We start from the raw sequence: 288,358 nt of genomic DNA, 5'->3' as shown, positions 1-288,358 counted from the left end.
CCACCCACAGTAAAGACCTCTCACGCTTTGAATAGCAGCATGCCAGGTATGTCTTCTGCACCTCTGATCCTGGCCCACACCTGGCTAGGACCAGGCCTACAAAATGCAATATACATTTTCCAAAATTCACAGCTCCCCACATTCTTTGTAGTTCTGCTTAGTATTTGCCAAACGCCCTTGACATGTCTTGGCACGTTTGTGCACAGGCAACCACGCTCCAAGATGGGTGCTTTACAAAACAATTTCAACCAAACCAGAGCATTTTAAGAGAAAGAGCGACAGCAAGAAAGAGCACCATAACTACATTATGGTCCTATTAGATATATTTATACCATCAAATTTCATCTTGGGACATGAAGAAATGAAGGAAAGCATGAAGGAAGCAGGGGGGTTGGAGCTGATGACCTCTACAGGTCCCTCTCAACCCCTACAATTCTGTGATTCTGTGAAATTAATTGTGGGACAATCCTGGAAGGAATCTGTGCCTCCTGCAGCGCTACATGAGATGGAAGACAGAGACAAGCAGGTCCAGGCCCTGGACTCAAAGCAGGGCCAGCTGGAGCAGGTGGCAGTGAGTGCAGCCAGAATGGTCTCCACGCAGCTGCAGGGTTGCCGGGTGGCGGCGCGGTGACATTGTGATGGCATGGTGATGCAACAAAGGGTGAGCGTGACAGGAAGCTGCGGGCTGGGACTGCGGTCGGGGTGGCCTCAGTTCGCTGCTGCTGGAGCGAGAGGTGGTAGCGGAAGGTCGCAGTTCTCGGAGAGTTCCTGCAAGGAGCCATGGAGCGCTGTGGCAAGGCTGGATTCCGAAATCCAGATGCATTTCTGAGCATAGCGGGGAAGAGCGGAAAGGTGAGCACCGGGTCCTCGGAGAGGATGAGTGCAGAGCCTGGGCTGTGTGGGACTGCTCTGGGGCCGGAGATGCTCTCTGGAGGCTGAGGGGCATCTTCTCCTGCTGGCGCTGGAGAAGGCTTGCAGGGAATCGCGCCTCCCTGCACATCCCAGAGTCGGGCGAAGAAGTGGGAAGGGAGCTGCCAAAGGGAATGGAGGTGGGGCTGGAGAGGGGACCGGAGTGCCTGAGTGTGCAAGCGTGTCTTTGTCTTTGTCTTTGTAGCTCCGACCCGGAGGACGGGAAGTTGGGGCAGGAGGTAGCGGGCTGCTGGATCTGCCACTCGGCGTCAAAATCCCTGTGCAGCCTGGCACCAAGCCTGTCTTCTGCAGGACAAAGCTGGGGGAAAAGGTGAGAGGAGGAGGAAAGGGTCAAAAGGGCCCCTTGTTTCCTGGGGTAGCCGTCATGCCAAGGAGGCCTTGTGGGACCTGCTGGAACTGCGGCCCCGTGCTCCAACCGCGCGGGGGAATGAAGGCACACTCCTGGCTCCACAGCAGGGAGACAGCCGAGGGCTTGCCACTAGCAGTGCCCAGTGGTCAGGAGACATTCAGAAAGCTGGGCTCTCCACACGGATGAGCTTGCCAGCACTAATTCTATTACCTTATCTGGCATCAGGCAAGCAGGTGGGTGGGATCCTGAACAAAGCAGCTGGCAGTGTGTTGGGTACCGCGGCCAGGCACCCATCTGTCACAGCCAGAAATGTGGAGACCAGGTCATTCCTGGAGGAGGGTGCAGCCTTCTCCTGCTCTCCCTCTTGGAGGACTTAGAAAAACCCAGACGTGTCTGTTTGGGAAATGCACACAGCATGCTCCTCCTCCAGCTGGGCATGCAAGAGGCCAGCCTTGTCTGTGAGCAGCTGTGAAGCCTCTTTGTCTCTTTGCTGCTCTCTCCTTCCCCATTCACACTCTGCAACGCATCTCTTCCAGCTTCACCAGCCTTCTCCATCTTTTGATCTGGGAGATCCTTACTGTCGCCATCTGGGCACAGAATACAACATCTTGCATGACCCATGCCTGCAGGACTACCACAACCGCAAAGACAACCTGCAGAACCTGAAGAAGAGGGGCCTCGTCACCAAGGATGGCAAAGTAGGTTTGGAAGTTGGGTTCACCAACACGGGTCTCCTCAGGAGGGGTTTCCAGGCAGCAGGCAGGGGCCTGGCAGCCCAGGGTGGAGTCCCCATGGCCCTGGGAAGGAGGGAGAAGGCAGCGTCCCCTCGGCTGGGGAGGGGAGGGTGGAGAGGAGCAGCTCCCCGCTGCTGGGGCCTGCACATTGCTGGACGGCTGTGTGGGAAGCTACCTCAAGAGTTCTTGGGAGTCATCTGCCTGTGTCTCTCTGTAGGTTGTCTGCACTCTGAAAGAGTTCAACGAGTACAGGCAGTACCTGACCAGGCTGAAGCTGGAGCAGGAGAAAATCAAGAGGCAAAAAGAGGTAGGCCAAACGTGGTGTTGGTGGGCACGTGTCAGTGGCATGGCACCGAGGGCATGATGGCTTGACTTGATGGGTCTGAGGGAGATGGGGAATGCAGAAAAGGTGAGGGCTGGGCTGGTGGTGCAGGCATGGAGGCATGGAAAGGACAACTCAGCTCAGAGCTGAGCTAGCACAGCGTGCTGACGTGCAGGTGACCTGGAAAGCTGCTTGCTTGCAAACAGAGCACTGAGGCAGCTCTTCTTTTCTGCCCTCACTGCATGGCTGAAGCAGAGTGCTGGCCCTCGTTGGCGTAAAGCATCAGCCTGCAGCGTGGCAAGCACTTTCCGAGACAAGGCCGAGCCTAAACCTGCTGTTCCCTTCCAGGAAATGTTTCTTCAGGAGATCTCCAAATTGAAGAAATGTGCCCACAGACCAATGGCAAGCGCTGACGAGCTCCGACCTGGTCCTGTGGAATACATTGTGGGCAAGAAAGCCAGCCCCATGAAGCCTCACAAACCAGCTGGCCCTGCTCCTACATGCCATAATCCCCAGACTGGTCAACGCAGAAGAAGGAATGTGGCTTTGATGCAGCAGAAACTTCAGGGAGACTCACCGAGCACAGGACGTGCAGTGAAGCTCCCTGAGAAGTTGCCCAAACCTGAGCTGGGCAGGGAAGACTCCAAAGTCCCCAGAAGCATCCATACTGCTGCTGCTGCAAAAACAAAAACACAGTTCCCTGGACATTATGAATTCAGAGCAATGTCTGAAAAAGAAGCAGACAGTCTTCAAGAGGAGAGTGGGACTGTGTTGGGAGAAGTAACAGTGAAGCAGAAGGCACTGGATCATCCTGTCTGCTCCTCAAGGAGGGCTCCCCAAAAGAGCAGTCAGAAAGTGCTTAGGAGTGCCAAAAGAGCAGAGCCTTCAAAGACGCCACGTTTCAATCACGAGCAGGAAACTGCATTGCTGGCTTGGGATGTTGCAGGGCGAATACTGAAGAAAGCTTGGAAGTAGCATTCATTCGAATCCAGCACAGCCAGTGCACCTGAGCCAAGGCCAGCAGCCAGGCTGTGGGAGCAGTCCGTCACGGGAAGAACTTCCAAAGCAGGAAAACCGGAGCAAGGGAAGCCTCTGACAAAGCATCCTCGCAGGCTTCCCTCCAGGCTTCAAGTCATACTAGAAACTTCTGGAAGTGTTTTGAACAAGTTGCAATCCTTTGTAGCTTCTCACTCTGAGCAAGACTTTGGCTGCAAATATTATGAAACCATCAAGCTTCCCAACAACCATCTCTCTCAGAGGCAGCCGCAGCCATCCCTGGTGCCTCTGTCATGGCAAAGCAGGACAGAAGGACGAGGCTCATCAGAAGAGCAGAGCCAGGCAACAAGGCAGAGAGAAAAGCCCGTGATCCAACCAACGCCAAGCACTGCTGACGTCTCTCATCTGAGTTGCAGCATTCGTCAGTAGTTTATGGGCTGGTGCGGCTTGTTTCTGTGACGAGTGGGGCAGGAGGACCTACGGATCCATGCCCTGGGAAAGGGAAAAAAGGGGAAAACAGTAGAGAGAGATGGACCAAAAAACAGCAACAGTGGCAACGATCTGAGGAGAAACAAACTGATTTACTAAATAAGATATCAGAATGCAAGTTAACACTCTATAGTGCAATATAATACAATATAATTAAAATGGAAGCTAATAAACAAAAACACCCAACAGACAGTGTCTGCAGATCAGTCCTTACTCTAATGCTGAGGCGAAACCTTGGGAGCTCACATGCTGCCAAGATCAAAAAAGAAAGGGAAGGCCAAGTGATCTACAAATGGCTTTTATCTTTTGCTCTGAGCAGAAACGGTAACAGAACAGCAAACAGTCCTTCAGAAGTCCCTGCATTGCACCTCTTCCACACCCATGTGGGAAACCCAAACGGAGCAGAAGCCGGGGAGCACCGCCGGCACCTTCCCCTCCACGGGCCTGCAGTCTGCCAGACAGCCTGTTCCTCCAGCATGTCCGAATCGCCCTGCCCAGACAGGAGCTCGGCTCCCAGGGGAGCGTGTCAGGGCTGTGCTGTCCAGGCTCAGGAGCTCAGGGCACCTCCTCCAAACCCAGAATCTAGAGGTCTCTTCTAACCTCAGCCTTTCTATGACTCTGTGATCATACGATTCACTGTTTGCGTTTGTTAGCTGCAACACACTTTCGTTCTTCAGACTTGAGAAACAACATTATTGGTGTTCTGTTGCCTGTCATCAGCAGAGAAGAACTATGAAATACTCTGGAAGCATTTCCTGAAAGACATGATAATGCACTGACTCCACATTTACTGCACACAACCTAATTCACTGCATTTTCTACAAGATGGCCAGAAAAAATTATTCTGTTATTTCACGCATGCCTACAGCCTAGTGCTGTGAGCACTTCAGGGGAACTGCTGGATCACGTAAACCCCTACACCCCTCCTGCTCATGCCTCAGTCACCGAGTCTGCGGCAGGCTGGGACTGCGGTTGGGGTGGCCTCAGTTCGCTGCTGCTGGAGCGAGAGGTGGCAGGGGAAGGTCGCAGTTCTCGGAGAGTTCCTGCAAGGAGCCATGGAGCGCTGTGGCAAGGCTGGATTCCGAAATCCGGATGCATTTCTGAGCACAGAGGGGAAGAGCGGAAAGGTGAGCACCGGGTCCTCGGAGAGGGCTGAGTGCAGAGCCTGGGCTGTGTGGGACTGCTCTGGGGCCGGAGATGCTCTCTGGAGGCCCTGCTGGCGCTGGAGAAGGCTTGCAGGGAATCGCGCCTCTCTGCACATCCCAGAGTTGGGCTTGGCGGCCCTTACTTGATGGATCTGAGGGAGATCCATCCCCACATTCTTTGTAGTTCTGCTTAGTATTTGCCAAACGCCCTTGACGTGTCTTGGCACGTTTGTGCACAGGCAACCACGCTCCAAGATGGGTGCTTTACAAAACAATTTCAACCAAACCAGAGCATTTTAAGAGAAAGAGCGACAGCAAGAAAGAGCACCATAACTACATTATGGTCCTATTAGATATATTTATACCATCAAATTTCATCTTGGGACATGAAGAAATGAAGGAAAGCATGAAGGAAGCAGGGGGGTTGGAGCTGATGACCTCTACAGGTCCCTCTCAACCCCTACAATTCTGTGATTCTGTGAAATTAATTGTGGGACAATCCTGGAAGGAATCTGTGCCTCCTGCAGCGCTACATGAGATGGAAGACAGAGACAAGCAGGTCCAGGCCCTGGACTCAAAGCAGGGCCAGCTGGAGCAGGTGGCAGTGAGTGCAGCCAGAATGGTCTCCACGCAGCTGCAGGGTTGCCGGGTGGCGGCGCGGTGACATTGTGATGGCATGGTGATGCAACAAAGGGTGAGCGTGACAGGAAGCTGCGGGCTGGGACTGCGGTCGGGGTGGCCTCAGTTCGCTGCTGCTGGAGCGAGAGGTGGTAGCGGAAGGTCGCAGTTCTCGGAGAGTTCCTGCAAGGAGCCATGGAGCGCTGTGGCAAGGCTGGATTCCGAAATCCAGATGCATTTCTGAGCATAGCGGGGAAGAGCGGAAAGGTGAGCACCGGGTCCTCGGAGAGGATGAGTGCAGAGCCTGGGCTGTGTGGGACTGCTCTGGGGCCGGAGATGCTCTCTGGAGGCTGAGGGGCATCTTCTCCTGCTGGCGCTGGAGAAGGCTTGCAGGGAATCGCGCCTCCCTGCACATCCCAGAGTTGGGCTAAGAAGTGGGAAGGGAGCTGCCAAAGGGAATGGAGGTGGGGCTGGAGAGGGGACCGGAGTGCCTGAGTGTGCAAGCGTGTCTTTGTCTTTGTCTTTGTAGCTCCGACCCGGAGGACGGGAAGTTGGGGCAGGAGGTAGCGGGCTGCTGGATCTGCCACTCGGCGTCAAAATCCCTGTGCAGCCTGGCACCAAGCCTGTCTTCTGCAGGACAAAGCTGGGGGAAAAGGTGAGAGGAGGAGGAAAGGGTCAAAAGGGCCTCTTGTTTCCTGGGGTAGCCGTCATGCCAAGGATGCCTTGTGGGACCTGCTGGAACTGCGGCCCCGTGCTCCAACCGCGCGGGGGAATGAAGGCACACTCCTGGCTCCACAGCAGGGAGACAGCCGAGGGCTTGCCACTAGCAGTGCCCAGTGGTCAGGAGACATTCAGAAAGCTGGGCTCTCCACACGGATGAGCTTGCCAGCACTAATTCTATTACCTTATCTGGCATCAGGCAAGCAGGTGGGTGGGATCCTGAACAAAGCAGCTGGCAGTGTGTTGGGTACCGCGGCCAGGCACTCATCCGGCACAGCCAGAAATGTGAAGACCGGGACATTCCTGGAGGAGGTGCAACCTCCTCCTGCTCTCCCTCTTGGAGGACTTAGAAAAACCCAGACGTGTCTGTTTGGGAAATGCACACAGCATGCTCCTCCTCCAGCTGGGCATGCAAGAGGCCAGCCTTGTCTGTGAGCAGCTGTGAAGCCTCTTTGTCTCTTTGCTGCTCTCTCCTTCCCCATTCACACTCTGCAACGCATCTCTTCCAGCTTCACCAGCCTTCTCCATCTTTTGATCTGGGAGATCCTTACTGTCGCCATCTGGGCACAGAATACAACATCTTGCATGACCCATGCCTGCAGGACTACCACAACCGCAAAGACAACCTGCAGAACCTGAAGAAGAGGGGCCTCGTCACCAAGGATGGCAAAGTAGGTTTGGAAGTTGGGTTCACCAACACGGGTCTCCTCAGGAGGGGTTTCCAGGCAGCAGGCAGGGGCCTGGCAGCCCAGGGTGGAGTCCCCATGGCCCTGGGAAGGAGGGAGGAGGCAGCGTCCCCACGGCTGGGGAGGGGAGGGTGGAGAGGAGCAGCTCCCCACTGCTGGGGCCTGCACATTTCTGGACGGCTGTGTGGGAAGCTACCTCAAGAGTTCTTGGGAGTCATCTGCCTGTGTCTCTCTGTAGGTTGTCTGCACTCTGAAAGAGTTCAACGAGTACAGGCAGTACCTGACCAGGCTGAAGCTGGAGCAGGAGAAAATCAAGAGGCAAAAAGAGGTAGGCCAAACGTGGTGTTGGTGGGCACGTGTCAGTGGCATGGCACCGAGGGCATGATGGCTTGACTTGATGGGTCTGAGGGAGATGGGGAATGCAGAAAAGGTGAGGGCTGGGCTGGTGGTGCAGGCATGGAGTCATGGAAAGGACAACTCAGCTCAGAGCTGAGCTAGCACAGCGTGCTGACGTGCAGGTGACCTGGAAAGCTGCTTGCTTGCAAACAGAGCACTGAGGCAGCTCTTCTTTTCTGCCCTCACTGCATGGCTGAAGCAGAGTGCTGGCCCTCGTTGGCGTAAAGCATCAGCCTGCAGCGTGGCAAGCACTTTCCGGGACAAGACCGAGCCTAAACCTGCTGTTCCCTTCCAGGAAATGTTTCTTCAGGAGATCTCCAAATTGAAGAAATGTGCCCACAGACCAATGGCAAGCGCTGACGAGCTCCGACCTGGTCCTGTGGAATACATTGTGGGCAAGAAAGCCAGCCCCATGAAGCCTCACAAACCAGCTGGCCCTGCTCCTACATGCCATAATCCCCAGACTGGTCAACGCAGAAGAAGGAATGTGGCTTTGATGCAGCAGAAACCTCAGGGAGACTCACCGAGCACAGGACGTGCAGTGAAGCTCCCTGAGAAGTTGCCCAAACCTGAGCTGGGCAGGGAAGACTCCAAAGTCCCCAGAAGCATCCATACTGCTGCTGCCGCAAAAACAAAAACACAGCTCCCTGGGCATTGTGAATTCAGAGCAACGTCTGAAAAAGAAGCAGACAGTCTTCAAGAGGAGAGTGGGACTGTGTTGGGAGAAGTAACAGTGAAGCAGAAGGCACTGGATCATCCTGTCTGCTCCTCAAGGAGGGCTCCCCAAAAGAGCAGTCAGAAAGTGCTTAGGAGTGCCAAAAGAGCAGAGCCTTCAAAGACGCCACGTTTCAATCACGAGCAGGAAACTGCATTGCTGGCTTGGGATGTTGCAGGGCGAATACTGAAGAAAGCTTGGAAGTAGCATTCATTCGAATCCAGCACAGCCAGTGCACCTGAGCCAAGGCCAGCAGCCAGGCTGTGGGAGCAGTCCGTCACGGGAAGAACTTCCAAAGCAGGAAAACCGGAGCAAGGGAAGCCTCTGACAAAGCATCCTCGCAGGCTTCCCTCCAGGCTTCAAGTCATACTAGAAACTTCTGGAAGTGTTTTGAACAAGTTGCAATCCTTTGTAGCTTCTCACTCTGAGCAAGACTTTGGCTGCAAATATTATGAAACCATCAAGCTTCCCAACAACCATCTCTCTCAGAGGCAGCCGCAGCCATCCCTGGTGCCTCTGTCATGGCAAAGCAGGACAGAAGGACGAGGCTCATCAGAAGAGCAGAGCCAGGCAACAAGGCAGAGAGAAAAGCCCGTGATCCAACCAACGCCAAGCACTGCTGACGTCTCTCATCTGAGTTGCAGCATTCGTCAGTAGTTTATGGGCTGGTGCGGCTTGTTTCTGTGACGAGTGGGGCAGGAGGACCTACGGATCCATGCCCTGGGAAAGGGAAAAAAGGGGAAAACAGTAGAGAGAGATGGACCAAAAAACAGCAACAGTGGCAACGATCTGAGGAGAAACAAACTGATTTACTAAATAAGATATCAGAATGCAAGTTAACACTCTATAGTGCAATATAATACAATATAATTAAAATGGAAGCTAATAAACAAAAACACCCAACAGACAGTGTCTGCAGATCAGTCCTTACTCTAATGCTGAGGCGAAACCTTGGGAGCTCACATGCTGCCAAGATCAAAAAAGAAAGGGAAGGCCAAGTGATCTACAAATGGCTTTTATCTTTTGCTCTGAGCAGAAACGGTAACAGAACAGCAAACAGTCCTTCAGAAGTCCCTGCATTGCACCTCTTCCACACCCATGTGGGAAACCCAAACGGAGCAGAAGCTGGGGAGCACCGCCGGCACCTTCCCCTCCACGGGCCTGCAGTCTGCCAGACAGCCTGTTCCTCCAGCATGTCCGAATCGCCCTGCCCAGACAGGAGCTCGGCTCCCAGGGGAGCGTGTCAGGGCTGTGCTGTCCAGGCTCAGGAGCTCAGGGCACCTCCTCCAAACCCAGAATCTAGAGGTCTCTTCTAACCTCAGCCTTTCTATGACTCTGTGATCATACGATTCACTGTTTGCGTTTGTTAGCTGCAACACACTTTCGTTCTTCAGACTTGAGAAACAACATTATTGGTGTTCTGTTGCCTGTCATCAGCAGAGAAGAACTATGAAATACTCTGGAAGCATTTCCTGAAAGACATGATAATGCACTGACTCCACATTTACTGCACACAACCTAATTCACTGCATTTTCTACAAGATGGCCAGAAAAAATTATTCTGTTATTTCACGCATGCCTACAGCCTAGTGCTGTGAGCACTTCAGGGGAACTGCTGGATCACGTAAACCCCTACACCCCTCCTGCTCATGCCTCAGTCACCGAGTCTGCGGCAGGCTGGGACTGCGGTCGGGGTGGCCTCAGTTCGCTGCTGCTGGAGCGAGAGGTGGCAGGGGAAGGTCGCAGTTCTCGGAGAGTTCCTGCAAGGAGCCATGGAGCGCTGTGGCAAGGCTGGATTCCGAAATCCGGATGCATTTCTGAGCACAGAGGGGAAGAGCGGAAAGGTGAGCACCGGGTCCTCGGAGAGGGCTGAGTGCAGAGCCTGGGCTGTGTGGGACTGCTCTGGGGCCGGAGATGCTCTCTGGAGGCCCTGCTGGCACTGGAGAAGGCTTGCAGGGAATCGCGCCTCTCTGCACATCCCAGAGTTGGGCTTGGCGGCCCTTACTTGATGGATCTGAGGGAGATCCATCCCCACATTCTTTGTAGTTCTGCTTAGTATTTGCCAAACGCCCTTGACGTGTCTTGGCACGTTTGTGCACAGGCAACCACGCTCCAAGATGGGTGCTTTACAAAACAATTTCAACCAAACCAGAGCATTTTAAGAGAAAGAGCGACAGCAAGAAAGAGCACCATAACTACATTATGGTCCTATTAGATATATTTATACCATCAAATTTCATCTTGGGACATGAAGAAATGAAGGAAAGCATGAAGGAAGCAGGGGGGTTGGAGCTGATGACCTCTACAGGTCCCTCTCAACCCCTACAATTCTGTGATTCTGTGAAATTAATTGTGGGACAATCCTGGAAGGAATCTGTGCCTCCTGCAGCGCTACATGAGATGGAAGACAGAGACAAGCAGGTCCAGGCCCTGGACTCAAAGCAGGGCCAGCTGGAGCAGGTGGCAGTGAGTGCAGCCAGAATGGTCTCCACGCAGCTGCAGGGTTGCCGGGTGGCGGCGCGGTGACATTGTGATGGCATGGTGATGCAACAAAGGGTGAGCGTGACAGGAAGCTGCGGGCTGGGACTGCGGTCGGGGTGGCCTCAGTTCGCTGCTGCTGGAGCGAGAGGTGGCAGCGGAAGGTCGCAGTTCTCGGAGAGTTCCTGCAAGGGAGCCATGGAGCGCTGTGGCAAAGCTGGATTCCGAAATCCAGATGCATTTCTGAGCATAGCGGGGAAGAGCGGAAAGGTGAGCACCGGGTCCTCGGAGAGGATGAGTGCAGAGCCTGGGCTGTGTGGGACTGCTCTGGGGCCGGAGATGCTCTCTGGAGGCTGAGGGGCATCTTCTCCTGCTGGCGCTGGAGAAGGCTTGCAGGGAATCGCGCCTCCCTGCACATCCCAGAGTCGGGCTAAGAAGTGGGAAGGGAGCTGCCAAAGGGAATGGAGGTGGGGCTGGAGAGGGGACCGGAGTGCCTGAGTGTGCAAGCGTGTCTTTGTCTTTGTCTTTGTAGCTCCGACCCGGAGGACGGGAAGTTGGGGCAGGAGGTAGCGGGCTGCTGGATCTGCCACTCGGCGTCAAAATCCCTGTGCAGCCTGGCACCAAGCCTGTCTTCTGCAGGACAAAGCTGGGGGAAAAGGTGAGAGGAGGAGGAAAGGGTCAAAAGGGCCTCTTGTTTCCTGGGGTAGCCGTCATGCCAAGGAGGCCTTGTGGGACCTGCTGGAACTGCGGCCCCGTGCTCCAACCGCGCGGGGGAATGAAGGCACACTCCTGGCTCCACAGCAGGGAGACAGCCGAGGGCTTGCCACTAGCAGTGCCCAGTGGTCAGGAGACATTCAGAAAGCTGGGCTCTCCACACGGATGAGCTTGCCAGCACTAATTCTATTACCTTATCTGGCATCAGGCAAGCAGGTGGGTGGGATCCTGAACAAAGCAGCTGGCAGTGTGTTGGGTACCGCGGCCAGGCACTCATCCGGCACAGCCAGAAATGTGAAGACCGGGACATTCCTGGAGGAGGTGCAACCTCCTCCTGCTCTCCCTCTTGGAGGACTTAGAAAAACCCAGACGTGTCTGTTTGGGAAATGCACACAGCATGCTCCTCCTCCAGCTGGGCATGCAAGAGGCCAGCCTTGTCTGTGAGCAGCTGTGAAGCCTCTTTGTCTCTTTGCTGCTCTCTCCTTCCCCATTCACACTCTGCAACGCATCTCTTCCAGCTTCACCAGCCTTCTCCATCTTTTGATCTGGGAGATCCTTACTGTCGCCATCTGGGCACAGAATACAACATCTTGCATGACCCATGCCTGCAGGACTACCACAACCGCAAAGACAACCTGCAGAACCTGAAGAAGAGGGGCCTCGTCACCAAGGATGGCAAAGTAGGTTTGGAAGTTGGGTTCACCAACACGGGTCTCCTCAGGAGGGGTTTCCAGGCAGCAGGCAGGGGCCTGGCAGCCCAGGGTGGAGTCCCCATGGCCCTGGGAAGGAGGGAGGAGGCAGCGTCCCCACGGCTGGGGAGGGGAGGGTGGAGAGGAGCAGCTCCCCGCTGCTGGGGCCTGCACATTTCTGGACGGCTGTGTGGGAAGCTACCTCAAGAGTTCTTGGGAGTCATCTGCCTGTGTCTCTCTGTAGGTTGTCTGCACTCTGAAAGAGTTCAACGAGTACAGGCAGTACCTGACCAGGCTGAAGCTGGAGCAGGAGAAAATCAAGAGGCAAAAAGAGGTAGGCCAAACGTGGTGTTGGTGGGCACGTGTCAGTGGCATGGCACCGAGGGCATGATGGCTTGACTTGATGGGTCTGAGGGAGATGGGGAATGCAGAAAAGGTGAGGGCTGGGCTGGTGGTGCAGGCATGGAGTCATGGAAAGGACAACTCAGCTCAGAGCTGAGCTAGCACAGCGTGCTGACGTGCAGGTGACCTGGAAAGCTGCTTGCTTGCAAACAGAGCACTGAGGCAGCTCTTCTTTTCTGCCCTCACTGCATGGCTGAAGCAGAGTGCTGGCCCTCGTTGGCGTAAAGCATCAGCCTGCAGCGTGGCAAGCACTTTCCGGGACAAGACCGAGCCTAAACCTGCTGTTCCCTTCCAGGAAATGTTTCTTCAGGAGATCTCCAAATTGAAGAAATGTGCCCACAGACCAATGGCAAGCGCTGACGAGCTCCGACCTGGTCCTGTGGAATACATTGTGGGCAAGAAAGCCAGCCCCATGAAGCCTCACAAACCAGCTGGCCCTGCTCCTACATGCCATAATCCCCAGACTGGTCAACGCAGAAGAAGGAATGTGGCTTTGATGCAGCAGAAACCTCAGGGAGACTCACCGAGCACAGGACGTGCAGTGAAGCTCCCTGAGAAGTTGCCCAAACCTGAGCTGGGCAGGGAAGACTCCAAAGTCCCCAGAAGCATCCATACTGCTGCTGCCGCAAAAACAAAAACACAGCTCCCTGGGCATTGTGAATTCAGAGCAACGTCTGAAAAAGAAGCAGACAGTCTTCAAGAGGAGAGTGGGACTGTGTTGGGAGAAGTAACAGTGAAGCAGAAGGCACTGGATCATCCTGTCTGCTCCTCAAGGAGGGCTCCCCAAAAGAGCAGTCAGAAAGTGCTTAGGAGTGCCAAAAGAGCAGAGCCTTCAAAGACGCCACGTTTCAATCACGAGCAGGAAACTGCATTGCTGGCTTGGGATGTTGCAGGGCGAATACTGAAGAAAGCTTGGAAGTAGCATTCATTCGAATCCAGCACAGCCAGTGCACCTGAGCCAAGGCCAGCAGCCAGGCTGTGGGAGCAGTCCGTCACGGGAAGAACTTCCAAAGCAGGAAAACCGGAGCAAGGGAAGCCTCTGACAAAGCATCCTCGCAGGCTTCCCTCCAGGCTTCAAGTCATACTAGAAACTTCTGGAAGTGTTTTGAACAAGTTGCAATCCTTTGTAGCTTCTCACTCTGAGCAAGACTTTGGCTGCAAATATTATGAAACCATCAAGCTTCCCAACAACCATCTCTCTCAGAGGCAGCCGCAGCCATCCCTGGTGCCTCTGTCATGGCAAAGCAGGACAGAAGGACGAGGCTCATCAGAAGAGCAGAGCCAGGCAACAAGGCAGAGAGAAAAGCCCGTGATCCAACCAACACCAAGCACTGCTGACGTCTCTCATCTGAGTTGCAGCATTCGTCAGTAGTTTATGGGCTGGTGCGGCTTGTTTCTGTGACGAGTGGGGCAGGAGGACCTACGGATCCATGCCCTGGGAAAGGGAAAAAAGGGGAAAACAGTAGAGAGAGATGGACCAAAAAACAGCAACAGTGGCAACGATCTGAGGAGAAACAAACTGATTTACTAAATAAGATATCAGAATGCAAGTTAACACTCTATAGTGCAATATAATACAATATAATTAAAATGGAAGCTAATAAACAAAAACACCCAACAGACAGTGTCTGCAGATCAGTCCTTACTCTAATGCTGAGGCGAAACCTTGGGAGCTCACATGCTGCCAAGATCAAAAAAGAAAGGGAAGGCCAAGTGATCTACAAATGGCTTTTATCTTTTGCTCTGAGCAGAAACGGTAACAGAACAGCAAACAGTCCTTCAGAAGTCCCTGCATTGCACCTCTTCCACACCCATGTGGGAAACCCAAACGGAGCAGAAGCCGGGGAGCACCGCCGGCACCTTCCCCTCCACGGGCCTGCAGTCTGCCAGACAGCCTGTTCCTCCAGCATGTCCGAATCGCCCTGCCCAGACAGGAGCTCGGCTCCCAGGGGAGCGTGTCAGGGCTGTGCTGTCCAGGCTCAGGAGCTCAGGGCACCTCCTCCAAACCCAGAATCTAGAGGTCTCTTCTAACCTCAGCCTTTCTATGACTCTGTGATCATACGATTCACTGTTTGCGTTTGTTAGCTGCAACACACTTTCGTTCTTCAGACTTGAGAAACAACATTATTGGTGTTCTGTTGCCTGTCATCAGCAGAGAAGAACTATGAAATACTCTGGAAGCATTTCCTGAAAGACATGATAATGCACTGACTCCACATTTACTGCACACAACCTAATTCACTGCATTTTCTACAAGATGGCCAGAAAAAATTATTCTGTTATTTCACGCATGCCTACAGCCTAGTGCTGTGAGCACTTCAGGGGAACTGCTGGATCACGTAAACCCCTACACCCCTCCTGCTCATGCCTCAGTCACCGAGTCTGCGGCAGGCTGGGACTGCGGTTGGGGTGGCCTCAGTTCGCTGCTGCTGGAGCGAGAGGTGGCAGGGGAAGGTCGCAGTTCTCGGAGAGTTCCTGCAAGGAGCCATGGAGCGCTGTGGCAAGGCTGGATTCCGAAATCCGGATGCATTTCTGAGCACAGAGGGGAAGAGCGGAAAGGTGAGCACCGGGTCCTCGGAGAGGGCTGAGTGCAGAGCCTGGGCTGTGTGGGACTGCTCTGGGGCCGGAGATGCTCTCTGGAGGCCCTGCTGGCGCTGGAGAAGGCTTGCAGGGAATCGCGCCTCTCTGCACATCCCAGAGTTGGGCTTGGCGGCCCTTACTTGATGGATCTGAGGGAGATCCATCCCCACATTCTTTGTAGTTCTGCTTAGTATTTGCCAAACGCCCTTGACGTGTCTTGGCACGTTTGTGCACAGGCAACCACGCTCCAAGATGGGTGCTTTACAAAACAATTTCAACCAAACCAGAGCATTTTAAGAGAAAGAGCGACAGCAAGAAAGAGCACCATAACTACATTATGGTCCTATTAGATATATTTATACCATCAAATTTCATCTTGGGACATGAAGAAATGAAGGAAAGCATGAAGGAAGCAGGGGGGTTGGAGCTGATGACCTCTACAGGTCCCTCTCAACCCCTACAATTCTGTGATTCTGTGAAATTAATTGTGGGACAATCCTGGAAGGAATCTGTGCCTCCTGCAGCGCTACATGAGATGGAAGACAGAGACAAGCAGGTCCAGGCCCTGGACTCAAAGCAGGGCCAGCTGGAGCAGGTGGCAGTGAGTGCAGCCAGAATGGTCTCCACGCAGCTGCAGGGTTGCCGGGTGGCGGCGCGGTGACATTGTGATGGCATGGTGATGCAACAAAGGGTGAGCGTGACAGGAAGCTGCGGGCTGGGACTGCGGTCGGGGTGGCCTCAGTTCGCTGCTGCTGGAGCGAGAGGTGGTAGCGGAAGGTCGCAGTTCTCGGAGAGTTCCTGCAAGGAGCCATGGAGCGCTGTGGCAAGGCTGGATTCCGAAATCCAGATGCATTTCTGAGCATAGCGGGGAAGAGCGGAAAGGTGAGCACCGGGTCCTCGGAGAGGATGAGTGCAGAGCCTGGGCTGTGTGGGACTGCTCTGGGGCCGGAGATGCTCTCTGGAGGCTGAGGGGCATCTTCTCCTGCTGGCGCTGGAGAAGGCTTGCAGGGAATCGCGCCTCCCTGCACATCCCAGAGTTGGGCTAAGAAGTGGGAAGGGAGCTGCCAAAGGGAATGGAGGTGGGGCTGGAGAGGGGACCGGAGTGCCTGAGTGTGCAAGCGTGTCTTTGTCTTTGTCTTTGTAGCTCCGACCCGGAGGACGGGAAGTTGGGGCAGGAGGTAGCGGGCTGCTGGATCTGCCACTCGGCGTCAAAATCCCTGTGCAGCCTGGCACCAAGCCTGTCTTCTGCAGGACAAAGCTGGGGGAAAAGGTGAGAGGAGGAGGAAAGGGTCAAAAGGGCCTCTTGTTTCCTGGGGTAGCCGTCATGCCAAGGAGGCCTTGTGGGACCTGCTGGAACTGCGGCCCCGTGCTCCAACCGCGCGGGGGAATGAAGGCACACTCCTGGCTCCACAGCAGGGAGACAGCCGAGGGCTTGCCAATAGCAGTGCCCAGTGGTCAGGAGACATTCAGAAAGCTGGGCTCTCCACACGGATGAGCTTGCCAGCACTAATTCTATTACCTTATCTGGCATCAGGCAAGCAGGTGGGTGGGATCCTGAACAAAGCAGCTGGCAGTGTGTTGGGTACCGCGGCCAGGCACTCATCCGGCACAGCCAGAAATGTGAAGACCGGGACATTCCTGGAGGAGGTGCAACCTCCTCCTGCTCTCCCTCTTGGAGGACTTAGAAAAACCCAGACGTGTCTGTTTGGGAAATGCACACAGCATGCTCCTCCTCCAGCTGGGCATGCAAGAGGCCAGCCTTGTCTGTGAGCAGCTGTGAAGCCTCTTTGTCTCTTTGCTGCTCTCTCCTTCCCCATTCACACTCTGCAACGCATCTCTTCCAGCTTCACCAGCCTTCTCCATCTTTTGATCTGGGAGATCCTTACTGTCGCCATCTGCGCACAGAATACAACAGCCTGCATGACCCATATCTGCAGGAGTACCACAACCGCAAAGACAACCTGCAGAACCTGAAGAAGAGGGGCCTCGTCACCAAGGATGGCAAAGTAGGTTTGGAAGTTGGGTTCACCAACACGGGTCTCCTCAGGAGGGGTTTCCAGGCAGCAGGCAGGGGCCTGGCACCCCAGGGTGGAGTCCCCATGGCCCTGGGAAGGAGGGAGGAGGCAGCGTCCCCACGGCTGGGGAGGGGAGGGTGGAGAGGAGCAGCTCCCCACTGCTGGGGCCTGCACATTGCTGGACGGCTGTGTGGGAAGCTACCTCAAGAGTTCTTGGGAGTCATCTGCCCTTGTCTCTCTGTAGGTTGTCTGCACTCTGAAAGAGTTCAACGAGTACAGGCAGTACCTGACCAGGCTGAAGCTGGAGCGGGAGAAAATCAAGAGGCAAAAAGAGGTAGGCCAAACCTGGTGTTGGTGGGCAAGTGTCAGTGGCATGGCACCGAGGGTATGATGGCTTGACTTGATGGGTCTGAGGGAGATGGGGAATGCAGAAAAGGTGAGGGCTGGGCTGGTGGTGCAGGCATGGAGGTATGGAAAGGACAACCCTGCCTGGGGCTGAGTTCTTGTAGCAAACTGGCAAGAACTGGGGTGGCTGGGAATGTTGCTTGCTTGCAAACAGAGCACTGTGGCAGCCGTTTGCTTCTGCCCTCACTGCATGGCTGAAGCAGAGTTCAGACATTCTGTGTAGATCATCAGCCTGCAGGGTGGCAAGCACTTTCTGAGACAAGACCAAGCCTAAATGCACTGTTCCTTTCCAGGAAAATCTTGGTCAGGAGATGTCCGGTTCGAAGAAATCTGCCTACAGACTAAGAATGGAAGAGGAGAAATCTTGTCTGCAGTCAGCCACTTCTGTGGACATGGTTGTGGAGGAGAAAGCCAGTCCACTGCAGCCTCGCAAACCAGCTGGCCCTCCTCCAAGCAGCACTCGTCAGTCTGGTCAAAATAGAAGGCTGAAAGTGGCTGTGGTTCAGGGAGACCTTCGGGGAGATTCAAAGAGCACAGGGCGTGCTATGAAGTTGCCTGTCAAGTTGCCTAAACTTGAGACAAGCAGCAAAGGTGCCAAGCTCCCTGCAAATAGCCATGCTGAAACTGCCTCAAGAAGGAAGCCACAATTCCACAGAGATCGTGACTTCAGAGCTGTGTCTGAACAGCACAGGGAAGACCAGAGTCTTCAAGAGGCAGTTAAGACAGAAGCGTTGGAGGGGGTGAAGGCGCTGGATCCATCTGCCAGTGCCTTAAGGAGGCCCTCCCTCAGCATCAAACAAGGATTGTTAGGAAGGGGGAAACCCTTCCCCGGAATGGAAGCCTCTGACAAAGTGTCTTCGCAGGCTTCCCTTGACGGAGCCACTCGAGAAGCTGCTGGAAGCGTCTGCAACACATTGCAGTCCTTTGTAGCTTCTCACTCCGAGCGGGAGTTTGATGCTGAGTATTCTGAAATCATCGAGCTTCCCAACAAGCGCCTGTCACAGAGGCAGCCGCAGCCGGACGGCAGGACGGCAGGACGAGGCTCACCAGAAGAGCAGAGCCTGGCAACAAGCCGGAGAGAAAAGCTGCCCGTGATCCAACCAATGCGAAGCACTGTTGACATCTCTCATCTGAGTCGCCGCATTGTAAAGGAGAGCATTGAAAATGCTGCCTCCAAAGTGAAGGAGGAGGAAGAATGGCTTCTTAGGCGTGCCAAAAGTCTTGTCACCAATGCAGTTTTAAGAGCAAAGAAACGTTTAGAGGATGAGCTGCGCCAAAGGTCTTAAGGCTTTGGAACTACTGGACCACCTAAACCACTCCATCCATCCTGCTCATGCCTCAGTCACCGTGTCATCTACTCTTAACAACAATCTCATACACATGCCCAAACAAAGGAGAAAGTTCCTTTCAACCTACTGCAACATCAATAAATAAATAAACATCAACCAAAAAAAAAAAAAAATTCAGGGGGATTATTCTATTGTTCATTTTGTACAAATATTGTTTATTTGTCTGGAAGGAGAGGCATACACCATTTGGAGAAAAGTTGCTATTTCTGTGAAAAGGCTTACTCTTCCTGTATTTTTAAGGTGGAGTCTATCTCTTACCCTGTGCCATACGAATCCCACAGTTGTCAGGATGAGCTCTCTACATATTTTAAGATTTTGGAAAGCAAATCATCACTTGTGCTGCATTCTTTGGCCTGCTTCCCATGCAGCATTCTCCAGGGAGTTTGCAAAGACATCGCCAGGGATGGAGAGCTCATGGCCTCAAACACTCAGTTTGGAACTAGCAAAGTTCCACCCACTCTCTTATATCATCAATATTCTTCTCAGACTCACCCTAATTTGTGGTTCGATTCATGAGTTTTTTATCACACATCTACTAGATTAGAGAAATCCATCGCCTCTTTTCGAATTCACCACTTTCCCATGCATGCTGGATTAATGAAATGGATGGTATTTTATCAGATCAATTATCAGATCTAACAACCTGGGAGGAAAAAGGGATTGAGAAATAAAAAATCAGTTGGTGAGTAATATTGGAGAAGACATTGAAGTGAACGATTTTCTATTTATTACAAATAGAGGGTAACAAGTTAATAAGAGAGAAAGCAGAATTTGGGTAATAACCATCACACTGCCGTGATGAATTGTCTTATACACATTGCATATATTTGTTAACACTGTAATGAGCTGTGCCAGAGAATTCTGAAAAATGTCTTGTGGACTTTAAATATTAGTAGTTAGTAGTTCTTCTGTCTTGCCTCCACAGCCACTACAAATTGTCCATTTACTTGAACTTGTTCCTCCTCTTTCCAAAAAAGTATAATCACAGAATCACAGAATGGCCAGGGTTGGAAGGGACCTTAAGGATCAGGAATCTCCAAACCCCTGCCACACACAGGGCCACCAACCTCCCCATTTAATACCAGCCCAGGCTGCCCAGGGCCCCATCCAACCTGGCCTTGAACACCTCCAGGGATGGACGGGGCATCACAGCCTCTCTGGGCAGCTGTTCCAGCACCTCACCACTCTCATAGGAAAGAACTTCCCCTTGACATCCAACCCAAATTTTCCCTCTGTCAATTTAAAAACACTGTCCTGCTGTTATACACCCTTTCAAAGAGTTGACTTCCTTTAGGTACTGAAAGACTGCAATGATGTCACCATGATCTGAAAGACGTCAGTTCTCTGCTGTGAAACCCGGGCGAGGATGTCTGAGCAACTGGTCTTTTGCAGTGAGGGGTGTAAAAAGCCATCATTTTACTGCACAGTACTGGAGAATTACAGGCTGTGCATTATCATCATCATTATTTCTCTGCATGTAAGAAAAAGATAGATTTGCTAGCACTCTCGTTCTAGCACACCAGGCACCGATGGGACTTAATTATCTTAGATAATTTTGGTCAAAAATTAAAAACTAAATCTAATAGAAACATTAACAGCAGGGTTTTATTTATGGATGGAATCTGACCCTTCGTTGACATCAGTTAATGTCTCATTGGTGTTGAAATGACAGATAAGTCTTGTACCTTTGAAGTAGAATGTTGATCAAACTGCCTTGTGAGCATGATTCCAGCCAGAACAGAACAGTGAACAGACACTTGCTAACCACTAATTATAATACCTCCCACTGGCAAGAAGCTGTCCTGACACGTTATAAAACACATTCGAGTTTCATGAGACATGCTGAAACTTTGATCTATTTGCAAGTGGATATTTATATCAGAAATGTCCGGGCTGAATTTTGTTCCTTTCTAATCTCCTCTCCCATGCACCCCTCTCTCATGTGGTTAAATGCAGCACTGACAACTCAAAATACTTGGAATTAGTGGCTTGCATCTGAGAAAGCATGAGGAAAGTGGTTTGAAAATCAAAATTGTTCTAAAAAAGAGTACAAATGGGGAGTTGCATTTACTGTCTGAGGCCCAGCAGGATTAAGGTGTCTGATGCACTCATTAAGAGACACAGGCCTTAATCACCATAACCTTGTTGACTAAAAGCTTGCTTTCCTGAGGAATTCATGCATCCTGACAGGGGTTGTCCAAGACAAAGAAACTCCAAATGTGCACACACAAGTATGAGAACATGGCTTTACTTCTCACTTGCAGAAGGGTCATGAGCAGTGTGAGTACTGCTTCTGTATTTCCCCCTGACCAGTAACAGGTTTGCACCACTGCTATGGACGATGGACAATCCAGAGTGAGGCAGTGTGAGTTTCTTGTATGATCAAAATGTTTTTTTCAGAAAGCTCTACTCTGCTGTCTGGTCAACATCTTGTCGATTCTACTTCACTGTGGAGCACCTGCATCTGTTTGAGATGCTAGCTGTGGGTAAATCAGCTACAGACATCTGCTTCCCCTTTGCCCTTTACTATAGGTGGTATATATCTTGTGGTCTGTCCCATACGAAGTTCTTGGTATGCAACTCACAGGAATTTGGCCAGACTTGTAGAACTGCTGCTCTGACCATCCTGCACCATCCTGCATACAGGTCCAAGCTGAGCTATCGGAAGTTGTGGAAGACACTGGATTTTCAGAAGAATCAGAACGTTGACATTCAGCACTGCTAACATCAGCCTTCTGATGCCTTGTTGCTTGGTGTATTCAGCAATTCTGATAAGTATTTTGTTATTCTCTACAGTGCCTTGGAGACATACATGACTCCTGAGTCACTCCAGCTCAGTCTATACAAACCACAGAACAACAGAAGTTAATGCTCTCGGTCACTACCAAGTCAAGTCAGATTAAGATTGATGATGTGCACATATAATTTGTATATTAATCTTCTGTTACTACCCTACATGCTGGGGAACTCTTAAGTAGGTGTCACAGGCCCAGCTTTTATGCAAGTGGGTTTGCCAGCCTGTCCAAAACAAACATAGGGCATTGGGTTTCACGCAAGTGATAATTTGTATGTCTCTCCAGGACAGCAGTCCCTTTTCTCTTCCCCAAATACCTCAAATATCTTATTGATAGAAGGGCTGTACCGAGTGCTTGGTTTCAATACTTATAGGGCAACACAGTTCATGAGGTGGGCACCCAGGTACCTATTGATGTATCTAACCCATTTTTTCAAAACTGTACCTCCCCCCATGCACACCCAGCCTGTGATTAGGAAATTTCATGGTCCCTGTGACAGCCACTGAAACAGGAACATAGCAATGCTGTGCCGACAGATTGGACTGCAGAAAACCTGACCTGGCTCAAAGAGGCAACTGCTGCCTCTCCTTCATCTGAGGCAGCAGCTCTAGCATCAGCAGCATTAACTATTCACTCTCTGATCATTTCAGCCAGGCAGAATTAGGAAAGAACTATAGTGAAGCCCTTGGAAAGGGCATAAGACACATGTTGCTTCAGGGAAGGACATCTTTTGGCAAAGAGAAAGGAAAACAACAGCAAAGCAACCTGGCAAAGATGGAAAAGAAGCAGGGGAAAGAAACAAGACTCGCCTACAGCAAGGAAGATTCTCTCTGAGCAGAATGGATCAGAGGGGATTTTTTTTTTCCTCCTTGCACAAAGTTTTGACTTTCCATTGAAAGCAGAAAACCTAAAAAAAAAAAAAAAAAAAAAAAAAAAAAATCTTTGTTTTCAACAACTGTCAACAAAAATAACTTAAAAAAAAAATCTGGGGAAAAAAAAAAGGAAGAAAATAGGTGAGGAATGGTTGATTATCTGAGATACAAAGCTACCATCAAGAAAAGCATGCATTTCTTGGATAGCAGTGGAGGAATCTGCTAGAGTCCGTCTTCTGCTTTGCAGGGGAGAGAGGAGCTCACCCATACTCACCTGAGCAGCACCAAACACCAGATGAACACAGCTGGCTGTCTGGGACCCATCTTCCACTGGTGTGCAGGGGCAGGAGCAGCTCAGACACAGGCAAGGCTTTGGAAGGGGTTGTGTAAACAGGCTGGTTAAGCTGCAGAGATGCTTTATGTGGCAGAACAAGAGAAGAACCATTTTGGAGCTCTCTGCTGTGCAGCTGCCCCAGGGTGGAAGAGGTGAACTGAGTCAAGGAGGCTGAATTCAGGAGAAACCTGTAATGGGCAGAGGCAGATCCTGAGCTGTCGTAAAGAACCAAGAGCCAACCCAAGAGATGCTTTATGTACATGTATCACCAAACAAAATATAACAATGAAGACAGTGATGGACTTCTTGTGAGGAACGAAATATTATGTCTTCTGTGGCAGTGAATACACTTTACCAAGTTCATACAGTGAAGCTGTAGCCCTGAGATAATCAGTACAAACTGCTCCTGAATAGCCTCTGTGCTACACAATTTGAAGTCACGGCTGAGAAACAGCTTCTTGATGCACTCAGGGGCAAAACATTAAAAGTAGAGGTTGCAGGTGGAAGCCAGTACTGCTATCATGACCTTCCTATCATCTGTAAGTGCACTGGAGCCAACATAGACACAAGCGAGCTTTAGAGAAGGTCTCAAACAGCTGTCAGAGACAAAGGAACAAAGCAAACCGACAGACTTGCTGTGGCAGTTTCACAAGCTCAATCAATTTTTGGTTGAATGGAATACACAGAAAACTATAGTCTGAGATTTTTCCAGGACAATTAGACAAGGATGAAAGGTAGTGCAAAAGGTGTTGGCGTGAATTCAGCTCAAATCCAGACTGGATTAGCCCAAGCTAAAGGGAGCCCAACCTAAGCTTCTATCACAATCTCGATCACAAGGATGTCTGAGAAATCAAAGAGCTCTCATTATGGCAAGAGATTAAAGATCTTGACTAATTTAATACAACAAAATGTAGGCTGGGGGGAGGCAGTTACTGTCCGTATATGCATGGAGAAAAAGAGAGAAACAAAACACAATAGAAAGTATTGTATTGAAGTCTAACTTCTATTGCAAAAGTAGACACAAACATAATAACAAGGAAATAATATATACCAATGACTTAATGAATTGTGATTAGAAAGGTGAAGATAATTCCTTACCATCTTGGCAGTGAAGGAGTCTCTATAACTGAGAATGGCTCTACCAAGTGAGTAGCAGAGAGCTGGGGGAGAGCAGGAAGGAGCCCATTCTCCCTAATGCAGGTGGTGGATGAGCAAACTGTCTGTAAAATCCTACACCTTCACTACAGGAAGACTACAGGGAGACCCAGGTTACTTGTTAGTAACCTCATAGAAACATAAGAGAAAGTGTGTTTTTGTTGTTGTTTTTTTTTAAATTAAAAGAAAAAAAACACCAAGTAAAGCACCTTTCCCCCCCATTGGTTGTTTTTTTTTTAAACTTCCCTAGATCATCTGCTATTGTTTTGTTGAACTGTTTTGCTGCTGTTATGTCTGAGTTTTTCTGAGCTTCCCATTCACAAGCTCAGAAGCAAGAACTTGGGCAATTGGATCTGATAAAGCCTGCAGGTAAAACTCCTCATTTCGTGTGACTGTTTTCCACATCCAGTATCTAGTCTATGGTAATACAGGCACTTTTTAGCAACTTGAATCTCTGCTAGCTGAAGTAACACTTGTGGGGTTCCCTGAGACCCAGCTGTGCACCCATCTCTCCTCATAGAAGTTTAGAAGAACCATCATAGAAGATGGTAGAAGAAGAACCATCCTTCTGGAGGATTGCCATCAGACCCTGGCAGTGACTGCTTCCCAGCCACCTCCTGCACCTCTGTGCTAGATAGGATGGGTCCTGTCACAATCCGACGACTGAATTCTGTGGTCTTCATCAACTTGAAGAGAGATCAGTCCTCATCTAAACAGTGTGTAAGCAATAAAGCCAGAAAGAGCAGACAAACAAGAAAGCTGAACAAAAACAAGTGAATAAAAAAATAAATATTGGCTGCATTGCTTCAGAAAAGCACGGTCTGGGGAAAATTGTGTAATGCTATAATTAGATTTTATCATAATGCATCTGAGGAAGAAAGATGAAATGTGGTCACAAAGAAACATTGTCTGGCACAAAATCTCGCCTTTGAGTTTAGTTTTCAATCTTCGGTAAAATTGGCCTCATATCGGTTCCTTGTATGTGTTTTCATTTTTCTTAAGCTTTTAAGAGCTGTAAAGCAGACACTTCATCTTGTGCTCCCATCTTTGATCTTCTCAGGGTTCATTAATGGAGCAGGGCTGGTTGGATTCATTGCCTGGATATCTGCCACAGGAGCTCAGATGAAGGCAATAACCAACGGCAATGTTCAATCCTCTCTGCGGGGCAGCTCTGGAGATGTACATAGGGAACAGTTTTCTGAGCTCAGTCTTTTAGACTCTGATCTGCTTCTTTGCTATGCTGCAGATCTAACTTCTGAGACTTAGGGAAAAAAACAGTTAGGGAGGAACACTTGGAGGTCTGTGGTCCAAAGGCAAGCTGAATTAGAGCCATTTGCATCAGGTTTTTGAGGGCTTTATTCTTTGAATATCTCCAAAACTAGACAGTCAGTATTGGACCTCTGCTGCAATATTTGATTAACCTAATGGGGAAACACTTTCAGGGTTAAAAAGTTGTGCCAGTGGTCCTGTTTCTGTTGGAGGATAGCAAGCTATAAATGATATATGGAATCAGAAACAGGTTCTGCCTGTTGTGTTGCACTGGTACATGATGGGGGCTGGTACAGCCTTTGATGGCCTTCATTCATCTCCCCTCCTGCTCACTGAAATTGTCAAATATGTAGGCAAAAAGAGCCTCTGGCAGCAACAAGCAGGTTGCTCCTGCTTGAAATAAGTAGAAATCCAAATCCTCAAAGCTTGACTTTCACCAGCATTCTCTGTATAGAGGATGCACTACTGGACCTGCTCCCACCATAGGATGTGCCAGGGGTGGTTGCTTAGTGAAAACCATTTACAGCTGTACCTGCACCATGCTTCACCTTCGCAAGCACAAAAGCAAAGAGCCAAAAGCCTCTTATCTCTTCTCACTGTGTTTGGCTCAACTTTTGTCCCCTCTGCTGGGTGTTCCAGCCTGGAACCTTCAGGGAAAGCCTTGGGAGGCTGCAGTGTGGCTCCTGGGCAGTGCAGCTGGTGCATGGTGCATCTTGCTCTGCTTGGGAGCCCAAAAGGCTTTCACACCAGCACTTGCAGTCACAGAGGCTCTGCTCTGGTCCTCTCCCCAACAGCAGAACCTGAGCAGTGTGCTGCTCCCCAGGATGTTTTGCAGGTTGTTTGCTGCAGCCTTTTCCAAATCGGTCTGGTGAAATAATGAAGCACAGTAATGATTCATGAGCTGTTTTATGTTGGCTCCTTGCAGAGCTGAAGGGCGAGGCTGTGAGCTCAAGCACTGCACTGCTTATCAGTGGAGCAAAGGGACAGAGCACCCTGTGCTGGGTCAGACGTGTCCCTTTTATGTAGCCTGATCTGGCACCCCGTGCCTTGAAGAGGTAGTGCTAGATGTCTCATCTAATAGGACATCTGCCATGTACCTTCCTACAACTTTCATTTAAGGTTATCTGTAATACAAGGTTATGTTCGCTGAGATCCCGGGAGCAGAAAGCCTATCTTTCACTATTACTCTGCACAGATTGCCTTGATGGCTTGGTAAGTGAATTATGTAGGAGACATTACACTGTGAAGAGCTGACCTTGTCCTTAACCTCAGCACATTCTTCAATTAATGCCCTGCAAGATAAATTAATTCTATTAATCCATATAGGCCTCAGAGCAGCTGAACTGGGATTTCTGCCTTTCTCACTAAACCAAATTCTCCCTTTCCCTTCCTAATGAACCTTTTGCTTACAATCAATAGAAAAAAGCTACTTGAAAGCAAAACTAAACAGTGCTTGCTGTACTTAAAGCATGCTTGCCCCCTGCAACCCAGCTGTGAAGGAGGAGAGATGCTGAGAAGCTGCACCGCACTGCTTTTTGCCTCCTCGACCATCCCTCAGGCAGAAAACCCACTCCACTAGCAGGGCACAGAGCTGGAATGGAAACAGGGCTGTCTGACTGCAGGGAAGTGTCCAGCAGAGACCCCCAAGCTGTGTCTGCTCAGTGCAGGTGCAGCATTCAGGCTAATGCCTCAAACGCAGGGGCCTTGGGAATGCTTCAGTGCTGCCCGAGCATCGCTGCAGGTGATGTACTGAGCACTCATCCATTCAGCAACCCTGGTATTCTGGTTTATTTGATTATACTTTATGGGGTGGATGTGGCAGCTGTCAGTACTGGCAGTATCTAGGATGTATGGGTGACACAAAGGGAGACCATTTCTCATGGCATAATAATGACGATTAAGGATGGGATTCCTCCAAAGCAATCGGGGAAGTCAATGAGAGTCAGTAAGAAGTGGGTGCCTCATTTCCTTAATGTGCTTTTGAAAATCCTAGCCTAAAACATTGGTATTTCATATGGACTCATTTAAGTCTATACAGGAGAAGTCTCAAATCCTTTCTGAAAACCGATATGCATATTGTAATTGGAACAGATTAAATATGAATATCCACAGCAGCTTAACCTCTTATTCTTCTTATTTAAAAAAACATCGGGTGTTTCAGCCATAAGCAGCTACATCCTGCAGTTAACAGTGGGCCATATCCAGACCTGTCAGCTCACACAGCTGCCCTGAGTTGAGCAGAGCAGCTCTGATCTACCCCAGCTGGGGATCAGAGGCTAAGTGTGAGAAGTAATCGGAGCAATATTATCAAGTTGCAAATATATTCAGAAAAGTGCTGGTTATCCAGTGCTCAGCATACATAATGTCTCTGTAGGCAACCAACATTCAGACAAGAAATAGGGCACACGTTTTGAGCAGTGAGGGTAATTAAACTGTTGGAGCAACTTACTCTGGGGAGGCAGTAGGCTCTCTGTGGTGTGAAATTCCTAGACTGGGAAAGAGACCATTGGAAAGAAACAATCTAAAGCAAACAAAAACAGGGAGTCAGTTGCAGGGATCGTGATGGGGAAGTCCTGTTCTGAGTAAAAGAGGAGGTTAGACTTGATTACCCTGATGGACTCCTCCGGGCTGCATGTAGGCATTGAATTGCTGATTCTGAAAGGCGGCAGCAGCAGCCCAGCTTCTCAGGGTGCATCTGGATTTTCCTTTTCCTCTATAATAGCTCGTGCTCGTTGATCACACATGTCTCATTTTGTCTCATTTCTGATGAAACTCCAGGTCTCTGTAGGATACCTCATGGAAAAAAAACTGCATCTCACCTGGTGTCACACCAGCACTATTACACCCAGCTCGACTCATCTGCTTTCTGTTAGAGCTCATCCAATGGCTGTGAGTGCTTGGATGGCTTTGCTCAACCACTTCATTAGAGCCCTTTGCAACAAAGCCTCAGCACAGATGATGTCTCTGTCAATGTATGTGCAGTTCTGGCTATTTCACACCTCTCTGACAGCAGAGACTTGCATCAAGCAGCTCACCACATGATACATAGGTGGTGAGAAGGAGGGAAGAGACAAAGAAGCGGATATTTGGACTGGTTTATGAAGACTGTGGAAATGAATTTGTGTTTGAATGCTGACAGACTTACGGCTGCTGACAACTTAAACCTATGCATTTTGGAGGACGGTATTTCATCAAAAGCTCATCAGGTGCTCTGGAGTAGATTTATGCAGCCAGCAGTAATACAACACAAAATGTAAGGTAAACAGGGTGGAAAGTAAATCACCAACTCTCTACAAGCAAATAAGAACTCTTCATGTTTTGGCTGACATATGCAAATGGAGAGGATGGAGGCATGTATGGCAGTGGTTCATCCTTGGAGCTGGGGCTGTGACTGAAGCAGAGCTGGAGATAGAGATGGCACCAGGAGTCCCTGCAGAGACCTCTGCCACTGCTTTGTGTCTCAAAGCACAGTTCACTGTAGGACTTACACCCCTTAAGCATGGTGGAAGAGCAGCTAAGGGGGAAAGGTGCTATTCTTGCACAAGGGCTGGCTCGGTCCCACTGGAGGTGCACTGAACAGTGTGCTATCCCTGCTGAAGGCTTCTGCTTCTCAGGGAAGCCCTCCAGAACAGAGCAGCCTTACAGTAGTGCTGTACCAAAACACACTGCAATGCTGAAACTCATAGTAGCAATACAGCACAGCAAGGATGAGGTCCTGCTGGGAAATTACTTATGTGTGGCTTCAGAAAAAGCAAACTACTTCCATCACATGCTTGTGCAGCTGAGCAGCCCTTGAGGCTGTAAAACTGCACCATCTTACAGCAGATCCCACTGGTGATCCTGCTCTAGATCAGCATTCCCCCTTTACAGTGCTGGCTTGAGCTGCTGTGTCTCATTCAGCTCCTTGAAATCTGCAAAGCCCCTCTAGCTCAGATTTGCCTCCTGCCGCTTCCTCACTCCACATGTTCCTCTTCTCATGTCCCAACAAAGACCCTCCCCTCTCCTTCTCTGGGCCACTTGCCCAGCCCTGGGTGCAATACCTGATCCCCACCCACCTGCCTGCTGTTCTTCAGGCACCCAATGCTACAAGTTGAGCTATGGCCTCATGATTAGCCTCACATTACAGCTCCTGGGACAGGACACCACCCATGTGTCCTCCCTGCTATCACCCTCCTCCATTTTACATCAGCATCTGGGGTCCAGGTCTCCATTTCCCCCACCAGGAATCAGAACAGATCTGGCCCAGGAGCTTCATTTCTACCTCTCTGTCTCTTCCTGGGTTTGATATGATTTGAAATATTTTGGGGGAGGGGATGCAAACACTTTTCCCATTACGCGCATATCATTAGCTTTTCCCTTTGTGTTCGTGATTTAATAACTTCTGAATCTGTCACAATCAGTGTTGAAAGGAGCGTGGCTGGATGTAATGGAATGATTTGAAAAGAAATGCTAAAAAACGGGAACAGTCAGCATCCTTTTTAGCAGATGTAGAGTGAATAATATTTAGGGACGTGTTTATAAATCAGTACACCCTTTAATTAAGCAAAACATTTTGCTAAGAAAGAATAAATTAGCAATTCATGGCACAAGGCTTGGCCTATTATCAAAGAGCTTGTATGCGATAAAGCACAATTGTCTGCGTGTCTTAAGAGCTAATTATCAGTAACTTGTTTAATTCTTATTTCAGAGCTGCTTGTGAAGAGATGAGACAAAAAGATCTACACGAGGGATGTGGGCTCGTGGCTTGGCTTTCCCTTGACTCTCTTTCGAAGCTGCACTAATTGCCTTGAGCAGAAGGGCACCTGTGGCTGCTGTGCAGGCCCAGGCTGAGGGGAGGATTGCTTCCATCCAGCACAAGGCAGAGCCAGCACTTCTCTCTTACAAACTCATTCTGTAATGCTGCAAAAGTTATATTAATCTTGGTTTCTTCTTCACAAAATGGGGATGACAGCGCTGCTGGGCTGGTGGAGGTGTGCTGAGGATGGAGACGTGAGGCTCAGATGTTTGATGTAGAGATGGGGCAAACAAGGACCAGGAAGAGACCGAAGAAAGTGAGCAGTGATGGAGTCTGGTGTTCCCAGTGCAGCTCTGCATTGTGCAGAGACTGTGGCACATGGGAGGTATCGCACAGATCTGAGAGAAGAAGGAATGCTACGTGCTCTATCAGAAACCCAACAGAAAGGCAGTAGGGGCCTCAGATCCTGGGACGGGAGGGACGTTGATGTATAAGCCTCAAATATTTGTCTCTTGGGCACATGCCAACAGAAGAGTTGAAGCATGCCATGCTGGCACGAGTGACAGGATTATGAGCTGTTTCAATCTGATGCAGATGGTCTTCCCATTTGCTTCCTTGTTTAAACAGCAATTTGGCAAGTTTGTCATTCATAAAGCTTTTATAGCGCTCCACATGCTTCTCCCCTGTGGCCCACTAGGAGCTGCTTGGATGTTTGTTGATGTCTGGAAACACGCATTAGTCTTTAATGAGGTTGTATTCTTACTGTTTCCTTTGGTCAGAGGAGCCTTGGGAATTGCACACTATAGAATGTATCCCCACTGAAAAACCTGCAGCTTCTCACCAAAGCATCACTTGATGCACAATGCACAGCCCAGCTATTGGAATGGGGAACAGAGGAGCGCATTGAGATGGGCTGAGAAAAAGCTGTGTGAACTCACAGGTGTTACTCAAAGCAGAGGCAATGGAGAAGAATGGAGACAGGGCCCAGGCAGCCCCATTGCAAGGCACTGCTGGAGGTGGAGCAGGCAGGGGGAATCCCCTTATGAGCTGGGGAAAGGCTGACGAACCAGCTCAGAAGGTGATGTGGTTCTGCTTTGCACACTTCAGATAAGCTCTTCTTTTATTAACAAGGCAAACAGACTGCAGGAATCCTAAAGGGTTTTGTTTGCCCACAAGTAGTATCGATGCAAAGCACAACTGAAATATAATCAATTAATAGCTTTCATGTCTTTTTGCTGAGTGTAAAACAGCAAAGCATCACGGCTTGCATTGGCACAAGCTGCTCAGATCTAAAGGCAAGTAAATATTTAGCCAATAATTTTGATTTTGAGCAACAATATGCATCTTTATTCCTTATTGGCTGATTTGTGTTCTTAATAGAAGGAATAAGGAATGCTGGGGTATCAGTCTTCAACTCCGCATCTTCTGCAGTGGGACATTGTCATCTTTGCAGAAATGCAGGAAAAAGTCTTTGGCATTCTGTACTCTGCAGCTACCTCATCCAGAGCTGCCTATGCTCATGTATTCCAGCAGTCTTTTCTGCTGTAATTAGGACCTGCCACAAATACAGCTTGTGGACAAGGACTCCTCATCTATTTTTCTGTCCCCTCAGAAGAAACCCACACAGTTTGTTATAGATCAGTGTATTTATAGGCTTTGCTCCATGGCAAACAGGCTAATTTTTCACCTTTTCCTTATCTGTATGTACTTGCAAAGACTGTGTTTCACGTTATTTGATGGAGAGATGTGAAAACAAGAGGCAGCTGGAGGTCAGACAACAGCAGGCAGGTAACCATAGACTTAGCTTGCTGTGGGACCTCTGCCAATGCATTTAACACTTCTGATCCTGCTTCCCCCAGATGTTGTGAGAAGATAACACAGAATATAACGCAGGAGCAGGACTGGAGCCCCGAGAGGGGATCAGCTTTGAGCACAGTGTGACACCCAAGCAGTGGAGGAGCACCGAGTGATGGTGGTGGTGGTCAGTCCAGGCTCATGGCAGGGCGAGGCACACTGATGTTTTGCATCTGGAATCCAAACCAGACCCATTTGGAAGGCACAACAGCCAAGTACAAGGTAAGCTTTGCAAGGAGACTAGAACAGTTATACTGGTGAGAGTGGCCAAAGCAAAGGTCCGTGAGGTATCTGCCTCCAACCATGGCCATGACCATGGGAGGATGTGAGAACAAGGGTGGTATCTATTGTAATACCAACCAATTCCATTTCAGAGGCAGCTTGAGCTGCATCCAGGGAAGCTCCCAGAACAGCTGTGCTGAGGATAATCCAATTTTAAACATCCTGAGAGTTCTGACAAGGTGCTGCCCACCACTGTGCTGTATTAGGGGGCAGATGACCAAGGCACTGAGGTGCAGGTCTGTCCTTCTATCATGGGTGTTTTTTCCTCTGCCTGCTCCAGCCTCTGTTCTGTGTACTGAGAGGGCCTGGAAGGGTAAGAAGAGTTGGGGAAAGCAGCTTTTTTCCCTTTGACATAAAAGCTACTCACAAATTCATCTCACAGCTCTGGGTGTCTGCTGCCATACAAATGTCTTTCTTTCTTGACTCTGTCTTTGTATGTCTCACAGAAAATGTATCATCAGGAGGATATATTATGACGTTTTTGCAATACTATCCTCTGCAGCATATTGCAGAGCATCCTTCAATGGATTTCCTTCATGTGCAGCTCCTGCCATTAGTGTTGTGAGTTCTTCCCAGAGAGATGTACTTAGAGGTAATGGGTTCAAAACACATGCGAGTTATGAAGTGGTTATGCAGTACTCTTAAAGAATTTCAGTGGAGAGGGAAAGAACCACAAGCCTTGGTATGTGGAGAAACAGCCCTAGAACTGAGGCTGTACTCTTTTTCATGCTGTGTCATCTGATCACTGTCATTCGCTCTGAAAACAAATCACCTTAAAGGAAGGGATTGGACAGGACCTTTGCCAGTATTGCATATTTAATTTTTTCTTTGAAAGGAACATTGAGACAAACCCCTTGATTGAATGTAGAAGCACCAGGCTATTAAGGAACCCCACACCTGGATTCATCAGTTCTCCTATGGGAACTATCCTTGACATATTGCTTTGTGCTGTCAAACAACAGTAAATAGCAGAATGTGTGTGGGATTTTTTTGATTCTTTGTGTTTGTTTCTAAACAGGTGTTTTAAGGCACAATAAAGAGGGGAAAAAAAAGTCTGGGACATCTGCAAATAACAGAGAGATCACCAGGTCTGCTGTAGCTCAGAGAATGGGTTGGGCTGCCCTGGGTTGGGCTTCACCTAATAGAAGGAGGCATAGCAACACTTGTTCTGTGTTTTCGTCCAGGTGCCCTGGCCTCTGTTTTCACAGGCTGAAGAATTGAGCCATGCGTGTATTCAGAGACCATACATCTTTCTCTACAACAGTGCATGCAAATGCTGGGTTCAAGCTTTGCTAATGATTGTCAGAAACTGCAAAAGGATTAGAGCTTGGTTCTTGCAGACTTGACAAAAAGAAAAAAAAACAAAACAAAACAAAACAAAAAAAAAAAAAAAACAGAAAAATTGGCTCCAGACTTCTGTGGGATGGTGAAAAACTGTGTTTATCTTATTCTTAAAGTGTTTTTCTCCTTGAATCTTTTGTTGTAAGTTTTCAAATGAGACCTGCAAAGAGGACAGCCTGAAGAGGTGTGTTTGCCTCCAGAGCATGTTGTGTGGCCACCAAGCAGCACTCAGAGCCTCCTGCAGCCCTCAGCTAACCAAGGAGCCCAGTGGGCATTAGGAGGTTCTGGAAATGCACTAAATAGCAACAAGAGCAAGTACAGAGATGTTGGGATAATGTGAAGGAAAGAGCACATGTCGCTGGGTGGGAGCAGAGGAAACACACAAAAGACAAGAGATGAACACTTCCAGCATGTAGCCTTGCTGCATTTTCTCTGCAACCACCACTGCCACAACTTTGTCATTGCTCAGAAAAGCTGACGTGGAGGGGAAAAATACAACTGCAAGAGCCGAGGATTCTACAAATCACCAGTTATCACAGAGGAATTAATTTGTCATAGGATGTAGGAGGGGAATAACCCCCTGTGCTCTTCAGGAGAGCCCCACTCCAGCACTGCTAGATACCTAATCGTTTTCAGTGCTGTATGTTTGTACAGTGTCAGTGATAATGACAAGCATGAGATGAGGTGTTTAATCTTCCTGGAATTCAGTTTCCTTTGCATTACCATGGCAATGCAAGAAAAGATTTGATCACTAGCTGAGACACTCCAGTAAAAATTAATACAGCTTCTGCCAAGGAGAGGAGACTGACAGCTGTGTTTGTAAGCCTGATTTGAACCTTCTGTTTTCCACGTTATATCAAAAGCCACGAGCCCAGAGAAAGTTGAGGGAAAAAAGAGAAATCTTACAGCAACTTAAGAGAAATGCCTGAAGTTAAGAGAATATGTTTAATTCTTGCTAAATTGGCATCAACGTCTGTAGCTGACTGCAAGGCAAGAAAGTCCAAACTCCCTTGAGGCAGCAAGTTCTAAAATAACCTCCTACTGCAGCATTTTGCTGTCAGAAGTTCTAACTTGTGACTCTGCTCGTTCCTCTGTAACATCTTTGTGCTCACTGGGGCAGGATCTGCTATTTTATCCCTTGTTTGTGACATAGGAACAATAGACCCATATCTGAGGTCTCTCATGCCAAAGTAAAAACAACTCCAATTTTAATATCCAACGGATTTAATGTTCTTTATTCCCACTCATAACTATGATAGTAATTATTTTCATAGTTCTACTCATTCCTTTAATGAATGTTTTAAGCCTGAGCAGAGGATGCAGGTGTACACATCAGCAGTCAAGTGTGCAAGTGGAAGGTGGTATGAAATTAAGTGAAATGATTCCTCCAAGCATCAGCCTCCCATAACTGACCAAGAAAGCACCTCTCTGAATGACAAAAGGTCACAAACCTCTCTGCATGTCCTCATTGGTGCTAAGGGCAGAGGACACATTAAGGATGGTCTCCTCTTCACTGTTCCCACTTGCTTCTTAGAAGCTGTCCAAGTACCACATGTTGCGCATGAGAGTCAAGGTGAATGTTCTTCATGAAGACCAGGAGTTGATGGGGATAAGAAGAGGAGGTGTGAGAAGAATAGGGCTCATGCGCACTGCAGGCAGCCAAGGAGCTCAGGTGGTCTCAGGATTTTGAGCTTGATCAGAATGCAGATTTTTGCTGCCCCAGTTAATCAGGAAGAATTGAGGTTGGCTCAACCACTGGAAGCAGAACTCATTTGACAGTAAGGAAATTGTTCTCCAAAACTTTGTGAAGGTCCAGAGTATGATAAAGCCAACAACATCCATTGGTAGCAGTGAGGGTTGCAGTGCTCATGCCCACAGACGTTTGTCCATCATCGTAGGAGTCATAGATAAGGTCAGCTGTGACAGCTTCTTGCCTACAAAATCTTCTGAATGTTTTGAATCAAAGCCATTTGAGTAAGTGCCAACCACAATGATGTTCACCTTGTTCTCTGTCAGACTAAATCGTTTGCCACCCCATTTCTTGGTGACATCTTTGGGCAGAGCCCAGCTAATGGTTAACACAGCGAGATCAGCAGTTCAGTTCAGCCATCTGGAACAAAGCCACAGCCTGTCCAGCCCGTAACTTAGCAGCAGTGACAGTACTTGAAAGCCAGACTGACATCTCTCTAACTCAGACGCACATTCACGTCAGCTCTTGTAAAGTTTTTATGCTGGGGATCTTTCTTTTGCAGGTGATTCCTATGGGCATGTAGACTACTGCCTGCAGACTCCTGCCAGGGCTCAAAAAAGAAGTCTCCAGCTGTAACTTTCCTTTTTCCCTACCTAGCACTTTATTGCAATTGGAAATGTTTCATAAGGCCACCAGCCTAATTGAAAAGATACTATCTGAGATACGGTTCTGAAATGCATGCATTTAGAGTTAACTGTACATGCAAAATAGAAATATATGCATATGTATGTACCTACAACCATTTTTTCTATTTTTGGCTGGATGAGCACATTTGCTGGGATCAATTTAGATTCTGATCTCTGGCAAATTAGTGTCCAGGACTAATATTTTCCAAAGGCATTTGTTTGTGAAAAAAAAAAAATGCATATTCAACTGCACGTCCAATCTGCAAGTAGACTTTCTGCACTGCTGTACTGATCAGGAATTGCATGGAAAATAAGTCTATCCATTTGCATTACTGGTTATCTGATTTACCAGCACAGCCATTCATGCAAGCTAGACACTTGGGTGAATTTAGATTTTGTACATGCATGTGTGTAGCTGAGTCTATTGAAAAATCTAGGTCAAACACTGTAGACAACTTTTGGCCTGACTTCTGTATCCACAAGCACTTTGCTGTATAAGAAATTGATTCGAGCACATTAGAGAAGGGGCTAGAGGAAGTTCTGATCAAACGAAACCGATTTATATAACTCAGTCTCCCCAAAATACAGCCACTGAGAGTTTCTTAAGTGGAGAACTTCCCATTTTGTTCAGCTCCATTAAAATGGAATCTAGCAGTGCCACCACTGTAGCACAGTAACAGAGCGCTGCAGTTCGATATGCATCCTGCTGTTCCACTCTCAGGTTCAAACTTGAGGTTGAGCTTGTTTGAGGATTGATCTAGTTTTCCAGGCTTCCTTTTCTAAAGAAGCGAATGGGAACTTTTGCCCTCAGTTCTGACTCACAGTTATCCTTTTTTTTCTCTAGAAGATTCCTCACATTTACTCAGTGGGAAAACATACAGGTACCAGTAGGCAGTATGAGTGAATGGAAACATCACCCTATGCTCATGCCTTTAACACAAATCTCAGCTTGAAGGGGCTTTGGGGAGGGAGGGAAGGGAATACCCTGTTTCTCATTTATCACATATCACAAAGTTTGAGGTCTTTGTGAATGTGAGACTTCAAACTGTCTCATTTTGCTCAGCACTTCAAACATGCCAACATCATCATAGCAATTTCTGAAGATAATTTATTGATTAATATAAGGGAAACACTAGTACAGCATATTTAGATGGTTCACATGTCTCTAGCTTAGCTCAAATAAGTCAAGAAGAAAGACATTCTCTAGCATTCAGGTCTGCTTGACAGAGTGATCACATCAGTTAGACTGACTTAAGCTTTTACATGACAAGAACCTGCTTGTCAATGGCTTTAGCTTTGAATAATATAAATAAAGAGAAAATCCACAAATATGAAGACTAAGTCAGTGGATACTGAGACTGAGCACTGTGGAAAGAGCCACCAGAGCCACCTATCCATCAGTTTTAGGTAATCACAATATAGGCTGCTTCTCCCACCAGATTCGGAGATTCTCCTCTTCACACATTCCCACCAATATATAAAACATCTCTCAGGAAACTTAGGAGTAATACTAAAAAGGTAAGTGACAGAATTCCCTAAAATTAAGTGTACCAAATATGTCATACCTCATTTGAAAGGGGGAGAGCTCCTTGGTTTCTCTCCTTCTCGCATCAGTGTGTCACACAGTCCTTGCAAAACGCCAGGAATAAGTAGGTAACTCTGGTGCTCAGGATGCATTTGTCTAGTCATTAATTCAGAAGGCATACAAGGCACTAACTAGCTGGAGGGAGAAAGCCTGTGCCAGCAAGGAAGGGCCTGCTGAATATATAACAGAAGTAAAGACACCGATCTCGGTCTTCTCAGACCACATTTACATGAAGACGCATGTGTCAGGAGAAACATGGCTATCCAGAAGGAAAAGCAATTAGAAATGGTAGCTTTTGACAGTATGCAGTTCCTAACCGAGAGAGCTGAACAAGTATCTCTCCTTCCTTTTTGCTAATGCAAAGATAACGTATGAAAAATGTCACTCAGCACAACAGGAGAACTAAGACTGGCAGTGTGAGGGAAGGAAGGACCAAGAGGAAGAGCTGGCTCTGTGGCTGATGAGAAAGGCTATTCTCCCAGAAATGCCAGCCCTGATGTGAACTGTATGGGCATGCTGAGGGACAGCTGAGATCTGAGCTAAATAACAGTTAATGAATTTGATTATTGAACTTCATACCTTGCCAAAGTAACCTTGTTTCCTCCTTTCCAGTCTAGAGTTTGTCTAGAGGTGTGCATGCAGCCACAGAGCCATGGTCCCATGGGATCACAGAAATATGGTGGGACAGCTGACCCAACTGAAAGGCTGCCGGCGTGGACATGGACTCTTCAGAAGGAATGGTCTGAGAAGGAGAGAGATGGGAGGTCATCTGCATGAACGCACAGCAGGAGTACAAGATGAGCAGGCAGAATTTTTCCTTGGAGAGCATAAGCACAAGCCTTGGCTGGGCTGCTGGTGGCAGAGGGACAACTGGTCTCCAACCCAAGATCACACAAATTCAGTACCTTGGGGGAAGAAAACAGAACTCTCACTGAAATGTTCACGAGAAAATACTCTGTTCACAAATTGTATGTTTGAGATTGCAAAGTCCTCAGCAAAGTACTGCCTGTGTGTTTGTTTTTGTACGTGTTTATATGCAAAAAGTCTGTTGGTCAAGTCATCCTTTCTTTACACTGTGTCCCTTTTTCTGCTTTATGACAGATTAATGACACTGAAGAAGTTCTAGTCACCTTGTCCAATGGGCTAAAGTAACCAAGATGAAATGAGAATGGAGGTCAGTATTTCCTCAAAGACAAATCCTTGCTTTCCTCTGTCCCCAAGGACAGCTGGAGGGTATGACAGCAGGCAGGACAGGAGCCTGCAGTGATATTCCCATCCTATTCAAAACTCTAGGGATAAACAGCAGAGCTTTGGCTCTGAGCCAAATGGAGATTCATTGCCCTCATAGCTGCTGTCACTGAAGTTGTTCTGTCTTGCTGGGTCCTTGAGAAATGGGCTTTTGCACAACGCCAGCTCGTTTACCTCTAACCCGAGCCAAGTATCGTGCTTTGCAGTCTGGCTATCTAGAGGGATCTTCAATGAAGGGGAGAATTGTCTCACAACATAAACTGTGGTTGGAAATGAAGTTATTTTTCTAATGGGCCAAAGACATACATCAAAATGTCGCAGAAAAGACCCAACAACTGCGGTTTAAAGTGACTTGGCAGGACCTATGGACACACTGGTTTGCCACTTGATTTATTACCAGCGTGGGTTTGATTGCTGGAGTGAAGGGCTCAGATTGCTCTACAGCAAATGCAGCACAAAACACGAGGCATTCCCTCCATCCCATCTGCAGGCAGTAAGGGGCAGCAGACACTGGTCAAGTTTTACCCTGCAATTACACTGATCATCTTTTCAGGTTTTAAGGATTTTGTTGGATTTTTTTTTGTTTGTTTGCTTGTTTGCTTTTTGCTGCTGTTGTTTTTGTTGGATGTTTTTGGGCAGTGTGTCTTCCTACTTCGAACTGCAGGAACCTCTCACAGACTGACCACTCCAATATTGCCAGCAGCTGTTCTGGTTCTGTGGTTCCCCATCATCCCAACTGGAGCAGAGTCTAAGTTCGGGGAGGAACAAAATCATCTCTGCGCTGAACCAGCCTTCAGGCTGTGTGGTGCCCGTTCACACAGGGACTACACTTACACCCCGCTCAATCACATGCCATAAATCTGTGTAGATGAAACCAAGGTGGGATGCACATCCAGCAAGATGTCAGCATCACTGAGTCCAGGACTCTGCCACTATGAGCAGTGACATTGCAGAGATAGAGGTAAGAGTAGCACCAAGAAATTCAGAGGCAAAACTGAATTCAGAGGTAAAAAGAAGAGCAGTAAATAATCAGAATGTGTCCCACTGTGGCTGGGAGCCCTTCAGTGACATGCAATTTCTCCCTTTCCCTCCTGGCCTCTCCAGTTTGGCCTTGGGATGAGCTGCTTAGCATTCTTCAAGAACAGGACAAGAAAAAGAATCATTTGGCTGAATAATGGCCTTTAGAAGAACATGGAAGATTTTATGAAAAACTACTGGCTTTTTTAAATGCATTTCTCCTTTTTTTTTTGATTTTTCAGTGACGTCCTCTATCAGTCTTTTTTACTACAGAGTGCAGTGTAAACTAGGCACTTGTTTCTCTGCCAGATTTTTTCTTTTAAGATACTTCTAAAATCAAAACACTATCAAAATAATTCATCTACAGAATATTTACTTTCAAGAAGATGAGCTGTGCATTTTTTCTGAAGGCAGACGCATGGAGAACAGTTATTCAGCTCTGAATATTTCAGTGTGCAGAGCAACAAGACAGACTGCTCTGTAGCATGCCCCATCCAAGCTCTGCCCAGACACTTATTTTCCTGCACCAAGTGCTGAGGTATCCCACGTTCTCTCCTCTCACCAGCCAGATTCCTTGTTCTTACTCTGCTCATGAATATCTAATGCTGCTGGTGCAGGAGCAGCAGCTTGATTACAGATTTCCAAGCCACGTGCATTGCTCCCCATCAGCTCACGCAAGAGCTTTGGGCAAAGCACAGTGTACAGGATTTTCAGACAACACAGAGAAGTGAAAGGCACCAGCTAGTTGCACCACAAAAGGCTTCTTTGTGCTCATCTCATCGAATCTTTAACAGCTAATATTTTAGGAACGATATCTGAGAAGTTTTTTGAAGACCAGTTTATATGATGGTTCTGTTAACAGCAGCAAGAACTTGCACAGGGAAGTTTATTGATTCTCTTTATTGAGCTAAGTTTGCTTCCTAGAATTCAGAGTCAGAGGTGGGCTGTGACTGCAATACTGAATTACCATGAGCTGCCCATACATTGGAACCATCCAGAGGTGCAGCTGCCCTGAGCAGACTGCCTAATCACAGCAGGCTGCAGCTCTAACCTGCTCACAAGGAAAAGAGAAATGGAAGCTAGAGGAATGGAAGATGGGAGGATTACAGAAGTTTTCCTTGGTCCTCCCTGTCCATGGGCCATGGGAAAGTTTCTGCTGCTTAATGTGTTTGATAGGTAGATCAGCAGTGGATCATGAGACAAGGGATATCTGAAACATGGAGGGCCAGAGCAAGATGTTTTAGGACTGGGTTGGGTTGTGTCATAATCCAGTGCTTATTCCTTTCCCACCTCAATTCCTTCCTGTAAAATCGGATCCGATTGAAATTCTTGATGTCTAGCTTCTATCCAGCAATTACATGTTAATTTTGCTGGTTATGCTGTGCTCCAGCAGACATGGATTGCCCATGCATTGCATTACCTTCTTCTAGAAATAGTGCTCAGGGCAGCACTCAGCCTGCTTAGAGCTCCCCGAGCCAAAGCTGGATGTTGAGGTGGAGTGTGCAGTGGCAGAGACAAGGAGAAAAATGGTGTGCACAGAAAGAAAGAGGAAGATCCATCAGGACCTCAGAGCTGGGTGAAGAATAAGTGCCAGAGGGCAGGGGAGAAGGGCAGCCAGCCCTCAGTCTGACACCACACACAGACACCACACACCTCTTCATCCTCACTCATTCATAAAATAAATACAGCCAACTACCTACTGCTCCCTCATTGCACAGGCCACCCTACAGATTACCACAACCTGAAGTCTGGGAACATCTGTTCTAGACCCCTCATCCAACCAGCACATCACAGCACATGGTTATGGGTTGATATCACACAGCAGGAACCAGCCGTGTAAAATCACCTACAAACACACAAGCATCCCCACCTGATACATACCTTAGAGCCACATTCCACCCAAAACTCCCAGTTTCTGCCCTCTCACAGAGGAGAGTTACAAACACCCCAGTGTGCAGGAAGAACAGAACCAATGCCAGTATCCCCTTCCTGCTGGCTTCCGACCCATCAGCACAAGCTCCACTGCTCTGCCCAGCCCCAGGCTGCACCATGCTCTGCTCCATGCTGCACCTGATCAGAAGCAGCTTGCACCTCACCTCACCTTGCCCTTCCAGCACTCCTTACCTGCTTCACCACATTTTCCTCCTCCACACAGCCACTTCTGCCTCTTAAAGAATGCCTCCTCTGCTCCTGTCACCTGGGACAAGCTTGTTGTGCAGAGGATAAGCACGTCCTCTCCCAGGTTATCACTTGCCTCCTGGCAGCACAGCTGCACTTTCTGAGAATTTACAAGTCTATCTGCTTAATAATTCCTTAATATGCATTCAGCATCTTGTGCTAGCACAGGTGGGGACCTGAAGAAACTCAGTAACAGCCTTCAGCTGTTCTTTCCCTTCAGTCAACCTGTGTGTAAAACCTCTCCACCACTTTATACAGGGCTGACCCCAGTGCCTCAGACAGCAGTGGCTGTTCTACAGGAAGTTAATTTATAACAGCAAAGCATCAAATTATTTTAGGTGTGTGCTGGCTTCGTGTGTCTTGCTGTGTAGTTATATTTTAATCTTTTCAAAGTTCATTACAACTGTTTTAATTTTAAATAGGATCATTTCAAGGTAAAAATGATTTCCGAGCTGCCACATGAAAATCAGACATGGATTTCTCCCACACTGCATTCACAGCAGTTGTGTCTTTGTCCTCCTGCCACTGAATGAATTAGTAAAATATAAAAGCAAAAACAAAATTAACAGTTGCTTCTTTGAAACTCTTAGTTTGGTCTGTAACATTATTCTTACGTTGCCATGTCCTAATCAGAATTGTATCCCATTTTAGGGGGAGTTCCTTGTTCCATTCTAGTTCCTTGTTCTTAATAACTGGATCAAAGAATGATAGAATCTTTGGATTTTCCTTACTGTGAAATTTAACTCCATAATCCGGAGCCTCTGATGCTTGTCTGTACAACACTTGCAGCATGTGGTCACGTGCTTTAACCTTAGCTGCAGATAAGTGCCATCATCCTGAACTTTTCCATTCTGTTATACAGAAATGAGTCATTATTTTTGGCTCTGTACTGTCCTCAGTCTTTCTGTTCTGCATTCATTTCTGCCCCGCAGTATCACTCTGCTGTTTAATGCAGTGTATGCACAGCAGACATGGCCAAATGCTTTCTGGATAACACCTTTCAAGGGGGCAACAACTTGGGGAACTCCCCAGCTTCCACCTTTCTGCTCCATGCATTGTCCCACCACCTTTCCTTTGCAGCTGCACATCCTCATGCCCTGCACAGACCCACGAGTCCACTCCCTCCCTCCTTCTGATGCAGAGGCAATCGTAGCCCCAGTGTGTTAACAATTATAATTAGTCATTAATCATTTCCCAGCTGACACTCTGATGCTGTCACTGCAGAGGCACAGTGGCCCAAAGATATCCTTCTCAGCTGGGATTGAGTATGACTTCAGCACAGCTTTATTTTATTAAGATGAGCCTCTGAATGAAGACATTCAAGACACGTGTGTGGTTGCCCTGATTACTGAGCTGCTTCAGCTTCATATCTAAAAATTGCTGTGATCTCCACAAAGGTCCCTTCCATTAGTCTGATTTCTCAGGCTGCACTCTTGATGTAATGGGGGGATTGTCTGGAGTGACCAGGGAAAAGTGCTCGTGTCAGTCTGCAATGCAGTAGAAGACCATGCTTGGTATTAATGCTATTTCCTTTCTATTCCTAAGAGATCTCAATCTGTGTCGAGTCTGGACCACACCAGGCACTGAGCCACAGTAGATGGCAATTCCTAACATGCAGGAAATGCTATGAAGGAAAAAGCCATAGCTGCCAGGCAGTGCAACATTAAATGACACCACAGTCTTCCACTATCTTGAAAATCTGAATGTTTTCATTGGATCTATCTCTAGACCTTAGAGCTTATCTTCATCATTGCCCTCTGCCTCCTTCCTACAGCTGTGAGGCAGTGTTTGCTGTCAGAAGTGTGGGTGTGAAATATGGGCTTCTCTGGATAGAAGCGCAGCAGAATCCCTGTGAAGAAGTCAAGGATGTCTAAGGGAAGAAGTGAAGAGTGGTCAGCTGATGGTTTGGGTGTAAGAAATTGCCCTGAGTGACTTCCACCAGAAATGTTCCTCAAGACATTTACAATGTTGTTATTTTTGATCAGTGAATCGCTGATATGATTCCTTCAGCAAAATCAAACACGACGATGTGGCCCTGAGAAATAATGTCATGTCTCTGGAAAATGGCAGAAGGAGCTCCATAAGGGCCACAGGTGCACAGTAATCTTACTGAAGATGTCTGTCCATTTGTCTGAGCTGCCCCTCCGTCCATCAGGCTGCACTCGTGGGCACTGCCCTGCAGGTCTGCTGGTGCTCACACAGTGACAATGGCCATTGAATGCTTTGAGCTTGGGATGTGCAGAAGAGTTCAAAGTAACTCCTATAATTCACGCTTGAACCCTCAGCTCCTGGGTGCTTGACTTTGCCGACCAGTGTCAGCAAAAGCTGAATGAGCATTTAAGTATTCCTCAGCAAACAAAAAAGCAATCAGTAACTGTCTCTCTGTGTTCCTCTCCTTCTCCCTTCCCAGAGAGGCAGCCCTGTTGGTTCCCACATAGATGCTGATCAGGCTGAGATCTAACCTTCAGTGCATCCACTGAGCAGCTCATTTTGCTCCATGTGAGGTGGCACACAGCTTCCCAAATTGTACCCAGTGCTGTACCTTACACCTGCAGCAGAGCTATTGTGGGCTGAGAACACTGCAGCCCAACACACAGCTGGGAGTGCAGGTGGAGGGAATAGGCACAGACATGGGCATGGCAGTGCTGGGTTGGTGGTTGGATGAGGTGGTCTTAGTGGTCTTTTCCAACCTTAATGATTCTCTGAGGCACAGCAGCATAGATGGTTTCAGGATGGTAAACGGATGCAGGAGCATGTAGCAGACCAGAACATTGATTTTCACTTTTAAAATCCAACTTTTCACCATTCATTTTTCACCACAAAACTGAGAAACTGAAAACCTGTCCCCTCCTCCTTCTCCTCCCAGGTTTTGAAAACCTTATTTTGTGGCTAAAAGGAGCTGCACCTTACTGTAAATATTTATAGCATTTCAAAACCAATACTTGAATATTTTGCTGTAGAGAAAATATTGAATTTTTCTCTATTCATGCTTTTTTTTGTTGTTGAAGGAGAAAGCCAGACAATTTCAGCCACACAGAAGATGTTCTCATTTGGGTCAGACAGCTATTTTGAGCACAGGACTGATAACCATCTGCAGTTATCATCCACAGACAATTGGATGAATGTTCCCTTGCAACCCAGTAGGGCAGGTCACTGGCAGCACGTCTTACTCATTAAAAGCAAAGAGTAGCATGGGGATGTGTCACAGAACCCGCAGCTGGAGCAGCACGCAGAGCCCTCCCTTATCACAAGGCAGTGTAGGTGGTGCCTTCTGTCAAACAGCAGCCCAGGAGGAGGTATAATTAACAATCACATCTTCATCCCATAAATCATGGCTTTCAGGGATGATAGATGAAGAACCTGAAGGTGCAGCACATCTTCACACTGAGCACTGCAGCTCTGTATCTCCGCTGCTCCCTTCTCGGCTTCGCTGGGAGGCGGTGAGCTCTCAGAGCTCAACCTGACGCGTCTGGTTTGCTCTGAAGGCTGTGCTCCGTCTCCACTGAATTACAGACCAAACTTCTCAGGCTGCCTCCTTCCCTTAACTTTTCTGAGTCGCAGTTATGTGCACCCACCTGTATACCATGCAAATACATGCACCTATGTCCATACACACACCACACCACACGGCACTGTTATTCGTCCCTTAGACATCACTGTCAACCTCTTCATAACACATTATTATTCTACCAGGATCATTCTAGCTAACAAACGTTAGAGGTACAACTGCCCCTAGGTCTCCTGGTATGATGTACATTAAAGTTTAATGCTGTATTGATGTGTGCATTGTGTTCCATATGAGCCAAGCTGTTCCATTAACTATGTGCAAAGGGCTATGAAGTTATAACATTTATCTCCCCGGACGCTCCAGATTACTTTTTCCTGTTGCATGCCTCCAAGGCTAAACATCTAGTCCTCAATTTACGTAGAGCTGTTAAAATTTTTAAACCTCTGTAAATGATGAACAGTTTATCAGTGTAACCGTGTTGTTGTCAGCCCTGGCTGGGGAGGATGAAGGAGTGTTGGTGACTTTCCAGTGGTCTTTCTGTTTTTTTCTTCTTCATGGAAAGCGTGAGTTGGGTGGAAACAGTATCCATTATTAATAGATAAATGTTTTATTGAAGATATAAAGACCACAAAGATTTGTAACTTTAATAATCCAGATTCTTATTTTAAATTCTGTAACATGATTATTTATTGAACAGCAGAGGATATTTGTTACAGGATCACAGTTGGGCAGAAACACAACAAAATGGTTCACTCCATGCTATCCAGGGGAAAAATATTTCCAGCAGGCTTCAGAGCATCCCGACAGGACATTTTTTCAGTATATTTTAAAATAACTTTGTCACTAGCTGTTTCCAACAAGGCCCGTACATTTTCAAAGGGAATTCTTTTTTTTCACTTCACTTCACTTCTGCTGCTGCACATTCTGGAATGTCCTCACACTGCATTCTGCAAACTCACGTTTCTGTCAGCATTCACATTTCTGTGTTAAGCCAATCATTTTTTTCTCCTTTGCTGTGCTATAGCAGTGTGATAACTGTGTTTCCTCCTCTCCGCAGGGGGATCTGTTGCTCTCAGGTGACTCAGCGAACAGAAAGGGGAAAAGGAACATAATTTTGAACTTCATTTCGCTTTCCCTCCTTGGATTTCATTGCACATGCTTTTTTCTTGAATGTTCTTCCAGCACTTACCAGACATCACTGGGGCGATGCGAATTACTGTTTTGATCAAAGCAAGGGTGGAAGTCCAAGGAATTTAAAATGCAGAAAGATTTAATCTGAACTAATCTGAATTACGATGATTTCTTTCTAAAAGAAAGAATACCTCATACGACGTTTAATCCGCTGTATGTACACATCTGCAAACTTACACTACTGACTCTATACAGGCTATGTTCAAAACTCAAACAATGGAGAATTTGTTGCTAAAAAAAAAAAAAAAAAAAAAAAAGGCAAATTTTGTTTGCCACTTCCTATTCAAAATCTGAAATGATCCACTCGAGGGTTTTCCATTACATCTGATCCACTGAGGAAATGTCGGGTACTGAAACCAGAGCCACCCAAGGGAGGGAGCAATTTCAATGTACTTTTCCAATCGCGTTTACCATAGCACAGTCTGAAGTTGTTATCGTGTTTCAATACTTTCTAAGTGAACATTTGTGGTTTTGATTTTTGAAAACAATGAATTTTAAAAGGCTGTGGTTACTAAAAAAAAAAAAAGAAAGAAAGAAAAAAGAATAACCATAGAACTATCTTAAAGCACTTACTCAACTGTTCATCAACCAACACCTATTACTTTACCCTCTATTTAACTATTTCTTCATCTACTCAATCAAGTGTTTACCAACATTTGAGCAGGTCAGAATAAAGCTTCAAGCTGTAGGAGCGCTGATGATTTTGAGTTTAGCTCATGAATGAAGGATGGCCATTTGGTGTCTTTGAAGCTGCAGAAAGTCCCATGGAATAGGACATCCAGACTCCTCTGGCAGCTTCTGGTGAAGAATGCTGTTCCAGATCTTGCAAAAATCATTAAAATTTCATGTGCTCCCTTTCACAGCAACATGTAAAATCAACTGTAACTGTCTGGACCATTAACTGTTATTTTTAGAAGCAAAATTATACCTTGACTCTGAATGAATATTGCTTATGTGGAACTTAATTTACCAGGAAATTCTCCAGTATAGCTCATCAGATTGGTTTAACACATTACATTTGGCCAAATACTGCCAAAAAAAGTTTATTGGTCATGAATGCACTCATGCTTTTAGTGCATGGGCACAGCAGGTTGTGCACGGCTGGTGGGCATCATTCAGAACAGCCCTGCTCAGCTGGAATCTGGGTTTCATCGTGTCCCATTTGGTAAGGATGAGCAGTGTGTGTGGTGGGTGGTATTTATCTCTTGTTTCTGTTCTGCCTTACATGTGAGGCTGGGCATCCTGGACAAGTTTCAGAGCTCCTCCTGGACATGAAATTGTAGGTCATCCTTAAGGTATTCTGCTGACCCATGAGACAAATTGTGTTTCTATTAAATCAAGCCTTCAAGGAACATCTTCCCTGTCTTGACAGTGACTAGTTAGTCTCACTTGCAGCAAAAAATTATGGAGTGACAGGCATCTGACAGCAATTTCTCAGTGCCTGGGATGGAGTTTTCCTTCTTGTTCCTTGGCAGGTTGCAGAATAGCAGCAGCAGTATATCAGTATGTGCTTCAGGGAGGGAATTTTTCGTTTCACTCCTGGCCTTTCACAGGAAACTGTCTCTTGATAGCAGAACTAGAAGGTGTGGAAAGCAGAGATAGGCTTTCCGCAGCAGGAGAATCAAGATTTCAAATCTTAGCCAGTTTGGTGGAGCTCAAAGAAAAGGCACAGAGAGCCCAAGGGGATGAAAGCTCCAGTGTGAGTGAAAGTATGCTGCTGTGTGTCCCAAGCATTGGAATTAGGGAACGTGGAGGATGTGCTGTGTTTTGACATTGCAGGCAGCTCCTTAGGCACTGTTCCACAGGGCATGGAAACAGGACTGTAGTGGCTAGAGGTGCAACTGCATCCCATTGGTCTATGGCGTGGTAGAACATAGAGCATTTTGGTGGGATTGAAACTCCTCTGCTCATCCCAGCACTCAGGACAGGAGAAGCAGAGCCCTGAGCATGGCTGCTCACAGCATTCATCCATCCCAGCACTGCTCTGAGAGTGATCTGGAGAAGAAGAGCTGATTGAGTGGCATCTTAGTGTGGAAAATTCCAGCTTGATAAATTTCTTCAGCAGTTGGGAGCAGTAGATATGAAGATATATCTAAACCATTGCATTTGCCAAAACTTATCAACCAACAACTAACCAAAATCACCCAGAAATACTTTGGGAGATAAAAATCAAGAAGCTTGTTGGTTTGATGGATTGTTTGCTAGGAGGAGGTTTCAGTTATTAACAAATATGGAGTCATGTTGTGATAAAAATATCAAACCTACAGTGAGCAGGTAAATGCTGACAGAAATTATGTAAATGATTGGTTTGATTAGTCAATAGTATTAGGAAATTTGATGTGTTTTCAAAAGTGAAGAAATACTTGAGAAATAAATACGTACAATAGGTGAACATAAACTCTGGAAGGTGGGGACACTCTGTACTTCTTTGGTTGCCCGTGAAACCAGATCACATCAAAAACAAATGAGCAAAGAAGGTAATAGACTGATACACTGATGGAAAGCCATTGCACTGGGCTGTCCCAGAAGATATGTCTATTCTGCCTCTTGATTCTTGCTCAGTGAATCTGTAGTACTCTGTAGTGTTCCACAGTAATTTCTAATATGGCAGTCTCAGCAAAAACAACATGTTTATTGGGCCCTCTCTCGTATCAGATGAACCTGATGGTGGTGGATGTCTGTCTACTACCATTGCTAACAGCAAACTTTGCAAATAAATTTGTTCATGGTACAAAACGTTGGATCGAGTGGGAATGCCTTGGGCCAAGGGTCCCACGCCAGAGTTAGTCATTTCACTCTGAGTTTACTAAATGCCCTCAAAACACCGAGAAGTCTGGAAAATGCTGTGGTCTGAAGATAAAAAGCGCTGAGATCATCTGCTGGAAGATGTTACGGTTGTGTGTAAGCCCATATCTAAGCACAGCGGATTATCTCACAATCTAATTAAGTCTTTGCAGATAGAAGGATTAAATTTCATTTACAATGAAGAGTTATTTCTAAAGCTGAGGAGACACTGTAAAATTTGGTAAAGTTAAAGTACTGGGATAACTCAGACAATTATTTCATATGCTGAGACAGCAGGAAAAGATATGAGAAAGCCAGAAAGGCAGTGGGGAAGAAAGGTGAGGTCAGGAAAGACCTCCAGATTGTTCCTGGAGAGGGAGAGCAGGGATTGCTGTAAGAGAGCAGCAAGGCTGCAGTGGGTGACTGAATCCCCAGTCTACTTGTTTGTGTTGCTGGGATCTCTGCACAGAAGGATGAGTGGGTTGGAAATCAACAAGCCTCTGCTATTTCTCAAGGCTTCATCTCCAAGTGAAGCCCCAGTGCAAGAAAAAACACAGTTATTCACATTGTCTGTGTGGTAAAGATGAAGAAAAAGCAACAAAAACTTGCTCCTAAAGTAATAACAATGAATTGTAATGAAACAAAGTCTTGGTGAAGCTTGCTTAGGCGTTATGAAACAGATGAAATGGTGGAAGAGTTGGGTGAGAAGAGGGTGGCAGTGGGCTGGAGCTGGACTGCATGATACTCCTCCTACTATCTTGCTGCTGCTGTCAATGGGGAGGACAGAGGATGCTCATAGCTCCTGTGATCTGAAAGCACAAGCACTGTGGTCTCCCAGCCCACTGCATCTCTTCGAGAAGCCTGTCCCTCCTCATCAGATCCAGTGCAAAGCCCTTACTGGGGCACAGGTTTGGAGGCAGGGCCTTACTTGGTCTTGCTGCACCCATCAAGAAACTTGCATCCCGTGTGTTCACAGTGTGGGCATCCCCAGGTATCAAAACATCCTCATTTGGATGCCACTCAGCTTCTCTGTCCTCAGGTGCTTCCTCTTAATCCTCTTTTGCTTATCCCATCAGCACTGGCTCCAAGCCACTGCAGTACAGCTCCAATTGTAGATGATCTCATGCACCACGAGAAGGTTCGGTTTAGATACTAAGAAGATCAGATTGGACGTTAGGAAACATTTCATCTCAGAAAGAGGAGTGATGAAGTATCCAGGGAGGTGGAGCAGCAACTTCTCTGGAGGTGTTCGAGGACTGTGGAGATGTGGCACTGAGGGATGTGGTGGATGTGGCTGTAATGGTTTAGGGTTGGACTAGATGATCTTAGAGGTCTTTACCAACCATATGATTCTGTGTGGCCAAACTGAAGCCACACAAACCAACTAATGGCACATCTTCAAGAACTGTTTTATGACTTCCTTCCGTCTCTGGGACACCAGAGCCACCAGCTCCACAGATACAACAGCAGACATTCATTCCAGGGTAACCTGCTGAAGATTTCAGCTGCTGTCACAGCTAGATGCCTTCCTGACATTTCTGCAAGTTTATGATACTAGTAGCAGTAGGCAGAAATTTCCTCTTGGGTGGCAAAGAATTAACAGATGCTTTGCATCCTGGGGTGTACAGGATAATTTAACATCCACTCACGCTGGCATGAGCTGTAGCTCTAATTCCCTTTTGTGCTAAAATTACTATGATGTGAATCCAGATAATGGCACCCATGGAGGACAGAGCAGGAACTCAGTAAATTTTAGAAAATGAATGCCCGTCCTTAAGGCACCATCTTGACTGTTATCAGATTCATTTCCATTTTATCACAAACCAGAATTGCTTAGAGCCAGATCCTCACAATACCTGGGTCCATGGACCACCAGGAATTGGGGAGGAGCAGTGATCCTGTTAGAACTGCACAACACACCAGAACCATGCCTTGTGGACACTGCCCAGACAGAGATATCAGTGCTCCATCCGCAATAACCCCAGCAGCACAAGCAGGCTGACTGGTACAGCCCCTTGGGGACAAGGCAATAAGGCCACCACTGAAGGAGGACGATGAGCATTTGTCAAGCTGAGCAAGTGCTATAAATGGTTTTATTGCCACTTGCTGGGGAAGTGCACTGCTCTTGGCAGTGATGGAATCCTTCTGAGCTGAAGATACTTATCCACAGGGATAAATCATGACTTACTTTGCTTATTGAAGAACTGGAGACTGGTCTCAGAGCACAAAGCACACAAGGGTTCCCAGGGCAGCTCCCATGTTAATTTAGAACCTGCAGCGAAGGGCCTTGCAGGGAAAGGACAAGGTTAAAGTTAGGGTCAGGGTTAGGGTTAGGGCTCCTGTGTCTGGAAAGCCCCAGCAATAGGAACGATACCTCGAGGCCAGAATGGAGCAAAGACTGGAGTACTCCAATTCACACCTCACCTGCTGCTCACATTTCCCTTGGCCACTATTTATTGCCCACAGAAAGCATTCAGGAGCCTTGATCCTGACCAAGAAGAGCTGCTCCTTTGCAGTCAGGGCTCAGGAAAGAGGAGCTGGGCTGGTCCCTCCTGGCCTGATCTGTCTCACCAAGCCATGCTGTGTCCACAGACACAGACATCAACGCAAAGCAGGTTCCGGAATAAGATGAGAAATCAGGGGATGGAGCTGCTGTGGGGTCTGAGAATGCTTTTGTTTGTGAGAATGGGTGCTATGCCACTTGTATGCCTTGGTGATGTAGGTAAGGCCCAGATCAGGCCCAACCAATCTCCATTCTCCTCCTCCCTTCCTCCCTCGCCCCAGTTTGAGGCAAACACCAAACTTGCTGAAAGCCAGCAAGTGGCAAACATGGAAGTGCTGAATTGCAGCTTGAAAAATGACAGAGAATGATTATTGCTGTCCAGGAGAGAAGGATTAATACATCAGCCCAATGCAAGACTCATATTTCGAGCAAAGTATTTTCATACAACTTAGAATCTACATCAATTTTCTCAGCCACTTGATTCATAGAGAAACAGCGCTGAAGAAATAAGAAAAACAAAACAAACAAACATAATAACGCAATACAGGCTCAGGGCTTATTTTATCAGTTATCATATTAATGTGCAGCAAGGCACCGGTGGCAGGAAGAAGCTAATTCTCAGGGCATGCTAATAAAAAGCACTGAGCTGAAGCAGAGGATCTGTTGCTGATTTTCTCCTTTGCAAACTGCCTCCCTCACTCGGGAAGGGTGAGAGATCTGACCCAGCACTTTGTCTAATGGGAGGAGGGGAGCAGTGCTCTGCCAGGACTTGGTGCTGAGTGTGATGGATGGGGTGGCTGCTCAGCGTCAGGCAGGGTGCAGAGGGGCCTCAGTCACATCTATTAAAGCAATCCATTTTCCCAGGTTCATTTGGCACTCACTCTTTGTCACCACACTTGTTACCGTTTCCTGATGGTAAATGCTGGGGAACTTCAAGGTATTTGAACAGTCAGAGACGACAAATCCCTACTAAGAAGAAAGTGTAAAACAGCAGGAGAAACATGTTGGCTTCATCCTGAGTGCACATTAAATACACTTCACATTTGTCTAAGGAGATAGTTAATGGGAAAACGGGCTCTTTAATTGAACAGGCTGAGAGTTTCACGCAGCTGCATATAACAAACGCTCAGGAGAAAGCCATTTTTCTAGGCAGGGATCCTAGCCTCGGTGAGGCAGGAGGGAGTATTTCTTCCAGAGAATTAACAGCAAATGCAAGTGGCTGGTGAGGACAATCCAGCATGACTCTTTCCCCAGCGCAGCTCTATTTAAAGGAACAGAAATGGACTTGGATCAGACATTCTGCCCCAAACTGGCCTAAGGCAACATAGAAGAAGCAAGTTATTTTTGTTGTGTTTTACAGCTGTCTCAAAGCCCAGGGCACGCCAACTGGTGCGTTCAACTTGTCTATGTCACTGGAGCCCACTGTAAAGCTGGTTTTACTCCTGCTGGGCTCCTTGCTGGCAGCATGACTCACCAGGACACTGATGCATCTCTGCAACATGTACTTGTGTCAGCACTGCATCTTCTGCCAGATCCAACGTGCATGGCAAGATTCAGTCTATTTGATACCATGATCCAATCATGGAAAGCTTACCATTATGGGGCTGCATGCAAGCCCCTCGGCACCTGGCCTGATGCCTCCTGGGTCAGTCCTTCCCATCTGCCTCTGAAGCAGCAGGTACCCACACCTGTTGCAATAAGGTGCCAGCCACAGTAGCCCAGAAAACTACTCGGAAACTCTGTATAGGTTTTATAAAACCTATTTTCCCTGACATATGATGCATGCTGCACATGTTCATTTGCAGTTGCATCAATCTTCCCATCTCTCCTTGAATCTCTCCTGCCTGTATGCAATCCTTCAAACCCACTCTGCTGCAGCACAGCTACTTCACAGTTTAAAGAGCATTTGAGATCCTGGGATTAACCTGGATATTATTTTCCTTTACTTACTAGAAATGTCATACAGGCACATAAATCACAGAGGGAAATCTCTTAGCTGTCCAGGGTACACAGGTGGTGGGGGCACTCAAAGCAGTGCGTCAGCTTTCATGGTCATCACGGTAATTAATAACACAATAATTAAGTGAAGAAAGCTCATTATTGATGTATCAAGGGGAGGGACAGAGGTGCAAATGCGGAGTCTGAAGGATCTCCTCTGTTAGCAACTCCTCTTCCTTCTGATTCCTATCACATCAGCTTATTAAGCTCCGTGATAAAAGCAGTGGCTTTTCCCTTCCTTGCTTCCCAGTGGAGGCTGTTGAAGACCTTCCCTCATCATACATCAAGGAATATCCTCATTTGCAACCAAAATTTATACTTAGCCAACTTGTTCTGTAACTTAAATCATCTCTCCCTCATGAGGCTTTCTCTCTCCCATGAACAGCAGTCTCCTCTCTTCTCTGATGGCATTTAAGGCTGAGCAGGCTGCAGTAGCATCCCCTCTCTCAGCAGCACTTTTTTCCCAGTATCTCCATTATTCTTTTCCACAGCTGTAAGCCTAAAAGCCCTCAGTCTGTGCAGAAATCCAGCAATGCCATGGTCTGGCAGACTCCAAGGGCAGCAGCTTGGGATGGCCAGGAGGCTGGTGGGCCTTGAGCATTGGGCAAGGATGTCTGGAAGGAAATGGTGCCAGGGGTTCCAGTCCCGACTCCAGGTCGTTTGTTTCAAAGGTGGGATTTGCTTGAACACGAATGGAGACAAATAGTACCAGCCAATTTCAGCTGCTTCTGGATAAGAATCAGGAGGTGGCATCACACTGGATGCCAAAATGGGAGCTGGATCTCCCCGTGAGCAAAACAGGATGCCAGAAACTCTGCCTTCACCTCCCAGATCACCTCCGCACCTCCTGTCTTAAAAGCCTGGGCTCCAGGGAAGTTGGGGAGCCTCAAGAGCAAGTTTTTTAAGGCCAGAATGAAACAACTATTTTAATATTCATAAGGCAACCAAACAAAAGATTTCTCCCTCCTTAGAAGATGGCTGTAAAGTTATTTAAAAGAAGAAATTCCTATTCCCAGACAGCAACTCTGGTTGTAAGATGCCAGTCTCAATGCATGCTCCCCGGTAATTTTCACCAGCTCTAGTTTCCAAAAATCAATTTAAACCCCACTGAGATCAGTTGGCAATAAGTTTAATATGAAGAAAAGAAGTTTTACAATTACCAGGGAAAAACAGATCCTTCCATCCCACTATTTACTCCCCTGCTGTCCTTGCGTGCACAGAGCTGAAGTCATCCGGGAGGTGTTAATGATTTGTTTTATGCTTTCTCTTATCCTTCACCTACGTTAGTAGGAAATTTTATTTAAATGGCATTTTCTTTAGCACTGCTATCACAAATCCACTGTAAAGCCATTTGGCATGCCCTGTTTCCAGAGGCGTTCTGAGAAACGATTTATGGCTTCATAGTAGTGACTGGTATTGCAGCTCTGTTCATGCTTTGCTAAACTAATGTCTGCAGCTAAAAAAAAACAACGAACCCCAGCCCACAGACATCCCCAGCTGGTTGCATTCACAGATCTGGAGATTCACAAACCAGTGAGCGCTCCCAATTTGCCAAGCAGATGAATTTGAATCAGCATGCAGAACTTCACCCCATAAACTGGGTAATGGGAGCCAGTTATTGTGGTTCATGCAGTAAATGCCCCCAGTTTGCTGCCACATGAAAATAGCTCAAACCTTTCATTGCATCTGTGCTGAAGAATAGAGTTATGTGAGCTCCAGTCATTGGTGACGTGAAAGTTTTTGTCCATATGTGGCTGCTTTGCAGTTTCATACCACTGACTCTAATAGTGGGTTTTGTTGGTCTTTTCAAATTACTACAATTTGTCTGTGTTATTTAATGAGAGTGTCAGTAAGCCCTCCTCTGGAGCCGACCTCCACTTCCATCTGTCCATGTTCCCCAGACACAGCTGATGCTGAGACACAAAGCTGCTGAGGCAAACACAGATAATGGTGCTCAAATTTTTTTGTCCCATTTCTTTGCAGAAGGGTCATCTTCTTGTCATGCAGGATGTAAAATTAGCAAATTATGCTCTCGCAGTATCCTTCTCCAAGGCATAAAGAAATAGCCTGGGCAGTTTCTGAATGTAGCTGATAACCTTCTGATCTTTCCTCCCATTCTAGCAGCATAAAATATTTGTAGCTCTGGCCCCCAAGCCCCCATGTGAGAGGACAAAATGGAATTAAGAGCAGTAATTTTCAAGAACATTGGCTCTTTCGAGCTGTTCTATTCAGAGACACATCAGAATCTCCCCAGAAAGAAAGAAGGCATCAAATAAGAGCTGTTATCTTTACATATGCTTCCAGCTTGCAGTGGTGCAGGACAGCTGAGAGCAGTGGGTTGCACTAGCCTGGCTTCACATGTGAGGCTTGGCAGTGTGTCTTAGACATAGAATAACAGAATCTTTAGAGTTGGAATCCTTAAAGGTTATCTAGTCCAACTCCCATGCAGTGAACAGAGACATCACATCGCATCAGGTGGTCAGAGCCCATCCAGCTTGGCTCTAATGTCTCCAGCGGTGGGGCACCCATCATCTCTCTGGGTAACCCATGCCACTGCCACACCACCCTCACTGGAAAAAAAAACTTCTTCCTTACATACAGTCTAAATCTCCCCTCTTTTAATTTGAAACCCTTTCTCCATGCCCTGTCACAACAGACCCTGCTGAAGAGTCTGTCCCTTTCAGATACTGGCAGGCTGCTACATGCAGAGACATGGCCAAGCTGTTTGTAATTAGAAGAAAAATAAAAGGTCCACAACATTACTTTTACAAATGGTCTTCAGAGTTGCAGAATTTCAGCTTCCTCTGATTCATGGAGCTTGGGCTTACTGATGTCTACCCATTAAAAATTGGCTGGATTCAGGCAGTTATGGTGCAGATGAAATAGAAAGCAAGACACAGAAGAGAAAAATAAATCTAGGCAAATCTACCTCAGTCCTGCTCTTAGCTTTATTCATTCCAATCTGTAATGCATTTCATCGGGCAGGCTCAACATTTAGCCAAAGCCATGTGTCACAGAGCATCCTTCCTATGAAAAGATGGAAGAGAGAAATTCTGGTGAATGGAGAGCAAAGGCTGAGGCACGGATGCATGGAATGCAGGAGAGGTTGGGCAGGTATGTGAACCAAGAATGGAGAAAGGGTCAGTTTTCTCTTGCTGCCCACTCCAACTGAGTTTTGGACCAGTGCCCTATGTTCTCAGCTCTGAAGGCAGCTCTCATTGACTTCAACCATTGAAAGCAACCATCTTAGGTGGACGCCAGGCCAAGACATGGCTGTGCTGTGTCTGGGGCCTGGTCAGAGCCACTCTAGGACGTACAGAGGGCTGCAGTGGTGCAAGATCAGAGCTGACGCTGCCTTTCAACATCACTGGTAGATCTGAGAAGCCAAAATTCAGACTCTTCTAGTGAGAAGTTTGCAAAAAGAGACATCTCGCTTGATTTTGAATGACATGTTCCATTTAATGTGGAGAGAAAAATGTCATTTTCATCTTTGAGGATGGCGGGTGCCGATGCTGATGAAGTGGCAGAAACTTTTAAAACGAAAATTATTTTCAAAGGCAAAAAAAAATCTCAAGTCTTTGAAAACATGGAAATGACATTTTCACTTCGTGAGTGTTTTCATTCCACCCTCCCAACCCCCCCAACACACACACACTTCATTCTCCTACTAATGCACATCTCATAGAGTCAGAAATGAAATCACAGAATATTTCAGGGTTGCCAAGTTTGCATTTCTTCACAGGAGAACATTTCTAATAAAGTAGGGTCCCTTAAGGTGAGACACATCCTGAGCTGTTGAAATGTCTCCTGGCAGAGCAGCTCTCCTGCTGTTGAGTCCTCCCCAGTCCTCAGATGTCATCACCTGCACAGATCTGTCCATAGGTGATGTTTGAGGTGAAATCTTGGATCTCTGCTTGTCAATCTGACCCAGCTTTCACTATTTCTCCCACTGCACAAGAATTGCAGCTTTCTTTTTAAAGATAAATAAATAAATTAAATTAAATAAAGAAAAATAGGTTTCTAGGCCAGATAGGCTATGAAAAAAAACCACCATCTTTCAGCGTGACAGCATGATGTCATCTAGCACCAAGACTACTTATTTTTTACTGCAGCCTTGCTGGAATTTTCCCAAGGTCTCTTCAGAATCATCTGGAGCATCCCAAAGAAATATGAAGGGTGAGAAGAAATGTGGGAAAGGTTTGAGAAGCTTCGGAAAAATGTTGTGGCTTTGAAACTGGACTTTTGCTTTTGGAAAGCCTCTCTTGTGCTGCTGTGCTATGGTTAGTAGGTCCATTAATCCTTTAGGAAGTACTCAGACATTTGCTGGCACCACTGGGCTGTTTTCTGAAGGCACAGCACATGGGCTGCACATGGAGCAGCTTTGAACATTGGCTTGGGCTGTAGATGCCGACCATAGAATCATAGAATTGCTCAGGTTGGAAATTATAATTTAGGGTCACAACCTTGATAATTTAGAGTTACACCTCCAAAAATACCATTGTATTTTTGAACGTACCTATATTTATCTCCCTACTCCCCTCAGGCCCCATCACACTGTTCTGACAGCACTAATTAATCAGAAACCAAGTTTAAGTGCTGTTTTACAAGTTTATACATAGAAATTTCTGTCCTGGGCTGAATGCTTAACCAATGTGTTTTGCAGTGCTCACAGCCTTGCCCTCTGTCAAATATCCACGGACATGGGCTTTTGTTACCCAGAGGGTGGTGAGGCACTGGCACAGGTTGCCCAAGGAGGCTGTGGATGCCCCATCTCTGCAGGCATTCGAGGCCAGGCTGGATGTGGCTCTGGGCAGCCTGGGCTGCTGGTTGGCAACCCTGTACATAGCAGGGAGTTGGAACTGGATGAGCGCTGTGCTCCTTTGCAATCCAGGCTATTCTATGATTCTATGATTTTATGATTATAAATTGCTACAACATCCTTATAGATTTTCAGCCTACAATAAGAAAATTCTCACAGGAGAATGTGCTCCCTCTTGAAGCAGAATGCTTGCTTTGTGATAGCAGGTACATTTTGGTGATTATCCATAATTTGCAGCAAACTTATCATTTTCACAAAAACTTCACAAGAATATAAATGTGCACAGATCACAAATGCTGATGCATCATTATTCAAAATGTTTTGACCCACAGTTCTGATATGTCTGACTGGTTCTGTTTCCAAATTTACTATTTGATTTACCTGTCACTGCTCACTGATATTTCACAATTTCACATCAGCTTGAATGCAGAACCTCAAAAAACCACCAAAATGTAATCGAAAATTTTGGAGAACAACAGGAAAAGGTCAGAGCTTGAAACCCCAGTGAAAGTGCAGGTATTGTTCTTATTTTACAGAAACGTTTTGTAGCATCATTAATTTGAACGAGTTTCGTATTGACAAAGTAGAAGCTTGTTTCAAAGATGTTTCATTTCAGCAGGTGCAAAATCTTTGTTGAAAATCTCAGACACTGAAGTCACAAGCTCTACCATAAGAATGAGGCTGGAGAATGGAGGCTGCTCTATTCCACTTGAAATAAACCCTCATGTCCTCCTCCCCCGTGATTTTCTATCTGTTCTTACCCCTCGTTTTTATTTTTTTTCCACTCTTACTGACTCAGCAGATAACCCTAAAATTTTTGTTTCAGGGGAAAGATAATCGTGGTTAGCAGGAGGAACAGCTTACACCAGGAATTCTTCATGTCTTATTCCCTAACCATTGGCATAGAAAGGTGTTTATCCATGCTTTCATTCCATATCATAGACAGCAAAGTTTGTTTTCTGGCTGCATTATTCCTAATAACTTCAGAGGGTGAGAGGAAGAAGAAGTTGTGGTTCAAAAGCATTTCTCTGTGCAGAGAGTTTGGTCATGTCTTAAGATGCTGTGTAGTGTCCCGTGTGCTATGAGCACTTCCACAGAAACAGCTCATAGTGGTGGTTTTAAAAGCAGTTTTGCAAGACATGAACTCCACATGCACCTGCATGTCATTCCTGCACCCCCTCCAGCAGCGTGACCCTCCTTGAGATCACCAGTAAACCCTCTTGAAAACACAGTGAAGGGGACTGAGCAGGTCCGCCCATGGAGATGGGGGTGGCATGGGTGGATTTAATACATTTGCTTTGGGAAACTTCTTTACTGCTTACTATATATGAGGAGGCTTGGTGTAGACTGAATACAGTGGGAATTCTCTGTTTTCCTCCTCATCGCATATATTGCTCTCTTCCCCAGTTCTCTCCTTTAATCCTGTCCCATTTCAGAACAGCAGTAGAATGAAGTTAATTTCATTATAGTAATTCACATTATTAGGTACTATCTTCAGAAGCAGCCTAGGATATATGAAAACAAAACACAAAGTGTTAGATAAGGAGTCATAGCTGCTGCTCCTGACGGACCAGATCTGGGAGCATGAAAGGACCCTGGGGTCCCAGCAGGTCCTCTAGACCTGCACTGTGGTAGGGCAGCAGTCACCCTTCTCTGCTGCATCTCTGAACATCAACGCTTGCAAAGCCAACCCTATGGGTCTCCTGATGAAGGCAAACATGGTGCACCCTATCCAGCCAGTCTAGCTGTTGCTCTGGCCAATTGTTTCTCAGAAAATCCCACTGGCAAAGGAGAGACGTGTTTGCTCCTGGATAGCTTTTTGCAGTCTTCTCATCACCATGGTAACTAAGCAATTTGTCAACATTACTAGAATTAGCCTCACAATGAAGAGAGGGCAGTGCCATCACCTTCAAAGAAAGGGAAAGGTGCAGCAGTCAGACACCAGAACCTGCATCAGCACAGGCAGCACCACCACACAGCAGCAAGGGCTGCCTCACCTGCCTCATTCCCACTCCCATTCTCCCTCCATCTACCCTATTCTGTCAAAGTCATCCATCCTCTAATTCATCTGAACGTTGATGTGGCCACCATTTAGCAATGGGAAGCTGAATAAAGTGAGGCAGAACTGTTACCGTTTCTATAGCATCTCTGTCCTCCACACTATCTGTAAATGGCTACAGGGCAGGACACTGCTGGGGGAGAACATCTCAGCAGATCTGTGTAAGTAGGCCCAAGGCAATTTTCCAGCCTGAATTTGAGATGATCACCCGTAACACTTCCCCATTAGGAAACATCTGTCTGCCACTGCTTAGGCTGGAACGGCTGATAATAGTCCCAATGTAATGGATCGTGCTGAAGAACAAATGAGGACACATGTCATATCGGTGGCATTCTAATGAGATGATTTCCCATCCCAAAGAAGGCCAGGTCTGGGCCATCAGGCAGGAACACCTCCCCTATATCTTCTCTACCTTCCAAAGACCTTTTCCTTCCAAATATCTCCTTCTCACTCCAAACCTGAAGCAGTTGTTTGTACTCAGAAAATTATTTTGCCTTAACACCTACCAAGAGGGGTCCAAGGAACACAGTTCAGTGGGCATGGTGCTGATAGGTTCATGATTGGATTTGATGACCTTAGTGGTTTTTTCCAATCTTTATGATTCTGTGATTGTGAGGTTGTAAGGAGTCACCTGGCTTCTGCAGGGTAACACTGAGTCTGAACAGCTCTAATGGACAGACGTTCAACTTCAGAAATGCTCTTCCTTTAAATAAATAGTTTTAAAAATATGTAAATTACCAAAAAAAAAAAAAAAAAAGGGAATATATAAGGAGAGAAATAAAAGTAGAAAACAGTTAAAGAGCATGGAAAATGCATTATGGCATGAAGTTGTCAAATGGCTGCAGTTATTTTCATGCTTTTTAGCATCCAGACTCATCACTTCTGGATAAACAGGCTGGCTGGACCACAGCTGGCAGAATGGGTTATGGGAAAAGACAGGCTAGAAGGCACAATTTCCCAGACTGGGTGAGGAAATGGAATGATCTCATCCTTTCACTCTCACTATTGTACCTGCTCACTGGTGGTACCATACAACCCATGCACACATCTTAGCCAGCTGAGTAAGTAAGGTACTGTGAGCTCGAACTTGGTGCCTTGGAGGCACAGGATTCATTCACAGAATGCAAAGGCTTTGCAGAAATCCAGATGGACAACATCAGTTGCCTTCCCTTTCTTCACTGATTCCATCACTCCATCATAGAAGGCCACCAGATTGGCCAAGCATGACTTTCCTTTGGTGATGTCTCAGATCTCCTGCTCACTCCTCATGTGCCTTAACATGTCTTCCAGAAGGATCTATTCCATGATCTTTCCAGGCACAAAAGTGAGGTTTACTGGCCTATAGTTCTGGAGTCCTTCTTCCTCCTTTTCTTGTAAATGGGAATGATGTTTCCCAGTCACCAAGGACTTCACACGAGAGCCATGACTTTTCAAATATGATAGAGGGTGGCTCAGCAACCACATCAGCCAATTTCCTTGAGACCCTGGGATGCTTGTTGTCTGGTTTCTCAGACTTGTGCACATTCAGTCTCATGAGGAGGCCTTGGACTTGCTACCCCAGCTCCCACCAAGAGGTTCAGGGATGTGAGAATCCTGGCTGCCAGGGAAGACTGAGGCAAAGAACTCACTGAGTACCTCAGCCTTCTCCATGTCTGCTGCAGCCAGTTCTCCTCTCTTAGTTAGCAGAGCAGGTACACCTGTCTCTTCTGACCGGTGTACCTACAGAACCCCTTCTTGTTGTTTCTAACATTCCTCAAGATCACTTCCATCTGTGCCTTGGCTCTTCTAATCCCACCTCTGTGTGTCTGGATAGCATCCCTGTATTCTTCCCAGGTGACACATCCTTGTTTCCACAGCCTGTACTTGCTCTTTTTTTCCCTGTTTGACCACCATGTCCTCGTCAAGCCATGCTGGTTTCCTGCCTTCCCTGCCTGCTTTCTTATTTCAGGGGATGGAGAGCTCTTCTGCTCTCGGAAAGGCATCCTTAAAGAGCAGCCAGGTGGCTCTGCTCCTTTCTCTCTAAAGTCTTCTTCCCAGGAGATCTAATCCAAGAATTCCTTCAACAGCCTGAAATTTGCTGTCCTGAAATTCAGTGTCCTGAACCTCCTGAACAGGAGCAGAGTGTGCAGCCCTGGCACCTGCAGCTGTGCTTCCTCCTAGGACTGCCACAGGGACAATTCTGACCCAAGCTGCACACAGCAGTGGTGAGAGCTGCTTGGTGATGAGCCACCCTGCAGACACTTGGAATGTGAAGTGACATGTGAAGTTCAAATACTGCTAATAGCCCTGCAGAATTAGCAGTGGGGTTCATTTCAAAGGGCACACCCCTTACATTACATGATTGCCCACTGGAGTTTGATTCCACCAGGAGATTTAAGTAGCAATTACTTTACAAGGGCACCTAATCATTGGCTCATAGCAAGAGGAAGGAACTGGAAAACAAATTGCTGCTCCGCTCACTGCCCAATCTTATATCAATGGTATTTCTGGCTATATATGAGGATTGCAGGCTAAGAAATTTAAACTTTTTGCTGCAGAAGTCTCCTTGGAATATATCATCCAACTCCAGCCTCAAATCTTTGGCTGGTAGAGCACTCTCTAAAAGATTTTTGGAAGACTTTGATGAAAACTGCTCAAATTTGGTAACTTCCCAGACATCCTGTTTTGTAGAACACAATGGCAAGACCCTCACCAGCTCCACAGACAAACCCATTCCCACAGCATCCTCTGGCTGTGCCCTATGGATAAAGGGTTTGACCTGAGATCCAGGGGCCACACAAACATCTACCAAAAAAAAAAAAGTCATTTAGCTACTCTCTGCTCAGCAATACATTGTTTAACTGGATTGAGATGCAATTCATAACATTAATCATCCCTCAAAAATCACCTTATTTCAGTGAGTTCCATGGAGACAATGCTAAACCAAAGAACTGTGCTGGATTACTCTCAGTAATAACACATGGATGGAAAAACTGTGTGAGCTTTAGTTTCAGCAAGGTGACATTAGTATAATAGGAAGCTCTTTTGTTGCATTAACAAATTATGGTAATGCTGCCTGGCATTCCTTTAAATAAAATTCACATCACAACTTTATATATCAATAAATAATAATAAGCATCTTCCAGCATTAGTGGACACATTCCACTTTACTGAAAAGTGATATTAGCTGCCTAATGCAATCCTAATAATAGCTTACAGCTGATCTGCATCAAGCTGCTCTTGGCCCTTGATGATGATTTCTCTGCTTGTGTTAGCATAAGGCTTGCTTACAAGTTTTCCTACTTTTTCTCTCTCTTTTCTCCATTGGGCACATGCTGAAGGTATCCTCAGACCAGGAAGAGAGTTCTGAAAGAACTTTTTTTTATAGTCGGTAATTCAGATGCACATGAGTGAAAAAAAACTTGCTCTTCCTGCAGTCCTCATAGTATCATAGAATGATAGAATGGCTTGGGTTGGAAGGGATCCCAAAGATCATCAAGTTCCAATGCAAGAATGGGGCCCAACTGCAGCCGCCAGAACCCATCCAGAGGATGAGTAGAACAGGTTTCACTGGAAAAAATGAAACACAATGAAACACAATATTCCTGCTAAACAAGTGTTCTTGTCTTTTTATTGGTACCTTAAAACAGGCATCACTGTTGTTTTTTCTTTTTCTTTTTTTTTTTTAAAGTCTGTAATCAGCTTTATTTAAATTGGTTTGGTCTTCTGCCCCGTGGCATCACCTCAGAACTTGTTCTGTAATGTGCAGGATGATTTTCTGAGAGATGTATGGGCAGACACCTTGGATTCTTTCAGTTTTCATTAATTTGATTCCTTCCAGGCAAGAAGAGGCTGTAATAATGTGATAAAATGTGGAAAGTGGTGACATTTAATATCATAAAAGAGCATAGATGGGGGTTGGTGTTTTTAAGTGTCACTAGCACATTTTTCGGAGGCAGCCCAGTCCTAGGAATCAGAGCTCTGAAATAATTTAATCCTCACCTGATAAAAGGAATCACTAGAAATAATTCACTCCTTGTCTTATTGCATATAGGTTAATTTGGGAGCTCATTATTTATTTGGCAAGTCTTTAGCATAACAAATCAATTTCTAGTGACACTGCAGATGAGGTAATTTATACTGAAAGTCAAAAGTAGATGAAAAAGGAAGATTAAACTTAGTTATTTTATGCTTGGGTCCCATTGACTGCTTGGGTCCCATTGCATTACCCAGGAGGGATGGAGGGCAGTGGTGGACCTGGCTTGAGTTTTTCTTCTCCATGTCTCTTTCTGGGAACAGAGACAAGCAGCCCTCTGTGCCCTAGTGATGAAATGATCACGTTCTCCACATGCACCATTTCATGTCTTTTTGTCACTGGTTGTAGAAGTCAGACTAACAGCAGCAGTCCTGTACATAAAGCTGTTGTAAGGAAGTTTGAATGGAGAGTAAAGGATCTGCAGTAGGTGAGATTCGGTTATTTTCTGAATTTGGCTTAGAAGTACAGGAGAGGGGTGGTTTCTCAAGTGCAGCCTCCATCATATTTTTGTATGAGCTTGCACAGACCTACAGCAAAGGGAGGCAAGGAGACAGAACAGGAACACCCCTAAACATGTTCAGGTTTCACTGGTTGCTGCTGCCAGCCCAGAAAACAGCGTGAATGGTGCTGGAAAAAGCCCCAGAAAATTGGAAGAGAAAGAGGAAAGGGGTTTATGCATCTGCTTCTGTGTTTTTCATAGCAAACATGGAACACATGTGGAATGTGCACTCCCCTCTGCCCTTGCACAATCCTGGCTGAGTGCACAGTGGAGAGCCTTGGCCAAGGACCCACATCAGAGCTAACTCACCAACCCATCCTGCTGTGATATCATAGCTAGGCGAAAGCCATGGGGGTCTGCCTGGTTTATTGTCCTCAGTCAGGCTTTCACAGGGATCAGTGCCACCTGGATTTGCACTGTAGTAGCAAAATGAGAGAAAGCGTCAGAAAGTCAAACTTTTCAGGTCAATGTTACCTAGCAGAAACTTCTTGCCTTTCATTTTCTGTTGCTTTTTTTTTTTCAAATTACAAAGAAAACAACTCCAAAATAAGTCAAAATTTCTTTTTGGAGAACACATAACATTTTGGGGGTGATAAGAAGCAATTCTCAGAAGCCAATGGCAGGTGCTTATGTCTCGCACTGAACAACAAAGGATCGTTCTCTCATTCTCTTTGTCCTGAATCCTTTTGCTCTCTAATGTCTCAGTTTGGCCATCAGAATGGGAGAAGGAATAAAAAGCATCTGTCTACCTTTACACATGCTGAGAATTCATAGACACCTGCAAAGTGCCCTTTTCCCCAAAGATGCTTACAGGACAATATTCCTAGAGAGCAAAGGTGCATTGTTGCAGGTCTCCATGTGACCAATTCCCTGCCTGTGGGGCATGGAAAACCTCTGCATTGAATACTCTGTCCTGTTTGTGACCTTGTGGCATCAGCAGAGAGCTGCATCTGCCATCACCCAGCTCAGAAACCTGTTACATTATGTAAAAAGGTGCAGATTTCTGCAACCATCAGACAGACCAGCTAAACGTGGTCAGTGCAGCCAGAAGTCATCAAAGGGAGCAGAAGTGATGCTCTTTTTATGGCATTATTTTATTTGGGCGAGTCTAACTGAAAGGACTGAAGGACTAAATTTGTCATCGATGTAGTTAGGTGATGAGCCCTTAAATTAATTGTTACAATCTATAATATGGTCCATGCTGGATTTCCTATAAAAGTTAGCTTCAGAATGGCAGGAGCACTGAGCTGTGCTGCCAATATCTGGCACCTCCTTCCTACAGGCTGGTAGGCTCACCTGATCTGCAGAACATCTGTTGCTTCCTTAGGAAAATCCAGCAGCTTTTGCTGTTGTGGTGAAACATCCCAAGATATCTCAGTCCTATTCTATTTACACAGGTGCATTTTCTTTCTTGTGAGGTCTCTGAGTGATGAAGAGCAGAACAGGGAGGCATACATAGTCTCACCCATAGTTTGTACAGAGGACAGCTAGTCTCTGAGTGGGGACCAGATCTCAATGTGAATCTGGGTTAGCTTGGCTCCTGTGCTAGACATAGCTTTTGGACCTTGCCTTCTCTAATTAGATTCCTACTTCTGCTTAAGTACCCTCTCCAGTTGTGGTAAGTTGTGGTATGCACACATGAAGTCAACTGTGTCTCAGTTCCCAGCACAGTCTGGGAGTCATGGGAAAAAAATGTGCTTCAATCTAGACTAGTTCTCACCATGTCTTGGTGATTATGCTACCATGTTCCCCCAAAGCAACCCCCCCCATTGCCAGCAACCCATGAGATTAAGCCCCTTAGGGCCAGCCCTGGGGTCACTGCAGGGATGTCACTGAGTCCTGCAGGACGGTGAGGAATGCATATGCACACACACCAATTGTGTGTATTCTTGCCTTCTCATGTTTGCACCCAGTTGTTAATTAACAGCCATAAAAGCTCTACAAACATTTAAACAGACTTTGAATAGCTGTGAAAACACAACTGCAACTAAAGCAGGGCCTCCTAATTAATGTAACTAAAACATCAAGCTCTGAGTCTGCACAGGGTATCACTGCTGGTCCTCTTGAGCCCAGATCCACCCTGAGCATTAAGATAACATAGTCTTAGTGCCATGTTCTTCAGGAGAAAGACGAGTGATGGCAGTGAGCCCAGGCTGCTGGTTGGACATTGCTGTGGTGGTGGCCCTTTGCTTTGTATGAGAAACCAGCAGGAACAGCTGGAATTCAGGAATTCATCTTCACTGCCCCTCTCTCCTCAATTTCACTGTTCCTTCTAAAGGAGCCCAGAAAGGCACCAGGCTGGCTTGCAGCTCAGCTGATCTCTTTTTGAATGGGGATGGCTTAAAGTTGCCTCTGATGTCTGCACCTGCGGTGTATGTAGAGAGGCAGACTGAGATTTTTCCAGGAAATTCTGGGCAAAAGAATGCTCAGTATTTCTTTAAAAAAGGCCTTCTCAGAATGAGGGGAATGCAGAAGTGGGGCTGGAGAAGTGTATCCTGCCTCACACACAGGGGGGGAAGCCACGTAGTGACACACAAAGTTAACCTTAGAATACATAGCACTATTCAGAGCCCCATTTTTGAAGGCAAAAATGAGGAGTAAACACAAATGCAAAGTGCTCAGTTTGACCGTGCCCTCGAGAGAGATTTTTCTGTGCTGCTGCTGAGCCTGTGGGTGCTATACTAACAGTATCAGTAAAAGCTTTTCCAGCAGCAAATGCCCCTGTGCTGGAATAGCTGACCCTGATGCTCCCTTCTATCAGCCATCCTCTTTATTCAGAGCGCCTGCTTGTCTGACTCGTCAGGACCACTTCATGCAAGGTCGCTAAGCATTCCCTAACAGGAAAAACTCGTGGTCATCACTACCTTGGATTAGATTCAGACAGAAAACCCGGGGAGAAAAGCATCAGATTAACTACCTCAAGTGGAATAAATTTGATCCTAAATCTCATTGTTAGTCATATGGATCACACAATTGCCCCCAGCTCTGAAGATGAATCAATCACCCGAATACCCACATAACCTCCAGTGGGCATATATAAGGAGAACTAGAGAGCCACTCCTGTGTCATTATCCCTTTGAATCTCTTTGGGATTAAATGAACCTCTAGCAATAATACTTCTGAGAGCCCTGTCTCTGCGTTAAGCCCTGTGCTATTTTCTCACACATGTGTTTATTTGTTTAGCCCTCTAAATTCAGAACGCAAACTTCTGCCTTTGCCTGCCCTCTCTTTCCCAATCCCTAGGACAAAGCCCTGTACGGGAGTAGAGCCAGGAGCTGTCACAGGGCTCCATCCTCCACCTGCAACAGCTTGCAATAAAAGCAAACATCCAAAAAAGCCTCACAGATAACTCAGGGGTTCCAGATATCCTGACAAAGCCAAGAAACAACTCTGAGGGATTTGTTCTAGTGCAGGAAGTTTCCTTTTTTTACATGCAGCACTTGCTATTCCCCAAACCTGCATTCCTTACTCTACTTCTCTCAGTGCTCTCTGCTGGCTTGGATCACCAGGGCTCTGGGACTCCTTTTAAAGAACTTGTGCACAGTCTGCAGTGATTTCAAGCCTAATAAATAACAAGATTACCATATTGGATTTCCTGGATTCTTTGCACTTCTCATGTCATTCCTCTGCTACCTTGCAGGGAGAACTGTGTCTGTTCAGCCTGGAGAAATGCAACTGAATTAGGATCTCACTGCTGGCTGCAACTGATAAAGCCAAACTCTCTCTGTAAGGAGAGAACAGACACAGGATGGAACAAGTGGCACTGCAGTCAGATGTTAGGAAAAAGAATCCTGCGCAGATGGTCAATTAGTGGAACAAATCATTGAATCTTAGAATGGTTGGACTGGAAGGAGCTTAGAAACCATCTAGTTACAAACCCCCCTGCCCCACAACTCAAACTGCCCAGAGCCCATCCACAGCCTCAAGCACCTCCAGGGATGGGCACCCACAGCTCTTGGCAGCAGTGCCAGTGCCACACTGCCTCTGGGTAAAGAATTTCCTCCCATTTGACCTAAACATCCCCTTTTTTTCAGTTTAAAGCCATTCTCTCTTGTCCTATCACTATCAGACCATGTGAAAGTCACTCCCTTTCCTGCTTATAAACTCTCTTCAAGAACTGGAAGGCTTCAGTAAGGTTTCCCTGGAGCCTTCTCCATGCTAAACAAGCCCAACTCCCTCAACCCTTCCTCATAGGACAGATGCTCCAGATCTCTGAGCATCCTCTTGGCTCTCTTGACTCACTCCAACATCTCCACACTCTTCTTGTGCTGGAGGCTCCAGGCCTGGATGCAGCATTGCAGGTAGGACCTCACAAGTGCAGAGCAGAGGGGGACAAATCCCCTCCTTGTCCTGCAGCAACCTCCTTGTTGATGCAGCCCAGGATGCCATTGGCCTTCCAGGCTGCAAGCACACACTGCTGTCCACCAGGAGCTCCAGTCCTCTGCAGGGCTGCTCTCAGTGAGATCTCCCACCCTGCACAAATATGTGGTGTGACCTAAGTGCAATGCCCCCCACCTGGCTTTGTTGAATCTCATTAGATTTGCATGGGCCCACTTCTCAAGCCTGTCCAGATCCCTCTGGATGGCATCCCTTCTTTCTGTTGTGTCAGCAACATCACTCAGCTTGATGTCATCAGCAAACTCACAGAGAGTGCATTCAATCCCAGTATCTTTGTCACTGATAAAGATATTGAAGAGTACTGGTCTCAGACCCCTGGGGGCACCAAGCATCACCAGCCTTCACAAGAGCCCAGAAAAAATGGTGGAATCTCCATCTTTTGAGCAGTGTGATGTATTTGGCCCTGACAGGTCATAGGAATATATTTGGAGTACAGAACTTCTGATTCAGGTTCCTAGCCACCTTATTCTGTGTTTCCAAGTATTCTGTGATTCTTTCACAACAAAACAACACATCCCCACCTTGAGACTTTGTCCTTGGCCCTCCAGATAATGTGCATTACAGCAGCTGATGGACTTATTGATGGAGAGAGCTGATTGATACCATTGAGGTCAGCATCTGAGCATCCCCCGTGCCCAAGCAGGAGGACTGAGGGAAGGGCCCTGCGTGGGGACTCACTAGCAGTGCAGAACTCGTGTATCAGGCAGGCAGATGTCAGTGGCAGATATCAGTCACATTGCCTCAGTGCCATGTGATAAAAGAGCCTGCCCAGACAGACAGAAGGGAGCAAAGCAATAGAACAGAGTTTAAAAAGTAAGCTCAGCTCCACACTTCATCCTGAACGTATTTATCAGACCAGATATGAATAATTAAGAATAACTAATCAGATGTCTCCTGGAAGATAAGTATGCACGCTCTCTGGGTCTCATTATGCCTCCCCTACATTATGGTAAGCACACTGCCATTAACAGCATTACTCCAGACGTGGTCCGAGTCATCCCAACAAAGCGACAGACAAGCAGGTTTTCCACAGGTTTCCATCTTCCTATGGGTAATTCACCCATGTCCCTGATTGGCATGAATTTAGCAGCATGAACACACCTTACCCCAGGGACAACCCTCACTTCTATCTGAGCAGCTCAGAGCACCAGATAATCACCACTGGCCCCATTCAATGCACCTCCGTGAATGGCAGTGCTGGGACCACGGGGACACTGCTGTGCCAGTCGAGGTTAATGAGGTGAAAGAGCAACATGCAGAGGGTTATGCTATTACACCCTCAGTTGTTTGTGTGATTAATAATGTAAAATGACACCTCATTAGCTTCAGAAAAGAGAGAGGATAGGTACGGAAGTCTATTAATGTGAGATAACAAGGAGCGGTAGCATTTCAAAAGACAGCAGTATTTATCACAGTCCATTTGAAGCTGAAATATCTGAAATGCGCGGTGTTGTTTTATAAAGCTCCAAATGAGCCTTCCTGCAATTGTAAAACATATCAGGATCTTTGTACTGCTTTTAATCTGTCAGTTCACCTTCAAGAATTTAATGAACTTGTCTTGGTTACAAAATGTTTTATTCACGACAAAGGCTGATGCTATCATAGAAGATGTAAATCCCGAACTAATAGAAGCTGAAGTTGATAAAACAGCAATTAATCCACACTGAGAGTAACAAAAATTAACAAACTGCTGTTCAAATATTTATAGCTAGAAAATTCTGCTGAATGTTCACTGATGCTGTTTTGAAGACTGACTTTGAAAGTACAACACCTGGCTTTGCATTGGGCAGATTGCTCTCCCATACGGCGTGCACTGCAACAGAAACAGCTCTGGTGGCAGCAGCACCCGTTTCCAGAGGGCAATGTGGGAGCACTCATTTCTAATCTTCTCCTCCTGTTGTTTGCTATCCTGAAAATGTATCAATCTTAGAATCATAGGATGGCCTGGGTTGAAAAGGACCACAATGCTCATCCATTTCCAACCCCCTGCTGTGTGCAGGTCGCCAACCAGCAGACCAGGCTGCCCAGAGCCACATCCAGCCTGGCCTTAAATGCCTGCAGGGATGGGGCATCCACAGCCTCCTTGGGCAACCTGTTCCAGTGCCTCACCACCCTGTGGGGGAAAAACTTCCTCCTAATATCCAACCTAAGCCTCCCCTGTCTCAGTTTAAAACCATTCCCCCTTGCCTTATCACTATCCACTCTTGTAAACAGTCGTTTCCCCTCCTATTTATTTGCTCCCTTCAAGTATTGGAAGGCCACAATGAGGTCTCCATGGAGCTTTCTCTTCTCCAAGCTAAAAAAAGTAACCTCTTTTCTGTAAGAGATGGAGATGTGGGATGGTGAGGCAGAGAAATGACTCACTGAAAGCCATAACTCTGCAGCTAGTGGGTACCATGCACACTTCACTGCACTTGCTCAGTCTGATTTAAAAATTGGATGTGCCATATATCCAGAGCAGCTCACTGACCCTGGTGGTAGAGCTTTTTTCTGCAAAGCTCTGTAAACTGGAAAGAAAAGATAAGCTGAGGAAAGGGTGCGTGCTCATGTAGAGTGAGGAGCTGATGTACATCACATTGTTAAAGGCCAGGCACAGGCAATTAATGTAGATACCAGAGAAGCATATTGAGAAGACCCCAAATACTGGGACAGCTGAGGAGACAGTTCTTCTCCATAAGGCAGTACCAAGGGGATTCTTCCTGCACAGATCAATTGTTCCCTCACTGACCATCATATGACAATATTCTTATTCTGCTTTCGAGGCACACAGCACTGTTCAGGAAATAGCTCCATGGTTACAGAGGTGGGTCGTGGAGCTTCTCAGCTGCTTCTCAATCATAGAGCATTAACAACACAGACCACCCAACTAATAGGAAGGAGAGAGGGAAGGGAGAGAGAGAGGCAGCCCTGCTATAACCCTACCCGATAAATCTGCCACTCAGAACATGCAACTTGGCTCAGTGCTGTGTTTACCCTTCTCTCCCTCTATCTGGATTACAGACCATTCACTGCACTAAAAACAAGAGGTGTGCCCCAGCCCATCCCACAAACTGCTGGAGTCAGACACCCAGAGAAAGAGGAGGAAGGTGCATGCAAACCCTTGGAGGTGGCTGCTCACTGCTGCATGCAGTCATTTCCATCCCGACCAGTTCTCCCATGCCAGAGTAAAAATTAAAGCTGCTACTTCACTCTGCAGGCAGACACATTTCATAATGCATGGGCAAGGTATATTTTATTAATTGTTGGGTTTTTTTTTTAGATATCTGTTTGCATAAGTTTCATCCTTCCATGAAGCTGCTTGGCTCCACGTGTTGTGTTTCCTCTCTCCCACTGTGGATGCTACAGGTTGATGTGGGGCTCTGAGAAGATCCCATAGCAAGTGAGACACCGGCAAAGTCCTTGGGGCAGAGTAAGGGAAGCCAGCCTGTGCAGCGCAGCAGAAAAGGTAATGTGGAGTAATGCAAGTCTCATAGGCACAGTTTCACCTCTTCAGACAGCCAGGGAGCTGTGTGTGAAAGTCACTCGAAACCCATTTGATGACATATTATGTTGTCCTTCAATTAGCCTTTTGGAAGCATCGTTTACCTGTAGTATCCAACTGGTGAAGGGGAAAATGAAAGAAGCAGTGAGATTTCAGCACAGAATGCTTCTCTGTGTGCTGACAGATGTGTGATAAAGCCTCATTTCCTAGGAGGCTTTGCTTCTTGCCCTATCCCTCCTGCAAAACACACACATTATAGCCAGGTAGGCGTCAGTGCTTTTGCGTGCATAAAGCTTGAAGACCTTTAGCAGCTGGGAGCAGAAGAGGAGCCAGGAGGGGCAGAAATACCGGTGGCGGTCAAAGGAAAGAGTGATGCTTCATTTGTCCATGATCTTCACTGGCTGAATTGCAGCACAGTCGGCAGTGCATTGGTGTGCTCTCACAGCCTGCACTGGTGGTGCCGACAGCATCTGCTCAGTGAAGCAGTCTGGGTTGTGTCCTCCCACACATGGGGGGCAGCACGGGGGCACCGGCTGTGACTATTGCCTGCCTGACCCCAGCAGCTCACCTGCCTGCACCTGGTGCTTCCATTCCCATTTAAATGCTTTTGCTACAAGGAGAAAAACACAGGGTTTTGAGGCAGGCAAAAGTGCAACTTAATAATGTACGAGCCATTTAGAAACAAGTGGAAAACAAGACTGTCCACTAATAGCATCGTCTGGGGACCAGCACTTACTGCACATGCAGCAGCCACAGGGACTGAGCTGAGTGTACATGAGGGCACAACACAGACAGTTGTTTTTGAAGCAATGTTTCCAAAATGTTTTGGGCTGTCTTTCAGTACCTTTCTCAGAAGCATGGCCTAAGCAGCAGTGTTGAGGCATTCTTTTGCTTGTGAAGTGGTGCCATTTCCCAAGGTCAGCCAGGAGAGCGAGTATAGAAATCTTCATGCTCTCCCCTATGGGACACTTTACACCAAATAAGAGAAGGAGAATGGCAGCACCTTTAAGAGGGTGTTCCCACATGGGCCTTGCAAACACGAGCGCAGGCAGCCCAGTGCCAAAACAACACTGTGAAGCCATGGCTGCCAGTGACAAGAACAGAAAACATAGATTGATCATAGCGTTAATTACACCTCTGAGCTACTTCACGGGGTGAGCTCAAGGACTGCTGTGCAGACAGACTTCACCTGTACAGCAAGCAGCAGAATGAGGCACCAGCAGGCTACAGAAATCCATACTCCTCCTTGCCCTTGAAGGAGCCTGCAGCCTATAGATTGGAAATGCAATTATTCCTGTACATGTGTCCAACCCCCTCTCTGAGCAAAGGTAGGAAATAGTTCCTTTCAGCCAAAACACAGTTAACTTCTGGCCCCATGCAGTTAGAAGTCAAAGCAAACACTTCACTGTTGGTTTCACTCATCTTGGTGTCTCACTACGTTTTAAATACTGCTGTGATATCCAGGTGGTGGAATCAAGAAAATAGGTAAAGCAAAACAACTGTTTTTATGGTGATGGGCAGCAGATGGACTTCTTGTCACTTTTTTTTTTTCAATGCAAAATTTATATATATAAAAGATGGTGCCATTATTTCAAGTTTAATATTGAAGAGAGTGAGACTCACTCAGACTAAAGCCTGCTGGCTGCCTTCATTCCTTAAGTTACTAAGCTTGTCATGAGAAAACACTGGCAAGCAACTCTTAAACTCAAGAGAGCATTATTTTTTTCAAGGATGTTAGGAAAAAAAACCACAACAAAATAAGTAAAAATTCCACGTTACAATTCTTGTTTTAAAAATCATAACATAGAATCATGGAATGGCCTGAGTTGAAAAAGGATCTTAAAGATCATCCAGTTCCAACCCCCTGCTGTGTGCAGGTCGCCGACCAGCAGCCCAGGCTGCCCAGAGCCACATCCAGCCTGGCCTTGAATGCCTGCAGGGATGGGGCATCCACAGCCTCCTTGGGCAACTTTAAACTGCTGGACAATCTTGACATGGAAACAACTAATACAATTTTTTTATTACCAGAGTTAAAAATAATAATAATAATTAATAAAAATTAAAAAATTAAAAAAATTGAAATCTTCACAATTTTTGTGCTACGAACAGATTATTTACAAAGACTCAGATCCACCTCAACAAAAGCTTGAATTTCATATAGATAGATTACATAAGAGTTTATGTGGAGTGTAGACTGCCCCGGTCTTTACATGGAATATTTCTAGGCAAAAACTACAACTGCTATGGAATTTAAGAACATACACTATCACAGCAAGCTGAAGTTTGGAGTTGAATCAAACAACCATATACTGGGGAACTAACACTAAGGAAGAACAAGACATTGCAAATGTATTTTTTTTCTATGCACCACATGCTTTCAGAAGATGCTGAGTCGGTACCTTGGCATTTAACCTGCATCTTGCTGTTACCTGGTAACGGCAGTGACCTTATTTCACGAGATCCAGGTGTACACGTGAACATCCACTTCTCACAGACAGATTTAGCTTGTCCGTCAGCCATGTGCTGGTACTCCTAATGTACAGATTTAATTTACTGCAAGCATTGCTTGGCAGGAGGAACAAGAATTAGGCAGTGCAACAAGACTACTTGTGCAGTGCTAAATGAGCTCTATTGATCACCAGTGACCTTAAAACCTGACTGTTTCTCTCATCTCCTTAAACTTCTCACATGTCCCCAAGGCAGGTGGAGGTGCTGAGGAGCTCCCTTGTTGTACACCAGCTGGGAGCAGGGTTTGGATTGCTCCAAGAAGACCAAAATGTCTTTTCCTGCAAACAAACTACTTGACACTGAATTCCCTTTGCTTTTCATTTGACACAGAACCATTGGTATCAGTGGCATTAGAAACATTAAGAATGGCCATAAAGGAAGGATGAGAGGCTGCTAGCGCCCATCTGCAGTAGAAGCCCCATTCTCTGGCTAAATTCATTCTGCATGACATACAGGAATTAAACACCACGCCATCAGACATCGTTGGTTATTGGCTGAATGTGGAAGTTAGTTAGCACCACGTAAGGAGTGGCACCTTTATGTCCTCGCTCTGCCTTTCAGCTGCTTTCCCACCTGGGAGGGAGGATAGCCTTCCCCAGCCCACTCATTCCTATTTTCTGAGGGCAGCAATTGCATCCAGTCGGCTTCATGCTCAATTTGGCATTATTTAAATGCCTACAAAAGGAACATTTGGAAATACACATTTTCATACGCTTATTTGCTAATAAGCCCTGCAGACCTGACTGTTGCAAACAAAAGGCAGATGTAAGAGGCAAGTATTTATCACAAAAATTCAACCTTCTGGATCCTCTTTCCTTATTTCCAGTGCCTTTGTTTTATTTATTATTTTTATTGCTTTATTTCAGTTTATCAATCAGCAGAGTTGCAGAAAAATAATTCCTAAAGAGGACACAGACTTCTCTATGACTTACTGCAGCTTCCAGCAGTAGGAGATGAAGGTCAATAAGTCCCGTGAAACAGGGGAGGCCAAAAGACATGGAGTCTACAGGACACATGGCATGCAGCAAAACAAGCCAAAAAGAAGCATGTGAGCTGAAGGTATGCTTTAATCCTCAATGTCACACATACTCTTCCAACAGCTAAAATAAGCAACTATTAGCAAAGCTGCCAGAATTAGCAAAGGGAACAAAGCAAGGAGTGTAGCATGGCTCGCAGGAACTGCTTGTAAGTGGAAACACAGTTTCTGTGTGTGGAGCAGTGAAGAAACTCATCACCCCATCATCCAGCCCCTCAGGGTCTCATTATCCCATGGGACCTGGCTCTGTCACAGAGGTGAAGGCCTCTGCAGGAGGACAAAAGTCATCAACCAGTCCTCTGGAAATCAAGGCGACAGACTGGTTTCCTCTGATTTAGGGGACTGTTATCCTTTTCATCTGAGTGTTGGACTATTTTTCCCTTGAATAGAGATATTTTTTATTGGACCTGTGATTCTTTTTTGGAAAAAAGAGTAAACTCATTCAGTGGGTGCAGGAAAATTAGGAACTCCTCTGCCAAGTTTCTGAATGGGCGCAGGGGAACCCAGGCATTAGCGTAAGTCCTCACAATCATGTTCTAAAGGAAAATCACACAAGGATGTTCAAGGCCAGATTGTATGGGGCCTTGGGAAGCCAGATCTGGTGCCTGATTTAGTGACTGGCAACCCTGACCATGGCAGCGGAGTTGGAACTAGATGATCTCTGAGGTCCCTTCCAACCCAAGCCATTCTGTGATTCTGCCACTGTATGACCATCCACAGCTCCACCCTGCCATTTGCTTCTCCATCACTGAATGCTCATCTCATTGTTTGGCTTCACCTGAAATACTGCTCAAGAAGCAACACAGACATTTCCTTCTTCTCTAGACTTGGAAACATTGCTCCCAAAGTCCAGGGAGGGGATACTCAGTGTAAATTACATCCAATTATAGGGACAGACTTGGAGTTGCACTGTTTTTTTCACACTCTTGTACAAATGGAAGAATTGCTCAAGATGGTAAAAAAGGAAAATTTTTCAGACAGGCCTCACCAGGATGCTCATTGCCTCCTGAGGCAATGAAGGAGAAGCTGTGGAGAAGGCTCCACAGCTATAATCCAGAATGGCTGACAGAAAACTTGATCTTTGCTTAAGCATTTTGAGGTGGCTCAGACCCAGAGTGTGAGCAGCTGTTTGCTGCTGTCCCCTCACACATGGAAAGTAATCAAGGCTTCAGATAACTTTTTCCTCCCACATAGGGATAGTCTGGGACCAAGCTGGTGGTCTAGCCCCAGACGAAGGCTAGTTGGTCATCCTGAAAGCCATGCAATGAAAGACGGCAGTGACTGGCAAGCTATTGCCTTTAGGGAAAAAAAAAAGAAAAAAAAAAGTGGGAGAAACCAATTCAGGTGGTAGGATATGGAATTCCTTGGAAGAGGTTGACATCTCTCCTTCAACCACACAGTCCCTCAAGGTCCACTGAGAGATCTCAGGTATGGGCCTTTCATTTCTGCAAGCCTGGCTTCCAGGTCCCTCAGTGCTGTGATGCTACAGCCCATGGTGGGCACAAGAGCCTTCCTGAACAGGAGTTCACATCCTCAGGCTCATGTTCTTCCAGGTCTTCATTGCTGTCCAGAGGAACTGGGAGGTGGCATGGGCTCCTAGCACCACTCACCAGACTGCCTCCAAAAATAGCACTGACAGTTTCATTTATTTCTTCCTTGAGAAAAACCCCTTCTGCTGCAAAAGGGCTGTGAAAGGCAGCTTCAGATGCTGGGATACAGCCTTGCTCCCAGCACAAATAGTTCTTTTCTCTCTGACTGTGGCATTTCTCTCATCTCATAGACAGGCACTAACCAGATCATCCTTACTGGGCTCCCTATAGGCTTTTTCCCACCTGGAGAAGCAGGTGGAGTCCATCCACCAGCTGAGGAAACTAAACACATTAAAGGTAATACCAGAAGCAGGAGTGGGGAATGCCTCAGCTTTTGTCTGCTCCACAAAACTTCTTTGGCCATAAGCTATAAGCAAGGCAAAGCACTTTTAACCATAGGATTTCTTGGGGGAAAGAAAAAAGAAAAGAGAAGAAAAAAAGCCATTTCCATGACAACATGAAGGGAAATGAGGGAAATTCTCATTTCAATGGAGAACGGTGGAAAGAAAAATAGGATAGTGTGATAAGAAAACCCCTCTTCAAACACAGATACCTCTCACAGAAAGAGCAAAGAGGAGAAAACTCAGTTATTGCTTCTCCACTGCCTCACAATCATTCACATCACGAGCCTGAGCACCTCCTTTGCAGAAACATGATTAGACCATATATCCACAAGCATAAAGCGTTGGAATGAATGAGGGTCCTATGGCAAGTGCACGGAACGATTCATTCCTCCTACAAAAGTGACAAATAAGGATAATTCCACCTCATTTCCACAATGACTTTTTGGCCTGGCTGCAATAAAACTGCAACAACTGTAATAGCATAGGCACACAAATTATCTTTTGTGGAATTACAAACCTCTGAGGAATTAGGCTTTTCAGTGCATACATCTACTTGGGTTTTATTTTAGGGCAATGCATGCAATGCAGAACTGCCAACCACTTGCAATGCAGCACATGCAAACCAAATGAGAGCAACCACATTGAAAATGACTCACTGCGTAAAGGACCTGCACCCCAGCTCAGCCTTTATCAATGGCAACTTCAATCTTTCTACCCCGGGAAAGATTTATGATAAGGTTAAAGATACCTCAGACTGTTCTTACCTTCCCGTCACATAAATTTACAACCCCAAGGACACCTGTTAGGACTAGTGGAGATAAGAAAGGGCAGTCATATTTCCTTATCTGGAATCCTCTGGTTTATAGCACTTCAGTTTATGGCATAGAAGTGGTTGTATTCCCAGAGAAAAGGTCGCCATGAACTTCATGAGTAGCTTTCTAAACATTCAATAGCCTCTTGAGAAGATAGTTACAAGGGATTGATGTCTTAAAAAAAAAATAAATTGGGCTCCTACCTGGCAGGAACACAGAGGAAGACAGAAAAAGACCCAATAGATTGTATAGTTACCCCTAGGTATGGCTTTTTCCATCGGATAGAAACTCTCAAGTTTGTTTTGATCTCCAAAGCTACCAAAACACAGAGCACCCATCCAGGCTCTGGTGGAGGCCTCTATGTGGGAAGCAGTGCTGAGAGTTTGGCTGTGAGATTTAGTTCCTCTCTCCGTGGAATTCACAACTGAGCCTATCTGCACAGCTGTTAGATGCTGTGCTTAATGCACTGTTTGAACAGAATCACAGAATCATAAAGGTTGGATAAGACCACTAGGATCATCTAGTCCAACTGTCAACCCATCGTCACCATGCCCACTAACCCTTGTCACCCAAAGGTCCCTCCATCTTACAGCAATGGAGGTTGGTCTTCTTCTCTCATTCTAAGTTCACTGTTCATTATAGCTGTGCTGCGACTACAGCTAGGGCCAGGCTGCAGCTCTTGGTCATGTTGGACAGGACCTTTGTGAACCATCTTCTTGAACTCAACCAGCACCTCTCTGTTGTAATGGAAGAGGTGGTGAAATTACCCACCCTTAAAACTGAACTGTACCCATCAAGTGACAGATGCAAAGATCTGCAAATGACACCACTGTGCAGCCTCTCAGCAAGGCTGAAAAGATCATGCAGGAGCTCTGCAGCAGGGCTTTCACTTGTCCCCACTGGAAGCTATTGCCAAGATGCTGTTTTTTCAGCTGTACTCAGAGAATCTCAGGATTTCTCCCAGACCTTGGGGAGAAAAAGAGCTATTCACCTAATCTGAGAATAAACTGCCTCTGGAGAGAAATCCTTGGGCTACTGTGAGCAACCACGAATAGCTCCATAAACACCAAGTGCATGGGAAAGGCTGGGACAAAACCCACACTTGGCAGCTCCCAAAATGACACTGCCAGCTGAAATCCCCTTCTGAATGCAAACTGGGACTGATTTCCTCTATGGACAGATCCATCAGAGAACACCACCTTATATTTCTGTTTATATAGGCAGTAATTTGTGTATGCCAGGCTGCTAATTCTATGAAAGATGCTATATTGTCTGCAGACCCCTGTTTAGCCTCAAGCTTTGCTGAGAATAGTTTAGCATCTGAAAAAAAAACCCAGGGGAACTGCTTCTCACACCCAGGATAACATTTTTTATCCAAACTAGAGCATGACTGACAAGACCTAAACATACAAGACTGGATTCAATCCCCAGTTCTACCTAAAATCGTTTTACTTACTCCAGCTGAGATTTCCTTAGTTCTTCTACTGCTGTTTGATTTATTGCTGCAAAACACTGAGTTTAGCCTGCCTTACCTCTTCCAGCACCTTGCAAAAATGTCAAAATAGGTGCTAGTTCAAAGAGAAATTGGAAGTACTTTCCAGAAGAAAGGAGCCCTGTGGTAGAGGCAGTGACCAGAGCTCCTTGGGATTGAGGCACTGAGGTGCCTCCACCGTGCTGAGGACAGTCCAAAATTTCTTAGTTATGTAGATCTCAGTGAAAGGGAAACATATTTCTCATCAACTCTGCATCAGATCATCCCCATCTCACTGATTCTCTCATTGATATTTCCAGTTCTTCGTAAGCCCATAAAACAAAGTACTCTGTAATGTGATTTTTACTGATACTGAGCACAATCACTCTGCACACCACTGCTTTACATCATCCTGGGGAGCTCTCCTCTGCTCAAAGTCTTCTGAAAAGCACACAAAGGTGAACCCCAGAGCTGCGAAACACCACGATATCCAACTTTCATCACTTGTTTTCTCTGGTTGCTCTAAAGCCCATGAAGATTCAGATGCTCTCCCCACACATAGCTTTGCTTTTCCAGCTGGAAACAAAACCTCCATCACTGCTACAGCCCCACGCCAGCCCCTCTTCATGCATCTGAACTGCTCCTCTTCCAGCACGCCATCCATGTTCAGGGTGAAAAGGGCTGCACCAGGTGTGTGATGTTGGAAAGGAAGGAGGAAGGCAAAAGATAAAGGGGAAATCTCTGCTGTTTGATCTGCCAAAAAGAAAATGCCTAAAAGCTTTTTCCTTGAAGCGCATAAGGATGAAAGGAAAAGGAGAACAATTTGCAGGGTTTGTTCTCTTGCTTTTCAAAATAAAACTGCAAAGAATGGCAAAAAAAAAAAAAAAAAAGAGAGAGAGAGAGAGAGAGAATGCCTTTTGCTTCATTTTATCTGAGGACAGAATGCAGACAGCAGGGCTCATATTTACCTCTCATTTAGACTCAATAAATGTGTCCTGTGAATACATTTTTGGAAACTATTTTTCTTAGGGAATAAGTTTTTATTAGCTATTATTGCTCAATTTGTGCTGGTTCTTAAAGGACTCTCGCTGCTTGTGGGGACAGATGAAGAGGAGTGATTCATGACTCACTGTGAAGATCTCACTTTATACAAAGCCTGATCAGTCACTTCACAGGTTTGTAAGGCCATGTGAACACACTGACGCAGCTGAGACCTGCCTGAAAATGCATGGGGAGGAAAGATAGGGATGTAAAATTGGGTTTTTCCACAAGCGTGACATCAGCGTGGACATCCAGGGCTTGTGCGAATGCTTTAGTTGTCATCCAAACAAAACACAGAGGAGCTTTTTTGCCACCCTGCTCCTCTGTACTCCCCTTCCCCTCTCTATAACTCAATGGGTTCAGGATAAATTTGATCAGGAATAGCTATTTAATACCTTATTCACATCCAGTGGACAACTGCTTTATTCAACAGCAGTTGATGTTGTACTTTTACTATCAAGGCCAAACTAGAAGCAGTAGAAGAGAAAAAGCCCACAAAGTGCTTTCAGCTCCCTGGTGCACTTCAGGGTACTTCAGGCTGTACAGGTTCCTTAAAGTTCTTCTTCAGTGATAATAACACAGCCACACTGATGCATAAGTAGATGCTCTGCAATGCCTATTCTCCATACAAATATATATTCTGTGGAGGGATATATATGTGAAAAATATTCTTATGGGAAAGATGTATTTTTCCATCTAAAGATAACATTCCGAATGGCAGAGCCGTTTTCTTGGTCATGCTAAATGACTAACTGCCAAAATAATTCTTTAATAAAAAAATTCCATTTTCTTTTCCCATCATACACTGGAGAAAAAAAGAAAAAAAAGAAAAAAGAAAAATAGATAGATAGAAAAAAAGAAAGAAAGATGAGTGAATAGAAGAACTAAAAGGAAGCAGAAAAGGAAGCCACTCACGCCATAGCCACTCCTACCTGTCCATCATCTGGAGGCCAGATTTTTCAAGTACTTTTACTGTTTCCTCTCCTTCTTCTGCCTTTCTTTCTCCCTAAAACAGTAACCCAAACCTGGAGTTTCTTTACCAGTAACTAAATACTGAAACGCATCCCATTACCTTACCTGTAATGTGTTAACCAAACTGTTACCAAGGGATGTTTCTTTGCATTAGCTTGTGCAGACATGTAATCTACTCTCATCTTTTACTGGATGAAAACATAAATGAAGGAAGCATTTAGAAAAATACCAACTTGTAGAACACAAATTGCCCTACATGAGGAAAGCTGCAAAATATTAATTAAAAGCAAACAAACACAAACCAACAAGAGGGAGGATACAGCTTGTTGTAGGATTTAATCACCAAGAAGTGCACCTGCTCGATGGAATACCAATTATTTTCTTTTTTTTTTTTTCTAAAAACTTCTATTGCACTGTAATTAAGGAGCTTTAAGAGGTAAGTGCACGTTTTGTTAGATAAATACATGAAAGGCAATCATACTGCTCTCTGAAGGCTGAAAGACTGATGAAATGGGAGGTGCTGGAGGGGAAAAATTCTGTGGTGCTATTTCAGAGAAGCAATATGAACAACAGAGCTGTACCTGACAACTCAGCCCAATTTCTGTGCGGCCACTCAGCGCTGTGAGGAATGAGGCTCAGCAGGAGCAGATCTCAACCAGTGATGATGGTGGGGTTGGACCAATGCACAAAGCCCACCACTGCAGGTCGGCTGCCTGTTCATGAAGCGGCTGCAATCATCCGTGTTTCTCACAAGAAACAAAGGCAGAAGTCTGGCCAAGCTGGGGATTGTGTTTTATCAGCTCAGTGGTGATTCAGTCAATTCTTGTAAATATATGTGGAAGCTTATTCGTTTGCTCACTGCAAGCACACAGACAAGAGCACTCATCAATAGCAATGCCACCAGCAACACAACCTGAGTAAGAGACAAATATTGTGACAACATCACTTCATAAGACAGAAGGGAGCTAGATCTGCTTCCTGCTTGGTCTCTCATAGTCCTGAAGGAGGACAACACGCTTCTCTAAATTATCACAGCTGTACTTCAGGGAAGTAGGACACTCTCCATCAATTGCAGATACGCCCTTGCATGTTTAGAATGTGATAAAAGTAAGTAAAAACATTTAACTTATAATACAAACCTGCTAAGGCAGGCTTATGATTCATAGAATCATAAAATATTCTGAGCTGGAAGGCACCCATACAGACCACTGAACACAACCCGGCCCCACACAGCAGCGCCCCGACCCAAACCCTACAGCTGAGGTTGGCGTCCCAGCGCTCCCTGAGCCCCAGCAGCTCAGGCCAAGCCGCTGCCTGGCAGCCTGTGCTGTGCCCACCGCCCTCCCTGACCCCCATCTGACCCTCCTCTGACACAGCCCTGTGCCATTGCCTATAGGACACCATGAGGTCTTGAAATACACAGGCAGCAACAGAATCAAGAGGGAATTTCACTTTAAACTTTGCACCTGCCATTTAGCTGCATGAACAAAGCACTGCTAAGTGGGAATAAGAGCAGATATATTCTAAATTGCTCTACAACCTACCATGGCAGGAAATCTGCTGGCAGTGCTGTCACTTGGAAACAAAACTCATTGAAGACTTCAGGCAAAACCTTCATTTCTTCTGTTTCTGTCAAAAACATTGTTTTTGGTGCCAGCCTTGACAGCTTCTCTCCATTATAGCTGATGTCCAGCAAAAACAAAACTTGAAAATCAAAAGCAATGCATTCTAGTTGTATGGAAACGGCTTTTCCTCTACCCTGAGCTCCCTAGAAAAAGCTGAGTGAGAGAATAAACTATACTCCATAGTGTAAAAAGAGGAATTGGGGTCTTCTCTTTCACTCGCTTTTCCAAAAAATATACAACTAGTCAATGGTAAGCCCCAGCAAATCGACATGGTTAAAGGTGAGAAAGGGAGCATTACTGCCTCTCCAGGTATTGCACTCTGTCTCTACATCATATTATTACTCCTGTCCAATCCAGGAAAAGAAGAGGTTCTACTGCATTTGTTAGACAGGAAATTCTTTCTAATTAAGGGGCACTTTCATAGTCCACGATGCCTCAGACTTTTCACAGAATCATAGAACATCTTAGGTTGGAAGGGACCTTGAAGATCATTTAGTTCCAGCCTTTGGCCATGATAATCCTGAAAGATGGCATGGCTGATAGCCCCTTTTAAAATCAAGCTCTGGCAATTAAAACCAAGCTGGAAGCTCACAAGCCTTTTTCATCGCTGAGCTGAGACTGTGATTTTCTCCATGGATGCATTTCTCCATAGATGCACATATAGCATGACTCTATTTATCCCCAGGCTCTGTCAAAGGCCAAGTCCGCTGACACATTGCATGTGCATTTTCCTTGTGTCTTACCCTCTTCATATTTTCCTATGCCTTTTTTGGTCCTATCAGCTCTTTCTTTAAGCTGGAGAAACCTATTCAGTGACATTCTTGTGCAACTGAACAGATGATTCTCAGTTCATTTTTCTTTGTGCGTCATTTGGTTCACAGTGAGGCTCACGTACTGAAATTGTAGATGTTTTAATACATGCATGCTACATACACATGTACAATACATATGCAAGACAAGGCCGCAACATACATGGTCTCAAAGTACGTCTCCAGAACCACTCAGTTATTAACACAAATTGCAACTCTGGTGTCCATAGAAACATCAGTTAGACCACTGCGTGCATCAGTGGTCAGTGAGCAAACCTTCCAGGTCAAGAGCCCCTGCCGAGAGGAACTGGTGCTCTTTAAGAGTCCCATTAAAGCCTAAAGATATATCCATATAAAGATATGGAATTATGTTTTTACCAGCTCTGGACTTTATGCTTGAATGCCAGACGGCTGTGGCCTCGGTTATGCAGAGTCAAGGCAAAAGGAGATGAGGTGGGATAGCAAGTGCTCTCCAACAGACTAACAAGAGCTCAGACAGATGAGTGTGCATTGATGCTGAAAGAAATCCCAGAAGGCTTTAGCTGGGTGAATCTTGAGGTGAGCTCAACTCCAGTCTCCTGTGAGTATTTCAAGCACAGGGATGGTGAGCTCCTCCCCGGAAAGATGGGGTAGTGGGTGTGAGGAGCCAGGCACAAACCCTATTTCCAGTCCATGGACAGCATTCTCAGCCAGCCTCACTTGGCAGATTAGCACTCAGCAACACTCTTGCTAATTCAAGATGATGGTCCCAGAAGCTCCTAAGTCATTTTCTGATGTTTCTCCACTCTTGTACCCTGCAGGCTACATCTTCAGATATGATGAAAGATGCTTTCCTTAGTTTAATTTTGCCCCAAGACATGGCAAACGAAGAAAAGAAGCCAAGACAAGCCCTCCTGTTACCAATAAATGGCGGAATAAGACTGTCTTGAAGCACAGGAGTTAAGATGAGCTTTTTCCTTGCCAGACTAGAGTTTAGTTTTCCATAAGAAAGTTTCTGAGAAGTGTCTTGGGGAATATACAGAAAATGAAGGATTTATAAAGTCACATTTTTTCTGCTTCAGTTGCTGGATGCTTCCCTACCAACTTCTTCTTTGCTCTCCTTTGTGCCCAGCTCTCCAGCTTGGCCAGGAACTGCAGTGCTGAGTTGACATCCACCACATGCAGCAGCAGAGAGAAGAGTCAGTATAGCACAATATAGTATGGAATCAGGTACATTCACTGTGTCACTGCAGGCCTAAATAGGGATAGAGAGAAATACTGTGCAGGGTGGGAAATTTTAGAAAACATTCTCTTCTGTGTTACCAAGCATTTTGGGAAGCCCTTGTTCTGCAGCACAGCAAGCACACAGCACTGCAAGTCAGCTATAAGGTTCAGCAAGCCAAGATGTTTTACGTGGAGTTAGATAACTACTATCAATTTATGCCTGTATGACTATTATATTTAACAAGGATAATTTAAGAACACATCCCATCCATCAGGCTCCTTCATTCAGGCAACATGGCAACAAGTATGGATGCAGAAAGCTTAGACTCTCTGAAAACAAGGTGCCCAGAAGCAGCGTTCCTCTCTTCCTTTGTGGAACACTTCAGTATTTCAGTTGTGTCATGCTGTGGATTTTCCTTTGGTTAGTTTGTTTTCTTTCAAGTATCACACTTTTTTTTTTTTTTTAATTAGTTAATTACTCTGTTTTCATGGCAAGCATAAAGGGAAACCCCAGCCAGTTCATGCATTGTGTAATTAATCATATCAACACCACACACTAACTGAATTATTCTAAACATACTCAGGCATTTCCTGGTCTATCTGTACTGCACATTAGATCATGACCTTCTCTTTGCACTAGTTCATGCTCTGCACACCTTCCTGCCCCATCCAACTCTCCTCATTTTCCAGCAGCTATTCACACTGATGCTCAGGTCCTTTCCCAGAGGACATAAGCACACAAATCACCAGGAACCAGGACCTGCACAGCAGGTACCTCTTGATCACAGTAGGCCTTAGCCTTGCCTAAAAGCACTGGGAAACCTTTACCCTGCCTCCCTGAGAAATGGCAGCTCATACCAATGCAGCCAGGCCCAGCACCAGTACAGACGAGGCACTCTAATCTCTGCTTTGATGTAGTTTATTCAGGTAAACCCCAATGGTAGATATAATGCTGACAGGAATGAACCATGCTCTAAACACAATTAGTTATGTTTGCTCTAAACACAATTCGATTTGTGGTAAGTTATGTTTGCTCTTCCCTGACCTTCTTCCCTTGTCCTTAAATGCTCTCCACTCTCCTCACCCAAAGGATGAGTGTTCTACGTGATCTGAACTGCTGGGATGTGACCTAGTCAAAGTCCAAGGCAGCCTGAAACTTCAATACATGTCTCTGAGAGCCAACAAAGACCACGAGGAGTGGACTTCCATTGCCTTTATGCAAATAATTTCTGTCTTGCTAGCCTGTGTGTTTTGGAAACCTCCAAGAATGAATATCCTACAAGCCCCTTAGGCAATCTATTCTGGCGCTTCACGACTCCAGGGACTAAGCAGTCTCATCCAAGATGGTATAAAAGATTCAGAAACCATCAGGCAACTAATTGAAGAAGCACAGAAAATGCTCAGAGGGTCCAGCTTTATTCTGAGATGTTCCTAGCTGTCTGCCCATCACTGCGGGGGGAGTGGAGGGGGGGGAATAGATAGCATCTCACTGGCAGCCGTTCCAGAGTGCAGTTTCACTTTTATGGTAGTGCCACGTTCTGCAGGCTATTTTGATGCCATTAATAATGGCTTTGTTCTTTCCGTTCTCAAGCTGACAATTCATTTTTCTTCCTACAGGTTCTTGTCATTACACGAGAATATTTACAGCTGTCTATACTCTGTGCCCATGCAGTCTTCCAGAAAACTGCCTCATTGGATGTGCAGTCTCATCAGAAGGAGAAACAAGAAGGTGCAATTTGCATCAAGGATGAGTTGCAGTTTCCTTGTGGCTCTCCCAGTTTACTTCCAATTTTCCCAGTCATGTGAAACCAGAGATCTAGCATTACAGTAACTCAAAAGTTTTATCTATAAATGGACACCTTTCCATAAACTGCTGGAGATTTGCAGAAAAACAATTTGGGAGCTCTTTTGATTAGTTTGCTTGGGTCATGCTTTCAAGCTAGTTTCAGCAAGGCAGACAGCTTTCAGCTTGTCAGACACACACGAGTCCAACAGCTTTAAGAGAGCATCCTAATGGGAAAGTCAAGAAACAGTGGTGAAGGTTGGTAGTCTCCCTTAGCTCCAGAAGTGGGACTTCCCAAGGATTTGTAGAGAGACAGAGGCAGTGTCTTATTTCACTTTCCACTGAAACTGGGAGAAGCAGCAAGGGCACGAGGGATATTTTGTTGACAGCGTGTCATTGACAGCAAAAAAGGAAAAACAATCAAGCTTTTCTTTTCTCAGCAGAAGTCAGTTGTACCTCTTGAGTATAGGGCCAACAACATGCAACTGAGAACCACAATCTTCCAGGTTTTGGAACTAAACCTGGAACAGGCTAGAACTAACAGTAACACTGCTCATGTCAATGACAGGGTTAATCACACTATAGCTTTTCTGGGTTGTTTTTAGAGTCTGGTGCTTTTTTTTTGCTTTTTTTTTTTTATTTTTTTTTCCCCAGTTCTAGGATTTCCAAAACTAGGAAGGAATTGATTGCTTCACACTAACCAAAGGGCATTTCCCGCTTTAGCAAAGCACTGCAGGGACATGTAACCTTTGCTCGGGGATCACATTCATGCTGAAGATGATTCTGTTCCACCTGGCAGAGATGCTGGCATCAGTCCCAAGCCCAGTGCAAGTCAGTGCCACCAGACCTGCCTTAGCTTACCTCAGCTCCATATGATCATCACTGATCTCACTGAACTTATCCCCCTAACTAAAGTCTCATCTGTTGTGCTGTGACTTGTTGATTGCCAAGCCAGTCTGTGCTTGCCTTTATGTTTTGCTGATCCTGACTTGACTTCTTTGCTTTAGCCAGACTGCTTCACTACTATTGACAGGGAACTGACTGGCTGTCCCTAATGACTGCTACTGTACTTGCTCTTCCCATCCCAGTCCTGCAGGTCTGCCACAGGATTCTGCCATGTGCCTGCCTTGCTGTCACACCCTGTTCCTAGCTTGTAATCCCCCCTGCTATTTCTATGAGCTGTTCTATTCTAATGAGCTATTTCTAATGCAAAGCAGCCTTGGAAAATGCCCATCCTGAGGGCAGCAGAGACAGGTGGTGGCATAGTGAACTTCTCACCCACATCTGCTTCTGCGGAACAAGAAAACAAAACTGACACTTTGTGCAAACAGAACATTAATTCTGACGACAAGGTAATAATAAGGCTACTACATCAGTACTAGGGTTTTTCACATTACATACACTATGTAAATTGCATGTCATTTTTACAAATTGTAAACTAGATAGATGACCAGTGAGATGTTTACAAGTGTGACTTGCAACTGAGACTTCCTCACCACTGAAGTGTCATTACTGAAAGAAAATGCACTGGATGTAGCAGTTGTCCTCAAAGTACAACAGTGGGAGAGCAATGTAGTTCCAACTCAGCATGAGTGAATAATACTCTTCTCCTTTGAAGTTATTAATAAGATCAAAACATGATTTCCTGAGCCAAGAGGTGAAAATTAGAAAGTCTGTTTACAAAGTCTACTTTCTCCAACAGAAGGCAAGTGACCCCCCTTTAATTATGGCAAAATCCCAGTTTGTTGGGTTACTCCACATGTAAAATGGCAGATTTTGCATTAGATCCTTACACTTAAAATCACAATGATTAGTGGTAAACACAAAAACTAAACTCAAGTTTTTATTTCAAGCTGATTATAAGAAGGCTGCTTTCAAAGTAATGCCTCCTATTTATTACCATGGAAACCACAACCCATATAAAAGAGCACAATAACACTGTTTGACAGAGCAAATTCTCAGCTACAGACCGCTATTTTTCAACATAATCACCTCCATTAGCTGTGCATTTTTGCCTGCGATGGACAAATGCCTGCATGCTGCGCTTGTAAACGTCTGCACCAGCAGAGGTGACCCACGGTCAGTGTGACCACTTCTGAAACACACCGCCTCTCTGCGCTCACACCCACTGCCTGGTCTTCATAAACGTTCAGCAAGTGCCAATGATTGTCACTGGGTGACGTTTTTTCAGCATGGAGGAATTCAGTCCCATCCCTTTGTTCCACATGCACTCCCACGTCAGGCACCATTCTGTCGGAGTTGCCCTTCTGCTGCCATCTGTCACACAGCAGCAAAATGGAATGGAATATTGGTGGGAAGGTTCAACCTTTATTGCCATCCCACCAACATCTGTCATTATGGGCCAACATCATAAAACAGGAGGCATTACTTTCAGAGCAGCCCTCATAGCTTTATAGCCAAATTAAGTTCAACCTGTTGGAAATAATAATCCAAGTAATTTTTGTCAGGACGGTAACTCTGATAAAAGCAGAATTTATTCGCGATTCGCCCCTCTTTGGCTCTAGGTTTTGTTCTGGTACTAAGGAGAGCCAAAGGCAACAACTGTGATCAGGATAGTCCAGCTTCCTGGCCCAGTTTTACAACCTGTGATTTAATTAGACAGTTCATCTTTTCCCCCTGACCACTCGCCTGTGGTCTGTGTGCTGTGTGCAATTGCCAATTTATTCCCAATGCTTGCTGACCTGTTGGACAATCTCTGCAATAAAATGAGTTCCCTGGTTGAAGGGTATTGTTGCAGGACACCCAAACCTTGGAATAATTTCCTGCAAAAGTACCTTGGTTACTTCCTCAGCTCTATTGGTTCTGCAAGGGAATGCTTCTGGTCACCCTGAAAGGGTATTGGTTAGAACTAGCATATATCAAAACCCTCATTTTTCCTGGCAGTTCAAAAAAAATCAATTTGCAATTGTTGTCCTGGAAGGTTCCCTTTCCAGCAAGCCCCACTTGTACCCTGTTCCTGGTACTAGGATTGTACAGTTACTTTCTGAAGTCTGTACCCCCCATGTTTTATTATGTTCCCTTAGAACCAAATTCTATAAAATACTAATGGGCACAACAGTGTCCATCTGGGTATGCACCCATCTGTCAGCTTGCTCTCTTGCCTTCATTAATTAGATTCCTATCCTTTCTAGAGTACCTTATAGGTTCTGACTAAGGTTCAGATATTTCAAGTTTACCGTCTGGACTTAAAGCCAGTTCTCCAATTTCTTTTCCTTTAGCTGCCTGTTTTGCCACCTGATCCACCATCATATTCCCAGTTTCCTGTACAGTGTCACTCTTCTGATGTCCTTTACAATGTATAACAGCCATGCTGCTCTTTGGTAGATTTACATCACGCTGAATTTGTTTTCCTTGTGTGTAAGCAATCCTTGCTCCTTCCAGATGGCACCACGAGTGGGTACCACCCCAAAAGCATATTTAGCATCTGTCCATATATTTAAGGTTCTTGTCAAGGCAATTATTTCAGCCTTCTGAGTGGAAGTCCCCACAGGTAATGGTTTTGCTTCAATTACCCTGTCAGCAGCAGTTACTGCATGTCCTGCCTTACGGTTTCCTTGTCTTCACAAAACTGCTTCTGTCGATGAATCCAGGACTCCTCAGCATCGTCCAATGGTTCCTCCTGTAGCTCTGACCAGCTGGCACAGACAGTCTCCATGCAGTCACACACTGCTGGCCTGGAGGCAGCTCTGCGTTGGCGTTCTGGGTGCTCAGCAAGTTGCTTCCTTCTTTTTGATCAGTTGTGCTTTCTGTTGAGAAACCATTTAAGCCATTTAAATCAAGAAATTCAGCAAGCTCACAGTCCATTGCACACAGTCCTTTGTTACTGTAGCATCCACGTACTGCAGTAAAGTTCCACTGTGAGATGGCGAACCCAAATCTCAGGCTCACGAGTTGACCAGTTCTCAAAAATCACTGGGCTGTTCTCACAACCCTGGGTATCACTGTGCAGGTTAACTGAATTATTATTATTATTACTTTTAATTATTATTTTTTTTCTTCTCTCCATATTTGAGTTTTCCTATTCAAAGGCAAATAATTTTAGACTTTCTTTTGCAAAACCAGGCAGAAAAAGGTGCACTTCAAGTCCAGAACGGTAAACTCCACCTACTTATTCCTTAACTTGGTTAATAAAGATATACACCATGAGTTGTATATATTCAACTTTTCCATTAATTGCCCTCAAACCTTGTACCAAACTATAGCTCTTGCCATCCAATTTTTTTGTTTGCAAGATTGTGTGTTGTATTTGGATTTCTATCCAATTAGTAATCCAAAATCCAAAAAGTTATTTTTATTTCTTTTATCTTCCTACAATCTCGTATCCTCAAAGGGCATTGCTTTACCCTGGTTGGGCTGGCTCCCATCTTTAACATAATTTCCATTGGGCTGCATTTTTGGCTCTGCCAGGCATCCCTGATGCTTGCAATCCTGTGTATACCCAATGTAGGATTTACGTAACTTCTGGGAGTACAACATTGCTTTTCCCAGTTTGTGTTAAAGCCAGACTTAAAATTTTCAGTCCATTGCTCTTGCTTGACAAGTAGTTCCAATCGTCTCTACTGAATTTGATCTCTACATTCAACTATTCTAACATGTCATGCCCAAATAATCATTTTGGAGAACTTGGCATGTACAAGAATTTATATATTCCCACTTGTTCTCTTAGCCTGTATTTAATTGGTCCGAAAAAAAAGTAAACTCTTGCCAGTGGCTCCTACAACTATTACAAAAATCACCTACGGGCAATAATTCTTGATGTAGCACAGATAAGAGGCACCCAGAGGTACCAGAAAATAAACTTCTTTACCCTGCTTCCCCTGCTGCTTTTGGTCCTGGCAGGGTGGAACTCTCCCTGAGTCCTTCCAGGCTCCCCTTACCTCTTCTTCTAGGTAAGGACATCCCTGTTAACCTTGCTCAACTTTGCCTTCCTCAGTTTGTTTTTCCCAAACCCTTTTCACTTTCCAAACTCTCATCATCACAGACATTACTAACATTGTATTTCAGTTTCACCCCCTCCTCTCCCCAGGCTTCCAGCGCTCACACTGGATATCGGGTTTCCCCAGCTCTCTGCAGATGACGGCTGTTCTCACTTCCAATGTCCGTCCCATCCCCATTCACAAGCACTGCACCCTTCACATCACAGCGGGAGGCTCCGGCCCCCAGCTCTTTCTCCCACCCCAAGCTGTTCTTACAAGCCGCAGTGGGGGGGTGTGCGGGGATGTGTTCTCGTGCTGGCCCAACTCTAATATCCCAAATTCACTGCTTTCCTTCACCTTTTTGCCATTTTTTTTGTTTGTTTGTTTGTTTTTCCACAATTCCACTATTTCTACCCTCAACTGCAATTCCACATACCATTAAAACTGCATTTCCACATAATTTCCACACACCATTAACAATTGCATTTCCACATACCATTAAGACAGTTTCTCCCAGTGCCTTCAAAATCCACAAATCAAACAACACAATTCCTCAACTTCCACAAACACCCAGCACTTGGTCTCATGATTAGAATACTCAATTATAAAACTGGTCCCATTACTCCATTTACATTCCTGGTTTCTTATTCAATATTCCCCCTGGCTCACCAACGATGTATCTCCAGTGAGCCAAAATACAACCCAGGCGATCTTCTCGTATCACTTTAGACACCCCTTGTTCCATAACAGCCTCGTACACGACATCACATAACACTTTCACGACATAAACATTTAGCAATCACACACACAGTGACAACAATCAGTACAATTTATCCTCAGGATCCTTCCTCTCTCTGCCTCCCTCCAGAGCTCAACCTTCCCTCTGTATTCATTTCCCACACTTGCATAGCTGCCAACCTCCTTCTCCAATAATCAACATATCAATGATAAACATCATTTCCATCCATGAGTACAAATTAGGCCCTAGGAATTGATCTAATTGTTTTGCTACACTTATAGGATCCTCAGTTAAGGAATTCTTCTTGAAACTCCTAACTTCTCTTCTGGTAAAAACAGCAGGCATTGCCATACCCTATTTCCCTTTGACCTAAGGCTGCCTTAAGAGAATAAAGTGAAGTATTAGTAAGGTTAGTATTAGAGAAAGGAAAACTCTCCAGGTCCCATTCGCATGACTCCAAGTCCCTCAGTAATTGAGAGCGCATCCTCTCTCCAGGACCCTGCACAGATCAGCAGACGGCCACTCTCCTCCTCTGGAGAGGTCACCGCCGCTTTAGAAATTGCACTGCTTTAGAAATTAAAAGCGGAGGAAGTTATCTAAGGGATCCATTTATGATCGTTCTGCTTCTCTTTCCTATTTCCTTTGAACTTGGACTCCTCGCGAGGCACATTTCTTTACTTCTTGCACTCATTAAGCGACCTAAGCCAATTCTGTTTCAGAAAAGGAGTCTTACTGGCTCTCTCTAGGCACCATTCTGGGGACCTTTTTCCCCTGCTCTCAGAACTCCTATTACCCACCCCTCCAGGATGCTACTGTGAACTCCCCAGCTCACCGGTTACCACACTCCGATTCTCGGATTTTGGGCCCAATCCCTCAGGAGTACTATACTCCTATCTCGGATTAATAGGGGTGTACTGCTGGCACTTCGTCAAGCGCACAGGGTACCGCACACCAACAGCTCCCTCCCGAGACTCTTCCTTGCACCAACGCAGCTCCGTCCGTCCCTGGCCGTGCCCCTCGCAGCTCGGCACTCAGCGCTCGCTTCGCACTGACAGCGCGTCTCAGTCACACACACTCAAGAGTCTCAACCGACCCCCAAGGAAAGAGTTAAATCCCCTTACCTTGGTCCGTGCACGAAGTTACCGGGTCGCCATGGCCAACACCCGTGCCTGCCTGCCCCTTGGCTTTCACAGAGCCCGTCCTTATGAAACAGTCTCGGTGTTTTATCGGCCGTACCAAGGAGTCACCTCAGCACCCAGACAGGACCGCTGACATCAGCAGGGTGCACCTATCCTGTGCAGGGCAGAAGGGAAACTCCTAAAGAGGCGATAATAATCCCGGACGAGCCCCCAAATTGTTGGAAATAATCCAAGTAATTTTGTCAGGACGGTATCTCTGTTAAAAGCAGATTTTGTTCCCAATTGCAATGGCGGCGTGCCGCAAGTAGGAGCGCGCCTATGGACACAACACGACAGCCTTTATACCCTGTTTTCTCCCCCTTGCCTCCCCCCTCCCCTGTTTCCCCACTGGCTGGGTACTCCAAGTTCACAATCTTATCAGAAGGTTTACATTTGCTATTGACTTGTTCATTTATTTGTTATCTGGTGCCAGTCAGCAGTCATCCTGTTGTTTCCAAGATGTCTCGGTGCTCTCCTTGTCCCATTGATATGGTGATTTTCTGTGAAGTCATCATCGTTAAACAAAGAGCACTGGGGGATGATGCAGGCCTTCCCAATGTCAGGCACTTCCTCGGGCATGCCATGGTTTGTTCTCTGGTTTGCTCTCGTGCAGGATATTCTTGCAGTGTGTAATGACAAAATATACATATATACAGCTATATACAGAGTGTGCGTTCCTGGGAAGGTTCGTCTATACGATAAGTGATGTAAACTTATCAGAGATCTTCCCCAGGTGAAGTAGAAGGACTCCCAAAAAGAACTATGATAGCAGAGATCATAAAATAAAAATAATATTATACAATTCTAATGCAGAAACAACACTTGATTCCCACAAACCACTTCTGGAGGCACTGTGGTTTCTGGTCGTTTTCCATTATTTTGCTCACTGTAGGAACCACACTGTAAAAGCAGTGGGAAATGCAAAGAGAAGTGATTAAAACAACAGAAAGCTACCCATCCTTTAGAATTAATGTTTTAAACATTTATCATCAAATATGGAGAACTGGAATAAAACAACCTCAGGGACAGGATTCTGTTTGTTACCTCCCGATATGATTACCTGAGGGAAATCACTGTTGAGAGAAGCATTAGATAAACAGTGAAAGAATATATTTTTCATATTCTCTCCTTAACACAAATAATAAATTTGGGTCACTCTTTTCTGCGGTGATCACTTTTAAGAGCATTCAAGCAGCCTACAAACATATATGGAAAAGTTTGAGTCTTGAATTGCCTTAAGCATGCCAAGTAAGAGATAAATTAGACCAGAGCAGGCACACCACTACTGGAGATTCAGCCTCCTGTCCTCCACACTTTCTCTTCCAGACTGCCTGATACTGGAATGTTAGCTGCACTTATAGTCCCTCAAGTTACTGAATTTATTGCTTTTATTGCTTTGTTTCCCTTAATTCAGCATCAACCTGCTCAGCACAAGCAGCTCCAGTTTGTTCCAGTAAGTGAGAAAGAAGGGACAACAGAAAGACAACGATGAAATGGGGAAAAACAAAACCAAAAACCAACAGCTCACATAGACACAACAGATGTGTCAGCATCAGCTGTCTATTCCTAATGTAGAAGGCAGTTCAGCTTTTTGTTTTAACCTCTTGGGTTTTGTTTCAGAGTCTCATGGCTATTTCAGGCTCCAGCCCAACCTCTCAGCAGATGCTCACAATCAGGATAAAGAATGCAGCCAAGTTTTGTTTGGTGGGCTGATGGAATGCAGAGGAACTCCTACTGAATACCCAAACACCAACTCCTTTCCTGAATGAATCCACTGCACCCCGGGAAACCCTCCTGTAGGAGGTATTGGTGAGGTTGCCAGTTTTCCTGCCTGCAGAGCTACTCAGGGACCAAACTCTGCTCCTACAGCAGCCCCAACAATTCCCAGCCCTGTAGGAAGCTCCAGTCTTCCTGAGAACTGGAAGTCACATTTGCAGCAGCCAGGAGAGCTCTTGTACTGCAGAACTGCAGCAAAACTGCCACACATCCAGAAAATAATTAAAATAATGCTGGCTTGGAAACTCCAACCAGCTGATACCCATTTTACAAGCCTGGGAACAGTGCTACAGACATCAACATTCATTCAAAAATCCTCCTGTTGATCCTGACCCAGTGACATCCTCTTGATGTTCATCCTCCCCAGCTTCCCAGCACAACTTGGCCGACAGGCCATGCTTTTCCCAAAACCATAGCCAATACCTGTTACTGCAGTTGGATTTGCAAAGTGTCCAGCCACAAGATACCAGCCCCACCTCCCCACACCACCTAGCATTTATGACAGTCTAATTGCCCTAATATTTATGACAGTCTCATTGCCCTAATCACAGTTCAGCCTCTGATCAATTGTTTCAGAGCAGATGGACCAATCTACCAAAACCAGAATCTGCTGAGGAGCACACATGTACGGACTCACTCTTTATGTATACATAAGGCTAGATGGGATTCTTCATTCTTCTGTCTGCTGGAGGATGTGCAGACATGAACAGGACATCAATCCAGTTAATTTCTGGGGCTGTTCCTACCCATTCAAGCCTGCCTTACCACCCCCTGCACACTACCAGCCCTTTGGGCAGTCCAACAGTATTCTTCCCATTGTTCCTTAAGACAAGAAAGACAGATTTCCAGTATTCCCTGTGTGCTGGACCAGCAGCCCAACTAAACAACGGGGAACCATGGCTGGGCTGGCTTTTATACCACAATGTCTGTGAGCTCTCATAAAAGGTTTTGCCTTGATATCTCTTCTGGTGCACTTAGATCAGAGCGACAAAGTGCTTTTCAATTGAACAAGTTCTCCATCTATTAGTAGATCAGCCAAGTATTCCAGGAGGAGGCTTGCCTGAAAGAAAGAGCTGTTTCTTTCAAGTCTCACATCTTACGCTGTCTGAAAGCAAGAAGTGTAACAGAAAGAGTGGCCTGCCCTGGGAGCATGTGTTTGGTGACAGGTTCTGAGCTCAGAGAGCTTTGGCAGGGCATGACCATGAGCTGCAGCAAGCAGATCCTGGTTTGCATCCCACACAACAGCTATGACTCTAAGATTCTCAAGTGGATGACACCTATTGCTCAGTTTAAAGTACTGAGAGCTGCCAATGGGAGAAGGGGCAATCGCTTCTGGGACTAGAAGCTACTTGCAAAAGATTCCTTGGCTCTGCAGAAGGGTGAAGACTTACAGCAAGTGGCTGCACCTGCTCTGTGGAGCAGATCCTCACTGGAAATGCCTCGGAGGCCAGAAGAGTTCCCAGTCTCACCTCTCTCCAGCCATAAGGATCTGATCCAAGTGCAGTGATGGGGCATCGGGAAAGCTGACAGAACTCTGTGCCTGAGTGGGGATAAGACAGGAGGAGGCTTTGCCCCCCCCCCCTTACCTCCCTGACCTTGCAAGCAGAAGCATCTTACTGGCTCACTGCCTTTGGGACAAACCCAGCATGTAAAGTTCCCCTAATTTCCCATTTCTCCCACATGTGTGTCCATGCAAAAATCACTTTCCTGCACAGCATTTGGACTAGTCACGCTGAGCAAGGGCTGTCTCAAACACACAGCACCACAGAGTCTTACGGGATACAGCCCTTGGCTACACACAGGCAGGTCATTCCCATGGGAAGTGCTTGGTGGTTCCTCACTGCCAGATTAAGGATTCTTAGCCCTTGAAGGAGAGGAGGCTGTGAAAGTGGGCAATGCTGTGAACTCATAGATTCTGTATTTAAAAGCTTCCTGTTTTGCTATCAGTTTAAACATGGTCACTATATTAAGCTGCACATCGTTGACTCAGTAGCTTTCCTGGGAAGTCTCCAAGGCTTCTTGCTTCTAAGCTCGTGCTGTGGCAATGTTCCTGCTCCCAGCCAAGGAAGATTTGGGAGTCCACAGAGAGGTAAAGTTACACAAATTGCATTAAAAAAGGACACCACTGCAATCTCTACTTCCTCAGTCCCAAGGACAAGCTCTCCATTCATGGTTAGGAGAAAGCCTGGCTTCTCTTTGCAGATGCATGCTCCTGAGCCTCCTATCCCCACAGCCCTCCCTCCCACCACCTGCTCCCCATGCACATTCCCCAACACCACAGTATGAATAAGGCCACCACTTACGTGAGCATCGTGTTACAAGCGTTTGCAATGGGACTAGAGGCACCGCAGCTGTTGCTGGCTTAAAATAAGCAGAGTTGCTAGGTCTGATCATGGTGTATTGCAGAAAAGGTTTCAATGAAGCTTTGTTTCTGCCCTCAGCAGAACACTGAAGAAGAGCTAAACTTCAGCACCATTTATCAGAGCTTTATAGACCTCTTAGAGTGCTGTGAAAAATACTTTCCATAGTCAAGGTGATGCATTTTATTATGCTCATCTGACAGCATAACCTTAGCTTAACTCCAGGTTAATGGAACTTACGGTAGCACTGAAAGATTAAAAATTACCAATGAGCAAAAAGAATCCTTAATCTACTTTTTTTTTCCTTTTCTTTTCAGAAGACAGTTAAAGTTGTACAACCTTAGATTTGACCTCAGGAACTGAGCAGCCAAAGCAGAAGCCATATGAACAATGAGCTTCTCTGACGGGCTCCACATTTAACCTGTGGGTGGCAGAGGTTTCCCTGGGGCATGGACTTGTTCACTGCATGATAAAGTGCTCACTGTGATGAGCACAGCTCATCTCGGTTACATTATGGCAGTCAACAACAATTCCCCACTGAACATGGTGCAGATTTCTACCACACAGATTAAACAAAATAATAGGATCTATGTAAAAAAAATATGCCAGAAATACTTTTCTTGAGAAATAGTTTCATGGCCATTTTTAAATGAGCAAAATTCATTGACACTGGAGTGTGCTGGAACTTAGAAGGAGCTTGTTTGCTCTTGGCCATGCTACATGGTGACCTGAAGGCTTCTGTAGCTGAATGCATGGAGCATCACAGTAATACCTCCTTTCTGTGTATCTCCCATAGCTGCACTTAATACTTAGCTGTACTTAGAGCACTGCACCATACCTGCTGAATTTCCACATATATAGAGGCATGCAGCATAGGAAATGCAGTCCTTATCCTCTTGCTAGGTTCTGGGCACATGCTGAGACTCGGAATTGTCCCCATGACGTCCACCCCAACTGCTCCTGCCCACAGCCTTCAATTTTCTAAACTCGCTCATCCCTTATCTTCCACCTCAGTCATTCCATACTCCAGAGCCCTCACCTCCCCACTGCTCTGGTCCCACACGATCCTCTTATCTCCTCAGCCACCAAAGAACTCAATGTCTACCATCCAAACTCTCCATACCACCTCAGGTCCATCCCAGAATTCCTCCCATCTTCCCATTCTACACAGATACCTCCACTATTTCAGCACCTGGGCCTGAATCTGTATGTGACCAAACTAACAAAACTCCAACACCACTGCACAGCTTTGTCCATCTGCACCCTCCTATTAGGAAAGGAATGGAGACAGAATGGCCATGGTCTCCTTTACATCATGCCACGAGGATGGTTTGTACAAGAAAATCCTTGGCTTGCAGCTGATATCCCTCAGCCCTGTGGCTGGCTAGGAATGAGCATCACCTGATGGCGAGCACCATGAGGCACCATGAGGAATCCAGCTCTGACATGGGGCTTGCTGTGCTGAGCTCTGGGGCTCTGCCATGCTGCCCACTCAACTCACACCCCTTATAAACCAAGTGAAACACACAGCAATCCTTCATAGTAGTTAATAGTAGTTAATAGTAGTTAAGTCCTACTAATATCTTTGTTCTCGCTCTACCAACCATGTGAACTACAATTCCTCCTGCAACAGGTAACTGTGAGCCATCCAAGCCTCTCTCTTTGGGATGTTGTGCTCAGCAGTCAGTAAGCACTGCTGGCAGGACACAGGATGGATGCAACACCACCTGGCCTCCTGGCAGCAGCCCTCAGCCACTGGGCTGTGATGGAGACAGGGCCAGACACAATGCCATGGAAACCAATGGTAACTGAGTCCTGCAGATCAGTGATGAAGTTCAGGGCCTGGGGAATACAAAGAGGGTCTGTTGGCATGTTTCTTACACAAGAAGCGGGTGAAGCAAAATGTTTGCATGGACCCAGACATTCCTGTGAGTTGGGAGCATCTGTGAGCAGAAACCAAGCCACAGCCATAGCAGCATTGGCTCCTTTCTCCTGCTGCTTTTATTTCTAATTTTGCCCCAAATATCTTTCTGGGCAGCAGGAACAGCTTTATATCTTCCACATTCCACACTGCTCATGTATGGGGAGTGTGCAGCATGCCACCTTCCTGAGTTCCCATGTCTGTGGGGTGTTCATGGGTTATATTCACCTCAAATTACAGATTGGTAACAAAAATCAGTGCTTTGTTGTGCTAACAGTAAGGGGTAACCTCAGAGTTTGTCTGCCATGCAGAGTTTGCTCCCTATATATGAGAAAAGTGCATTTATAAATGTATAGAGTAGAGATATAGGCCAAGGAAAATATTTAAACCACATTCCAGTTCCAGGAAAAGCTCTCTTTGACTTCCCTGGGCTTTGGATCATGCTCAGGGAAATTAAGAAAGTTGCCAAAATTCACACAGCAAGTTTGCAGAGAAGCCAGAAGCCAAAAACTATATTTGCCAAACTCCAGCATTTGTGCTGAAGCCACTCTGCTGCTGGAGGTGCTGGAATGGCAACAACAATCTGCCCGAGTGTGAAATTCGAGCTACCAACCTGGCAGTGTTTTTATTTCTCTGACCTATTCCATTGCTCAGATCCAGGATTTTCCTTGAGCAGGAAACAATTACAGAGAAGATTCCGCACGGTCTCTGGACAGACTCTAGCATGCCCACGGTAACTCAAGAGCTATGGAGGAGAAGGAAAGGAACTCTGCTTTCCAGGAATTGGGGCATACAGCGAATGGGGCAGTGATGAACCAAGGATGCAGCATTATGCAGCTCAGCGCTGAGATTTCGGGGCTATGAGCCTAAAGATGCTTTTGCCTTTCTGGAGATTGCAGGAGACCTTTGTCCCTCTGCTTTGCCTCCATTAGGATTGCCAGCCTTGAGTGGTCACCCACATACCCACCCTTAGTGGGGCAGAGCAAGCTGATGGACATTGCCCAGAAAGCAATCATTTCACCACTTCAGTTACTGTGGATGAAAAAGGAAGAATACCTCAGGATGTTGATCTGGCACTGCTTTGTTTGTTAAGCTTCACATTCTGGCTAAGGGGCTTTCCCTAAAGAAAAGTAGCTGTTGCTGTGAGCAGCAGAGTGTTTGGAATCACTTCATGTATCAACAAAATGCAGTCTTCTCCATGGGGAAATGCAGCAGCAGTTTACAAGCAGCGGCAAGGAATGAAGATAACCACATCCAGTGAAAACTGCAGATGAAACTGTATATATTTGCACACGCAGACATCTGATTTTGGCTGAGGTACCACAGTCAATTGCTAGAAAACTATCACAAAAGGTTTTCTGACTAAATGTTCTTTAGTTTGATCTGATACAAGCATCTTCTGGATGGAGTAAAGGGAGGCTGTTTGAAGTAGGACATTTGAAAATAGACTATTGTATTCCAAGGGGTTTTATTTAAAGATTTCTTGTCACTGTTCTAGGCTCTGAAGATCTATTTTTATGCCTTTGTTTTCTTTTGAAAGAGAACACATTGTTCCAGCTGCCCTATGACTAGCAAAGACGATTATGAAAAGGGAAAGAATTGAGCATTTCCTTCTCTTTGTAGCCAAGGAATTTGCATCTTATAATAATGGCTGTAAATTTAGGAAAATTTAGCAGAGCAGAAGCCCATACATTCACTGGGTATGGCAGTATCTCCCCGCAAGTCGCATTGTATGGTGGACATAGGAGATCAACAGGAGCACTTGAGGAAGGACATGCATTTGTGGAGGGTTTGTTAAGACCTAAACAAGAAAATGCAGCAGAACTACAGCCAGCCTTCATGCTCATGGGCCTTTAATCCTCATTTTATAAAGATCTGGACCAAGTCATAGAGTTTAACCAATGTTCAGAGCCCAGCCACACTGAGCTGTAAGAATGACATTTTAATTTGGACGTGGTTGCCCTGTGGAAAGATCCAGACATTTAAGATCCAGACTTACAACAAGTCATTCGTGTGCTGTACGTAACAAACAGTATTTCTGCAGGGTCTAATGCTGTGTTACAAATTCTAACTGTTCATATTTTAATCTCTGTGACCAATGGAAATCTAATGTATGGACAAAATGACAAATATGACTTAGCAATGCCATCTTTCTATACAAAACAGTGGCTTGACCTCAGCTGGACCTGCCTGCTGTTCACCAAGCACTGCAGAACAGCTGGTAAGTCTTGGCAGAGAATCATAGAGCAGTAATGGGAATGATTTTTTCCACTCCTGTGGAGAGAGAACAAAAACATGAATGTACCTTAGAAAGGAAATGACCTGCAGAAACTATGAAGCAAGAGAAGCAAGAGAAACTAGACCTCCTGAGAGGTCTAGCAGAGGGAGAGCAAATACTGTTCTTTGCCATTTCCCCATGAGTTGAAACTGGTAAAACAACATCATACCATTCTGATTCATCTAATTAGTGCTTATAAATATCTAAAGAGAATTGGGAGGCAGATGAATGAGGCCAGGCTCTTCTCAGTGGTGTGTAGCAATAGGACAAGGAGTAATGGCCTAAAACTGGAGCATAGGAAGTTCTGAACTAACACAAGGAAGAACTTTTTTACAGTATGGGTGACGGAGCACTGCAGCAGGCTGCCCAGAGAGACTGTGGAGTCTCCCTCTATTCAAGACCCAGCTGGATGCCAATCTGAGCAACCTATTGTAGGGAACTGCTTTCGCAGGGGTTGGACTTGATGCTCTCTTGAGGTCCCTTCTAACCTGTGTGGTTCTCTGGCATGCAGTTCCAGACTCAGGAGGAGAACACCCTTTCTCACATCATAGTGACTCTGTGGGAGCCTCCAATGTAGGGAGTGCAATGCAGGGAGCCTCCAATGTAGGCTTTGAACATAGGAAACGAGAAGATACTTAACGTGCTAATGAAGTATGAATATCCATCACTGAAGGTACTCTTTTGAAAGAATATAAAATCCAATTCACAAGAAGTAAGCCAACCTCGGCTGTTAAAATGGAGGCCTTAGGTTTTCATGCAGTTGGATAAGCCTCTAAGGCAGAGGGAGCCTTATACTTTCCTCTTTGCATCAGAAAAGGGAAAATAAACTGAAAAAGGTTTAGGAATTACCACACTGGACCTGATCCATTTCTGGCAAAGAGAGGCAGATGAGATAGTAAGACATGAAACTGCTAATTAGCACTGAGATGGAAACAGTACAGTGCAATGACTGTGTGCCTGCTTGGTGTCAGCACTCCTTGCTCTTTGAAAGTCATTAGATTCCTTTCGTGGGGACTTTGTCATGATGTGTGCATAGCAAAATCAGCCTCATAATGTATCTCAGTGAAGCAGATAGAATAGCCAGTAATATGAGACTCAGTGTGAGCTTTTTCAGCAGTAGAAGCAAACCGAGAAAAAAAAAGCTAATGTTTGAGAAGAAATCATTTTCTGACCAAACATGCTATTCTAGAATAGTCAGGCCAACACAGATTTCTATTGCATCAGCAGCTGATCCTGCGAGAAGGAGAAAAATGGGCTGGGTAAGTTGGTGTCATGCTTCAAGTTTCTCTAGATTAAACATTTTGATTTTTCTGAAGTGGTTCAAATGATGTTCTTGTATTTGACAGACAGTGTCTGTAAAAAAAAGTACTCTATCTGCTCCTGTTTGAAATGTATGCTGTCACTGAGGCAGCTGAAGAATGAATTCTGTTTGTCTCCATCTGAAACATTCACATTTTTGGCTGCAGAGCTACAATGCCGGATTCTGCACAGAACTGTGGTTAAAAGAGCACTCGGGGAATGTTTTCAGAAGAGTTTAACGCTCATCTTAACCTTCCCCACAACAGCCTTGGAGAGTTGGCGGTGAGCATCACTGAGAGCACAGCCAGACAAAAAGAAATGTTTGTAGCCACACAGCCTCTCTGCAAAGCGATCTGACAAAAGCAGCCTCCCCGCTCACCTGTTTGAATCACATCGTGTTAATCTCCCTCGCTAGTCCTAGCACCATAAGGACCTTCAGGAACAGCCTTTTTTCATGTGGCTCACTCATGCCAAAATTGAGCAACAGAAGCACTGTGAAAGAGGGGAAATCCCAAATCCGTCTCCCTTTTTCCCATGGCTTTGCTTAAATCTCTTGAACATGAACTCTGAAATGAGGCTGTGACACTCCTTCAGGAGTGCTCCCCATTGGCTTCCCTGGCCAACTCACACTGCCCACCAGGACCAACCTTACCAGAGTAAGGATAGAAGAAGGCCCCACAGATGACTGTGCACGGACCAGAGGGAGGCTTAGAAGGCAGAACTGAACGCTGTGCACAACACTATGCATGCACAGGTCTGAAAACTCAGTCCTTGGGAGGTCCCGTCCAAATTCAACCATCCCTGTGTCCTCTGAACTCCACCTTTGCCGCAAAATCCCAGTGCTTTCCAGTTCTGCAGGTTCTGTAGGGCTTCAAAACCTTTTTGCTGTTGGTCCTTTCCCACTCTTCTCCTGCTGTTTCACAGCTGGATATGCAACAGAACCCAGAGCTCAGTACAGAATTAGGACCATGTCAGTGAAAGGAATCAAGCCACGCAGTATTCTTCAGAGACAAGAATAGCATGGGGCCTTACCAGGAAAAAGAGAAAACAGGGATGGTTTGAATAAAATGTGTAATTCTGAGGCAACAACAGCCAGAGCAACAAAAAGCCAGAGCAGAAGCTGACAGCACCAAGCTACTGCTTTTGTCTGGATGTTGTCAGTAATCACTCTTTTCCTTTATTCCTCTCATCCCTCTGCTGGGTTCGCTCCAGGCTGAGGACGTGTGTTTTTTCTGGTGCAGAGACATGGCACTTAGCAGAAGCACATGGGGTGAGTCTTCAATCAACAGTGCTTGTTTGCTTCTTCCCACCTTGAGTGCTCTTGTGTAGCTCAGTTTTGCTGTGAGAGAACAGTATTCACTGTTCTGTGAACAGGTCTCTAACTCAGCTTCTAAAATAGGGGAAAGCAGAGATGCTTCAGCATGCAGTATAAAGACATTACATGGGAGAAAATGAAGTAATGGCAATGTCCTAGAGCAGAGAAAGGAAGTTGAGATCTTCAGGAGTCAAAAGAATCAGTTGACTTTCTTAAGGTCACCACCTTTGGACATGCTCATGTTAATGTCTAATTTAATATTGCAGCAAACTGTTTGTGTTCTCAGTGAGAAGTCAGCCCTCCAGATCTGCTCAGCTACTCTACTCCACACAGTTCCATTAATGTAGCAAACAGCTAATTTCAATATTGCCATCTAGTTTTTTTCTGTTTTAAGAAAAGGGAAGCTTAAGAGAGCTTTCTATTCTACTTGCACTTTATTTTCCAGCAGTTATCATTGCATGGTGGGCTGCAAGTCATTGGAAGAGGGCTGGCTTGCAAACCCAGGACAAATGTCAGGCATGGCAGAGGAGAGAGATGACTGATCTGCTCTGCAGAGCCTCCACAAGCACTGTTTATTTGCTGTGTGCACTCAAGCTGCTTCTGCACTCCATCACCATGGCAGCTTATTGACATCCAGACATCCTCACAGACACCCTCATGGCATCTTCCCACGAATGCAAATGCAAATGAGGGGAATGAGGTGAAAGCAGAAGACACCCTGAGCAGGGGACAGTTCACAAAAGAGGCAATGTAAAGTGGGAAAATATATGAGGGGGTACTGAAGGTTGGCTCAGTACTACGAAACATCAACAAACACAACTGCTGAAAGAAGACAAGCTCTGGACTTGCTGTGTGTTCCCTAAAACAAAGAAACCACAGCTTTATTCTTCCATTGCATATGCTGCATTCAGATCAAGTGTGAGTTCTCCTGAGTCAGATGGAAGAAGTGGTCATTAGCTGATATCTGTCCCATCACACACACACAAGTACATCAGTCATGCACAGCAGAAAGAGATGATGGCTTGGGAAAGGTTTAAACACGGTGATTTTTAACCTTTCTTCTGAACATCTTGTATCAAGAAATGAAGGACAAAGAGCAGAGCAGAGCCATGAAAAAGGAATCAAAGACAACCTGCCTGCAGGTTGGCTTCTTTTGAACTGGCAGCCACAGAAATTTCCCTTCCTACAAGCACAAGAACGACCACAGTCTAGAAAAACAGTTTTTCTGGTGACACAATAGAACCGGTATCAATTGCAGAACTTGGTGGGAAAAAGCCAACCAAATCCAATTGCTATGCCAAATTCCCAAAAAACAAAGGTCAGGTAGATCTACCAGTAGATCCCAGCTTTATCTTATCAACAGCTGACAAAACCACATTTATGAGTACTAAAGGATCCCAGTCTGACCCCAATCCTATGCTGCTGGATACAGCATGGACAATTCAGGAGCTTCAAGAGCTTCCACTGCATCACTGAGAACCCTTGGACAGCTGAATTATGGATATAGCCAAAGAGAATTAGTAGTACATTCGTGTATAAACCTTAAGGCAGCACTTATTGACTAAGAACCAGCAGTGATTGCCTAGTTGTGTTAGTAGGAAAACCATACATTAGTTGCAGCCTCTGACCAGGAGTCCACTGCTGATTTTGCTCCGAGTTGTTTCCCAGTACAAGTGTTCAACTGAAGGAAAATGGTGCATGCAAAAATGGCATTGGGTCCTGGGGAATCCAGCCTTTCTCTGCAGGCAAATATTTCCTTTTTTGACTGATTTTTTTTTTTATATTGCATACAAAATAAGTGAACTGAAGGGCTGGTCTTGCAGTCTGCAGTTCCCCTGGCTCTGTTGCTGTCACTAAGCTATGTACCACATACACCATCTGCGTTTTTGTACAGGCTGCAATCCATACCAGCTGCTCAGAGCTGCTCTGTGCTCAAGCAGTCCAAACCTCAGCATCTGCTGCACTGCTCCATGGAGGAGATCAACCACAAGACCCTACAAATACTCACAGGATATGGCACAGAGACAAATTACCCACACTGCAGCTGTGCCACAGTTGACTCTGAGCAAAGTGGGGAAAAGCACCACTGTGGCCAGCGCACATTTGTCTGCCATTCATACTGCTCAAGCAGTGGGAAAGTAGACCATCACTGGCTTGAATCTCAACCATATTTTTCCAAGGCAGAGCCTGCTCCTCAGGTGCCACTGATTTCTCATCTCTCATTTCCAGTGGTTCCAGTGTCAGTGACATGTTGAAAATAAAGTCAGCTGTCAAGCTGCCATGTGTGCCAAGTCTCCACAACTCACCTCCACACACTTCTCACCCTCACCCAGAAGAAAATATTTGAGGCAAGCTTTCAAATAGCCTGCTGGAATAAAACTCAGTGATCTTTCCCACTTTCATCATTGCTTTCATCTCTGCTCACTTTGTTCCATGCTGTGTGGCACAGAAGGCAGACAGAAGCTGCGGGGAAGGGGAGCTGAGCACCTTGGTGGTCACAGAGCCCACAAGGCACCACCTGGGCACAGTACAGCACAGCACTCACCATAGCCATGCATGTTAACTGTGGGGACATGAGTACACAGCCCAGGGAAAGGATCTTGCATAGCGTTTGTGCCAATGGAGGTTCAGGTTGGATGTTAGCAAAAATTGCTTCCAAGAAAGAGTGGTCAGGCATTGGAAGTGGCTGCCCAGGGAGGTGGTGGAGTCACTGTCCCTGGAGGTGTTCAATAAAGAGTTAAATGTGGTAACGAGGGATGTGATTTAGTGGGCATGTGATGGGCTGACGGTTGCAGTAGATGATCCTAGTAGACTTTTCCAACCTTAATGATTCTTATCTGCCTACACACAGCATGCAGAAATAAAAAATAAATAAATAAATAAATAAAGGAAAAAAAGGAGTAACATAGAAATCACAGCTCAGCCTCAAGACAAGATATGACCAAAAAGACAAAAGCATCACTTTCAGAGAAGAATAAATTAAAACAAAATGCTGGAATTCATACTTGATCCTTTCCAGGAACTGGAGCTTTGAAAAAGAAGAACAAATTACATGAAGAGATGAACAGACACTGTGACAAAGGCTGTTTTTCACTTATATCCTTTGGAATATGCCATGTGGATCCAGGTACACTTTAGTCTCCAGCACTGCAGCACGGCTGCTGATCTGCAGTCCAGGGCAATGTTTGCCAGTGGCATTGTCAGTCAGTAGCCTTCACTTCCACTGAAGTCACTCTGGAAATGCAACTGCAGTCTTTCTGCTCCAGCTCAGAAGTCAAGAGCAGATGCTATCCTGTTTGTTTCAGAAGCTGAGGAAGCAATGCAGACGGAGCATTAATCAAGGCAGGTCAACAGGAGGCCCTGCACCACCAAGCAGCTCTGCCTGGGAGCTTCCCACTGCCCTCCTACATGAGTGTGTTACAGGGAGAGCCAATGGAACAAATGGTGTAACTCACCCACTCATCCAGCTGATGGGAAAAATACACCAGGAGCAGAAAGAACAGATTCAGCAGAAAGGAGCCTCTGCAGTAGGAGCAGTGCTGGGAAGCAGAGGTGGCCGCAGGGAAATGGGGGAACCAAAAGGCAAGGAGAGCAATTGCAAGTGGTGGGTGTGGAGGGGCTGCCCCGATGTCTGTGTGTGGGTAGAGCACTGCCCTACAGCTCTGTAGCCCTAGCCACGTAGCACAGTGCTCAGAATATCCCCAGCTTCTCTGTTCGCTCCATTCCCTTCCATGCATGGGGGGCAGAATAGAAAACATTAAACACAGCGTGGATGTATGGCTGCTGCTGAGAGTGCTCATGGCAGCAGTGGAGGTAGAAGCTGCTCCTTCCTGCTGGGATAGACCCCGTATGTGCTGCACAAGAGTATTCCTTGCAGATTTTGACACATGGTTCATCCATTGGCAGCAGCACAGATTCAACAGCTCTGAAGCCACAGCCTGCAGGAGCACTGAGTCCTTCTGCATGCAGAGACCATCTTACACCAACACACCCGCAAGGTCACAGCCAGCCTACCCATCACGCTGCTTTTACAAGCAAACCCATTGCTCTCCCTTAATGTAGCTGAGGAGGAGACCTGCAAATCCTCCCACCATGTGTGGATGGATTCTGCCCCTCACAGTTCAGAGTCCCAGCAGCAGAGCAGTGCAAAGGAGCAGCTCCCCTTCACTCCAACCTTTTGATGAGAAAGATGCTCACCCGCAGCTGCCAGTCAGTACATCAGGCACCTCATTATGTTTTAAAAGATGAAATGAAGGAATTGACTGAAATGTCAGGCAGCAGCCTCTTGTCCTGCCTTTCATGAAAGAATAAGTTTAGAATAATCATAAGTAATAATAAAGCCCTGTCATCTCTGCAGTTCACTCCATTACGTAGGATGGAGTGTGATAAGAATTCGCAGAAGAAAAGGCTACATTGTTTCTGGCCAGGTTCACCAATGGCCTCTGGCAACCCTTCATCTCAAGGGCAGTTACAGGGAAATGCTGCAGCACCATAAAATCACAGAACCATTAGGGCTGGAAAGATCTCTAAGATCACATATTGCAGCCATCAACCCACCCTGTGACGGCTCTAGGCCACGTCCCTCAGTGCCACATCTACCCTTACCTTGAACACCTTCAAGGAGAGTGACTGCACCACCTCCCCGAGCAGCTGTGCCATTGCATCACCACTCTTTCTGAGAAGTTTTTCCTAAAATCCAACCTGAACTTCCCCTGGTGCAACCTGAGGCCATTCCCTCTCATCCTATTGCTGTTACATGGGAGCAGAGGCCAACCCTCACCTCACCACAGCCTCCTTTGAGGGAGTTGTAGAGAGTGATGAGGTCTCCCCTGATCTTCCTCTTCCCCACACTGAACAGTCCCAGCTCCCCATTAGAACTGTGCTCCTGATCCTCTCAGCTTCATTCCCTACACCTGTGCCATTTTTGATTAAGTCCCACAGACCTGTTTTCTGTGAGCCAGCTCCTGAAACACACAGGGTAATGGCAGAGCAGGAGGAACTGCTCAGCCTGGGAGGGATTAAACTGATGTAACACCTAGAAGCAGAAATTAAGCAGCAAAACATTTACAAATCACCATGCTAATAGCCAGCTACTGGGGCAATAAATCAGGTTCACCAGGTCCATATTTCAAAATTTGTTCCAGTGTAGGTTTGGCAGACCCCCTCCCTCCCTCCTTCTTTTCTTCTGTTTCAACTGAAGGAGATGAATGATTGGGCCAGAAGGATTTGGGGCTGATCCTGCAGGGCTGCTCCAAAGGAGTGCAGGTCTTTAGCAGCATTCGAGATGCAGTCTCTGGTTCCAACATTTCACTCAGACTGAAGCTGTCCTTGATTAGATCTGAAAGAGGAATTAAAGGTATTGGAGGTGTTGGGAGCACATCTGAGACCCTGAGCACATCAAGGCCTCTGATTTTAGCACATTAGTTTAGAATTCAAAGCCCTAAATATCTTCAAATGCTTCAAATTACCGGAATGTTTAGATCAAAAATCAAAACAGACAGTGGAGAAAATTTAACTTCTTTTACACTCCGTTTCAAAGCGCCACGTCTTTCAGGCTGATAAAATTTGACCATTTGAAATTTTAGCTTTGTACAGTACAGCAGCAAACCGTGCCAATTAAAAGATGAAAAAGGGCTTTTTGCCATTTCAGGAAAATATCAGAACGGTAACATTCTAAGGAGAAGATGATCTGAAACAGAATATCATCAAAATAATGGCAATATGGTGATGCATTACAATTTTAGCAGGACTGCTCTTGGCTGTAGAAAGCATCAGAGCTCCTCCTGACCAGCTCTGCTGTGGGAGGTTGTTTTTTTTCTGGGACTTTCAGCTCTGGACCTAAGGTCTGGAAGGGCAAGGAACCGACTAAGTGACACTACAGCTTCTCTTTTGAACCGTAGATCAACATTTTTTGACCCAAGATAAACGTTGACAAGCACAAACTTCAAATTCACCTCTCACCTGAAAAGACTGAAAATAGGACTTAGAGGCAGTGACTACTAACAAATGGTTTGTGTAAATGACATCTTTCACACAAGATCCCCGGTACTTCTGCCTTCAGTCTGGCTTTGGTTTAATTATTTTATCAAGAAGACAATCAAGAAAGCCAGAGGTATTGCCAACGCTGACAGGTGCCTGCATAAGGCCTGACAACCGGTAGGATTCAGACAGGTATCACAATGGTGCAGGTACAAAGGAAAGTAGGGGCTAAATACAGAGGAAAAAATATCGGCTTAAAAAATATTAACATTTGCATCACTGTGCATGAAGCTGAACAAAAGGACTGGTTCCCCCTACAGCCAGGTGAAAGTAGGAAAGCTTCTGGTGCAAGGAAACATCTCTTTGACTGGAGTCATCCAGCATTGGTTGGGCATTATTGAAGGGAGAAACACTGGCCCAAAGAAGCTGTGGGTGCCCCATACCTGGAGGTGCCCCAGACAAGGCTGGATGGGCCCTGGGCACCCTGGTTTTGTGGGGAGCAATTAGCCCACAGCAGTGGGGTTGGTTCTCAACTGGCTGTAAGGTCCCTTCCAACCCAACCTATTCTGTGATTCTGCAATTCATTTTCTTTTCCAACTGTATACATGTCCCACGATATATATTCTTTACAGCATTTTTATGAGCTTCTTTAGCACATCATCCAGTGTAATAACAGGATGGTAATTTTGTTGGCTGCATGTCCTGGCACTTAATTATAATCCTGTCATTGTCATTTGCCAGCTTGTCTAACAGAATAACCTTGCCATGTGGATGACATCCAATTAAGAAAAAGGGGGGAGAAGGACGGAAAAAAATACAAGTATGATATAAATATAAATTACAATTGCTTGATGGTTTTGTGATAAAGTCCCTAAGTTACAACTCTTCACAATGGTGTCCACTTTCATCTGCAGGCTTCTCGAATATGTGTTGTGTAGAGATCTTCTTCAGTTCAAAGACTTAGCTCTCTTTAAGAAGCCTTTTATCCCTTTTTTTTTTTCTTTTTTCTGGATCAGCAAAACCAAGCTCCAGCCTGGCTCTGACAAACATTTGCTGCTGTCACACGAATAGAGTTCTTCCCCTTCACCAAGTGCGGGAACAGCTCCAACCTGCATGGAAAGGGCTGGCAGAAGATCCAGAAGGGAAGATACAGGTGGAGAACGAAGTGACATCTCAGAGAAATATAATACTTAGTCAGAAGGCAGCAGTTAATTAATCTTTAGTCTTCTGTATTTTCTGCATGGACTTTATTTTCTATCCATCCCTGCTTCTGTTGACTAATAGAGAATGCACAGCTGTTGAGGCTGGCACCCTGCTCCAATGCAGCCTTACTTACCAGCTCCCACCCAAGATCCAACTGAGAAAATCTGGCAAATCCAGCAATATCTCATCCCCCACCTCTGGAATACTCATTATGTTCCAAGACCCAAATCAAGCCTTCAGGAAGCATCTCTTAATCAAGCATTTGACATGCAGAACTAAATTTACTTTGGCTATCCTATGAATATCTAGCATGGGTGTCTCAAGGAAGCTGGCACTATACTGGCTCACAGCAACAAACACCAAGTAACAGTGCCCTGGCTGAGCTACTTCAAGACCAAGATATCCTCTTAATCACAAATAAGGCCACTAGATACATTTTTCCATACACTCATAGCCAGGTATTAGATAATTACATGCATTATTAAATGATCACTAGCCAATCCCACACTTGAGCATCACAAGAACTAAGGAGACTTTACAGCTACTTCACAGCTGCAGAAGTTTCAGCCCTAGAGACCTCAGTGAATGTAGGCTTGGCACCTGCTGTGCACTTGGTGGTATTTTCCACAGTGTTTGTGTAACTAGGATAAAAAGGGAAATGAAAGAGCTCTCAACAAACAATATCTGCAGAACTGTAAGACACCAGAACTTCTTGGTGCTGAACTGCTACTTACACCAAATCTTGCCCTAAGAAATTTTCATAGCTTCTCGGGAGAAAATTTCCACTCCCACCATTTTGTTCTTATGTATATAACTTTTCCTGCATCTACCAACTCCCAGCAGTGCTATGCCTCAGGTTCTGCCTGGCTCTTGGATACAGGCAGAGTGAGTAGCAGGAGCAGTGTGGCACTGCAGATCATTGCTTAAAGGCTTAATATTTTGTCGTGGCTGTGTTTATTCATCCCAGATTGCTTTGGCTGAGTAACTGTAAGAAACAAAATCCTGAAAGAAATAAACACACAAAATGGAATAAGAGTAAGAACCAAGGGGCTTGGGGTACAGCTTACCCATTGCATTGCTTGGCCACATGGAGAGAGAACTGCTGGAGTGCCTACAGGTGGGACCAGTACAAACAAGGTTTTGTTTTTCCTTCTTTTCAGGATAGATCAGAGCTTTATTTTGAATTTTGGAAATAAATTTTGTTTCTCTTTCCAAGGAGCTGTAAGAAGCCATGTGCTCTGCAGAGTGGATGGGATAAGAGGGAAACTCCACACAGGGAGGATTGAGTTAGTGGAACATCATGGAGAGAATAAAGGCTTGTTTTCCCCCTTCCGGAAAATCTCAAGAGGATAAAATCACTGCAGCAAAGCTGGACTTACAAGAGCTTCAAGGTGAAAGCACCAGAAGCTGGGGAAGAAAAGGTAATCAGCTTGGCTCTGCCCAAAGCAAAGCTGACATTGCCACATCTGGGAAGAAGGGTGAAGAGAAACTGTGCAGCTTTAATGCATTTTACCCTAAGAGAGGACAACTTGCATCTAAATTGATTTATGAGTGTGCACACTGAGGTCTGCATCACTTTAACCAAGGCAATTAAAACCCTGATGTTAGCTTAATTGGTTCAAGGTCTACTACAAGCAAGGCTTAAATGTTGAGATGCTTCTCTGGGAGAATAGCACATCGAGCTATTTGTCAAGTGTCTCAAAGGCACATGCCCATGTTAATGTCCTTTGTCTTTGCTGAGCACACCACTATAGCAAGCAACCTAGACAAAACCCTTGTGATAACTGAGGACTCCTCCCAGGGTTATCGAGGTCTGTAATGCTGAATTCATTATTTTTCCAATAAGACCCATGTGCCCGAGTTGGATTCTTTTCACCTGTAACGTGGTGCCAAGTGCCTTCCCTTCCTAGCTGCTGTGTTAAACCCTCAGACAGATGGAAATCCAGCGTCAAAGCCACATATCACTTTGCTTCTGTAAATACAGAGGCAGAAGATGGTTAGGATATCCACAGTTGGTTCATTAGTCTTCCCAATCCTAATATACAGAGGCTTCAATAAAAGCTTTTGATTTAGCCCGTCTTAGTTGGGATATTGCCTTTCTTGTTCTTTATCAATTCTTTGTGTCCTGTAAACAATTCCTCCTTCCCTTAGTATAATGTAAGTGCTTTAATTGAATGAATGTGAACTGAACCACACACCTGCTGGCAGGGGTGAGCACACCAAGCTGGGAGAAACAACACCTCCTGCTTCACTGATCTCATGCTCATTTGTGGATCTGAATAGGAGCCAAATCTTCCACAGATATGTCTTTCCTGCTCTTTCACAGAAATTTCTGTGTAGCAGTATAATAAGTGAAATCACTAAGCAGACATTTCTCAACTACTACGAAACATTCTTAGGCTTTTCTGTCTGTGCAAGTACAACCTACCTGTGAGATCATCTCCCACCATAAAACATTCTTCTTCGTTGCTAGCTGGAAGCATTTTCCTGGAAATGGGTGATTTCATGCTGTGCTGGAAAGAAAGAAGCTCTTAGTCTTGGTCAAATAAAAACTAAGGCTATATAAAAACTTTCTTAAAGCCAAATTTCATCTGATCTCCTTAAAAATCCACCTATGACCATTGATGATTCTTTCACTTCTCTGTGTTTTCATTTCACATGAGATTCTTGTCTGTTTGAATTCTGCTTGGAAAGACTACAGTGGCACATTCCTGAGAACAGAGCTCTTATTACATCCAGGCACCTTGAAACACCAAATACCTCCTTACTACTTCTCCAGATGCTTATGGAAGTCCTTAACAATCTCCAGCTCTTCTAAGATTTCCCATCATACAATCTCAAATAGCTAGGAAAAAGAACATGCTTTTCCCTTACCCTATTTCATGTCCTCATCTACTCAGTTCATCTGTTTAGAGTTTGCACATGCAAACACACATCCATCCTCTAAGTATTCCTTAAAGTGAGTTGCAAGGTTGGAAGGAATCAGCACATCTTCCTTGGTTCCATGGATGATGCAGCAACTGGGAGCATTCATTAAACTTCAGTGACATCAGCACACACAGTCTGTTGGCCCAATTTATGGGCACAGATGGAAAGAAGAGGAAAAAGAGAACTAAAGCAATGAAGCCAGAGCAGGAGCTGACCACACAGGCAGGTAAGCAACCTGTCTGCCCTCAGATGGTTCAGGTAGGTGAGAATACAAACATTAACCACTACAGTCTGCAGAAGATTGCCAATACCTCACATGTTTTCATAGCAGAAGTGAAAAAAATACTTCCAATACTTATTAAACATAATTGTTTTTGTGGCTACCACTTAGCACTGGGGTTTGCTTTGATGTGGTGAACCAGCCCCAACACATCAGTGTTGAGAGAGCTCTCCTTACCTTGAGATTCTGGTGAGGGTTGATTCCACTCCCATCCCTTTGATGCTGGAAGTATTGCTAGTCCCCATCACCCATGTGTTTTTATTCATCATCAATATGTAAGGGAGCATTTTTTCCATCTGATCCAGGCAAAAGCCTTTCATTTAGCAGCTGGAGATCAAAGTTAATTTGTTTGTATCAAAGGGCTTCACAAAAACACAATTAAAAATATATCCTCCTAATTATAGAGGCTTTCTCAGAACTGCAAACAAGTGAGACAGGATCAGAGCAAGTATGCCCTGTAGCATGCTCCTATCTGATGCACATCCAGGGTTGTGAGCCTGCCTCCTGCCAAGGCCAGCAGGAAAAGGAGGAGAGATGAAGGGTGTGGATGTCAGCTCTTCCCCACAGACTGCACAAACCTTTAACGAATTTTGTTATCCCAGCTTTGTACCCTCAGACACGCTATTTCAGATACACTTTTCAGAAGGTTGACTCCCTTTTGTTTTGGAAAATATTGAGTTCTTTCAGTATCCCCAAGTCTGGCAGACACGGGAGTTCTGCACTTTCTTGGGCACAGATGTGGACTTGGTGATGACTGTAGCTGAGTGGGGTATGTTCTAATGGCACGAGTCTGACACGAGATTCCTGATCAGTGCTACTGGCAAGGACTGTGCCCAGTACAATCCCAAGACATGGCATTCTGCTTAACAGAATTACCACAGACATAAAACTACCTGCATTTTTTGTGTGCTTCTCTAAAAACAATAAGCTTAATTTCTTGTTTTTCTTGCTGCTATGCCACCTGAGAGCAACTGTGAGAGGAAACCTCTGCCCTGCAGAGAAGAGAGAACTTATCAGAACTTGCTTATCTATTTCTGTCACAGAATCATCAAGATCTTCCCCATAATGTACCTCCCTTTGGTAATGATCCATATGGCCAGCAGACAATTTCCAGGCTTGATTCCAAGCACAGAAAGCTTAACACTTTTGTATTAACCTTTAGCACAGCTCTTACTATCCTGCACATCTCTACTTGCACTGTTTTCCACTGAGAGTCACAACTCCCTCATATCAAGAAGAAGCAAAAAGCCAACAAACTTGTTTTCTGCTTTCATTCAGGCAAAACTTGGGACTCTTCCTGCTCATTTCAGAGGTGATTTTACCATCATCTTGAAATTTACAACTGGGATTTCATAGGTTTCTTTATCCTTTGTGGTTGGGAATGATCTCATGGTAATTTTTCATTTTCCTCTGGGGCAACCAATGAAATATTTTCCACTTTATCCTTAGAAAAGGACTGCAAATTCTTTAATACTTTAAGCTACTTTCCAATTTTGTTCTGAACGTTTCATGTAGTAAACAAGAGAAGAGGAGCACTCAGCACAGATTTTTTACTTAAAACCTCCCTACTAAAAAAAAATGTTTTATGTGTCCAACTTGACATCCAGTGTTTAAAGAGCTGCCTCGGCAGCGTATGAATCATAGGAGAAACTGTGGATCGGGGGACGGGCATTGATAGAAAACATGTCAACACTGTCAACAGCACATCCCTAAATCTGTGACACTTCACCAAAAGAGACTTTGTCAACTCGGATTATGCCAAAACACACAGCGAAATCCCCTTCAGAGGTGTTTAACAAAGGATAGTTAATCACTGTCCATCAGCACAGACTTTGCTTTGGGCTGGGCGATGGGAGTTGATGAAGGGTTAGAGTCTCTTTGGAGATCTTTTTAGCCTAGTTTCCCAAGGAAATCAGTTCTACATCATTATGCTGCCTGTTTTGGCTCTTCCAGCCCAATTTTCCAAAGGTTTTTGAAATGGTTGGCTAAATTTTAAAGTGACAAAGGGGAACATGTTTTGTAGATACATGATTATCTCATCAGTCTACTGAAAGACCGAGTCCTAAGCTGGCATCAAGCAGAGAACAAGCTTGGCATTATTTCACCAGCTGACCAGCAGTTGCAAGAATGTTCCAGCTGCTGTGTGGACGTTTCTCTGCACTGTAGGAGACCCTACATAGGACATCTTTTTCCACTGTGCAGTTGAGAGGACAGTTTTCCATGCAATGTCACCATACATCTGGAGAGCCCCCATCCAAGGTCAGCCACTGTTGGATGCCAGGTGGTTGAGAGCACTGATCAGCAGGAGAAAAGGAGGAGGCAGGTGGGCTGCATGCTCCCAAGAGAACACTGCTGTTAGAAAGGTTTGGAGCTGGGATGGCTCCAAGTCATTCCCTCCTTCTTCCTACAAACTCAGTTTTTCGCTATATTCCAGCAGCTTGTTTTTAAGTGCTGCTGTTCTTCCTGCATGAAATATTCTATGAACGTTTTCCATAATAGAGGCAGTTTTCTGTTTCTTTGAAAAAGAATCACATCGAGAAATTCAGGTCAGTTCACAAAGTTCAGTATCTATAACAGAAAGGAAAAAAATTTGGGCAAATATGAGTGTACGGTGACTGCAATCTGTGTTGAGCTACCACAGGTTTTACAGCATGGATTTAATTTGCAGGTTTGTCTGTTTTCCCGTAAGGCTTTTTAAATAGGTATCTAATATTTATATCTGCATATACAATACTTTGCTGGGAGTGACTATGCATTTCCGATGAGACAACAGTAAGATGCTTTTACTCTATTTGTTGTAGTAGCTGTTTCATTTGGAATGCTTCAGCACGTACTGCAACTTGTGTTTATAAGCACTGCTGTCCACCTAGGGGTTGGAACAGAAGGTTTGCTCATCAGTTGCGTGTTGCCAGCTGGTCTAAATAGGGACTTCTGTGTGTGGCAGGAAGTAAGAAGAAGGTCAATATGTTGTTACAGGGCTTCTTCTGGAAAAAAATCCTGCTGGTTTGTTAAAGTTAAGGTCCATGCTGCAAACTTTTATCAGCGCACCCCTGCAGACACACTAGGTGTTGAATAAAAATAAGAGGCCTCTTGCCAGGAATTCGATGCTGCGTGCAGAAACATTTGTGCATATCAGCATTAGCATAGTTTTGACCACTTTGGGAGCAGAGGTGTAAAATATCACCCCGCAAATAATTTTGTTGGAAATGTGTTACCTAAGCAGAAGAACAGCGTGCAGCCATGTGACTCACCAGGCCACCGCATGAAACTGTGACTCAAATTGTGCCTATCCCTGTGATTAAGAGAGAAACATCTGAAAAGAGACTAAATTAGAAGTAGGAAATGAAGGAACTTGAGGCAGGATGCAAGTCATTCAGGTGCACTGCCTTAATTCACTCGCCTTCTCATCTCACAGCAGAGTAGCAGATAAGAAACCAACAGATAAGAAGCTACTGGTGTTCTATGCAAATTATGTTAAATTCTACATGATTTAGCAGAATACAGTAGTATAATTTGGAATGAAGCTGAAAGACTATAGATTGCTTTCACAGTAGATGAAAGGGTATCTCTGTATGGGTTTCCTAAGCATGGTCTGGAGCTCATGGAAGTTACTGCTTTGCTTGGGGGCAAATTGAAACAAGACTTAAAAATAATGCTTGCTCCTAGTGCTGCTGCAGAGAACCTGGAAAATTAGTAATGAGCACTGCAGGAGTACAAAACCCAACAGCTGTTTCTTGTAAATAGAATTTTCACCTGTTTTGGTTTTTGGTTTTTTTTTGTGTCCATACAACATTGGGTCATAGTTGGTCATAGCATCCTTAAGAATGCCCAGGTCAGTCCCCAAAAGTACAGACTCCCATGATCATGAGATGCTGACAAATCAAAGCACCAGGCTTTTGCTGTCGGGTCTTATCTCCATCCCCTTCCTTCTTCCTTCTGCACTGGATTTCAGCTGGCCACCAGGGATGCTGCAGCATCATCCTTATTCACATAGCAGCTGCACCTTCTCTCTTGTTGCTCTGGGACAAGCAGTCAGACAACTTGGCACAGCCACCTCCTAGTGAGCACTCCTTGAGGGACAAGAGGCTGGAGCCAAGCAGTGCTATGAAAATGCAATGAAGAGCACATCCTCCTCTCTTGAAGCAGAAGAGGTTGGGAACAGCGGGCTTTCATGGATCTGGAGGAAGAAGAAACCCAAGAAGTAAAAGTTGTTCGAGGTGAGCACCACGAGGCAAGTACAAGACAGAAGGTGATGTCTGCTGGTAGTGACAGACACAAAGAGGAGAAGAGCACTGGGGAGGAAGAGCATCACTGACAAAGCTAAGGGAAGAGATATATTGCTGATTTATAAAGGCAAACCTCATAAGGCTGGAAGCAAAGTTTATGGGAGCAGCTACCCAAAGAACCCAATTTACTTATGCTGAGTGGAGTTCTACTGCTATTTCCTACAACAAGACAGCATTAACAAGGAGCCACAAGCCAAGCTACACCTGCACAGTTCACCTGTCCATATGTCCCATGCAGCTGAAGTGCCACCCAGCACTGCCCTACAGGCGACCTGGAGACGATCGGTCCTTTCCTCGCTGGCTGCATGTTAACAGCATCATGCACACAGCAATGGCCAATGTAATAAGTGATGATGGGAGATAACTGCTCGATTCATTCTTTATGAGAATATCTGCACAGGAGAGCTTCTTCTAAATCAAGGACTCGTAGGAGCAAGGCTTCAGAAGCATATGGTCAGTGTAAAGCATTTGATTTTGTTTTTGATTTTTTTTTTGCTGAAACATCTGTATAATGATCACCTTCCTCTGTCTCAGAAGCTTAGCCCTGTTACTTCTGCTCTGAGAGAAATATTCATTCTAAAATGTACAGTAAAGGAGAAAATTTTCACAGGCAACCTGCATTGAGGTACCAGAGCCCCACAGTGCAGCAGTGGGAGATGAGCTTATGATGCTTTTGTGCAGTCTCTGCATTTGCCTTTATCATTTAAAAAAGCATGTGATTTTTTCCTAACTTGGTTTTGTTACTTGTTGAAAAAAGTAGAGCTCACCAGGAGTATGGAAGGGGAATAGACTCAATATTCTCCCTAATCTAAGTTCCTGATGACCAATTTTTAAAACTCTGTTGTTTCATATCTTTCACATATACGATGGATATTGTGACATTCTGCGGATTTCTCAGGGTTGCCAGGGACTAAATTTATCATTTGAGTAAAAAATCTCAACTCATGACAACTAACACAGGCAGCTGTGACTTCTACCCAAACCTCAGCAGGAAACATAGACACAAAAAGAAAGGATGAAGATGATGGTGTGGATGCTTTGGGCACAGAATATGTTGAATGCTGGAAGAAGATTGGCCACCAGGTACAGGAGGACAGAAAGAAGACCAACAAAGACATTAAGACGGTCCTTTTTCCAGCTGCTCATGCAGTGAATGGTTGTAGGGGTGTTCTGAAAACAGACCATCCCCTTTTGGTCACTCCACGGGAGGTGCGACAGGATTCTCCTTCTGCAGTCGTGTGATTACAAATGCCATTGCTGCCAAAACTAATTTTCCAGTGCTTGCAACTGCAAAGAAACCTTTAAAAAGCTATTCCTTATTTATTATTTTTTTTTTTCCAGAATCCTGTGTATTCTGCTTTGTTGAGAGTCCATAAAGAATTAAGGGAAAAAACAAAACGAAACAAAACATTTTTTGTGCCAAGAGCTGCATATAAATGATCGATGAATGTTTATATATATGTGGTCAGGTTTGTCTGGAGCCAGCAGCAGCTGTCCTACCCCCAGAGCTTTAAGATCCTTCCAGACTGTAAGTATTAATAAAGCAAAGCAGAGTAGAATTATCATTATTTTCCGCTTTATTCCTTTAATTTAATTTCATGCTTCACTCTTGTTTTGTTGGTGTTTTGTGCACCGGAACATTTGTAATCACTCATTATTCTGGTTGATAGAGAATGCATAATGTTTTAGGAGTGATATGACATTTACATTCAGTTATGAGTTATTAGATGTCTTCTTGTAAGTGGTGAAGAATGTCAGATCTTGACATCTTGCATTTTGCATATCAATTAAAATACCTTTGTAGCTTCCTCTCAGCCATTCACTATCGAGACTCTTACCTTGAGTTAGAAGCATTCACACTGGCTTCATAACACGTACAGAAATAATAATTACAGCATCCATTCATTAACTCACATGCTGCAAGCACAATACAGATGTAAAGCGTGATTCTGCATCTTTATTCATGTGAGTGTTGCTTTAAAGACAAGGGATCTATTCCTGTGAGAAAGTACGACTCAAAGTTGCAAAAACAGGCCTTGAACATATTGTAAAATAGAATTACAACTCAATTTAACTATCACTTATAAGCTGGAGCCTGCAGAGTAAAGAAACGGGTAGCTTTCCCACTTAATAAAATATTACTGTCATTACTCAACATGAAAACGGTTATTAAAAACCTAAGATCCCCACGAGCCAGCTGCAGCCTGCTGCTCCAGCACCTCCGTGTGCAGGAAAAGCCACTCACACAGCACACACCTGGCTAGCAGCTCCCAGAGCATCCCTCCCTGCAAAGGTGACTCCCAGAACCAACTGGGGGGATTTCTGTTTAGTCCCCATATCCTTTCAGCTCTACAAACAGACACACTGAAAGAAAAGTTCGTGTGCTCCATCTGTGCGGTGTCAGTCCTTTCCTATGGGTTAAACTGCATGAAATTTGTATCAGAAGCACTTAAACACACCGTGGCAGGAAGGGAAACTGCATGTGAATGCCACACGCATTGCTCCTTTTATTTCTGTCTCTGAACGTTACATGGAGGAAGAAGCAATGTTTCAAGACTAACTGCATATTGCCACTGACTCTTAGTGAGACTGATAAACCAGCTCCATCCTGCCCTAGCTATAGCTTGCCAATAGACAAGAAACACCGAGACAGAAGTAATTTTTCCATGTCAAGCAATTTTCTACAACCTGCTCAGCTGCTGCGTCTTTGATTTAAGCCTCTGCCCCTCCAAAAGGAAGCATCAGAGCATCCTTTCCAAAGGCTATGGATGCTGCAAGCAATTCCATGTTGCATTCATCGTGGATACAAACATGACAAACAGTGGAGAGAAAACAGTTAATGAAAACCACTGGCAAATAAAGAACAGGCAGAAGGAAGAGCTGCACGAAGGAGGAAGAAAAGAAATCCACAGCTACATGGAGTAGCGTTCATGCTAAGCAGATTATGTCCAGGTAATCTTTTACGCTGCTATTTGGGTACAGAAAAGACATTTCTCTCCAAGTCAGTGTTGGGAGCTCTCCCTAATTTTGCACCAAAAGGTGGCAGCACTCTAACCACCTTTAATTTGTTTGTCCCTATTCCTGCTTCTATTTCCTGAGACACCTAGAGAAAAGGAGCTACGAATCACAGCTTGCAGAGTCAAGCAAGCATTTCCAAAAGTATCCATGAACTTAGACCCCATTAAATTAACCTTCCCCTTTCCATAGTTCTTTCTTGCTTTCTCTTTAAAAGCACTTTAGAAGCTTCCCCTTTTAAGCAGACAATACATCACGTCCACAGAAAGCAGCTTTGGAGCCCCCAGGTTCAAAGGATGCTACTAGAAAGGTGGGTTATTCAATAGAAGAGCAGAACTAGCAATGCAGATCAGCTATTAGCAGCCTTTCAAGATGAAATGAAAGGAAACAGTTTCAAACACTCTGTAATTCAATGCAAAAATATATATTTATATATATCTCCACAATTCTGAACAACACGATCCATCAATGGGAACATGCACCCAGCTAAAAGCAGCGAGCAGACCAAGCCTGTGAGAGGGAGTGCTACAGGTTCATCTCTAGTTGAGATTCAGCTACAAGCTTAGGAAAAATAATGTGTGATACTGAAACTTTGGGGAACAAAGTTAACAGCACACAGACATTGCAGCACATGAACTGCAGCAGCAGCTCAGCAAGCATCAGCATAGCCAACACACCGACTTTCTGGGAGACAAAACAGGAATGAAAGAAAAATTGTAAATCATAACCTCTACTGTAGTTATACATTGATTCAAAACAGGAGAGCAGCCCTGAAATGTAGCAGATAGTTTTTTACATATATCTATCAGAGAGACATTGCTTTACCCATTTCTACTTGAAAGCAGCAGGCAAAACAGACCAAGCTCAAGTATAAAGTTCTGCATAGATATCACAGCATTAACTAATGATTCCAGCTTGCTTTTGTCCTCAAATACGGTTTGCAAATGGCTCATGAAGAGGTTAAGGTGAACACCTGACCTTGTAGATCTGCAGGTGCTTTTTCCACTGCCCATCCCATCAGCCCAGCAAAATATGTGCATCTTTATTTCTTAGCTAAACTGGAGGCCAAAGAGAGCCGTGCCAAGGACTTCCCCAGAGCTCATTCACTTGGAATATTCACTCCTTAATGTCTGTAGGTCTGATCAGTCACCCAGTGCTACGTTTGCACTCTCATTTGCTATTAGAGATGCTGTTAAATGGTGCAGACTCTACAAGTTCATGTGATGGGCACCTGAGCACTCCTCACACAGACTCGGCACATATACAGTCCCATGTCATTCCTTGACATTCCCGTAAATATTCATACTCTCTGTCCTCACAGAAGTTCTCACAAACAATATTGATTTCTGTGAATGCTGATGAGGAATGGACAGAAAGGATCAGAAACAAGTTGCTGGAAAAATTGTAATTTTCATAGGAATGAATGTTCACACTTGTCTCTTCACTTTCCTCATTCAAGCATACACTTGCAGAAGCCATCCTTTTCATTATTAATTGGATTTAGCTTCCTCTATTTACAGAAGATACCTTTTTGCCTAGCAGGACAAGAAGGGAGTCAACACGACACCATTAGGAATAATTACATCTCACTTTTTGCACAGAAATAACGCATTGCCCCAACAGCTGAAGCAAAATGCATCAATCCCTGACAGTTTTAGTTCTAAAGCACCACAGCTTTCCTTACCAGAAGTATAACAGGCAGGATGTGATTGCAGCCTATGGCTGGCAAGGGATTCATGTCAGTGCTGTAACAGCAGCTGGTAACACACTGCAAATGCTTCCCCTGCTCTGTGTCCCTCTGACAACATCACCCAGCCACTGCTCTCAAGTTCTTCACGCACCACCAAAGGTTTTGGAGGGATCACTCAGGACTCAGGGATCCTGTGCAACAAGATCATTGCATTGCGGGAAATGGGAAGGAGGAAATGAGAGTTGGTGAAGAAAGACTGTCAGCAGTTCTGGGCAGGGACCTCCCTCTTGTGCTGGTTGGTCTTATGCTACACGTCCAGGAGTGAAAGACGCTGTTCAATCATCTCATGGGTAACTATAATTTATATCAACTCTTTTGCTCATCCTCAGAGAATTTTAAGTGGCTTACATCATTTGGGACTGCAGTTCTGACCTACCTTGGGACATGATTCCCAAACACACTTTAGCACATTCTGAAATGGTTTCCTGTCAAGGAAAGGTATCTCAAATCACATTTAATCAGGCATATGGCCTCCTGCTGCCCAGGCAACATGGAAATGGATGATAACCAGACAGCTGCAGGGCTGTGATGCCAGCAGCACAGGGAGGCTGCAACAGCAGACATGGGTCAGCCCACCTTCTCCTCAGTCATCTTTGGCAGCTCCTCCTGAACAGTGTCCCGCCCCAATACCTGCTCTTTCCCCCACCACTCTTACCTACTTCCCTTTTCACTCTGACCTTCCCCATAAATCTAACCCAGCAAGGATGGATTTTTTTGGCATCTTCCTCCATTATCTGGAGTTAAAGTTGTTCCCAGCCACCCGGAAGCTCTAAGTCTAAAATTGCTCTCCTAAAAATACATTTAATCTATTCCGTGTACTTTGTATAATGCAAATATAGCTCCTTTTGATAATGTCTTAGTTCTCATGCACTTGTCATATTTAAGTTATTTTATCCATGCACAAGCTTCCACTCTGCTCCTGCTGCATTTTAATGCGATATTTGGACGTTTCCCAGTCTGCACATCCCCCTCCAGTGCCACCCCAGAGGTCTGGTACCAACTTCCTCTAGGCCTTTGATGGAGAGCAGCCAGACTGTTCATTAGCCCGTTACAAAGCTGCTCATCAGTCCCACTCCCAAGCTCCCCATTACTCCAGTGGTGTAGCTGCAGTAATTGGGCTGCATATTTTTCAGGCCTGGATTAGCATTGCTTCAGCCAACTGCTAATGGTCCATCCTGCAGCGTATCGCATCGAGTCTCCCTCATGCCAACCGTCAGACCGTTGTGTTTCTGTGCTGGTTTCAGGTGTATTCATTGCACAGAGGGGAAAGTTTTGGCAAAGCCTTCAGCAGTTCTTGTCTGTGGTTCTGCTGCAGCACTGGCTGGGCTGGGAAGAGGTGGGGATGATGTGCTCAGGGACAGGGCAGGGGACAGGCCTTCTTGTTTGGGGCTGTGCCTCCTGCCCTGGCAGCCTGTACCATGCCCACCACTCTCTGGGGCAGAGCCTTTCCCTGACCCCCACCTGACCCTCCCCTGACACAGCTCCATGCCTGTTTCTAGTCATTTGTCCCTCTTTGCAGACTGACCACAACTTGCTGGTGTGGTAAGGAAGAGGGCTGAGCTGCCATGGGATCCAGCACTACGAGCCTGTGAGTGCAGGGGTGCAGTGGGGTGCTGTGAATGTGCAGGACACCTTTGTTCCAGCCAGCCTTTGTTGTGGATGAAAAACCCATCTTCCACAGATGATTAAAAAGTAAGTGGAATTGCTCAGAAGCCCAACTCCAGGAATATGCAGAGTGTGTTGAAAAGAATATTCATGGCGTATTCAGACATTCAGTTCTAAAACTTACAAGTGAATGTAGCCAAGTACTGAACAGCGTGGTGAGGAGAAGAAGCAAATGCTTTGTGCTCCCTGAGCTCAGGTGGGTTGGAGGGTCACCAATTCTGAGCCACTGGAAATTAAATTCTAAAACCTATCAAGCCAAAGAAAGATTCCTTGCAGGGTTGCTGTAAAGCTTGTTACAAGCAAAGATCAGAGCAGTGGAGTTTGCCATCTCCCCTACAACTGCACTAACAACAGGCCAGAAAGAGAGGAAATAACTTCCAGCTCCTATTCCATCATGTTTTCTTTTATCACTTTGAATACCATCAGGGCTTCCAGCCTTGGACTCAGCATGTGAGCTGCTTAGGGCTGCTCAGGCTTGCTTTCAGCAATGGTCCAAGCAGAGGGCTCAAACCTAACTTCAGAGGAGGTTTCCCCACAATAGCAAACAATGTGGTGAGAAAAAGGACAGAGTAGCAACTGAGTGGGACAGACATGGGCCTGTCATGGGCTCAGAGAGCAAAGTTATATCTAATACCCACTGAGCAAGTTGTACTTCAGTATTTACTAGGAAATATGCTGATTGCACTGAAGTTTCTGAAAATATGTGGAGAAACTGATTTTGCTGAGCTGACCCTGCTGAAGGCAGGTAGGTAAGAACATAACAAATGTACCAGAGGTAAATTCATGAATATTTGATCAAAGATACCTGTGCTTCTCAGCCCATTCTTTGCTTCTGTACAGGGGATGTAAAAGTATGGAGAGTTCAGAGGGCAGCATGCAAGGATAAGGAGGTACTTATGGAGAGAAATAGTGCCAAGGAATGAGTGCTGTCACTGCTGGCATAGCACAAAGCCACCACGGATCTGAATGGCCTCAGCAGGCTGCTGTCATGCTGTACCTTCATAGCAGTATTGATTCAGACCACATCAACAGGCATTTTGAGGCTGTACATAATCTAACAAGCCCTTATGGGCTGTTCTGCGTGGCTTCCTATGGATGTTGAGAGCCCGTTGTTTTTCCTGTGCCCTGTTCTTCTTGGTGCGGTGCCGGACCCATTCTATTGCTATGAGCACATCTGTTTTGCAGCTAGGAAAAGAGGCATGGGGCTGCTCTGTGCTGCCTGCTTTTCACATGCCACAGCAGCACATCTACTCACAGAAAGCACACTGCCCTGCAGCTCTAAGCCCACAGAAACCACTTTGCTGCCCTCTCATCTCATATGTGCTGGAGGGGACCAAACAGAGACAAGACTGGGACACAGCAGTCTTAGGTCCATGTCCTAGGAGATGGCTTTGCACCCAGAAGTCCCACACAGGTTAAAGACCATCAGTGAGAGAGTAAAGCAACACTTTATAGTTTGCCTTCAGAGGGAAGTGTATGCAGAGGGAAGGAAGGGACAAATCTCTGCAGAAGAGAGGCACATTTCTCTGGAAGATTGCTCTTAACAAATGGGAGGGACTGGAAGCAGGTGGAAGGCAAAGAATTAATGGTTGGAGTCCAGAGGAGACAGACAAAGGAGCTTGATAAATATAACCCATCAGAGCATCAGGGGCATATGAATGAAGGATGTAAAAGCATGTTGTCTAAAATTCAGCCGTTGTGAGCACAGCCACAGCTCTCCACAGCTATCTGCCTCTCTTGCGCAGTTTTCTCACCTGCTCTGTTTCCCAATTTGCTCAGCGCAGAAGGGAAAGCAGCTTTCTTGCCAGATGTTTCACGTATTCCCCAGAAGTCTCTTTTTAGGCTCTCTTGAAGGAATTATATGGGCAATTTTTTTTTTTGCTCAATTTGTTTCTGTTCTTTTACAAAGGGCACTCACCAGGAAAGAGACCCTGAGTCCAAAGTGATCCTCAGTGATTGCCCAGCCTGTCTCTGGGTTAATGATCATTGCTAATCTCAGCTGACCCTAATTCTATATGAGAACGTCCTCTAATTCTCCATGCTACATAATCTGAGAAGGTTCCAGAAAGAAGTCGTCTGTGTACATCTTTGCAGGGGACTGATAGTAAAACTGTTCACACTTCCTGCACAGAGACATCCCACCAAGCTGTGGTGTGACTAGCTAGCAAGGGAGAGACTATGTGATTACCTTCTCCTCGCTATCAGGGGATGGATGGAGATCTCTGAGGGCATGCTGGCTTGGAGATCATTCGTAAGAGCAAGTAGGCAGGAGAAGAAGGTGAAGAGCCATCAGCAGAGCTGAGAGACACATGGGGAGGTTCCTGGCCTGCAGCAGGGAGCAGCTCACAGCCTAGATGCAGAGGTGACAAAGAACGACCTACAAAGAACGTTTCAACCCAGAAAGTCAGGTGTAACCTGAAAGGAAGATTTTTTTTTGAAACTGTGGTTAATTTTGCTAGTCTTGTTCTGATCTATTATTTTTGCATTCTAATAAGATGCAGTCTCAGCCATTAGGAACCTTGGGTATTTCTTGCTACATTCATTTAAAACAACGACAAGAACCAAACAGAAGCACAAAGCTTCTTGCCCAGGGCTCTGGCAGTGCTGCTGCCTGCTGAGACAAGTGCCCACACTCAGCTCAGTGCTCAGCAACTGGCAGTGAGTGTGGGATGGGAGTGCTATTAGTGATTAATTCACATCTCTGCTCTGCCTGAGATTCCTGTGATTCTGTGATTCCTTTATGCTAGCACCCTGTGTAAACCTCTAGCTACATCTGTTCAGGAAGACTCTTTTCCAAAGAAAGGCTTTAGTATCTCCTTGTCTAAATGCACTACTGGGTAAGGAGAGATGATGACTCTTTATTCAGGGCTGTATTAACTGACAGCACTCCTGATGCACTGTCCCTAGATACGGAAGGCTTAGCTGGCCAACACATATCCTGCACAGAAGGTCCTGGCTTTGCAGAGAAAGGTGTTAGCACTTCACATGAGCTGCTCTTTCTGCACTTGGCACTGCTGCTAAGTGTGAGGGAGAGGAGAGTTTGAATGCTGCCTTGCAAGGGAGGGCTCACACCGGTTTGCATGTCTGGATTCCCCCAGGAAATCAATGCCTGCATCCAATGTGCACAGATATCATGGGGCAGATTCCCTTGTTCATGTCTAAGCTCTTGCTAGGCAGCATCTCTGGGTTCTCCTATAGAAATGAGCTCTGTAGTGAACGAAGTGAAATATCTCTTTGAGGCTGGAGCTCAGCGCTGCTGCCTGCATACATGGCACAACACAAACTCCTACAATCCCAGCTGCATTTCAGCCAGCCTGCCCTGTGCACACCTGCAGGCTGGGCATCTCAGCCCTGCTCTATGGATCAGACAGGTGAGCTTACTCAAAGCTATTGATTTAATTGGAGAGCAATACTCTGAAAATGGAACTATCAGTTTCTGCAAAGTGTGACATACAGTGGCATTTAAGGTAGAGCTAAGTAGAATTGCTTCTATCGTATTGTGCAGAATACTAACAGGAATTGATTTCACTCTGCTAAGGCCTGTGTTCATTTATTCAATAGTAGAGAGGGTTCTTTTTGGTGGTTTTTCCTGATTTTGAATGCTTTGCCTAATCCCACGTTTGAAGCAAATGAGAGAGAGAATCAGCAGACCCTGTGTAAACTCCAGCCAACAGTGCAGGGACAAGAAGGATTCAGCTTCAAAGACTGTTAGCAGCTGAAGCAACTTCTGCATTTGCTCACCCTCTGCCAGCTCAGTGCTGTCACTGAGGGGAAGGCTGCTCTGGATATACAGAGCAAGAGGACAGCTTTGTTTTATGAGTGCATCGCAGAGCAATGTACAGGGACAGTGCCTGCTCTGCACAAAGACATCTTCCAGCATGGCAGGTCTGGGGGACTCTGCTGGCATCTCAAGGCTGCTTATGTGAGATGACACAGTGGCACTTCCCAGTTGTCCTCACCTCTCAGAAAATTCTCCTTTCTGGAGGCTGCAGGGACGGTATGACAATAAAAACCTACATAAAGTTAAAACTACAAAGTGGCTTGGGTGACCCAAGGAGGAGGAAAAATGACTGCAAACGAGGGAAGCCACCACTGTATTAATGCATACCACATGCTTAGCAAATGAGCAACCCATTCCCAGTGACTTGGGTCAGAGGAGCAGGGCTGAGATACGAATCACTTTGCTGTCCCATCTCCACCCAATCCCAGCCTGGATCAGCAAATGTTTGAGCCTACAGATCATCTGCCAAGCACTGCTTGGGGCCCAAAGGCCATACCTAAGAATTTTGCAGGATGCATCTCTGTTACCACCTTAAAATCCCATGCATTATCCTCTGGGGCTGGATTAGATGGATTACACGCAGTCAGCAGCATACAGCAGTCCCCTCAGTATGTCCTGCATTACAGTCTGTCTGACAGCCCTGATGTGCAGCCCAAGAACTAACTGAGCCCAGGATGCCAATCTCCCATCTTGTTAAGCAGCTGTTGCATTCAGATAGGCACACAGAGCAAGTTAGCTGTGCATGAACAGAACCAAAAAGTGTAACTCCAGTCACAGGGCACTGTTTGCAAGCACTAAGCAGGGTTAATCACAGGCAGGTGAAGATGACTGTGTCACACAGCATTCTCTCTGCCTCATCTAAGGGTGATTTGTGCATCCTTTTCTTTTGTTCAGAGAATATTCATTAGAGGAGGAAGAGAAGCAGGTGGTGACACTCTGGTTTAACAAATGTTGCAAACCAGAAGGGACTCATTTCTTCCTTCAGTAGGGTTTTTTTCCCATGTCATATCTGTCGCATTGGGTCCCTTTGTCCTCATAGGCTGTTGGAGTTCTGGGTCCCATCGTCACAGAGCAGATGTAGTCACAGCTCTGCCTCATCCTGCTGGGACTGTCCAAATCCCATGTTAAGCACATGTCTTTATCTGTGATTATACACACATCTTCCTCCTTTATTGTCCTACGACAGGAAAACACAGCTCATCTTTTGTGTCCCCTAAGGTTGGAGTCTCACTCCATTCACCCTCGCAAATCCTGCAGCCACTCCATTAGCTGGGCTAATTTCAGCCTGCCCAAAACCAGAGGGGCCCTGAGTGGGCTGGGAATGTTCCTCTGCTGCCAACAGTCAGAAAGAAAGGAAGCAGCATCTCCATCGATTCCATCCCTAACGTGATGCATGGTGGTATTCCGCAGTAATCTTGCTCACAGTATTTCCCACAGGCTCTGGTGTGAGCTGCTGCACTGATTCAGCTGCTGTCAAGAATTTCCATAGCTCAACTCTGCAAGAGAAGAAGACATTAATGTCAGTGCTTAAAAATTCATACTCAGATTCAGTGCTTTAGCCTGCCAGGGATTTTAAGGCCAAGATGGACCATTACAGTTATCTGGCTTGATCTTCCTGATAACCCAAGCAAGTAGAGCTCACCCTGGGATCTCTACATCAAAGCCATTGACTGGCAGCAGGGCTGTGTTGGAAAAGGACAGGGACCTCAGCTCACAGGTTACATACCCATCTCTCAGTAACCTGAGCCCATGATTTAACCACTGCTGCTGCCCAAACGTGAACTTTATCTCTATCTGAATATATCTAGCTTTTACCTACAGCCAAATTCCTGTTATTTACAGCGTATCTTCTACTAAATTACATCATTTCCAGCGTTAGAAAAAAAAATAATGAACCGCAGTTTTAGCAGTTATGGATCATAACTGCTTGTCAAGAAAGGAAATTAAAGTCTGTCATTTCACCTGACAAGAGATGAGTTAGATGTTACAGGTCTCCAGAGCCAAGTGCAAGGACACTGGTACATAAAGCAGCCTGGAAACCATGGGAGCAGTGTCTTTGTGGTTCCCGTGTAGATGGTGATTGATACAGGTGCTTTCCGATGGAAGAAAAATGATTGATATGTTTATTATGTGAAGTTCAGTTTCAACCACGTGGACTCAGCCTTAAATGCATTAAGCCTTATTTTAACTTAGATGGGGCACAGCTCAGCTCATTGCACGTGGAGGCTCGGGGCTCTGACTCTGATGTTGGAGATCCAGCTCTGAGCTGACAGAGCCCATCCCAGAGAGAAATGGGTGGCCCTACAACACTGCACTGTTTCTGCAATGAAGTCTCAGAACATATGGCAGCATTTTCCTTCTGAACGACATGTCACGGGAAAAAGAATTAAATTAGGTTGGATATTAGGAGGAAGTTTTTCACCCAGAGGGTGGTGAGGCACTGGCACAGGTTGCCCAAGGAGGCTGTGGATGCCCCATCCCTGGAGGCATTCAAGGCCAGGCTGGATGTGGCTCTGGGCAGCCTGGGCTGCTGGTTGGTGACCTGCACACAGCAGAGGGATGGAACTGGATGATCATTGTGGGCCTTTTCAACTCAGGCCATCCTAGGATTAAAACAGAAAAACGAAACCTAACCCCCCCCCCCCCCCCCCATACTCAACCAGTTTGGGTGGAAAAACAGCACCCAGAAAGGGTTAAGCGCCCTTTTAACTCCCCACTGTTGTGCTCCCTGGGCTACTAATCAATGTACAGTTGCCAGATGACCTTCTCAGCTTTTTGTAGCAGCCATTTAGCAATTCCTGATTCATTATCTTCTCCTCTAAGCAGCTCCTGCTGCAACATCAACACACTCACAAAGGTTAGTCGACTAATGAGACTTCCTCATAAATCCTGTGAATGGGAAGGAGGAGGGAGATGATTTATTTAAGTGGGTAAATGGTTGCAAACAAAAGAAGGCATCTTCTTTGGAGCAATTCCTTAATTTGGGTGTTTTTCTGAGAAAAAAAAAAAAAAAAAAACAGTTTCCTTTAAGGATGACATATCTGTGACAGGATTTCTTTTTAAACGCTATTTTGTTTAATAAATCATGCAAATTGCAGCATGTAAACTAGAGCATTACAGACAGGCTGGTAAATAATTAACAGTCTGTTTGCGTGATGGGGGAGAAAACACCTAATTCAGCACATCAGGCAGGAAGATTAGTGTTTATCCTTATGAGGGGAAAATGGCCAGATCCTAAATACCCATAGGGTTATTGGTGTAAGGAGGGAGGGGGTTTGTGCTACTCTGAGTTGGGGAATGGAAGGCAGGGTTTTGTGAGCTGCAGCAGGCATGGCAGCTCAATTTTTAAGTTCTCAACTTGAAGTTTTGCAATGGATAGATAGGCGTGCTAAGTCTAGCATCCTGAACAGTGATGTGCTTTTTGTTCAGGGTGTCTTCTACTGACTTCAGTGAGGTAAAGGATGTTCATTTTTGCAGGGACGTCACCTTCAGAAAGTAAATCTTCAGAGCAATCAGTGTAGGAAAAGCTCTCCAAAGCGTCTGTTGATGTCTCAGAATCCACACAGGCCATCAGCAGGCTTTAATTTCAGGCAGGGTGAGTTCTGCTGTTGTTGGGTGTAGTGTTCAGCCAGCTCGCACTAAAGCCAAAGTCAGTACAGCTGTGTGATTCTGGAGCTTGTTCTCTCCCCCTGAAGCTCAGTGTCTTTGAACCTGCTGTAACAGCAACTTCTTATCTGGGTGCTAAAAGCAACTGAGCAGGGAGTTACAGAGACTGGAGGGGAAAAAAAAAAAAAAATCTTCCTTTCCTTTGCAGGGCTTTCTGCATAAATGCCTCTAGACACACTGAAGTGAAATACGCCAGCCAAAGGTGCTGCCTTTGTGGTTAAATTGCCATGGTGTGATTTATTTGCCAGAATCACAAGGTGCTTTCTAGCCACTTACTTACAGTAATATCTCAGTGAAAATAATAAAATTATCAAGAAGCAAAACACATTAGAAAGAACAACTTGCTGCTTCCTCAAAGTTCCTGGCTGCCCCAGCCCTCCCTGGCCAACCACTCTTATTGCTGCTTAAGGAGCAGCTGATGATTCTGCAATGCCTGTGCAAATTATTTGCCCTGATTGGAAGCTGGATGTGGCAACAAATAGCTGCACTATGCCTGTAAGATGTGTTGTCCTTAGGAAAAATAGCATCTGCAGGCCCAGCAATGCAGCCTTGGTCTAAAAGAGCTATCAGCATGGCAAAGCTTTGCGTTTCTGTACTGCCAAGTAACTGAGGGTTTAACGGCAGCATCTAAACATTGATTAGCTTGTGGCTAATTACAGAACAGCTCAGTAGGTCAGTATTACCAGCTGTGCCTGTGGAGAACAGAAATAGGATAGAGAGGTGATCCTAGGATAGAGCGAACATCTGACAGTGCTTCCACCTGCTGCACCCATTGTGCACTCCTTCATCTGCTTTGCACACCTCCAGCACCCAGCGATGGCACCTGCATGGAGATGAGGTGACAAAGCAAGTGCCAGGCTGTGCACGGGCTGATGGAGGTGGGGAGATGGGACTGGTGCAGTCTGTGCCCCCTTTGCCTAAGTCTAACACTGCCTGAACACCTTTTGCACAGTTTTCCTATGGAGTCCCTTTCTTGGGTAGTGTTGAAGTGTCAAAGCCTGAGGTCTGATTGTGTAAATACCCCGATCTGCTGCTCTGTGGTGACCTGTACAGTGTTCTGCTGCTTCTTCTCTCTCCTTCCACCTTCTCTTCTGAGGGGACCACAGTCCTGCTGGCGAGATCTGTCTGTTGCTATGGAAATCTTTGTCACAAATGAAGAATTCATAGCAAGGCTGTGGTATTAAACCCAGACATTTACATACGCCTCTGGCTCTGGGGGGGGTTGGAGTCTCTCACTGCTCACTGGGAGAGGTGCAGCTGCTTTCCCTTTTCTCCCAGAGTGGTGCTATCATAAAGAGCTGAGTAGGACCAGGAAGCTTCCCCAGCTGTGTTCCTGCAGCTCCCTGTTGGTGTGTGGGACAGTAAGTGGTCCTGCAGCAGTGACGCCTTTTCCTCAGAAGTGCAGTGGAGCAGCAAAGGTTAGCAGCTGACGGAGTGAAATAAGGGAAGAGTATAGGACATAAATATGCAGGGTGGGCAGCTGCTGAGCCCAAGCTACAGAGGCATGCAGCCCCCTGAACATCAGCATGGGGAATTAAACTTCCCCTGGGAAGGGGGGTAGGAGTAACAGGAGTAATCCAAATGTGCCATTCTTGTGTAGCATCCCCCCAGGCACTGCTAAGTTTAGCTGCATCGCTTCCAAGAACTGCTCATCTAAATCCCAGGGCCTGGCTTTGAAAATCTCAGCACATCCCCTGTACTGCGAAATCAAAGCTTCTTCCCTGCTGAACGCACCTTTGATCAGAACTGTGAGAAATATTTGCAACCATGTGAAACTTGAATGATTTGGGGTTTCATTACACACTTGAAACTCAGACCATTTTCATCAAAGGCATTGCTAAAGTTCACCAACCTTCTAACAGAACCTTTGATGGTTTATGGTGTGCACTTTGTGTGCAGCTCGCAGGTTTGCTAGACTTTCTTTAAGTGAAACTAACTGAAAGTGGCTTTGACTGCGTTTTTGAGAAAATACAGCCAGCTGAATTTTGTTGCAATTACAGTTGTCGCATGCTGTAATCCCAACATGAAGTGTAATTCTGATGGCAACAAATACAGAGGGGCTGTGGTTGTGCGTGGGGGAGGGGGTGACCGAGAACACTAGAGAACTCCTGTGCCCTCCACTGTCACAGCAAGGTCTGGCATTTCCAGGTGCCCAGAATTCCAGTACTTTGTGCTGATGAGTCCCCTGTCCTAGCTCAGCCTGGGGAGCTGCACTCATCCTCTCACTGGAGCTCTTAGCAAGAACCCAGTGTCTGGTAATACAGGGCTCTGGAGTCCATTCTGTTCTTGTCCTGGCCCTGGGACCCCAGCTTCCTACCTGGCACCATCTGGAGAACCAACTCAGAGCAGCCAGTCTCTGCTACGGGTTTCCATTTCAGCTTTTTCCTTTATGCATCTAACTTTCCTGTGGAGTGGCTAGAGCTTGTTTCAGGCTTCTATTTTGTCCAAAGGCACAAGCCTGAGCAAACAAAGTTATTGCTCTTCTCTTCTGACTTGGAATACAGCTTGGAGGTGTTTGCATATAGGGATGAAAACTTGCTTTAATCAATTGAAGTAAGAGCCTTTGAAAATGATGCATATAACTGCAATACAGCAAACTGTGGTACTGTGCTGCTGGAGTGCTCTGAGCAGTGCCAGAAGCGTCCATCCAGCACTGTGTGCATTCTGTAATAGGCAACTTCTATGTTGTGCAGTGTGACTATCTACATGATTTCCTTATCTGCTACACGTAAATTACCAATGCTTTGTTCTAATTAGCTGTGTGCTTAGTTTGAATCAAAGCACTGTGCTTTGAAATGTATCATTTTGTTTTAAGCGTGACCTGAAAACTCATGTTCTGGGTACTGATAGTGCTTGAGGACATGGCTTGCTCATCTCCCCTCCTCTTTCTCTAACTCTTTGGCCTCCTCATCTCACATAAGGAAGTCCTCATCTCAGTGGAAGCTGCAGTGAACTACAGCACAGCTCACAGTGCTGGTCTGTGGTGAAGAGCAGAGCTGGAAATGAAGCCTGGGGAAGCATGGAAACAGGCTGGCTCATGAAGCAGGGACATGCAGGCTGGGCTCCCCACGATGCTCTCTGCCCCATGGGGACACAGGGCAGACCCACGGCTATGACGAGACATGCAGAGCTCTTCAGACACACCATGGGCCTCGTGGAGATCCTACCCCAGCACAGAGACAGCTGCAGTGACAGGAGCTATTGCATTTCAGATCGAGCTGAAAAACGTGCACCTGCTTGTAGCACTCACATCTCCAATGGTCTGGGAGTGCTCAGGCCCTGTTGCTTAGCCATTCTTCCTTGGATGTGTCTGAGCACACTGAAGCAGGCAGCCTGATCGCCCGGGGCTGGCGGTGCTGCCTCTAATGAGGGCATCAGGGACACGACCTCCCTGTTGCTGCTGCTAATGTACAAAGCGGATGGGAGCAAACCTGATTTGCATCAGCTGAACTGAAGTGACGTGAGAGCGAAGCAAAGTCATGTGTCCTCATTAGGAAGCTCAACAGATAGGGATGAAAGTCATAAGGGACAGCAAACTCTGCAGGGCTTGTTTAGTTAACGTGGTTAGCGCCAGCTCCTCTATCTCTGCTCATGTCTTTCTCTCCCATTACAAGAATGCTTTTCTGCTTTATGCCTTTTCGTTATTTAATACATCAGAAGGAAGTCTACACTGATTTACTCCATCTAACCCTCTTTGACTGCTACTCCTGGGCACTGCATATGTGCTGTGAGTGACTACTGCTCTGCCTAATGGCCAAAGAGAACAGCTAACAGCTGAGGGCAAGAGGCAGGATAGGTCTTACACCAAAGCAAAATAAAGGCTGAATTTGAGTCTGCACTAGAGCTCGCATACAGGCAATACCATTTTTATTTACTTTTTCCACCCAGGGCGTAGCTTGCCTGGTGAATCTCCACCTCCCCAGAAGTCAGAGGAGGAAGATGATGTTTGCGAAAGCAAGGCAGGTACAGTACAGGTATGGCAAAAAGTTCTGTCTTGCATCCAAATAAAATTATTTCTTTCTTTTACTAAAATGTAAGTTATGATTCTAACTGCTTCTGAATAAGCTCCCACTTGGTCACTTGGAGTTAATTGAGGAATCCCAAGGGGAGGTTTCTGGATGCTGGTGGTCCCCAGCAGGGCTGCAGAGTTACACATCTTGCAGGTTGGAAACCTATGGAGGTGCAGAGGGCTGCGAAGGTGCTCAGTTCTGTGCAATTCTTTGCTCATGGTGCTTGTTGAGCACTGCAGCGTTGTATCTGAGGGCTGTCTGCATGTGCATGTTCCTGGCCCATTATAGACAAGCCTCAGAGATGACCCTTCAAAAAGGAGGATTTGTTCACAGGCATTGGTTTACACATGCAAGCAGGACACAAATGCAGCAGGGTTGCATTTTTATGTACAGAACTGAGGGTCAGACTGGGATAAATTGTTCTGAAAACTCAAGAACACGAGGAAATGGAAACAACAAATGGAAAAGTAGAATGTGGGCCAGTTATTGTGAATTGAGCTGATCTGAAGTGGTGAGATGAAGGATGGCTTCGGTTATTACCTCTGGGATCTCTGCACACACTAAGAATGAAGAAGGGTTGTCCAGGCAAGGATAGAGATGTGACAGCAGTCTTCTCATCATGTTAAGAAACACTATAAAGATAATGAAAGGGCACAGGACATTATCTAGCATCCCAAATTACAAGTTTGGTACGATTTCTGGGTTTTATCCCATGCAGAAGCCCTTTCTGCCACTTAGTATGGATGCTAGCTGAGCTGGTAAGACCAAAGGTAGGTAGGGACTGGCTGCCTGAACTGCAGTTCTGCTCTGGCACTACCCAAAGATACAAGTTGGCCAAGCAAGGGTTGTGGAAGTGAGAAAGGAAAGTTCAGCTGAGGAGCCATAGAGGAGGGGGAAGGGTCCAGTGTGCAAGAGGGAGCTACCGCTACCAGTGATGATCCCAAGATGTATAGGGTACGAGAAAGAGTGCTAAAACGGATCAGATTCATGGGGCAGTGAAAAGGGATGAAGCATCATTTGTCCTCTGCTCAGACAGCACCAAATAATGACACATGTGACAGTTCAGGGCCAGGCCACTCCACACACACAGCTTAGATCTGCACCAGCTTTTGTGTGGGTGTGTGCATAACGTGCATGCAGATCAGCTGCAATGTGTGTATGGTTGCTAACGCGTGTGTGCAAACCATATGGCATGTGAGAGCAAGTCAGCACATAGTTTGTCAAGAGGACAGTCAGAGAAAGCAGTTCTCCCCTCCCAGTGTGAACAATTTGTGCCCTCCCTTATGCCAGAGGAGAGAGATTCAGAAGGAGCTAAGAGTAAAGCAGCAGGTCCATTGGGAAACGAGTGCCTGTCAGACTTGGAGATTAAATGAAAGCATGACAAATCTGGATCATTCCTGCCAAAACCAACTTTGATTACTTTATAATTCAACATGTGTTACCAGCTCCTATTATTAGAAAGCCAAACTTCCTCCACTGTGGGAAGAGGCTGAGATGGAGCTTTCTAGTCTTGTATAAGTTAATTACCGTACACATGTTAAAAGCTGCATCTGTCTTAGTCAATCTAGTTGATTATTCCAGCACTTTATTTTTAGTTATCAAGGTGAAGGATGACACTAATGTAAGTGGAGAGCTTCCTGCAGATCTTGCTCAACTAAGTGCTCTCCAAAATCAGTTGCATGAAATCTGGTGGGACCTGCAACCTCTGCAGCCTCTGATGGACTACAGGAAAAGTTTGTGTGATGTGCTTTGACTACAGGGCTGCAATGGAGAGAGTGAGATCTGGCTATTAAAATTGGCTGTGAAAACACTGAGGTTGTTGATTCTTTGTGAAAATCCATTGGCAAAAACTTGTGATCATAGAGTTACTGAGTTGTCTTCCTGAGTTTGTGTTTATAAGAGTTTACCTGCTAGCAGTGTGTCTTCAGCAGGGCTATTCATAGAATCATAGAATCACAGAATGGCCTGGGTTGCAAAGGAGCACAGTGCTCATCCAGTTCCAATCCCCTGCTGTGTGCAGGTCACCAACCAGCAGCCCAGGCTGCCCAGAGCCACATCCAGCCTGGCCTTGAATGCCTGCAGGGATGGGGCATCCACAGCCTCCTGGGCAACCTGTTCCAGTGCCTCACCACCCTCTGGGTGAAAAACTTCCTCCTAATATCCAACCTAAGCCTCCCCTGTCTCAGTTTAAAACCATTCCCCTTTGTCCTATCACTATCCACCCTTGTGAACAGTCGTATTGTGAGTGCCAGCTGTGGTTTCACGTGACAAGTGTGTGTTTGTGGCACCTCATACAGTGAATCAGGTATCTCTTCAGCAGATGAAAGGGAGATCTGAAGGGGTTGACTGCAAAGTGACGTGTAGCAGTGTGGTAGGGTGATGAAGTCTAATAACAGATCAGATTCCTCTGAGTTGTGTGCAAGGACCCATTGCAGGTTTGTCATTCTATGGTTCTTATATTTTGATGTATATATACATACATATATATGTTTGTTTATGTTCTCCTGTCACTAGTGGAAAGATGCACCTAAAAAAAGATAGTTGGGTTTTATACATTCACCACTTCTTCAGACAAGGAAAACAAAGGCTGGGGTACAGTCACCACGGGCTCCTTATTTCTCTAAGCCCCTGTGCAAACTCTGAAGCAAAAGCAGTGCCATGCTCCACAGTTCTGGCACATGCTGGGATGCACTGAGCTTTTGCTCTCCTCCTTTGAGCTGTGAACATGATGTGGACTTACTGTCGTACCTGTTATGGGACATGCAGTTTACTAACAGTACCACAGGAGAACATAGTCTTCATGTTATTCTGTGGGGATGAGAAATGTGAACATACAAGTCTGGCACTAAGATCAGTTCCTTGAGTGCATCTGTCCTAACTGGAGGTCAACTCTTGAGACACATAGAGGAGCCAGCAGCTCAATTTCCAATCTAAAAGCAGACAAATTAGACTAAAAGAGAGGTTTGGGAAGAGAATTAGTGTCCCTTGGGGCACTATCACTACACAACATGGTTGCTTTGTTCCCTTTCACCCCTCTATTTACAGTCTGCCTGGAGCCCGTGCAGCGGGTGCCTCTGGGATGGCTTCCACAGGAGCAGAGCAATCTCTGTGGGCAGCAGAGCTGTCATGTCCGACTCCCACCGGCTGAGGGAACATGTTCATTACAAAACAATTAATGTGGTGTGATAGAGAGAACTATCAATCAGCAGAAGATGAGCTTCAAAAGGTCACAGCTGCTGTATTTACTCCCAGGAGGTCTGTGAAGCCACTGTGGTATGAGTGATGGAGAACACCATGTCCCGCTTGCTGGCTCTGGCAGCCCACATAGGGCTCTGTTCACTTCACCTCACCCAGCCCTGCCCACCCTTCCAGCCTTTGGGAAGTGTTGTTCTTCCCGTGCCCCTTAGCTCTGCCATTCCACATTGCAGGCTTCCACTGCTGCTGTATCCTTGCAGTTCACCAGCCATCCTGGGAGCTGGGCATGCAGCTGCTGTTGGCACAGCGGGGAATTAGACTTGACTTTACTGTTCCTGCTAGCCAGGAGGAGTGACTGACGTGGTGAAAATGCTTCTGCTCAGCGTGAGTCTTTGTAGTGCTGCAGCCTGGGGATCAAGTGTTCAAATGCACACCCCAGGGGAGCCTACTCCCATTTGAGCCAGAGCATCGGCAGTGAATCCTCACCTGCAGTGGGATGCCGGCCCGCCTCCTCTGCCCCCCACGCAGCAGAGCAGTGCCAGGTGAAAGCAGATGAAAGATCACTCCTCATTTGGTAACAAATAACTTCCAAGCCCATCCAAGACTTTCAACTTAGCCGCACTCTTCGCTCCTTTCATGTCTTCTTTGTTTGGTGGGTGTGCTAATGCAAGCTCCAAATAAGCACCTGTACCCCTAAGACTCGAACAAATAGGGAAAGGATAATAATATCTAAGGATTTACAGGAAAGGTTAAAAAGGAGCCAGGCTATAGAGACTGCTGAATAGAGGTTTGCTTGAGTGATGTTACAAAGGCAAAAGACAGAAAAATCCTTGGAAAATGCCTCTGAGCAGTGATTGCTTTCTCAGAAAGCTTTGCAATTAGGCATGAAACGATTCCTCACAAGCTTGTAAGATGCACTAAAGATGCTATTGTGAAATAAGGAAGGAAGATGGAATAACTTGTGATCCACTCCCTGCACTATCTCTCTCATCTCTGTAAATCCTTCCTCAGAAGGCGGTGTAAGCAGTTGGCCCCAGCTCCCTGCTGCCCTGTGCAGTACGTGCTGTCCTGCCTACACTGGGCAGGAAAGGCAAAATGAGCACTGTGTTCATAGCATCATCCTAAGGAGAAGCCAGAGCCCTGACAGCACTGACTCCTCAAGATCTGTCTGAGACTTCAGGACACATCAGAGCTGCTTCCCTTGCACAGCAAGGTTGTCTCATTGCTTGTAGAATGCAGGAAGCATACAAGTTTAAGCAGTGGTCAATGTTTCCTTGCTTCTGTGGAGCTTTGGCATAGACTGACCATTGCTAAAGTCAGAAATGCCAACACTGTTACTTAAATCCATTCCAAATCTGATTGCTATCTTCTACTCAGCTATAGCTTTTTTTTTTTTCAAGCAGATGCTACATACAACTGTGCCTTTCTGAGAGCTGAAAAGTTAAGGATTTGGTAGCTGCAATACCCATGGCATTGTCAGTGCTGAACTTGGGTATTTAATAAAGCAGGTTTTTTCTCTCTCCCTCTCCATGCAGCCCACTGCTCCTGCCAGCCAGAAGACACAAGCTGGTCCAGAGCAGCTCCTCCAGCCCCACATGCCCATGAGATACAAGTGGCAGTGGTGCAGGAGCTGCTTCTCTATGGGTTGTCCTGGGAGTTGGGACATGTAGCAAGGCACAGCCGATGCACAGTCATGATGAGCAGGGCTGCATTCAGCCCCCTTAGCCTGGCTCTGCTCCCTGCCAGTGCTGGTGTGTGTGGGGCAGGGGTGGCCTCCCTCCCCAGGATGGTGGAAGGCTGCTTGATGGCCAGGCACATCGTTTCCCTCTGGATGCCATCAGACTGAGACTTTGCTCTTTGTGGCTAGAACATTCCTGTGCTGGGGGACCTATTTACTGGTGGAGAAGGAACTGCCACTGGCGTGTGCTTCATAATTCTTCTCACTGTTCTCATGTCTGGACAGCTTTTAAAGCCCACACGGTCAAGCCAGAACTCTGAATAGCCTGATTTGTTGACAAAGAGAATGAGTGATATAATTGCACAATACAGCTGTAAACTGAATTATTGAACCTACTGAAGCACCATAAAACCGATGAACTAGAAATTAATATTGTCTCCAAATCCCAGGCAGTGAATCAGGCCGGCCACAGTCCTGCTTGCTATACAAAGTGAAGGGCAGTGCTGGTAGTGCCATGGAGCCCAGGCTCTGCTCTGAGATCACTCTTATGACTGCTGCTGTTTCTGAAATCTCCAACCCATTACAACCTTTCTTCCTCCAAGTACCAAGGTGCTCTTGGGCTGTCATTATCCTTTACTTGGTTTGTCTCATCATGAGGATGATCAGCTTCCCACCCCTTGCTAGAGGTGCCTGCAGTGGAAGGCTTTGCTGAGTGTGGAGATCGCCAGCACTAACAGTGAGTGTCAGCAGACGCAGCACAGCTCCTGCAGTTGTGCTGTTAGAGACAGCTCACTGTGCAGCTCCTGCCTTAACAAGGGAGATGAAAGCAAGCAGGGCCCTTGGATTCCTTTCACAGTTTAGCCCTCTTCCTTCACTGTGGCTCTGCCTTTCTTGAAGTCTGCGGTAGGTAACTGAGCCACTTCCACAAGATCTATCTTCTCATCACAAAGCCACCATCTCTGGTGACAAGGAGCTACTATCTCCATTCTGTCCATCCCCCTGACTGGGCTGGGGAACCTCCAAATGACAGAGTCTCAATCCTGAACAGAGCGTTCTGCTATTGCTGCAGCCACTAGGTGCTGGTGTGAATGCCCAAGCCAAGAGATGAGCCAGGGCATAAGAGCCATCCATCAGCCCTTCTTCTGCTAGGCAATACCCCCAGAAGCACCTGCTGCATATTTGGGGAAGAATTCAGTGTTCCCTCCCTCTGCACTGCAGTCATTCACATCTCTACCAAGAGCTGTGCTGAGCAATGGCATTTCCAAGAGAATCCCTTTTGAAGTGGTACAGAACATGGAGTCCTTGCGTGGGGTCTTCACACTCACAAACAAACTCACAAAGGTCGGGATGTTACTAGAGGAAAACTAAAGTTTCTTTCTGAGGCTTGCTGCTAAGGAGAATTGTTTGGTACCAAAGGAAATGTGTAGGTTTCCTGCTCTGACATTTGCTTTCATATCTCAGTTGAACTGTGGGCATTGTCAAGCATTTCTTTTGTAAGTGCATGGATTAATTAGCTGTAGGATGCGATACATGTCCTGAGAAAAACATTTTGTGCTTTCTGATGCTGCCTTTAATGTACAGCCTTTGGCAGGAGGTTTTCAGGAACGTTCTGGTGACTCATGCTCAGGGTTGAGCCTGCAGCCCCATTTACCTACATGGGAAATCAAACCATCCTGCTAGTGTGTGAGTGGTGTTTGGTGAATCAGTTTCTTTGAAAGGAAATCTCATCCTTCTAGAAGATGTTTAGTCTTTAGGGCAGGCCTTAGTAATCCATACAAGGCGCAGCCTTCTTTAAGGACAGCAGTGATTCTCCCCCATCCCACTGAGGAAAGGGTGGGCAGAGGTGGCCTTCATGTGTTTGCAGGGCATCAGGGAGGATGAAGGAGCTGCCAGGACAGATCACAGCCCCAACCTCAGGAGGGACATAGGAGATGGCAAATGAAAGGAAGGTGTTTTTAGTTTGCTTTTGGTTCTCACTGCTCGAGCCTGTTAGCAATAGGCGACAAATTACATGAATCCCCTGTGCTGAGTCTGCTTCACCCGTGACAGTAATTGGGGAGCGATCTCCCTGTCCTTATCTCAACCCATGAGGTTTTCTCATTGTTTTTCTCCCTGCTTTGTTGAGGAATAGCAGTGAGAGAGCAGTGTGGAGGTACTGAGCTGCCTGTCAGTGTGAAGCCATGTCAGCCATGGCACCCTGTGATTCCAGCATCACAGCATCACCAGGGAGGGATGGATTCAGCATGAGTGGCTCTGGGAGGCTTGGCAGTAGGTTAGATCACCATTCAAAGGGTGATATCTGTAAAAAAATAATGAAAAGCTCAAGTCAGAAGCAAAGAACAGAATGCATTGGGATACCCCGAAGTCTCAGAATTTGTGGATCCTTCCACGCTCGAGCACTCGACGTGAATTAAAGGTTTCAATACAGCTCCTGGTGGAAAAAGTGCTCGCATCACCACTGGCACTAATTGGCTCCCTTGTTAGCAGCCTCAGAACTCAGGCAAGGAGCAAAGTGCCATCCTTCCCAAATCTCTGCAAGGCCCAGCAGCTGCGGGATGGCTGGAGGCAGAGAAGTGTGTCCTGGCATCCTAACCCTTCTGAGGATCCTATTGTTAGACTTCACTTTCCAGGCCCGCCAATTTAACATGAAGCTCTCTTAAAATTTTTTTGTTTGTGATGGAAATGTCACCCTGACGGATTAATTGAGCTGTAACGTATGCAAAGTAATGTGAAAAAAGAATGTGGTTGCGTTTGCTGGTGTTAATGCTGCAAATAGGTGCTGCTGCCTGCAGTGATGGCTGTCTTGAATGCTAAAGGATCGCAGTCCTGGGTGAGCGAAATGAGGCAATTTAATGGGGAAAAACATCATTCTCAGCTCACCTACAGGTGAAGGAAGGAGAAACATCTGGGAAGTGGTTCTGTGGTGAGCGCTGTGGTTCATCTATCAATATTAATAATAACACATAAAACTGTGACTTGCATATTATCTCCCAATGAACAGAAGACAGAGACTGAGTTCCATGTAATTTAATTTCAATTAGTGCATCTGAGCTTTTTAAAGAATGGACCATATATTCTTCTACAGTTACTCACAGACTATTAAACACAATGCAGAAAAATTATTATGTAAATGAGAATTATCTTATTGGCTTTAGTATCTTTCTCTCTCTTCCTTCCCCAGGTAATTGGGTAGGTAGATGTTGGGAAAAAACAGATGATGGGAAACGTGAATAATGAAATCTCTGCAGTGCTCTTCCCTTCAATGCAGAAGCCCAAAATATATGTGTGTGTCAGTTTAATTTAATTTGCCGTTAATTAGCTTAAATAGTATTCTTACCTTCCTTTGCTTTTGCAGTGTTTCTGTCCAGGCTCTCATTAGGCAGTGTGATGAAGCAGGAGCTTGTTCCACATATGTAAGTGCCTATTTACATTACAAAGCTATTCCTAGCACTGCTTGTAGAGGAAATTGAAGCCTTGTCCACAGATGCAGCTGATGGGAGAAGGGAAGCAGCACCTTGTTTTCACATGCTTAAACCCCAGAACATTAATTCCCAGTACTACCAAGACCAGAATTTAAAATAGAAAGTACAGAAGCATCCAGCAAATAAGCAGCCATGTGGCTTTCTCCAAAGCAAAGCGGACTCTTCATTCCTCCTGCCATTGGAGGTGAGGTTCATCAGGTCCCATCCCTGCAGGTCACTGCCTCTGTGCTCACAACTCATGGCCAGCTCAGCAGCAATGGCTGAGAAGAGCTGTTGATGTTTTGATGTTGGTATCCACCATGGTTTCGTAAAGATTAAGTTGTATCTCCACATGGGGTGATCAGGGTTATTCATTTATGCTACTGAGAACACTTGCCTCACCTGGTCTGCCTGCAGCCCCAGGAATGTGCCTGTGTTGCTCCAAACCCCATCTCTGCAGCAAAAACATCTTCCAACACAGGGCACTGGGAGAGCTAGCACGACGACCTGCCTGGCCTGACCACCTTATCCTGCCTCTCCTACTATTCATGTGCTCTGTGGGGTCCTGGTCACAGTGTAGGCTGCTGGAGCCTCCTGCCCTCTATCTGGCTTCTGCCTGTTTTTTGGCTCTACTCTTCCAGCTTATGCTGTTTCCAAGCAGCCCAGAAGACCGTTGCAGCAGATGTCTATACAGTCAATTTAGCACAGGTTTGATCCTCCTCCTGGGACCAGAGCATCAAGCCTTGCAGCTTATGCTAAACTCTTGCCTTGGCTGGAGCTCTGCAGGGGAGAAAACCCAAGCTTTGATTGCAGGAGCTGCACTGACAAGCTGTAGGCAGGGTTTAAAGCACTCCAGACCTCTTGGCTTCTGCTTCCTCTCCTAGTGTCAATGCTTCCAGCCATCACACAGCAGTAGAGAGACTGTCTGGTTCCCCATCTCACCCTGGGTCTGCTTGGACCACCAGAGGTATGACTGCAAATCTTCAAAGAGAGAGCAGCACACCATGCTGTCCTGCAGCACTTGTTGCTGGGTATCTACACTCAGGGTGGAGAGGATCTCTTGCAATAGCTGTGTCTGACATAGTACAAAGCAGCTATGATGTTTGAAGAAGCAAAACCTCATGTTTGCTTAGCAAAGTGTTGTCCCAGTCCATTAAGAGGCTTGGCCTTGCTATGCACTACCACCATGGATGGCTTTGTAGGGCAGATGGAGATTGAGGTCTCCCCAGTCTCCCCTAACAGCTCAGTTGTGAGGATAACCTGCGAAGAGTCCATTTGTTCAGGCTGCCCTGTGATCTGATTTCACACTCCATGTTTAGCAGAGCAGCTCTTTCCCCTTGAGCTGCGTTATGTGCTTTGCAGTTACCTCTCTAAAACGACTTAGTTATACACTTGGTACATGTTATTTTGAATTCTCTTGAAGATCAAGGACACTACAAAGCCAGCAAGATAAAATTAGCATCTGAGATGTAGCCCTTGCCTGGTATAAGAAATGCAGATCAGCCTCACTTGCAGTGAAGGCTGGAAGGTGAATTTCATTTATGTCTTCTTTTCAGTAGACCTAGTTCTGCCATCCCTATTTGTTTTGAGTGTCACCACAGCCCATAAGCTGTCCCAGCAGCTTCTGCAAGGCTGCTTCCAAAGAGAGGTATCAGGCAGCAGCACGGCTGTGGAGCTGGACCCTCAAATTGATGAGAAATCACTTTGTTTTAATCAGTTCTTATCTATTTGTGGTGCAATCAGTGGATGTTTCCAGGAGTCAAATGGGAGCAGTAAGGCTCAGGTCCATTTCTCTCAGAAGTCAGTGCTGTGTCCAGACTGAGACTGTAAAAGGCTGTTGGACGTGAGAGCACATGCAGAGCACAGCCTCAGATGTGAGCCTGAGAAGTGCTGTGAGATGGGAGCTATTGGGAGCCATTGGTGCACATTGTGAGACATGCAGGAGGCATCTGGCTGCGGTGGGTAAGTGCTCCCTGTGGGAGGAAGCAGAGGGTGCTGAAGCACATTAGAGATGAGCCTGGCAGTCTCTTGGAGAAGCAAGACCCGTATTTTCAAAGTGAGATTAGGTCACCGTGTGGGTCATCCCTTCTAGTGCACCTCTTCCTATCTATCTGCATTCACTTGTGAAATGCCCCGCTGTCTGTTTTCAAACAAGCTGAAAATGGGCAGTCCTTACAGTGTGACTTTGGTCCCACCAAAGCTCAGGGGTGCAGTATTACCTTCTCAATCCAGACCAGGGGGCAGCTGCAGGTTTACCCACATACAGAGACTGAGTTGAACCCTTTGGGCTCTGCAGTCTTCCAGCAGGTCAGGCGTCAAAGCATTAACCCCAGCAGCCAAGGCTGTGTTTGAATCTGGTACTTCCTAATCTTTTAACCACAGAGGGTCAATCGAGTTGACAGAGTCAAAGGGGCAGGGAGGTGGACAGACTGGAAGAAGAGCAGCAAAGCTCCTGGGAGGCATGGATGGGTTTTTGGAGGGGACAGTCAGGATTAAGAGACCTACTTGCAAAGCTGTTAAATGCTTGACTGGTCATCCAAGAAGTTAAAAACCCTCATATTCCCCCTGAAGGAGGCACATTTTCTGTCTCTGAGCAGACATTTTGGAACAATTCCACATTTTTCCATGGTATTTGAGATTATTTACTGAGTAAGCCCTAAGTCGAGTCATCCACTAGCATAAATGGGTGTCAGTCCCTTGATCTTCATTGATTCCTATCCATTTATGCCAACAAAGGATTATTCTTCCAAGAAGGTGGCTATGAATATCCGAGCTTTAAAGGCAAAGTTGTTTTAATTGGACTCATAGGTAATGTGTTTCATATTTCCCAAGAGAATACTCGGTAGGATGCATTCAAATCCACTTGCAGAAAGTTACTGACACACTTAAAAGTAGGTGTTTCTGGGAACATTGCTGTCATTTCTGCTAGTGTATCTACAGCAAGCCAGCAAGAAGCAATGCAAAGGCAGTCCATCTAGAACCACTGGCACTGTCATCCATGCAATAACAACCAGGAGGGTCTCAGTAACATCATATGCAACCGCTTTCTGTGTTAATGAAGGTAATACTGTGCATTGAACTACAGATGGATGCATGTCACAAACTTCATACCTGATCCAGGCTTCAGGCTTGGGCTTTCAGATCCAGGATTTTTTTTGTTTCCCCCATTATAGAAATAAGAGTGCCAGGAAACTTTAATCTGGGGCCAACTTCTGCTGGCAAGTTGGATTGAGGCTGGTGCCTTGCTACTTTTCAGAATACACCAGAACACTTTGCCCTTGTTCAGAAATACCCAGACCATAATGCAGAGGAGGTGTTCCATTTGTGAAACAGTCCTGCACTGCTGCTGCTCATAGGGCACTGAAATAATGAAATGAGGACCCAAAGGAGAGAACAGCATAAGCTGCCACCATGAGAGCTTGCTGTCCCAGCATGACAGGGACTGTAAAAACTGATGAAGTGATGATATTATAAGGATTTCTGCTGCTACATTCAAGTATTTCTTTCCTAGGGAAAAGGATAAAGTCCTCACAGACTGTGGATGCCTGGGGTTCCCCACACGGTGGTAAGTACCTGGCAGATTTGCTGCCTTACCGCTGGGGCTAAAATATCCAAATAAAAGACAGCCAGGAGACAGGCAAGGCTTGGGGTTTTTAGTTGTGAAATGCATAGAGAAATAAGCAGCCATCAGTTCTCACAAGTTTGCTTGCTCGCCTTCTCTCCCTCCGCTGATATCTGTTGGATTACCAAAAATAGTTTAATCCTATTGTTTATTCTTGGTACTCGGGCTCCATCAAAGCCACGCAGTGTTGTGCTAAGCACTGAAATGCATGAGAGGGCCTGTCCCCAGAAGGTCAGTAAACACAGGAGATAGGAGAAATAAAAAAGGCAGTTTCAGCAGCATAAGGAAACAGGGAAATGACCGTGATTAAAAAGAAAGACTGTGAAGAGAGGGATTGTATTTCACCTCTCCAGCATCTGTGTCCAACAACAACAAAACGTTTTAGTTGATCCCCAAGTAGCCATCATTTGAAGCCTCACACTTTTCTTTCTGCTCCTCTTCTACATTTCATTATGTTTTCAGATGAAAGTAGCCCTCCAGTAAATTACTGCACTGTGTTTTTTCCTCTGCTGCCAACAGATTGTTTCCCTGCTCATCCTCAGCCCCTCGGCACGCAGCGGCAGCAATCTGCCTTTCATGAGGAGGGATGGGAGAGCACTGCATCCTCACAACAGCTTCTCCTCCAATGCTGGGATTGATGGCAATCACAGTGAGTTCCCTTACCTGTCCTAACACAACATGCATCCGTGTGTGGGTACACCCACACATTGCTTTTCACTGCCTGCTTTCAAGCTGATGTGGAAGCTGTAGGGAGAAGATGAATGTTATTTGCCAGTGAGGTCTACTAATTACAGGACATGATTTTTAGAAAAAAGAAAAAAAGTTGTTTTCACTTGCAGGCTTTGCAATCTGTTTTGAATTAGGAGACACTCAGGATTAGAAAGTGTTTTCTCATTAGAACAAATGTCATAGATTTAAAATCCTCTTCATTTAAATTCCTCCTGACGTTCTTTGGCTCGAACAAGAGAGCTCTTAATGTCCATTTTAATTAAAGCATTTCAGTGGGATTCCAGCTGGGCAGCAATGGCAGTGGGTCTCTCACAAGTGGATGTGGCCCAGCTGAGAAGGGGAACTCCAGGGTGGGAACTTCAGCAGAAGCCATCTCTTTTTGTTTTGTTGTTGAGGAGAAGGACTGAGGGAAATGCAAATTAAGGTCTGCTTAGAAAAGTGATCCCACACTTAAGAAGAGCACAAATACAGCATGGGATGCAAGGCACTGCCTGCAGATGCTGGGTTCTGCAAAGGGCTGCTGTATGCTTCCCTGAGCCACCCTGCTTTTCTGCCCTTGCTGCCCTACCCGTGTGCAAAGTGCCAGCAGTTAGCAGGTTTGCCGGCTGCAGGCTTTAGCATCCCACCTCTGCTGTCAGGTTTCTCCTCTTTTTCACCCTCTGCCCCCCAAATTTCTCATTTCCACTCAGTTCCTACGAGAGCAATACATAAAGCACTGGAAAATGGAGCATCGTCTCAGCAATTTAACATTGGTTTCCTATAATATGGAGGAGGAAGAAGAAAGCATACAGATGGGGAATTGGGTTGTTCGGTGCCTCAGTACTCTTCTTTCCCAACCCAGATAGCACTGATGCCCTCCTTTTCTAGGACCAGGGAGGGACACTGAAGAGGGAAGAAGCCCATCCCCATCTACTTCTGTGATCTCAGGTGCAGTAAGGACTGGAGATGGACCAGAAAGCCATGAGCCAGCAAGCAACCTGAGTGTTGTACGACCAGCATGTCTCCATGAGCAGTATGTGCATTGAAAGAGAGGCAAACTGCATGGTCATTGTCTCATCAGTGGAAATCATACAGCTCCAGTAAAGTCAGAAACTTTGCCTGGGTTCACACCAGCACAGTGTCATGGATTGCTCTCTCATTCATTGAGCGATGACTAAATCCAGAGACAGTTAATGAAAGACTATTAAGATAAGATTTAGTCTTCACTGTTCTTATGCTTCCGTGCCCTGCCATTTGTCAGGCACTCAAAACAAGCACATGAAACGTCAGCCCAGGAACACTGCTGATCCCTGTCCTGGTGACAGATCTATTGGTCCCCCCCAATGGAGAAGAGCTACCCGTGCAGCCATGCTTGCCACACGCTACCAGCACTTCTGCTCCCTCCCTCAGCTCTGCCATTGAAACCCATCGCCTTCACATTACAGCTCATAAAAATTTACTGCTATTAGAGCTGGGCAGTTTTCTAGACCAAAAAAGCACAGTGGCCTACAACGAGTTAAGCTTTCTGAAAAGAAACGTTCTCAGCTCAGTTGTTTAACCTCCCAAATCTAGGCAAAGAGGTTCATTTTGAATGGCATTTCACAGTGACATTCTTTATGTGCTCCTCACTCCCCACCACGCTCATTGTTTTTTGCTCTCTTTAGAGAGAATCCTGTTTCTGCTCTCACGTTCACAGCTTATGAGTTGCTGAGTATGTTGGTGAGGAGGAGAGAGTGTTTAAGAGTATCTTTGGCGATGCTAAGAAAACACATGAAAATAAGTGCAGGTTTTGTTTTCAGACCATCTTCAGCTGCAGCCCTCCCCCATGAGGATGGCTGTGTGCATACAGCAGGGCCACGCCACAAACAGCTGCTTTTTGAGGTGCTGCTCTCTGAGTGTTTCTCTGTTAACACGGAGTTGGATGAGCCCCTGTTCCACCCCTCTCCAACCCATTTCCAACATCCTTTTATTGCTTTTAGATGGGATGGAAAAAGAGATCTGGCAGCACTAAGTTCCAAGGTCAGTGTTGTTCACCTGCCTCTGTCATCCCACTGAGCTCACAAATTGGTGTTAACACCTCCTGCAAAAAAATAGAAAGGAAAAAAAAAAAGACATATGGAAAGAGAACTTTGCTCACACTTGGAAGCAAAGCCATTGCTAGGGCAGACTCTGTGAAGCATGACTCCAGCAGGACTGCAAACAGCAGGCAAAACCCAAAGCCTGTGCAGTCCAGCTGTGGTTCTCAGCCCCTGCCAGCAGCCGAGCAAGAAGGAATGGGCAACATCTTCTCTTTAAACAACACAGAGCGCACATATATTTTTTTGTTTGTCTTTTATTAGGAATCCACTTTTGCAGCAAGTTAATTTATTCGTGCTCTTTAAATAGCTGCTCAGAGCAGAGCTTCCTGGTGTGGAAAGCACAAATTACTGAGGACCCTCTGAGACTGCACCCCAGCCCAGCAATTCTCTGCTGTGGGATTCATAAAATCTATTATTGTTGCTGCAGATCAGCCACGGTGTGACTTCGGAGAAAATTCTTTCTGTGTTGACACTGTTGCTTGTTATTCTTTCTGTACTGGCAGAACAAAATGAAAAATTTATTAAAAACTGAAGAAAAAAAAAAGGAAAAAAAAGAAAAACTGAAGAAAAAAAAAAAGAGAGAGAGAAAGAAAAAAAGAAAACCACTGTCCTTTCTCTAGCTCCCTGCACAAAAATCAAGTGTAGGAGACTGAATAGGGCTATGGGGAGAGTGTGGTGAGAGAATTAATTGTCTGAAGGGCTCATAGCCATGCACTCAGCATCCAGGACAAGCAATCCATGTGGATAAAAAGAAGTGCTCACCTCCTTTCTAGGACACAGCTTGCTTTCTTCAGGGGGTTTCAGCAGGCAGTGACCACTTAGCAGAGCTCCAGCAGCCATGCAGCCCCAAGCAAACCCCCAGCTCTGCAGCTCACATTTCCCTAACCACCCATTCTTGCCCATGCTGGGGGCAGATGTGGATGAGGAGCATTATCTGCTCTTCTACATCAAGATCCCACCCTACACCATGGGTGCCATTCCCCTTGGGGCTGGTGATGACTGTGATGTGGCACAGCATCCTGGCATCCAAGTTGGAATATCAAGGGCTGGATGGGGGTCTTTGTAAAACAGTGATACAGCAGATGGGTGGCTGGGCTCCAATGGGCACAGGGTGGGCTGCACCACAGTCCCTTGCAACTTGAATTCTCCTGGGGCTCTGGGGATCCTCAGTCTTCTTCCCAACCCTGCTGTGGGTTTGCTGTGCAAGGCTGTAGTTTTTTCTTCTCATGCTGGGTCTTGACTTCCACGATAACCTCTGCAATACTTTCCCACTCCGTGAGGGTGACAGACCTCAGAACTCACACCTAAACATTTTTAAGAGCTAAAAAACAACACAGCAAAACATTTAGAAGGCTCTCTGCTCAGGAATGTCACAGAGGAAGTGTAATTCTTTTTGTGATCAAGAGGCTCAGCTTCAAAAGCATCCAAACTGCAGCTCTCTGTGGGACACCTTTTTGCAGGGTTATTAATAAGGAATAATTGTTTTAAGTGCAGAAAAGTGTGTGTACTCTCCATTCCCTTCCAAAACCCCTGCATCGTTTGTCCTTAATGAATAATGAAAGATGCTTTTGTATTGCTTCCCACCCATCATCTTTAAAGTAATTGTTAAGCTGTAATAAATAAGACCTTAAAGAAAGTCAGGTAGAGCTGGTTTAGAAGGAAGTTTAATTCTGGACTAATATGAACAGCACCTGCCTCTGTAGGAGTGCGGGGATGTTACAGGGCTTTTGATGGTGGTGGCTTTTGCTCAAAAAGCTGAATTATTGCTAAGTGATTCTGAAATGCTGTTGCATAGCTGCACAGAGGTTTGTAGATGCACTTCCACCTCCCAGGGGGGGAAGCTGGCAGCCGCTATGCCCAGGACACGCACTGCTGCACTATCTCTTCCCCATGAGAGGCGATCTGTCCTGGGAAGGGAAGCCCCAGCAGGAGGCTGTTTGCTGTGGAAAAGCCAACACGTGCTGCTGGGAAGCTGGTGCAGTCGTGTCTTTCCCTTCCGTGGCGGTCCGTTCTGCAGGGGAAGAGCTGAAGCTTGGATGGGTTTGATTTGGGCTCCTTGCTACGGGAAGGACACCGAGATGCTGGAGTGCGCAGAGAAGGATAAGAGAAGGCAAAGGGACAAGGAAAAGAGCGATGGGGAGCAGCTGAAGGAGCGGGGCTGCTCAGCCTACCGCTGCCTGACAGAGGCTGCTGTGAGGTGGGGTCTCAGGGGAGATGGCCTCGAGCTGCACCGGGGTGGGTGTGGATACGAAAGAGCTCCTTCCAGGAGGGATTGGGGTGGATGAGGTGGTGGAGTCGCCAGGCCTGGAGGTGTAGAACTTCAGTGAGTCCGTGATTCTGTGAAACTCTTTTGGCAAGAAAACACCTGATCGCTGAGATCAATCTGTGAGCACGCGAAGCAGACGAGCAGAGCATAGCCGGTGAGGAGGAGGGGACGGGAAACACCCGAGCACCGCCGGAACCGCTGTCGGACTCCTCGGGCTCATCCCTGGGCGGCGGGCGGAGCCGGGCTGCGCTGCGAGCACAGGGAGCAGCGATCCTCGCCGAGCACCGGGGCGGCAGCGCAGGCAGCGCAGGCAGCCTCTACCGCGCCGCGCAGCCGTGGTTCGACCGGCGGGAGGTGAGGGAGCGGCGGGGCGGGGCGGGCTCTGCTCCTCCTCCTCCTCTTCTTCCTCCTCCTTCGGCGCGGGCAGTGCTGCTGCGCGTCCTACCGGGCGTCCCGCTGGAAACGGGGGTTTTGCTGCACGTGAGTTCGCTTTTTTTTTCTCTTTTCTTTTTTCTCTCTCTTTTTTTTTTTTTTTTTTCTCCAGTCTTCCATCGGTTATTATTTTACTGATTCTTTCTTTTTTTCTTCATCTTGTGAGTTTTTTCCCCGGTGTTAATTGGGGGAAAAGAAGCGCGGCGGTGCCGGCATCGGCAGGAGGACCAACTTCGCGCTCTCGGTGCGCGGGCGCTGAGTTGTGGCTGCGCGGTTCCGGGCGGGTCGGCGTGGGGAGCAGCGCGGATGAGCGTCTGTATGTATCTGCCCGTTGTGGTTCTGGGTTGTTTCCGTCCGTAGCGTTCCTCGGGCAGCCGCTCCGCCTTCTGGTGGCCCTACCCCGACTCTAGCGAAAAGCGAAGTCGCAGCGTCCGCGTGCTTTTTGAAGGGAGAAAAGGAAAATGTCTCTCCCCTCCCGCAGCGCCCTGAGTCGGGCTGGGAGGGAGCGGCCCCCGAGCGGAGCTGCGGCCCCGGGCCGTGCGCTGCGGTGCTGCGGGACCCCCGCGCCGGCTGCGCTGCGAGTGCGGACCCCGCCGCCTCCCTCCCTGCCCGCAGTACCGCTCCCACCCGCGCTTTGCCCACTCTGTCCTTCTGCACTTCGTTCCGATTTGGGCTCCTTGCTGTTCTCTTTTTTGTTTGTTTTGTTTTGTTTTTTGTTTTGGTCTTTTTCTGCTGTTCTCTAAGGCGAGGGGTTGGGAGGGGAGTAAGAGTATTTCTAAGCAAAACGGACGGGGATGCCGTGGATGTGTAACGCGGAGGGGCTGCCTTTATCCGGTTATCCCAGAGTGAGGAGCCCATGGCATGGCAGACCCTCGGGCTGTCCCACAGCATCTGTTGTGACGGCATCTCGTGGAGTTCCCTGCTCTGGGTTTGGCTTAGCTGAGCTTTGCTGGGTGCAGGTGGTAAGAGGGGTGGCAGGAGGGAGCACTCACTGCTGGTGGGGCAGTGCTGCCGTGTGGGGAACAGCTCGGCAAAGGAAGGTGAGTATCCAAAGCATCGCTTTCTTTAGAAGAGGCAGATGTGTGGCAGTGAGGGCGGGCAGAAGGTTTTATTTCGGAGTTGTAAAGAGAAGAGTGAAGCTCTTGGAGAAGAGCAGCTACCTGGAATAAGCGATGGGAATGGATCTTTCTGAAGGATCAGAACCTGATGTGTTTTCAGTTCTGAGAGCTGCCAGCTGCCTGCATCTCAAATGCTTTAACGAAGGGAGCGGAACTTCTGGTGTGTGTTCCTGTCTGATGGCTGCATGAGGAGCTCTCAGACCTAGAAGCAAACCTGCGTCTGCTCGAGGAGAATGTCTGGAAATAAAACATCTGACATCCTGCAGGTGCTTGGGGTTACACAGGACTATGTGTGTTAACTGCATGCATTGGGAAGGGCTGTGTTTACCTTGAAGTGAATTGTGGCTTTTCTTTTCTTATCCCCTTCACACTTTGCTGTTCTGTGTGGTACGGGGTTTGTGGTTTTTGGAGAGCGTGAAGGCATTTCTTCCACAGTGACTGCAATGAGGAAGCCTTGTAGGGATAGAAGCATCATGAGCCCAGCTTTGGGCTCAAGTTATGATTCCTGTACTTCCACTTGTTCAGTCACAGCTTGAGGTCTGTGCTGGAAAGACTGAAAACACCAGAAAAGCATGCTGGAAGAAAGTGCACTGAGCAGGGGTAACTTGAGAATAACTGACACCAGGGGTTGGTGAGGCATTCACACACCTGCAGAGGGGGAGGAAGCATCAGATCAATACCAAGTTGGCTTTTTATAACTGCAGAGCTTTAATTGTATCACTTAAAAAGCACACGTTTAGGATGATTTTTCATACCTGTGCCTGCAGCCGAGGCTGAATCTGTGGAGTTCACGCTGATGTGGGTAATCTGAATCAAGCTGAACAGCGAAGAGCCTCTTAGGAGAATCTGAAACCCAGTAGGCATTTTTCAGACCTGAGTTATGTCACTTTTTTTAGAGGTGCCTCAGGCGATTGCATTTTAAGAAGACAAAGCTTTTGTTTTCCAGCTGGCCTAGAAAAATAGCAAGGATGAATCCAAAGCAAAGGCTTTCAGAAGTTGTCATTTGCGATTAAGTTGATTCTGCTGTTGTGCACAGGGATGTTGCTGCCTTCCTTGCAGTTGTGTGAACTGTGTCTATTTTTATTTTATCCACCAGTCCTAGCCTACCTGTTTCTGTTTGAATCAAGTAAGTCACGTTAGAGCTTCTCACTAACATGAGTGTGTATTTAATTAGCAGGGCAGGTGTTTGCTAGCTGCATCTCTGTTACAAAATTAATTGTGTGTACTTTACGAGGGGCAGAAGAGAGGTGACACCAGGGCAGGGATTGACAGCTGCATACAGCGTCCAATTCTGCATCTAAAATACTGCACTTCTGAAGGCACAGGCTTGTAACAATGAGCAAAGACTGCTTTCTTTTGCACATCCAAGGGAATCCACAGTTTGCATGGAAACAAGAAATATGCATGCTAATAGCCAATCTAAAGCTCTTCTTGTGGCTTCTGGTGTTCCCTGCAGCTGAGAACGATGGCAGTTAGCATCCGGTGGCTGCCAGCCTACAGCAGAAAGTGCATCTGTGGAGCTGCAGCCTGAGCTGGGGATGTGGAGGACACCACTGGGATGCTTCAGCACAGACAGCAAGAAGTGTGTTCCTGCATTCTGCAGTTTTGTAAGCTCCTGCTGAGGTCTTCAGTTTGAGGAATGCTGGTGATGACATCTTTTTCTTAAAATGAGAACAGTTTCCCTCTCAGGAAAACCTCACAGTCTTGTAACAGCATCGGCCCTATTAACGTGGTCCAGAGCTGTATGGAAGAGGAGGAGGCATCTCGGGAGCTCTGCCCTCCTACTTGTGCTGCGTGCCTGCCTCTGCTCTGGATGTCCATGGGAAGGCTATAAGGGCAGCATGAGTCATAGCTTTGGCTCCTGTGTAGCTCTGACACAACCAGTGCTGCCACGCTCCCTACTGAGGTCACTACCTTCCCATAGGGGAAGGCATGGGAGCTGACACTCCAAATACAGGAGTGCAGCTTCTGCTGCTTCCCTGAGAAGGCTTGGGTCCTGCTCCTGTGGCACCAAATAGCATTTTCTTAAGCCAGTACTCTTTTCAATATGTTGAAACAGAATGCTGGCTTGCAGTAAGCTATATGTGAGGTGAGGCTTGGTCCTTGGCTTTACAGGGAAGGGAAGGTTGCCCCACTGATTTCAGGGGCCATGTGCAGAGGCCAGGCACTGGTTCCAGTAGCATTTCTGCTCCTCCAACAGTCTATTTCTTAACATAACCTTTTGTAGTCTCAACCAGTTGCCTTGCAGTTGTCTTTTTTTTATTTTTATATTATTATTTCTGAAGAGTCTGTTTTTAAAACAGAAAGCACAGTGTTAGTTGTTTTTTCATAGAAGAGGGCTACATAGAAGAGGTAAGCAGCAGAGATGCCCATGGGCTTTGTCAGCATGAATTCAGCCATTCCATGGTGTGGCATGGTTTGGAGCAGTAGGGGCTGGAAAGTGGCAGAGCATTATCTGATGCCTTTACAAGCAGCTCATGTTCAGGCAAATGCAGCCACGGTAGGAATGAACGTGAATTCATCTTGTGGTTGCCGCTGCATGCTGCAGAGGGACGGGCAGGTGGGATGCAGTGGTTGAGACAGCTGAGCACATCCCCTGCTGTGCTGAGATGGAGCAGTTGTGTCCTGCTGGGTCCACTGTCCCTGGGGGGAGGATGTCGTCCTATGCGGGGATCTGTGCCTTTCTGTGGATGTACTGAAACCCAGAAATGTGGGTGGCTTCTATGTGAATGATGGCTCGCTCTGGAAGCTGGGAGCAGGTGGATGCTGCGATTTATGAGCAGGTTCCTGAGCTCAGGACTGGAGCGGTAAAGGGCACCAGGCAGGGGGTGTATGGCTGCTGCACTCCTCACGTGGCTTCTGCTGCCTTTCTCAGGCAGTTTTAATCTCCTCTTTCTTCCTGCATTTAGCAAAGTCTTCTGGGAAGCCGTTTGGGGAGGACTTGTGAGAAAAGTGTTCCTTCAGGATGTGGGATGCACTGGTTTTGCTGGCTGCCCTATGTAAGGGGAGGGCCTTGGCTTGGAGGGGGGTCAGTGTGAGCCCCACATGTGGGTGAAGGTGAGGGGCAGGTGCTGCTGCTGGCTCCATGTGGGGACTGTGTGCTCAACTGGGGCAATGTGCTGCAGGAGATACAGCATGGCAGGGCTGCTTTCTGGAGTTTGTAATGGCTGTAAGCACCACAGAAATCCTCTTGAGCCTCTCCAGCCACTTAGGCTTTGTTCTTTTCGCTCTCGTTACTGAATTTACTCTGAATCATGCTTATTCATTTCAGTGAAGCAGTAGAACTTTGCCTTGTGCTTATGCTCCCCAGTAGCTGCCCACGTCCTGGTGTTTCCCTGCAGGCACAGGAGCCATTTCTGCAGATTGCAGTGCAGGAGTGGAACCAGTTTGGAAACTTCAGTGTCTATAGAACTACTGGGAAAGTTCTGATGCAGGTACTCTCACAGCCCAGGTGCATTGCTTCCTTCCAGCAGCTATGTGGGGCACAGGGGATGGTGAAGAAGCTGCTGGAGGTGAACTGCTACAGGATTCCATGAGAAGCCCACACCAGTGAACAGCTTTGATAGCATATGGGGAGCAACTGCTGCTACAGATGAGCATCAGAAGTGGGCATGGCTCTTCTTTCCTGGTAATGAGGGGCAGTACTTAACTGCAAATGGGCTCCCAGCTGCTCTGCTACAGTGCATGTAGTATTTTCAGGGAGGTGCTGGTAATAAGCCGTGGCTTGGGAATGCTTCCTATGAGCAGAATCACACCTGGTGGCAGGAGAGGAACAGGAAGGGCTTAGGAGGTTTTAATTAACGTTGTTCTGTGGAAGAAATTAAATTGGGTCTCTTGCCCCGCTCGCATGCCTAGCAGGAAGGGCTCAGCGCCCCTGTGCTGGGCTGTTGGCTGCCTTCAGTTGGCATTAGGGGAAAAAAGCAATTGCTGTCAGCTCCTACCCAGCTCCTGGGACCTGTCTGCTTGTTTATTTTGGGCAGATTATTTTCAAATCACTTTGAAGATGGGCTCGAACACTGATCATGAGGGATAGTCCTTCATCTGCGTTCTGTCAGCAAACGTTGCACAAAGTGTATTGTAAATTACCTGCCTTCCCCAAACGAAGGGGTGGGCACTGCCAGAGAATGGAGCGCCCCATCTGGGTGTCCGCTTCCAGAGCAACCTAAGAGCTGCTGGCCTGTCTTCCCTCAGCTCTGAGGGGGCTATAGGGGGATGCATGGGGATGTGCACAGGTGAGGCAGGCTCTGCTCTGCACCCGCTGCTTTTATTATCATTTCAGTTTGTAGGTGTCACACCACCAACCCATTTTGTGCGCTTCCAGCTGATGATGTATGTCTGCTCAAGTACTGCTTTGCAAGACGGGGGGAAAAAACAATGACCTCGGAATTGATAGATTCTAGCCTTGTGCAGTGTAAACATCTATATTTTATGGCTTGTTGTGAGGAAGCGGTGCAGGGGATTGTGGCTCAGCAACTGAAAACTAGACAACACTGTCCATGGCAGAAGGATTGGAACTAAATTATCTCGAAGGTCCTTTCCAGCCCGAGCTGTTGTATGTTTGAGAAAGGAGCCTGCTTTAGGGAGCTTAGGCCACTGGGCTGGTGCTGGGTGGATGCTGGTGCAGGGAGTGAGGGCTGCTGCTGGCTGGCTTATGAAATCCCAGCCAAGATGAGGCTTTTCTTCTGACCCTCAGATTTATTTATTTTATCTCCAGAGCCTTGGTGTCGTGAGAAAGGGGAGTCTCTAGCAAGTAGGCTAAAGAGTAGCTGGTAAAATAAATGCAAAGTGATTAATCTGCTTGTTCTTGTTTATTCCTTTAATTTTATTTCCATTTGCAGTCTTTATCATTTGACTCGGTACCAACAGTCTTGGAGGCCTTACGTTCCTATCTTTGCATGCAGTACAGTAGTATCTGAGGATCCGTGTCCAGATCCAGCGAGAAGGAGCTGTGGCTCTGGAGTTTAGGCTCTAAATAGATAAGAGGTAGGAGGGCATGTGACTGCGCCTGACCTTGGTGGTAGTGGAGTTGGGAATGATGCCAGCTCACCCTCCTGGAGGTTTGCTCTGCTGCTCTCTCGGCTCTCCTCCCCCCCCTTCACCCTACCTGGTGTACGGGCGAAGCTGGGGAGCTCTCTATGCCCAAGCCCAGCTTTCTAGCTCTCCTGCCTTTCCCTGCCTTTCTCCATCCTTGTAGCTTCGTCCTGTCCTGGTTCCTTTCGTCGTGGAGGAGCTGGGAGCCTCAGCAATGCGTGGCATGTGACATTTAGCACAGGAGCATAGCAGTCATTTTAGCAGGGCTTAGCATTGGCTTGCAAGGAGATGACGCTCTGCTAGAAGCCTACCTTGTGTAGGAGCACGGCTACTCTGCCAGGACAGCACCAGTTTTATCTTATATTGCTGTATCTGCTTATTCTCCTACCTTTTTTCTCAACATAAAACTCTTTATGCAGGAACAAACACCTGCTGCTGGCAGGGTGACCTGTGCTTGGGCTTTCTTTTGGGAAAGAGGGGACACCAGAATGAGAGTTGGAGTTATTGCAATACTCGAAGGGCGCTGGGAGGTTCTGAAGCTGCCTTGAGCACATGGCTGGGTGTGCAGCATCACTAGGCTGCTCGTGATGCTTTCAGCCTAGGTACAACAGTACCAAAATCACCTGTAGAGAGAAAGGTGTAATAAGGGAGAGAAGTGGCAATACTGAGCTCCCATTTAAAACCCTGCGCAGCCTTCCTATGCACGGCTGCCTTTTCTTCACATGCTTTTCCAGGCAAAGCAGGTGGTGCTTAATATCTTTTTTTTTTGCACACAAACGCATGGCACGCAGCGTAAGGCCACTCACATCTGTGTGCTATGTAGGTCAGATGCATGCTCATCCCTTTACAAAGACCCGAGCTGACAGCATTCCCTTCCTGCAGTGATGGGGAGGACGGCCACGTGCTGCCTCTGTTGGAGCCCTGCCGAGGGCACAGCCCCGGGGGGACCTGCATGCAGGTAAAGTGTTCTCCTCTCCACGTGCTGCGAGGAGCCTTGTTGATGAAAGATGAATGTACGCTGTGTGTCAGGGGTTGATGGAGTGTCACATCACATTAGCCTTACGGTTCAAAAATACTGAACGCTTCTGTGCTGCACGTCTAGCAGATGCCTTTTGCTTTGCTCTGAATAAAGAGCGTGTCTGTGCTTCTGCTGCTGGAGTTATTAAAACACAAATCACTCTCCCTCCTCCTCCTCTCCCCACCCCCAGCCAATCTTGTTCTGGTATTTGGTGACCTTTTCTCGCTTAGGTTCTGTTGGTGGAGGATGAAATGAGTTGAAAACAAACAACTTGTCTTGCCCAGAAGCACGTCAGGAATGCAATGTAGCACTGAGTCTCCCTTTTTGCTTTGATGGACGTGGTGCCAGGGACAGATGTGTTTGTCCTGTGGGAAGTGCTGTGTTACGGTGAAAGCAGCGGGGATCACAGATAGGGCTACTGCTCGTCTCCCACTGGAGCTGTGTCCTCTGAGCTTTGTTTGCCTCCAGCCCTGGCAGATGGTGACTCAAGCCAGCCCACTGGGCTTCTACATGTTCTGCAGTTCTTACCTCTTGAAGCTGTGTGGGGATGCAGAGACTGGTTCTTTCAGATGCAGAACAAAAACTTGGGAATGTGACCCCATGGGACTCTAAGCATCCATTGAAAATGGATAAATAGAGGACCTGTGGTTTATTTTAAAACTGAAGAGGGAACTTCAAAGTTTCCTCTCCCAGGGAGCCTTCAAATAGTGTCTCTGCAACCTGAATTTCTAATCCCAGGTGAGGCGACCTTGTGAGCAGTCATGAATGGAAATGGTAGCAGATGAGGATCAGAGCAGATGAAGATGGGTGTAGGAATGTCCTCAAACGATCCAGTGTGGTGGAAGATATCTCTAGTACTAAAGCTGATCTGCTTGTTCTACAAGACTATCAAGAAACGTCTGGGATGAAAGAAGGGCTGTACCTGTTATTTCATCCTTCAGCAGTTGAGAGGCATCCCAAGCGCTGCCTGTTTGCTGAGAGTCTCAGAACCGGGTGTGAAGTTCTGCACATTTATGCTGCTGGATGAGTAGTTAGGACTTGAGGACCTCAGCAGCAAGCAGGTCCTTGTGAGCAATGCATGCAGGTAGGTGGGGAGCACTAATGCAGCCTTGGCTGTCATCAATTTAGGAGCATTGGTCCTGGAGATGGAGAGGGGTAGTAACAGGCACCAGTGCAGGGCTTCATGGAGTTGCTTGGAACAGAGACACGAAGGAAGCACTTGGAGAGAAATTGGAGGAAAAAAACATCTGCACATCCTGTGCAGGTGTTCTAGCTGGAATCTTAGTGTGTAATATGTGAACTGAGCACATGGAGTTGGCTCAGGACAGACTCTGTCCTGATCTCTGCTGGAGAGACCACCTCGCTAAGTGCTCCCTGGCTGTGCTCAGCTGGAAGAAAAGGGGAGAGATGTTTCCTATGGCTGCTCTTTCCCTTCATCCTAAATAAGATGAAGTGTGCATCGTTAGGGAAGCTCCTGAGTGCAACCAATCTCTCTTTAAGTCCCTGCTGACTGACTGAAACTAAGAGGAAACTAATGAAATCCCTATTGTTGCTACATATTTTTTTGACCTTTAAAGGGAGAATGTGCTGGTGAGTCAGGAGACCCTCTGGGAAATCTGTTCAATTTGTTTTGGGCAAAAGGTGAACTGAGATGCTGTGGTGACAGTAGCAGTTTAAAAATAAAGGCAGAGATCTGAGCTGTGCAGAAATCTTGCCGTGCTGCTGTCTCTGGTTTATGCACAGGCACAGAAGTGGAGTCCCCAGAGCTGTCAGGTGGCTCTCATCTATTCTGGTTACAAAGCAAATAGAGACGCTGAAATGGTTTGCAATTTTCTCCTGGCTTGATTCTAAAGGCAGGGTATAAAAATCCTTGTTTTCTGAGCATGAGAAAGGAGGTGAAGAATGCTGTTCCCTGTCTGGCATCTACATAAGAAATGAAATGCTGGTTTTGATCAAAACGAGAGAACTTGAATGTTTCTAAGGCAGTCAGTGCATTTTGTTGTGTTGCAGCTTTGCCCTTCTAGGGGACTGAGCCTGTCTGAACCTTCCAGCAGCTCCATCAAGCCTATGCTATTTTCATGTAAATTTGGAGTTAGATTGGAGGAGAGGGGTTAAGGCTGAGCTGAGACACTGCTAATAGCCACAGAGTTTGGAGGAGAACAGGTTTGTTTGTAGTTGCTTTCATCAGGACATGTAGTCATGGATAAGTGACCATTGCTGTACCTGGTTTGAAACGCAAGTCCATTCTTTACAGATGCTGGGTTTGGTTTTTCCCTAATGGGGACCTCTGATTTGATGGTCTTGTGCTGAAATACCTAATTTTTGGTGTTCTGATGTTATTGAGAAAGCTGTCCCTTACTGCTGTGATGCTCACAGCTGTCTTTCAGCTCTGTTGGGAGCCAGATTCCCAATATGTGCATGGAGCCCCCCTCAGTGCCTCTGTCAGTGCTGGTATGGGACATATCTGCAGTGGATCTTGGGCTGAGGTTGGACAGTGGCTTGTTTGGAGGAACCTGCAACCTCTCCCAGCTGCTGGTCTGGGCATTGTCAGGAAAGCCATGCAACCAGAGCAGTGTTTGTATGGCATCTGGAGGCAGGTGGCTCTGCATCAAGCATGCTTGTAATGGCAGGATGGGTAGGAATTCAAGCCCAGGCTGCATCTCAAATCCTGCACTTGAACCATTAGCATAATTTCCCTGGCACCCAAGCATGGGTGCAAGCTGTTAGTAGAGCTGGGAGGAATGTCTGTGGTTTGAGGGCCCCACCAAGACTATTCCCATTAGCCTGCAGCAGCAGCAGCTCCAGTGTGCTGCTGGGTCGTTTTGCCAGCCCTGTCCTGCTGCTGGCATTCTCTGTTCCTTCCTGAATGTGTGAGAAGAGGTGTGCTTTGATTTAACTCAGAACATGTGGATTATTTTGACCTAAATCGTACAAGGATGCTTTTAGAGCCAGAAATACTGTGTTCCCTGCTGGCTCCAGTTTATTAAAATAACAAATTCATAAACAATAACTCTTCAAAGCAGTGTGCTAGAGAAGCTGCAGTGCTGTATCATGTATAAAACATGACCCTGAAGAAAGCAGCCTGTTCCTCCATGGTCAGCTTGTAGTTCTGACCACTCCTGAAGCAATGCTCAAAGCAGGGGATCTCCTGCTCCTCCTGAGACTCCATAAATTATGACACTAGATCTAATCTGTGAGGTCTTTTTTGTCCCTTGTAAGAGGAATCATACCCTTACAGATGTCAGCAGTGCCTCCCGTACTGGGGGATTTGGCTGCAAATTAGCATGAGATACTTGATTTAAAGGAATTAAAGATAGCTTTGTCAAACTGTTTGGTCTGGCATGCTTTATCTGTGCTGCAGTGATGGTGAGCAGCTCCTTCCAGAGCTGCTTTCTGTGTGTGTACCACCCTGTCTCCTCTGAAAGGCACGTGGGAGGTGAGAAAGGTGGGTTCTGTCTCATAGGAATGCGAAAAAGAATGGTTTCACAAGGCTGTGTTGGTCACTGGTGTCAGCCCTGTGCCCAGCAAAGTGCTGTGAGCTGTGACTTCAGAATTGATGTGGACTGCTTGGGACCAGTGTGTCTTACCATCTCAAAAGCCATCTGGGGGAATGGGGTCCTTACAGGTGATGTAAGTGGGCAGCTCAAAGCTGTACATGAAATGTATTGCATGTCTGTCTGTCCCCTCACAATTCACTGTTCCCCATAGACAAAACTCCATGTGCATCAGGGTGATCATTTGGCATAGCCTGGTAGGAAGCTGAATCGGAAACCATGCTTTCCTCTTGGCTTTTTTTTTCTTTTTTTACTTTTCCAGGGTAAAAGGCTTTTCATTAACCTCTGTTTCGCCGTGGAGACCTCTGCGCTCTTCTTGTTTCTGGCAACTCTTTTCTCTTTCTAGACAACAGTTCCCCCCTGCATAACAAGTGCTCTCATGACTTGAAATTCCGTGTTATTTGAGCGTAGCACTTTCTTCCCCTCTTTCTTTTTGCTGCCTGAACTTTTCCAGGAATCCTTTCCTAAGATTTATTCTGCGAGATTTATTCTTGCAGTCGTTTTAGCATGAGGTCCAGCAGCAAAGCAGGGGAAAAAACCCCTCAGCATTTCATATCATATGACCGCAGGAGCCCTGGCTGTCAGACCCCCATGATGAACCCTGCTACATCCCTGAGCAGGGGCTGGGGGCTGCTGCCCTGTACTGTGTGTATGTGGAGAGACTTACAGGGTGCTTCTAGGCTCTGCTGCACAGTGCGTGCTGCCCCTCTGCACGGGATCAAGGCAGGGGGCTTGAGGTTAAAAGAGGAATAGCATTGTGTTCAGGGCCCCCATAGGCAATGCTTCATGCTTTGCATAAATCCTTGAAGTTCTTTACAGCTCCTCTGTCTGGAGTGCATTTTAATTGTTTTAATGTTTCTATGCTGCTTGCTGCTACCAGCTGTCATGCAGGTGATGGCAGCGGTCTTGGAAAGGCAAAGTGACAAATAGTGAGAAGTTTCATAACCATACAGAGGTGCTGTGGCCTCCATGCATTCTCCTCCACCCCTGGACCCACTCCAGGAGATCCACGCCAGGCTGGATGTGGCTCTGGGCAACCTGGTCTGGTAGTTGGCAACCCTGCACATAGCAAGGGGGATTGAAACTGGATGAGCAGTGTGGTCCTTTTCAACCCAGGCCACTCTATAATTCTGTGAACTGCACTTGGGAGTATAGGTGTGCCTTCAGCCTTGCTCCACGTAGGAATGATGTCAGTGCTTCAGTACAATGTCTTTCCACACTTCACAGGCTCTGCTCCTGTCTCTGCTCGGTCTGGCTGTGTGCTGGAGAGGACTGATGGAATTCCCCAGCTGAGCAAGCCCCTCCAGCACTGCCAATGCAAGGTGGCTTTTATGACTCCAGTGTTTTGTCGTGATTCATGACGTTGCTGGTGTGGGTGTAATAAGTGACTTGAGTGGCTGAGATGCTGTAGGCCTGATGTAAAGCTTTTCCCACTCTTTGCATGGGTCTTTGCCTGGCAGTGTAAGAGCAGCATGTCAGCAGGTGAGTGTAGATCAGTGTTGGTAACACGGGTCCTGTGTCAGGAGGATGTTGGAGCAGACGTTGCATGGAGCAGGGTGGATGGCTGGGGATCACTCTGCCGGGGGAGGTACTTCTCCTTGTTGAAGATACCCAGACTTGTTGGCTTTCTCTCTTGAACAGACCTATTAGCCTTCAAAGTTTGCTGAATTCATAGAACCCAGCATGAATTCTTGATCTTTGTGGTGGCTGTCCATACTGCTCTGGAAGTGTGGTCTCCAGGTCACGTTTGTCCTTTGTCTCTATTGCTTATGTGCTGGAGCACATAACTGGCCAGGCAAGCCTGCTGGTGTCCTGAAAGAAACCTTAGCTGTATCCATCCTTACTGCCTGCATCGTGGGCAGGTCGTGCTAATCTGCACTGCTATTTTGCTTGCTCATGGTATGTGTTAGGTGCTGGACAGACTGAGGCCTCTGGGCTGCCTGCTGCAGGCACTGCTTGCAGGCAAGCCAAAATGCAGCTCATTTCATGCTACCTGCAGGGGAATGGCGATATGGGAACCAGATATATACAAAAGGAGGTGTTCAGGAATGTTTTATTTGCTGTGTAGCCTTTTTGATCCAAAAACACTTTCACAGCTGATGAGCCCGATTTAGCTTTCTGATGTTCTGGTATGAATTGGGAGTTATTTTTCTGATTTCACCACAGCTGCTTTGATTTGGCAATAATGTAGTAGAGAATTAAGCTCTATGATAAATGGTGCCCCAGTGGAGCAGGAACAGCAGCTTGTAGGTTTGGACCACACTACTCAAAAGGAACTGTCTGACCTCGTGAAGTAGCCCTAGTAATTTATCATTCATTGAAAAATAGCTGCTTCCTATTCTTTCTCATCTGGGCTTGTCCAGAAGTTCCCTGCTCTTTGCTGTCCACAAGTTAGAGCTTATATTTCAGGGGATGGAATGGCTGAATACTTGTGGAGTGATCTCTGTGCTCTGAATTTGTGGGGAATCAGCTGTGTCACTTCCCTGGGCTGTGGGAAGTCAATCCTAGCCCAGTGTCAGCATATGGGAGCACAATGAGATGCTCAGTTCTGGTGGAGATCAATCCCTGAAAGCAGGGCTGCAGGAAGGCTCTTCCACGGAACAGCCCAGAAGAGTTTGTGAGTATGTGCTGCTGCAAGAGCTTTGTTTGCTGCAGCGATGCTCCGTCTCCGCTCAGATGGGCTCATCCAGCATGATGTTATATGAGCAAAGGTGCTTCCCAGGCCTTTGTTTCACATAATCCATGAATTGCCCAATTCCTTGCTTTGAATGCATGCTGGAAGTGTGTGAATCTGTCAGATCCAAAGCTGCTTTTGGAAGGTCTCGCTAGTTTGGTTCTTGGATGTGATTCTAGCTGTACATGGCAGTTGGAGCACAGCCTTGTCAGCCAGCACAGGTTGACCCGAAGCCCACCTCCATCCCCTCCCGTGAGCCTTTCCCAGAGCATCTCCAGCAATAGCAGGGGGAGCCAATGGGGCTTGAAATGTCCTCTGTTTTCCAGGTGCCACCTCTTCCGCCTTGGCATCTTGGACAATTTCCATAGTAAAGAGCATCTACCCGTTGAGCCAGCAGCTTTCTGATGAGTAGAATCTCTGGAATGTGAAATTCAAGAATTAAATGGCTTGCAGAAGCTCCCGTCTTCCGTCCCAGCCAGCTCTGATCACAGCCACATCCCTTCTCTTCTTCCCAGTGTGTAATGCAGAAAATCCTGAGCTATTTTTACTGTTACAATTAATCAAGGAAGTATCCTCGATTGCTTTTTAATTTGGCATCTACCAGCATCTTTGGGGAGGAAAGGGGTTAGAAAAACTTCATTTCTCTGCATGTCTTTGATCCGTGGCTAATAATTATTTTTAAACTGCCTGTGATGTTATGAGTTGGGTGATTGTAGGTTTTTTTTTCAGTAGTTGTCAAATGCCAATTGTACAGCATGCCTCTGAAGTCTTTCATTACCTAAGTGATTTGAGCCTCTGGGTGAAGCAGGCTGCTGATAGCCTTTTCAGATGAGTTTGTTTCTCTTTTTTATATTATTTTTTTGCAGTTGTTTGGCTGGAATGTCTTCATCAACATTAGTTGTTGAAGGCCTTTTTTCTTTTTAAAGGCTAATCTGCTGCCTGTCAGCTCGCCACAGAGCTAGTTGGCATTCAGCATCCCACACTGCAGTCACATTGGGGAAAAGGAAGTGCCTGTGTAATAACAATAATTGAAAATTAATAGTAGATTAAATTAAAACATAATTAAAAAACACTAATGCTCCCTGTGAACAAAGGCTGATTCCTATAGGAGCTTTATGAATTGAGGAGGAAAAGTCTGTGACGCTTTCCCTGGGCCCTGTCTATTCCAGCCTGCAGATCATTAAAGCAATTATAATTTCACAGAGGTTTGATCTGGAATTGATTTCTTTGTGATAATTCAATTTAGAAGCTTGCTTCCTCCAGGGTGGAAAATGACAGAAGATGGAGAGTATAAAGCCTTAGCACTGTCCAGAGGCACATGCAGCTGATGCTGAGCCAGCCAGGGGTTTCCTTTGTGGGCGGTCTGCTGGTGGCCCTACAGCTGGTAGGTGTCATAGTGCTTAATTAGGAGATGATCAATATGTGGAAAAGGACCCATCAGAGTGCAAAGCTGAGGACTGGGTGCTGCTTCAACGTGCTGAGATGTGGTTGAAACTTCACGTGGAATCTCACTGTCGTGATGGGTCTCAGGATGTTGGTGTCACCAAGACCAACATATCCACCTTGCCTTCTGCCAGACCTGGTGTTGTGGCCCTGGTTGGGTAGAGCTCAAAGCCTTTTTGGACAGCTGCAGGTGCTGCCTGCCCTGCTCTTGTTGGCTTTCCCTCATGTCATCCTTTTCTGCCACCCTCTCTGGTTCCTTGGTGATCTCACACAGGTCACAGACTTCTCATTCCTACTGTGGGTCAGTCATGCTGAGGATGAAAACATCTGGTGTGCTGGATGGCTGCTGGGGGCTATGGGCAGGATAGGTGGGGGAGGGAATGTAACGCAGGATGGATGCCAGGTCCTTCTTCCTCCTTGCTAGGGACTCCGGTGGCTCCAGCACATGCCTGGTGTCCTTGCTGGGGGCTTGGCAGCCAGAACCATTTCGGTTACGTTCTTAGAGGGCCCTGCAGAGAGTGCTGGCGGGGTGCTGATGATTGCCAGAGTGCAGCTGCCTGGGTCTTGTCAGCTGTGAGAAGAGGGATTCCCGTCCCTGTCCCCTCCCTGGCAGATTGTCTCACTCAACATTGAAGTTGTGTACATTGGAACAATAGGAGCCATACAGGATATTTATCACTGGGTGTTGGACCATGCTGGAATGTCGCTTCCACTCATACATGCACTGGTGGCTGTGCCACCTGCAGCACATCTCTGCTGTGTCTGTGCCTGGGCCCATGCCTGCTGTATGCATTGATGCACTTACAGGCGAGCAGTGCATTTATTTCATGGCTTCAACTTTTGCTTGACTAAACCTCTACCATCTTTAGACCATCTAATCTTGCTGTAAGACACAAGCATGTGTAGGATGCTCCCTCCTGCAACGTGCTGTCACCTTTTCCATGGGGTTGTGCAGAGAGGAGCAAGGCTGCCACTGATCAGTTGGCACAACCTTTGCTTACAGCCAGTTATGGTGCAACCAGCCCTGCAGCTGCATTCATAAAGCACTTGGCACTGCTACCATGCAGAGATGCTCCAATGTGCTGTCCTGCTGCTGTGCTCAGAACTGGACAAATAAATTCCTCCAGCTCAGTCCTGGTGGGTTTGAGAAGGCTCTTGGGTAGCCAGATCTGGCTGTCATGATGGAGTGAGTGAAGGGAAGACAGAGCAAAGTATAGTGAAATGCAGCAAGGCACACTGAATTCAGTGTAGAGTGAAAATTGGGATCTCTTAAAAAATAATGAAATTTGCTAAGCAACTACTGTATTTCATTCCTCTCTTCCCAATTATACTGCATTAGAGGCTTGTGGCAAGTAATTCAGTCAGCTGAAACTGCCACTTGAAGAAATATCCTTTTGTTAATTTGCTCTCTTCTTGACCCAACACAACGTTTATTTTTATTTTGTAGCTTTGTGCACAAAGCCCCTCCGTTCCCCTGACCTCTAATGCTGTGTGTTCAGAAATCCTGGTGGAACAGCTGATCAGGCTGGGGTTTTGTTCCCCCATATCAAATTATATTTGCTAAAGTTTTGATTGCAGTTGCTGTTCCAATAAAATGGAACCTGTTCGAAAGAAGGAAAAGGCTTTAAGAGAGACTTTTAGCTTTAATTGCGTTTCTTAGGCTTGGCGGTTATAATAAGGGAATGTCAGGGGAAGACAAATAAAGAAAGAAATCCACAGTTTCAGCCAGAAGCAGGCAGGCAGGGTTCATGGTTGGGTTATGCAACTTTTCTTCGCAGTAGTGAGCACTTATTCAATGAACACATTTATTTTGATCTATCTCACATCTATATTTAGTGGGAGGGGGAGGGGGGGGGGGGAGCAGGGCCATCCCAGCCCTGCAGAGCTGTCATTCAGCTCTAAGTGTTCCCTTCAGGAACACAGGGAGGCGAGACCCTGATGAAGTCCCCCATGGTGAGTGCTGTTGATATGAGGGGATGGGGAGCTGTCTGCAGGCTGTGCCAGTGCACTCAGTTGCACAGAGGTGAGGGAAGCCCTGGGGAGGGCCCTCAAGCATCCAGCTCCTGAATACAGACAGGTGAAGTGACCATGAAGACGTGCAGCGGGCTGGCACTCCATCAGGACGTTCAGAGGCTGAGCTGTGTGTTTCTTGACATAGCCCCAGGAAGCTGTGGATTCCCATGCCTTGGAAGTCTTCAGGATTGGGTTGGATAGATTGAGCCACCCAACTGTGGGGAACGATGTCCCTGGTCGTGACAGAGGGTTGGAACTGGCAGATTTGTGCTCCCTTCCAACCCAACCAGTTCTGTGATTCTATAGAGATGGAGCTTTTTCTTCATCTCTTCTGCATCCCTTGGAGGAGCCTTCCCCACCACCACCCTGCAGGTTGAGCCCTACCTGGAGCTGCTGTGACAGCTAGAGAGCAGGGCCCAGCAGCCACTGCACGAAATTGCTGGAAAGGGGAATTGCAAGAGAGGTGAATGCTTTGGTAGCTGACATTTTGACAAGAACACGCAGAGCAGTGAAAGTATTTCACTGAAAGAGAAGATTCAGTGTTTCCCATTGCAGTTGCACACATCCCTGAACAGCACATCGACATGGGGATGAGTTTGATGGCTTGAAATACTGATTCATTAAAAAAAAAAAAAAAAAAACCTCACAATGTATTTTTTTTTTTCCTGTTGTATTTCTCATTGGAGAGAGTAAGGGAGGAAAAACAAAACAAGGAAAACCCTAGGACAAGCTTAGCACATTTTCTGAGATGGATCATTTATATATATATATATGTATATGTATTTTACATGGGGCTGAGGTGAAGTTGCATGATAATGAGCTCCAATATATTAGAAAAATGTTAGTTAGAGCATCTGGGTCAAACTGAGCTAATTGGATCTAACCTCGCTAATTCCATACCCTGATTAATTCATTGTGCTCTGAGAAGTCAGCAGAAGGGCTGGAACAAAAATGAGTAATGGCTTTAAACATACCTATAAAGCAGTTACATCCAAATATGCTGATTTATGAAAACAATCTTACTTAATAGCTATCTTTTGTATGGATTTGGGGGCTGTTTATGTGGAAGCTTGATCCTGACCCATGAGCAGTATAGCTCTGAGACCAGGACCTACGCAGCAGGGGAGAGAGTGAGCACAGTCCCATCCTGAATACTATCTGGAGCAATTCCACATATTTTTTTCAGCCTAGAAAGTTGCTGCTGCAAAGGAACTTGTTTTATAGAGGAATGCAGAAGGGTTCATGCCTATGAGAATCAGTTAAGTGGAAGCAGGCAGCACTTGGAAATCCAGGTGCTTGGGTGCAGAAGTTTGCTTTGAGACCTGTGAATCTCTTTTTCCTTGCCTGCCTGCGGGTGAGCAGTAAATGAAAGGTCTGAAACATGGAGGTGAGTGTGAGGAGATAGAAGGGAGAAGCCTGCTGGACTTGTAGTAGAGGCATTGTGTGAGGGCAGGGTTCTCATCCTGCTTCTCCTAAATATCTTAGAATCATAGAATTAATAAGTTTGGAAAAGACGCTAAGATTATCCAGTCCAACTGCAGCCCATCCCACCATGCCCACTGACCACATCCCTCAGTGCCACATCTCACATCTCCGTGTTTCTTAAACGTCTCCATGGACAGTGACTGCACCACCTCCCTGGTCAGCTGGGCATTTTCTGATATCTAACCTGCATCTCCCCTGGCACCACTAAATACTGTCACTTCTGATCCTACTGCTGTTACCTGGGAACAGAGGCCAAACCCCACAGCCTGCTTTCAGGCAGCTGTGAAGTGATAAGATTTCCCCAGAGCCTCCTCTTCTCCACACTGAACCATCCCAGTTCACTCAGCTGCTCCTTATGGGTCTTGTGCTCCAGACCCTTCACCAGCCTTGTTGCCCTTGAATACAGCTACTTATTTCTACCTATCTATACCATGAATAATGCGTGCCTGCAATTCTGAGGCTGCGCCTGTCATGGGAGCACCTGGGCTGGCTTTCTGCTGGGCTGTCAGCTGCTGCCCTTCTCCTGCAGGTCCAGCTGCTTGGAGCTGTCTGGCTCACTGGGCAAAACCTCTCATCACCATTCGTTGTGACCTTCTAAAGAGTTTGCTTTAGTGGAACGTTCATTCCAAACAGTCTGGTGGGTGAGTGCCCTGTCTCTGCAGTGGCAGGAGCTTTAGGGTGCAAGTAGAAGGGGGGGCTCATGTTTGCTGCGCCTCCAGCTGCTGGATGGTGACAGGACAAGGGGGAATGGTTTTAAACTGAGACAGGGGAGGTTTAGGTTGGATATTAGGAGGAAGTTTTTCACCCAGAGGGTGATGAGGCACTGGAACAGGTTGCCCAAGGAGGCTGTGGATGCCCCATCCCTGCAGGCATTCAAGGCCAGGCTGGATGTGGCTCTGGGCAGCCTGGGCTGCTGGTTGGTGACCTGCACACAGCAGGGGGTTGGAACTGGATGAGCACTGTGGTCCTTTGCAACCCAGGCCATTCTATGATTCTCTGCACTGCTCTCCTTTACCTCTTCTACTAGGATTTTCTGTACCCAACCCTGGTTGAAATCTTATGTTTCTTGGTGAATCAGCACTGTCTTGGTGCTTTATGGTGGGCGTTTGTATTTTGCTGTCTCGCTGTAAAATATTGCTGTGTCACGCTCCAGCCTGCCAGCAACAGACAGAGGTATTGAATAGAGGGGGTGGTGTGGCTTTGCAACCAGCTGGATGTTGCTGTGGTTGTTGTCTCTCCCTGGGAGATGTGGCTGCTGTGAGCTTGGTGCCCTCTGCCTCCAACGTGGGTTGGTTGGAGCTGGCTGGGTGCCGTCCATCCAGCGGGGCCACATCTGCTCCAGATCCAGAAGCCAAAAGCACGGAGCACTGCCTCTCTAATTGAAGTAGAGAGGAGCCCAATAAAAGCAGCTGGAGAGAGGGGGCTTTGTAAGTCACAGGTATTCTGGCTTGAGATGTGGGTGTGAGGGATCCACAGTCATCATGTCGCCTCCGCTTTATCTGGTGATGATCAGTCTGAGCTCTGTAGAAGCCTTTCTGCTATGTCACAGAAGATTTCCAGGCTCGTGGTGTAAGAGAAATGCCTTGTTAGTGCTCGTCTGCACAACTTGCTTTCTGGCACACTGGAAAAATGCACATTTGAGACTGCTGAGCTAATAGACTGGAGTGACAATGATACGGATAAGTCTGGCATCTCTGTTGTGTTTCTGCATCAGTGATGAGGGAGAGATAAAAAGTCTCAGGAAGGTTTGAATTAGGCTGGCACTGAAGGAAGTGCTCAGCTGTGGCTGTTTTAAGGAGGTTTTTGTGGGGAGGGGTTGGCAGAAAATAATGGGTGAACTTCAGGGGACAGGGCAAACTTTGCACCATCCACTCTGTTGCAAAGAGAGACAGCGAAAGGTGTTTTTCTATGAATTGATAGAAATAAGAAAAAAAAAAACACTCGAGGTGTCAGGAAGATAATGGGAACCTCTGCATCCCAGACGAGATGTGGTGCAGGCAGAGAAAACATCTCAGCCTGTGTCTGAGCTTTCCTGCTCCTGTGAGCCCCGGATTTCTGGTGCTTGTCCATGTGGTGCCAATCATTACAGCATCTTCTAAGCTGTGTAGCCACCTAGCACAATAGAAAAGAGTGGAATATCCTTAATTGCATCTTCTCCTGTCCCTAGACCCTGGGAAGGAAGCCAGCCTTGATCCACGATAGTGGTTGCATGTGGAAGAGACTGTGCTCAGTAAGCTGATGTGCTGAGAAATTAGGCTGGGTGTGATTTGTTGCGGAAACTTTTTGTTATTGGAAGAAGGCAGTGGGGGTTTTTTGGCTTTTGGGTGGTGGTTTTTTTGTGTGTGTGTGCAAAGAAGAGCAGCAGTCTGGCAGATTCAGGAGAGCAGTGCTGGATGCTGGGATGCTGTGCTGGTACTGTCTCTGGCTCTGAACTGCCGTGGGGGATGCTGCCAGCACACCCTCTCCAGTCCAAGCATGTCTCAGCGAGGACAGGGCAGCGTATGCCATGCTTGTACAATGTTTTTGCTCCCTTGAAATGTGAGGCATAATGTGAAGGTGAGATTGTATTTAATACACTGAGTTTAAAGGCAGGACTTTGACACTTGCATGTTTTAGACTTCAAGGGTATTTTGTCACATCTGCCTTCTGTAGGCACTTCTGAAAAGCCAAGTGTAACAGCAGCAGGAGGGAAGGCAGAAAGATAGCCGCGTGTAATGCCAGCAGTAAAGATAGGTACTAAACCTTATGTGTAGATATCTATCACACAAAAGTAGGTGGCTCTCACTATGCAACATGTTTTGTGTGATCTAGCTTTAGTAAAGTTTGTTTTAAATTCCATTCTTGGAGAATGGGCAGTAAGCAGAATGTAGCAGGCGCAGCAAGAGGCTGTGCTTTGCTAAGCTGCCGTGTCCTGGCTGGGTTAGGCACACAGGAGCTGGCTCCTGCTGAAGCAGGGCTGTGGTCCTGCCTTCCTCCCAGAGCATGGAGCACTGGAGGACGGGTCTGTGCTGCATCCCCCGGCACACAGAAGTAGAGATCCCACTTTGATATCCCTGCCCTGGCATCTCCAGCAAGGCTTCTGTGTTTTCTCAACTGCATGTGTCTGCTTAGCTGTGCGAATCAGAAATATTCCTCCAACCTTTTTTTGTTTTCCCTTAAGCCAATGAAAATGGCAAATCAATTTTGAACAAATCAGGCTAAATCCAGGAATCAGAGGAGTACCTGCCTCTGAAATCAGAGACAGTGGATGATGCTTATAGAAATGGGGAAATGTTTGTTTAATTCAGGCTACTGAGGACCCCTGTTGAATTGGGTTGCCATGTGCTGGGGGTCCAGTGCAGGGGAGTCTTGCCTTGCAGGGGATGCTCAGCACCAAGGTGATGCCAGCTCTGCCTGTGCCTCCCTTCTCCTTCTTTCTCACGTTCCTACAAGGAGGACAGCAAACATGAATTCATCCCTTTGCAGACATCTCCTGCAGTACCCAGGTGGGCACAGGCACTCTCCAGCTGGAGACCCAGGCCTATGAATCTCCAGTGTGTGCTGGAGCTTTGTCTTGAATGCAGATCAGAAGGATTCTGTGGGCAGGGTAGGAGGGGTGGTGCTCACCAGTTGGTGCCCCGGTTGGATCACATGTGGGATCTGATGCCATCAGCATCACAGGACCTGGTTTTTCTATAGTGCAGATAAAGCATTTGGGAAGTTTGGCTGCTTTGGCAGACTCCTTTGGAAAAACACTTGGAGTTCCATTGGTGACCAGCCTGCATTGTTGATGTCTGAACAGTGTGACAGCAAAAGACCACCCTGTGGTTGAAGAGCCTGTGACTGCATACAAGTGACAAGTGGAAGATACGATCCAGGGACTGTGGGCAGCGCAGAGATGTGATGCTGGGATGTTTGTGCTGTGTCTAATTGCTTGTAGTCACTAATTACATGGAGGAGGTGCATGCAGGCCTTGCTTGTGCTAAGGGGGGAAATACATGTGTGCATTCTCTGCTGCTGGGCTGCACACCTACATGCCAGGAGCTGCTGGGTCAGATGCTGTCTCTGTCTCTGTTCCTTCTTTGTATGATACTGGCTGCTGCTCTGAGGGTGAGTAAGGGTGTTAAGAAAGTATACCTCACCATCTGTGCTACAGAAGGATGGGTCTTCAGCTGCTGTGAGCTACCTGCCGTGCTAAGGAAGAGGCTTTCTGGAGCTAACAGGCTTTCTCAGATGTCCTTTATTTGTCAGGTGTAACGAGGATTTAGGATTGCAGAGTGGGATGCTGGGTTTTGATAAGAGCAGAGCTGGGTGGTGGTCCTGGAGGGAGTTCCTGCTGAAAAAGCAGCATTACGAGCTCTGTTCACACTGACTTAGCTCCACCAAGCAGACGGTATATCCACGGACCTCTGAATCGCCTGTATGGCTGTGTCCTGACCTTCCTTTTGAATGCTGGTAAGAGAGAGGGATGTGCTGCTGCAAAGAAATGCCTTTCCTCCTCTTGCCTAACCCCAGCAGCCCTCTGTCCATCAATCACCAGGAGAAAAATTGAGAGCAAACACAAGCTTACAACTCCTTTTCCCTGCTCACTTGCTGTCTCTATCAGCAGATCCTTCAGTCTGATAGTGCAATATCTTTCTTGGCTATTTTTTCCTTTATGTTGCCCCAGAGACCCTCATTCAAGCAGTGCCTCTCACTGGGCAAAGCGCTCCTGCTCTGTGTATTGATCTGGTAAGTAAATAATGATTGGGAACTAGCAAAAGTCTCTGTGACAGTGGTTTGAATTTTGTTATTTTTTTCCTCCTTGGGCAGCTAAAACCACCTGTTCTTGTGCACAAATGTGGTTCCCATCTGCAGGGGCACCAAAACCTCCTTCGTGCAAATGCTCCTCCTCCTCTACTTGGTGTCTCTTGTTCCAGGAGCATGACTAAGATTTTATCAAGGGATCAAATGTCCTACAGCTGCTTTTGTGTGCCTCACGCACACAGTCTGCTCCATGTGTATTTAGAGCAGAGGTGATGGGGAAAGTTGCTGCTTTCTCTCTTTGGAACAGGACCGCCAGGGAAAGTGGTTGGGACCGTGGTCCTTGAAAGGCACAGTGCTGTGAGCGCATCTCACAGAGCAGATTATGGCTGGCAGCAAGCACAGCAGCAACGAGCCATGCTTGCTCCTGTCAGCTCATTGGCACGATGTTACACCTCCCTGATTTGCTGTGAGTGTTCAGTTTGGCTCTGCAGCCGTGTGCTTGGCTTTGGCATCCTACTCTCTTCCTAAAGACACAACAGTGATGGACAGTTGGTGTCCCCAGCAGAGGGTGGGAGGGATGATGTGTCGGACCCCTGCAGAGTGGGGCTGTTACATCTGCTGGGTGCCGAAACAGAACTCAGCAGGTGGTGACAAACTCATTTTAATCTTCCTTCACCTACACTTAAGGACACAGTGAGACTGTTGTTGTGAGGATGGCAGAAGGGTCTGCCTGTCCCACTGTGATGCTGTTTTCAGCACCCCAGTTCCTGTCTGTGCACAGGGGTGCAGCACCCCAGTTCTTGTCTGTGCACAGGGGTGCAGAACTGATGTGAGCTGTTATATGCTGAGGAGCCTGGAAAGCCAGGGTGCCAAAAGTTAGGGGCTTGGGGGGATTGAAGTGCTGGCAGACAGGAGGAAGTGCTGCAGCAGCTAGACTGGCGTTGGGAGCTATTCAGACAGAGGGAGGAGTTCGGGACCCCATTTAGGTCTTTTAGAGTCCTGGTAGATATCTCATGTGGGAGAGAAGCTGATGTTGGGCTGCTAAGTAAGACCTCTCCGAAGCATTGGATGTGAGCCTCAGGATGTTCCCTCTGCACAGAGGCCTCTGCCTGTCCTGGTAGGGTTACAGCTTCTGTGTGTTGGTGCATTGAGCCAGAGGGACCCAGCTGGAAGCCACCAACAAGCTGGAGACTGCAGCAGTTTCCTAAGTGCTTTGGTCTGAGCTGTCTGGATGCGCTGTTCAGAACATGCAGTTTTCCTGAGCGTATAACCATCTGCCCTCTGTTCATTGCCACCCTCTTTGTGCTTTGTACTTAGTAATCACAGGTTTGTCTCATGTAATCACTCCAATAGAGATGCTGATTGAGATCTTTTTCATAAAATACATATTTTTTTCCATTAAATTTTTGGAAGAGTATAGATGACTTTCCAGGCCAGGCTGGATCAGGCCCTGAGCAACCTGATTGAGCTGTGCATGTCCCTGTTCATTGCAGGGCTGTTGGACTAAATGGCCTTTAAGGGTCCCTTCCAACCCTAAGGATCCTATGATTCTGTGACTTCCATGCCAGTGTCCTGCAGTAAAAATGATGAGCTGCAAGAAGTTCCGTTCCAAAGCCCGGGTTTGGTAAATGCAGCTGGTTTCAAACTGCACTTTGTGTGAGAGGTGTTCTCATGTTTATACTTCACATACTAGGACATCGTGGTGGCTCTAAGCAATTTCAGATGCCCTCTGGTAGAAGCTTGCGGTTCTCAAATAGAACATAGCAAAACCACGCCTTGCAAGAAGTTTGAAAAACACTTGTCACTTTATTGTGATCATCCTTCAGTCAAGCAGGAAACGTGATATGGTGAGATAGGATAGAATGCCTGTTGTGGAGGGCTGGGGCTCAGCAGTGGTTGTTGGCTGTGTCCTGCAGTGCCCTGAGCACTGTGCAGGCAGTGAGGAGCAGGGCTGGGTTGGGACACAGGGGAGGAACAGGCAAGCTCAGGTTCCAGGCTGTAAACTGAGCGCTGGAGAGACAGGAGTGGAGTTCGGAGAGCTTGAGTGCCTGCATAGCCAGTGTTCATTCTCAGGTGTAATACAGAGCTGCTGGGTCCAGCTCAGGGGTGTGGATCAGATTGCTGCTAGGAACACCTGATTGCTCTACTCTGATTTATTTTTTTTTAATTCTTTATGTTTTTTTTTTCTCTCAAGCTCATTTTCATTTTCCTTCTTTTTATAGAATCACGGAATGGTTTGGGTTGGAAGGGACCTTTATGATCACCTCGTTCCAACCCCCTGCTGTAGGCAGGGACACCTCTCTCTAGCCCAGGTTGCTCACAGCCTCATCCAGCCTGGCCCTGAATGCTGCAAGGAAGTGGGCATCCACAACCTCACTGGGCAACCTGCCCCAGTGTCTCACCACCCTCACAATAAGGAATTTCTTCCTGTTATCTAGTCTAAATGTAGGTAGTCAGCCCATCACCACCATGCATACTGTCCCACGTCACAGCTTTCTATACAAATACCCTTTGCATGTCTATCTTATTAGAGGAATATTTTCATCATATAATTTGAGATTTCTGTGCTTCCGTAGTGCTTTGTTTTCTCCCCTTTTCAGGAGGGAGTCACCACCTGCTGTGTCTCATGCTGGGGCAAGCAGCAACCCCCAGTAGCCAGGAGCTGCAGCTCCTGTGGATGCTGCACCCACAACAGCTCTAGAGATGGGTTTTTTCCAAACTTATCATCTCTCCCAGTCTTGTTTTCCAAGTGGTTTGGATAATGAGCTGTCGGAGTTGTTCAACTTCAAAAAAAAAAAAAAAAATTGTTTGAAATTCAAGCGGTGCTGCTTAGTTGTGATTGGCCTGATAAGTTAGAGGGCTTCTGAGAGTCACTCTGCGGTGTGATTGCAATGAGCAAACAAGCTCCTGTGGGCTGAAAGCTTGCAGGTGGGAAGCAGTTCAGTTCCTGCAGACAGGGCTGGGAGGAGTTGGAGCAGCAGGGGCTGTGTGCCTGGGGGAGGCTTGGGAAGAGGAAGAGGTTTTGCTTCCTAATTTGACTCTCACCTCGTTGTGCAAATAAACATTTTGTGTAGATCAGCTCCAGGTATGACTGCAAACATCTGTTAGGGGTCCTTCTTGTGGTTGTGAAGGAGTTACTTTGAAGTGCTCCTTAATCGAATGCTCTTATCCGTGTATCTTAGCTGTGTATCCCTCTTGGTTTTGTAATGCTCCCTCCTTTCCCAGCCAGCACAGCACTGCTGCTTGAGTGGCAATGCAGTGGAAAACCTTGCAAGGAGAAAGCTGCCATGGAACTTTATCATCTCCAAAGACTGGGGCTGCACCTTCTGTCTCACGCAGCTTCTCTCAAGCCCTGCAGTATCTGAGCAAGGCTGGAGCTGAGCCCATGCAGAGTTCATCTCCTGAAAGGTGACTCAGGGAGCTTTTCAGAGCTGTGATGCAACAGGGAGAGCTCAGCCCCTGCCTGTAGCCATGCCAGGGGCTGCAGAGAGCATGGGGCTGTTTGCATAGAAAAGTATGAGCACCTCTTGGGCTTGGAGATGTCATTCCAGGTCAACCAAAGGTCTCAGGGAGCACTTTGATGGAAAACAGGAACCAATGGGATGGGTGGTGTGGAGGTACATTGGTGCTGCTCACCATGGCACTGGGAGGGGACACACACTGAAGCACCAGGAAGCACTTCACATCAAAGGGAAGGAATGCACATGGGAAGACGTGGGGTTATAATGTGAGTTAAGCAGCATTGCTGTCAGCACAAGGCTGGATGATGTTGATTTCAAATTTAGAAACATTCCTTCAAGCAGGAATGTATTTAGGGAGAAGCCTCTGTATGCAGGTATGTCCAACGATGGGTAAACGTGTATTTGTCCCAGTTTTCTGCTGGTGGTTTTTTGTGGTGGCTGAGCTGTCCTGGAATTAATCAACTCCTCTGCTATAGAGGCAGTGGTACCCAGGGATCCCAGAGAGAATGAGGGTATCACTCTGAGATGTAGTTGTTTCAGGGCAGTGCTGAGATGAGGAGTAATAAGATAAACATCTTACTGACAGAAGGCCTGAGGGAACTCAGTTTCTCTCGCATGCACACATACATACAGAGGCTCCAAGATATCTTTTTGTCTTATATCCATGTAGATAAAAGCAGCTGTTTGCTCTGAATCTCAGCCTTTAGCAGGTATTGTATTTGTTGAAAAAATGCCCTCTCCTTCCGTCTTGCTGGTAGGATTTGATGGAGAGCTGACAGTACTTCCCTGCAAATGAGTGGAGTAAGAGAGATTTGGTTGTTTTCTGGAGTTTTTTTCTCTGGTTACTCTGATTTACTCTCATGCCAGGAGACAGTAAGTAAAATCCATCTGCTTGAAACCTCAGGGTTAATTTATTTGTGTATCAGTGGCACCCTAGTGGCCCCTTGCTTTAAGCTCAGTTCATTCCTGGGCACCTGAACATTGCTGTCCTGATGCTTACCCCTCTCAGCCTTCATGTGCTGGGCTAAAGAAGTCAAAACCGGGCAGCCACTTGCTGACATTCTTGCTTTTTGCCTCTGGAGCATGAAGCTGCCTGCAGACAGTCTCCATGCTCAATGCCCCTGCAGCACTGTGAGCTGAGCTGGGCTGGTTGTGCTGCGGTTATCCTGGCCCTGGGGGTGCTTTCATTCATTCAGCACTGTTAGGTGTCTCCTGTGCAGCTGCTGCACCAGCATCCCCAGGTGGGCAGGAGAAGATATAAGCAGCAAATACCAGTTGGAGCAACCCTCTTAGCTGTGCAAAATCTGCCTGAAGTTTGCAGTTACACAGCCCGTGCGATGGCTCAGAATCAGAGCTGTCATTTGTTTCAGGTTATGGGTTAGTGCTGGGAGCTGCAGCGAAAGCTGCTGCGGTGTTGCAAAACCCTGTCAAGCAATATATTTTCCACTGCGTGAAATAATTCAGCGAATTCTTAATTACACAAATCTAATTAAAGGCTGCATGTAACAGCTATGCTTAATCATAATGATACACCCATTTCATTTTAAAAAAAAAGAAAAAAGAAAAAAAAGAAATTGCTTGTGTACAACAAACCATCCAATTTAGCATGGAATTAATGCACACCTCCCTGGCTGGAGCTGTGCGTGGCACCAGGTCAGTGCTGGATGTTGGATCTGCCTTTGCCACAGGTGGGGGCCAAGAGAGGCTATAGGATGGGGTGAGAAGAGACCCCCCCAGGGCCACCAGCTCCAGTGCAGTGCTCACAGGAGCTCCAGCAGCGTTCCTGTAAGGGGACAGTTTGCTGCAGCATGCCTCCAGCCTTACTGCATGCCATCAGGCACCAGCTGCAGGGAACAGATGCGCTTGTAGGCCTGAGTGGAGCTTTCTAGTAATGTTTCTGCAGCAGCTTATTGCAGGAATCACTCTTGCAGAAGCAACGTGCTTTGCTTAGCTGGAGTGCAGAGTGAAGTTGGTCCTCCAGCAGTAACCATGTTTCTGGCAGGTCTGCAGGAGCTCGGCTGTTGGAGGGGGGAGCCACATATATGGGACAGAAGGAATAATATCAGGGCAATGAGGTTAAATAGACAGATAATTGATTTTTTTTCAGCGCTGGTCTCGGGTGTAAATCCATTGAGGTTAATGAAGTAACGCAAATTAAATTGAGCAGCGCAGTATGAAGGCTCAGGCTGGTGTGGAGCCTGCTCCAGAGCTGCCTTGCAATGCTTGGTGGCTGTGTCTTGGTGTCAGCTTTTCCCTCATTTGTGCTGGCTGAAAGGAGCCAAATTATGACCATTTTAACTTCCAACCAGGAACACATCAAGTCGTAAGCACACCTCCCATCTTGTTGCCTTGAGTCTGCGTACTCATTGAGCTCACATCAGATCTTTGGTGGTTTAACAGGGCTGGGAAGCGTGTGATTTTTGCCTCTTCCAGCCCTGCATTGCTGTGGTGCCACAAGAAATCCTACGAGTCCTCACCGTAAGTGGTGTCTTCTGGATGAGGTGTCACATAGTTGTCACAGAGGTACTCGTGGCATCTTGGCAAGTCTGAGCTCTGGAGCCCAGGTAAAATTCTGCCCTGGATTGTGACACCCAGCCCTGCCATGGGTGAAGATGGCCATGTTTTAGCTTGGCTTCCTGCTTGCAGCAGACAGATGGCTGCTGGTGGTGGCTGTGGCACAGGTGGTTGATCCATCCATTGTGTTAAAGTGGTTTGGTAATAGTTTGGTTGGGATGGGTCTGTGTGCCTGGCTGTTCTCCAGGTCCAGCTTTTAGGGACATCCCAACCCCTGGGACTGATGCTGGGGTTGTACAGCTGTGGCCAGCAGTGTGGCTGCTTCAGCCATGGCTCAAACACCATCATCATCCCGCAGGACTGCAACCTGCTGGTTGTGTCCCCTTTCTTTTTTGCACCAGACCTGCACCCCATGCCTCTGGCCCTGCAGCACCTGCAGCACTGCACAGGCCTGGCCTGGGACAGGACCCATGGGAGGGCACAGCAGGCTGCAATGTGTTGCACAATGAGGCTATAATGTGTTCCAGCACACCCCAGCCTATGGTGGAGCTTCTGGGAGGGATTTACAGCTTGAATGCCCCAAGCTCATAACAGATCAGGGCAGGGATCATATAGGAGCTTGGATTTTACCAGCTGCTCATGGGGATAACGCAGCAACAGCTCCTAATGAGTCCCTGGTGCTCTGGCATCGTGTCAACACAACCTCATTTCCATCCCTTGCCATTTCACTGGGTTCCTGCCTGGTGTCCTGCTTGGTGTCACAGCTTGAAATAACCCAAGGAAAGGCTGTGAGCCTGCAGAGAGGGATGGGGAGAGGGAAACCCTGGGTCTGCCTGAGAAATTGGACTCCTCCAGCTGGCAGGACCCTGTCAGTCATGCAAACAGCATGTGTGAGGCTGTTTCAGTCTCTCTTGCTAGCTGGTCTAGCTGGCTGGCTAAATAAATAAACAGGTTCTGTTTTTGTCTTCAGCCACCCTACCACCACCTCTTGCTAGCCTTGACTTTTGACTTGTCTCTGTATTTTTAGCTGCAGGACACCCTGTCCCCAAAGCTGGCGAGGACCAGAGGTTGCTCATACCTTTCTGGACACACGGATCCAGCCCTCAGCCTTCATCACGTCCTATCTGAGAGAAGGGCAGGTGTTGATCAGCACACTCCTTCCCCACCGCATCGCTGTAACTGGGCTCTGGGGACCCAGGCTGTGGCTGTGGCTTTGGAGTTGATCTTGTTAGTGGCTGTGCTGAATAATGTCTTCCTGGGCTGTCACAGAACCCATGAGATTTATGGTGCTGTGGGCTCTCATTCTTTGAATCTAGAACTGAAGGGCCCCAAGAAGTTTACCTTTCTATCTTTTGTCTTGCTCATATAAAGAGGAATAGAGAAGAAGAGCGGCTTGCTTACATTCAGCAAAACGTGATGTTTCTTTGTATTTTACTCAGAGAAGATGGGGGCTGGGAGAGGGAATTTATTCTCTTTTAAATAAAAGCAGAAGACGATTTAGCACAATGTAAAATTAACTGTCACTTTGAATAACTGATCAAATGTTTTCCTTTTGGAAAGTGCTGAAGTGAGCATTTGTTGTGCTGTGCATTCGGTCACAATGCTCCCCTGCCATGGGTGGGCAGGAGCAGCCCCGCCTGGGGCAGACTCACTTTTGCATGTACCCACTCCTCCCCCTGCATCCCCCTGCTCCCCAGCTTCATGAGGCTGAAGGCTCAGCTCAGTGCCCTCCTTACCCTTCCCTTTTTCTCTACCCAGGGCTCATTCCACACTTACTTCAGCACAGATTTCAATTTAAGCATCCGAGCAGTTCCCTTGATGTAATTAGGGCTATTTGTGTGCTTGGAGGGAAGCGCGCTCTGAAGCACTTTGGATGGAGGCGTAAAAGCTCATGCATTTCAGCTGAGCAGTAAAATAGGTTTTATGGGGGCACCTGGGGCTGCCAGCCCTGCCACTCATCCCAGGAGCTGTGTAAGATGAGCCTGGAATTGTGATGCTCCCCACTGCTCTGGGCTCAGTGTCCTGCAGGCTGTTGTTTGCGCTGTGCTGACGTGGGTCTTTGTGAGATTGGATGACCACCTTATCTCCTGGGGGAGCCTCTCAAGGTCACAGCTCATTCTGGCTGTTCTCCTGGGACTCACAGCACTGCTGCTCCAAGTGGAATGTCTGCAGTATTGCTCTGGTTGGGCAAGTGTCCTGCAGCTGGTGTGTGTGTCCTGCCTGAGGGCTGGCTCTCCATCCCCATCCCAAACCCATGGGTGCCATCATGAGGAGCAGGCCGGGATGGAACAGATGCAGGTGTAGCTTTTACTGGGCAGGTTGCTCCGTGAGAGTCCAGGGGACTGGGTTCTGCCGTAGGCTGCCAAGTTAGTGGTGATCATAGAATCACAGAATCACCAAGGTTGGAAGAGACCTCTAAGATCAACCAGTCCAACCATCCCATTCCCTCAGCCACTCATAACATTTGTGCTCCAGACTCACAGCTTTGCTGCCTGTCTCTGGACACACTCCATGGCCTCAGTGTCTCTCCTGTAGTGAGGGGCCCAACACTGAACACAGCACTCGAGGTGCGTCCTCACCAGGGCTGAGTACAGAGGGACCACAACTCCTCTGCTTCTGCTAGCAGCACTGGCTTGAGCTCGTCCTCTGCTGTACGAAGGTGGCATGTTCTTGCAACTGATGTGATCACACTTGGAGTGCTGGGTCCAGTGCTGGTCTGCCCAGTACAAGGGATGTGGAGCTACTGGAGAGAGCCCAGCAAAGGACCATGGAGATGGTGAAGAAATTGGAGGAGAGGCTGAGAGCTGGAGCTGCTTAGCCCAGAGCAGAGGATGTTCAGGGGATCCATCCCATCCGTGCTCATCATACTTGCAGGAGGTGCAGAGCTCCAACAGGAAACACTTCTGTGCTATGCAGGTGATGGAGCACTGGCACAGGGACCAGATGGGTTTGGTCGTCTCCTCGTTGGAGATCTTTAGAAGCTTTTGGACGTGGTCCTGTGCTCACTGCAGGGGCTGGACCATGTGGACCCAGAGGTTCCTTCCAGCATCAGCCACGCTCTGTCTCTGTGCTGATAGAGTTACCACACTGCAGACCAACCTGGGAGAAGGCACTGTGTGCCATCCTAGGGACTGACCCTGCTGTGCTGGGCTCAGCTGGCTCTCATTTGCAGAAGTACACGGGAGTTCTGTGGGCAGCAGTGCGGTTCCTTCATAAGAGACTACTGCTAGATTTGCATGGGCACTCTTACCTGACCTTCTTGTGCAACTGGTACTGCTCAAGGTAATAATTTCCTACCCAAGTGCCAATCTGAGCAGCGGAGATATTTTCCATTTTTTATTGGCTCTCTGCTGTGCCTGAATTAACGGGAAAATGGACTGCAACTAAGGTGAGGCTATTGAAGGTAGAGAATGACAAATTGGCTGTAGAGCATGGCAGCGATGAGCGCTGTCAGGGGTTCACACACTGACCTTTATCTAAACAGAACTGTGTGTAACAGATAAGAATATTTAAAAATAATTAATGTCACATCAGCACGGAGAACAAAACGACTACATCAAACGGGCAAGAAATCCACTGCAAATTACTCAAAAGGGAAATGTCAGGCTCTTCATATCTGCAGCCTGCCTTGTGCCGATGGTGCTGGAATGAGAAGGGAGGGCATGTGAGTAAAGAAGCTATTAAAAATGATTTAGAGAGTGGATAATATACGTATAAATGAGTGAGGGAATGGAGAATGGAGCAGAACAACGGCTGGCCTGTCGCACTGGACCTGTAGAAAATCAAACACTAAACTGAGCTGATAATTGGGTGCAGGGATAAATGTGTGTAAGCCAATTATCCCCACTGCTGGGGTTTTGACAGGTGGCTGAGGTTTTCCCTTCCTGTCGCCCCTGTCTCCGTGGGCTCTTGCTGCGCTGTGCTTCAGCAACACCTCCTGCTCTGGTGGGTTTTGTCTGCTGGGGCTTTAGAGGTGGGGGAACCACTGCTTGGAGAGGGATAGGAGATGGTTTGAATGCTGCTTCCAGGCCAGGGCTGTCCCTGGAGCTGTGGAAGGGTTGAGCTCCACGTTGCTGCCTGCAGGGAGGATTGGTTCCAAACTCATCCCCATGGCTGAGCCCTGCAGCCCATCTGAAGGCTCCTTGGGGTGGGAGCTGCTTTCCTGCAAGCTTCCAGATCCTGAGAAACCCACCTCACCCCACTCCCCACAGCTGCTCTTCCTTAGAGCTATTTATTGGCAAGAACTGACAGCAGGTGATGGGAGAAGATCCTGGAGCTGAGCATGCACAAATCTTCTAAAAAGCTCAGCCCTCACCCTTGACATAATGGATTACAGGCATCCCTGACTTCATTCCTTCAGTGGTGAAGCAAGGGAAAAAATACCCAGTTTTATTCTAACAGTGCTGTCTTACCCAGTATAACAGATTACTTCTGAGACAATCATTAATTTATCTGCAAGACCACCTGTGGGAGGTGTTCTTAAGCCACAGTTAGCAGAGGTGGGGCTGAGGAGCCCAAGGTTGAGCAGAGGGCATTGAAGAGAGTCTGGGAACTGATCCTGGACTCCTGCATTCCTGCTGCTCCGTGAATGGCAGTGCTCCCCATGTCCAGCCTGCACTCCTGTAGCCACCCCTAGTTCTGTTGTCAGCATTTTCGTGCTGTGAGGAGGCAGCAAGGTGCTTCTGGATTAGCAAAGTTGTGAAAAATAGCTTTCCAACTGGCCTGGTCACCTTTTGACAGCAGGAGAGAATTTATAGGCAGAAGATGGAGACGTGATTTAAAATTAGCAGCAGCAAAGAGCTGTGTCTGTGCCCCTTGAAGTGGAGCAGGAAAACTGACCTGTCCCTGAGCCCGGCTGTGGCTGGGACGTGGTTTAGAGTTTCATGTCTCAATTACAGCAAGAGCTCAGCTTCTTGCTCGGCTTTCCTGCAGGGAAGGCACAGTGCAAAGCTGGGCTCTGCTAATGCAGTCAGTGAGAGCATCTGATACACTCAGCTGCTGTGCAGCCCTGGCCCAGGGCTGGGTGAGCAGGTGAGCTCCAATGAGGAGATCTGAATATTGATCCAGCACAGGGAAAATGCGACATTATAGGATCACTGGAAGAATAAAACCACACTGGTGTATTGCTTAAAATGAAAATGATGGGCAGCTGCTAATTAGAGTGCAGTAGTTAACACAATCTTCCCCATCTCCCATAGGCAGAGATACAGAAATGGCGTTTGTTAGGAAGGAAATTGTTTACATCCGAGGTGTTACCAGTGCCATCCAGAAAGGCACAAAGGCTGGAGATCTCACATTGCAGTCATCACTTTTTCAGGAGATAATTGGAGTCACATGAAACCAAACCAGCAAACAACCCAGTAACCTGGAAGCACAGAGCTCTCCTTGATCCTCCTTGGTTCTGCTCTCTGCTGGGGTCCACCTGAATCCTCATTAGTGCTTCAACAAGCATTTCATCACTTTGCTCCTTGCTCCTGCAGCATGAAGGAAGGGCTTGGATAACCAGAGGGACAGCAGAGCCCTCTCCCATCCACCTCAACTCCCAGGACACCTTCAGTGCCTTTGTGTCACTTCTGGAGTTGTGAGCTGCACTATCACCTGCAAGCACAACGGGATGCATCATCCAGCAGGGAACAGGCAGGCAAAGTCATTACTGCAGAGGAGCAAGCAGGAGCAGCAGTTTTGCTGTTGGCACCTCTGTGTCACATGAAGGCAAGTGCCAAGGTATCTCGTTGCTGTGCACCATTGCTAGCCCTGCACCAGGAGGGTTTTGCAAAGTGCTGGAATTGGCTTTTCTTCTCACACCACTGGGCTTTTGTAAAGCTGCCATTTCTTCTGTTCCATCTCTCCTTTTTTTTTTTTCTTTCCCTGGGAAAAAGGAAGAAAGAAGCCAAAGGGAAAATGAGTTTTCAAGCTGCACCATCTGAATCTCACTGAGACATACTAGTGGTGTCAACCTTCTTTATGTGCATCCGGAGCTGGTGCCATTTCACACCTGCTTCATGGCTTGTTTTGAAATGACATGTAATGGTGATAGGCAGCGTAAAGATGAAGCTTCATCCCCAATTAAATTGCAAATCTGTATTTTCATTTCCTGCCCCAGTTGAGGAGGAAACCCCTGGGGAGCAAGATCTTTAAGCTTAATGAAGTAGGAGGTGCCTGCAGAACTAAAGGTGAACTTGTTTATATGAAGAAAAAGAGTGCTGATCTATTGTGTTTCCAGAATATTGTGCTTCTGTATGATGCCCCAGGGAGCATTTCAGGTTATTGGGAATGTAGATGTTGGAATCTCAGGTCATCAGGTGAGAAAGCATTCAGCCCATGGCAGCTGTTCAGGAATGACTGTGTCCCATGTCCCCAGTGCAGCACAGGGCCGATCCCACTTTGCCTCCTCTGGAGTCCCCAGCTGACCCCGCTCTCATTGCCAGCACATTGGGCCACGGTTGGCACATGATCTCAGCCTTTCTTTGGACTTCATCCCCGCACAAAGTAGGGATGTGATCCAACTGAGTCTCTTTGTGCTGCTTGGGACTGCGCTGTGTACCATCTCTGCTGCTTCACTGTGCAAGTTCCCTTTGCTGCTTTATCAAAATTCAGCCTGCTGTGGTGAACCCTCGGCCCTGGAGATGAGTTCTTGTGGGTTTTTTTAAGGGTCTGTGATACATCTTCGTCAGAATCTATGCGATTTCATCCTTTATTCCTTCCCCCAGCTTCCTCCGAATGCCATCCAGTCCCAGTGATTTATTACTCTTCAGTGCATTTTGCTTTTTGTTGGAGAATTTATATTTAATTTTTATGCCCGTTATCATTCAGGGAGAGAAGGGAGATGCTTTGGAAGCTCAGAGTGAAAATAAAACAGCACGCTTCAGTGCAGTTACTTTGTTTGAAAGATGTTTTTGTGTTTTGGCAGGATATTTACTTCCTTCCTCCTTAACTTTTCCATCATTGCTTGGAGTGATTCTAGAAAAATCAGAAGGGCTGAAGCCTGCTGCTCCTCCTGCCTGAGTTCATGAGGATTCATGCAATAATAAACTTGGTGTAAGAGCAAGGAAAGTTCATCTTTAAAGAAGCTGTAGGTTTGGGAAATGAGGAGTTACAGACTAACAGAAGGGGATTTCCTTTTCTTAGCCCCTTTGATGTTGGTAGTAGTCATGAGGTTCTTCTGTGTCACCTCCTGTACACCTTCCATGGAGGTGAACTTCTTAGAGCTCATCTGGGTCTCACTTCCCATCCTCAGGAACCTCTGATGCTCATTGAAGCACAATGCCCCTCTGTCCCTCATACTTCTGTTCCTCCCTCCCACCCCACGCACATTTCTTATCAGGAGGGGAAAGTTTTAGGAACAAGATTAATACTTCCACCTCAATCAGGGGACCTGGATGAGTTTGGAAAAAGAATAAGTTAAAACATTGAGAACTTCATCCAGATCTCCAGTAAAATCTCTTCTCCTGCCTGGTTGGCATTTGCTTCTGTAGTTCTCCATTTGCCACATCCCCAGCATCATGAGGAGATCTTACATTCAGGGTTCTCACCCCAAATCTGACCTCAAATATCTCATGTTTGCTCCCCTGCTCTACATCTGTCCACAAACCCTGTTCTCCTGGCATCTGTAAACTCAGAGATTAACTTGAGATACGTCTCTGGAGAGATCCAGTAATCCTAAATGTTGGGTCCTCTGAGACGGAGGGAACCATTTGCAAGTTCATTGCCATTGGTTCTTGGGTGACAGCAACTGTGTCTACACAGGCACCTGGTTTCAGTCTCTGTCTCTTTAGTACTTTTTCTGTTTTAATTAGAAGCTTCATTCCAGTTTGACCTTCTGCAATGTCCCCTGGGTGCATCTGGCCCAGTGCTGCCAGCTGGGCAAGGGAAGGGATTGTACTGCTGTGTTCTGGTTCTGCACAGCCCTGAGCTGCTGGAGCTCAGGGAGCTCTGGGATACCCTCTGAACCATAGGGTTTGGGTTGGGGTGCTGCTGTGTGGAGCTGGGTGTTGGGCTCAGTGATCCCTGTGGGTCCCTTCCAATTTGGGATTCTGTGAATAGGTTTAAATGGCTGGATTTGTTAATGACAGAATTGGGCGAATGGAGATTGGATTTGGTTCCTGAAGCTTGGGACTGTTCAGTTGCTGCCTCATGGACTTCCCAAGGCAACACATCAGTGCACTGCATAGACCAGCCAGGCATCCCAGCCCATGGCAGGGAACAGAGAGCAGCAGAATTGAAGTCCTCACAGTTCAGAGGGGGCCCAGAGGAATTGGTGTAAAGCAGAGCACTTCGGTTCAATCAACAAAACCCTCCTCTTTACTGTGAAATACTTCATTTTGAAGAAGACCTCTTTTCCCTTAGAAGTCCCAGACCAAAAATCCCCGTCTGCCTCTTTCCATCGGTTACCCTTCTGCAGTGTTAGCACATGTTAGCACAATGTTAGAGCAGGTACTGTGGGATTGCCTGAGCCAATCTGAAGTATGCTGTCCCAAGCATGTAGCCCTGTGAACACAACTGCTTCTGTCTCCTCGGCTTTGAGCTCCTGGCTAAGCAGCTCAGAGCCTCAGGTCCGAAGGTCTTGAGTCTGATCCGTGCAGACATACAGCCAGGGGCTTTTCTTTCCAGTGCAGCATACCCTCCTCTGCTGGGGATTAGAAAGTAGTGGATTATCTGATTACCACAGCTGGTAGAAAACTCTGTGTCCTGATTCTTGTAGGACGAAGGTGAGACGATTGAGGGGTGCTGCACCTGCTCCCAGGCCGGAGACAGGAAGGACTAACAAACCCCAGTGCCCACACCATTCCCGGTGAGTAACAACACATCCCTTGGACCTGGTGAGTGGTGTGAGAGCCCTGAGATGAATCCTGGCTGCTGCTGCTGTGTGAGGAGAGGCTCCCTGCTGTTGGCACTGAGGACAGCTGGCATCAGGTGCTGCTTTTTTCCAGTTGATTCGGGCTGATGGTTTTTCCTTAGCACCTTCTGTGTGTGTTCTCATCCTGGCATTCGGGGAGGCAGAGGGGGAAGGCAGTGCTGAGAGCCTGCTGTTCCCTGCCATGCTGTTGGCAGCAGGGTCTGGAGTACCTTAATCACCCCCACATGGGCAGATGGCGGTCTGTTTGGATGTGGTGGGGTCAGCATTTTTTTAATTTCTGATGCTTTGCTTATATTTATTCTAAAAGTCATCCATGCAGTTTGTTGTGCTGGAAGAGCGTGAGTGTGGTAAGCACAGGGAAGGATAGGGGTGAGCCCTGGAGACAGCAAGTTGGAAGCAGCACATTTGTGGGTTTGTGGAGGGCTGGAAGAGGGTTTGGGGCTCAGTGACAGTGTGCCCCAAGTAGTACTGAGAAATGCTGGTCCAGGAACCACTGGTGCATTAGAAACTTGCTGTGCTCCCCGAGCAATGAAGTTGGGAAAGTCCTGAGCTGGGAGATGTCCTGCTGGTTCTGTGGGAGTTTTGTTCCGGTGAGCACACAGGAAAAGGAGTCCAGCTGAACTAAACAAGGAGTTTGCTTCAGCAGAGAATAAATGAAGATGCCAGGACTTCTGGGTGCACAGTGCATAATAGTAGCATGGCACAGTGACCTGAATTCAGCAGTGGACTTTCCCCTCCCATTCCCAGATGAATGAAAAGAAGCAGCTCCTCACTTTCCAGTTCTGCTGGGCTTGCAGCCCTGGTGCAACACATCTGTATTAATTGGGACTGTGGTTGAGATTTTCCTTGGGATCTTAAGTAGGAGAGGAAAGATATCAGGTGAAACCTCTCTCCATACAGGTTGGGGCTCTGCTGTTGCTTGATAGGCATCATACTCAGAAAATAAAGATCCAGTCCTTTTTATCTTATTTGGAAATCTGATCCGTAACACTCCAAAATAACAGGGTTAGCCCTGATTCACTTTCAAGAAGGTGAAGGACAAATGGAATTTGAGCTTGTTTATGATTTGTCTACAACCATTTCCTTGCTTCGTATAACCTCAGTTTAGTAGCAGTGAAAGTATCTCGCCACAGAGTAGGCCTAAGGAATTCTGACATACAGATTTGTTAAGCAAATGAATGGACTAAAAGCTGCCTTCTCCATGAGCAAGCGAAACATTGTGCTCTGATTCCAGAGACCAGGATTTAGCTCAGCAAATGAAATGGTGAGATTCAGCAGCCTGGAAGAAATGCCTCAGTTTTTGAACATGTTACTTGGGCTGCAAGCACCTCCTTCAGCTGGCGAGCTCATTCCTTCCACAGTGCTTCTTAACCCTGCAACCCTGCTGCATCATTATTTGCTTTTCCATTTTTACTTCTCCCTCCAGTTTATGAGGAGCTCGTGGAATAAAGGTTGATTCTGAAAAGAGGTGTGTAACCACCTATTTGTTGGGGAATGTAGGGAAAACTGTGAAAATGTCTGTTATTCACCTGATTCAAGATCACTGAGAGCAACTGGAGAATGGGGAAGGCTGATAGAAATGCCTGTTATTTCAGCAATGCCGAAGAGGTTACAGAAATACCTGTTATTGAGCTGACCCTTAAAAGGTTGGAAGTGTCCCATCATGGGAGGACGGGAAGCATCCTGTAAGGGTTTGGGGATGGTTGAAGTTTTCTGCTGCATTAGAAGCAGCCTGCATTGGAGAGGTCCATCACAGCATCTGATGGCAAATAAATCCAGACTGTAATCACTTGTTCAGGCTGTTTATCAGCTCTGGCAGTTCCTGTCCTCTCAGGATTAGGACAGTGCTCGCTCACCCTTTAAGCTATGAACTGGCAGTGACCTTCTTAGCACCCTGTGGGCCGAGGAAGGAAGGGTTGTAACTGATTGCTTAATTTAGCAGAGATGCTGTGGGTCAGGAGGGACGTGCAGGTGCCAGTGCTCGGGATGCATGGGTGAAGAGCAGCTGTTGGTAGTCTCATTTACAGAAGTTGTAAATGAGTTTAAAACATCCTGCTTGTAGGACCGGCTTACCCTCCATGCCTAAGATACTTTTATCAAAGAAGAGTATGGACTTTGGGACAACTGATGAACCTCAAGAGGCTCTAAAGCTGTAGCTCTTTCCAGAGCCTCTACAGGTGCTGTGAACCATGAGAAGACAACATCAGTGCTTTGGGAGCAGCAGCAATGTGCAAAGCATGGAGAGCTTCATCCATCAGCTGCTGGGCATCACTGCAGCTGGATGTTATTTGCAGCACAGACTTTGCCACGCTAACATCTCACAACAGGCACTGGCAAGTGCTTTGTACCAGCACAGACAGCTTTGCCTCTCGTGGGTTGTTTCCTTTCTTTCTAAGCACTTCCTCAGTAAACAATGAGATTATGTGACTTCTGCAGTGTGGGTTCTGAGGTGTGAAGAACATGCACATGTTCTTTTTTGTCTTTATTTTGCAAGCAATTGCCTCATCAGCAGGATTCCTTTGCAGCACAGAGATTGCTCTGGTGGAGCTGTGCAGGTGGAAGTGCAGCACTGAGCTGTTCAGAGCAGGATGCTTGCTTGGCTGCTTGAGCCCTCTTAGCAGCATTGTGTGTTTTTGACGGTGGACAAACAATCTGCTCTCGGAAGCCCAAGTGTCTGCAGGAGTGCAGGAACCTCTGGCTGTCTGCAGTGGTCTGGGTGTGCTTGAAAGCCTCGGAGGAAGGGAGAAGAAACCCAAGTGATTGGAAGCACTCTCAGGCCGTTTCCAGGAGATAAGACAAAGTGTGTGGTTTTATTTGAAAGGGAGGAAGGGCTTCAGACCTGTCCCCAAATGCTCCCAGCTTGTGACAGCGGAGATAGCATTGAGATCGGTCGAAGAGTGCAAATCTTTCTTTGCCCTTTGAGATAAGCTTGTGATTGTTGTCTGGTGAGATGGGGCTGTGAGCCATGGCTGGGGGTGATGGCAGCCCGGGCTGAGGAGACAGAATTCAAATCCCCTCAAGGGCCAACGTTCTCACGTCTTCATCTGCAACAGGAGAATGTGAAGATCCAGTTAGGAATGATTGCCCTCTTATCTGTGCTGTGTTGTTTGGAAGATGCTCTTAGGCAGCCAGTGCTGAGCCCATCCTCTGTGAGAGGAGCTCGGGGCTCTCTCACATGGGGAACCAAACAAGATTTCAGCTAGAAAAGCCACATTCTTGGCACTGAGGCCATCTTTGGCTAGCGTGGAAGGAGAGCTCTTTGGGCTGGTTTTGGTTGACGATAAGGAGTTATTTAGTGGCTGCAAGCACCAGGAGTGCTCTCTGCAAAGCTCGTGGTCAGTCCTGTTCACAGCCAGCTCTGAAGTTCTGCAGGACAGAGAAAACCTTTCCCTGTGCCCACATATTTATCCTATCTGCACGGACCTATATGCTTTCTTCTCCTCTACTGCTGTTCTCACTTAACCTCTGTCCTTACTCCTCAGCACCTGTACTTCTGCTCTTCTGTCGTATCCTCTTTTCTCCACTTGTGCTCTTTTCCTCTTCTCCACTTCTGTCATAACTGTACCCTCTCATTTCCTCCTGCACTTCTCTTCTTCTGCGATTCTGTCTTAGTGGCATCCTCTCATTTCCTCTCCTACCCCCCTACCTCTTCCCCTTCCCTTCTTTCTTACCTGCATCCTTCCATTTCCTTCTCTTCTGCTCTTCTCTTCTGATCCTGTCTCTTACCTGTATCTGCTCTTCTCCTTTTCTGCTGTTGTCCTCTTCTGAGCAGGAACCCAAGCAGTCCTGTTCAGAGGTCAGGTTTTCCATTTGGAGCCCAGCCCTGACACATTGCATTCAGCACAGGACATGAGCTCAGCCCAGAAGCTCTGTCCTCGTTCCTGCCCATGCCAGGCTTCCTTGCTCTGCTGGGAGTGCAGTAGTGGGAGATGAACAGAAAATGGAACACTTTTTCATGTAGCTGACATCATCCTGTGCCCTGTACCTGCAACCTTGATGAACCTGAGGAAGTCAAGCATATGTCTGATTTTAAACCTGTTAATTCAGTCAAAGCGTACTCAAATCCATGGGTTAGAACACCCTTCCTGAGTCAGTGATTAAATTCTAGTGCTGAGGTGGTTGTCTGTGATCAACCCAAATGAGCAAGTAATTCATAATGAGTGCTGGACCTTAGAGTTACATTCTCTGCCAATCTTGATCTTATCAAAATAGCATGTCAGTTTAAATTATCTGATTTGGGGGGTTGTTTTTTAATTCCTGGATTTGCCGTGTGAAATTATCTGTTTCTCAATGCTTGAAGGTTAATTCTGACTGAGATAGTGCAGGAATCAAAGCTCCCCACCCTAATTTTCCCAAGTTCCCTGGCCAGTTGGCTGAGCTTCATCCCTCAAAGGCTTCCAGTTACCTTTGGGGATCTGGGCCTCACTTTCTCAACGTTAAGACATTAAAAGGGAATAGTCATTGCCCCATGCACTGCTCAGGCACTGGGGACAGGGGACAAGAGAGCATCCCATGCTGCTCACTCAGTGCCCTCTGCTAACCAGATGCAGCTTTCTGGCTGCCCCTATGTGCTCCAGAGCTGGAAGGTGAGTCAGCAAGCAGAAGGCAAGGTGATGCCTTAAAATGAAAACCTGAAAGTAAATCTCTTTTTGCACGTCTTTTCTCAGCTTCCCCTTGCAAGGCTGTAGAGGCGTGTGCTTGATGGGATGTGATGGCTCTGCCCTTGTCAGCTGTATCAAATATGACTTGTGGACTTTTTGTAAGGAGAGAAATGGGAGTTAGCAAGAAGAGCAGAATGAACAGGGCTGCATCCTTCATCAACAGAAATCCAGGTCTGAGATTGCTTTCAAGCTAGATTTGATTTGGGAACTTTAGGAAATTAGCCCCAAAATTGCTACTCTTACCATCCCCCTTCTGTAGCATTTCGTCTTCACACACATTTCCCCTGTGAGGCAGTGACCTTTTGCAGGCTGTGGTGTGACACGGGGAAGTGGCACTGATGGGAGGGAGCTGGTTCTGCCTGGAGCTGAGGATGGACTGCTTTCCCCTGCATGCTGTGACATCCAGGGGATGCTGCGTGCCACACATCTCTGTGTTTATGCTGAATGTGTGGGGTAGGGTGTTTCTCTGAACTAATAATTCAGACTCACCTGCAGACTGACTGAAGATTGAGCACATGCCCATGTTGCATCAAGCTCTTAGCTGAATCCTGTTTGGTTTTAGGGTTCACAGGCAAGGGGAAACAACATGCAAAGTCTGAGTGTCACACCACACCACTGAACAGTGGCTCTGTAGTTGGGAAGGTTGGTGATTAAACAGATTATTGCTTTAAAAGTGTCAAGGGACCAAAGTTTGAAACCTCAGCATTCCACGGTGCTCGGCTCTGCCCTGCTCTGATATTTCCTTGTACCAGGCCTTAATACCCCGTTGTGGCTCTGCTCTGGTGCATTAGAAAGGACTGGGAATTTACCCTTTGCCTGTTCTGCCTGTGTTGCAGCCTCCCTGGGACATTACCTATTGTTATCTGTAGGTAAAACACACCATCACTTCGCTATTTATAATCCAGTTTAAACAGAAGCCAGAGACAAGCTGGTGAGGGCAGAGAGAGGCCAGGGAGCTTACTTAGCTTTCTGCAGTGTTATTAATTATCCATGGCTTTCTGTCCTACTTCCCCTCTGAGTGCTCTCCGGCGTGCTGCTGGCTGCCACTGATGTGCATGGGTTCCTCTGTGCCACGTGGATCCAAGCTGTGGTGCTGGGCTCAGCCTGTCCCTCATCACTGCCTTGTTATTGCATTACCCTTCCTGCTGCTGGAATGTAATAATAAGGCTTTGAGTACCTTTATTATCTCATTTTCACTTACCTGGCACTTACCTGCTTACCTCCACCTTCTCTGGGCTCTTGGTCACACTGTCCATTTCAAAGCATGCCGAATTAAAGGCAGGTGAGATCCAAGCTTGCCCAATTTTTTTCTTTTCTTATGGGATTTGAAGGGCCTGAAAATATCCTCATGATTATTTCTCACCCTGTGCATAATCTTTATATTCTAAGGCTCTTCTGAAAGATGCAGCCCTACTGCTCATAAGAAATCCCCCAAAGGCAAAGCACCACGTGCACTGCAGTGGCAATTAACAGCCCTCTGATGAAATACTGATTTAAGGAGCTTTGTGGTGATGAGCAAGAAGAGGCTGAAGAGGCTTGAAGGAGCAGAATGGAGGCTGGTTTAAATACCAGGGATGGGAGCAGGAGAGGAGATAGCTGTATTTCGGGCATATCTTGACCAAAATACTCCATCTTGCAATGCCTCATCCCACAGCAGCCCATGTGCAGTGTCCTTTCAGGCAGAGGTGCGCATGGAGACCAGTTGGATGCAGGTGAGGGGCATGCACAGACCAGGAATGAGGCTCGGTGTACCAGGAGCGACGCCATCTCCTTCTGCAAGGTGCTTACTTTCTTCCTCAGTGTTTATTTCCTTCTCTTGAAATGCATCTGCCTTGTTTATCTGACCCTCACATGCGGTCACAGCCTTTACAGCCTCTGCTTTGGCTCTTATTACACTTTTCAAAATCTCTTCATTCCTGAGTTCTCTAATCTTTCCGCCAGCACCCATGTTTTATGCTTTGGTTATGCCTCCCTTCCTTTTAATTAATTTTTCACACTACCTTGCACTCCCTATTGCCCTCTTTTATTTAATTTATTGCTCACTAGCCATCATAACCTCTGGGCAAGCCTTTAATTTATCTCTTCCCATGTCCCGTCGCCCCCCTCTGTCCTTTCCCTTTATTGATTTCTCCAGTTTGATTTCACCCTGTGCTTGCCAACGTTGTCTCCTACTCTTCCCTTCCCCTGAAGATTGCCTGGCTGAATTTCTCCCCCCGTTGAGTGACCTTGCTTCATTGCAGTCACTGGCCCAACAAGGCTGAGATTGCTGCTTGGTAGGTCCCACCTTACTCACTCTTATTTTCCGCTCCATCCTCCCAGCATCTCAAAATGATCACAACCATAATTTCCATCCAGTTTGCCATCAGGAGGAAATGGACTTTTTCCCATGAGCCTCTTCCAAGGTGAAGAGGTTTGGTGGCCACAACCCACCAGCATCTCTGCTGAGCAGACTAGTGGTCTTGGGGCAGGGATGGACCCACTGGGGCAGATGCCACCAGGTTTCTGCTCTGACCAAGGGGAGAGGTTTGTGCTCTCAGTGGCTTTTTGTTCTTGCTGTTATCCTGGAGATGACAAAGTGTGCCTGTATTACCTCTACTGGGGAAACTTCGGCTGCCCACAGCCCACCGTCCCTCTGGTCTGAAGCTGCATTTAAATGGAAATAAATGACTCTTCTGTCTTCCAGGTGCCCCCTGCCAGGCACAGCCCAAATCACAGCAGGTGGGTGTCCGTGGGCTCAGACAAAGAGGGAAATTTTAGCTTCCTTCTCTGGTTACAAAATACTGTACGCTCTTATGTATGATCCATAAATAAATGGTCCATTAACTTACAGACCAGCTCCTGCCATTACCACAATGGGTTTGGAAAACACATTACTGCAGATAGGCAGGTAATTTTGTCATCTGCAACTGTGTGATTTGCAGTCGGAGCCCAACAGCTGGACAGGAACCATATGTATGTTTTTAAGATCTAGGGCAGGTGTAAGATACGAGTGTGCTGTGGCTCAAAAATATGATGATCCACCCACATTTTCCAAAACTTTGTTTGCTGTTAAGAAAACTTGAAACAGAAATAACTACAGAGATAGATGAGTCTAAGGAAGTGAAATAGCTCTGGACAGCAGTGGGCCTGGACACGTCAGCCCCCTGAGAATGGTGCCCCAGCAAAGGAGGGTCCCCAGGAAGGTCTGTGCCATGGGAGACTAATCAAGCATTGCTGGTTGAATTGTTAGAATCACAGAATCACAGAATGGTTTGGGTTGGAAGGGACCTCTAAAATCACCTCGTTCCAACCCCCTGCTGTAGGCAGGGACGCCTCCCTCTAGAACAGGTTGCTCACAGCCCCATCCAGCCTGGCCTTCAGTGCTTCCGGGGATGGGGCATCCCAGGATGCAACCCAGGATTCATTTGGCTTTCTGGGCTGCAGGTGCACGTTGCTGCCTTGTGTTGAATCTTTCATCAACCGACATTCCCAAATCCTTCTCCTGAAAGCTTCTCTCAAGCCATTCTTCACCAAACCTGTATCTGTGCTTGAGATTGCCCTGACCCAGGTGCACCTTGCGCTTAGCTAGGTGGATTATAAGTCACATATAGCGTGATCCCTAAGGGCTGAGCATTGTTTGACTAGGAAATAAAATACAGGACTTATATCACTGAAAAATCCATGGGAGCTCCAGGAGGAATTGTAGACTGATGGAATGGCTGAGGTTGGAGGGGACCCCAGAGATCAGATGGGGAGGTGGCTGCTGGCTTCAGCAGAGGGCTGTGGCTGGGTGCTGAGAGCAGCGACCCCGGCAGGCCTTCCTGCCCCAGATGTGCTCTGAACTTTGGTGCCACAGCTCTTTCTTGCATCGTTTTATTCTTCCTTTTTCTGTACGCTGCTATTTTCCTAATTTCTACTCTCCCCTCTTTGTCCAAGTTTAAATGATAGATAGAGTCATCCTATGTACTCTGAGACCTGATCTTTTTACACTGCATTTAGCAGCCGTGAAGCACTGGCTTCTTTTCCAAATTCAGACCTCTCCATCAGCCTGGCAGGAATTTTTCTTGTTACCTAGGGAAAGCAGACCAGCTGCCTGTTCCCTCCCTCACTTTACATCTACAGATGCAGGAATTTCCCTTTTTTAATATAGGGAGAGCCCCTGCCCTCCCAGTAGAAGCAGCCTGCACCTCATTTAAGCCAGGAGATTTGTTTCCCTCCCTGCCAAAGGAACCTTCTAGAGATGACTGAGACCACCCGGGTGGTCAGCGTGCCATACCCACCTCACATCACTCCATTAGGTGACACTCTGGATCAGAGCATCAGGTTCATGTGAACAGCTGTGCAGATGCAGAGACAACTCCTTCTGTGTTTGCAGCTCCATCGTGCAGAAGGGTGAGGAGCAGATCTATAGCATCCTGTTAGAGCCAGGAGAAGGGTCTTTGCTTTTTTTTCCTCCAAGTTTGTACTGAGAAAGCAACTGACAGGAAGGGATGCATAAAGGCTTCGGCAATTTATCTTCTGTTGTGAATTGTGGTTCTTTTACGAGGTACCCCAGGCCCCTTGGCGTGGGGATTGATTCAATACATCTGCCTTCTGCTTGTCTCCGTAGGTCCTCTGCAAATAAGGAGCTATAAATAAACAACAATATCTGTATTTGCAGGGGGTAGAAAGCTGCATTTGAGCTTTTCCTTTGCACGTTGTAAACAGAAATGGACAATTAGGGCAACACTGTAAGGGAGAGCTGTGCAGAAGTCGGGAATGCACCCAAATGCTGCTTTATGGCACGTAAAACCTACAGTATTGGAAAAGCACTTCATATTATTTTGTAGTTCGAGGAAAAAGCCTTGAAGTGTGTGGAGGAGCAGCTGACCATGAAGTGAGCTCTACCTTTCTGAGCCCACAGATGGGATTGGAGGTTTGGAACTGGATGGACAACATGAGGTTTGGGGACCAACTGAGATGAGGGCAGCTGGCAGTGCTTGCAGCCCTGGTGCTGCGGTTCCCACCTTCTTTAAAAGGATTTCCCAGCACGTGTGCTGAATTTGGTGTGAGAAGGACCTGTTTGAACACGTAACCTGCAGCTTTTCCACTGGGATTTTTCAAATCAGGCTCAGACAATGTTTGTAAGCTACTTTACAGTTACCTGCTTGACTTCTCAAGAGCATTACTCATTTTGCACTGCAGTCACAGATTTTGAATACGAGATGCTTGTGGCTATGGATAAGTCAGCGCTAAATATTTTAATCAGAGAGGGAGGCTGATCCTCTGCCAGCCTGGGTGTCTGGCATGTAGCTTTCTATTCAGATGAGCATTAGCCTGGGTGAATTCAAAGCCTGAAGGTCAGAAGTATTGGGGGCTCCCGCCTACTCATAACAGACCTCAGCAGTAAAATTACTGTAGTGACAGCGATGGTTTTGTTCCTTTGGAGAAGTGCTTGCAGGCAGGTGATGGGGAATGCTGTGAGGTTTGAGAGCCAAACCTCACGGAGGTGCTTCCATAAGAGACTCTTCCCATGCTCAGCAGGGGAGTGGATGTGACTTTATTGGTTTTTTTCCAAGGGAAACAGCTGTAGAAAAATGGTTCCCTGAGCTTTTTTTTTTTTTTTTTTTTTTTTTACAACAGTGACATTTCTTCCTTATAAGTGTTTTTCCACAGAGCTGTCTCCTTGGTAAACTGTAATCCATAGATCAGAGCCTGCATCGCAGCGCTGCATGTGGCATGGAAATCCTTCACCATCTCTTATCAGAATCTGATTCAACTGCAAGAAAAAACAAAGCCACAGGATGGGCTCTGCTGGCAGCTCAGCCTGTCCTGCTTGTCCTTCTTCTGTCCTTCCAGTGCTGCCTTTGCACATCCAGAGGAGGGAAATGGGACACCCAGCTGCCGCAGGTGGGGACCTGTGTCACACATACCTGCCAACCTGCCAGCATCTCCTTGAGGGAGCAGCCTGTTGTAGCTGAGGCAGGGAGCAGGGAGGTAAGCTCCTTCCTCTGGCTCCAGTGTTCACTGCAGAAGGACTGGCTGAGCCATATGGGAGCGCTTTAAAGCTCATCCCCAAGTCCTTCTGCCCTGAAATCCTCCACGGGGATCAGTGCCAAAGCAGCCCCAGGGTGACAGGGTAGAGAAGGTGTGTGACCGAGCATCACCTCAGTGCTGCAGGAGCTGGCTGCTTCCTCCTGCATCACAAAGCAGCTGCTGGTTGGGGCAGCGAGGCCTTCCCACGCCATCCTTCCTTTCTCCATTCCTTTGTGATCTGCCTGAGCTAATTCCACTTATTTCTGTAGCACCTACTACAATAGCGCATCAGTCCCTCCGACAGGTTTTAGTTTTTCTTTTCTTCATCTTTTATAGCATCTGTTTCTACCAGGACAATGCCAGAGCTGCTTCATTAGTGCACTGAGCTCACCCGAGGGCGTTCTGCTGGCCAGACTGGAAGAGCATCCATCCGCACTCCGCTGACTTGTACTTTCTTCTTAAGCCTCGGTATTAATATCAAACTTTTAAAATTGCAAGGTATTAAATTTTTGGAGAGGCGCTGCTTTTTGTGTGAGGAGACAGCTGATGGAAGTCTTAATACTGCAGGTGGTGTGCTGCCAATCCCTTTAATGCTGCACAGCATTACAGCTCTGCTAGCAGAAATATCCCTCCAGCAGGGAGCTCCGGAAAGCAGAGTTCAGTGCCTTTATTCCTGTGCACACTGCTTTCCTGGCTCAGTGTTTGAATGTGCAAAGAACCTGCCACATCAGTGATGCCTCCTATGAATTTGGATATTAGCGTGGAAGAAAAAAAAGAATAATTTGCCATCTCCAGAGGGAGAGAGGAGGGGGCTCCTCTGGGGTGGCTGTTCCCGTTTGGTTGAGCTGCAGAACTGAGGTTCACTCAGGGGTTGCCCCTTGAAAACTCCTTGAAAACTGCAGCTGCAGTCACACATCCAGGAGCATCCAGCAGTAGCAGTCAGGGCAAAGCGTGCAGTCAAAAAATACACAGTACGTTCTGTGAAGTGACTTGGTGAGTCTCAATTAATACCCTAATTGCCTTTTTTTTCTTTTAATTATTGACTCCAAAACGGCTAGGTTGAGTTTTCAAATGCCGCCGAATATAGAAGTGAAGGGCTCTTATTGACATTTTGGAATTACAAATTATGTTTGTTGTGGAAAAAAAAAAAAAAAAAAAAAGATAAACTGCCTGTCTAATTGGTTGCATGTTGCAATTTGTGTGTACTTAAGTAAGAAAAATACAGCTATCGAGGGGCCCGTTACAGATTGCTTTCCTTTGAATCAGCAGAGCTGCGAGCAGGGAGGGAAGCAGATCCATACCCTGTCAAACCTGGGCTGACAAGGAGCTCTGTCCGAGGGGCTGCTCTGGCAGTGAGATGCTGCTGCTGAGGAGATGAAGAGAAGAAAGTGCAGCACGTGGGCCTTGGAACCTCCAAAAGAAGAAGCAGAGCAGCTCCCAGCTGAGGTGATTCGAGCTTTAGCACCTGCTGTGATGTGGTCTGAGCCCCCGGAGTGGGAGAAGCTGTAGGTTTGTGGCTGCAAAGAGGAGTTCGAAATTCATCTCCCCTAAAAAATCAGTGTCAAAGGCTGACCTACTTGTTCAGGACTGCAGAGGAACAGAAACTTCTCCAAGCAGGGATTGCTCCCACCTTGCAGAGATTCCCTTTCTTATCTGCCCTTCTACCTGCAGCAGCTCTGGTTTCCCGCACGGATGGAGGAAAGCAGTACCAAGAGAGTGGTGAGGTGCTGGAACAGGCTGCCCAGAGAAGCTATGGATGCTTCATCCCTGGAGATGTTCAAGGCCAGGTTGAATGGGGCCCTGGTAACCTGGTCTACTATTAAATGTGGAGGTTGCATTTGGCAGGGGGTTGGAGCTTGAAGATCCTTGAGGTCCCTTCCAACCCAAGCCATTCCATGATTCTGTGATTCTGTGAAAGTAAAGCTAGCACCGAAGAACAAAACCATGATGCCATAGGAGGCAAAGGGGAGGAAGAAGAGTTCTCTGAAGCAGGATTGCCTTGCTCCAAGTGTCCCAGTGCACGGGAAGGAGAAGGTATAGAGCTGGGGTCTGCAGCATTCCAAATAGCTTCACCTGACAGTGCTCACTGGACACAGGAGATGAGCTGCTGCTGATGTTCTCCTTCTGACAAAGCCCTTGGGAAAACACCACCGAGTGCTTGTTAGTGCAGAAAGATTTGTTAACACCATTAATTAGAAGTGAAGCTTGTATTCCATGTGGCAGATGACTCTTTAGTTTTTAAAAAGCCAACACTCAGATTAGGGGGTCTGCTCTTACTAATCTGATGAATCACAATATTTAGCATGGGGTTTCTTTGCAGAGAAAGCGTTGGGGTGGTTCTCTGAAATCATTTTCAGCTGTGGAGGAGGAGGGAGATTTGAAAGGATGGATGTGAGAGCCTGGCAGTGAGCTGAGGTAGTGCTGGGAAGAGAGCAGGAACGAGACAAAGGCATATTGGAGCAGAAACATGGACCTTGAGGGATGCTGCTCTGACACTGAGCCATTCCACCTGGACATTGAGCAATTGAAATGAGATACATCAAATGTTAGGGCCTTCCAAATGGTGCTGAACGTGGCCAGCCCTGGCAGAAGCATCCAGGCATGCCTGGAGGAGGAGAACATTGCAATGGATGGGGACTGCTGTTCCAGGACACGGCTCTCCTGCCTTCCCATTGCTCACTGGTTTGCTCTGGTAGCTTTGCCTCTTTGGATTCCATTTTCTTTGGACTCCTGTGCCCCAGCAGTCATGAAGGGCTTTGCCATGGGCTTCCCCCAGTGCAATACTGAGCCACAGCTGGAAAGCCTTACCTCTGCCTTCCCTCTGCAGCTGTATGAAGCAATATAATTAATAGTAATGCCCCTTGCCAGAGGTAGAGACGTAGTTGATGAGCAACTGTAAATTCCCTTTGTCATTCTTTTTCTATTTGATTAACCAGATGTGTGCAATGGGGAGCAAAGCAGATCTGTTATTTATGTGTGATGGGAGCAGCAAAGCAAACCGTCTGTCATTTTGCAATTTGCTGACCAATGCTACAGATAATCAGCATTTTTCACTGTCTTTGCAGGAAGTCCTGTAGAGTGTGATCCATCAGTGATGCAGCGCGTTTGTTGAGAAATGCGCATTTTGTAGGCAGTAGCACTGGGGAGTTTTGTTCTACAGAACAAAAAAATAAACAGAGTGGGTTTTAATTGAAGGATTTTTTTTCAAAGTGACTTTTCCAGTGCAAATTGTCACAGAAGATATTTTATCTTCAAGCTGTCGTGTTTGTAGGATGGTGAAAGAGAGCCTTAACGTTTACTTGAGAAACTGGATTGTCACTTGGGCTTTAATCTGCAAAAAAGGATGTTTGGAGGAGTATGCATTTCCATGAGCTTTATCTGGTATTTGCTGGGGAGACCTTTCCAGCTCCGTTAGTCAGTCAGATGTGGGTGGATGTCTCTGTGCTGTAGCTGTTACCCCAACCCATGGCAGTGTCTCTCAGTCTCCATCGACTGCTGCTTCATTCCGTCAAGCACCCGTGCGTCTCATTTTGGAGGATCCCTTTTCACAGCTTATTTGTCAAGGGCAAAAATTTGCTTTCAAGCTTTGCCAGAAGAGTGTGGGCAGCAGGAGATAAGAGTGACAAATCTGCACACGTGGGACAAAGTTGGGTCCTTGAGCTCCAGCACCATAGTACGGCCGCTGCTCATGTCTCACGCAGGCAGGGGCACGGTGCTTTTGCAGACCACAGCTTAATGGACACTCTCCTTGAGGTGCTCTTGCCTTGTTTCCCTTGTGCACATGCTTGAAGTCGTGCAGGTTTGTGCCCCCACAGCCTTTCTCCTCTAGAAGTCCCAGTGCATGCAGCTCCTTGTTGAAGCCGGTGATGTCCTATCTGATGCCCTCCAAGGGCAGGGATGGGCAGTGATGCTGGAAGCCATCTGGAAGGGCTCTATCCCATTACCACCAGCATCCCGTGGTGGGGGGAGCAGCTTGCTCTGGTGCAGTCCTCTCTAAATCCTTCTGCCTCCTGATGCTGACTTTTCCCAGGAGGATTTTTGCATCATGCCTTTGCAAAGATTTTTGAGCCTCTAGCTTCCAGCTGAGCTTTTCCAGAGGGGGGTTGTTAGCATCGAGCCACATCTTTTCTGCTCAGCAGTGTATTTCTGGGAAGCCCAGCAGCATCCTTTCCTTGGAGACCAGCCCTGCAGCAGTAAGGAGCAGCCCCAGGGCTCCCCCAGAGGCTTCCCTGAGATGGCCCCAGGTGTCCTCCTATCATGGTACCTCTTTGAGCAGCAGTGCACAAACAAGTGCTTGGCAATGTCATTGCTCCAGGTTATGACTTTATTTTCCAGCCTCAGGGGTGAGGATAAACCCCAGGGATGTTTGAGGCAGCTGAGAAAAACAACTGAGCAGGAAAACTTCTGAAGGTGGTTGTTTACATACAGAGGAAGCTGCAACAAGGTGATGCAGTGCACAGGATTCCAGTGATGCTCTTCGTGGTTAGCAAGATAGTTGGGGATGTGACACACAAATCTTGGCTCTTAGAGCCATGAGGACCAGTGGCTGTGTTGGTGAGGTGGCAGGAGCAGCTCAGAGCACATATCCCTTGGTGCCAGCTGCCAGGTGCAAGGAGTAATCTCAGCAGGTGGTGTCAGTGCGATCCAGATGCACTTACAAACGTGCTCAGTGCACTTAATGCTGATGGAGAGCTGGTGCTGGAGGCATCCAGCTGAGAGGAGACACCCAGAAAGCAGCTTTGTTTCCTGGAAAAATAACAACACCAGCTTGGCACTGCTCCTGGCAGCAAGCACGACGTAGAGGAGATCCCAGGAAGCTCAGCACCCCACTGTGTGCTGCCAGGCTCCCATGGAATGCAGAGCCTCACTCTGGGGATGGCCCAGCAGCTCTTCTGGCAGCGGTGACAGGAGGAGTAGCAGGGAAGGGATGGCAAACATCTCTCCTGCAACGCAGGCAGCTCGGATTTTAGCAGGAGGGTTTGCATAACTGCAGTGTGCAGATCGATAACGTGATGCACAGCAGCTGCTATCAGTAAAGTGCGCCGACGAGCCTCATTAACGCCGGCTTATGAGTGCAGTTGAGTGTAATTGTTCACTGTATTTAAAAGCCAGAAAGGGGAAAAATTGCCAGAATATATCCTTGGTGTGTGTGAAATGCTGGAAATAATGGAGTGAGGGAAAGGCATTGGTAGTTAGAGCCGTGTGAAGGAGGCAGGGCTGTGACTGAGAGAAGTGAATAAAATGTTCTGGCTGGTGCCATGGCATTGCATCAGCAGCAGGCTGCTGTAGTGGGGGGTGTCCTTACACATGGCGGGGGGTTTAGAACTAAATATCCTTGGGGTTCCTTCCAATCCAAACCATCCTGTGATTCTATGAGCGCTCACAGCATGCAGGGCGTCCCACCGCCTGCCATGTGCTTGCTGTGCATCTCACATGGCTGTGGAGAACACCGAGCCCAGAACCTGTGCTAAGATGTCAGCAAAAGATTCCCTACCTCCCCTTGTAACTTGTGGTGGCCTTTAGTTGTGTCTCTGTTACAATTTGTGCCCTTTATCTCATTTGGTTTTGTCCAGCTTTGAGTTCCAACTGTCTATGCCTGTTCTGCCTTTACTCTCTTGACTAAGCTCTCATACCCAGCACTGCCACACATGGATGCTCCCAGCCATTGTAATAGAATCACCTTCCAGTCCCCTTCTTGATAAGCTAAGTAGAGCAAAGTGTCTAATTCTCATGCAATCATAAAATGGTTTGGGTTGGAAGGGACCCTTGAGATCACCTCCTTCCAACCCTGTGCTGTAGGCAGGGACACCTCCCTATACACCAGGTTGCTCACAGCCCATCCAGCCTGGCCTGGAATACCTCAAGGGTGCAGGCAACCACAACTCCTCTGGACAACCTGCTCCAATGTCTCACCACCCTCACAGTAAAGAATTTCTTCCTAATATCTAATCTAAATCTGCCCTCTTCCAGTTTTCAATTGTCAATCAATTCCTCCAGCACTGCAATCTTTTTTTTTTGTGGCTGCATTCTCCACATTCTCTCTTTATTTTAATCTGTAAAAAGAGGATATTGGGCATTCAAGTTTGGAAATCAGACACACCAGAGCCCTGCAGGTGGAGATGTGCCCATCCTGCACTCCGTTACAGAGTCCACCAACAAGCAGGGACAGATGCTGGTGATGGTCCGTGCTGGAAGTAGGTTGTTTGCTGTATGGTAACACCAAAGTGTTGTGGACATGCTTTGAGTGAGGACTGTGGGCTCAACACGCTGCATCCCCTTGCTGTTTATAAAGAGAAATAAAAGAAAATCAGCCCCTTGAGAAGACTGTGGGTCAATACCCAGCTCAGTTTTGACTATATCATTTTAAGCTGAGCTCTTAAACTAATTATATGAGTTACTCACCATAACTGATATAAGACTTTTGATCAAGATCAGCTCCAGGGCTTTAAAACCACAAGTTGAATTGGTGCTGCTGGCTCCTGCAGCCATGCCCAGAGGTTTCCTCGTGCAGCTTCCTAAGGTGAGTATTCCTTGGCTCTGTTTCTCCCAGCAGCACACCCCTTCCCCCATCAAATCTCATCTAAAGCTGTGGTGATGAGCACAGCCAGCCTGCTGCCCAAATCAGGGCTGCCCTCCTGAAATCAAAGCAGCTGTGAGCTCTGGGATCAGCCCCTGTGGTAATCACTCCCATCACAGCTTCAGAGGCATTCCAGGGATGGTGCATCCTCATTTCTTTTCAGCAAACCTTTCAGCAGACCCGGAGAGGGGTTATATTTGCATAATCTTGACTTTTCTTTTTTTTTATCACCCTCTCATGATTTTTGAAAGCTGAGATATCTGAAGCGCTTAGCTCCGTGTTGAGCGCTTCATTAAATTTCAGAGCCCTGCTTTCGTAGGCTCCATTAATTAGACACTTGATTGAAAGTCTAAATCTGAAGGCTTGGGTATTGACTACAGCTTTGCTAACCTAAGGTGATCTGTTCAGTGTAGTTAAAGCTTGCCCAGCCAATTTCTTTTCTTAACATCCTTCACTCTGCTATTAAACAGGCACCACAGATTGCTGCAAAGCCTTCATGTTTCCACTGCATCGGCTGGAGTGTCTCAAAGATTTATTTTAGCTCTTGAGCTCCATTGTTACTTGAGTTTTCTGCTGCAGTTGTTACTAAAGATGATGCTTAATAAAGACGGCCTGTTCATTTAGCAGGCAGCACTTAATGACCAGCAGGAATTGTGTCTTGAATGCTCTCCTAGCCTTGTGGGGGCCTTTTTTTTTTTTTGTAGTTTTTTGGATAGTCGTATAACAAGCAAGGAGCCCCTTGTCAAATGCCAGCCTGCCTTTCTTGTCTGCAATTTAGGCTTCAGCATTTCCATTCAATGGATATGGAGCTGTACAGAGCCACTCTTCCCATGGACACAGATGTGCAGGTGGAAGGCAGGTGCCTGATGTGATGGACCTGCCCTGCAGATCACTGATGCTCCTCTGTCCAAGCAGTTGTGGGATGAGCAAATACAGCCTGGCTCTGTGCTACTTCTCCACCCCGCATTGCTTCTGCATTGAGCACAGGCAGAGAAAAAGCTGATGGAGGGGAGTGAGGGCAGAGATGGGGGCAGGGGAGTGCCCCAGAGTGAGCTTCCTGGCTGCACAGCTGGGACTGGAGGCCCGAAGATGCTGAGTTAGAAGCGGTAAGAAGAGACTTGCTAGGCAGTGTATCTTGGTGGGATGTTCGCAGTTGGGTCACTTGTCTGGGATAGTGTGTGCCCCCTAATTTCTCTCTCTGCCAACATCACCCAGCTTTCCTATCAGTGACCCATTCCATAAGGATGTGCCATCTGAGGTGCAGCTGTAGCCATTAACTCTCCAATGTTCTGTATCCCTGTGCCACTCAAACCAAGCTGCAATGTCCCCGCATGTTATCAGGCCTTGCTTTGTGCCACTTGCTGCTTGACCTGGCTCAAGCTCTACTTGTGAAAGGAACAACTTTCTGATTATTGCTGTTGTAGGCTCCCCAAGAGATATCAGGATATTTTCCAAAGATATTAGATATGTCTGTCTCATATTACCCTCCCTGGAACTGTCTCCCATTCCTGGTGGGAGCCAGCTGTTCCAGCATCTGCCCAAACTTGTACATCTCCTACCTCCACTGCCTCAGACAGACCCAGCTCACACTGTTGCAATTCAATTAGCTGGCCCAGGCGAGCCTTCCTGTGCCCATTTTGTCCTGACAAAAGTGGCAATCAAGGTAGACAGTAATTTAATTTAATTTTCTTCTGAAGCTTTAAGTGGGATAATCCTAAAGCTTAATCTTGCCTCTGAGTCACAGACAGTGGCCTTGGTCACTTGTGAGAGGTTGTTTTTAGCTTCTTGTTCTGCTCAGCATCTCTCGACTTCACTCATGCATTACTCTCTCTCCTCCTGGTGGATATTTCTGACCTCTCTTTGCAGGTACAGATGAGACCCACAGCTGCCTCCCAGCAGCTCTGTGCACGTGAGCCCACCGAGAAAGATTGAGAAATAGGTTTGTAGGTGAAGGATGTTACTCCTTCTCCATGCAGACGTAGCATTTTTGTTTTCTGAACATAATGGGCTCTTTACTGCCCAACTCATCTTTTTGAAGTGCATTTAAATGGGTAGTGATATCAATGTGTTGGAGAGTACAAGGCTGCACAGAACTGTGTCCAAAGCAACCCCCCCGGTGGTTTGCTTGTTCACCTATTGACCTTTGTAAACATCTTTTCAGGTGTTAACATTTGCACATGGGTGGCAATGACATGCTGTCATAAACACCGAATGCAGTTAGCATACGAGCTGTATTAGCTCTATTTACAGATGGAATCAGGGCCCAAGGAAAGGCTGAGTAGCTGGTTAGGGTTGCACATAAGGACCTGAATGCAGATCTTCACATTCTCCTCTGATAGCCCTGGAAGCCCCTCTGTTGCTGCTGGGACAGGGACATTAGTGGAGGTGCAGAAAGTGCCTTGCCATCAAGGGGGAGCTTGGAAAGAAGGGAGTTCAGTGTAGCAAAATTAGGTGGAAGATGGCGGTATTTGTGTGTGCGAGCATGGTGTCAGGTTTTGTGCCCATTGCCCATGGTGTGTTCAAACCGTACCAGAACATAACTTTGCAAAGTGGCAGTGTGTTGTTCGTAAAAAAAATTAAAAACAAAAACCAAGTACTGAAGTGTTGGTGGCAACACACAGGGGAAAACTGTCGTCTTGCAAAAGATGAATGGCTGATGGACTCCAGCAGAGCTGATGGCCCCTGTCTCACTGAAGGCTGTACCGGTGCACCCCAATCCACAGCACTGTGGGGCAGCAGCTCAGAGGATGCTGACCTCCCTTCTCTGTCTGCCTTGGGGGTGTTTGGTCCTCATCTGTTTGGGGTATTTTCAAGTGCTAATTTGAGACTGATGTTTTTCTTTTGGCACAGCAGAGCCCTGGTTTTGGGAGCTGTGCAGTGCTCTTTCGTGAAATGTGCCACTGGGGATTATAGAATCCTCAAATGGCCTGGGTTGCAAAGGAGCACAGCAGTCATCCAGTTCCAACCCCCTGCTGTGTGCAGGTCACCAACCAGCAGCCCAGGCTGCCCAGAGCCACATCCAGCCTGGCCTTGAATGCCTGCAGGGATGGGGCATCCACAGCCTCCTTGGGCAACCTGTGCCAGTGCCTCCCCACCCTCTGGGTGAAAAACTTCCTCCTAATATCCAAGCTAAGCCTCCCCTGTCTCAGTTTAAAACCATTCCCCCTTGTCCTATCACTGTTCACCCTCACAAACAGCCATTCCCCCTCTTGCTTATACGCTCCCTTCAAGAATTGGAACGCCACAATGAGGTCTCTCCAGAGCTCTTTTCCAAGCTAAACAAGCCCAGTTACCTCAACCTTTCTTCATGGGATGGTGGGGACACATCAGCATCAGAGAGGGCGGTGGGGCAGCGCACTGAGCAGGCACAGAGCTCAGCTGGGCTTGGTTTGCAGCCCTGCTAACTGCTGGTGCTCACTGGGTTCCTGCAGCTGCTGGAATCTTTGCTGTTCTGCAGCCTGCAGGGAGAAGTGGTCATTGTGTCACTGCAAGGCAGCAGGGAATGAGTTCTGCCTGCCCAAGGTTTCAGGGCATTGGTTCATGGCTTTATGCATTTTATATCGGGGACCTGGTCCAGCAAAACACTTAGGCTGAAGGGATGTCCTGTTGCATGTAATTAGTTTGTTCATCTGCATGGATTGGAACAAATAATTTACTGGTTTCCTGGGTCAGCATCAGGGTGCTGAGCACCTTGCAAGCTGCTCCTGCCTCATGTTTCAGGGCAGAGTATTTCATGTGGGTTGAGGTGAGCCTTTGCTTTATGCATGTAAACCTAGCAGGGTACAGGACTCTGTAATTTCCTTTCTGCAACAAAAGGCAGCAGAGGGAGCGAGCCCAGAGGAGAGCACATTGATATGGGGACCATCAGGATTATTCTGGGGATATCAGCTTAGAACAGATTTAGGTGGAGTTATGGTCCTATCCCACATATTGCTTCCAATGAAGGAACAGAGAGCAGTAAGAGGCTCTGGATGCGGGGAGATAATTAATCACAGGCTAATCTGAAGCCAGAATTAAGATGCAGCCTGTTCTGAAGGCTGTGCCCTGCCAGCTGTGCTGGTGGAAGTGGAAATCAATGGCAAATTGTCCGAATACTGTGGGCTGCGAATGGCAATTGCTGAGGAGTAGGTTGTGTTTGGCTCCATCCTTTAGCAGAGAGCAGGAGAAGCTGCTTAGGTGAGAAATCAGGAATGTGGGAATTCACTCCTGGTGAAGGAGGCTGAGACCAAGCAGTGCTTGAGCCCATGTCTCTCATTTGCGTAATGGAGGCACTTTTGTTCTGCTTTATGATTTGCACAATATTCACTGTGTTCTGCTGTATAATTTGCAGAAGGTGAAGTGCTGGGAAGGTTTTGAAGAATAGACGTCCTGGTGTTCTTTTTGGTGTGTCCTACTGAGCAAGGGGAGGATTTAGTAGAAATGGCACTGTGTTACTTTGGATTGCTTGAGGTGTTATATGCCAGAATGGCATCTGGCCCTGTAGATGGTTAAAGTGATCATCCGTGGTGTATAAAGTGATTGTCCATGGTCCATAAATTGCTGGTCCATTGTCTGTAAAGTGGTGGTTTGTAGTCTAAAGGCAGTGCAGCCCACCATCACAAGCTGGGTGCCAGGTGTTCCCCACCTTCTCAGCGCATGGCGCTCTAATAGTGGTTGGAAAAGGGAGCAGAAGGGAGAGGAGGAGAGGGAACAATCTGCAACTGCTCTGCTCTTTGTCCATTAAAAAAAAAACAAAAAAACTGGGGCATTCCTGTGGGACAAGCATGTGACTGCAGTGTCCGGGTTGTGTTTGTTAGGTGCTGTAGCCAAGTTTGCAAGAAGTTGGTGATGCTGCACACAGCTGCAGCTGAACCTTGTCTGTTACTGCTGTGGCCATCTCTGTAGGAGTACAGTCACGTATTCTGCCTTCTCTGCCATTTTTCTCTGTTAAATTAACCAATTAGCTCCATAGCACCCTGCACACACGGCATCTCTGCACTCCTCTGCAACCTGTGGATGGATGCAGGGATGGATGGATGGATAGATGGAAGAATGCATGGATGGATGGACGGACGGATGGACAGACAAGCAGAACTGGTTGTCCTGAGTTCAGTAGTTCTGATGTCCCTATGTGGTTGGTATGAGCAGGAGATGTCATGTTTCTCTAAGTGATTTTGAAACTGGCTGAGTACCTTGGGCTGGGATTTGGGGCAGCTGAAAGCTGTCTCACAACGGACATCCATCAGCACCTTCAGAGTCCTGTTCAAGGCCAATGATGTGGGTATACACATGGACTCTTTCACTGGCTACCTTCTCTCATCGTCCTGAGCCTGGATATTTGGCTTACACATGTTACTGGCAGTAAACATGGGCATACTCTTCCCTGTGCTTTGGGTTCAGTGCTTTTCTCACTTGGTATGACACTGTCACACCAGAAGAGCAGGTTCTGTGAGCTGTGTCAGCAGGACCTCTCTGTTGATATCCCAGTAACGATCCTGTACCCTCCTTGTCTGAGCAAGGTCTCTTTTTACTCAGGCTGCACTGAACGGCTCTGTTTGCTTAATGGGACTGCACAAATCCCTGGATAGTTTCAGAAATCAGTGGAAATTGTTCATTGTGCAGGAGGTTTTTTTCTTCTGCAATACACCAAAATATGTATTATAAACCAGAGAGAGAAAGCTGCTCCCCTGAGCTTTCTGCTGGGGCATTCAGCATCTTATCTGAGTAAGCAAAATTGCAGCTGAGCACACACTGGCAGGGCCAGGCAGCATGCAGAGCAGCTGGGAGCTGTAGAACAAAAGCCTCTTTGCAGTCCCAATAAATTGGTCCCACGGGAATTTTGCTTTGAAATTATAATTGACCCAGGGAAGAAAACTATTTCATAGACTTTTGAACTCATTAAAAAACTCCATCATTCATCCACAGTTTATTCTTGACACTTAATCAAAAGAAATTTAATGATCTTTCTGACGAACTTAATTTAATGTTGCTGGGAATGTGTCTACTCCAAAGTGCGTGTAGGAGTGGAAGGTGTTTATTAGCTCTGTTGGTTGCAGGCACCGAGCACCTCTCAGGAAGATTCCACAGTGAGGATCAACTATTTCAGCATCTTCTTTTGGCCGCAGACTGGTGTGCAACTTTGCATCTGGGAGGCTTTTTTAGGAAGTGGGAGATAAGACAGTAGAGACATGTGCAGCTCTGCAGCAGCGCGGCCCCACTGTGTGCCACTGCGGAGCTTGTGGGCATTCTGGCTCTTCTTTGGGGTCACTGCTGTGCCTGCTCTCTGCTGTTCTTTTATCTTTCAGTAGGATCGAGGCTTTTTCACCTTTGGAAAAGGTAAAACAATTCGGTAAAGAATGACATAGGAACAGCTGGTTGAGCTACTGGCATTGAGGGGCCCATTCCCAGAGCAAGGTTTACTCTCAGTTTATTTTTCCTGGCATTTAGCTCAAGACATTTCAGTGAAAGAGATGTTTTCTCTTGGGAAGCCCCTCAAGGAGATAAAATTTCAGGAAAAAAAAATATACTTCTTATCAACCAGCCCTTGAAAAACCTCCTTTGTAAGGAGGCTTGGGTTTGGAGTGTCCTTCTGCTCCAGGGGTGTCTGGTGCAGCTGTGACACTTGCTGAGCTGTACCATAAAGGTTCCTTTCCACCTTGAGTCAAGCTATCTGCGTGTCACAGTGTGTGTCGTTTGGCCCCAAACAGTGCTGCTGTGTGCTCACCTTGAGCTGGCAAGGTGCTGTGGAGAAGGGGATTAAAACGCCTCAGGTGGAAGAGGTTGTAAATACTCCAGTTTGGCAATGATCGTGTGTCAGTCATTTAACTGAGTACTGTCACCTGGCAGCATTTTCCATCAAGTGAGTGGTGCCAAATAAAGTCTTCCTGGGCTTTCATTAGGTGAGATGCTGGTGTTAATGGTACAGATAATTGGCTTCTGGAGTGCAGAGCACATCTAGGAGGTCCATAGAACCATAGAGTCACCAAGGTTGGAAAAGACCTCCAAGATCATCCAGTCCAACCATCCAGTCACTAAACCAACCATGTCTCACTAACCCATATCCCTCTACACAGCGTCTAAATGTTCCTTGAACACCTCCAGGGTTGGTGACTCCACCACCCCTCTGGGCAGCCCATTTCAGTGCCCAGCCACTCTTTTGGAGAAGTAGTATTTCCTAACATGCAGCCATGAGCAGCTGGTGCTGCTGGGGCTCATGCAGAGCAGCCTTTGGACTTACAGGACTTCTTGACTGAGTTGAACCAAAATGTCAGTGTAAGCTGAACTTTTTCTATTGGTGCATCTAAAAATGTTCTCTGATGTCTAAAGAGGGTTGTACTTTTGTTGGGGTCTTACCCAAGAAGGTCTCTAAGACCTTCTTAGTGGTCTTCTCTACTGGGAGGAACTCGGCTCTAAGGTGCAGTAACGTGAGCAGCTTCTTGGAAGGTCCTGTGAACCACCACACTGCTCACCTGGGAGAGATGAGGAGGATGGTGCAGGGAAGCCAGCCTGCCCTGTGAGAGATATGGCCCCATCCCAGCCCCAGCACTCGGTCACCTCCAGCCTACGCTTGGCTTAACCCCGGCACCACCACAGCTCCCACTCCTGCCTTGCTGTCTCATACACTCATGAGTCTGCTCTGGCAGCATACAACTCCCTGGCAGCTCCATGGACATCCCACCAAGGTGCCTCCTGCATCCTGCAGCCACTCCTGTGGAAGTCCCAGCTATGTATCTGGTCCCAGACAGAGTGGGGACCCTGCATGGCACCTTTCATGGGAGTGCACAGCAGAGGTCCTGCTTTTGTGCTCCATGCTCAGACTACCCACTGTTAATCCACAGGCTGGGCATCTGCAAGTGCACATGCAGACATGAGGCTGGAAACCAGGTCACTAAATAGAAAGTGACACTTTTCTAAGTAAAAATGGATAAGTCTCCCGGTGTTTCTTTCCGCTGCCCCTGCCTGTAAATCCTGCCTGTGCTGGGAAGCAGCAGGGCTCCCCTCTGCTTTCTAAGCTTCTCAAAATGACAAAAATCCCTCCTTGGCAAATCCTGGCATTACAGGGGGATGGCTGGTCAGATTTGTATCGCAGCACAAGGAATAAGGAGGCATCGGGTTTATTCTGTCTGGTGGGGGGAATTTACTGATGGTCTTAACCTGCTCCCCAGCATCACAGAAAAAGGAGGGGATGAGTTATTGTCAGGCATACAGCACCCAGGAGTAATGTTCTGGAGAAGTCATTTGCTTTCCCTTGGAAAGGTGATGCCTGATTTTGATTTGGTTACTTGTCTGGATGTGTTCATTTTTCTGTGTTGCACGACTGCAAAGGAGCCATGGGAGATAGCAGAGCACAGATGAAGATTGTGTCAGGCCCAGCCTGGTGTTGGTGTCTTCAGCCGTATAGCAGCCTGCCTCACCAGGAGGGAGAATACCCCAAGATAACCAAAGAGATACCCTTCAGAAACTCCTTCACCAGATCCCAGTCATCCTATAGAAACTCATCTACATTTTCTCTGACTAGAAGCATTTCTCATATGTATACATTCATCTCACTACAAAGAATTATTGCCGTGTAGCTCATGCACAAACCTCTCAGATGTGTTTGCAGCATGTGATGTTTTTTCAAGAACAAACAACGGACTGGTTCTGAAACTTCACAGACCTTTCCTTCCCATTTCCTAACCTCCAGAGAGCAAGTGGAAAATACTCAGTGCTTTCAAATGTTAATGACATGTTGTGTTTTGAAAAGGAAAAGAAAAAAAAAAACAACTAGACAGACAATACCCACAAATCACTGTGTGATGCTGTCCCTGTGTTCTCCCATCTCTAGCCGCTGTGTTCCCTTGGTCTCGTTGAAAAGTTCATCCTTATGTCACACATCACAGTTGCTGCAGGTTGAGTAGCTGAGCTGCTTTCAACGAAGCGAAATAAAGTTTGTTCCAGTCCAACAGGGCAGTGCCATTCTGCAGAGGGGATGCATGAGGGAGGAGCAGTGAGGAGCACAGGTCAGCACAGCACTGGAGACCACCTGCCCTCTAGGACAGGGCCTCTCATCTCTTGTGTCACCGAGCATCATGTGCCAGGAGCAGCCACAGCCATTAGTCTGGCTGTGGAGAGCAAAGGCAGCCTGAACAGTACCCAACAAAAGACTGGAGTGTGCTGCTTTTAATTAAATATAAATAAAAGCAACACAACGAAGGCGATGCTGGACACATCCACCTGCCTCCTTCTTGATGCTGAGCTCTGTTTACCTGGAAGGAAACTACTTTTGCTCAGAAATAAGTGCACATCCCTGTCCTGGTGCATGCAGCTGCAGGGTTGCTGTGGGGCAGGAGGAGGGCAGAGGTTGGTTTCCAGGCAACATGAAAAATGAGTGAGTGTGGGGATTTGTCCCATAGCCCATGCTATAGGCTGTGGTATGAGGTAAAAAGAACAGAGGGAGCCAGCTCTCCACCTGCCTTCAGTGCCCTGGAGTGTTGACTTTTCTCTTACACATGTGAAACCCGAATATCTTTCATCTTTATAAAACCCAGGCAGGTTGCTGGTGCTGGTGTGGATGACAGTGGTCGTGCATCCTTACTTTTAATGGTACAATCTGGGCTGTTGCTATGGTTTCAGCACTAACAGATCAAGCTGTAGGAGGCGAAGCAACCCCTGAGAGGAAATAAACCAGTGCTGCTTTGGGAAGGGATTATTAAGTACTATTTTGTTGTTATTATTGCTGCTTGTTTCATTCCTTCAGCCTCCAAGTGTTAGCAGGGCTGGGTGATTAGCAGGGCCTGGTGTGTGGGCTGCTTGTGCCCCGTGGCTACCCCTGGGAGAAACCCAGCAAGGAGTGATGCCAGCCCCTATGGCCACATCCCAGCATCAGTCCCATCCTCCATCAGCTGGCGTCAGCATACCCTCACCTGTCACCCCGCAGAAGATCAGTGTCTCAGCCCATTTTCCAGATGGGAAGACCAAAGCACACAGCTGCAGTCCCCACAGAGAGAAGCAGAAATCAGCTGTGGGTCTGTTCTGTCTCAAGCCAGTGCTGTGTTCATCTCATCAAAACGAGCATCTCAGTCGTGCAAGGCAAAGCTTCAGGCTGTTCTGGCTCTGGAATAGCTTTGTGCAGTGCCACCACGACCACTTGTTACTTTGGCTGGAGCTCGGGGTGACCTGGGGCAGTGCTCCTGTGTGGCAGCCCTTAACATCCTGCTGCAGCCTGTAATGTCCTGCTGGGGAAGCAGCCTCACCTTGCTTACCTCTGTGTGTGCTTCGAAAGAAAAATAAGTGCTAGGGGATTCCTCTGCTAATGAATAGACCTGTGTGTGCATGCTTGTAGTGCAGCGTCTAACAAGTGCATCTTGGTGCTTTTTAGGTCTGAGAATGAAAGTTAGAATGAGTAAAATATTGATTTCCCATAAAAGGGTTTTAATCAAGCGCCATGAGACCCCAAGGGGGACAGAGCTCTGCTACAACACCAAATTGCACTTCATACACCATCTATTTTTCAGCCACTGTATCAGTGAGGCTGTCCACTGGACATGCAGCGTTGTGGTGTGTTGGGGAGCAGGGAGAACCTGCTGGGGGGGCATGGAGGAAGCAAGGATGAGGTAACCAGCTGTGCCAGCTGCGTAACCAGAGGAGGTTACCAGGGGATGAGGTGATGCAGTGTCAACTATAGCACGAGGGATGCAGTTTCCATTCCAGCCCTGTGAAACCACAGAAGCCCCAGCAGAGCCCAGGATGTACACAGAGACAGGCAGCCAAAGTAGGACTGTGGTTGGGCTAATCCTCTGTGCAGGAGGAAGAGCACCAGGACTTCTTTACAGGCAGCAAGCGTTATGAAAATGAAAAGTTTTCATTTCAAAAGTTAAGTTAATGAAGAAAACTTCACTGAGTTCAAAATGGATGGCAAGTCTCTCTTAGTATGAAAAGTAAAGGGTCCATAGCATCTGAAGAGATGTATGAAAGGTAAGGAGTATGAATTCATTGTCTTCTTCGTGGCAGTTCTGTAAATAAACTGACCACTTGGCCATGGGCCCCAGAGGAGCTCTGCTGATTGTTCATCTCAGTCTCAAGTTCCCCCAGTGGCATTTAGGTGACTTCAGGGGGTTATTTGGGCATAACTGACTGGTGGGCCTGGTCTGTATCCTCTGTCCTGTGGGCTTTGGAAGCCTTGGGGTCTTTATGCAGCAGAATAGTGCTGGGAATCCTCTCCTGTAAGCCCAGGAGGAGACAAGTGCTTCCCAGGGCATCTCAGAGCCATGACTGCTCTCATTAGCACTGGCTCTGTGTATAAGAGAAAACAAAGCTGTGTTAAGGGCAGAGAAAGACCGCGCTGAATTGGGTAATGAGCCATGATACAGTGAAGTGAATGGGGAAATAAAGCATGCTTTTGTGATACCGGTGGTTACAGCGCTTGAGCTCAGCTTCCCATGCCCTGTGAAGCCAGACCTTCCTGCTGCCATAGCTCACCCCAGGCTGGCACTGGGCTCCCAGCGCAACGGGGCTGTGTCTGCTCGCAGGATCCAGAGCTTACCTCATCTCTGCATTGAGTTCTAAGAACTCTTTCTTGGCTTTCCAAATTTGGAAGGAATTATCCAAGATAAAGTTTAATCACCAGGACTCCACTTCTTGGAAAGCATCTGATACGCTTCTTGACTAAGGCAAGTCACCATGCTCTGCTCCCTTCGTCTTACAATGCTGGAAGTATTTTTGCCCATCCAGTTCTAACATTACACAAGTCACCAGCCATGGCCAAATCTTCTGCCAGTATAAACTGGTACAGTGCTACTGAAGTCACCGCTGACCCACCAGTTTGCATCAGTGAAGCATCTGATCCAGAGTTCTCGCTGCTCAGATTGCCAGTAGACTTCTATTTCATTAATGTTTTCATATTTTTATCAGAGTTGTAATTAGGCAAATTGTGTCGAGGGAGATTTTTAATAATAAAGTACTACTAGAAGTAGTGTTTGTTTTCTGAATAAGTGATAGTAGGTCTCACATAAATTACCCACAAGGAGGCAGCATATCTTGCTGCAGCCTCAGGCTCCTGCAGGTTTGCCAACTCGTGTGGTTTTAGCACAGGCATGAAGTCTGTTTTCTTAAAACCTCAGTTCCTATAGCTATGTCAGTTGCAAAATTTCTCACTTTCAGAAAGTAGTAGTGTATTTCTGGCCTATAATGGTGAAGACTTAAAAACTTGGCTTGGTCTTGCAGATGTAAAAACAAAAAAAAAAAAGAGAAAAAACCCAGAAGGCAAATGAAAACAACTCAAAGGTGGTTTTTAAGAATATCAAGACTAAATTAATTGCAGGACTTTTGCATGTAGAGGAAGCTTAGATGTAAGGTGGGATGGATGAGATGGTAAATCATCCGCGTTGCACAGATGGGATGGGTGTTCAGCTTTGTGCTGTGCATCATGGCAAACCAGATGTACAATGTACGCCCCCAGCAAGCCAGGCTGCCCAGGGCTCCATCCAGCCTGTACTTCCACTTTTCCTGTCTAGGCCCCTTCAGGTACTGCAAGGCTGCTGTAAGGTCTCTCTGGAGCCTTCTCCTCTGAACACCCCCAGCTCCCTCAGCCTCCATAGCAGACGTGCTCCAGCCCTCTGAGCATCTTCATGGCCCTCCTCTGGACGAACAGCTCCATGTCTTTCTTGTGCTGTAGGCCCCAGAGCTGAGTGCAGTACTGCAGGTGGGGCCTCACGAGGGCAGAGCAGAAGGGGACAGTCCGTGTGCTGCTGTCCATGCTGCTTTTGGTGCGGCCCAGGACATGGTTGCCTTTCTGGACTGCAGGTGGGCACTGCCAGCTTAGTTTCTCATCCACCAGCACTTCCAAGTCCTTCTCAGGGCTGCTTTCAATTCATTCTCTGCCCAGCCTGTATTTGTGCTTGGGATTGCCCCAGCCTAGATGCTGGCACTTGGCCTCGTTGTACTCCACAAGGTACACAGATCCACCTCTCAAGCCTGTTTAGGTCCCTCTGGACGCCATCCTTTCCCTGCAGCATGTGACCGCACCACTCAGCTTGGTGTCACCTGCAAACAGAGACGCTCAAAACGTAAGGTCAAATTTTAGCATCCAAATTCAGACCTGTCTGGTCTGATTTAGTCTTAAGTGGTGCCTGGATATTTGTTCCATGATCTGAATGGAGCTCTGGACTCCCCTCTAGATAGTTGTCTCCTACGTTTTGGCTCTTCTCTGAATCCAATCAAGTCTTAATAGCAGGGGCTAATAACTGGCATCCAGATAGGGGTTAGGACATAACAGCATATGTAGCTCAGGCTGAGTTGCACTCCGAGTGTATCCTCGACTGCCCAAGCCATCTCCTTTCACCACAAGGAGACAAAAACCTCTCTGGGTCAGGGATCTGATCATGGTTATCAGTGGCAGAAAGTGCTTCTCTGCTGCTTGAGTGTCAGCTGACTGGAGAGGACCCTCGTGGTGATGCTGTGGGCTCTGGGTTTCACATTTCAGTCTGCCCAGTGAGGTGGTGCAGTCACTGTCCCTGGAGGGCAGATGTGGCACTGAGGGACATAGGTACTGGGTATGGTAGGGATGGCTCAGCGGTTGGACTGTATGATCTTAGTGGTCTTTTCCAGCCTTTGTGATTTTATGGTTCAGAACAAATGAATAATTAAATAAATAAACAGCAATAGATTGAGGACCTGAATGAAAGCTGTGCCCTCAGGAACCATTTCAAGCATTTCTGGGAGCCAGATGTTCTCAATCACTTGCACTACTGTCTTTTGTTTTCATTGCGTCCTTTTTTAGTCCCCATCCTCCTTTTCAGCCTCCACATTTGGGAGGTTCTCATTTACTCATTATGCTTTGGTTTAGCTCCAGTTGCCTTGGCTTTGTAGCAAAGAGCCAGAAAGCATTAGCACCAGGCTCTGGGAATGCTGCAGTGCTGCCCTGCCTGCTTGCTTTCTGAGTACTAATTTATCCACCAGGAGGAGGTGAGGCGGTGCACTGTCACTGTCTGTCCTACCAGGTGCATCCTCCCAGCCCCGCATCCCCAAATGGAGTCAGGTTCTTCCAGGAGTTATCTGAACTGCTGTTGTTTTGATTAGAGTGGTTTGTCCTTCCCTGTCACACATAATTTCTGTTACGATGGCTCATTTTTCTTGGCTGTAAGTGGAATTGCAGAAAACAGATAAGTTGTCTTGCTCTTCCTGGCTGATGAATCACACTGCTTTCCCTTTCACATCGCATGCTCTCCGGATTCACTGTCGCCTCTGCTCCACAATACATACTTTCCTTCCCCCAGTGTTTTGTAGATCTCTCCCGAGGCCTGGAAAGTTTTAAAAGCACTCTGTCAAGTCGCACTGTGGTTGCTATGAGAGCCAGCAGAGATGATGCCCTAAGAGTGAGCATTTCAGTCTTTTATGTGGCTTTTGCGAGTAAGTGGAAAAGGCAACAACAGGAATAATGCAGGAGCACTGAGCTTTTGGGTGAGCATGGAGGATGTGACAGCCCAGTGTGGCTGTGCTGCAGGCTGCTGGCGAGTAGGGAGATGCTGCTATGGGTATCTTTGCTCACAGTCTCTTGTAGGTTGGCCCCAGGAAGGGAGGTAATGGTGCAGCCCCAGCAGCTGCACAGCTCAGCCCTTTTCATTCTGTAGTGCTCCTTTTGTGAAACAGATCCTCAGGTTGATTTTTGCAGCCTTGTTCTTACTGCTTTTCCAGGCTAAACTGGTTTTACTGGGAAAAGCCTCATGTTTGCACCATGTTTCTCTGCTGGGGCTTCAGCACGCAGCAGGGCTGAGCACTGCTGGCAGGGAACACTGTCCCCGCTTGTGTCCAGGTGGACACAAGAGCCACCAAAAGACCCTTGGAGAAGGGGACTCTGCACTCAACCGGTGGCATTTGGTCCCCTTCTCACCCAGCTCCTGAGACACAGCCACCCATCTTAGTTTCACATGTGATGGGGTCAAGGATGGTTCTCCCTGGAACCACAGGACCTGGTACCCAAGAATGGAGTAAGCTGGGAAAGCTGGAGGCCACTGCGAAAGCCCTAAGTGACAACCCAGGACATAAATCAAGAGCGAGCCCTGGAAATCAGCTATTGTTAGGGTAGTTAGAAGTTAGGGTAAGGAGAGAACAAGACCAGAAGCAATGACAAGAGAAATCTACTCTCAGTGCTAGGATGTGATTACAGTAATTACTGATTTTTCTGCAGGAGAGAGCCACAGGCCAGATTAGGAAATAAGACCTCTTTGTGAGCAGTGCAGTGCAGGAGAACCAAGGAACAAGCTTACTGCAATGCTATGGCCAGAGGTAGGCATTGGGGAACTGGAGACCCTAGGACATGTTTGCTGCCGGCTGCACTGCTGGCACTTGGAGTCTTAACCAAACTACTTGAAAGCATTAAATTCTATTAACAGCCCAAATCTGTCTCAATTTCTTTCAGCTCAGTGGAGTTTTTGAAGCATAAACAGGTTAATAGGGTTGGTGCTCCAGTTCATACCTTCCATCACAGGCCTATTTTCATTATGGTTTATGACACGTCAGGGGAGGCTGAACTACATAAAATTAGTAGGCACAGCCATAAAATTGTGGAGACGTTTCTTTTTATGTCTCATTTTATATGACTGCTCTGACACACAGTCTGGGCTATCGGGGTGCAACAGTAGCCGTACTGCTGCCATTAGTGTTGGTGCTATTGCGGTTCCTTGATAAGATCACATATGATAAACACATGATTTGCACAGGGAGAAATGCTTAGTTAGCCACGTGGGCTGCTTGGATCAACCACATTGAGGATGTGGAGATTTCTTGAGGGAAAAGTCTGTCGATACCTGCATTACAACAAAAATCTTGCATTGGTTAAGCAGCACTTATTAACATCTCAGGATCAGCCTTTCCGAAGCATCACCAGATTAGTAATAGAGAGATGGATCTTTCCCACTTGCTGACCTTCACCACTGTGCCCACCATTTTGTGTTGGCTTTAGGGTTTCCTTGTACCAAAATATCTGAACATTGGGAGCTTTTTACTGGCAGAAGTAACATGTGACTTCAGATCTGTTCTCTGCAGGAAGTTGATTACAGCTGGACACATATCAGAAATCACACAAGAATTTGCTGTAACACACCACTTCTCCTGAATCAGCCCTTGGAGTAATCCAGAGGAGCTCCGGGGCTTGTTGGTGGTCTTGGTGCCACCACTCTGGGACCATCTGTCCAGAAACATGTAGTTGTGTCAGTCTGGGATGTGGTTTAGCAGTGGACTTGTACTGTTAGGTAGATGATTTGTCTTGATGATCTTAAAGGTCTTTTCTATCCTAAATTATGACTCTATAAGCTTTGGAAGGATTTTCTCGAAGCCTTTTTGCATCCCACCCATTCCCCTCTGCCAAATTTGTGCCTACAGAGAATGGAAAGGGGGAAATAAAATAGGTGCACTTTATCCCTTCTGCAAGTGCTCATTTCCTAGTGTGATTTTTCACATGCTTTTGGAGTAGTTGGCAGCCTACCCCAAAATCTGATTTTCAGTCGATGAACTACTCATCTGGAAACTTGTTCCCCAGCTTTACTCTAGCAGTGCCTTCTTTATTCACTGTGTTCATGAAACTGTATTCTCTACCCAACCTACTAACTCCATTCATGCCATTCACCTAATTTCATGTAATCATAGAGTAGTTTCAGTTGGAAGGGACCATTAAAGCCCATCTAGTCCAACTCCTCTGCAATGAACAAGAATATCTACAGCTTGATCAGGTGCTCAGAGCCCCATCCAGTCTGACCTTGAATGTCTCCAGGGATGGAACATTCATCACCTCTCTGGGCAACCTACACCAGTGCATCACCACCCTCATTCTGAATTTTTTTTTCCTTATATCCAGTCAAAGTCTCCCCTCTTTTAATTTGAAGCCATTTCTCCTTGTCGTGTCAAAACAGACCCTGCTCAAGAGCCTGTCCCCTTCTTTCTTACAGCCCCTTTGGATGTTGAAAGGCTGCTCTCAGTTCCCCCTAGAGCCTTCTCTTCTCCGGGCTGCACAGCCCCAGCTCTCTCAGCCTCTCCTTGTATGGGAGGCGTTCCATCCCTCAGATCATTTCTGTTGCCCTCCTCTGGATCTGCTCCAGCTGGTCCACGTCCCTCCTGCACTGAGGACTGCACATATGGATGCATTGCTGCAGATGGGGTCTCAGAGCAGAGGGGCCCATCTCCCCTCTCACCCTGCTGCTCATGCTGCTTTGAGTGCAGCCCACGATCTGGTAGGCTTTATGGGCCACGAGAACACTGTATAAGATACACACTGGTACTTTTACATGGGATGAGCAAACCATTTCATTGGTCAAATAACCTTGCTTCACAATTAATTCTCCCACTTTCCCGCAGAAGAAAATCCTCAGTCCATTCATTTTTCAAACATCACTTGTAAATTAAGACTTCAGTATTTCCAAAGCCCTTCACTTCCCTCGTAACTTGTAAGCCTCTAATCCCTTTAATCTTTCTCGTCAGGAGATGTCCAAGCAACAGGGAGCTGTGTAAAGGTTGATCACACTGGATTCCTGTGTGATGTCCTCCTGCACCTTGCTCCTAGCAGCTCTGTGGTAACACATTACCCAGCTGCTGTGGGTAGATGAATGAAGGGCAATGCCAAAAGCATGAGAGAATGATTTAGTGGGTTGAAAGCAAATTAGGAAGAAAAGGAGCTCTTTCTAAAGCCACTGCTAGCGTGTTGCTGTATGATACTGTACAGATCACTTACCCACCCAGTGAATCCCTTTCCTCTGCCATCTTCTGGGATTTTTACCCATTTCCATCACAGAGAGTTGGAGATGGACCACCCATCTCCTTCATTGTACAGCGCCAAGCATGGGAACCAAGGGTGGTACTGCCGTGCATCCCATAGTACACACCACATCATGTCCAAATTGCTCAAGGCACAACCTGTGCAAGGCACCATGGCCAAATTTGGTGTTGGCTACAGTTGTTACATGCACACCTATTTAATGTATGTGTTTGTCCATCTCCACTTCATTCGGCTACAGTGCATTTCCCTGAGATTTGAACAGGTTCATTAAAAGGTATATAGTGGAATTTCCAGAAGTGCTGGGCAATGGGCAACTAAACTCAAAAGGACAGACCAGAAACATGCTGGAAGCATAAACTGTCTAGTCTGGGGCTTAACAGTGTATCTTTAGTCCTCTCAGCCTCTTGGCTTGACTTGGATTGGATTTTTGTTTTGGCAAAAATCAGTTCTGGCTTTCTGGGAAATCTGTCTGAGCAAGGATTGCAAATTCAGCAATCTGACTCCCAGTAGCATTGTTCAGACTGCACCAAGCAGAACTGAGCCAGACCTGACTGACTGACCATGCTCAGATAGGTTACAGGTAGTGTGTCAAGGGAGCACAGGAACGACAAGGAAACACAGAAGTGCCAGTAAGGGCATGAGAAGTGGTTGCCATAACGTGGACTTGGTCATCTGTAAGCTGCTAGGCAGGTTACGAATTGCCACCTGTCCTTTCTTCTCTCCTGGAGTTAGGAGCCATCCTTCATGCCCTGGTGGCAATGCAGGAAGACCTCTAAGGTCCCGCTGTGCAGTAGGAACTTCCTAAGGCAGCCAAGCTCTTCCACCAAGAAATAGCCAGAAAGGACAGCTTTGATAGCTGTCCTCTGCAGCTTTGGGCTCTCTGGCAGAAGGAAGGTGCACCATGCTCACTGTCTAGCTTAGGTACATCATATTCCACATATGGCTGTTCCTAAGGTTAGTCATGCTCACTCTGAGCTTAAGATCTTCCTCCCAGCTTACCCTGCAAAAGCTTGCTACGATACGGTTTCTGTCCCCCATGGCTCTCTATCCTTCGGCAACATCTTCAATAGCTCAACATTCCATGCCCACACAGTGATCCAGCAGGTTGCCATCGTATTCCTGGGTGGCCCAGCTCTGCTTCAATCTCCTGGCTTCTGCCTTTCTGTATAACAGAAAGCTCAGTTTGGGTTTGGCTGTGCATCCGTGCTGTTCTCATGCTGCGTGCCCAGCTGTCTGCACAGCAGGATGGGCTGTTGGAGGTGTTCTTGACTGTGGCCCCTTGGCTTCTGTGAGCCTCCAGAGCAGTCTCCAATGGGATTTTGCTAAGCAGATCTCTGAATAAACCAAAGCCTACTCTCATAATTCCAGAATGTGACAATTTCCTTGCTCACTTCTCATGGGATGTTCAACTTCACTGGTTCACGGTCACTGCCACCAAGATCTCTTTTATTCTTCCTGTCTGTGCCAGCTGTTCCATGTTCACAGTAGCAAGTTCAGCAGAATGTCTCCCATTTTCTGCCAGTTGAGTCCCTGCACAGTGTCCATGTGCAGACCCCCGGGCAAGCAACAACCGTCCCCAGCAGGGTGTTCTCAGGGGCCGTCACCCAGCCTGATGCCATTGTGCTCCACATGCCACCTTCTAAACATGTGGCTGACCTCATGCAGTTGGATATTGCTACGTGCTCAGCACTTATCTCCTGCTTTGCAGTCTCAGCAGAGCCAGGAGAAGCTGCAGCAAAATTGATCTCAATGCAGGATTGTAGAATGTAGAAAGAAGTGGCCTCATGCAAGGTTTCAGGCAGCAAAAAATCATGCTCATAATCATAAATCACATGTTCCTACTGCAGATCACCGCTAGTGATCTTAGCAGAGCAGTGATACTTAATTGTGTGAAGAAATAATCTCCAGGTGTGCACATAGGCAAGGAGCAGCTCAAGGCACACATCTCTATTTGCCTTGCTGGCCACCTGAAGTTAAAACTTAGAGTTTTTTTGCTCCCACTCAATGAGAATTAAACCCCTAACAAGACAGAAGTATCTCTTCCCTGCTGAGTTTTAATGATGACAACAGCATCATTGGTGTTGGATTGAAATTAAGGTCCATCTGTATTAGTAATGGTCAAAAGATGAATGAAAATGTGGATTTAGCTTCTAAGACAGTTTGAAGCAGGACCTAAACATTCTTTAAATGGAGAAGCTTGGCTTTAAAGTATAATTTGGCAGCCAGAGGGACATTAAAGGTGGTAGCACCAACACTAGCCATAGCAAGGCAATGGGATCAGCTCCTGCTTCTGACAGCGCATCCTGGTGATGGTGATGGCAGGAGAATTCCCCTGGCAGCAAAGTATTGGAGGGGAACTAATGCAGCATGTGCATGAGCAGTCATGTGTTTGTAAGGAGCTGAATAAATTTGTTGTCACATTACCTCTATGTCTGACTGCCTTTAGAATTCAGGCAATGGGACTGCCCTGAATTCCTTGCTAACCTAACACGTAAATGGTAACAGGATTTGTAGGAGAACCATCCATCTTGCTTTAAGAACATGAAAGAAGCATTTGAAATAACTGGTCTCTCAGGATGATTCCCAGTAATGGTAAGCATTCCTGTTTTGTTTTGTTGTCTCCAGTTTCTCTGGCTTCAGCTCCCAGTTGTTGGATAGTGTTGCGCTTTTGTCCACTTGATTGATAAATTCTATTTGTGATCTCTGTAATGGCACTTAGAGCCCTCAGTCAAGTCATCATGGAACTTCTTTGTTGAGCTGCAAAGATTTTGTTCCAGGGATATCTCAGTGAAAAACAAAAAAACAAAAAACAAACCCACGTTTTCCAGTCCTTAAGTAGTTCTTATGCCTGAGCTGGCTTTCATCTGTCTGTGTTTTCCTTGTCAGACATGGATTCCTCCTAGGAATAGTTCTGCCAGCACCAACAGCAGAATTATTGATGCCCTCTCAAAGCAGCACCAGTTGTGTGACACACCAGGAGCTGTTGGTTTCCTCTGGCCTGGATGTTTCTTAGTTTAGCCAGATTTTAATCCAAGCTGATGTTACGAAGTTCACATGTCTTAATGAAAACACATCCACAGCTCGGACATAATAAAGAAGGCTACATTTATCTCATTGATAGTATTATTAACTCTATACTCACAACTCAGCATCTTACTGTAAAGTGATCTTGCTATACTTTGACAAGATCAATTTTCCATATGCGTTCCTTGATTGGCATTAATTATCTTACAGACATTATATATTGCAGCTATCACTGTCAGCATTGCATCTGTGGGCTTCTGCTCATCTAAGTGATGCACAACCATGAGCAAATCTTCATGACTTCATATTGAATAAATAAAACAACCCTTTATGTGGATGTGGACTGTGGCTTAGAGAGGTTAAAAGAGAAAGAAAGAGAATTTCTGCCAGCTTTCCCAGATAAGGGGTTTTCATGGGTGCTCCGAAGGGTGAAGCCACCCATCACCACCTTTCATGGCTGCCTCCCAGTTTCAGCTGGCCTTGCAGAGACAGAGCACACCTGGGCTTCAGTTAGAAGTTAAGAAATGAAGTAACTTAGGGGGAAGTGACTGCAGTGATATTTATTTACTGCACTGTGCTCAGGAGCCAGAGGTCAGCTGGCCATGAAAAGATCTGCAGCAAAGCTAGGGAGATAAACAGCACTGTTTATGAATTCTTTCTTTGTGAAAAAAAATAAATGTTTAAAATAGCCTGATGTGATAAAAACTGGCTTGGAGCCCCATAAGCTGCAGGTATCAGAAAACGAGGCGTCTTTTTTCCCATATCTCTGGTCCTCTGGTATCCACAATGAATCCCAAAGGTTTCCCTGGGGCGCTGCTCTCATGGAGCTGAAGAACACAGCCAGGGCTGGGGACATCCCCTGTTGTTGCAAAGCACAAACTGCCACCATGTGGGGACACTGCCCTTAGGGCAGCCCTGAGCCCACCAGCCTCTTCCAGAAACCCAGAGAAACCCAGAGAAACACATGGAGATCTCCCACCTCCCACCTGATGATGATGAGAGTTCTTGTCAACCCTATGGAGCGAGGAGTTGTTCTTTCTTTCCTCACCTTCTTCCTTACTTTGGCTTCATAATGATGAGAATTCATTTTGAAGTGAACGTTCAGTTCTCATTATTCCTACCAAAGTATTTAGGGTGCATTTGCTGCTCTCCCCTGCAGACACACAGTGGGCGTTGTTTTAGCAAAATCCAAACAGAAGGTCTTACAATATCACCAGATGCCAGGAGAAAAGGCCAGTTAGCAGTGGCTGCTCAATACATTAAAGCACTTGGCATTAAAGTGAATGCCAGGTGCTGCCCCTTTGCCATTGCACACTCAGCTGTCAGTTTGACCTATCAAAATTACAGTCTTGGGGTGAATGGAAGATTTGAAAACACTTAAAAAGTGAAATTTCTTTGGTTTTCCCATGTCTGGTGAGAACACCGGTGATATCTTGCAGTAGTGAGCTCCTGAGTAATAACTGTGTGGTGTGAAGAGGTCTTGGTGTGTTTCAGACCCTTCTATAAAAGATAAATGCATAGAAATACAAAGCCTTTTCCTCGCCCTTCCCAGAACCAGGCTCTCACAAAACCATTTGGTGTATCACAAGTGTTTGCCCTCTCCATGGGCGCTTCGGTGCGTGCGCAGCCGGGTGCGTTCTGCTGTAAAGCAATGCAGTGCCAGCCTCCTGAGAGCTGAAAATAATGCAGACAAACTCGTCCAAGCAGTGCATGGGGAGCTCAAGGTTATGAAAATGAAATCATTCTTCTTTTGCTTTTCCAATGACTGCTACTGTTAAAATGAGTAATTGTGGAGTGGCCATGTCCAGACAGATCTGTTTCTGCTCGCAGTTCTTGGCGATAGGCAAAGATGCCCTGTGCAGCAAGGAAAGCAAACAGCAGTTGAAAGTCATGCTGGCTCATTTAAGCCTCCAAAGATCCATGGGCAGGGCTGGTAAATGCAGCCCCATGCAGCTGATTTTACTCACAGGATGGGGTTGGGTGGGGTATTCCCAAAGGCAGGATAAATGCCTGCCTGCTGCTGTACAGAGATCAGGAAAGTGAATGGAAAATAACCAACCTCTGTGCATGAGGACATCAACCAGTTCCTTTGAGGGTCTCAAAGACAGCTTGGTCCCCAAATGAAGGGGAGCATTGGTCCTCCTGCTGGATTTGTGGGAGGCAGATAGGTAATGGCTGCTGCCATATGCAGGCCACAGAGCTCCTGTCCTTCATGACAGCCCTGTGACCAAGTCACAGCCATAGTACCGCATCCCTGCTCTGGTGTGACTCCTCCAGGACGTGGGCTTGGATAGAGAAAAGCTTGGGGTCAATCTTGTCCGAAGATTTGGGTGGTATTGCTTTGAGTGATGCCAGGCTGGAGAAGCTTGCTTCCCCATATACTCAGTACTGAATGCCAGGAATCAAGCCATTTGCTCACCATTTTGGTGTTCCCTTACCTCTCTCCCCACCAGCCACTTCCATGCAGGCGTGGAGGGAGCCATGTGGGACAGCTTAGCCTTGACTCAGGAGCCTGGCATCCATAGCTGCCTGCTGGCACAGAGTCCAGGCTGTGCTCCCCCTTTTCTCAAAGGCAGGGAGAGGCTTTGCTGATGGGGGGAGCAAGATTAGCCTTGCAAGTGCTCCTTCCACCATGCCCAACAAATTAAAGCCAAAGAGGCAGTAAAGTGCAATGGGCCATTACCCTCTCATGGAGGAGGTTAAGTGTGATGAGGGCCAAATTGGCATTTAATGGGATCTAATTGATTTTATAAACTGTTGTGTTAACAAGAGACTCGACGCCATTCCGCCTCCATCACACAGATCGGTCGGTGACATCTGATGTGTGCCCTTCTTGACCCAGGATTGTTCTATCTTGGTAGGCCCCAGCTTGGCACGTAAAGCACACACAAGTGCTGGGCCCCAGGGCAAGGGGTAGCAGGAGGACACTGGGAAACTGTGGAGTTTCCCACTGCGCTGAGTGTGGAAGAGTTCCCTGGTGTGGCTGGAGGCACCCACTGTGAGCACTGAGCCCTGCATGGCTTCTGTGGCTGCTCCAGGGCGAAACGCTCCTCTGCAAGGGGCAGGCAGGGCTGGGCTCTGGCTGTGCGTAGCCTTTGCCACTGTGCTGCAAGCAAGAAAAATGAGCATGCTGGGTTTTTTTTTCTATTTAGCTTTTGGCTGGGCTGTGGAGCTCCTGGTCCTGATCTGATGCTGATCGGGTCCCAGTGGCCTGAGATCCTGCAGCCCGTCAGCCCTGCCTTCTGCTTGGGCAACTGGGAGTTTCTACCTCCCCAAAGCAGGCACAAAATGTAATCGGCTCTGATAAAGCTGCATGCAGTAGCCAGCAGACTCTGCACACGTGCAAAGTGTTATTTATTTATTGCTGACTCCCTCCCAGCCAATGCTGTGCCACTGGAACTCTCCAGCTCTGACTAATGGTCCCAATGGCCATGTGGGATATTTGAGTTGCTTTTCGTTTACAGATTCGGTGGGTTCCCGGTAATTGGAACGTGGCAACTTCTAACACATAACAGATGACAGCAGTGGAGGGCATTTGTCACTGCTTCACTCCCCTGCAGCAGGAAAGGCTCATAAGTCACAGCTGACAAATCTTTTAATGACTTTTGAACTTCATTTACAGGAAAGGATGACCATAATCAGCAAACAATGATGACTTACTAATCTTTCTGTATTATTTTTAAAAAGGGGCTTGCTTTTTTAACCCCTGTTACAAGAGCTTAATGCTGCAAAGGAAAGGGTGATGCTGTCCTGGAAGGTGTGAGGAGATGAAAGCAGCATGAGCTGCGCCATCCTAATCCATCACTCACAGCCACATTGTACAGAAAGGAATCCATCGCTTGATGTCAGTGTGTGATGTCATTGATGGGGAATTGGAGCAGCAGGTGGTGCACCTTCACTCCCAGTTTTGGCTCACATCAGGGGCAAGATGGGTAGAGCACCACGGGGCAGGTGGGAGCAGATTCGGAGGACAGCATAGGAACAGATGTGCCCGCGTTGAGCCTGGCTGTGTCTTAGTCTGTGTGTCCATGTAAACCAAGGGAGGCAAACACCAGTAGGTGTAGAGCGAGAAAAAAGATAATGGCAACTGATGTAGGTGATACCATAGCAACCACGACAAGCAGCCCAGCTGCTCTCCAGGTCTCCCTGTCCTCACCACTGGCACAGAACCCTCCTCTGTAGGGTGCTTACCTTGGGGTGAGGGTGCTGCTGCCTCTCTGCCCCATGCAGAACCATGAGCACAGCATTCAGGTTTGAGCAGATCACACAGCAGGTGGAGTGGGAGCCCACAACCAGTTGGCTTTACAGAGATATATGTCTTAATCACTGGTGTCATTCTGACTATTTAGACTGTCTGAAATAATTTTCAAAGGCAGTCAGCTGATAATTAACTACAAGAGAGGACAAGAATGTCCAGAACTTCAGCTGCTAGAAAGCAGAGGATCAGCCTGCCAAGGGCTGCACTTTCCTCTGGCTCTGTGCCTCCTGAGGCTCCATCCCATGCTCTGCTCCCCACTCTGAAAACACTGTGAGGAGCAGGCATTGGGCATCACTGGTACCCTCCGGTGTTAATTCCCTTGAGGAATGGGGTGATTGGCTGTTGACCTGCAAAGCAAAACATTCCTGGCTCCCACTGGGGCCTCAAGCTGCCCCTCTAACACAGGAGTGTCCTCCTCACCGCGTGGCTTTGCCAACTCACATGGCATGTGGGGCTTTGCTGAAATCCCCAGTGGCAGGAAGCACGTGGCGGTGTGGGAATGCTCAACTTGTGCTTGGTCCTACAGAAAAACATTCCCCCAGCTCTTCTGGCTCATAGGGGCTGCTGGCAGAGAGGGGTGGTGAGAGGCTGAGCATGAGGACGGTCCCACTGGGAGCCCAGCAGTGTGTTGAGGAACTGATGGCATTGCCACACTCACCTCTGCCAAAAGGCAGGCAGAGATCTTATAGAGTCCTTAGAGTTAGAAGGGAACTTTAAAGGTTATCTGGTCTAACTGCCCTGAAATGATCAGGGACATCCACAGCGAGATCAGGTTGCCCCGGGCCTGATCCAGTCTCAAGTTGAAAGTCTCCAGAGGATGAACAAGGAGAATTACACCCTTTGGCAGCTGTTCTTCAGGAGCTGTAGCCCTGTCAGGTGGTTAAATGATTGCTGTGGGGTCCCAGATTTCCCCTTGGCGGTGCTCCACTCACCCACGAGCCTTTGTCAGAGGGCTTCTTCAGCTCTCCATCTCCTCTCTGCACATCTCAGGGAGACACAAGAAGCAGCACAAAGATGCCGGTTCATTAAGCTGCTCAGAAAGTTCCCAGAAAGTTCACTTGCTGAAGATCTCACTTTCCTCATGAATAAATCATTTGCTGTTAAAACAACAGTTGGGCAGGTGGGGGACTGTTCATTAAGTAACATCAAGTCAATAGGCAGCTGATGAGAACCGGTTTTCACTGTGTACAAGTGGGAGAGTGGGGGATGGAAACATTGTGTTTTCCCATTAGGCAGTGAATGATAAAGAATTAAAGAATAATTCTCAAGAAATTAGTCATGGCCAGCCATTAATGAGCATCTCAGTAACACACTAATGAGCTGGCTTCAGATGCCTGTAAAAAAAGGACTTTAATTAGATTAATACATGTAGCATTGTCCACAGCCCAGTAGGTAATCATCAGGTTTTGCACCAGTGGGATTACAGATGACATTCTATTTAATTGCTGTTTCCTTTTCATTTTCTTCTTCTTCTCCTTTTTTTTTTTTTTTTCTTTTTTTTTTCCCTTGTAAAGATTCTTTCCTCCAAAGAATTTTGTTTCTGTTCTGGAGCACAACCTAAATGTTATGCCTGGAATTCTGCATCTGAAAGTGCTGCCAGGCTGCGCTTATCTGAGTCAATTGACCTTTAAAATTTATTTTGCTACTGTCAAAAAGAATGTGAGTCTGTTCACAGGAGATTCCCAAGACGATTAGAAGCAGAGTCTCCTGAAAAGTCGACTTGTTGCATATTCTGCAATCAAATGATGATACAAACTCTATTTTTAGGGGGAAAAAAATGCCTTCCTTTAAGAATTATTTTCATGGAGGAAGTGGAGTCCAGAGAAGTTTTGTGTGATTGGGACAGTTCAAGTTCCAGCAGGTAAAGAGGAGTGTTGTCTCACACCTTGAAACCCATGACGTTGATACACACAGGCTTCAGAAAATGCCCAAGTTGTTGCTGCTAGCAGAGCACGGATGGTGGGATGACTTTTACATGATGGTTTAATTGGCCCTGTATGCTGTCAGGTGGAAGGAGCTGTCAGCGTCTGGCTTCAGCAGGAGACAGGCAGGCAGGCAGGGCTGGTGCAGTTGTACTTGGCTTTATCTCAGGGTTTCCAGCCATAGGTCATCCCTTTATCACGCTCACTAGGATTTAAGACCTTGACAAATAGATTTTTAAGCTTTCTATAGGCATGAATAATATGTAGGACAGATGGTTACGAGCCACAGCTATAAACTGTGTGCTGACCTGATAGACTTTGTAACTATTGTACCTTTAACAACTGATTAAATACTTATTAAAACAGCTACTGATTATTTATTGCTCCTTTAAGAGGGATTTGCCAGATGCACTGAAATCTAAATCACGACCAGGTTTTCAAAGGATTGGCAGGATTTCTCCAGTTCAAAATGACTCGTTTTAATTAAAAATTATAAAAGCAGGCTCTTTGCGTAGCAAGACAGAGAGCTGGAGGAGTGCTATGAAGCAGCTAATTCTGTACACACTGTTGTGCACTCAGCATCCACCTGTCTGCAGGAGCGCCGTGCTTCCATCTGCACTGAGCCCCAGCTTTGGGGAGTTAGCGCTTAAAGCAGAGAGGTTGAGGAAAGCAACTCAGTGAAGTAAGCACTGACCATTTTGGAGAACACCCCCAATTTCTGGTCCATTTGGGGTCAGATGGAGACTGCAGACATCCTCACGCTGCCCGTTCCCCAAACGGCATCTCTGCTCCTGCATAACGAGTGCGACACCTGCAATGTCTTTATTTACTCCCTTCTTTTAATAACTTCCTGGTCCCCTAACAATCACATTTGGGAAAGTCAGAGCCATTTTCTCCAGAAGACCCAAGGACTCGGTTCCTTTCCAGTTTATTCTACTTACTGAACCACACGGCATTGCGGAGGGTATTTCTGCTCTCTGGGAGTAAGGCTGAGACCCCCCCAGGTCGCTGTGGAGGAGGTGCTGGGAACTCAAAAGCTATTAAAAAGATTGCAGGGTTCGTGTTGGTTATTAAAGCAGTGCTTCAGAGCTTAGCTCCGGTGCCTGGGGACTCACCAGCAAATTACTGCCAGCTTCCAAGGAGGAGTGATTGGCACCAGAGGTGGCGAGGAGTTCAATTGTAGATGCATCTGCCTTTCTGTGCTATTGTTGGGGCAGGGCAAGGCAGGCAGGGTCTTGTAATGCATTGTGTTTATTTAAAGCTACATCTATGGATAAAGGAGGAGCTGCTCCATTTAGAAATCGCTCCGAGCCGAGTGCCTGGCTGCGGCAGAATCAGATTTTGACCTGAGTGAGCACATAGCAGATGCAGAAAAAAGTGAGCCCATGTAGCTGGGGCTTACCCTAGCAAGCGAGCAGGAGGCATTGGGGCCATGCAGCCTCCAGCCCCAGGGGACGCTGGGGAGCAGTCTGCCCGATGGGGCACCCCAAAGGGCCACAGTGTTCTTGAGCCCATGGCAAGGAGCAGCTTTGTCCCCTGAGGTCTCTGCAGGACCGGCACTTTTGTCATCTGTCTCAGCGCAGGGCCACCAACCTGGGGAAAGTTGGGCAGGGACCAGGACAGGATGAAAAACCGTGTTTCTCATTTTGTGAACAAGTGTGATAAGAGGAAAATAACAACCCGGCTGTGTGTGGCCGTCACACAAATAAAGAGCTTTCCGCAAAGAGAGAGTGGCGGGGTTGGGTGGTTTTTCTTTGCCTTCTTCTTCTGTGACAGTTCATCACTAAGACGGAGCCTCTGGGGTTTTTAGACACCTGGCTCTCAATTAAACAGCTAATCTGTGAAGCAAGGCACTTAAAGCGGGAAGGAAAAATAGCTTATCAAGTAAACCAGCTCTGGCCTTGGGCTGCTACCAGATTGAATATCAATATCTTTAAGGGATCCCTGAACATGAGTGACAGCAGGGGCCATGACATCGTTTCCAGCCACGCTGTCCCGGGTAGGGAGGAGAAGTGGGAGATGGATACTGCGTGCACAGAGCATCCAGACTGCGGCCCCATGGAGGCCTCATCGTGCTGAGCCCCAGCACCGGGCTTCTTGGGCTTTATAAGGTTTTTACTTTGTTTTATTCTATCCTATCCTACTGTATTTTATTTTATAGGGTTGTTGTTAGCAGATTATTGGTTTCGTGGAACAGGAACGTGTGTCACTTCACACAATTGCATGAACACAGCAGCTGAAGCTTTAAGCAAAACAGCAAATATCAGGGAATTCCCAACAGAATTGCTAGATTTAGCAGGACTGACAGCCTTCCTCAGAAACTGGAAGTAAGCTTTGTCTCTCGGTTTCCCTTCCAGAAAGCAGAAATAATCATACTCATGTGTGCTTTGTGTTCTTTGAGGTCTGCAATGACCCCTTTATACATCCATTTGTCCATGTCCAATTGATAAGAATCATTCTTTACTAGTTGCATTTTTTCTTTCTTACTCTCTTTTGTGACTCAAGCCTGCCTTGTTGCAGTACTTGCTTGAGGGAGAAAGGCAAAATAATAGATGTGAGAATGCATCCTCTAGACAGCTGTAGTTATTAGAATATCAATGTATCACCACTGGTACCTGTCTCTGCTGTATATATTTTTATATATATATACATAATCAGAGAATCGCCAGGATGCTTTGCCAAGGGCTCCCACTGGTTTTTATGTGATGTTATCAAAGGGATGGTAGCTCAAAGAGATCCTGTGCTCTGCTGACCACGAGGGAGAGCTGTGATGTTTCTCATGGAAGTTGGGGTTGAACCAGTGCTGGATTTCACCCGGGTGTGATGCAGAGTGCTCTGCTGGTGTGTGGTTAGGATAGGTGCTGTTAGTATGTGGTGATCAGCATTTCGGGAGCAACTGGTGATTAAAGTTTGATTGTTACAGTGAGGATAGCAAGAAGTGATGCAAAATGAGAATTGTGTATAAGAAGACAGCAGAAATTAATTGCGTGGAAAGGGGGTTGTTTTCTCCAGGAAAGCCAGCAGTGTGTGAGGACAGTAGAAAAGTGCTTGGCACTGGCCTGTCAGATGGAGGATGTTGCTGGTGGGGCTGAAATCTCAGCCTGGACAAGCGCTCACAGATCTTGTGGTCGAGGCTGTGGCTCCCATCTCTGTCACAACAGGGACAGGGGCAGCAGTCAGTGGGCAGGTGGCACTTAGGACCTCTGGTCCTCAATGGCTTCCTCCCAAGTCTTGCCCAGTGATGTGGCCTTCAGCTGGCCTGACCTGGAGTTTGTCACCCAGAGCCACCAAACCATCACTGACCAGCCACCAGGCACAGCTCCTTCTGCAGCAGAAACCATAAGGGAAGCACCTGCAGGTGCCATATCTGGAGCATGGAGCTGGACAAGAAAGATGTGAGGTGGGAGATGGAACCTAGGGGCAGGCAGCATTCCACATGGCGCCTACCTCTCAGATGGTACCTTGGGGATGCCATGGGAAGTGTCCTACTCCCCACCAGCACCCTCTGGGGAATGGTTGCCATTAGGCAGAGTGCAGAAGGAGCTCAAGGAATTCAGGCTGAAGGCTTCAGGTCGTAGCTTGGGAGCAGGAATCCTACCCCCACCTCAGACAGGTCCGTGCAGAGCAAGGAGCTGGTAGCTTTGTGCAGGTGAACTCCTGCCAGGACTTCAGGGACCTCTTCTCAAGTCATGTGTTGGCTGGCAAGCCCCTTTGTAACTCATCTGTAAAACAGGGAATTTGTGTCCCACCTTCATTAAGGTGTTGTCAGAGGGGTGTCATTCCTCATAACTTGTTTGTCCTAATGATGAATGAAGGTGAAGTGGAGGAGGAGGGGTTGTGGAGGGATTACTGCTGGTAATGTATTCTCAAACTGAAAATTCATCTGGTACCTGAGTGTCCACCTGGGGAGCATCCTCATCCAGCTCTTTTAAAGAAAACACACAAAGTGTGTGGCAGCAGCAGAGCTGGGTCACGATGCAGCTGCTGAGAGCAGGCAGCCCTTTAAATTTGGGGGAAAAGCCCTTGATTTACCCGAGTCTTCCAGCCAGACCTTGATGTTCTGCACATAGCATGGAAACAGCTTAACCCACATCCCTCCCACACGGGCTTAAGGAGCTTAGCACACTGATGTAATTGGTATTTACAGCTGCAAACAGCTGGTCAGAAATCAGAGCAGTATAAATAATACTCTCCTGGGCATGCTACAGTTTGGGAAGTGTTTGGGCTAACAGCAGCTTTAGGGTTTTCCCTAAGCTGAGGTATGGGGCAGCAGCATAAAATTGATCAGAGTGTGACAAGAAGTGGGTGTTGAGCAACAGGATTATATTCTAATTTGTTTGGCGCAAAAGCTGGGAAGTAGAAACATCCATTCATGGCAGCACAGCCCAGATGAGGGCAGCTCTGGGGATGCTGCTGCAGGGAAATCATGCAGAGACAGAGAGATGCGATTTGGACAGTGGGTCCTAAAGGCACCATAAGTTTCTGAGGGTTTTTCAAGCAGGTGCCCCAGGTGCTGTGCCAGCATGTTGTGTCATGGGTGGGGGTTCACATGGATGGGAACTCAGGGCTGGGTGCTGGGTAAGACACTGCGGCACCAGGAAGCCCACTCAGGCCTAACTCCACCACTACACACAGATAGACTTCAAACCATGAAGGAGCTGAGTGCCCTGATCTTCATGCCCTGAAAATTAAAAAGGCTGAGGGCTGGCAGTCATGACTTGTCCATATAGAGCTCATTGATTGCAGTCGGTGTTAAATATCTCCTGTTCGCATGGGTCAGGCTCAGGCCCCTGCTATGGGGCTGTTGCAAACCCTGGAAATAGACAGCTCATGGTGACAGGCCCTGAGGTACTGATGCTTGCCTCTGTGAATGGAAATACATTCAGCCCCATCCCCTGCTGTGGGCTGGCTGCCCCCCAGCTCAGGCTGCCCAGGGCCCCTCCATGGCCTCAGTCACCTCTAGGGATGGGGCACCCACGGCTCCTGGGAGCAGTGCCAGGGCCTCACCACCCCTGGATAAAAAGAAGGGGAAAAGGGACTTTGGGTGTTTGAAAGTCTTGGCACAACCCCAAAAAGCATGTCGGGAAATGATTCTGCCAGTGAGGACAGACTTTTTTCAGGCTGGGCTGCCGGTGGGCAGAACTCCCAGGACTTGGGATCACAGAGAGCTGCCAGCCATGCAGCCAGGGAGCTGCCAGCCATCCCGGGCCAGACCGCCCAGACAGAGATGGAGAGGTGAAGCCCCAAACCTGGCTGTACTTCATCCCAGCAGTGCTCAGGCAGATGTTGGAGTGCCTGGCAGGGGCCAGGGAGAAGACGTAGGGAAGAGCAGCACCAACCATGCGCATTGTAAAACAGCTCCCACAGCTCTGCACTGACTGCTACCGGGTAAATATCACATCGTATGCGTCCAGCAGACAGTAATGAGCCCCAGATGGCCCCTCTTTTTTTTGGAAGATGAAAATCAAACCAATATCTTCGGACAGTTGCAGTTTTTGTTGCATAAACAAAAGGAAGTTGCCTGATAGGCAGCAAGACTAGATTTATTTAATAGTTCCCAGCCCTGATCCTTCATAGCGACTGCCCATGAGATAGCCCAGGTAAGGACCTGGGAGGATTGTGCCTTGCAGCTGTGCTGGCGGGCTGCAGTGCCTGCTTATGATTCCCAAGCAAACAGTGACATCTCCTGTTAGCTCAGAATGCAGCTCAAAGCCCAGCAATGCTAGAGAGCAGATATCAGCTAGGAGCACAGTGTTTCCTTCACCATGTAAATTTCATTGCTTGCTTCCAGAAAAATGAAGCCTTCTTCTATCTACAGATGCAGATCTGCAGAGTCCAGGTTGTCCTTGTGCATGGGGAGAGCCAGCCTGTGCCAGGGGGACCTGTGGGGAAGCCCAGGAGGTGGGCATGAGCAAAAGTGCTGAATGCAGACTGCTCTAAAAAGAGCAGTCCTTGAACTCTAATTCAGTATAGACAGGTAAAAACTTTATTTTAATTGCATTAAAACTTTTATTTGGATGTAAAATCTATTTAAATACTATTTTTTGCCTGGGAAGCAGCCAGCATACACTCAGAGTCAACTTGATAAATGCATCTCTGCTGAGCTTTGTGCTGGTGGCAGCAGTCCCTGCCCAGCACAGAGGGGTCTCCAGAGGCTAGCTGTAGTTGGGGAGCTGGTCCTCTTGCTCCAGCCTTGCTGGAACCCTTTTCCCCCTCCCCTTTTTGTAAGACTTAGGTAATTCCCTTGCACGCCTTCCTGACTCCTGCTTTGTTCATTCAGGTGTTCAAGATGTCATTGAAGGTGCAGACGAGCAACATAACGAACAAGAATGACCCCAAGTCCATCAACTCCAGAGTCTTCATTGGCAATCTCAACACAGCTGTGGTCAAGAAGTCAGACGTGGAGACCATTTTCTCCAAGTACGGCCGCGTGGTGGGCTGCTCCGTTCACAAGGGCTACGCCTTCGTACAGTACTCCAATGAAAGGCACGCACGTGCCGCCGTGCTGGGTGAGAACGGACGCGTGCTTGCAGGCCAGACACTGGGTAAGTCTTTTGTGAGGTGCTCTAGGTGCCCAGGTGCAACAGCCCCCTGAAGGGTAATCAAGGCATGGCTGGGCCAAGATCAGGCTGCAGCATTGATCTGTAAGTCAGGGTCAGGTTTAGGGATGGTGAATGGATTACACAGCCCACTGATGAGCCAGCAGGGCCGTAGTGATGAGACAGGCCTGGGGGCATATTGGTCCATGGGGCAGGAACAGCAGGGTCCGTATCCAGGTACAGGCATGGCTGTGACAGTGCTGGGGACCAGCATCAGAGCTGTCCTACAGATCAGCAGTGAGGCTAAGCACAGCCATTCAGATGTATTAGTGCACTCAGGACTGTGGCCACAGCACTGCTTGGACTTGCAGAGGGGACTCTGGATAGAAAAAGTGGCATCCTGAAATGAAGGATTGGACTGAAATAAGAGCAGCTCGTTACCTGAATGGCTTCCCTCAGCACTACCAGAGGACTTGATCTCCTATTTTTTTCACCATCCAGAAGTCAGGTGTCTCACCATTTCTGATCACATGGACATCCTCTGTGATCAACTGAGATGAGCTTCTCTGTATTTGAGTCTGAGACACCTGGCTGAGGTCGGGATGGAGGTACCAAGCTGCCAGCCTTAGCCTTGCCTTTCAAGAGAGGTGATAATCTAACTCGGACTGTCTCAGACTGGCTTCAGCCAGCTGATATTCAGTGAGATAACTCTCCCCCCACCAGATATGTGAAAGTGTCTTGTCTGCACTGCTGTGTGATAAGACATAACAAACAAAACCACCCCAGCTGCTCCCAGCTGCATCCTTGTTTTGCAGATTGCTCTGAAGTGTCACATGCTGAGAAGCCTTTGTCACCAGCTCTAAGCTGAGAATTGGAACCAAAGGCAGTGTTTTTAATGAAAAATTGTTATTTCCAAGTCTGCTGCAAGCAGCGGCCATTGGACACACAGGGAAGCGATTTGCAACCCATTCCCACTCTGCTGCCAGCACAGCAGTCAGAAATAGGAAGTTGTGTGCTAGGTCATGTCTTTAAGCCACTGTGTTGTTTCCATCCATGGTTTATTCAATACAGAAACTTTTCTTCATTTCTCTTGCTGTCAACACAAAGCAGAGCTGAAGTGCAGTGTGCCAGGGTTGCTGCAGCCCAGATGTTGCCCACATGTTTGCATCATTTGTAGAAATGATGAGCAAGGTGCTGGGGAGCAGAGGAGCTCATGCTGGCACTGCTGTCAGAGGTGCAGCTAAGAGAAGGCCACACAGCCACTTTGCTTGAGATGCCTATAATTGTATGTATTTATATAATTGTATTGTATGTATGTATAATATGTATTGTGATTGGAACTGTTCACTATTGGTGCTGGTCCCAGAGGTCTGCCGTGCCAGCAAGGCAAAATAACCATGCTGCAGCTGTGAGAACTGCACACACACAGGAGGAGGTGTTCAGTTCCCTTTCATTTGCCTTCTCTTCATGATCAAGTTTCACAACAGAAGAGTTCAGCATGCTTTCCCATAATACTCGTGGCCCAGTATAAATGTGGATTTGCTCCTCTTTCAATGGAACCCAGCAGAAAGAAAGAGGTAAAGACACTGTACAGTGTGATTAGTCTGCACAGGAAAAGTAGAAGGCCCCTACAAAAACGTGGCTTCACAGCCACGTGGGCTGTACTAATGTGGAGGAAAAGAAAGGTGGGACAGGTATGGGCATGGTAGGTGTGTTGCTGGTGAGGCTGTCCCTGCCTCAGTGTATGCGCAGGGCTTGGAGGGAACATACTATCATCTTCAAACCAAAACCTGCAGGTACAACCAGTACTGTCAGGCTTCAAAAGCAGCATTTTGAATGTAAGTCTCAGACTATAATGTCCAGTCCTCCAAGCACCTGGAGCGTGATGGCTGGAGCCAGTGTCCCTTCCAAGCTCCATGCAGTAACTTCAGCTGGTTGCACCTGATCCTGCAGAAGAGCAGTAAAGCAGTGCTCTTCAGGTCTACTGCTGCATTCTGGATGAAATTTCTGGGAAATTACCACCCATGCACTATAGACAGCACTTGGTGGAGGGGGAAAGCACCTCCAACCTGCTGGAGGGGCAGCAGCTTGCAGTAGTGCAGGGCTGCATGTCCCCAGTGCCAGCAGGAGTCATGTAGCAGGACATCCAAATCCAGAACCACTCCTGCATGCCAGGCCTTAGCTTGAGCAAGGCTGCTCATCTTTCTATCTGGCATCTTCTTCATAAGATCAGTTCTCTATCTGGATGTCCTAATAGCATTTTATTCTGTCTTTTTTTATCAGCGGACGTGCAGACTGTCAGACTTGCATTTTAACTGATCAGCCAGATACTGAATGCATCCATAAATTGAGGTGTTTGGGAGTGATTGGGACTCACTGGGTCATGGACTGCTCTGCCAGGCACGTCCTGGTTACCACTGTGCTTTCTGTAGAGGCTCTTAGCAAATCCAGTCATTGCAGGAGGCCATCACCATTTCAGTGCAGGAGCTCTGCACTTCAGGTTGGCTCCATACCAGTAACCTGTCCCTGACATCTGTGCTAGACAAAGAACAACCTCTTCATTTAGTGCAGGAAGAGACACCTGGTTATGGGTATGGAGGGATATATACCATGGTCTGAGCAAATGGATTCAGTGATAAGGAGTAGGGAGCCAGAATGGAAATGGGATATAGAATGTGTCCAGGCTGATGTGCATGCTGAGCTCCTGTCTTTCTGTGTTCATTGACAAGGGAGTCCTGGGGGTTCTGACGGCTCATCACTGCTGCAGGTCGAAAGTACAAATTTCCTACTGTGACTGTACAACCCCAGTGAAGGCCTGTGATGCTATTTCTAGCAGTGCATACTAGCAAATTGAGCTAATTGTTGTCATTATCCACATTATCCACCGTTCGGCTTTCATTGCATCTCCCTGGAAGGATGTCAATCAGTATGGTGCTGTCAGTTGCTCTCCATTTTGCAAGAACAGTGACTGGCAGCTTGCAAGATGCACCTTGACAGCAGAATGGGTTCACAGCAGGAGAACTGGAGCTGAGCAGGGATGTGCTCTGGGATACACCATGGAAGAATTTATTCCTCCCTTCCTCTATAGCATTGCCAAAGGCATTGTACTGTTCCAAAACAGAAAGACATCCATGTTGGCAGCAGCTATCCACAGAGCTGTCCTGTTCACATCCTTGTTCAGGCTCAGCATTCTTCTACATTTCCGTTAGCAGCTGAATATGGAAGGGTGGAGGGTGAAAGGCAGCAATGAAAGGAGGCATTTTGATGCCTCCATGCCCCCGTACCAGAACAGCAGCACACAGCATAGCCACCATGGTCCCTTTGCTTGCAAGGCACACAGTTCTAGGGCATGCATGTGATGTTGAGCACAAGTCTTGTGCCTAGCTGATGAAGGGAGGTACAGCCATTAAGCAAATAACTGCAATTCATTTCCAACTACAGAAGCAAGATAGTAATGCACACCTAGATGACTGCAGTTGTCCTTTCCTACCCCTGCCAGAAGAAACCTCCAGTGACTCAGGCTGTTGTGATAGGACAAGATACTAGGATTTCAGACTAAAAGAGGGAAGATTTAGATTGGATATAAGGAAAAAGATGGTGGTAAGGCACTGTCACAGGCTGCCCAGGGAGGTGGTGGATGGCCCATCCCTGGAGACATTCAGTGTCAAGCTGGGGGCTCTGAGCAGCCTGATATAGATGTAGATGTCATTGTTCATTGCATGGGAGTTGGACCAGATGATCTTTAAGTGTCCCTTCCAACTCAAAAGACCCTATGATTTGCAGTGTCCAGAAGCATCTAGACAGACTTATGGTCACTCTTGGTGCTGGCTTGCCAGGCTCTTGGCTCTTGAAATTGGCTCTATCACTTTATTCCCACATCAAAAACATGCTTGGCAGTGAGACTGAGGAGAAAAATTTCCTCCACAGATTAGAGCAACCCATTCTCCCTGCCCTCCATCAAAGATGTACCTGAGAGATCAATTGGGTGCATGCCCCTACACTTCATGCACATCTTAATGCATCCCAGTCTAAAGCACCATGTGGCTTGTGCTTAACACTCATTTTTATTCTGAAGGAGCAAGGAATAAATTGGAACTACGGGCAGTTTTCTGTATTCTGTGCCTTATCATAACAGCACCGTGCTCCTCTGGGAAGCCTGCCCTGAATTTGTGTTCATGGGTTTGAGCGTGTCTAGAGGCACTGACTTTGAAAATGAGTGTTTTGTATCTGTGTAGAGCAAGAGGAAAACATTTGTCTTCCTGTGAAGGTCCAACAGGGACCAGCTGAAGGAAGGCAGGAGTGCAGCAGGTCTATCGCAGCAGAGTGCAGTGGGGCTGTGCCTCACTCACAGTTCTCATGGGCACACAAGATAATGTTGTGGCTTTGTTTGTTGCAGATATCAACATGGCTGGGGAACCTAAACCTAACAGACCTAAAGGGCTGAAGAGGGCAGCCTCCACATTATACAGGTAGGTCACCACGAACCTCCTGGCCCAAGCTCTCTGGGCTGGTATTTCCCTGAAACTGCTGCCCTGATCTCCTCCATGGCCTTTCCTGAGCCTGGCCCTTGCAACCCCACTTAGGGCTGGGCTTAAGGGACGAATCAATGGCAGACCCAGGGCTGGCCAAGGCCTTTGTTGTGTGACTCCTCCTGAGAATGGCCTGACCCAAAAACAGTGTGGGAAGTCATCAGATCAATAATTGGAGGTGACCAAGGAGATGGTCAGGGGAAGTCGCAAGGGAGCCAGTGCTTCAGAGCAGTGAAGAAGATGCCGAGCATGGGGACATAAGGAACAAATGGGACATGGGATAGGTCGATGGGAGATGTGAGCTGTTACAGATGTCAGAGTGAGTCTTCAGTGCCAACTGCAGATCCAGAGCACAAGTGTTATGGGAAGCAGCTGAGGGTACTGGGATTGTTCAATCTGAAGAAGAGGAGCTTCAAGGGAGACCTCATCACCCTCTGTAACTTCCAGAAAGGAGATTGTGGCAAAGTGGGGGTCAGTCTCTGCTCCCAGGTAACAGCAATAGGATGAGAGGGAATGGCCTCAGGTTGCACCAGGGGAGCAAACTGCAAATTGCTCCTAGAGTCTTAGTGTAGATTTAACCCAGCATGGCCCTTCTCCAGAATTTGGCCTTCTGGTTTTGCAGAGAGAAAATGCACATCTGTGCATCATCTCCACTGTTGTATGGAAATGGAGATGACACAAATCCTTCTATGTAGTTGTACACATACGACTTGCATGGTGCCATAATGCAAATCAATTCGTTCCATGTATTAGATGATAGAGCATCTCTTTGTCAGCATTTACTCTTCATCTCTGCCTTGACCACTAATCCTCAGTTGAAACAATCAGTGTTTGAGCCTTCCAGGCTGCATGTAGCTGAAGACAGAGATATTTGCTTCTTCCCACAGATACGGATGTGTTAAAATATGGGCCATAGACTGCTCTGAGCTTCAGCAGTATTTCATTCCAGATTGATGACAGATTTAAACTTTGCCATCTGGACAAGCAGTGCTTATGCTATCTCGTGGAAAGCCAGGAACCCAGGTTTGCAGTGAGCTGTGGTTATAGCATTTCCTACCCATCATAAATTTTTCTGAATGTTAGACTTCAAAAATCACAGCACAGTAATTTGTAGAAATGCTGTGTTAAACACACAAGATTATTTTTTCAGTGGTTGGGTTTTACTTTGCCTAGCTCCAAGTGTGCATGAGAGAGGCAAGTATGAGAGAAGGCAAGACAAAGGATATCTCATTTTGGACTAACAGAAGCAAAAATCTTGACAGTCTTACGTGATCCATCAGCCCCAGGGTATGTTTGGGTGTTTAATTGAAATCTCTTGGGAGGTATCTTCCCATCTACCTCCAGAAGGTAGAACATAACCCAAGGTTCACATCATCATCAGTTTTTGGAGGTGGCTTCACAAAAGCCAGACAGGTAGTGGAAAACTTTGCTGCCATCACTGTTCTGCCCAGGTCCCTGCTGCAGAGCAGTGAAGCAAACAGAGCTGTACTTACCACAGACCTCTGTCCTTCTTAGTGATGTTGGTGCTAAAAGGACTGGCAGCCTTGGGACAACCTAAGCCCTGCAGGAGCAACCAAGTGCCACTCAGCATGATGGGCACAGACCTCCACTGACATTTCTACAGCCTGTGGTCACAGCTGGACAATGTCCTTCAGCCCAGCTGGCATCCACATCCCTTATTGTACTCATTGCAGTCCAAAAGCTTCAGTCATACCACCTCCAATCAGCAGAGCAGTGACACCCTATGCCCTGTGGTGCCAGATTTGCTTCCTTTAATCCAAAATGAGATATCCTTTGTCTTGCCTTCTCTCATACTTGCCTCTCTCATGCACACTTGGAGCTAGGCAAAGTAAAACCCAACCACTGAAAAAATAATCTTGTGTGTTTAACACAGCATTTCTACAAATTACTGTGCTGTGATTTTTGAAGTCTAACATTCAGAAAAATTTATGATGGGTAGGAAATGCTATAACCACAGATCACTGCAAAACAGCCCCAGGGAAGAGTAGAGGTGGACAGCGGTACCCATGGGGTCCAGCACTGGTGAGGACTTGTGCAGCCCTTCTGCAGCCCCAGTGTCTCAGAAGTGCTGGGCTCACTTCCAGCATTTCACTCCCAGCTTCCCAGGTAGTCACAGGAAGAAAGAACCTCACACCAGATGTGCAGGGCTGTAAAAACTCTCTATTTAACCACGGCCAGATTTTCCAAGTAGATTTCCAGTAGATATTATTTCTACTGCTGCACTAATTAAGGTTGTGCAGTTGTTAGTAGAAGGATGCGAGCTGAGCACAACGTGTTGCCTGTGACGATCGGCCCAGGTAATTAAAAGCACAGCCACTCAGCTTCACGTTGCTATTCAGGTCCACGCTCAGAAACGGCACCTCAAATGTAATGTAAATTCAGCACCTAAAAACAATTGCCCTTCAATTAGAAATGTGTGGGTTCTGCACCTTTGTGAGTCATTACTGAATGTTATTTAATTGCTCAAGAATAGCAGTGCAGAAGAAATGCATCAGGAGTCATGCTGCTTGACATGGCCTTACAGGATTCTGCTGCCTCTCTCTGATTATCCCTGCTTTCATTTTAAAGGGCACAGTGTCACCAACTGATTGAAAAATGGCGAAAATTATTCATGTACATAAAGGAAGCCCTGTCAGGTCACTGAGTAATGATTCATCTACTGCAGGAAGGTTTATCCTACGTGCAGGGAAATTATCAGGTGTGCACATTTCAGATAAATCACTGAAGCTAAGACTTTTTACTGGCATTTTTCTATTCTCATGTTGGAAGAGTTGCCATTTGCTCCATGCCTGACTTCTAAGGCTGCCGGTAAGAGCATCCAACACTGCCTCCCTCCTCCCACAGCCTCCTGCAGGACTGGCCATGACCTGGATGGCAGGGTTCAGACTTCAGAAAAAAACCCTCGTTTGAGCCCTCTGCATTCCTGGAGGGCTGTATTGTGGTTTCCAGGTGATGAAAGAAGCTGAGGTCAGAGTGTTTGCCATCCCTCACCACAATGACTCGGAGGCAGACTCCTCTCACACACATTCAGCCCTTCACTCTGTCGGGGCTTTCATGGGGTCTGGTTGTCTGGTCTCCCTTTGTGCTTGCTGGATTGAAAAAAAACTTCATTCAGTGCAGTTTGCTTGACATTACTTCAGATGTCTGCCTTTGGCTGTGATGAGCCATGGCCTGGAATTGCCTCTTGCTTGGATGTGTTGGGATATGTTTACATTCCTGCTGGTTGAAGCTAAACAAAATACATTCCACTATTTTTGGGAGGAAGTCAGAACCAGCTCTCCAGGATATTTAAGCATCTACTTCCTTATGGAAATTAATGAAAGAATATTTGGGGTCGGAGCAGGATGATTCCCCTCGTCCTGGCTTTCTACCCCCAAAAAATTAGTAGGTAGACCTGGACCCCACGTCCTGCACGTGGAGCGTGCTGCAAGCAAACCCTGCTCTGAGCCCATGGGTCTGCTGGTGGGGAGAAAAGGTCTGGAGGAAAAGCCAGCTCAGATCCAGCACCTCACATATGATACGGCTGAGAAGAAAGCAGTGAGGGTATTTCTGAGTTGTGCCAAATGCCCCCATTTGAGTTGCTCCTCAGGAAATGGTCTCAAGCTGCTTCATGACATCCAAGCCCTGGTGAGCTTCCCAACAAGAGATGGTCCTGATTCCTCCCCCCCCAGAGTCCTTAAGCTGCACAGAGAGGTCCCCAGTGTCCTCTCCTGCCCATGGATACAGAGAACATGGGTGGCCTTGCTGGGGCTAGTCAGGAGCATCTCACCTGAACCTGTCTGGTCTGACGAATGTCACAGAATTGTAGCAATTTCATTTAAGCTGCAGCTAAAGAAAGAAAAAGAAAGGAAGTGTGGGAGTCTGACAGCATAGAAGAATCCTCATTCAATTTTCCTTTCAAATGACATCCTATTTTGATTCTATTCTGTGTTTATTGGATTCAAACAGAATGGGAGTCAAACATGCCTAGCGATCAAAATAGACTGGAGAGCCGAGGGCAGCCGTTGTTCTTGGAGATTTTCTGTATTTCCAGGCTTCATCCCAGGGCCGAATGGAAATAAAGTTACTGGTCTTGAAAAAATACATCTTCTCTTTCCATATGAACAGGCTGGTTATATTCCAGCAAGAGTTGATGCAGCAGGAATTACCTTTGCCTTTCAGCTGTGAAAAGCACAACAGAGAATAAATACAGACCACGCAGGGTTTCAGATGGGAGGCTGCTGTGCAGCCAACAGGCATGGTGTCTTCAAGACAGGTCAGAAGGGGAGGGTGCCAAACCAAAGTACAAGGTAGAATGGCCAGTGCCAGCACAGATGCCCCAGATTAAGGCTGAACCGTGCTGTCACTGTGGCCAGCCACCAATCCTTTTTGTCACTGCTTCCTTGCAATGCAGGACACCACATTTACTCCCAGGCTACATACTTGAGTGCTCACCCTTCCCTCTTCCCATCAACATCCCCTTGTTCCTTTTAGTACTTTATGGTTTCACTACACACAGCAGCACAGCTTCCCATACAACCAGCAGTAATCTAGGCAGCAGCGCACAGATGTGAGGAGGATGTCGCTGGGAGCGGGGAGCTTAAAACATCCTCAGCAGCAAAGATGTTAAATGAATAAAAATCACCTTCTTCCTGACTTCTTCCCTACCAATTCTATATGAAAAGAATCGTAGCAGAGTGGCAGCAGGGCAGGTAGGGCTGTGTCCTCCTGATGTGGGCACAGTCCCAGCATACAAAATGCAGGAGGGAGGGATGTCAGCAGTGCCCTGGGAGCAGGTAAACCAGTGCAGTACAGACACAGCCCCTCAGCCATGTTTGGAGCTCATCTGCCAGGTGGGCTGGTGCTGGATGATCCCTGCTCTGGGATTTGGTCTTTGTTTGGAACATGGGCATCCTCACAGCATGTGCGTGGATAATTGCCCCCAGCCCGTCTCTGTAGATGTTAACGCATCTGCACTTCTTGCTTCTCCCTCAGGCAGCCCCAAGCTTTACCCAACATCACCCCCTGTGCACTGCACCGACCCTGTGGCCATCTGGACCTTGAAGATGGGGTGGGTGGTGGCTGTAGGAATACCTCGTCAGTAGTAATTAACCTGTGTCATCCTGCTTCTTCCTGCAGCGGCTATGACTTCGACTATGACTATTACAGAGACGACTTCTACGACAGGTGAGCCAGGGAGGCTGCAGCCGAAGGGGCTTTTCTGTGAGTTGTGAGGGGCAGGCATGGGTCCTGGCAGCAGCACCTGATGGTCTGACCTGCCAGGGCCCGGGCTGTGATGCTTCAGCTCCTGCTTCCCCCGTATCCCTGTAGGCTCTTTGAGTACCGGGGCCGGGTGTCTCCGGTGCCCAGGGTGGTTCCAGTGAAGCGGCCGCGGGTCACCATTCCCCTCGTCCGGCGTGTGAAGGCAACTCTCCCTGTCAAGCTCTTCGCTAGATCGGCTGCCATTGCCAACAGCTCGGCCAAGCTGAAATGTGAGTATGTGTGTGTAGAGTGGGGCCTGCTCCTGCCATCTACAACACAGCCCCCAGCCTTCAGCCGGGCACCCACATGGCTGGGTGCTCCCAGGGCAAAACCTGCAAAACCCCAAAATGCCTGCAACCAGCAGCACAGCAAGGGCTTTTCAGGAGCCCACGAGCTGCAGATGCGGCAGGGGAAGGTGTAACACAAGGGCTTATCCTTGGCTCCCCACCAATGCCACAATGGGAATGTGCCAGGTCCTGCCTGGTGCAGGATGTTGGATGGTATGGGATTATCCCTTTGGCCAGTTTAAGCCAGCTGTCCTGTTTCTATCCCCTCCCAGCTCCTCGTGCCCTCCCTCGTTGATAGGACAGTAGGAGAGATTGAGAAAACTGAAATGTCCTTGGCTATGTATAGCACTGCTCAGCAATAACTGGATGCATTATCAACATTGCTTTTCTCCTAAAACCGAAACACAGCATTGTTCCAGACATTGTGGAGAAAAGCAAATCTGTCCCAACTGAAACTAAGGCAGCTCCTCACGACAAGGGAGAAACTGAGGTCATAGAGTGTGACCAGAGAGGGGCAGTGGAGCTGTGAGGGGTCTGGAGCACAAGTCTTGTGGGAATGGCTGAGAGAACTGGAATTGTTCAGTCTGAAAGAGGCTCAGGGGAGACACGATAGTTCCCTACAGCTCCCTGACAGGAGGTTGTGGTGAGGTGGGAGTCAGCTTCTGCGCTCAGGTAACAGCAGTAGGATGAGAGGGAATGGCCTTCACTTGCACCAGGGGAGATTCAGGTTGGATATTAGGAAATAATTCTCGGAAAGACAGATAATGCACTGGCACAGGCTGCCCAAAGAGGTGGTGGAGTCACCGTCCCTGGAGGTGTTCAAGAAGAGATTTGATGTGGCACTGAGGGCCATTGTCAGTGGGCACAGTGGGGGTGGACTGGGGTTGGACTAGAAGACCTTAGGGGTCTTTTCCAACCTTAACGATTCTATGATTCTGTGAGAGGCCCCATTGCAGGGGAGCTCATTGCAGCTCTCAACAAAGGCTGTGCTCCCATTTCAGCCAAGCCCATGTTGGCTGACACCTCTCTGTCTTTTCCTCCCAAGTGAAGTGCAGTGAGCTTCAAACCATCAAAACTGAGCTGACACAGATCAAATCCAACATCGATGCTCTGCTGGGCCGGCTGGAGCAGATTGCTGAGGAACAGAAACAGTCCACAGGTCAGTTGGGTGTGTGCTGGGGCCTGGGGTGCTGCTCAAGCATGGGCAAAGACCATGTCAGAGCTGCTCTGCAAAGCCATCGTGGCTTGTAACGTGTTCTGAGCACTGACATTGAAGTATCTCCCCTGGGTTCCAGGTGGGGAGGTCCCTCAGACACAGAACAAGAGGTTACTGTAGTCCCCAGGCACATTGGGTGCTATGCTAACAAACAAGACAGAAGTCCCTGCCCTGAGGAGTTTAAAATTCTATTTGTCAGTAAGTTCTCAGCTCCAGGCCCTGAGCAGTTTGTTGGAGAAGGTGCTGCTTTGCAAAGGTACTTCATTCTTCTCTCAGAATTAAAGTTCAGAGCTGGAGCGTGGACCGTGTTTCAGTGGAAACACTGATTTGTTCCTCTCAGCGTTCAGAAGGAGAAAACAGCACAGAAGTACCAGACGGAGTTGAAGCATCTCTGCAAAATAAGTGGTCAAAAAAAACTTCTGTGCTGCCAATTATTAGGGGCTGCCAAAATCACACACCCAACCCCCTCCAATTATGGAATGGGAGGTTTTTTTCTTCTACAGCAGTTTGATTTTGTTTCATTTGCCTTATTGTGTGGGTTACTTCTGCCTCCCACGCTCGGAGGGATGCGGAAGGGCAGCCGGCTCTGCTGTTTTCTAGCAGCTCCTTCAAAATTAGCAAAACTTCTCATTGCAGAATAAACCCTAAATCCATTATTTACACTGCAACTCAATACGGGGGCCCTGTGGATCAGTCTGATCAGGCTGCAGCCACCCCAGGATCACCCCCTGATCCTGATGCCTTGGCTCTTGCTCTCACAGAGGTACGGAAGAAGGTGGACAGCAGCAAAAGCGAAGTCTCGCAAGAGGACACAGCGTCAGAGGCAGAGGTCAACACGGAGGAGCCACTGAATGGAGATGAGGGAGAAGAGGAGGGCCTTGCACGGGATGAGTGTGAAGATGAACTGGTAAGAGAGGCTGGCTACTGTGTCCCTCCAGCTAAGAGAATTCAGCAAAGGACCACAATTTTACCAGAACTGGTTAAACTCCCCCCAGGACAGTAGTTTTCTCCTCCCAGAAGGAAATTGTTGTATTTAATCCCATGGCTGTTCACAGCTTGTTCTTCCTAGCTGCTCCATGGCTTGCGAAAGCGGTGACCTCGTAAATGCTGCAGAAACACTGCTAGGTTCTGAAATTCAGACTACTTTTATCTTTGATTTCAAAATAATTAATGAACGTTTTAATGAAATTGCTTTGCTCCAAAGGAAGTGGATCTCAGATGAATGGAAAAACATGTTAAAGACAGACCATATTGTGTTAACTGCACTTTCCTAACAGCATGGATTTGCAGTGCCCTTTTGTCCAGTGGACACCAAAGAGCAGAAATGTGGTTATAAAGTCTCAGCAGGCTGCTGTGCGTGATGCTGTGCGTGATGGCAGTTTCCTCTGAATGTGACTAGGCTGATTCTGTGCACATCAGCTGTAGTCCTGCCCTGAATAAGGACTGGTGAACTTAGGGAGCAGATTTTTGTGGGCCTTTCTCACTACGCAGCACTTCTGGTGGCGTTAGAAGTGAGGATCCCTTTCTTCTGCCTCACCCCATCACTGGGCTGATCACATAGCATTTCGTTCTACCTATGGCCAAAAATCTTAGGACACTGACCAGCTGTTTGCACTGTTGCAGTCTACTGCTGGAATCGTGATGGATGAGGGATCTGAATGGGGTCTTACAACTGTTTCAGTATCTGAGGCCTCATTGCTGAAATATGTGACCCCTGCTAAATCTGAGAAGAGGTGATTAAGGGAGACATCACAAGAGACTGCTGGAAGGAAAAAAGGCAAAAGATGGCCTCCTGCTCTGTGTCAGTTAGGATAAGGAAGGCCAGGTTTACATCAAAGGAAACAGGTAGAAATTAGGTGGTAGAAATTAGGGAAAACTCACTGATGATAATGATGATAAAGGGCACACAGTCGACAGAAAATATGGACTTTGCTGCCATTCGTGGCATAAGAACACAGACTGGAAATGATTTAAGTGTCATAGAATGACAGATTGGCATGGGTTGAAAGAGACCTTAAGGATCATCCAGCTCCAACCCCCTGCTGTGGGCAGGGACACCTTACACCAGATCAGGCTGCCCATCCATCCAGCCTGGCCCAAATGGGGCATCCATAGCTTCTCTGGGCAGCCTTTGCCAGCACCTCACCACCCTCATCACGAACATTTTTTTCCTTTAATCTAAATCTACTCTTTTCCAGTTTAAAATCATTACCTCTTGTCCTGTCACTACAGAACTTTGTAAGTCCCTCTCCATCTCCTTCAAGAAGAGCTTATCGAGGATGGATGAACAAGTGCACTGTTTCAGGCCCTAACACTTCTGTTTTCTGTTATTCTCTGATTTGAAAGTGACATTGAGTTCAGAAATATTTTACTGCCAACTTCAGACAGGCTCAAATGCGCTCAGCATGAAGCAGGTTAATGTGTGGAACTTGTCTGCAGGGGTGTTTTCTTAAACACTGCAAGGCAAATCACAAGGGCCATCCTTTAAGTTTTGCTCCTGACCTTAGAGCACTGAGCAGTCTTGAAGTCCTTCCACTTCCTGGGGAGTGAGTTCCTCATCCCGTGTCTTTGGCTTACAGCCATCAGCTTACAGACTGCCACTGGGCTCAGGGGTCTGAGAGTGCACAAGACAGACCCAACCAGTTAACTGGGAAAAAAACAACCCTTGAATACATCGACCTTTTCCATCAGCTTTGTCACCAGGTCTTTGGGTCGTCTGCTTCACTGAGCAGAGGGCTTAATTCTTCCTTAGCTTTCCTTTAACTGCTGGTGTACTTACAGAAGCTCTTCTTGCCCTTCACATCCCTCACCAGTTCCAACTCCTGGCTTTTGGCTTTCCTAACACTGTCAGCTCAGCTGGAGTGACAACTGTATTCCTTCCAGCCTTGCTTTCACTTCTAGGTTCTGTTCTTTCTGTAGGAAGAAGCTTGGTTTGGCTTTTGCTGTGCATTCTCGCTGGTCTCTTGTCACGCCTGCCCAACCACACAGCAGTACAGGCTGTTCTCATGCTTTGAGGCAGGTGGTCTTGAAGGAGACCCAGCTCCTCTGTGCTCTGTGGGCCAACAGAAAGGTCACCTGTGAGATTCTGCCCAACAGACCCCAATTCCGCAGTTTGTCGTAGTCATTTCTCTCAGGAAATTCAACTTCACTGTCTTATTGCCACTGCAGCCCAGACTTCTTTCCACCTTCACACAGATCTGCCTTGTTCATGGGCCGCGCGTCCAGAAGAGCATCAGGCTGACCCCTTGTCAGCCAGCTGCATCAGGAAAGCTTTCTCAATGTTCATCAGAAATCTGTGTGGTTGCTTGCGCTCAGCCCTGTTGACTTTCCAGAAGATAGCAGGTTGGTCAGATCCAAGAGGAGTACCTGCAAGCCAGGAGGTTTCCTCCAGCCATCCCCAGTAGGTTTTGTGTCATGTGGCATGCACCAGGTGCCCACCACGATGTCACAGAAGTTGTTCTTTCTCCTGATCCTCAGCTGCATGCTCTCAGCTGACTCACTGCCTGTTCCAAGACAAATCCCCAAGCATTTGAGCCCTTCCTTTGCCCACAGCACGTGCCACCTGACTTGGTTTTCCTGAAGAGCCTGTTTCCAGGGCACTGCACCTGCTTTGTAACTGCAACTCTGCAGATGAAGAAGGAACCTTTGTTCTGCTGCCAGAGCTCACAAGCCTCCAGGCTTCCCATCTTGGGAGTCGCCATCCGCAGCTCTTCTGGGCGCAGTCTCCAGCTGTTCCTTGTTCATGCATTGCACTCTTCAGAGTTTTGCCCCCACAGGGGCTCTGCAAACACCCACGTGAGTTCCCTGATTGCACAAAGGCTATTTCCCTCCTCCAGTGCCTTCTGCTAACCAGGTTGTGACTGGTCTCTCTTGGTTGCTTTCTGGATCATCTGTTATCACTTGCAGACATCTCCTGGCTCCATTTCCATCTGTTCATTTTCAGTGCTGAGCACCTAATTCATTTAATGATGCTGTATTGCAGAATTGCTCCAGGAGGGCAATTTTCACATGCCTTATTTTCAAATCCACTCTCGTATGGGGAGCAGTTCAGCACACTGCACTGCCATTGCAGCCTTTGGAGTGGTGAATATCCTGAGTGCCACCCTGGAGGATGAGCTGTGCTGCAGACTGGCGCAGTGCCTCTGTTCACCAGCAGTCCTGGTGATGTTCCCCATTTGCCATTGCAGATCAGCTACCCCTGAGCATCTTTGTACAGTTCCTGGAACTGCAAGGTCTGTGCTTACAGGTGTGGCCATTCCCAGGTCCCAAATAAACTTCTCACAGTGCTAAAACAAGGCAAGAGCTGTGCAAACACATATGGTGAAGCCCAGCTTGTACAAATGCTGTGGCTACTTAATTCTCAGGCCATGTGAAAGTCAGGGGTCTGTCCAAGCTCTCATTTAGCAATCAGTGCTCACCACTTACAGCTTACACCCTGGGCTTAAAACCTTCCCCAGGACATGCAGTTTTCCCACTGGAGGTCTGGCTCTGGAGCAGCATAGATCAGACAGCAGATTTCACACCACTACAGGAAGGTGGGCTTGATTTCATCCTAGTCTCTTTGAGGTTCAGCAGAAGCCAGATCTCAACACCAAGCAGGGAATCACACATCCTGGGCTGACTGTCCACCATGGAACCAGCTGGTCTCTGCATGCGACACAGCACGGTGTCTCAGGCAAGGCAGGATGGGCACATGGTGATCTGTTTCTTCTTTCCTTTCCCCTCCAGGAGAACAGCCATTACACAGACGTGGAGGATGCCAGACTACAGTAACCAGGTACAGTTCACACTGCTTTTTAGAGGCTGATTCAGCTGGGTCACTGATCAGCCCCTCATTTCCTTTCCTACATCACACAGTGAATCTGTGAGGTTCCAGGAAAATGATGTAGCCTTTTATCCCCGCTGCCTTTGTCTCTCCTTGCAGCCCTTTTAGAACAGCAGTGAGTGATGGTGTGAGGAAAGCACGAGGCTAAACCCTGCCCTGGCACGTTGAGCAAGACAAGCTAAATTGAAGTGCTGCTGTCATCTCTACCTGGCATTCAAAAGGAGAAACATGGCCCAACATCTTCCACCCATCTGTAACGCAGAGACAAAGAAAACTCATCCCAGCAGATCCCCACGACCCCGTGCAATGGATTCAGAGCTCTGCAGCGAGCACAGGCAGCAGCCAAACCCTGCGTGATCCATAATCACCCCTGGCTGGGTGAGTCAGAGATGACACGGGGCTGTTGGCAGGAGAGGAAGGACAACCGAGCCCATCTCAATAAAGACTTTTTTTCCCATGCTAGGTGAGAGCCAGAGCATTTGGTAACTGGGGGAAAAGTACTGTCTCAGTTTGGACAGTTTGTGTTCTCACACTCAAGGTCACTTTGAGGAACAGGGTGCAGGGTGAGCTCTTCTGCCAGAGCGGTCAGCTACTGCTGTGGCTCTCGTCCCATGCACTGCTGCAGGTACGTGGCTGCTTCCAGGCAGACAGGAGCTAGTGGCTGTGCATGTGCTGTGCTCTTTGCATCTGCTTGAAGAGAGGAGAAGGTAAGGAGATGCTGCCTGCAGGAAAGCAAGTGATCCCAAGCAGGAGAAACGAGGAACGCGTCGTCTTCAGCCGTACAGCAGAGAAGGGGTGCAAGCATGCATCAAGCAGGTGGATGCAACCCTTCTGGAGCAGCAGCTCCCTGGAAGGGCTGTGGCCCATCTACAGCCAGAGCAGTCAGCCCCTGCCCTGCTGCTCACATCTGTTCCTCAGCCAGCTCCCCTGGGTCTCTGGGGCACCAGGACAGTGCTGTGCAGCCGCTGACCACCACAGTTGTGCTCTATCATCCGAGAGCTCTGCAGTGCAGCTCCTGAGCATGCTGAGGCCAATTACAGTGACCCCAGCACGTGTGTGGGTGTGCAAGCATCTCTTTCTCCTGCTTTTGACCCGTGCCACGTCCTGCAAGTAGGAGGCTGAAGCAGCCCTTTCTCACTGCAATGCCCAAGAAGTCTCTCAGCCTTTCTCATCTTGTTCCTTCCTCTTCCATGTGCTTATGCAGTTTTTTTGGGTTCAGAGGCAGATGGGACTGACACTCACGCAGCACTTTATTCAGATCAGTTGTGTCCTGCCCATCTCCCCTCTGTTTCCCACTCCCCCTCCAAAACACACACACAATCAGTGCTTTGAATCCAGAATGCTGTCCACACCTTCTCCTCAGTCTGCACTGCACAGGGTGCTCTGAAAGGGGATTCCTGCTTTCTGCTCCAGCGCTCAAAGCCAGACCTCTTCTACAGCATCTCTCCCTGAAGGGTGGAGGGGAGAACAGGTCATGGGGGCACCGCTTCCCTGCCCGGAGGACCATCCTGGAGCAAGCATGGCTCTTGAAGCACAACGTTTTATTTGCATTTCTTAGTTTTGAATAAGTCATGAGGGAATTAAGGGATCACCGTGCTTTCCCCTACCTTTTTCTGGTTCCTGTACAATTTATCCATTGTGTTGTACTGAGCCGTTGTAGAGCTGTTTTCTAGGCTTTGAGAGATGAGCTGTGGTTTTTGCTATGAACTGGCTGTGATGCTGCTGTCTGGGAGAAAGGTGACCTTGTACATAAGATCCTGTATAATAAAAGAAAGAAATCTAAAGAAATCTAATTTGCTTTTGTTGTCTGCTCTGTCCTACACAGACACACATGCTTTTCTGCTATATTTCACCTGAGCAGATCTTCTTTCCCTCCCTGAACTTCAGCTCTGCCATCAGGATTGGGTTTCTTTTGCTCAGGGTGTAAGGGCTGAGCTTTGAGAGCACTCTCCTCTCCATGCCCACCCCGAGCTCCATGCCCAGCCTAGCACTACTCCAGCTTGGTGCAGCAGTTGGTTTTAGGCCATTAGAGCGTGGCCAAGGTTCTTTGGCACACAGCTGTTCTGATTCTGATAAATTTTTGCAGAGGATGAGGGACTTTGGGAACTGTTAGGCAGGGCCTTGCACGGCAGTTATCTTTGCTTTTAGCCGTAGATCCATCCTCGCAAAGTGAGTTCTGTATGGGACCGTGCAGCACATTTCACAAAGAGGCAAAGACAGAGCAGCGGGGTGGGAAAAGGGAGCATTCCTTTGACTCTTCAGGCCAGAGGGCAGCTGAGAAGCACCCTGCAGGTTTTCCTGGGGAGGATCGCTACCAAAAAAGGAGCCTCCTCACCTCTTCCTGCACACTGCTCCTGTCCCCAGCCTTCCCCTCCCACCCCATTTTTCCATGCATGCACACCCACAAATGTGGGGTGGAGCCTGCATGCTTAGGTCACAGCTCAGCTCCTGAACCACAGTACTGCCTCTGAAACACGCTCTGCTGTCACATGGGAACAGACTGCAGGGAAGAGCAGAACCCCATTACTGGCTTTGCTGTGGTGGACTTGTGGTCCTTCTGTCTCATCTGTCACATCTTGTTAGCTCTTGAATGGCTGTGATGTTGTCCCACCCTGTGCGCACCCAGCCACGTGGGAACAGCTTTCCCATGATGTCCCCATCACGATGTCCCCATGGAGTCGGTCCCTGTCACTCGATGCTGCCCTGCTGGGATGTGCCAAGACAAGGGTTGGGCGTTTCCCCAGGAGGAACATTTAATTCACCATCTGCACTCTTTGAAGAGAAGCCACCGCTATAGAGTGACAACTGAAGTAAGTGCACATCCAGTTCCCATCTTGTGAACTGGAAGTTGTTAAAACTTTTCCCCACCACCCACAAATGCAAGACTGCACTTCTGAGACCTGTGGACATCACTTGCCTTACATTTGCTACTCCATTTGTCATCATGGTGACAGCAACATTGTCTTTGCTGGAGACGAACCCAGATGTTCCCATCCCCTATTGTGATGCCTGCACCTCAGGAAATGTGAAACATGTGAGGTTTAAGCTTTGGGCTTGAACGTGCTGGTCTGGATGGGAAAAGACAATGTGCAAGGCTTTTTGGTGCTCTGAGCACCAAAATCAGAGCAGTGGATGTTAGAGTAACAGAGCAGGGTTACTCCAGTCCCTAACACTCCTTTGGTCACCAAATCATTAAGGTTGGAAAGATCACTAAGATCATCAAGTCCAGCCATGACACATCCCTACTAACAAAATATGATAACAAAAACCATAAAACCATGACACCATGTCCCTCATTACCACATTTAACCTTTTGCTGAGCACCTTCAGAGACAGTGACTCCACCACCTCCATCAGCAGCCTGTGCCAATGCAACACCAATGAGCTTCTGGACATGGAAAGACAACCTGTCAGGCCGAAATGCCCATAGCCTTGCATTGAGTTTCTGTCAGGAGATACAACAACAGCCCCCGCTGACTTTAATAAATCCTATCACGTGGTTGAAGCCCATTCATTGCTTTGGAAATCTTTATGCTATTGCAGTGGTAGTAATAACCATGCCAGACACTGCCTCTATGTCATAGCCCTCTTGCAACACCTTCCCATTATCTGTGGGATAATTCCATAATTTTTCTCGCTCTTAGTAAAGTTGTGGAAACATGGAGAGATATGGTCAAGTATCTCCAATGGCTCCCAGTGGGTACCAGCCATTATCCTCCAGGAAAGCACTGCCCAACCATGGATCAGATGTTGAGAAGCAAATCAGAATCTTGATTAGCAATCTGGAAACATTCAAGGAAGTGTAAAAATGAGGTGTGTGCTTAGAAAGTACCTGCTGGTCTTCAGGGTCTGCCTGGAAGAGCCAAGGTACCAATGTAGCAGAGCAATGGCTCCTCTGAAGTCTCTTCTTGGGCTTGTTCCACATCACAGTGCTTCTTCCCTGGTGCTGTCCCTCCAACTGAAGCATCCTTTGAAGTAATTCTGGGGAGCTGCTGGTTCTTCCTCAGCCAACACAGCCCAGCTCACCCCACTCACAGAGGATTCACATTGCTTGCAGTCAGGGACAGCCCCACAGGGCTCTTGGTTGGCCATGGCAGCAGGATGGGGACACTGGAACAGCCCTGCAGAGCAGAGTGCCCCACTCTGAGCTCAGTGTGAGCAGCTCCTGGGGGACAAGGCAGGCAGCTTCCACCATGAGCACCAGGACTGAGTCCTGGGAGATTTCAGGACCTCCAGAGTGGGTTCACAGGCCCGGAGCACAAGCAATTGCGAGCTTGTTTCCACATCAGGATCTGATGTAGTATTTGAATAACTGCATTAGGAACTGATGTGAAAAGATGAGATCAGGTGGGAGGTGAGCAGCAGGAGGGGTAAGGACAGAACTAGAATAATCATAAATTGATCATAAGGGACTGTCTTTGTGCCTAAAAGTTCTAAGACAACTCACATAGCCTTCACTAATTGGGTGTGAACACAGAATCAGCACAACTGCCATGCATGGGGGGCAGATCAGAAACCATTTGCATTCAGAAACCAGAATTTCAAGAGAGAGGGAGAAGATACAAGGATATGTTAATGAAAGCGTGGGAAGGTGAATTGAAACCAAAAGCACAAAAAGAGTGGGAGGTATTAAGAAAAGTGGCAGTGCCAGGTGCCTGAGGAGTCACCCAGCTGATGGTGGAGCGATGCAGCGTGCTCTGGTCCCAGTGTTACCCATCGCATTCACACCCCTGTGTTTTCCCAACATGGCTACCTTGGAATTTCTCTCCTTTCCACGTACCACCAGGTGTGCTGAGCCCATCAGCGTGGTTTGGGTGCTCAGAAACCTGCAAGGACTGAGCCCCAGTGGGCAGCAACCCAAAGCACATAGGAGATGAACAATGCCAACACCACAAGAACAACACCAGAAGTCAAATGCTCCAGAGCCCCACCAGCAAAAACAACAATAGAAGATGTGTTCAGCTCCTCTAATTCATTCCAGATCCTCCTGCCAAACCCGCTTGCTGCATGGGATTTTTGTCTGAAAAACAGATCCCAGCTGCAGATGGTGACACTCAGAGCTGCGCTATGAGAAATCTGGTCCTAAATGAACCAAAGCAGTGGTCCACTGGGAATTGTTCTCATCTGCAGAAAACCTTAATAGCTCATTTGAGGAGGGATTCCAGCAGGGCAGAACAATGCACACCCACCCAGCACAAGTACTGCGTGCTGCCTTTGCAACTGCTCTTCATAGCATTCATCTGATGCCCAACCAGGTCTGGTTTACCCCCAGCAGAAATGTTCCCTTAGCAGCAGGACATACAGAACCCACACTGCTCTCCATGAGTGAGCCCTGAGCACAGCAAAGAACGGGGCACCAGCTATGAGAAGCACACGGCAGCTGTGCTCCTTTGGGTTCAGTCATACCAACAGCTCCATCGCGGTGAGGAGCACCAGATCTGCTTTTGTTGCAGTTGTTTCAGCTGTTCTCCTGGCAGCAAGGAGCTTTCAGAAAACCTGTTGGAAATGTCATCTTTATACAGCAAAATACAGATGCTTCTTCCCATGCTCAAATTTTTGCTGGGGGATCACTTTCCCGTTCAAGATATCCCCATTCTTTTCTTTCCACAAAAGAAATGTGCGTTGTCAGATGAGCTTAAGGCCTTCCTCCTGGAAAACAGCCAGGCACTTCTCAAGCTGGATGCAACTCGTGTTGGCAGATACCCAATTTAGACACTCGCTGGTGGTGTACAGAGAAGACCAAGCCCCCAGATACGCACTGGGACAGCACACAGTCTGTTGAATCCAATTGGGTCACCAAAGAAGCAGTAAGAAGACGGCAGCGCAGAGGGTATGAGAAAAGCAAGCCAACTTACAGGTGGAAGAGCTCATCTCCAACCACAAGGCTGGGAGCATAGAAAACACTCTGGGTGTCACACTGACACACTCAGTGCCCTGCAGGTGCAGCACGGAGCCCTGGCTGTTCCCACCCAATGGAGGCAGCTGAGTGATACACAGCAACCGGAGAGCTGTGCTCAGACAGCACTGTTCCACATCCCAACCCAGAACCAGCTCTGCATTCACAAAGCAATGCTTTTCTCACTGCATTTCTTGCTTTTTTTTTTTTTTTTTTTTTCTTCTTTCTTATTAGCATTTCTTCACTTGCCCAGTCCTCACTTCCTATTGTTATGAGGGCTGCTCTAGAAGTAAAGTCTATTTTATGGTGTTGGTCCATGACATGCCCAGAGAGGCTGTGGATGCCCCGTCCATCCCTGGAGGTGTTCAAGGCCAGGTTGGATGGGGCCCTGGGCAGCCTGGGCTGGTATTAAACGTGGGGGTTTGTGGCCCTGCGTGCGGCAGAAGGGTTGCAGCTTCATGATCCTTGAGGTCCCTTCCCACCCTGGCCATCCTGTGATGACATCAGAGGCAGATGTTGGTGGGACAGCAGTAGAGCATGAACCTTGCCACCGATATCCCATCCCATTCTGTTGCAGTCTGACAGAATGGCACCTGACATGGCAGTGCTTATGGAGAGAGGGTGTGGAGCTGCATTCCTCCACACAGAAGAGCTGGCACCCACTGACATTCATCAACAAGACTCATTTACAAGAATAGCATGAGCACCCTTATTCATCACTGGTGAAAACATAGAGCGAATGGCGGTGACTGTTGGGAAATAGTGATTTGTAGCTGAGAATCTATTCTACCAAATAGCATTATTATCCTCCTTGTATTTGTTGTCTTTTCCATGGAAATAAAGAGGAGGCATTGCTTCTTTAATGTAGCCACTGCTGAGCAGTGCTGAGCCTCTCATACTGCCCTGCCAGTGAGGAGCTGGGGGGCACAAGGAGCCAGGGAGGACAGGACCAGGACTGCTGCCACAAAGCAGCCCAAGGGATGTCCCACACCACATGATTTCAGAAGGAATATCAAATGGAGGGAGCTGGCCAATGATGAGCAACTGCTTTGTGCATCCTATTCGGTTTACTCTATTATGATTTTTTCATTTTCTATCCTATTTAACATTCATTATCTCAACCCACAGGTTCTACCTGTTTTCTAGTTTTCTCTCCCACCCCACAATCCACACCACTCTTCAAGCCCAAATATGTCCTTTGTCAGAGTTGAGATTTAACAGCCACATCCCCAGTGTCCATGCATTGATCTGGATGAACAATGCACTCCAGTTCCCTCTGAGGGGGGGATGCCTGCATTACAAACAAATGCTCAAAGACAAAAAAATAAAATAAAATAAAATAAAAATGAAGAGCCTGCATGTGCTGAGAAAGCCAGCCCCGAGCATCCTGTCAGCCTTTAGGTAACCCCTGAAAGGCAATCACAGCCTTGGACCCAAACAACCACTTCAAGAGGACCTGGGAGATCTTCACAAAGTTCTTTTAAGTAGGAAAAGGGAAAATTGCCATCCTCTTTTGGCTGAGACTCGCAGGTTTAGAACCGCATTGTTTGAGAGTATCAGAAAGCATGGGGACAAAGCAGGGAGGGAAAACGGCACAAGAATGAACTCTCATTCCCCAGAACGATGGATCACTGCAAAAGGGCTATTTTGGTGCTGGCCCAACAGCATCAGGCAAGGCCTGCAGCAGGCAGCGAGACCACGAGCAGCAGGGAAAGGCATTTCAGTGCACAGAACTGAAAAGCATCACAGACGCATTTTTCACTCTCCTTTTGTGCCTTGCTTTCAAAAAGGAGCACATCCAGCTTTTCTCCTTGTAGTGAAAGTAGTAAGACTTCTTTTTCTTTTCCTCTTTTAAAGAAATGAGCTTTGCCAGAGGAGGACTGTGAGACCACCTTAGGAGCCCCAAGATCCAGCCCCACCCCCTACCTGTGTAAATACGCTCCATCCATGCTGCAGAGCAACGTTTCTGCATGGAGGAAAGAAATCAAAGGAAACCTCTGGGACAATTACCCAGAGCAGCAAGCAAGGCTTGGGGAGGGGAAAAAAAAAATAAAAGGATTTAAAACTCATTTGCTTTGATACAGAATTTAGAAAATCCTCAAAAAGATTTTGAAAGCATTAATTGCAGATTTTCCTTTGCTTCCAACCTGACACACAAACTACGTGAATGCCTGTAAAAATCCACACACCAGGCTAAATTTTGCTCATGGTTACAGACACATTTTCCTTCTTTCCAGCATCCCAGCTGGTAAAAGTTTCAGCAGCACCTGACACAGAGAGCTCCATAGTTCAGTCTTGGGAGTCACTATGAAGTTTTGCTTTAATTCTAGTGCAGGAAAAATCCAAAAAACACCAACCCCCTCATCACACATAGAAGCTGCTTATAGAAGCAGAAGGTCAGAGAAACCCCCATCTCTCAGAGGACACAGGTTCACCACAGAAATGGAATGGACCAGGGGAGTTATCCACACATTTCTGTTGAGTGTTCAGCAGGAAAACTATTAATGGCACAGATGTCGAGTTCTTACTGTTGGATTTCAGAAATATGAAGTGGTTCTCAGTGCACAAAAAGAAAATGAACAGCTGCACAGTGAGGAACGGTGTGGTCACAGCAGTAGGGAAAGGAGAGAGCATTTTTCTTCCTGCAGAGAAAAGTCTCAGGTCTACCAGCAGCAATGTTTCCGTGTGTAGCTTCACTTCCTCTGTCTAAAGCAGTACTGCCACTTCTCTGCCTCATTCTATGGTTTATCTTAAGCACTTTCAGCTATCAACTCAAATAACAAGCATTCCATAAAATTATAGGATGGCCAGGGTTGGAAGGGACCTCAAGGATCAGGAATCCCCAACCCCCTGCCACACGCAGGGCCACCAACCTCCCCATTTCATACCAGCCCAGGCTGCCCAGGGCCCCATCCAACCTGGCCTTGAACACCTCCAGGGATGGACGGGGCATCCACAGCCTCTCTGGGCAGCTGTTCCAGCACCTCACCGCTCTCCTGGTAAAGGGATTTGAGATTAGTTTTTCCAAGGCAGACAGAAAGGTACATGGGACAGGAACAAGCTGTGTTAACTGGCACCATGTCCTGTGCATGCAGAAAGAACATGCGATAGAGCTGCATGTGTCCAACCCAACCTCCACCAACACGCAGCAGCCCAAGCAACTACAGACTTCAGCTCTGGGCCTCCTGTGCTGCGTTGGAAAAGCAGAGCATCTTGTGTTGTGTCTGACCTCTGTGTAAAACAAAACAAAAAAAAAGCAAGCAATTATCTAGCAAACTCAAGTGACTTTGCAGTTTGTTGTCCGAGCAAACTGATGTTGAACTGGTAACTCTTGTGTTTGCTGCTAAACATCTGCCTTCAATTCCTTCTCAAAGCTCAGCCTTCAGCTTCTTGGATGCTCTTCTGGTAATCTGGAATACATCACTGGAAAAAGCATGGATCAGAGAGGCAGCACAGATACATGGAGAACATTATTCAAAACACTACAGATAAATTATTACAAATCCAGCTGTCAGCATCATACACAACTTCATTCTCCTGACTTGCAGAACCTCCCTGCAGTTTCTACTTCATCCATCCTCTGCCAGATTGCCAGCAGATGTGCTTTCACCCTATTGACCACAGAGCACCCCCTGCAACTTGTGATAAACCTCCTTCTCTTTTCAGCACCCTTTAAGCCCATGTTTTTTCCCCTTGCTCATCTCAGATGACCATTTCCCTGTCAAATGGGCACAAAATTGACACAAACCAGGGATTCCAGGGTACAGGGCGTATGACTGGAGAACCCAATCCTTGATGAACCACACACAGCTGTGACCAGAAGCCTCACAGACCATAGGAACTTCTCACAAGCGACTCTCCTTCATTCTTCTTCACATCATTTCAGGTCATAAAAAACACTGCTGCTTTAAATCCTTGCTCCAGACAGATGCTCCCATAAGGTGTGCTTAGGTCCACCCATTTTACTTTAATAGTAGTGTTAATTCAGAGCCACATGACATCAGTAGCTGATCCCACTGCCACCACAGCAAACCAGGGAATCAGGTCTGTTTCCATTTTACCCATTATGTGATGAGAGAAGCAAGTCCTTGAGTTTCAGCTCCCTGTACACACAACAGAAGTGTTTATCTGGCAAATACATTAAAAAGACATTGTTCTTGCAAGGATATCAGTAAATTTCAGGCTGATTAACCACAGAATGACTCTATAGCTCTCCTAGGACCTTCAGTGATGGCTTTCAGACTTTCATGGTCAGGGCTGGAGGAGGTGTTGCATCTTCACTACTGAAAGGAACAGGCCTACAATAGCTGAGATCACTTAAACAAAGCATAAAAGCTCACAAATACAGAAGACATGGAGAAGAGCAACCCAACTGCATCACTGTGCTCTTAACTGCTCAGCTGTTACCCAGCCCACTCAAACAGGGATTCCCTTCAGTGCCAAATGAAAATCCAGCTCCCACATCTCCACCAGCACCATGCAGCCAAGTTGCATCTCACTGAGGAAAGCATGTGGAAACAACTGTTTGCCTCCCAGTTATCCATGCCTGCACACAGGCCCGTGGCAAAGCTGCACCTTGCTCTGTTAGGAAATCCATTTCTAAGCTGCTTACTTACATTCAGCAGTACAACAAAACCCAATTTTTTTTTTTTTTTTGCCTCTGAACACAGGACTGTACTTCAAACCCATCAGCCTGGCAAGCAACAATAGGCACAAAACACAGACAGTGGATGATATTTGTTTTTGAAGTAAGAAGGTGGAGGTTCTTATGTTTGCTTTCAATAAACAAGTATCTGCTCCTGGACACAGCACACTTACGTGCCAGCAAAGTCCACATCGAGAGGCTTTCCACTCAATTAGCCATCAACACCAACGCCAGGGGGCTTTCATTTCAAGAGACAAAATACACCTATTTAGTGTCCATAGTCATCAGACCTCACATACGATGGGTTTGATTTACTTCAATGTTAACAAATGTTTTGATCCAAATCTAGTGAAATTGAACTCTGCATTTAACCCACTAAATCAGCCTCAGCTTGCATTTTTAAGATGGATGATGAATTTTTACAGACAATAAAATTATTTGAGTCAGGAAAGCATGCACGCAAAGAGCAGTGAATTGTTTCTTAGTTATTTTAGTAGGTCACTGAAAGAAGAAGGCAACCAGCACTTCCCCAGTTTTACTGCCAACAGGAGAATGCCTATTTGCTAGAGAAAAAAACAAGAATACAACAATAATGTTACAAGAGGCACTGATCCTGGCTTTATTCACTTTAAGATACATCCAACATTTGTTATAGCTCACTTGGAATTCATAATGCTTTTAAGAAACCAACTATAAAAATCTTGATTTTTGCCTTACAGTGCTGTCAAATTTTCAAATAGCAGTAAGTGACTTCCCAGCAAAACTGTGCTGTGCATTAACATACATACAAAGATTAAAACTTCGTAGAAACCCTTCAGTTTCGGATACTTCGTGTTCACAATCACCACAGTTTTCCCAAAGGAGGAAGCAACTCCGCAAAGCAGCAGGGATGCAAGCCAACAGTCCTGAGCTACTGCACCTCAACCTGCACCATTTTATAGATGGGTTAAATGAAAACAACTTCGACCTATTTCCCAGCCCCCCCAGTACAGTACTCACAAAGGGCTCACCCTCCATTTGCATCTTTGTACTTGGCAACTGTAAGAAAAGTTCTGCAGCACTAGAGAGAACAAGTTAGGGCAGCACTGTGTGCATCCCCCCACAATTACTGATACTGGCTGCTAGTGGAGAGAGGTACCTGACTTACAACCAAGAGGTGACACTGCTTATTCTGGAATACAAACTCCTTGGCAGTACGTTCCATAAATTCAAGATTTACCCAGAAGTGTGTCGCAGCCATCAATCAATGATGTCACCTACTTTTCTATTTTTGCTGCATTTAAATATATATTTTTAAAGTGATGAAGAGTGCAGGACTTAATATAAACATTTCTCTATCGGAAATTGCAAAATTTAGTACTGTGATACTATGAAAGCTTATAATAGCTTATCAATTCTGTGTTAAGACTCAGCATCCATACGGTGTCTGAACTAGCTCAAGCTACGGTCTGCTAATAAAGCAGCATCAACCTGTCCTGATGTCACTGCCTGTGGCCAACATGTTCCCATTCTAAAGTGGCTACAAAAGCACAAGCAGTTCTTATGGTGGCACATCACCTCTGTTCTGCGACTCATCTCTGCTTAACGACAGCCTACCTAAAGATCGACTCCTTACACAAAACTGAAACAATCCTAACCTTCCATCTAAGTCTCGGGCACAGCTCAGTGACATGATCTGCAGAACAGAACACCATTCCCAGGAACTGTTTAGAGCAGTAACTAAAGGAAAAACCCAAATCAAAGACGCTCACTGTTACAGTATCTTTAATTTATCTCGTGTTTTACAGAAGTCTGAATGGATTAAAAAGCACCTCCTTTCCCATCGCGTTCCTTACAGTTGGTAAAATATATTCAATGAGCAAATGTATGTGAACAGCTTGAGGATCTGCAACTTGCAAGGATTTCACAGACCAATCAATCAAAAGCCAAATTTCTTGTAGTTTTTACAATCTTTGTTTTAATACAACGGTAAGTAAATCCATTCCGATTGCAAACCTGTCCAGTCATATCTCCCCAGAACACTTTGCAAAATCCAGTGTTGATTAGCAAACTAGTTAGCTTTGGCACGGAGCTGTGCTCTCTTGCCTGTGACAGCCTGGAAACCAGTTTTGATGCTGGCGACAGAGCAGCGGGAGTGACAAGTCTCACACTGCAAGAAATATAACCTGGTGTCCTTCTGTAGAATCGTGTCTGGTGACCGACACGTGTGACAGGTGACATACTCCTCTGCAGGAAAGGAATTGAGTTCCAGTTAAAAGGTCATGAATCACCAGCAGGAAACAAACAAACAGACACACTCCACCAGTTCTTCAGCCTTTAGTTTAACAGTTGTTCTCAAAGGCTGTTTAAATTGATCTATTGAATTAGAAGGGCTTACTGGGAAAATCACAGAGGTTGAGATAACCTAAAAATTCCTCCCAGCTCCCAGGTTAACAAAGAGAGGGTTTCATCTGGTACATTTCATCTGGTACATCGTGCACAGGCACCAGTGCTTTAAAAATGACCATCAGTTCAAGCTTCTCTCTGGCTCCCCATGACTTTCTTTGCTGAAAATACATTCCCAGTCATCAGCAAACCTTGTGAAGACATAGCACTGTCTAAAACAGCTTTTTTTTTTTTGCTGCAAATAATCTGCAAGCCCCTTCCCTCACAGCACACATGCTTTATTTGTTAATTAACACAACATTGAACAGTAAGAGCTACTGTTTAATTTTTGTAGTCCTCATCAAAACCAGAAGTGAAAATCAGATGAAGACAAGAAATTGTCAATCACTTGCACTGTTTTCCACAGCACACTTCAGTGCCAGGACAGATTACTGCCCAGGTACTTGCTATAATACAGTACATCAACCTTTACTTGCATTACCCCATTATAAAATAACAGCAAAACCACCACTTTTTAGCACAGACTCTCCACAACATGCAAATATGCAGGAGCCTGTAGGCTATACACAGACCTCCAGTCACCAAATGGGGTCTGGGAGAAAGCTGTAGGGGAAAAGGAAATCACACTTACTGATATATCTTCTCAAGACATTTTCTATCTGTTTTTGCTGGAATCTTCCTTTGATTACAAGCTGGTTGTTACCATCTATTGAGCCACTAGGTTAAAAGAAAAAGGAATGTGAAGTAATTGATTTACAAAAGACATCAAATGTTAAAAAGTGTATGAACTCAGGAACGTGAAGCGAGATAAGTGATGCATTCAAGGTAAGCAAGCCAGAATTACTTCATGGGGAAAATAGCATGTAAAATTCTGACAGCACTTTAAAATCTACACAAAGGTCACACAAACACAATGCTAACAGCAATAAAAACAAGATCAACTGAGAGATCAGTTTTGTAGTGAAGCTGCCAAATCAAGAACTGAGAATCAGTACCTGCTTGTCTCATAGAAGTGACCAAGACAACTCTGCTATTCTGCCTTACTAAGACCCTCTCCTAGCCACCCTGACACAATAAACTGAACATTTCCAGACTACAGTTTGCAAGTTTTTTTTCCAAATCATCTGAAACTGAAGTGAGACTTTGTTACATCCACACTGCAATTAGATGGCTTGATTCTGTATGTCTACATAACAGTGTTTGAATCCGCAAGACAGAAAGGAATAGACAACAAGAAAGTATATTATCACAGCATGAGATCCTTTATATCAAAGGCCTTTAAAAGCACAAGCATTTTTTATGCTAAGACAAGAGAATTTTACGCATGGCATTAGAGTGACTAGCTACAGGCCCTCAAAACTTCTATCAGATGGGCAGATATTCTCTCTTCCTTAGCAATTACATGCCTTAAGGTAATTATGAGCCATCCTCACCAATTGAGTCAATCAGATCTGTGACTGGATCATTTTTTGAGAGAAGTCCTGGTTAACAAATCCAAAGTATTATCCTAACTGTCCCCAGGACTGAGAGCTTGCCTCTTCCATGAGCTGCCCACTCTTCAATCACCCAGCACAGCATCTGGGTGTAGGAAAGGAGAGCCTGATGTTCAAGCACATATAAACAGATCTAAAATGAGGAATCTTACACTCGATCAATGACAACTACCCTGCCATTGCTTCCTGCATACACGACTTACAGCCCCATAGCCTTACCTTGTACCCAATTCTGCCAACAAAAATGCCAGGAGATGTTTTGGCTGACGATGTAATCTAAAAATAAAAGTAAGGATATCTTTAACCTCTGTCCTGCAGGCAAATTTGATACCTATATAGAAATAGCAGGCGAAAATGATCTTAAATTATCCAATTTAAAAGGGCAGTGCCAGAGGGCCTGTACCAAACAGCAGAGGCAGACAATGAACTGAGGACACAGGAAAGTTGAACAGTCCACACACATGCACACATACACACAAACACACCATAATTAGAGAGGAATTACTGAAATTAAGTTGAAAGCAAATTTTGTGTATCTCAGATTTGCCACTCAACCCCTTTGCTATCCTCTGTGCTCTGCAAAAGCACTGATAACAACCTCTCAAATTCTACTGTAGCCTATCATGCAGATACTCAATATGCTTGTCTGGACACCTACAAAACAAAACAGATGTGTGCTCCTGGAAGTGCCCACAATGAATTGAAGTAATTAGGACAAGAACCATAGGAATAACAGTACCGAACTCCATGGATTTATCAAGAGAACAGCACTTGCAGCTTATCTCAAAACTAGAAGGAAACATTCATCCCTCCTCCTGTATCCGAAGCCTTGCAAATAAACGCCACTGGAGACCCAACTACAAACTTGCTACATGTGTTTCAACCCACAAGATCCATGAAGCCTATCCTACTGGTAACTGAAGTCCAACTTGACGGTTGGACTGCATGATCCTGAAGGTCTTTTCCAACTTTGGTGATTCTCTGATTTCTGTGATAAAGTACAAAGTAAGAAATTCCATCATCTTCATAAACGCTGTACCAAGAAAAAAATCCAGGAAATGAACAGTGTGCCAAGATAGCTTCCACTTTGCTCTGTCTTGTGTCAAAAAGCACATATTCAATAGCTAACAGCACAGAAAGTTCTACTATGCTTGACAAACGTTAAGAGCAACACTTACAATTTGCAGATATCTGTAAAGTTGACAAAGGATGTTTTCTTGGTCCCTACTCTCACCACCTGCGGAGGCTTCATGACAAATTTCCTCTTTTCTCCAGCTACCATATCTGGGTTTTTCTCCCGCATGATGTTAAATACTCTATTGAGCAACTGCAAAAACAAGCAAATCATCATTCAAGTGACACGAGACATTCCCACTGCAGTACATCATTCTAAAACCCTGAGATAGCATTCATCAATGAGTATTAGACCAAATTCACCCACGAGCATCTTCCTGAAAGCTTCTGAACACAGTTAAAATGTCCTGATAAATGCAAAGACTGAAAGATGCTTTCACAGGAGTTTACTTTATAACCTCAAGGTACCCCAGCCTGCTTGCAGAAGTCACTTTAAATATCATTAACGTGCCCCATACAAAAGTCAACTGTGACAAAAGATGCTCTTTTGTTATTTTTGTGTTCACAAGCTTCTGAGTAGAAGCCTTTAATTTTAAGGTGGAAGGAGGACATTTGAACGTAAGGCTCTGCTCTGACGTAGCACATTAACATGAAAGATACCCTGAAAGCCTTTTAACATTACCTCATCATATGTGTAGTCCCTTTCTGAGCCTGCCCACGCAGGTCCTGACTGAAGGCTAAAAGAAATCCCATCATCTTTTTTGCTATCTTCATCCTCAAAAGCTGGAAAGAAAGTTGTATGGGATTCATTAAGGAAAAAAAACCATTTACTTAACCTTGAGTGCACAGCATTTCTCAAAGGTAAATCAACAGAAGATTTTACTGAGATGTGAAATCTCTCTCCATCTGGCCAGAAGGGCTACCAGCATTTACTGGGGATTTAGGCTCCTTCCATAGAAGATTTTTCTGATAAACATGACAGTGATAAGAGTAACAAAATTAATTTTTAGAATAAAAGATACCCAAGCAAGTTATTCACCCTCAAAACGGCCTTTCCAGTTTCAAAACTGGATTAACTACATTATACTTTTACCTTCATCCTTTTCCAATATTTCATCTTCATCTGGAAACTTTTTCACAAACTTTTTCTTCTTCTTCTTATTGCCCAGCATGATGTCAAGGTCATCTTCAGGTTCTACCACCTCTGGCACATCTCCCTCAATTTTTAATTCCTACCAAAAAAAAAAAAAATTAAGACTGCAGCATCCAGTATTAAACATAAAAATCTTCACTATACAGCATTAGAAACCATCTAGTATAGTGTGCTACCAGTATAACGATTAGCATTACCTACCACAGTCCTGAAACATACAGAAAAGAACAGAAACTAAAGTTTGTTGAGGAGAGCCCTGCACTAAACAGGGACACATTTTTCAAATGGCACCTACCACACGCCACAGTTCTACATTGAAACTGCATCTAGTCTATGCTACTTCCTTTGGAACTCACTGCTCCCTTGTAGATAATGAATGCAGACAAGAAACTTCAAGTTAACATTGGCTGGTCAGAAACAAGGTAACACTGTATTTCACTAAAGACAGCAGCACATCAGGGCACAGGGGAACAAAACCCCCTACAAGCCCCGGACACTACTGAGAAGCAAAGCTGTGCTACCTGCACAAGTCTAACTTATCACATTCCTTTCCTAGCTTTGATACTACAATCCTTTCCCGGATGCAGGCATGTTCCTGCACCACAGAGAACACACACAGCAAGCACTTAGGCTATCCAGGTCAGATCAGAGGGGCTTTTCCTCCACAGAAGGCAAAACCCAATAGCAGGTCTACGTGTAACATAACATTTATTTGCTCTCTTGCTCTCTGGGTTTTCCCGTGACACCGACATGCGATACTAAATGATGACCTGGAATAAAACTTGAAGAGTAAAAATACCTCACACAATTTCTGGAACACAGAACGGTAGCCAACCATTTCTAAAGAAAACACGAGAGTAAAAACAAATCAAAGCAGATAAATACCCTTTATTTGAAGAGTGGCCTTCAGAGGATTGTTGTGTGCAGTCTGACATCATCTATCTTCCTCTCACCTCATCAGGGAGCTAACCTAGGTGATAATCTGCCCTTCCTGCAAGTCACAGAATTACTGGCTTACTGCAAATATCTGTTACATTTTCTCCTTTCCAGACAAATGTCTCTGTGCACTAACATATTCAGCAGAATTACCACACAGGAAGGACACAGAGACTCCTGTTAACTGCACCAAGATGAGATGTCAGATAGGAAACAGCTCCTCTCCAGACAATCCCCAGAAAAATGAAAGCAAGAAAGTTTCTGGCAAAAGACAAGATGGCCTGGTAATGAAAACAAACCTTTACACCTTCTTCTGCTTCATCTATATCAAATATCTTCTTTGGCTTCTTCTTCTTTTTCTTTTGATTGAAGAAGTTCAAATCATCCAAGTCATCTGTTGCATCTAACAACAAATGATTGGCAAAGGTACAGATGTTAACAACCACAGCAACAGTTCAGACTTCACGGTTTCCAATTCACACCCAAAGTCTTCAGAACATGACAGCAAGAAACAAACAGTAATCTGCAGCTCCTACAGATGTGCTTCATGTTTTGGAAGTCATTCTCATCTATCCCTAGACACTGCAAGAGCTGTTTTACAATTTCCATATCTTATAATTGCATTTTCTTATTTTCAAGTGTTGAATCTTTCTGTTACACAACAGGAATTAGTTACTTCTGAAATTACTTTGGAAACACTGAAAAGCTAAAAGAAAACTGCAGGAGAAAAGCACAGTTTCTTTGGTTGATAGCTGGAACCAATCTTAACAAGAAAAAAAAAATGGATTTAAGTTCATAGCATTCCTTTACTCAAGTCATCTTGAAATGGCATTGGTCTCAACTTAAAGGCCAAGTCACATATGCACACATAAGCTTATTTCCAAAAAAGATTATGAGTAACAGTCTTGCTGTTGCATTCACAGCTGCCAAAAACTAGAAAGCCTTTTAACCATATCTCTATTATTCACATTACAGCTTAATTGGAGAAATATTGCAACAACTGCATCCAGAATCATTTACAAATGTTTTAGGGCTTCTTTTTCCATGGTCTCACATAGTGATTCTATTTGAGTCAAAAAAAAAGCAGAATTAACATGAGCTGTGTTTGTGAACATGGTTTTAGGCAGGAGAAGCAAATCAGGTTTCTCAAATAAGAGATTATTACTATTGACAAGCTCCTAAACTAGAAACTCAGCATTATTTGTTATGATACCATGCTCTTGAAATGGGGTTTCCAGTCTCAAAATACAGAGGCCCCCTAGAGATTCATTTTACCTTTCTTCCTGCTATCTTCTTCATCTGCTTCAACATCTTTGTCTTCTGTTGGCTCTGGTTCAACTTCTTTTGTTTCTGACTGCTGAGTCTCTTCTGTTTGTGTATCTGCTCCTTCCTCATCCAACATAAACGGCTTCTTCTTCCTCTTCTTCTTCTTGCTCATAGTAGGATCGAAAATCATCTATAAAAATCAAGAGTTCATTAGCAATATAATGACCTGGCATCACCTGGCATTTACCATTTCTAAAATCTCCAAGCTTCCTTCCACGTTCCTTATGTTAACTGAACTGTCCTTCAGCTCCCTTCTCAATCCAGAATTTTTCTGTACCTGCAACAATGTAATATAAGTTCACTGCCTCAAAAATTGAGCTGCTGTAAAAATATAGCTGATCTTCTTCCCAGGCATAACTAAAAAGAGGATTTAAAAAATGAGAGAAAGAAAAGGTCAGAAGATCACTCACCAGCTTCCACTTCTGCCGCTCTTCCCCACACAGCTAAGATTACTCAAGTTTCCCGTTACCTATGTACCAGTTCAGTTGAAAATATATTGCAGCTGTGAACCTTTCAGATCAGAAACTTCTCCATTTCATTGTCATTATGAACTCTGATACTGAAGTAAGGCCACGTGAAGCAACTGCTGTGCCATTCAGCACTACACACTCACAGGATTAAGAACACCCATCACACTGAGCACAGTAATCTCCAGATAGATTAAAAGGCAAAACTTACCAACAACTCTCTTGACAAGAACGTTCTGGCCTAGGGAGAACCCAACAAGAAGCTGATGCTACAGCCTGTGTCAGCTCAGTACTATGAAAAAGCAAAGGTCTCATCTCCAAGCTGTTGAGGAGTCCCTCAGCCAACAGAGCAGCTTGCTTCAGCTAGTCACTAACCCAGGAATGACTTTTAACCTACTCATCATCTGGATATCTCAGACAATCAGCACAAGTTCTTCACTTCCCCAACACGGGATTGCTTCCTGCTGTTTCTTAACTTAGGTAAAATTTAGGATCATGAATACCCCTCTTTCAGAATAACAACCGTTTCAAATGAGAAATTCTCCTACTTCTTGTTCATTACGTCCTCAAAGGTTTTCTTTCCATAAAGCAATCTTTTCCTCATACTTTTCATTCTCGTACAGGTGACGCTCTTGTGATGTTCTTCTGATTGAAGATACATCTCATTAAGGCTCTGAACTGAGACTCAGAGGCAGTACACAGCACCATGTAAATGCCCACAGAAGCCTGAGGCTTTCAGACTGCTGCAGTGAGCCTTTAGCTGTACACAGCGTGCTTAGAATGGCTTTCTAAAAAGTCCTGTTGGCTGCCTTCCCTCTCAGGCACACGCATGAATCATGCTCCCACAGGGCGGAGCACCCAGCGTGCACAACTGCTTGCACTGTTTGCTGCCTTCCTCTTGGAACTTCTCAGGATGCTGACACAGGAAAGCTGCCTGCATCGGCAAGGGTGGACAGCCTTAGGAACAACCAAGCCAACACCACTTTCAAGATCAAGGCTCTTCTGAATGCTGCAACTTTCAGAGACTCCAGACTTGTCTTCTAGATCTCTTGCATGAAGCTGCAGGAATAAGATGATTAAATTGAGTGTAATTGCAAAGCAGGAATCACTCCACATAGAGCAAATCACTCTTCCTAATGAAAAAAATAGAGCCCTCTCATCCTGAACTGCTGTAGGGTATATCTTGTCTCCACAAGAGACTGAGTACGTCCTCAGTAGCATACTGAACTAAGGACAGCTTTTAGACTCTGGAGACCGTTCCAATGATGAAAAAATCTGTTCAGCTGAGGTGTGTGGCTCTTCAGCTGGCCTTCTGCAGAGGTGCATGGCTCCAACAGCCCACGTGGCTCTACAGGGACACTGTATCCAACTCCTGCACCCTTCAGCCTGGTCACACCGGGCTAACTGCTCTGAGGAAACTGAATACAGGAGCTGGACGGAGCTGGACATCCTGAGAAGGACATCCATGCCTGAACTATTTTTGATCATCAAGAACTTAAAAGTCCTGCTTAGATCTTACGTAAGTCACACATGACTTTAAAAAAAAAACACAAGCCATGATTTGAAGTAACCAACCTGCTAACCAGGCTTTCTGCCTTCCTGGGCTAGAAACTTCAGGAATTTCTTCATACTTTCTCTCTATTCAGTACATTTGATTAATCAAAGCGTTACGATACCATCTAAGCACAAAAAGTACTGGAAAAGTTGTGGGCCCACTGAAGAGACTGCAGCCTCCAGGCTAAATACACCAAAGCCTACGCTTTTACTACACAGAAATAAGAAACTGCCATCCTATTTCAGCTCCCAGAGCCAAATTCCCACATGGATTTTCATCTTCTGTAGGCCACACTTTACAGAAATCAAGTGAGTAAAAGATGAGGAAAAATACATATAAAATTACAGCTTCAAGTCCAGTTCCCAAGACAGAAGCCCACGTCAAATTGCTGCAATAGTGGCACTTGCTGGGGATTCTACAGAGGACACAATCCCATTTCATCAGTCTGAATAAACATAGGCATGCCCACCACACACAGACCAAGGCAGTACAGGTATCCCTACACTGCACTGCTCTCTGTAATAGAATTCTAAGTTCTTTATAACTAATCAACACCTAAAGCCTCCAGTTGCTCAGAACAAAGCATTCTCCAGCATTATTTCTTTGGAGCTTCACAAAAAGGGCAAGAAAACCTTTCAGTCATCACCTAGTAGGATTTTAGATACATAATAAGACTTCTAATTAGATAATTAGAGGTTAACATACTGCTCATCACTTGCAGGTTTAGAATTCTGCTCCTCACAAGCAGGATGTGTGCTGTCCCTCCTGTGCCACTCCTGGGCAGCACTTAGACAAGAGCTGGTTCTACCAGGCAGTTTCCCTGCTGTAATGGTCTGAAAATTTCAAGCTGTGGTGCAGTGCAACTGCCCATACTTGGAAGAAGTCTGTGATGCAAACCACACAAAGAAGTCTAACACTTACAGATCTGCCTTCTGAGATTCACGTATCCTCTTCCTCAGCAGCTTTAAAGAACAAAACACAACCATCACCTTAAAAGCTCACCAGTAACAGGTGACTTGGCTCCTTGCAGCCACATACAGAGAAGTCATGGGTGCACTCACTCTCAAACACACTATCCAGATCTACAGTGACAGCTCAGCTAACTACTACCACTTTCATTCTGTCAGTCTGCAAGATGAAACAAACCAGAGATGCAACTTAACTACACTGATCTCACCTTAGTGTCAGAACAAATGCACCTGAGACAGAAAGCAGCTGAGGTCTTAATTTCTGGAATCAAAGCGCTGTCTTCAAATCACCACGCAATTAGACATAAAAATGCCGGATATTCATTCACAGCAGCTGAATAACAAGTCTCAGCTACCATTAAAGTAACTTGTAATTACACTGCTTGCTGTTTATTATGTCAGAGAAGTTGTGAGTTGCTCGTCTCCAAGGTTAGAGTGAGCATACTTTGCTCAGAAATAAGCCACAGACGTATCTGAACCAACACCAAAGAAAAATGACCAAAAGCAGCTGTCTCATGGATTCTGTCAGCGCAGTTTCCCACCGGCCATGTCTTCCATCAGGGTGCTCACAGCTTCATACATAGAAAGCTTTCCTTTTCCCATGAGAAAGACTGAAACGAGGTTACCAATGGCTCCAGCCACACTACTGCACAAGCTCCTCTGAAAGCAAAACCCCCTGCATTTGGACAACCGCGTGGTATCACCTGCTAAGTGACCCACTGAGCTGTCAGGGATGAAAGACGAGATATTAAAGCTGCAAAAAGAGGTAAACACCGAAGTCAAGCGCTATCTCCCAAGGAGCACGAGGCGCCCTAGGGACGCGATGCCGGCACGTCTCCTTCTCCCCCGGCCCCGCCGTGCGGGATACAGCACAGCTCCGGGAGCCGCGGGGCCGCACCGCGAGGAGAGGCCGTGAGGACCCCGAGAAAGGCCCCGAGGACCCCGCGAGAGGCCGAGATCCCGCCGCCCAACCCCGGCCCAGCCCCGGGGCGGAGGCCGCGCCGTGGCCGCCGCAGGCCTCGGGCCCACACTCCCACATGGCGGCGGCCCCGGCCGCGAAACGGCACAGCCCTGGGGCTCGGCTCCCTCCCCGACGGCGTCGAGCCTCACCTCGTCGCCCGACATGGCTGCGGCCGGGCACGGAACGGGCAATCGGATGAGGAGCGGCGGAGCTCAGGGACGCTGCCGGCCGTTGCCCTAGACCGCCGCGCTCGCCTCTTGCATCAGCGCTCCCCTCCCCCGCAGCGCGCGTGCGCGCCCCGCCGCGGAGCCTGCCGGGAGCTGCGCGTGCGCCGTCGGGTCGCACGCGGGGCTGTGAGGCCGCCCGGCGCCTCTGGAGAGCTTCCGGCCTGGCCTGCGTGCGGGGCCCCGCCTGGAAGAGCGGCGCTGGCTCATCGACCCCCTGTCAGTGCGTGTCTTTTACACGCGCTGAGGTCGTCCTCAGCCTTCTGGGTTTAGCAATCCCAGCTCACGGCTTCACCTCACATGAGGTGCTCCCCAGCCCCTCACTTCTACCCTGTTCCATTTTCCCCCTAATGGAAAGATTTGCTGTCCACACACGACACCACAAAGTAAGCCTCAGTGTTCTGTTTCTCAACCAGCTCTGAAATTAAAAGGTCATCGATTTCATGCCAGATTTGGTGCTGCAGCAAACGGAGCCATCAGCACAAACATTATTTTCCAGACCCGTTTACTTTCTCCCCTCCCATAACTTCCCATTACACGGTGTAAACTTGCACTGTTCCTTTTTACATTAGCTGCAGATTACGCAGGCTGCATCATTTAACTTTTTTGTCAGCTACAAGAAAAGACAGGTGGCCATTGCATACCTTCATCCTTGCTTTCACCCAATTTTCTGCTTGCCTCACTTGGAAATGATAACACACAGCAAAGCCATCCATCCAGAGACGCTACCGGAACAGGAATTTTAGCTTTTCCCAGCATAACTAAAAATACATATGTATTTTTTTTTTAAGAAATTCCTAAAAGCCAACTTGAAAAGATTACTTTCCTGCTACCACCTCTCTGGGAATTCGCAGCACTTGTGTCATTGTCACTTCTCATCATGTGTCAGGGATAGTGTGGGTTTTACACTTATTCCAAGACAGGGTAGCTATATCTTATGTCATCTCGAATCATATTTGTCTAAGCTGCTCTAAAAACCACAAGGGACAGAGGTTCTCCCTGCAGCCGGTTCGAGTGCCTGACAAATCTCATCCTGGCTGCTGCCAGTGAACGGGATGCCTGTTGCAGTGTCCCTCGAGGACACAGAGGGTCACTGTTCTCCATGGGACAGCCTATAGTCCTTAGGAATACTGCTGCGCCCTTTCCTTTCTTGTTCCAACAGTCTTCCTTTCTGAAAGCTACACAACCATCCCCTCCAGCCCTTTTTCTGAGGTCTTTTTTTTTTCTCCCCCCTCATTTTCACTTATATCTTCTGCATCTTACTTATGTACATATTTCTTACTCCCAGAACTGGACATAGTACTTGTGTCTGGCTCCTTGGCAGTATGAAATAGAGCAGGATAATTACTCCCAATTAATACATCCCAGCATAAAGTTCATTTTTTTCTTTGTCAATAATACTTGATGAGCAATTGTAACCCAAAGGTTTCCTCTGGCTGGGCTGCCTTATGAGTAATATATGTCATAGTGTTGAGTACATACAGTATATCTAATATTTGGGAAATGCCAGAGGAAAAGCTAGTAGCAACTGCTAGAAGTGCTGTGCTGAAGCTACTTCAGATAGGATCTTCAGATAGGAACCTATCAGGGAGATGCTGTCTTTGAAGCTCCTGGCTGCAGACACTGTAACACCAGAGGCATACCTGGGAGATAGCCTTACATGATTTTTTTTTCTCCTCCTTCACTGAAAGACCATTCAGGAAAGAGTGCTTTCCTGTTCCACTGTTTTTCGCTTTCTTCATGAAATAAATAGGTTTGAGAAAATGAAGACTACATCAGTTGTAATTAGTTGTTACCAGCATCAACAGCTGCCCAAGAACGGCATTTAAAAAAAAAAAAAAAAAAAAGTCTACATGAGTTTTGATGAGAAAAGCACACTCTGAGTTCAAAAGATTGTGGAAACACCCAGGTAAAAAGATTTTTTTCCCTCTCTCTTATTTTGTTGATAAGAAGCAATCATGAAATTTTAAGAATGAGCTGCGTGATGCAGCGTGTCAAACGCAATTTTAACTTCACTAACTAAATTCAGATACTTAAAACTCAGAGTGCACTGCAAGTGTTACACCTTTACAGTTGTAGTCCAGAAGTGATGGGCAGTCAGTCTGGGATAACTGAACTTCATATGTGACCCTGATCTGAGAGGATGGCACAGCGTAAATCGCAGTCACATGAAATACACTTTTAGAGGCTGTGAACGTTGTCCCTACACACCCTGCAAAAAGACATATTAAGTCCTGACCGTTAAAGCTCCCTGTGGTGTTAAAGCCATGCTTTTATACAGTGCCAAAAACTATTATCTAGTACAGAAATGAAGGTCATTGTTTTGCACATGGCTGTTTCAATCTTAGCAGTGTTTGCATGCTTTCTGGTGGAGCAAAAAGGAACGATGTTGTTCTGGACATGGTTAGGTGATAGTTAAAGATCACTTTCTGCACAGAGTGAAGTTAACTCCTCTAAGTGTTGCATTATTTAAGGCTTATATGAAAACTGAATTTATAGTAGATTTACCTTTTGGGTAAGTCCATTTTTTCAGAATTTGTGCCTAACACTAAATTCTGCTATCAGTAAATAACTTCATTTTAAAATGCCTAGACTAAAGACAACCACAGAGTGAATATTGTTAACCACTAGGCTTAAGCTCACTGACACAGGTTTAACTACTGCCTTTCATGTAAGCTGTCTACAAGATAGGATTGAATTCCTATTTCCACTCCAAAGAGTGGAACATGAGGGGTTCCTGGGATTTCAGATACTCTGATGCACAACAGCATCAAAGAGGGAAATCTGGAGCAAACAGGTTTTGCCCTCAGGATAAGCCTGGAGAATGGATGAAGAAGGATTAGGGGAGCAAATAGTAATACGGAAAATGAAGGCTTTCTGGCAAAGTAGCACAGAAGACCTCTCTGTGAAAGCATCAGACAGGGGAAGCCTGCAGAACTTAATCAGAGCCTGAGGCTGAGGACAGAGATCTGTGTCACATACCAGAGCCAAGACAACAGGGACAGGTGATTTGGGTCTGCTTGTGCAGAGAGGAAACAGCCAAAATGTCTTGAGGGTTTGCTTTTACAACACACATATTTCACCACTGGTTTGAGAAAAAAAAAAAAAATTGAAAATAACTTCCAAAGCATGGTTAAATTCTTCACAAGGCAGTGACAAGTGCCATAATTGGCCTGAATAAAAATCTACTTTAGATTCCAGAAATGACTCCGCATTGTTGCCAACTGGAGTAAAGAGCAGAACCACTCTCAATCTAAGCAGTGAAGGGAATATTATGCTGGACTACAGCCATATGAGAGTTCACACACAGTCAGAGGTCTGAGACTTTTGGCAGAATTTTAAACAGTGGTTTTAGATTAGACAAGTGGTTTTGGACAGTTTTGGGCAGAGACACAGGCAGCAGACAAAAGAGGGTGAAAGTTATAGTCCAAAGTTTAAGTTGGTGGTAACTGAGACAGCACACCAATAAGCCAAAGACTGAGGTCTTACAGGCGCCTTGGTGAAAGTGTTTTCCTGCAGGAAAGGTGCTGTTCCTAAAACAGGGCCTTACTCTGGCACGTGGGACTTCAGTGATGTGAACCATTTCTTCCCACCGTGGTGCTTTTAGGGGTGCTGCAGGGCAGAGCAATGGGAGGAAGGTGACTGCCACCCCACGGGTGTTGGTTCCTTCCTGGACTGGGCTGCTATCTAACCTTTCCCAATATCCGATCCCAAATCACTTGTGAGCCAGGAAATACAACTAATTATATCTCCCTTCAACCTCAAGAAGGGCTGAGAAATCCCTTCCAAACATCCAACTTTCTCCCGCAGACAGCCTGCTCGGCTCCACCCCGTGTCCACATCGCCGACACGAATTTTAAATAACCCTGATCCCCTCCTGAATCCTTCGGAACACCACTTATCGCCCTACCCGCGACAATTCTTCGAGTACAACCGCCCACCCAACTCCTTCCATCCGTCCCACTCACACCCCACCACCCACGGCCAGGACGCTGCGCAGGCGCCGTCCGCCCCTCTCCGCCGGCTCCCTTCGCCATGCTGCGCCGCCAGGGGGCGCCAGAGCCGCGGCCGTGGCGAGGAGGCGGCGGGCCGTGGTGCGCATGCGCAGCTCTGCGCCGGAGGGACCTGTTGGAGCGGGGATGTGTTCCCCTCGGGAGGCTGGTAATAGAGTGGTGTACTCTTGAAAGGCACGTGTAGGTTTAACCACACCGTTCTGGGTTAGAAGAAGGAGCAAGGCAAAGCCTCCCTCCCTTGCTTGTCTCCAGCTCCCGTGCAGAGCCTGTCTGAGAGCTCCTGAGCGACCCGTGAACCACAGGCTGATAGAGCCCTAGAACCACAGCGTGATTGAGTTGGAAGAGACCTCACAGTCCCACCCCTGCCATGGCCTGGCTGTCCCACATCAGGCTGCCCAGTCTCGCCTTCAACTCCTCCAAGCCCTAAGGCACATGCTATAGTCCCTACTATTGTTCTGCATAAGAAAAGTCATGAATAAATCTGCCCTGGAATGAAGTAATATGGAGGCAGAGGTTTTGTTGG

General features: G+C 46.8%; 2 protein-coding genes and 1 long non-coding RNA gene across 5 annotated transcripts; 2 read left to right on the top strand and 1 right to left on the bottom strand.

Annotated features, from left to right (window-relative positions):
* Positions 1–24,447: 24,447 nt before the first annotated feature.
* LOC128081177 (uncharacterized) lies at positions 24,448–38,648 on the top strand. Its single transcript, XR_008207019.1, has 3 exons — positions 24,448–31,968; positions 33,213–38,298; positions 38,432–38,648. It is a non-coding gene; the product is annotated as an uncharacterized LOC128081177 (long non-coding RNA).
* A 117,329-nt stretch (positions 38,649–155,977) lies between these two features.
* Positions 155,978–262,532, top strand: RALY (RALY heterogeneous nuclear ribonucleoprotein). Of its 3 annotated transcripts, XM_052684156.1 has the most exons (10): positions 155,978–156,075; positions 193,765–193,854; positions 244,362–244,626; positions 249,017–249,089; positions 254,289–254,336; positions 254,481–254,641; positions 255,744–255,857; positions 256,676–256,821; positions 260,643–260,691; positions 260,839–262,532. In XM_052684156.1, exons 3-9 carry the CDS (start codon positions 244,371–244,373, stop codon positions 260,685–260,687), a joined length of 843 nt encoding a protein of 280 aa, XP_052540116.1. In that variant the 5' UTR covers positions 155,978–156,075; positions 193,765–193,854; positions 244,362–244,370; the 3' UTR covers positions 260,688–260,691; positions 260,839–262,532. The 3 variants fall into 3 exon arrangements, with proteins under 3 accessions (XP_052540116.1, XP_052540117.1, XP_052540118.1); XM_052684157.1 differs by lacking the exon at positions 193,765–193,854 and having other exon boundaries at positions 155,984–156,075; XM_052684158.1 differs by lacking the exons at positions 155,978–156,075; positions 193,765–193,854 and adding an exon at positions 156,204–156,343.
* Positions 262,533–271,877: 9,345 nt separating this feature from the next.
* On the bottom strand, positions 271,878–283,890 carry EIF2S2 (eukaryotic translation initiation factor 2 subunit beta). The gene is made up of 9 exons (XM_052684151.1): positions 283,748–283,890; positions 279,597–279,777; positions 278,621–278,724; positions 277,326–277,464; positions 276,915–277,015; positions 276,337–276,485; positions 275,378–275,434; positions 274,297–274,382; positions 271,878–273,506 (listed from the first exon to the last, which is right to left on the bottom strand). The coding sequence occupies exons 1-9, from the start codon at positions 283,760–283,762 to the stop codon at positions 273,331–273,333; spliced, it is 1,008 nt and encodes a 335-aa protein (XP_052540111.1). The 5' UTR covers positions 283,763–283,890; the 3' UTR covers positions 271,878–273,330.
* Between the last annotated feature and the right edge of the window lie 4,468 nt (positions 283,891–288,358).

The sequence above is a fragment of the Tympanuchus pallidicinctus genome, unplaced genomic scaffold, assembly GCF_026119805.1.
Source record: "Tympanuchus pallidicinctus isolate F22 unplaced genomic scaffold, pur_lepc_1.0 scaffold20, whole genome shotgun sequence".
In the NCBI taxonomy this organism is placed as follows: Eukaryota; Metazoa; Chordata; class Aves; order Galliformes; family Phasianidae; genus Tympanuchus; species Tympanuchus pallidicinctus.
Note: the sequence above shows the minus strand (reverse complement) of the source record. Positions and strands in the feature narration are given on the sequence as shown.

Bases quoted from the DNA above. Each gene is read 5' to 3' on its own strand.
- RALY (XM_052684156.1), top strand. From the start codon at position 244,371: ATGTCATTGAAGGTGCAGACGAGCAACATAACGAACAAGAATGACCCC. The intron at 254,337-254,480 runs GTGAGCCAGGGA...GTATCCCTGTAG, and splicing joins AGAGACGACTTCTACGACAG to GCTCTTTGAGTACCGGGGCC. The intron at 255,858-256,675 runs GTCAGTTGGGTG...TTGCTCTCACAG, and splicing joins GGAACAGAAACAGTCCACAG to AGGTACGGAAGAAGGTGGAC.
- EIF2S2 (XM_052684151.1), bottom strand. The intron at 275,435-276,336 runs GTAAGTGTTGCT...TTTTATTTTTAG, and splicing joins TTTACAGATATCTGCAAATT to ATTACATCGTCAGCCAAAAC. The intron at 274,383-275,377 runs GTAAGGCTATGG...CTTTTAACCTAG, and splicing joins TTGGCAGAATTGGGTACAAG to TGGCTCAATAGATGGTAACA.